General features: G+C 37.3%; 2 protein-coding genes across 4 annotated transcripts; one reads left to right on the top strand and one right to left on the bottom strand.

The window, feature by feature from the left end:
* Positions 1 to 2,966: 2,966 nt before the first annotated feature.
* Positions 2,967 to 243,548, bottom strand: NT5DC1 (5'-nucleotidase domain containing 1). Of its 3 annotated transcripts, XM_072643093.1 has the most exons (12): positions 243,305 to 243,547; positions 235,966 to 236,057; positions 234,300 to 234,371; positions 220,594 to 220,697; positions 212,471 to 212,550; positions 204,052 to 204,133; positions 106,965 to 107,139; positions 103,955 to 104,052; positions 52,555 to 52,673; positions 49,029 to 49,187; positions 39,453 to 39,618; positions 2,967 to 3,979 (listed from the first exon to the last, which is right to left on the bottom strand). In XM_072643093.1, exons 1-12 carry the CDS (start codon positions 243,395 to 243,397, stop codon positions 3,864 to 3,866), a joined length of 1,356 nt encoding a protein of 451 aa, XP_072499194.1. In that variant the 5' UTR covers positions 243,398 to 243,547; the 3' UTR covers positions 2,967 to 3,863. The 3 variants fall into 3 exon arrangements, with proteins under 3 accessions (XP_072499194.1, XP_072499195.1, XP_072499196.1); XM_072643094.1 differs by lacking the exon at positions 39,453 to 39,618 and having other exon boundaries at positions 243,305 to 243,548; XM_072643095.1 differs by lacking the exons at positions 234,300 to 234,371; positions 235,966 to 236,057; positions 243,305 to 243,547 and adding an exon at positions 225,651 to 231,169.
* On the top strand, positions 194,535 to 203,341 carry COL10A1 (collagen type X alpha 1 chain). The gene is made up of 2 exons (XM_072643092.1): positions 194,535 to 194,700; positions 199,511 to 203,341. The coding sequence occupies exons 1-2, from the start codon at positions 194,550 to 194,552 to the stop codon at positions 201,397 to 201,399; spliced, it is 2,040 nt and encodes a 679-aa protein (XP_072499193.1). The 5' UTR covers positions 194,535 to 194,549; the 3' UTR covers positions 201,400 to 203,341.
* Positions 243,549 to 246,478: the final 2,930 nt, after the last annotated feature.

The following is a 246,478-nucleotide window of genomic DNA, read 5'->3' as shown; positions in this document are numbered from 1 at the left end:
TAATGATAACAACCTTTACATAGCACCCCCCGGACGCTGGGTTCTTTACAAATGTTATCTTATTTGATCCTCACAACAGCTCAGGTGCAATTATTACTCCCTTTTTAAAGTGGAGGAAGTAGAATCCAATAGAGGTGAAATGACTTGGCCAGGGTCACCAGGCTAGTATAGGAGGTTTCATTTAATCTCAGGTCGACCGGACTCTGGGCCCAGCACTCTGTCCATTCCTAGATGCCCAGCTAGAATACTTTAGGGCAGTATGAGCTAAGAATTATAATAGCTAGCATTTACATGGTGCTTTAGAATTTACTAATTTCATCCCCACAACAACCCTGGGAGGTGGATACTGTTCCCATTTTACAGAAGAAAGGAGCAAAGGGGTTAAGTGACCTTGTGCCCTGGGGTGTCTTTAGCATGTATAAACTACATAGACAGTATACAAATGGAATAATCTTGGCTTATCTTTCAGAATCTAGAGGCCTTTCAGAAGCCTTTCCTCCCTCCATTCAGGACTACCGGGTATGGATTAGGATTGTTGTCACAACAATAAACCAAGACTGGATTGGGACAGTGTTCAGCGTGGTATCACACCAAGAACTTCCTGAGACCAAGTGGATTGGAACTCAGAGGTCTTTGATTTTGAAATCCATTTTCCCAACCAGCAGTCTGCCAGGAATTACCCCCTTCTCTCTTTATCCCAACAAAGGGCAGGGGGCCAGCTGGGTGGTTCAGTGGATAGAGTACCAGTGCAGGAGTCAGGAGGACCTGAGTTCAAATCTCACCTCAGACACTTGACACTCACTAGCTATGTGACCTTGGGCAAGTCACTTAACCCCAATTGCCTCATCCTGAGTCATCTCCAGTCATCCTGATGAATATCTGGTCACTGGATTCTGATGGCTCTGGAGAAGTGAGGCTGGTGACCTGCACAGCCCTCCCTCACTCAAAACAAAGTCAAGTGCAAGTCATGTCATCATTTCTCTGATGGCATGGTCTTTTTCAGCAACGAAGGACGAACACACACACGCACACGCATGCACACACACACACACGAAGAGCAGATGGAAGTACTCAGGACATCTAGTCTGGATTGAAATCCCTTATGGAGCAACCTTATGCTTTGGAGTCTGGAAAGTTCAGAATTTAGAAGCATTGAGCTGCATTTAAATGCTGGACTTGGAGGAGTGCCAAACACTCTCATATATTTGCCAGTCACAAATTCTGGAGTGGAAAGCGGTGTGGGTATCATCCTTTTGGAAAACAAACAAAAGGCTTTGCATGGCTACTTTTGCTACCGGCCAACAAAAATGATGCTAATATTTCTAATCAAAAAGGCTAGATTGAAGACAGAGTTCTGAAACCTCTTCTTTGGTGACAAATATTTTACATACAAAGCAAATATTGCCCTGGGGACCAGTTAGTTGTGAAGCAGGCAGATTTTATCTTGGGTATGTATCCCTAACTTCCCCACTTTTGTATACTATTTTCACTTGGTTAGATTTGGCTAACTCCTTTAAGTCAACTGAATTCTTTTGGATCTAGATTCCATAATATAGATGAGACGTTCCCTCCAATCAGGAGGAAAAGATTTGACATGGTTCTAACACCTTAGTGTTTGAATACAACTTGCATTGATGTATTTATGGCCAGTATATTTAAAAGTATGATACTGGTAGAAGGATATTGGCCTACCTACATTTTCTCAGGTTTTATAGGTGTGGAATTTCCAATCAGAAGAAACTCTCCCCATCTCCTTAAAAAATAGACCCCAGAAAGATAAACTCAAAGGAAAAACTTTCTAAGTTGCCAGAATTTCAGATCACCCGGGTGGAAAAAATGTTTGAAAGCACTGGTTCCTTTTCAGTACCCCTCAAGACATGTCCAATATGTGACTGAACAATGTCTGTAGAGCTTTCCGTATGGAATTAGTAAATTTTGTTCTAATTTTAGAAAAATTATAGGTTCAAACTGGTTCACTACTTGAATTATTATTATTATTTTTAAATAAAGTTTTTGTTTAACTTTGAGTTAGTAAGAATAATGAATGGTTGGGTTTAGTTTAGGGTTTAACAAATTAGTACAGTTAATTCCCTTCTTTTATTTTGGTTCAGGTCAAATCTTTGCTCCTAAAACATTAAAGGAAACTGAATTCAAATATATATTATCAAATGGCCATGTCACAGATCTTAATTTAGAAAGGCCAAATCATCCACTTCATCCTGGGTCATCCCCAGTTGTATTGACTTTTGTCTTGCCACTGGACTTGGATGACTCTGGAGGAGTGAGGCTGACAACTTTGCCTCACTTAAATCCCTGAAACAGAAATCTCCTCTGTTCCGCTGTTCTGTGGCTTCTGCTGCTCCAGAATTTGTTGGGAGTTCTTTTTTACATATATTTTATGGGCTGTGGGTTCGGAGCTAGCGTATATGAATCTTTCTACTCTGCCATCTTGGCTCCTCACCCTTCTTGGCTCCCCCCCCCCCACTTAAATCCAATTTTCCTTGACTAACTACATGGCTGTTAGAAAATGAAGGACAAAAAACTAACAAACTTTTTGCTAAGGAGATTAATTCAAGGCAAACAAGAAAAGATCATTTTAATGGTGCTTTTGATTATTCAGTAGATTAGGATTACTATGTTGATGCTAAAAAAGTCTTTTGTAGTCTACTGAATAATTTCCCAACATCAATTTTTCCATTTTTTCTTTTTTTTGATATCTGATTTCCTGGTACCATTTTTAAGTGAAATATCAGTTTACATCACTGGGCCAAATGAAAAGCACCCCAGGTCTCTCAAGATTCAAGATACTTAAGAGAAACCAAGTACTATTAGGTGGCACAGAGCTTGAAGTTAAGTAAGATGTCATTACTGTCTTGTTTCAGCATCCTTGTTTTTCACATAGACTTTGATACCTTATAAGAATGTAAGGGGTGTTTGTAATGTAAACAAATGTCACCGACAATAAATTTCTTAAAAACAAAAGCTTTATTTTTGGGTGAAACTAGAGGCCTCAATGAGGTACAGAGAAGAAACATTCCTTACTTGATTATATGACTAAATTGATATGTGGAAATACAACTAAAGCTTTCTCAAGGCTATCTGATGTTCTATGCAAGAGTCAGTGATATTGTTTAGTAAAACTGAAGATTTTGGTTTTACTTTAAAGTAGTGATGGCCAATAATTGTGAAACTTTTCCACTGAGATGCAGATGTGAAAACATCAAGCTGCAGCTGTTACTATCAGACTGAGTTTCAGGTAAGCAAATAATCTTTAGGTGAAAGATATTAAAACCATATAAGAACCCTTAGTCACATTTCTCCCCCTGTCCTAAGTGTGCCTGAGGGTTTATTTTGTTTAAATAATAAAATACTTATCTTCTAATTGTTTTCATTGTATTATTTCTCTGACTTTAAACTCCTTGCTATACCTTAAGCAGATCAATGCAATGGCAATCTTTTCCAACATGAGCACTAGGTCCTAGTTCCTAGAGGGCAAGAATTAACATCCCATGTAAGGAGAAGCTGGGAAACACACTGCAAACTCCCTTTAAGTTCTTGGTTCTGGTCTAATGAATCAAACAAAGAACAACCAGTAAAAAATAGGTACCAACAGATCACAGGACACAGCTGTTCTAATTGTAGAATTAATAGTAAAATCATTTAAAGTGATTGAACTTGAGACAGAATAGCGATATCAGGTAAAATAGTTCATACAAATGTAAAAACAGTTCAGACAAGGAAAGTTTTCAAGGCAACACAGATGATACAGATAAAACATACATCAGGTGCTAAGTGTTTTTTATCATGAATTACCATTCTGATAGCACTGGTTTGCTGTAGTTTCTTTAGGAAAAAAGGAAAGCTTATTTGGTAGTCAACAACTCTCCATTTGATAATAAGGCCAATGGTGGTTTAGGATAGTAACCAATTGTTTTTGAGGTAAGAGAAAATCTGGTAAATTTGTAGTCCAAGGGTAAATCTGAAAGAAAACACATAAATACACATAGTGGGATTACTTTTACAGATCTTGAAAGAGCATCTATTAATGCTAAGAGATCAAAACTTGTCTGTCACTGTTATTAAACCTGCTTTCTCCAGTAATACTTTTTTTTTTTTTTAGGAGATCTGCTAACAGAATGGAAACATTCACAGGAACCATATTAAATTCTATTGTTGAAGTCTGAATTCTAATCCTGGTTATAAATACAATAGATACCTTACTAAAAATAGAAGTTCTAAATCACTAGTCTTCTGACCTATGATCTCACTTTCAATAACCTCAGGATTGAGAAATTAGTACATAAAGTAGGAAAATAGCTCTATGATTTAATTTACAAGAAAAATCTTTCAGTCATGTAGAAGTTGAGAATTAGGATTCCATTAATCTGGTAGAGTTACTGCCACTTGGAAAAAAATACAAACTTCTCAGTTTGGCATTCAAATCTCTTAGCAATTAGGCTTCAGCCTATCTTTCCAGGCTGAAGAGGGATGGGAAGGAGAAGGAAATAAGCATTTATTAAGCACCTACTCTGTGCCAGGCACTGTGCTGGTATTATAATATTGATAATTGATACAAGTGATAATATTTTACAAATATTATCTCATTTGATCCTCACAAAATCCTGGGAGGTGGGTGCTATTATCATATAATACTCCATCTTATACACTCTAGATTCTAGCCAAACTGTCATATTCCCTATATGTACATAAGCATTCCACTGCCTGTCTCCTTGAATTTGCACAGGCCTTTTCCCATGATCAGAATGCTCTTTCTTTTCATCTTTGCCTCTTGGAACTTCTAGTTCCCCAATCAATGCTTAGCTCAAACACCACTTCCTTCAAGAATCTTTTCTTGATTCTTACCTTGACATCACTATGAATTTATTGCATGCATCAGATTTATCTTGTGCACTAACTATAGTTTTATACATCAGTTTATTTTTGTGTACACAAAGATATCTACTGACACATCTCATATTTCCCTAGTGGTATAGTAAGCTCTTTGAGAACACTGTTTCACTTTTAAATTTGTGTTCCTCTCACCTAGCAGAGCATCCTCTTAATAAAGACTCTTATGTCTGCACACTTAAAAATGCTTAGAAATGGAATTTTAATTTTTCTAAATGAAGGGGTCATGTAGGTCTTGAATTTATTTGTAAAAATACAAAAATGACAATGCCTAATTAATTTGCAGGAATTGATTGATTTCATAGAAGATGGAAATTTACTAGCTGAATTTCAACAAAAACTTTTTGATGGGACTGAAAAATAAGTATTATTATTTAGTAAGTACAGCCAATGATTACCATCTTCCTTTTGGATCTACATTTGTTTTTTTTCTTTAAAGCTATGACAAATGTTAAAACCAAGTATTGAAATAAACTCAAATTACAACCAGACCTTTGAATCCTCACATCACAAAGGGATAAACCAAGATTTTAAAGAACAATGAAGCATATGAAATCACATTGCTCACTATAATATTATCAGCAATAATATTTTCTGGTTTATTTTTAGTGAGAGCAAAGAGCAAGTTTTTGTAACATTGATAAAATATTGTTATTCAGATCATTATTGCAGCATTAAATTTTCATTTTTTGTAAGCTTTATATCACATCACATAATTATTAGTATAGCAACACAGGTATGTAATTCATAAATAAGTCAACAGATATGTATTGGGGTAAGTGCTCAATTTTTTTTAACTGTAAAGGTATGAGATCAAACAAGTTTGGAGATCGAAGTTCTAAGGTTCTAAGGTGTAAATTGTCCTTTGTGCTGTCCTCATACATTCGGCTCCACCTCCCTTCTTTATGTCTGTTTACACAAAGTTCATGGAATGCATTTCTTCCTCATTACCTCTACTCTCAGGATCCCTAGTTTCCTTCAAATGTGATTGTCTATTACATGAGGTTTTACCTGAAGACCCTCATTACTAGTTCTTCCCTCCCCAAAATTACCTTGTATTAATTATGTGTACACGTACACACACACACACACACACGAATGTGCTCACATATATACCCAATGCATTATATAATATAAATATGCTCAACATATACTAACATATGTTGTCTCTCATGACAGAATGTAAGCTCCTTAAGGGCACAGTGACTATTTTATTTTTGCTTTTGTATCTTCAGTGCCTAGCTCAACACATAGTAGGCATTTACTATTGTTGTTCAGTCATTTAGTTGTGTCTGTCTCTTTGTGATCCCATTTGCTTTTTTTTTTTTTTTTTTTGGGCAAAGGTAGCAGAGTAGTTTGCCATTTCCTTCTCCAGCTCATTTTACAGATGAGGAAACTGAGGCAAACTGGGTTAAGTGACTTACCCAGGGTAACACAGCTAGTAAGTGTCTGAGACCAGATTTGAACTCAGAAGATGAGTCTTTCTGACTCAAGGCCCAGCACTCTATCCACTTTGACACCTAGCTGATTCAGATATTTAACAAAGCTTGTCAATTGTCTGCTTATCAACTACATTAATTTCCATAAAATAAGAATAAACAAAATCTAAATCAGCTTCATGACCCTTCACTCAACTTTTTGGCTGGTTTGAATCTGTATGCATAAATACCAAATCTTATTAGCAAAGAAAAGGTATAGTGGATGAAATGGCAGATTGTATATCTTGATGGGGAGGTAAATGGAGCCACAGTACAGTGAAAGAGACATTTACTGTAATTATCTCTTTTCTGAGATTTAGATGTGGAAGTTACATGAAAGGATCCCTATTATATAACATTCATCTTCTTTTTATTACTCTACTTCTCAAATCATTCTTTTCTGTCTCTTGAATTGGCCAATTTGAACTTGATACTTTAATGTAGGTCTGTTTCTCTACATATACTCTCTGGGAACTCTTATTTATTCCCAGGTCTTTAGCAGCAGATCATTTCCAATTTTTTAACCCTGACTTTTCTCTTCTTAGTCTAGACTTTTACCTTCAGCTGTCTATAAGAAAGACTGAGATTTCCTTAGCTGAATCCTACCAGTACTTTAATTAAACAAGCCATAGTGCTTATTATGTTGAGGACATCATGTGCTAGGTACTGGGAATAAAAGAACAGTTATTTTCCTGAAGGAATTTACACTCTACTACTAGTAAGGGGAATAATGAGAGGATTGGAGTTGATGGCAATGACTGATATTAAGTGTCTTTTAAGGTTTACAAAATGCTTCCTGTATCTAATGGGGGAGGTGCCAGTCATTGGAGTATAGGTCCTACGCTTTGCCTGGGCCCAATGCAAACGGTGAGCCTGTTTTGGGCGTGCACAATGGAGGTCTCTTTTTCACATAGGTGTCCTCATGGACCCAGGCATTTAATGCCTGCGGAGGAAAGAGGTGTGGTTAGGCTTCTAAAAGAATGTATTATTGGTACTGACCTCTCTCTGCCCCCACTTCTTCTCACCGACTCCATCTTAATACTTTGTGGAATGTGCAAAAAAAGAAATGCTTTCTTATTAAAGTTGAGGACTCATTCCAATCCTTTCATTTTAATTGTATGTTTCTATAAATGCCTGCACTGACTATGCATTTTATCCTCACACATGTTCCTAACACTTCACTTATTAATGTTGCCCAAACATGGTCAATTACTAATTTTTTTTTACTTCTTCTCTCATGCTCTTTGCCATTATCCTAGATCTCACTATGCCAGCAACATACCATCCACAAGACAGAAACCCAGAGCCAAAAGAAGGTCCATCAGGTGAAGGAAGAATGGCAAACATTTTTGCCAATTAAGTTACACTACTCTGAATCAGGAACAAAGAAACAGAGGGAGACCTTAGTAGGCATAGCAGGAAGTCAGCTGTCAGCCAAGATTCAATCTGTGTTTTAAAGGGCTAAAACAATTCTTGGGACAATTTGTGCATGTTAATGTGTCTGTATTCTAGCCCTATGAAATCCTATATCCACAAGAAGTTACCTTAGAAGAAAGAGATATGTACTCTGGTTTGTCTTCAGTACAAGAGACCCTGACAGGCAGGATTCTAATTTGTTCATGGGCAGGATTTAAATTACTCCTTGAAAATTCTGCATGACAGTTCCTCCTAAACCTAAGGCATCCCGAAAGAAATCACCACAAGGTAGATGAAAGCAGCATCTTTACTGAATAAATGGCATTTGAGGGGACGTACCTACATACATGTACACCTCATCTCCATAATAACTGGCAATGGATAACCTGGGCAGCGTAGTGCAGTGGCAAGAGCATTGGATTTGGAGCCAAAGGCCCTGGGTGTGAGTTCTGACTCTACTACTCACTATCTACATGACTTTTGGTAAGTTGCCTCATCTCTCCAGGTCTCATTTTCCTCCTTCATAAAACAAGGGGGTAGATGGATGACCTCTTCAGTCCCTTTCCTCACTCAATTAAATATATTAACATGGTCATTTTCCTAGTCGATATGTGTCCTGAGGGATCCTTATGTATACTTTAGTGGCCCCTATTTTTATTTGACTTTGACACCATAGGACTAGATGACCTTCAAGGTCCCTTTGACTTTCAAATCTATGATCCTATGAAACTTAGAGCACAAGACCTCCTAAAGACAAATTAAGCTAGAGACTTTAAAAAACAACAACAAAATGTGTACAAATGAGGTCTTGCTGGTGTCCTGTATAAGACAACTTTGCTTTTTACATGAATGAAGGGCAAGAGCCAAGGAGTGGTTCAGCATTTAATCTGTACGAAAATTATACTGATGCATGAAGGAAGACAGGAACAGCTTTCTGTAATTCAGCACAGAAAGGGGAGCAGAAAATATACTAAGTAAGGAAAATATTAAAAATAAGTACATTTCAAAAGGCTTATGTTGCTCCATTATGTTGTTGTTGCGTTCGTCCTTCATTTCCGAAGAAGATCATGACATCAGAGAAATGATGACATGACTTGCACTGGACTTTGTTTTGAGGGAGGGAGGGCTGTGCAAGGTCCCCAGCCTCACTTTCTCCTCCTAGGTCATCTGGATTCAGTGACCAGATATTCATCAGGATGACTGGAGGTGGCCCAGAATGCAGTGGGGGACCTTGGCCTTTTCAAGTATTCATTTAGAGAGAGGTAACCTCCATTGAGTGAAGAGGCTTCTTTAACAAGTAGTTAGGGAATGGCCCTTTTAATGAGCAAAAGAAAAAACATAACTAAATCAAGCTGGGAGGGAAAGAGAAACTGTTACTATTGATAATCACTCTAAGGCAGCATTAAGTGGAGCTTGGGCAGTGAAAATGAAAAGCATTTTCACTAGAGGCCCCTCCATGGACTCTGCCTGAAATTGAGGCCTAGAGTGTCTGATGAACATTGCATATGCACCCACAAGTGTCCAAGGACAAAAAGTGACAAGTCCTCCAGAGGTCTTAGAGTCCAAACCCTTTATGTGATTCGAAGGGAAACTGAGTCCCAGAAAGCTGGATAGCTCAATGTAAGATCACTAATAAGATCTGAGGATTAAAAACGTCAAGGATTTCAAGAGCTTTTGAGCCAGACCCCCTGTGTGACCATAGGAGAAAGAAAGGCCTACGGAGCTTCAGGGATCTGTATGTGATCAAGAACAATTTCCTAGACCTAGAGGTAAGAAGGCTTTAAGTTGCTCCATTATGAGCCATGCATTCAAAGGGCATCCAAACCCTAAGAAAACCATAACTCAGTCAGTAACATAGTTACTTACTGTAACTATGTGAACAAACAAAACATTCACTTATGCATCTTAGCTCAGCCACCATATTGGAATAACAGGTTCACATATGCACATATCACTTCAATACTTAGAAAGCCCTATTAGAACAAGAGGTTCACACACATACACACACACACACACACACACACACACACACACACACACACACACACATCACCTTAAGGCTTAGAAAGCCCTTTCCATACTACAATTCTGTGAGATATGTACAAGTATTATCTTCTCTATTTCACAGGTGAGAAAAGGGAAAGAGATTATAAATAACTTGCCAGGGTCACAAAGACAGTGGCATCAGATATAGGACTTGAGTACAGACAGGTCTTTTGACATTCCAACCACCTTTGTTTCTGCTATAGCTTCCTAATCTTCACAGGGGAAACTGTGCCAAGGAAATCTCAGGTCCTGCAAGCCTACAGAATTGTTTAGAACTTGGGATATACCTTCTACAGCATCAAACCTCTAGACAATGGAATTAATTTCCAATCTTAATCCACTCTCCTTGAAGTGAGAGGAGTTAGAAAGGATGGGCCATAATCTGGCCCAGGACTCAGGCAACTGGATTAATGAGTGGAAGAGAGGGTTACTGCAGACAGTTAGATTTGGAGCTGACTTTGCTAGTATCTACCTATGGGATCCTGAGTAACACATTTCACCTCTGATGGCTAACAAGTAAAATGAAGTTTGGAATAAACGACCTCTAAAGTACTTTAAAAAATCCTAAACTGACTTTATTGAGTCATAGCCTGTCTTACAGGGATACTGAAAGCAGTTAGGTGGCATAGGAGAGAGAGTGTGCAGGGGCTAAAGTCAGGAAGATGAGTTCAAATCAGGCCTCAGATGTTATTAGCTGTGTAATCCTGGGTAACTCATTTAATTTCAGTTTACTTTGGTTTCCTCAACAGTAAAATGGAAATAATAACAGCACTTTCTTCCTAGGATTATTGTGTGGATCAAGTAAGTTAATATTTATAAAGCATTTAGCACAGTGTCTGGCAGTATAGTGTGGGGCACAGAGGTGCATAATAAATGTGTGTTTCCTTCCCTGATGTTTCTGAGAGTAGACATGAAGGGAATGAGGGGGCCTCTGACAATGAATGGAACAGGAGGGCCAGAATTAGCTGTGGTGACCAAGATTTGGCAGATAGCAAAGAGCTCAAGAGACCAAAATTTGGGATAATAGGAAACTGGGATTTGAATAACCTATTGAACATGGGGCAGTTACGTGGCAGAGTGGATAGAATGCCAGGGCTGGAGTCAGATGACTTATCTTCCTGAGTTCAAATCTGTCCTCCGACACTCACTAGCTGAGTGACCCTGGGCAAGTCACTTAAAAGTTTGCTTCAGTTTCCTCATCTGTAAAATGAGCTGGAGAAAGAAATGGCCACTCTAGTATCTTTGCCAAGAAAACCCCAAATGGGGTCACAAAGAGCCAGACAGGATGGAAATGACTGAACAATAGTCTGACATGGGTGTATCTTATCCCATGCCTAGAAGTAGATCCTTTCTTGGGCTTGCTTACTTTGATGGATCTGTGTTCCTATCCATGACACAGAATCCAAACCATCTACAGGCCCAACTTTTGCAAAATTTGCCTACAGCCTCCCCAGAATCCACCCCCGAATGTTTTAGTGAGTCTTTTTGTCTCCAGTCTCTTAGCTCCAATATATCTTTTATCACTATTGCCAAAACAGCATTGCTTGTGATGCTAATTTGAGAAGGCTGACCTTGGAGTCATGAAGATGAGTCTTAGTTTCATCAAATATGAAATGAAAAAAATACCTGCAAGTATTTAATGCACAGGCCTCCTGTGAGATACAGATGGAAAGAATTTTAAGGCATTATATCAATGTCAGTTACCTATTCAATTAGTTGTCAAGACTTTTTTGGTTCTATCTCCTAAACATCTTTTGCATCTGTTCCCTTTTCTTCACTCATGCCATAAACACCTTGGTTCAAGTCCTTATCTCTTCCCATCTATATTATAATTGATCTCCATGAATCTAATCTCTCCCTTCTCCAAACCATTTCCCATATAGCTGCCAAACTGCTATTCTTAAAAGACAGGTCTGATCATGTCATCTCCCTCAAACCCCAAGGTGCTTCAGTGGCTTCCCCACTTCCCTTCCCCCACCTCCTCACTTCCCGTCTCTGGTCTTTTAATACTTTCATGATCTGGCTTAAGCTTACCTTTCCGGGGCTGATTACACATTTCCCTCTTTCCAGGAGCTCTAAGTTCCAGCCAAATTGGCCTACTTGTTGATGTCCATACATGACATTCTATCTCCTACCTTCACGTATTTCTGGCCCATGTAATGGGGGACTGGTACATGTGTAGAGAGTTTCTAATGTAAATTTCCAGACTTGACTCAGTTATACAATGTCTATATATCCTCCAAAGTTCAGCTCATTTAACACTTCCTCCAGCAAGTCTTCCCTGATTCCCCAATTTTTAGTATCCCACCCATATAGACTTATCTGTGAATATTTTGTATCCTTCCCCCTCCCCACAAAATCTTTAGCATTTGTATACTCAGTGACTAGCAGTGCCCAGCACATAATGGGTGCTTAATAAATCCTTACTGATTAACTGATTCAGGTCCTACCCAATACAGATCGGCTATGTGAAACTGAGTGAATCTTTTAACCTTTTGCTTAAGTCAGGTAACTCTCTGTGATTGTTAATGATTTGTATTGATGGAAAGAATTTAATCATCACAGATCTGGCTCCTCTTTCTTTTTTCAGGCCATATAAACTGGTCGTGTGGGATTTCTTTGTTCAAAAACCTTCAGCAGCTCTCTATTTCCTATTGAATAAAGTCTAGATTCTTTTGTCTAATAGTCAAGGGCCTTCATAATCTGGTACCAATCTCCCTTTACAGGCCCATGTGATATTATTTACCCAATGTACTCTGCTATAGACAAACCGGGCTACTGTCTTGAACTATCTCATTTCCATGCTTTTCTCCAGTAACCACCTCACCCTAGGGACTTCATATAGAACTTGGCTTTGCTGCTATCTAATGCACTATTCATGTATTACAAACACCAGTGTTTGTCTCAACCCTTCACTAGAAAGTAAAGGGAAGAATCATGTCTTTTTAATCTATCAACTAAGAAGCATTTATTAAGTTCTTTCTATATACCAGGCCTTTTATTGAGGATATAAACATAAAAACCAAAACAGTCCTTTCCCTCAAGGAGATCACAGTTTTTGTACGGGTGGGATGGGGAAGAAGGAAGGAATATGCAACATTATACACAAAATATAAACAAAACAAATCCCCAAGTCTCTTCTAAACTCTGTATCTCCTCCAGTTAGTCCCTATGATAATCTCTGCTCATAGAATGTGCTTCAGAACTACTGAATGAATGGAACTATGACTTCCAGATGAATACTCATCTTTGGCTCATATCCCAGGGGGAGGGCGGTAGAGAGATAATTCAGTCCTATGAAGCCTGAACACCGAAATGCCTTTTACTTCTTTTTCCTTTTAGGAGGATTATGGGAAATACTACTTCCAAAATGAGTCCAGGTAAACCAGCTATAAATTTCTATAACCTGTGCTGGGATGACCTTTTCTTCCACTGAGCTGATTTAGGAAGATGGCCACCTGAGGGTCTGCATGTAGCTTACGAAGTTTGGTAGCCAATTACTAAGTGTTATTTAAACCAGTGGGGTCAAACTCAAATAGAACCAGGGGCCACCAAAACCCATACAAGGATCTCTTTGGGTTGCATATTGACTTCGAAAAATACATTTTAATATCACCTGTGTTTTATTGTATATTCCTTTATTTTGTTAAATATTTCCCAATTATATTTTAATCTGGTTCTGCCTGTACTCAGTGAGAGTCATGGGGCCCTGGCCTGTTTGATACTTTTGATTAAAATCCTACCACACAATTGCTTAAGGAGAGAAAATGAAAAAAATTTCTTTTTTCTTTTAACTCTCAGACAAGAATCCATGGGTGAAGATGTATAATATTAATAGTAGTAAATAATACTAGGTAATTTTTATATAGTACCTACTATGTGCCACACACTGTGCTAAGTACTTTACAAAAATTATTTCATTGGATTCTTATAACAAGTCAGTGTTATAATTTTACATTTTACCAATAAGAAGACTGAGGCAAACAGAGATGAAGTGATTTGTCCAAGTCCAGACAGCTAATAAGTGTGTGAGGCTGGCTTTGAACTCAGATCTTCCTGACTTTAGGCCCAGCATTCTATCCACTTCAGCACCTAGCTGCCTCTTATCTGTGTCAGACATTTATGTTTTTGGTCACTCTCCCTAAACATTGAGTCTGTGACTGAGGACTTTCTCATAGCTGGATTGGTAGAGAAAAAAGCTCCAGCAAAGAGCTCCAAGGACAGAGGCATCTCAGAGGAATCACCAAGACTCTGCTCCCAGCTGAGCTTAAGCTTAGATGGAATTCCTGCTCTGAGGCTCTGCTGCTACCTTTATGAGCTTGCTTGGACAGAATCATAATGCTAGCCATACTAGAAAGAGAAGACCTTGACTATTGCCAAAGGCAATACCTTCAGAGTCACCTGAGATGCTTGTAAGAGGCCACTCCTGATGTAGCAGTAAACATGTCACTGAAATCATCAGATGATTAGTGATTGATCTGTAAGAGTTCAGATCTCAGGATGAAAAAATCCTATGACACCAGGGAAGACTTAGTGAGAGAAATTAGGGGTACTATAATTCCTTACCTGCAGAATATGCTGTGCATTGGCTCTTTTCCTTTAAATACAACTTTCAGTGAGATATATATATATATAGTGATACATATATATATATATATTTATGGCTACTACATTTACAAGTATGATACTGGTACAAGAATTTTCCAGGTTTTATAGGTGAGCATATGTAAGGATGATTAGGACTAGTTTTCAGTCAGAAGTGATTTCCCCTTATCTTCTCAAAAAAAACAAAAAACAAAATTAACTTCATGTCATCTGTACCACTGACACATGATATTCCAATGCTATCATTCTACAGAACTATGTTATTTATATCCTCATGCTGAGTAGATGCCAGACTATTGTCAGTCAGCCACTCATCATGTCCATAAACTAGTCAGATTAGATCACAGTGTAAGATTAGTCATTTAAAATGATAATATTATTTCACTGACCATAGAAAACAACATGAAAAAGGAGAGTCTCATTACGGTCATGGGATTAAGAAAAGATGTCATCAAAGACAAATAAAGCAATTACAACATAAACCAAACTAAAGTTCTGTCAGGTAGAATGCTGAGAAATACTTAGGAGATAGTTTTTAATCATTCCAGGCACAGTAAACAATCACAGACTTAAGTAAACTCTTCATTTGGGAGGATATTTTCCCAACAACAGAAATCTGTGACAAGCAGATCTATTTGGAAGACTGAATAGGAAAAATTTTTCTTAAGAATTTTTCCAATATTACCCAATGAAAACAAAACCCAGTTTTCCCTCTTCACAGTGTTATTATTCTCCTGGGGAAACAGAAGAACATAAAGCCCTCCTTCTTAACCATGAACTCTTGCGGAGGTCAGTGTCAGTTCAACCAGTGAAGCACATGTGCGTACACACACACACACACACGTACATGTCCACAATATGTTCACAGAAAAGAATACCCTCATTACACAATCTACAAATGATTAAAAAACTGTGTTTCAGGGTGGCATTCCTATGTTTGGCTAACACGAATGAGTGGAAACAAAACAACCACCAAGGACCACAAAACTCATGCCTTTCTCATTTCCCAAGTCCCTGATAGACTTTTCTGACAAACACATTCCATGTCTCCCCAACTCATTAAAGAATAGGAGAAACCACTTGGAGTTTATGATGTTCAGCGGTAATGAAAAATGATTCCACCACACAGGGCATGTACCAAAAATAGTTGGGGTTGGGTCACTCAGAATTTAGCCATTTTGGGAAATCACTTGTCTATGCAGCTTCAGTTTAACCTGGCCTTAGGGTATACTGCAAAGGGAATGTTATTCTTCTGGCTGCCAGGAGTGTTAGCAGGGTGAACAGATTTGCAAACCTGACTAATACTTTCTTCTTGGCTCTCCTAGTTTCTGGCCTAAGTTTCCAGTTGCTCGTGTAGCTTTCAGATATGTTTTCTACCTCCACCCTCCCATTTTCCTAAAAGCTGTTTCAAGCCTCTGCTTTCTGCCATCTCATTCCCCTTGACCTTGGCTATCCCACTGCAAGAGTCACCCCCTACAAAACCCAGCACTGTGCCTGTAGATGCCCACTCTTAAGTTTCTACCTCAACCCCTTGCCTCTGAAACCCTAAGTAAATACTACCACCTTGCCAATCCCCTCCACTTCCCTTCTCTTTACAAGCAACTTTTGTAGTATCTAACTCTTTGTGGTCCCTTTTGGTATTTTCCTGGCAAAGATACTGAAATGGTTTGCCATTTCCTTCTCCAGCTCATTTACAGATGAGGAACCCGAGGCAAACAGGGTGAAGTGACTTGCCCAGGGTCATGCAGGTAGCAAGTGTCTGAGGTCAGATTTGAAATCAGGAAAATGAATGAGTCTTTCTGACTTCAGGCCCTGCACTCTACTGCACCATTGCACCAATCAAGTAGATTCAGTTTATAGGGTTAAAACCATGATGGGATTATGAAACTTAGATATTTTATTCTTCTGAATTTTTATATGCTGGGCCAACATTATGGATCTTAGACTACAAGGTGTTTTTGAAAGGGTTAGCACTTTTAAGTTGGTAATTCCCTCCAGATAAGGGGAAAAAGAGACGTGAACATGATCAAGATATTTAAGGGTTGCATTAGCAAAAGCATGTGAAATAAATTCAAATGATGTGGGGGTTGGGAGGCTGGGGTGAGATTTAGGTGAGTTATGCAAGGTGTCTGTTAAAGTTACCATAGGATACAGAATTACAAAGATAGAAGTCCTTTGAATCTATATAGCACAGTTTGCAAATAACCTATGGAATTCTAGAATTGGGGAAAATCTGAGTGTTCCTAATAGAGTTACTTTTCATAGACACAGAGATTAGGATTGGATCTGTGACTTTGCCAACAGAGGGACCTCTCAGATGAGTCAATAAGAGTTAACATTTATTAAGAGCCTACTATGGGCCAGGAAACCCTTGCTGACAGTGCAGATCAGCACCTTCTCTTCAACTTATGCCACAGTGCTTTTCCATAGTGAGTAGAATTAGATTATCTATACATAAAATGGTTTCAGGTTTGTGAAAATGTTCTTTGGAAAAGAGAAGAAAGCAGACTAAGGCTAAACCCATAATCTCAATGGCTGATCAGCTACTGATCAGTTATTTCAATTTGACTATCTGTTGCAGTCCATGTCTTTAATGTAATATAATAAACTCGAATTTGAAAGAGCAGGAAACTATGTCAGTAAAAGATGAGAAACAATTCTGTTTCTGAAAGTGTAGCTGGAACCCGAATCATAGAAACTTTTGGTTTTGCATCAGGAAAGACCATAAAATACATTTAATTCAATGAAATAATTTTATAGGCATCTAGGTGGTACAGTGAATAAAGTACTAGAGTTGTAACTGAGAAGACCCGAAATGCCCAGTCTCAAATATTTACTAATTTGTAGGACCCTGGGTAAATCATTTACTTTTTCCATGTCTCAACTTCCTTTTCTGTAAAATGGAGACAACAATAACACCGACCTCACAGGGTTGCTGCATGCGTAAAATAAGGATGAATTTGTAAATTGCTTGGCAAACCTTAAAGCTTTATGGATCATGATCATCATCATCATCGCTTAGGAGACTGAGACCCACAGTGGTTATGTGTCTTAACCAAGACCATGCAGCTGTCTAATGACAAGAGAATAAACTAGACTGTATTTCTTTATTCTTAATTTGGTGAAAATTAGGAGTTCATATCACGTTAGGATGATGTAGGGATAGGAGCTAGTCTGGTCATTTCATTAACATGGGAAACCCTCAGGAGAGGAGACTTCTACCAATTCAGGTCAGCACCTTCTCCATAACTTGGCTTCTTAGAGAGTTTCCTAGACTGGCCCAAATGGGACTAAACTGTAATTGGGAAATGTTTAACAAAACAGATAAAAATGCAACATAGATAATGTTGATTTGTAGTTTTCTAAGTCAATATGCTGTAGGGAGGAATCCCTTTCTATTTGAGTTTGATACCACTGGCCTAGAGCACTAAGAGGTGAAGTGACTTGGTAGACAAGGCAACACAACTAGTAAGTGTCTGATGCCAGATTTGAACTCAGGTCCTCCTGACCCCAGGGCCAATGCTCTATTCACTGTGCTACCTAGCTGCCCCTAAAAATTTGTTTTGTATGGAAGTTTGGAAGGTTGATTTTGGCTTGATGTAAGACAACATTTGTCAAGAATGACGCAAAAGATGGGCAGGTAGATGGCACAGTGGATAGAGTATCGGCTTTCGATCAGGAGGACCTGACCTACACACACACACACACACACACACACACACACACACACACACACACACACACAAATGCTATAATGGGGATTCCTATTCATGTACTGGAGGGACTAGATGACCTCTGAATTGCCTTCAGTATCTGAGACTCTGAAAGAGGATCATTAAAAATGTCTGTGTTCAAATAGGATTTATATCATTGATGAATTCTTTGAACAAATATTAATTATCTACATTCTGCCCACAAGAAACAAATAAGCTGTGACCAATCTAAATTATATATATCGTAAAGGGTACTAGGTTTTCCCCATTTAATTTAATTAGCTAGGTGCTTAGTGATTTATTACTTTAATTAGCTATTTTCAAGGTAAGGGTTGTTTTGAAAATGTATGGAGGTCCAATTCAAAAACTGTAGGTCAAATACATTTTCAGAAGGTGAGGATGAAAGAGTGGAGGTCAGACAGAGAGAGGCACCATAGGGTGGTGGATAGAGAACCAACATCTAGTCAGGAAGACCTGGGTTCCTGATGTGCTGAAACAGAACACTGAGGACTGAGTCGGGAAGATCTGAGTTCAGATGCATCCTCAGATACTTACCAAGTGGGTGACCCTGAACAAGTCAATTAACCTCTGTGTGCCTCAGATTTCACAACTGTAAAATGGGGATAATAATGGCACCTATCTCCCAGGGTTGTTATGACAATCAAGTAAGATAGTATTTATAGAGCGTGTAGCACAGTGACTGGCACATGGTAGGTGCTTAATGTATGCTTGTTTCCTTCCATTTTTCTTTTTTTCTTTCTTTCCTCCTTTTCTTTCTATTAACCCTCTCAGAACCCTACACAACTCTGTAAGGTAAGTTTCAGAGCAAGTAAATTGCATGAGTAGAGGATACTTCCTCATTGGGAGTTCCCAATGAAATCAGAGATCTGATTTAAAAAAAATAAATCAAAACAAACATTATACTAGGGATGCAAGGACAACAATAGTCCAGGTCCTCAAAGAGCTTTAATTCTATAACATGTACACAAACACCTTCTATGTATTCACATTTTAATAGTATCACATCTAGGCCCATCACAAAGTATCTTTACAATCACATACAGGGGATAAATGAAGGAGAATTTTCAAAAGGGTTTAAAAAAACTTCTTAAAATGCATCAATTCAATTCTCACTAGGGTAGCAGAAAGGGTTACTTTGTGACTGACTGCCAGGCAATTTGGGTGTGGGGTATCCTAAGTGAGATCAGATGACTGCCCTGTTAAAACAAGGATCCTGAGACTGTGGACTCAGCAAGCGCAAAACACTTACTCCTCTGTTATGGGAAAGTCATTAATGGTGCTGACTATTGAGAAAGAAAGGAAAAAGGAGAACAAGCCCCAGATTCTTGCCCAATAATAACAAATGTTCTCTTAAACACTATGGAGCATGTATAATTCTTCTATCAAAAACACTGTTAATGATTCAGTTAGATGTTAATGGAACATTACAGTGAATATAACTATACCAAGTTGAGTACGAATTCTTGTTTCAGGCTAGGATGCAATGTAGAAGAATATTACAATACAGAACACACAAAGAGTGGAATGTTACATGGAACAGAAGGGCTTTCAGGGCTTTTCGTGTGTGTGTGTGTGTGTGTGTATGGAAGGAAGAATGGCAGGGAAACATTTATACAATCAAAGGCTCCATCTAACACTATGGATAGAGCCACAGGGAAAAAAGCTAATTTTTGTTCACCCTACTTTACTCAAAGGCAGTAAATCTTTGTTGAATATGGGTTTGAAACCACAATACCCTCAGCAAGGATCAGTTGAAAAACCTTTTATAAAGGATTTTTTTTGAGGGGAAGGGGGATTAGACTTGTGATTTTATCTCTGAGGGAGTTCCTGGTGTGGAAAATCCCTATACCCTCAATGTAGATCAGCAACTGTTCTGTAACTTAAAGTCTTAGAGCTTCCTGGGGACACTGAGAGGTGACTTATCTATGATCACAGAATTATTAATTTCAGAACTAGACCTTGAATGCATATCTTACTGACTCCAAGTTTGGCCATCTGCTCCCTCACTCTATAAAGGACACTGTAAGAGAAATGGACAGTTGACACCCAGGGACTCTCCTAATAGTATCTATAGAAAGTATAACAATTAACTAAAAAGTGGTTCACAATGAGAAACCAACTATAATGATTTTTTTCTTCACTGAACTGGAAATTTTTAGCAGGGTTTTTTTCCCCTTAATCCAGTGGTTTCTAATTTTTTTGACCATGCATTCTATCATTAAGAAGAAACTGAACAAGCATTCGTAATTACAGTTATTTATTTAGATGTACACTGTACTAACACAGAGGCAGCAAGATGATGCTGTGGATAGAGTATGGGGCTTCAAGTCAGGAAGATGAATTCTTGTCTGACCTCAGACACTTACTAGCTATGGAACCTTGGGCAGGTTATATAATCTTTCTTAAATGGGGGCAATAACAGCATTTATGTCCCAGGGTTGTTGTGAAGATAAGATGAGACAGTATCTGTAAAGCTTTTAGCATAGTTCCTGACACATAACAGGGGCTTAATAAATGCTTGTTACCACACATGAAAAATCAATAAGCAAAAGTAAGTGGTCTCTGAGTTCCACTCAGAAGAAAGCTTTAATATAAATCTATTCCTCTTTCTAATGAAAGGCTCTGTCTAATGGATACTATCAAATCTTAATATCTGATTGATTTTCAGTTGTGGTTTGGTATGCATATGGGGACAACTGGAAAGGTCAGGTTGGCTAGATTATACAGAGTGCAGGAAGAGGTGTTCCCAAAGTCTTTATGCACTTTAAAGTTTTAATAGCTTAATATTATGTAACATACATGTAAAATATAACAGCAACAACAGCACAGCTTAGCCTATTAAATCTTAAAATTGTTCCAAGGCCTTTGGAATGCCCTGTATTGATAAGAACAAGGAAGTAGTTGGGGGTAGGTGGTACAGAGTTTTAAATGTCCAAGAGAGGAGTGTCTGTTTGATCCTGGAGGTGGTAGATGGGCAGCTAGGTGGCTCAGTGGATAGAATGCCAGGCCTGAAAGCAGGAAGACCTACATTCAAATTTGACCTCAGATATGTTTTAGCTGTGTGAACCTAGACAAGTCACCTGTGTTTGCCTCAGTTTATTGAAGATGGAAAATGGCAAATCATTCTTACATCCTTACCAAGAAACCTCCTGGACAGTATTATTAGTGCACTGTAGTCCACAGGGGTCATGAGTCAGACACAGCTGAAAGACTGAACAACAACAAAGAAGTGATAAGGGGCCATTGGAATTTGTGAAGTTGAGGGTGATGATGTCACTTTGGTAGCTGTGTGGAGGACGGATGAAAGTCAGGGAAAGAGTGGAAGCAGACAGGCTAGGCCATTGTAATAGTCCAGGCAAGAGGTTATATGGTCTCAAATAAGAGTGAAGGCTACATGAATGAAAAGAAGAGGATGGATGTGAGAAATGCTATGTAAGTATAAAGGACGGGATATGTGGGGTACAGGAGAATGAGAAAGCAAGGATGACACTGAAATTGTGACCCTGTGTGACTGGAAACGGGGTGGTACTTTCCACAAAAACAAGGAAGTTAGGGAAGGGAGGTAGCTTTATGGGAAAGAAAACGTGATGAGATCTGTGATGCAGATCACAACCTACCCCATGCTTGCTATGCTGTGTGGAGATCTTTTTGTTTTTTAAATCTCAAACAAAAAGAAGTGGAGTGACTTTAGTGAACCTGCCCAGCACAGACATAAAGTGATCTGGGGGAAAAAAGCCTAGTTTGATTGTGGGGTAGGAGAGAAGCTATGGTGAATTTGACCAATGCCACCTTAGATTCCACAGAAGCTAGATGCCTGGGGTTGATGTTAAATTTTAACTACCCTTTGGGGCTAAAAACCAGAAGAGAAGTGTGAAGGTTGGGAACTTTTGCAATGTACTAGGTTATAAAGGGTAATGAGTAGATGTGGTTATGTTAGAGCTCCTCTATTGGCTGCTGTACCAAGAGGGTATTGATTTCATGTTCCTGTCCCCAAATTGACAGATAATAGATCCATTGGTGTCATGGCATAGCCCTCAGTATAGAGGCCACTGATCTAACAATGGTATCATATTAATGTTCTTATTTAATATTTCTTACTAAGTAAAGGAAAGTTAGAACAAAAACAAATACCCTGATAAACAATAATTTCATAATAAATGCATGTTGGTTAGGCTACAGAATTGTGAAGGAATGCTTCTGGACACTAGACTTTAAAAAAAAAATCCTAGAAATCGTATTTCAAGAAATCATAAAATTGTCCACACATTTTAGAACCAGAAGGCAAAATAGAAATTGAAAGGATTCACTGGTCACCTCCTGAAGTAAAATAAAGAATAACAACACCCAGGAACATTAATATCCCAAATTCAGAGTCCTAGTGCTCAAAATCCCAGAGCTTAAAGAAAAATACTGTAAACATCCAGAAAGAAAGAATTCAAGTACTGAGGAGTCACAGTCAAGATCACACAAGATTTAGCACCTACAACATAAAAAAAGTAAAAAACTTGGAATTAAAAAATTCCAGAGCACAAAAGACCTAGGCTTACTTACTCAACAAAAGTGAGTATAATTCTACAGGGGGAAAAATGGATTTTTAATGAAATAGAAAACTTTCAAGTATTCCTGAGGAAAAGAACAGAGGTGAATAGAAAATATGACATACAAATAGAAGACTCAAGAGAAGTATAAAGAGGTAAACATGAGAGAGCAATCACAAATAACTAAACAAGGTTAAACTGTTCACATTCGTATATGGAGAGATGACACACAGCCTCTCAGGGATGATGGAGAGACTCATTAGACAGAGATCCTGGGGCTGATTCTGTTATATGTTGATGATCTTAAAAAATGTAAAAGATAGGAAGAGGAATACATTGTGAGAGAGGACAAGGGAGAGGAAAAATGGGGGAAATTATTTCACACATGTAGTGTACAATGAAGTGGTGAGGGAAGGGCAATAGTTGAACCTCATTCTCATCTGAATGGGTTAAAGGAAGGAAGGATATACATACATACACACACAGTTTGGGGTACAGAAATACATTTAATCCAACAGGGAAACAGAAGGGAAAGAGAGTAAGGGAAAAGGGCAGAAGGATAGGAAGGAGGGGAGATTAAGGGAGGGATTAATTAGAAACTCAATGAGTAGGCTGGGGGAGGTGGGAGGAAGAGAATTTAGAAAATAAAATAAAATAAACCTGAATTAAAGAAAAGAGGAAGAGGTCTATGATGAAGGGAATTTTGTTAATCATAGTATGGGAATACCAAAGGGTACAACAAAACGGGAGAATATCCACAAGTGGTAATGAGAGCCAAGGAGTTAATGTTTTCACAGATGTGTGAGTGACTTTGGGTTGAATAAGGATTCTCTCTGAAAGTGGCAAGAGGTTTCAGGGAAAGAAATCTTTAAATCCAATCCTGAGAAATGCTAGGACTGAAGTCCCAATCTCCTGAGAATAGTAATAGAGAAACTAAAGAGGGTTAGGTGTTAGGGCAAGAGTCCTGGTGTCAAAGATGGCCCATGAGAATAAAAAACTGGGGCAGAATAGATATTGTTTTTATGTAAGTCAGAAGATTCAGAGTCAGGAGTTTTCCAAACCCGGTTCCTGAGAGAAGCTGAGGGAGTGATCTCAACCTCCCAAGTCTAGTGATGTCCAGGGAGTAACAGGTATTGAGACAGGTAGGTTTGGGTCAAGGAATTCTTCCATCTACAGTCCTTGGGTAGCTCAGCTCCTACTCCTCTTTATATAATGGAATACTCAAAGAATATAAGCCCTCCACTCCCACCCTCCCCATAACATCTCTCTCACACAAAGGCAAACTAATTAATGTGGAAAAAAAAGAAAAAGCATTTACTGACAAGCATATAAGAAAGGGTTCTGAGCTATTGAACCTGGAAATCACTACAAATTTTTCCCTGAGAAGTGCCCAGTGTACTCCCATGACCAAAAAAGCAAATAAAATGTTGAAATCATTATTGTGGTTGTATGTTCTGTCCTTTGTTCTTGAAGAAGACCATGACATCAGGGAGATGATGACATGACTTACAATTGACTTTGATTTGAGTGAGGTAGGGTTGTGCAAAATCACCAGGTTCACTTTCTCTTCCAGAGCCACCTGGGTCCAATGGTCAGATATCAATCAGGATGACTGGAGTTGGCCCAGGATGCAGTGGGAGACATTGGTCCTTTCAAGCTAAGGTATTTCCAGGTTCTCACTTTGAATGAGGCAACACCCATTCAGTGAATGGGCCTCTTTAAGAAGTGAATCAAAGGATGGCCCCTTTAACCAAAAAACAAACAAACTGGGAGGGGAAGACCCTCAGGGTTGCTGGATCATTAAGATGGACATTAAAACCAAATAATCTTGTTAATATAAAATTATAGTGCATTTCCATGTGAATGCTGTGTCTAACTTTTGTGATTATACATCAAGGATGATATAAAAAGGAAAATAAAATAATAAAGAGGATTTGAGGAGTAGGATTCTGCTATACAAGTACAGATAAAGATTAGGTGCCTCTGTCATTTGGAAAAGTGAGTGAGGACCTGAGTTAAATCATAAATGGTATGACAAAGGTGAAAAATAATTTATTTCTCAAATACCAAAATATCTTTTGTGAGGGAACTATTTTTGGGTGAGTTCAGTTTAGTTTGTTAAAGATAGCCAACTACTTTACCACAAATTTATGGAATTACCTAGGTCAAAGAGGCAAGAAATACAATTAGATTAAAAATGTGAACAAATTTGCAAGGCATGGAGTAGTGAATGACTATTGGGAAAAAGCTTGGCTAAACTTTAAGGCTGAACTTCAGGAAGACAAATATACCTTGTCACACAGCACGTTCACAGAGACCTTTGATAGAAAGAGAATTTAGGTTTGAAAGAGAAATAAAGGTCTAACATTGGATGGTAATTCCTGTGTTCTGAACTACTCATACTAAAGAGTATTGTATACCAAGGAAAAGACTGAAGGCTCTCTTAATCAGCTAATATAATCCCTGAGGTGGAAACAAATGGAGGAGAATTTGCTACTTGTGGGTTCCCTACAATTTGTAAATATCCTGAAGTTTAATATTACATGAATTCCTGGATTTATGTAACCCAAGAAAATAATGCTTGAAGACGATAAGGTGCTTCATTTGCATTAGTAGAAAAAATTTCTTCAGTGGCAACTCCCTACATCAATGAAATCAAAAATTCCTAAATATTTGGAATTGTCATGTGAGTTTTTCTGAGAAGAAAGGCTCAGCAAACATGGCTGCAGAATCTGATGGACCAGCAGAATGGCCTGGGATGGAGAAGATCTCAATATTACAATCACATGTGTTCCTACCTCTCATATAAATGAGTCACCTTGAGTGAAGTGAGAGAACAGGCAAGAAAAGAAACCTTCCTTCACTGGAGAAAAGAAATTTCCTATTGTTACTGGAGACAATTCTTTAACATACAGTTTGTTTATTAAGCTACGTGTATTTTTGCATGTATTTGAATGAAAACTATGTGAGGTAATAATTATATAAAACATTATAATTGTCTCCAGCCCAAAGGAGTGTGTATGTAGTGTGAATAATGCTGCAATCATTTCAGGGATTCCTTGTTCTCACTTTATCAGTACTTAGATGTATTTTCAGACAGCAACAGATGAAAAACCAGACTGAATACTTGCTGAACAGGAGAATGTTATAGGATCTTGGACAAGTCTGCCACTTAACCTTCCTAAGCTTATTTTCACATCTGTTAAATATGAATAACAGTATTTGTTCTACTTTTGTCACAGGGTTTTTATGAGGATCTAATGAGTAAAAAAAATATGAAGATATTTTGAAAAAAGTATTACTTTTAACAACCATCACCATCATCACCATTATTATTACTGTTATGTAAAACAGTTATTCATTGTTTTGCTATGAGACCTCCTAACGATACAAATACTTTTTCATCACCAAATGTTATAACATATTGTTTGAAGTCATAAAGCAGGCATAAAAACACTAAAATCTTATTTACTTCAGCAAATAGAAGCATAGTGGATAATTAGCCTTGGAATCAGCCAGACCTAAATTCAGGTCTTGCCACTGATACAAATTAGCTGTGCAACCACTGGCAAGCGCCTGGACCTTTCAGGGCCCCAGATAACTTTCTAAGACTGTAAGTTATAGAAGGAGCTGCTTCTCTGCATCCATGGAGGGAATTTCCATACTGGAAGTTTCCCACACAGATGAAAGCAAAGGTCCAGAATCCTGCCCAAATAGTGGGAAAGTTGGGCTAATTATGAGAAAATCCTGACAAAATTTTAAAGGAATTGTAGTTATCACTTTCAATTATACAAAGCAATGAAAAATAATGGCGAAGTGTCGCTAAGTAGATATTCTGGGAAATTGCTTTAATGAACAGATTACAGTGATCTGCAATTAGGACATTAATTGAATTATACAAATAAGTGATTCCAAAATGCCTGAATAGTCTGTTCTCTAAAGTTTAGTAATATGTTCCCTTGAGTCTTGTTAGCTCTGCTAAATTGCTTAGCAGATCTGTATTTTTTTTTCCCATAGGGATGTCAATTGTAAACCTTAGTTCAGGCTGTCATGATTTCATGAATTAAGCACTCAGAGTCAGAATTAAAAAGGTATTATTGGTTTAAAAGAGAGTAAGAAAAATAAAAAGAGAGACAAGAGTGAAGAAGAAACATACACAAAGAAAGAAAAAGGTCACTATACTTTGTATAAACACTCTTTATGGAGCCAAAGGACTTGGGGTTGAAATCCTAGCTCTGCTACTGACTACTCAAGTGGCCTTGGGACTCAATATCCTCATTTATAAAATCAGAGAGTTGGACTAGATAATCCATATAGTCTCTATCCAATTCTAAACACAATAGATCCTTTGAATCAAGAGAATCTAAACAAGGAACCCCGGAAGTTGCTGATTTCTTTTTTAAAATGTTCACCCGCTCTAGTCTTAAACATACAAGAAACCAATGATTCAGTCTGAATGATAATTCTAAAGTAGACGAGCAGCCCTGAAAAGGGCTCAGCAAGCCCTCACAATAGAAGTGCTAGTTGTCCTCGAACATGCCATATACTTTTGGTATCCACCTGCCACCCAACTCTCACTTGTGGCTCCAAGAAGCTGTATCATGAAAAGCAGTCACACTCTGGTAAAGCCATCTTTGAAGATGGGCTAAACCAGGTTGAAGGTAAACAACAGGTCTCAAACCCATTGATGAGTTAGAGGAATGTCTATCCCAAGCATGAGAAGACGTCCCCCAGTGGAATAGGTGCATGAGAACAATTTGTTCCAATGGCCATGAAGGAAGCTGAAGCAGAATCTGTGGAACTTTCCAGCTTGATCAGACTTCAATGGCACCAAAGCCATTCCCTGCCACTTGGACCTTCATTAGTCATCTTGACTTTTGTTCTGCCACTGGACTTTAATAACTCAGGAAGAGAGAGTAAGGCTGAAGACTTTGCAATTCTGCCTCACTTAAATCCAATTCACAAGCAAGTCAAGATACCACCTGTGATGTTACTGGTCCACTTTGAAAACAAAGGACAAACAATTTTAAAGTGGATTTAATGCCAGAATTCCTTAATAATGACTAAAACATATTCCTAGATCTTTTATCTTAAATGATAGAATTAAGATTACTGTAAAATTTTTGCTGTAGTTGCTCATAATTGGGAACGAAACACTCTTCTAGATTATGCAAGACCAATACTGCTTTTTATGAGGAAGTTTACTATAGTGCTTAGTGTGTTGAACTTGGCAGTCAGGAAGACTTGGGTTCCAAGTCCTATGTCAAGATACTACCTATATCATCCTGGGTAAGTCACTTAAACTCTCTAAGCCTCAATTTCCTCATCTATGAAGTGGAGAGGATAATAGCACCTACCCTGTTGTGAGGAATAAATGTGACAGTATCTATAAAGTACTTTGCGAACCTTAAAGTACTATGTAAATCTTGATTATTATTGACTGACAAGTGTTAGTAGTGAATAAAAAAGATCAAATCAGGATATACTGGCCTTTACTGAGATGTCCTTACAACAATTTCCAGAAACCCAAATGGAAACAGAATAGCATTTTTTTATTTAAAATAGTCATTAAAAATATCTGAGGCCACCGTACTTCAATATGTTCAAAAAAATCTCATTTCAATGAACTACATTTTATCACGTTACAAGGAAGAATTTTAGAATTGATTGTGTGACATGGGAGACATGGGCTCTGGACTGCCCAGCCTGGAATGCCCTCATCTGAGAAGGTGCTATGCTCTATGAGCTAAGTAGAATTGAAGTAGCTCAAAAGAAAAGTGAGATGTGCACATTTGGAGAATCCAACTCAAATGTTCACATGCACAATTTGTGCCTGACCTGTGTGTATCAGCAAGGACCCCAACATACACAGGAAGGCCTGCTGTACAGGTTCTTAGATCTGCTTTTCTAAAAGGAAAGCAACTTTTGAGGGGTCAATAATCACTTTTATCAAGCATGTATATTATTCACTTAGTTCAGGAGAAAAAGTTAGCACCCTGAACTTCAGAGAAAACACAAAGAAATAATAATCAACAGACAGGGCTTCCAGTTGCCTGACCATAATCAATATGTACACCACAGATCAACAGACACATTCACCTGTGACCATTACATACATACATAGTTACCAGAGACAGAAGCACCAACACCTGGGTTTCAAAGCTGGGGGGTTCCTTAGTGGCTGCCCAGAGTCTCAACAAACACTTCCAAACAGGAAGCCCCAAAGTAAAACCTCATCTCAGAGTATTTATACATTTTTCAGAGTCAGAGGGCATCACAACCCTTGAGAACCAGTGCCTCATTAACAAAAGATAGGGCCTTCCTACAGATCTCCCCTAATCAAACTCTCCTTAATGGGCAGGCCCATTAATGGGAGGAGAAGTTCTTTAATCTCACTAGCGTTACACTGTGATAGAGCATTTCCAGCTCATATTGTATCAATCAGCCGCAGTCTGAAACACTATCACTTGACTCTAACATAGTGGTATCATTTTGGTCCTCTCTGAGAAGGGAGGACAACAGCCAACAAATATTTTATCACGTACTTATGTGCAAATAAAGGACACCATTTCTATGAGTTTGACATAACTGGTATAGAGAATTCCTGGCGAGGAAAAACCCTTTAATAATGTGAATCAGCAGCTGTTCTTCAGCTTGGAGTCAGAAGAAAGCTGCCAGATGTATGATGCTTTTACTTTAAAATCACAGAACAGGGACAGGGCTAGAAAGCAGCATATGACAAAGGTCTTGGGATCCACAGCACTGAGGGCCCAAAATATAATAGCCGTGTGGTATGACAGTCAAAGAGCTACTATGATTTGGGGCTGAAGAGTTACTTACTTTTTCAGTTTGATTCATGTTTTGTTTTTACATTATATACATTTATGGAATACTCCCACTTTGTGAGAGGTCTCCTATAACAAGGTAAAAAAGTGAAGTGAAATTCACAACACGATGACCTCATCCGAAAGTGCATGCAACATTTCACATCTGTATCACTTCCCCCACCTATTTTTTAAAAAAATGAAAAATAATCTAATTTCTCTCTTTGCACCCAGCTCTACCCCACTGGGGGAAAAAAGAAAAGAAACAAATATCTTGTAAAAAATACATACAAAGATAAACAAAATCAATGGCTATCTACAAAAACATTTCTTATTCTGCACCTGAATCCATCGGCTCTCTCATAAACAGCAGGTTTGTTACTGGTCCTCCGGAGTCATGAATGGTCATTACTTCAGTCATCGTTCTAACTGTTTCACAGTGATGTTGTTATTGTATAAATGGTTTGATTACCTGAAGCATAATGTCTAGAGTGAAAGAAGCAACTGATGGTTCTGAGGTAATTGTCCTCTGACAAGTGCTGGGTACTATATTTTAGAACAGACACTGACAAACTGAAGTACGTTTGGAGGAAGGTGACCAAAATGGCAAGAGGCATTGAAACCCTATCATGTTAATATGATGGAGGTCTGGTACATGAGTAGAGCCCATGACCTTATCCTATCTTTCTGCTTTGAGGATGAGGGGGAGCTTATTTCTGGGAGAATTGTAATATGTTTGACAGGACTAATGTCTACCAGCATTTCCCCACAACATGGATTAGGCGTACCTCTTTTATTATCTGGTGACATGGATTAATTTTTCCTAAAAGGAGACAAAATGACCCTGAGATCTAATTGGCCCTAGCTTCCCTGACATGGCTTCCTGGTCACCTAAAGGCATATAGCTATGTCTAACATTGATTTCTGATGTCTTTATTTCTTTTTCTCTGCATTGCTGAAATTAGTGTTCTAAATATTTCACATTCTTTCCAGCATGACATATATTTGCTAACCTAGTAGAGTTTTAAAATGTTGCCTTTTCACTTTATGCTCATGCTTAAATATAATATTTTAAAGCTTACATAAGATTTTGTTTTTCAGTTTGGCAGAATCTTTTCACCAAGTCCTACTCTGAAGCCTCTTAATGATATGGCTCTTTAAGAGACTGGGCTATTAAAGCTAATCTCAGAGAGAGGTAGGCTCTGTCATAATACACTTTGAGCATGAAGTACGGATGATGTCCAAGCTTGACTAACTTCATTGAGTGTCATCGTCAGGATGGCCACAGGATGAATATTTGGACACAATGGTTTTTGAAAACCATTTATGAAGTTACATAGGGGTTGTATTCTGTTTTGGTGAAGGAAGTAGTGAGAACTATGAAATTACATTTCATCAAATTATTGACAGAAACCAGTAGGACACAGATATTTTAGACCTAATGGCAGTCATTAGGACAAATCTTTTGGTCTCTGCTATTATCTTATCATTTTTAATTGCTGCTTATTCATTTTATAATATTCAGATAACTTTTTACTATTTATTTTTAATTTTTTATAGTAAGTGGATACCCATAATCCTTAGCAGGTTTCATACAGGGTATTCTAGATTATGAGGCTTAAAAAAGCTTTGACAAATTGTTTTGTTTTATGAAATAAAATTTTGGTTTTTTATATCCATCAGTAATATAAAACTTTATTTTGTATACCCATCAATAACATAAAAGAAACATAAAAACAGTATTGTAGTTGGGCAATACTTTCCTGACTTCTTCAAGATGACTGTCCTTTATTTATTCTCAATGCACTTTATATTCCCCATATATTTATCATATTCTAAATCTTAACATATGTTTCCATCTACCTTCTTCATTCCCACCTAGGTTGTAAGCTACTTGGGACAGACAGGTATTTCTCTAAGCACAGTACATTATACACAGCAGGTATTTAATATGTGTTTGTGGAAAACAATGTACATATGAAAGGACATATTTTGGTTACCGTGCCTACCCATCTAAATGCTTGCCAGTTCTATACTAACATTATTTTTAATGTCAACTGCTTTCTTAAAAAATATCAGTAAGAGGTCCACATCAGCAAATGCTTTGCTGGAATACAGTTATATTCACTTTTGATGGCAGTAGTAACATAGGAGACTAACTCACTCCTTGGTTTCAATTGGTGCTAAAGAACCTGGAACAGAAGGCACTTTTGTCCAGAAGGAATGTACAAGCATCATTCACCCTAAAGCATTTTAATTTCTTTCTTTGGGCTAAAAACTTTATCCAGAAGGGAAAAGTATTATATCACTTTCTCCACCAAAGTAGCTGCTGGAAAACTTTCCTGGATATTTGCTCTTTCATTAAAAATAGCACAGAGCATCGAAAGGTTGGTAGCATTTGGCTGGTGCACTATGGGTACATAAAGGATGCCCAGCAAAAATTTCTGGCAGTAATGAGGGAAGTTCAATCTATGTGGAGCCAGTAAGGGAAAGCCCATAGCAGGGACTTCTTGTAATCCTCAAGAAAAAAAAGGAATACACAGCTGCTGGGGGTGAGAGTGGGGAAAGATCACCATCTGCCAAAAATGACGGCATGGACTGGCATAGAGAAAGCGCTGTTAGTAGGCAGTCTGCTTTGCCACAAGGGACCACATGCCAACATAAGGCACTGTGCCCTAATTATAATTAATGATACTTAGACTGAGTTGCTTTCAGAATACAAGAGACCTTTCTGTTGGGAGGAGATATGTTCTAGAGATCCCCATGAATGGTAAATCTGTGGGAACAGTATTAGGCCTATGCTAAATAAAGAAGAGTTCTCAAAGAAGAACTAGACTACCAGGTGTTAACAAGACAGATGAGCAGCTATAGGCTACATTTCCAATATTCTGGGTGACTGCCAAGCACAGAAAATATTCAAAACTCCCAGTTAAAGAACTGCACATCTGTAGTTCTTGTTCATACATACATACTGCCTGTTTATATAATCTATCATTCTACTTATTTAAAAACAAATAACTAAAAATCAAAGGCATCAATTTATTGTTGTTTTTTAGTTGGTTTTCAGTTGTGTCCAATTCTTGGTGAAAGTTTTGCCTTTTACCCACAGATGAACATTTTTGTTTTTGTTCAGTCATTTCAGTCACGTCCATTCATGTTCATGACCCTATTGAGGGTTTTCTTTGCAAAGATACTGGAGAGGTTTTTCTATTTTCTTCTCCAGCTCATTTTACAGATGAGGAAACTGAGGCATACAGGGTTAGGTGACTTGCCCAGGGTCACACAGCTTGTAAGTGTCTGAGGTCACATTGGTACTTGGATCCTTCTGATTTCAGGCCTGGTGCTCTATCCACTGTGCCACTTCGCTGCCCCTCTACATATTTTGGCATAGCCCTTTTTAGTTTACAATGTGATTTCAACAACTTTCTAAGTTAGATTTTGTAAATATCAGTTCTTCCTATTTTGATAATATTATTCATATAGACTGAAGTTTTACTATGGAGGGCATTAAATGCCACAATATATATTTTATATTTTACTCAATAGGCAATAGGGAGCCATTGAAGGTCTTTGAGTACATAATAGTGACACCAGAGTATTGTATCAGAAAGATTAGGCAGTGTGAGAGATGTACTAGAGAAGGGAAAGATTGGAAGCAGGAAGAAGTAGGTTATTACAATAGTCTAGGTAATATAGATGAAGTTGGGAACTAGAGGATTACAGGATCCTTTGGCATGCCTCAGCTTGTGCAGGCCTGCTCTAGAAAGTAGTTGGAATTAGATTGTACTTTTGGAGTCATCTTTATAGAGGTAAAAACTGAAGCCACAGGAATAGATGAGATTACCAAGGAAAAAAGTATAAAAAAAGGAGAAGAAAGAACCAATGACAGAACTTGGGGGACAATAGGACAAGTAGCCAGCTAACACATAGAAGGAGCAGTCGGAGGAAGAAGACTCAGCCATGAGTGTGGTGTCAAAGAAGCCAAAAGAAGAGGAAGTCTAGAAGAAGGAAATTTTCAGCAGTATGAAGTGCTGCATAAAATTCAAGGAAGAGGTTAGAACAAAGGTCATCGGATTCAGCAGTAAAGCTGTTACTAAATAACCTTGGAAAGAATTGTTTCAGTGCAATGCTAAATTCCTGAGCAAGGACTATTTATTTTGTCTTTGGCACATAGTAGGCACTTAATCAATTCTTGTCAATCAATAAACATTCATTAAGCACTTACTATGTGCTAAACACTCATACAAAATACAAATATAAATACAAAAGAAAAAACAAATCAATCGACTGAATGAGACTGATTGAATGATTAAATAGATTGGGTGGGCACAATAATCTAGTTCCATCATTAGATTTGCCTGTAGCATTTCAACCTTGTAATTACAGAACAAGTTAAAGTATGGTTCTCAGAACTGAACTTTGGCTTCTTTGCCTTATGTTGAAAGAACTTGAAATGGAGAGGTCATTTTTGGGATTGAGAAATAGGATACATCAAAAGTCGAATGGATGGTAATCTGTTTCTTGACATCTGAAATGGGGTTTTCTGTTATAATAGCAAAAAGCCCTAGAAAACTGTTCAGTATGTTAGCCCCTATTATTGACAGCTATATTGGCAGCTAGATGGCACAGTAGATAGAGTGCTGGGTCTGGAATCTAGCAGACCCATCTTCCTGAGTTCAAATCCAGTCTCAGACACTAGCTGTGTGATCCTGGGCAAACCACTTAACCCTGTTTGCCTCAGTTTCCTCATCTGTAAAATGAGCTGGAGAAGGAAATGGCAAACCACCCCAGTATCTTTGCCAAGGAAATCCCAAAAGGGGGCTGTGAACATGAATGGGCATGACTGAAATGACTGAACAACAACAAAAATGTTCATCTATGGATAAAAGACTAAACTTTTATATTTCTGTCAAAGGCACCAACCATTCTTCTCCTAGGTTCATAATCTTGGAGTTATCCTTGCTTTCTCACTTTTGTTCACCCCACATATATAATCAGTTGCCAAGTCTTGCCATTTCCACCTCTATATTTCTTGCATTCAACCACTGTTCTGTCTACCACCTTTAGTTCAGGTCCTCAAATCACGTGCCACCTATATTATTGTAATAGCTTAGTAACTGGTTGACCTGCTTTAAGCATCTCCCAATCTCTCCACTAGAGGAATCAAACTGGTGGCATGTAGCCTCAGAGTGTAGTGGTAACTAGAATAAAATGTAATTGGGAAATGTTTAACAAAATAAATTAAATTGTATTCTAACATAAAGTTAATTGTGGTTTTCTAAGTCAGTTTGTAGTCTACAAGGATTCATCTTCACTTGTTTCATAGAAACTTACACTAGTAAAAAATGATTTTCTGAATGTTGAAAACTGTCTTTATATGTAACTGGGGAAAAATTAAAATATTAAAAAAATGATTTTCCTTAAGTACATGTCTGAACATGTCACTCAGTAAATTCTGTATACTTCCTATTGCCTCTAGAGTCAATTATAAACACTATTTACACTATCACAACCTGATCCCATCCTATATTTCCAAAGTCCTTGGACATTACTCTCTCTTGCTCTCTCTGATCCAGCAAAACTGATCTCCCAGTTCCTCTCCCATCTCTATATCTTTTGTGCTGGTTGTCCCTCATGTATAAAATATTCTCACCCATCCTCCATCTGAAGAATCCTTCTCTTCCTTCAAGGAACACCTTTGTGAAGCCTTTCCTGACCCTCCCTACTGCTCTCCCTCTCCAGTGGACTTCTACTTAACTACTCTGCATTTATCTTCTTTATGTTTATTCTGTACATAATTAGCAATATCCTTCACTTCCTTGTGCAATTTTAGTTCCTTGGCAGTAGAAATAGTTTTATTTATTGTATCTGTATCCCCATCAGCTACTGGACAGTTTGGCACATTTTATGGTTATTAGGTCATTTCAGTTATGTCTGTCTCTTCGTAATCCCATTTGGGGTTTTCTTGGCAAAGATACTGGAGTGGTCTGCCACCTCCTTCTCTTGCTCATTTTACAGATGAAGAAACCAAGGAGAACAGCGTTGTGACTTGGATCTGAACTCAGCAAGATGAGTCTTCTAGACTTTAGACCCAGCGCTTCAGCCACTGTGTCACCTAACTGCCCCACAGTGGGTCCTTAATCAATGCTTGTTGATTTGTTGACTAATTGCCCAAGATCACATACCTAGTATTTGGTAAAACTAGGATTTGAACTCAGGTCCTGTGATTAATAAGTTCAGTGCTCTGTCCACAGTATTATGCTACCTCTTAAGAGGCGTTACTTACTAGACAAAAGCCCTGAAAGAAGTGTATGGGGCTGAAGGCACAGTAACTACGAAAGCAAGTATGGTGAGAAGTAGACTAGAACAAAAAAGGAGAGAGTAGCTGATGGTATTGAGAACTTTCTACAGAGAGGAAAGGAGAGTTGGCTTCTTCTGGGGGATGGCCTCAGTCTTCTCAGTGAAATGGGATACAAAGCACTGGCTAGTCAATGGGTGGAGGAAGTGAGGGCTCTGGGAGAAGAAAAGATTCTGAACACGTTTTGCAGAATAAGACAAGAAGCAAGCAAGATTAAAGTAGGCCTGCAAGACTTCAGTAAGGGCCTAACCAAGATTATGGATCATCAGTTCAGAGCGGGTAAACATCAATAATGGCATAATTTTCTCCATCTGTACTCAGCAGCCCAAATCCAAAGATGGAGATTATTTTGCAAGTTAATTTACATTTACAATACTACATTATTTATATATTTATATAATTACTATCCCTGAGTGTCCAGTCTTTCTGGGTCATCATGTACTTTTTTCATTGTAATTATTTTCTGTAAACATTGTGCAAGACTTGTGATCCTTTTTCTTTTTAAAGATGAGCTAAAAATTCAGTCTGTAATGATGTAATAATGTATCATTAAAATAAACTTATCCAGACTTTTAATGGGTTGGACATCTGAATATGTCAGAGGCTATCAACAAGAATAAAATCATTAAGACTGTCTGTTCTTCGTGAAAAGCAATATACACCTATCAAAGAACAGAAAGCTAAAGGTTTTACCAAACAATTAAGTTTCATTTGACAAACATTTATTAGATACTGTTGATGTTTAAGGAAAATAAGCAGCCCTGAAGACAGAACCAGTCTGAAAGCCCAAGGTTCAAGTCTCCCCTCTGAGACACACTGGCTATGCTCCCAGACAAGTCAATGAGCCAATTGGTTCACTTAGGCACCTCTCTAGGCGTATAAGTTGCAGGTAAGATGCAGATCTGCACTGGGAGAGGGAGGTTTTTCATTGGGAGTTCTAAGCACCAGTGAAATCACAAATCAGGTTCCTATTCACAGCCCTTCATTCAACACAAGGCAGTAGTAAGGAAATAGGTCCTAGTCTCAGGGAGCTTAAATTCTGCCATTGTTGATGTTATTGATGGTGGTGTGAAACCAACAGGCAGACAGATAAGTAAATCTAAGATAATCTGAGGAGGAACAGAGTATTAACAAGTCATTGAAGAGGGGTAGGAAATGGGAAGTGGCACTGGTGCTGAGTACACATTGAGAGCAAGTGAATTTTCTGCAAATGGGAAAGCTTTACTTGGGATGGAAGCTGAAGTGTGTCTGGGGAAAAGCCAGCAGACCATTTTGGCTGGAAGACAGAGTTTGTGAAGGGAAGTCTTGCTCAGTAAAGCTGGAAAGGTAGGTGGGAATCAAATTAGAGAGAGCTTTAAATTCCAGGCTGAGGACTTTGTATGTTATCCTTGTGTCAGTGGAAGAGAAGCACATCATTTTTACTCAAAAAGAAAGAGAAATGTTGATGCATGAACAGGGCTAGAAATGAAAGAAAAAAATGCATTGTTTCAGTTGGAGAAAGAGATAGGTTTGTTGGTTCATCATGAGATGTTTAGAAGTCTCAGCTAGAGGGCTCCATAGATAGAGTGCCAGGCCTGGGGGTCAGGAAGAAATGAGTTCAAATGTGGCCTCAGACACTTACTAGCTGTGTGACCCTGGGCAAGTCACTTAGCCTCAGTTTGCTATAAGCTATTACAGAAAAAAAATGTCAAACCATGATATCTTTATCAAGAAAACCACATAGATACTATGGTTCATGAGGTCATGAAGAGTCCAATATGACTGAATGATTGAACAACAAAAGATAGTAGAATATTTTGAGACTCTCCTGAAAAAAAGCAGGAAGAAAATCAGCCTTATTCCTTCACTCATTCTCACACCCAGGATGGCCTTCTAATTAACATAGGTTCTTAGATCTGCTTTTCTAAAAGGAAAGCAACTTTTGAGGGGTCAATAATCTTCTTTAATCACATATACCAACAGAGACAATACAAGCAGAGAAATATATGACCAAGAGACAGGGCTTCTGCCTGACCATAAGCAATACATACATCAGATCAACAGACAGATCCAACTCTCTGACCATTACATACATACATTGTTACGAGAGAGAAGCACCAACATTTGGGTTTTCAAAGCTGGGGGTCTCCTTAACAGCTATCCAGAGTCTCATCTGGCACATGAACCTTCTTCCAAAGAGTAAGCCTCAAAGCAAAACCTCACCTTAGAGTATACATAGACTTTTCAGAGTCAGAGGTCATCACCACCCTGGAGACCCAGTGCCTCATCAGAAACTAACAAAAGGTGTGGGCCTTCCTGCAAAACAAGCACCCTCTAATCAAGTTTCCCTTAATGGGCTCCATCTGAGGCCTATTAATGGGTGGGGAAGATCTTTAACTCCCATTACACCTTCATAGTTTGCAAAATGCTATTCCTTTACTTTATAAAAAATAACAAAGGGTAATATGGCACACAATTGAAAACATTTATTAATCATCTATTGCCAATTATGTGTTAGGTACGATAGCAGGGTCTGCTGGTAAATGCTTAATAATTGGCATTCTGGGGGAAAAATGAATGCATGATATACTCTAAAGTTTAATCTGCATTATTAATATTTTCTTCATCATTTTGAGTCTAGACAATCAGAAGACAATGGCTCAAAACATGATTTGTAACATGTGAGCTGTTAATGCTCACATGGAAAATTTAACTTGAGAGTCATCATGAGCTGCCAGCACACCCCTGTACTGGGGTTACTAAGAATGAAATGTTTGCACTGGGGCAACAAAGACATAGAATTGTTTCATTCTTGATGATAACTACATATATAGACATACAGAGAATAAAAACAAGTAAATGCAAGTATGGGAGGAAGAACAATGTTAGTTTGCAGCATGCAGATTAAACTTCTCTTTATAATACAATTTAACAAGCATTTATTGAGCCTAATTATGTTCGAGGTTCTATGCGAGGTACTGGAATGAATTTATAGGAAACATATTAAGAATTGAGTTGCTCAGTATTCATGATGCCACTCATTTTTAGATAATCTGACCTTCTAGCACTCAGTGTATTGACCAAGGATGATTTCCATATTTTAAGAGATGTGTAATTGCATTGATTTAGAAATCCCTCCATTGACTTGAATCACAAGCCTTTGGCAATTTTGTTACTAGGTTAATGTAATCTCCATGGCCAAAAAATTTCATCAGCTTTTGGTTAATCTTTTGTGGGGAACCTTCCCAAATATGGCTTATCTGGTCTTCAGATAAGTCTACTGCCAGGTCTATACTCAAATCCTTTTTGGATCAGCAAGACTTGTGTCTGTGCTCTATCAGTACAGCCTCCTGAGAAACCACTGTCACCTCCATGCCACAGAAATGGATTTGAATCTAGTATTTCCATCCATTTTGATTAAAATGATGATCTAGGTTTTCCCCCTAAATATTCATACAAATTAAATCATATTATGAGGTAGATTATTTCCCTTCTTACAAGATGACAAATTAATATAGGTAGGAAAGATAAATGTCATACAGTTATTCACTCTTAATTTTCCTTACCTGCTATATCTTCCAGACTTGGGATAACAATACTGCTATAATTATGAATTCGCTTACAAAACCACGTGAATACTGAACCCTCAGTGTTTTCCAGTCCCAGATTGCCATCAACAAAGAAAGAGCCCCATTCTTTAGAAGATGAATTTAAAGGCTTTTTTTGCTGCCCCTGAGAGAAGAGGAAAAAAAAAAAAACACAGATAAATCAGATATATCAAATCAAGATCATGTAATGGGTTACATTTTTTTCCCTTGAGGAAAACAGTATCAACATAAAAAAACGTAGTAATACCAATTACTAATGCTTCACTAGACTTTGTGTTTTATTTGGAGCAGTAATGCACTTTAGTCTATCATTAGACTTTCTCTAGAACGAAGTCTCTCCAAAGTGGCAAACAGGAATCCTAAGGTGTTTCCAGAGAAGTGGTAAACAAAGGAAAAAAATAAAGAGGTAGAAACATGGTAAAGAATATCTATACAATGCATTTCTAAAGCAAATTTATTTTCTGAGTAATGCAAAGCTCCAGAAGTGTTTTTAGATTTATGAACCTTTGTGCTTTCCATATTTATTCTACATTCTCCATTTCTCTTATTCGACCACCAAATGAAATCCATCTGCGATTTTTGGGTGGATGGGATGAGTGCTTCTGCTGACATGAGATCACATGATTTTTTGTGCATCTTAATATCATAAAGATTTTTTTTGTTATACGCTTATTTGGAAGTAACTTCATAAAGAAGGGTGAAATTTTCTTTTTAGATATCTTTTACCTGAGAATCCACTAAAAAAGAAATGGCTTAATTTCCCTAGAGACATTTGAAGACATTATGGAATCTCACAGCTACATGTAGTAAAATTTGAAGGCAACATTTTCAACAACCTGGCTCTAACCTACCTTGCTAGGTTTATCATAAATTGTTTTTCTTTACATACAATATGGTTTGGGTGAAATAGCCTTCTTCTCACCTATCCTCTTCATCTCCCATCTTCAAACCTTTGCATAGGCTGTTTCCCCCAAATTTGTAATGCCTTCCTGTCTCACTTCTGCCTCTTAGAATCTTTAGTATCCCTCAAAGCACACTAAAGCAATCGCATTCTATGAAAGGGCTTTCCTGATCCACTGTGGTACTAATGTTCTCAATCCAACCTCTCATTATCATGTTTGTTTTATATATACGCATTCATGGGCAGCTTAAGTGGAGCAGTAGAGAGAGCACCAATCCTGAAGTCAGGAGAATCCAAGTTCAAATGCAACTTAATAGCTTTTTGACCCTGGACAAGTCACTTGACCCTCTTTACCTCATCTTCTTCATTTGTAAAATAAGCAGGTGAAGGAAATGGCAAACCATTGCACCATTTTTGCTAAGAAAACTCCAAATGGGGTCACAAAGACTCAGATAAGACTGACTAAACAACAAATATACATTTACGTGTACACGTTGTCTCTGATAATGAAATGTTAGCTCCTAGAGGACAAGAATTGTTTTCTTTTGGTCTCTGTATCCCTGGTGCCTAACACAATGTCTGGAACATAGGATGCGCTTAATAAGTGCTTGTGGATTGACTTATGGGCAACATTGTTATCTGTATATGTTGGCGTTTAGTCTACTAGTTGTCTCACTCTTCTCAATCCATTTAGGGTTTTCTTGGCAAAGATACTGTTGGAGTGGTTTGCCATTTCTTCTTCCAGATCATTTTACAGATGTGGAAACTGAGGTAAAGGTCACAAAGCTAGGAAGTGTCTGAGGCCAGATTTGAACTCAGGTCTTCCTGACTCCAGCGCCAGCTCTTTATCCACTTGGCACTGAGCAGCCTTTATGTGTATATAGCTACAAGCAAAGCTATCAAATACTCTGCTGCCCAGGTCACTAATATTATCCTGCCTGTTTTAAAATTATTCGAGAATTTGTACATATGGGATGATGGCAATTTTTGGAGATAGATGATAGATGTAAATCTTTCTCTTCTTTACCTATGTAAAAATGGAGGTTGTTTGCAGCATAATTTTGCTTTTATTTTCATTTCAGGTCTTGCATTAATTTTGACAAAAACCAATTTAAATCCTGATGTGAGTCAGCCAGTAAGATTTTACAATAACACCTGGAGGTACACTGAAATACTTAGATGTACATCAAGGCATTGCATCTTTTTTAGTAAACCTATAATCTCATAAGGATGATATGACAAATATGTAATCAAATGAAATATAATACTTACTCATGTGTGCAAAAATAGTTAGGCAAGGATTTCATTGGTGGATTGGAGAAAGGTGGACCATACTCATTTTTTTCCCATGGCATTTTATAGCATAAAATGATTTACTTTTTCCATAAGCTACTGGAGCATCATAAGTCTGTTTGCTTCAGGGAAAATTTAAAGAAGATTTAATGAAATTCTCCTTTTTAATTTTAAAGTGTCAACTACATCTTGTGGAAAGGTAATTGTAGAAATGTGCTGCTGTCACAAAATTGACCTATGTTCTCAAATTTTGTGAGGAACTTTCTCATGGAACACGTAAAAAACAGTAGAAATGCTCCCACTCCTACCCCCTTCATGATCCATTCTGACCCTCTTTGCCATCCCCCTTTCCCCCAAATGTGGCGGTACAGGACAGTAATTAATTTCATAGATTCTTACAATTTATTCTTATTGTCAGATTCATTGATGAAGATCTAATAGAAAAATTTCTGGAAAACTTAAGATGATGCATTTAATCCCAAACTCAAAAGGATAATAATTCCTTTTATGTGAAAACAGAGAGATGTCCCTAATGAAGAAACACAGATGATCTTTAATATCGCCCCTGTAAACTACAGAAAGGAAAGGAACTTGTGTTTATAACCGAAGCTAGGAAAAATGGATGGCCTCAAAGGATCACGCCTCCAAAACACTAACAAACAAAAAGTTATACAGGTGTGCCTCGCTTTATACAGGAAGAATGAGTGTGTTTGGGGGGGATGGGAGGGGAAAGGAGAGGAGGAGGAATGTTCTTGCAAAACTTAATATTTTTGAAGCCTGAGTTATTTTATTAATTTGTTTACAGGGGTTTCCTTAAATCAGGACCTACCTGTAAAGTGTTCATTAAGAAACAATTTAGCCTATATTTTCTAACCTAGTCTTAATATTGTTAGAATTTCCTTTAAAACTTGAAATTAGAGAACAACGAAGTTTATTCTGAGCCACTTCATAAATCTGTAGTAATACCAGGATTGTCATTTGGAGGTCCTGAATTTTTTTTTCCAAGCTTTTCATGTGATGAATAGTGCCTTCCTATTCCCCAACTACTCACTAGAAAAATTAAAGGTGAACAAAATGTTCATTCTCAAGGCCAAGAATGATTCCACAAACAAATATCCTATTGTTGAGGCAACTAGGTATCATAGCGGACAGACAACTTGGAGTCAGGGAAATTTGAGTTCATATCCTCCCTCAGAGACTTTATTGAGTTATGTGACTCTGGGCAAGTCATTTAAGTTCTCTCTGCCTCAGTTTTCTAATTTATAAGATGAGAGGGTTAGACTAGAGAGTCTCTAAGTTTTCAGTTCTACCTCTATGATATCTGGAATCTGAATCTCAAAAGGTTTTGTTTCTTGATTGTAAACAGGGATTGATGTTTACTGAATAGCTAAAATAAAGGAAAATATTGTTTCTTTGTAGTTACAGGAAAAGATGGCTTAGGCAATGAAATAAGATAATTTGTTTTTGATGGTGAGTGTTATCAATCTTAGGTTGACAAACTCTTCTGCAAATACACTCAGCAATCTATCACTGACCATCTTAGTAACAATGATATATGCATCTCTTTCTCTCTGTGTTTTCTAATTGTAAGAACTTTAAATTTATGTTTCTGTCCTTTTTTTTCTTTCCAAAATGATCTGCTCATTTCCTTTGGTCAATTTTTCACCAATATTGGGAGTTCCAAAGGAAATTTGAGATTTTTCTCAATTTGTTACTCATTTTATTAGCTAGGTGGTGCAGTGGATAGAGCACCAGTGCAGAAGTCAGGAGGACCTGAGTTCAAATCTCACCTCAGACACTTGACACTCACCAGCTGTGTGACCTTGGGCAAGTCACTTAACCCCAATTGTCTCATCCTGGGTTATCTCCGGTCATCCTGATGAATATCTGGTCACTGGATTCAGATGGCTCTGGAGGAGAAGTGAGGCTGGTGACCTTGCACAGCCCTCCCTCACTCAAAACAAAGTCAAGTGCCAGTCATGTCATTATTTCTCTGATGGCATGGTCTTCTTCGGCAATGAAGGACAAAACACACACTCATTTTATTAATTAGTCCCAATTCTACCTAAATGTGGAGGGCCTGAAGCGCATCTCTTAACTGCAGCGTTAGAAGGTTCATAGCTACATGTGTAGTGATAGGTACAAAGAATGCACAAAAGCAACCCCTTGGGAATCAGGAGATCTGGCTCTTGATCTTCCCTCTACCACTAACTACTTACCCTCTGTGTGTCTCACGTTCCTAATCTGCACAGTGAGACCTACATGACTTCTAAGGCTCTTTCTATGATTCTGTGATATTCTACAACTTAACAGCTATTTGGGAGTTTTGTATAATTTCCATAATGGCTGACTTGGCAAATTACTGAATAGACCATGTTCTATTCATTTTGAGACAAAACACAAATGACGAACTCCTTGTACCTCTCCCACCTTCACAATACATCCCTTTTTCTAACTTGGCTGTCATCACTCATGTTCATGACCTAGGAATCATCCTTGATTGTTCACTCTCTTTAATGTCTACTCCCCACCCCCCATCTTCATGTCAAATTAGTTATCAGATCTTGTCATTTTAATTTTTTATGCCATCTTTCTAATCTATCCCCTGCTCTCTACTCACACCATAATCACCTTTAGTCTAGGCTCATTGACCCTAATCTGGATTACTGCAATAGCCTTCCTAACTAAGAATTCTTTTCCTCAAGCTTTTCAACTCTTTAATTCAGAATTTGGCCCCAGTCTATGTTTCCAGACTTATTTATTATGACTACCCCTCATTCATGCTACATTCCAGTCAAACTGGTCTGCTTTGCTGTACTGGACATTACATATGTGACATTTCTTTTAACCTCCATTCCTGGAATACATTCCCTCCTCACAATTTCCTTATAAAATCCTTGGCTTCCTCCAAAGCACAGTTCAGATGCCAGCTCTTCAGGAGGCCCTTCCTAATTACTCCAACCTTGTTACTCCTCCCTCCACCTTCAAAATATTATTATTCAATTTGTATAGACTATATTTGCTTTCCTTCTGTGGCTGCCTTCTGTCACAGGTCCATTATATACTAAGGTTCACTCTCCTCTGGCCACGTAACTTAGGCTACCTTTTTCTTGAAAAGTGATAAAGCTGTCCCAGGGAACTAAACAGTCCAGAAGACTTAGGCTCAAGTTGGACCTCCCTTGACACAGGTTTTTCACAGCCTCTTATTGACGTGGCTTCTTGGTTAGGGTCCTTCTTACTTGGAAGATGTCCCAAGACGGCATGAGTCACCACATCCTGCCCTGATGATCCCACACATTTCCATGAAGTGGACGAGGAAGTCTACCCAAGCAATATCCTTTCTTTGCTAATGGTTGGCCTCCTTTTGTTAACTGCTGAACGAATAATGAGTCATTTTGTTCCAACAACCCATAAACTAATTAAGGGGTTACTGGCCTGCATTAGGCCTTCCCATCACACCTCTGACCTATTCCTTTACCATGTAGCTAGGTGGAACAGTGGATAGAGTGCTGAGCCTGGAATCAAGAAAACTCATTTTCCTGAGTTCAAATGTGACTTCAGACGCTTACTAGCTGTGTGTCACATAGACAGTTTGATACATTTCCCTAATAGAATGTACCCTTTGGCATAAAGATGGCATGTTGTCTTTTTGCCCCCTTGATTTAGTATAGTATCTTATGGGTTCTACAAAAACACCCATTGAATTAGAATCTGATATTTGTTGTTATCCAGCCATTTCAGTCATGTTTGACTCTTTTGTGACTCTGTTTGGGATACTGGATATCATATGGATACTGGAGTGATTTGCAATTTCCTTTTCCAGCTCATTTTACAGATGAGGAAATTGAGGCAAACAGGGTTAAGTGACTTGCTCAGAATCTGACATGGTCAATGTCTAATATTCTGCTCTGTCACTCCAAGGATGTGTCTGATAGTTCTAGATAGAACATCATGGGGCTAAGTTTGGCTAGATAATAGTCAGAATGACAAGGTGACCTATTACTTTATTTTTAGAAATATTTGTATAAGAGTACTGAGATGGGTAACAGGAGACCTGTGTTATAATCCTGGCTCCAACATTTATTAGCAGGGTGAGACCATGAGTCAGTCTCAGCCTCACTACCTGTAGCTGTTAAATGGTGAGAATACTTGTACTATCTTTCCTTGCAGGGTTGCTGTTAAGAATGTGTTTTGTAAAACAAAGTGTTACATAAATTTAAGTTATTATTATTTGAATCTTGCTCTTTTTGGTTTCTATTTTTTGCTTATGTGCAAAAGTAACTACAGTAATTTAATTGTGAACATCCCTTCTCCCTCCCCTGTGCAGCAGAGTAGCTAACCACTTGACAACCTAATGAAAAGTTGGCTATGGAGTAAGACCAGGGCTCATATCCCAGTTCAGCTATTTACTATCTGCATGACTGTTGGAAATGCATTTAATGTCTCTGGGACTGTTTCCTCATGTACTAAATGGGTCCCTCTTACTCTAAATTTACAATCCTATAATCAGCTAGCTGACACAGTGGAGAGAATGTTGGGCCTAGAGTCAGGAACTCATTTTCTTGAGTTCAAATTTTTCCTCAGATACTGACTAGCTGTTTGACCCTGGGCAAGCCACTTAACCCTGTTTGCCTCGGTTCCTCATCTGTAAAATGAGCTGGAGAAGGAAATGGCAAGCCACTCCAGTATTGCTGCAAGAAAACCCCAAATGGGATCATAAAGAGTTGGAAATAACTGAAAAACTACTGAACAACAACAACAAAATCTATTAAGCTCCATTCAAAATGTTCACTATTCTTACCCAAAATTCTTAGCTCCCATTCAAACCACTGCAAATGAAAGTGACATGGAAATTCTCTGCTGAATGTGTGCCCACCCAAGAGTCTCCCCAGAAAGGAAATTCCTGTCAATTTTTCTGAATTCCAATTCAAGTTTAAGCAAGTCATAACTGCATTTCAATGGACTAATAAAGAAACTACAAATACTGCCTGCATATGCAAAAAAGTAAAATTCTTGATTCCTCTTAACTCATGGTCTATAATGATAACTTGAGAAGGTTTGGTTAATTTTTTTTTTAAATTCCACTTACTAAGAAGTTATTGCTTTACTTGTGGTAAGAAAAAACTGGAAACATGGGATGAAATACTTGTGTGATCACACACTTTCCACTCACAAAACAGTTTGCATTTATCCTGTATGGTCTGCTGACTGATATATTTGGTTGGAAAGAAAGAATCTATTTTTCTAAACAATAACCAAAGATTATTCATTCTATCCTGCCTTCCCACCACAAAAACAATACTTTCTCTTTGTCCTTTTAATGGGAATAATATTTTAATGTATTTTCCTTCTACCAGGGTATTTAAAAATGTTTGTATCTACCTCTCTGTTCCCTCTTTTCCTCCCTCTTGAAGTCACAGTACAGGAAAGATTATGAACTTTTATGACTTGCTGTATTTATTTCCTGGCTTTGATGTTTTCTCCTGGCCATGGTGTAGGAAGCACACTGCCCAGAGGAACAGAACTGATACTGAGATTAAAAGCAGAAAAAAATACCATAGTAGAATCTAATTTTTTTAGGCTGTGATTCTAAGTTTCTATTTGTCAAAACACAGCTATAACAATAATAAACAAGAGAGTTCAATCATGCTAAATCTCAGGGTCAACTGTGCAATTCTGACTTATGTGACAAGGGATTTCCCAGAGGTTAACAAATGGGACTACAGAAGCAAATATGTATCCAAGCTGACATGAAACCTTTGCCATCAAACAGTGGGTCTATCAATAACAAATAGTCTTTCAATCACAAACAAACACAAATAAAACAAGGAGGCATTCAATCTTGTTGGTGTTGCTTTGGAGCAGAGCATTATAAAAATATTCTGGAGTTTGAGGTCTTTGAAGAAAATGCATCTTCCTTCCCATGCCAGGGACACAGATCATCATTGTGCATTAAAGCAGGAGCCTGAACCCAAGCTGTTAACTGAATAAGCTTGAAGACACACCTCCCTGTCCCTCTGATGCCACCTGCCCCTCCGGCCTCTATGGTCTTCTAGCTCCACATATTGCTGTTCTGAGGTCAGCCCTGCCACCAATGATACACTTTTTTCAATGCCTCAGTTGAAAGCAGGGATCAGGGAAGGGCTATTTCAGGGAATCCATTCTTTTATTTTCTTCTCAACCACTGAAGCATCAGGGGAGATGTCCATCCAGCGCATAGAAATTGCCTCCCCTTCCAAGCCACAGTCACACTAGTCAGGCCCTTATCCAAACTATTATTTAATATAAAATGATCTCTTGCCCACGTTAGCCTTTCACAGCATGAGTTTGGGACCAATTTTCACTAATAAGAAAATAAGTCTATAAAGGAGATACAGTCTGAATATTATTGGGATATTTTTTTCCATTGCTCCTTTTTTTTCTTGCCTTATTCTATCTTGTACCATCCTTAGACTTAGACCCTTCTAGGTGTGTAATAATGGATAGGGCACTGGATATGAGTCAGGAAGACTAAACAAGTCATTTAATCTCTCAGTACCTCAGTTTCCTCATCTATAAAATGAGGGAGTTGGCCCCCATGGTCCTTAAGGTTTCTTCTAGCTCTAAATCTATGGTTCTGTCATGTAAGTTCCCCTCAGCAAAAACCCATCTGTAACTTCATTAAACCAAGAAAGCCACCTTAGACCCTTCTTCAACCTAAACACAAATCTCTATTTTATATAACCCTGAAGGAACTCAAAGAATTCTAGACTTCTTTAAACTCTTCCCTATTCTAGTTCTTAAATCCAGACCTGAATGAGGCTCACTTTTAGCAGGGACTTTCTTCCTATATTAATTATTGTCACTACTTATGTTTAATTTCTAAATCTCCTTTTGAATTTTTCTACCTTTTTCCCAGACTTAATCCTCCCATTTAGGCAAGATACAGTTTACTTTCCAACAGTTCTTTATCCCAGGACAAGTTCCTTGGCTTATTAGTAAGTTTAATGAGGTATCCAAGTTAGTTAAATTTGACGAATGAAACAACAGGGAATGAACTTATGAAGGAAAGAAGATAGTACAAGTCTAATGATTCAGAATTTGGCTTTACTGGTGTCCCTCAGTATGCACGTGGCTTCTCAGAACAGACAGAAAAGTGGCATTCAGTGACTGAGGAAAAAAATCAGGACTATGTCATGATTGTATTATTTTGAAATTATCACTAAGATATGCTCTAGAGAACCAATCTAGCATGGAGATCACTTGCCAAAAGATTTTTTCATTCTTGGCAAAAGTGGCCTCTAAGTTATTTCAAATATAAAAGATTTTCTTTCATGAAGTTAGCTGTAGGGAACCCTTACCTCATATTTTCCTTTCTTCTCTAAAGGTTCAGATTCGTTCCTTTCAGGCGCCATGCCTTCATCCTCGCTGAGCTCTTCTAAGATGAGGACTGTCTCCCAGTTACTATAGTGACAGGCTGGGAAAATATCTGAATGCATGCTGTCACCAAAATAAACAACCTGTGGGTCAGACAGCAAGTTAAAAATGGGCTATATGTTTGAGAAAGCCAAGTTCTTCTATCCATACTCCCATACCCCCTCTGAAAGAAAGAGAGAGAGAGAGAGAGAGAGAGAGAGAGAGAGAGAGAGAGAGAGAGAGAGAAAGAGAGAGAGAGAATGCTTTCATACAATCAAAAGAAAATTCTTCCAAAAATGCCTTGAAATATAATATGTAGTTCTACAAATATTTTGACTTGGCAACTGATTCATCAACCTTTTCACCTTGTGGCCCTGGGTGCTTTCGCTGCTTTGCCTTTCCAATAGAATTGTAATATCAAAAGGAATATAAACAGTATAGCATCTGTATGTGATTTAAATCACTGAATTTCAGAGACCTACGGGACTTCTGAGGTTATTGAGTTCAACCTGGACTCCTGAAAAAGGAATTCCCTATATAACATCCTGAATTTATGATCAACCACTACTTGAAGATCTCTGGGAATGGGGAACTCAGTATTTCCTAAGGCACATTCCATTTTGGGTAGCAGTAACCATTATCAAATCAATAGATGACTTATTAGGTACTTTTCAACTGGAAGGCCTTGTATGTAACATAGTACTCTGAGGTAGAAAAGAAGATGGTAATAAAAATTCCTTTACTAAGAAACATCAACTGTGCAGTCTCAAAAAAGCCATTTTTTAAAAAGAAAAATTAAACAGCCTACAGTACATTTATTGTTCTAGCCTTGGGGAAAAAAAAGTCCCTTTTAAAATTTCACTGAAGCAAGTTTTAAAACTTCAGACTCATCAAGTAAGTGATAAGTTAAAAGAATTTGCTAAGGAAATCTTGTCACAATTAGTGTCTCTTTCATATACTGCAAGAAATTTCCTACATACTTAGCAACATTTTCTTTGACTTGGGTGACACATTTATAAAGGAAACCATTATTTCTTTTCTCTTTTCCTCTAACAGGAAGACACTACATTTTTCATTGTGGTCAGGAAAATGGAATGATGGTTCCTTTATTATTAAAAAAAAAATACACACACATATATAATGTGTATAGCTATCTATCTATATCTACCTATTCATCTATGTTTATGTGTATGTTTACATTTGAATTACAAGTTGTTTTCCTCTTTCCTTCCCAACCTTGCACTAGCAGTCAACATGTGACACAGATATATATATACATAGTTCCATATATCAGTTGTTTCTCTGGGGTGGATAGCATCTTCCGTCATTGGTCTTTGTAGTTGATTTGAATATTCATAAAACTAAGAATAGTTTAGTCACTCACATTTACTCTTTGAATAATATTGCTGTTACTGTATACAATGTTCTTTTGGTTTTGTTTGTTTCACTCTTCATTTCATGTAAGTCATCCCATGTTTTCTTAAAATTAATCCGCTTATCATTTCTTACAGTACCGAGGTATTACATCACAATCATATACCACAACTTATTCAGTCATTCCCCAATGAATGGGCACCCCTCAATTTCCAGTTCTTTGCCACCACAAATACTTATGAATATTTTATACAACACATAGGTTCTTTTCCTTTTTTCCCTGTTCTCCTTGGGAAACAGATCTAATAGTGGTATTGCTGGGTCAATAAGTATACACAGCTTTATAACGTTTTGGACATAATTCCAGATTGCTTTCCAAAATGGTTGGATCAGTTCACAGTACCACTAAGAGTATATTAGTGTTCCAGTTTTACACATACCCTCCAACATTTGTCATTTCCTCCTTCTATCATTTTAGCCATTATGACAAATGTGAAATAGTACCTCAAAGTTGTTTTAATTTACATTTGTCTAATCAATAATGATTTAGAACATTTTTATATGACTGTATATAACTTTGATTTCTTGCTCTAAAAAGTATTTGTTCATATCCTTTGACCACTTACCAATTAGGGAATTATATTTTACAAATTTAACAAAATTCTCTAAAATATTTGAGACATGAGAACTTTAACTGAGAAACTGTCTAAATTTTTTTCTCTAATTTTCTGCTTTCCTTTTAATATTGGCTAACTTGGTTTTTTTGTCATCAAAATTATCCATTTTATGTCTCACAATGCTCTTATTTATTCAAAAATTCTTCTATTCATAAATCTGATAGATAATATGTCCCATATTCTTCTAATTTACATACGATAACACCCTTTATATCTAAGTCATGTATCCATTTTGACCATATTTTGGTAAAGAGTATAAGACATTGGTCTATACCTAGTTTCTGTCAGAATGCTATTCAGTTTTCCCAATAATTTCTTACTGAACAGTGAATTCTTATCCTAAAAATTACATCTTTATATTTACCCAAAACAAGGCTAGTATAACCCTTTGCTACTATGTACCGTACTCCATTATTTTTGTAGCTAACATGAGCTGATAAAACTTAAAGATGGAAGACATCTTAGATATCAGTTCAATCCTCTCATTTCACAGAGGAGGAAACTCAGCACCAGAAAAAAATGTGATTAATTTGCCTAGGCACATACAAGTTTTAACCAGCAAGTTCAAGTTCATAAACTTAGATTTCAGTTTCGTTAGCACAGAACCATGTTTCCACAATGCTGCTGTCTCACATTCATACTGTTACAGTCCCTTCCTGCCAATGCCCACTAGAATTGGCTTTTCCCTCCTTTCTTAGAATATTTCATTGCTCCCTGCTTCATCTGAGGCAATACACCAACTGAAAATGGTCCAGGTTCAGCCTGATAAGAAGGTAGATTTAGCCCTTCCTAAGTCAATTAAGTAAGCAAGTGTTTTGACTTAAAATTCCTTGTTGACTTATTTCTAGGTACAGTAAACAAAAATCCTGTTTATATCTTTTAAAAGGCTTAAGGGGAGGCTATAATGATGCCATTTTCTTATATCCTCATGTGGGTACAGGATTTCATGGAGTTGATTCATTCTTCAAGGGTCTACTATTGGCATACAAGCTTTGGTAGACTGAATCAATTTGGAAAGGCTTCATGTATAGGCCAAGGAAATGACTATGGGATAGATTTTAAGGGCCTAGAGGGAGCTTTTTTTTTTTTTAATATCCCAAAGGGCAAGTATAGTGTTTGTCACAGAGTAGGTGTTCTGTTACCTGAGGACCAGCTTAGCTAAGGGAAGAGAGGTCCATCACCATAAAGGAGGCCACCAGGAGATGACATTGTGGTATGCAGATTATCTCCTAAAGTGTGAAGGGGCACAGTAGTGTCAGCAGTGATATTGCAGATCCTTCATAAGAGGACAAATAGGGATTCTGAGATGAACCACTTGTGGATACTGAAGTTACTGACTGTAGAATTATGGATCCAATTTATATTTATTTGTTGAAACCTACAACTAGCTATCAGGGACTTAACTTCCATCACAGGATACCTTGGGCTGTTCCTTGCCAGTCATCTTCTTGAGAAGTTCATACAGATGGTCAGAATTTCCTTGGGAATACCAGCCAGGCTTGTCTAGAGAGGGTAGATCATCTTGTTCCACATCATTCTCTGAAATGACAAATGACAAAACCTTATAAAGTACATGGAAACAACTGGTTCTACCAATGAGGCATACAATTACTTCAGAAGAGACCATAGAGGGTGTCTAGGGACTTGAAGGTTGGATGACTGAAATGAGAGATTGATGAAGAATATGGGAAGTGGGGAGGGACTTGATCTTTGATTTCATTGGTGCCAGCAGTTTCATTCTAACATTCAACAATTAGATATCTGAAAAGAGATTTTGGAATTGTATTTTTTGCATAGGCCTCTCACAATACATACCTCTATTCTGTAAGTCAGGAAGTTTCTGTCTTTTCATTTTAAGGAAATCCATAAAAATGACTATTAATTCAGATTAGGAAATTGCAAAGGTTTAAATAGCATAATGTGATGTTACCATATCACCAAGCAGACTCCCTTTATAATGAAGTGGCTAATGTTACTTTTGGTCAGGATGAACCAATTATACAATGAACACTTAATAAAGCTAAACAAGAGCAATGACTTCAATTCGGAGTGGTATTTAAGAAAGACAGTTCAGGATATTCACCAAAATATTCAACATTCACTGCAGTTACTTTTTGTGGTAGTAAATAACTAGAAACAAAGTAGATGCTCATTAACTAGGAAACGGCTAAACAAATAATATAATGGAATATATTTTTGTTGCCACTTAGGCATTTTTCACTTGTGTCTGGCCCTTTATGACCCCATATGGAGTTTGCTTGGTGAAGATACTGGAGTGGTTTCCATTTCCTTCTCCATCTCATTTTATAGATGAGGAACTGAGGCAAACAGGGTTAAGTGGCTTGTCCAGAGTCACACAGCTGGTAAGTGTGTGAGACTGGATTTGAACTCAGGAAGAAGAGTATTGCTAACTTTAGGCCTAGTACTCTATCCATTGTACCTCTTGGCAGTCCAAAATAAAATATTACTGTGCCATAAGAAATGATGAATACGAAGAGTTCAGGGAAATATGGAAAGACTGACTATGAATTGATGCAGAGTGAAATAAACAGAACCAGGAAAGATAAGCAAATATAAGTATATATGTATATCTATCTATCAACTGACTATATCTATATCTATATACTATATATAAGTGGAAAGGACAATAAAACGAACAACATTGTAACTGGTCTGAGAACTGAGAAAATGCACTTCTGTCCTTTCACTGAAGACAAAGAGGATTATATGTGTGAAATACTGTCTATACAGTCAGATCCAGATGACACGTTTATTGGTTTTATTGAACTTTTCCTCTCCCTTTTCTTCTTAAATCCTTGTTATAAAGGAGGGCTCATTGATGTTATAAAGGAGGGCTCATTGAGATGTAGGATAAGGGACAGGGAAGGAAAAGAATGTGATATAAACCAAAGGGCATATATTTAAAAAAAGATACTTTTCAGAGCCAAGCTTTTCCCTGTCTCAATCTATCTTCTATACAGATGCCATATATATACTCATTGTGTTATAAACACCTTTTTCCCCCCCCTTTCTATACAAGCACATAGATGGACATATACATGTGCAAATATAAAAAAACGCACTACCTGGTTTCTCTTACATACACATGTATATATACCTACATACAAACATATATATGAAGTTGCACAAGATGTACATTTATAGCTATATATTTATAGATTGTTTTTATATATAAATACATAAAAGTACACACAAACACACAGATATTTGAGATCTCTCTATCTCCAAGGCCTAGTAGTGTCTGGAATACAGATACTTGCTAAATGCTTGTTGATTGATTAAATGTTTTTCCTCTCTACAGTTTTCGCCCCCTCCAATCCATCCCTCACAGAGTTAACAAAATAATTTTTCTACGTACAGATCTGACCATGTTATTCCCTTGTACAAAGATATTAAATAGTTACCAGTTATATATAGGTAAAAATCACTGTAGCCCCACATTTAAAGACCTCCACAGTTTGATTTCAGTCTTCGTTTCTACTTATATTTCAGTGTATTCTCCCTTATACACTACGGTACCAGCTATTCCCCAAACTTGTCCTGGCCTCTCTCTGCCTCCATACATTATTTCTTTCTATTGTAATTCTTCTCTTTTGAGGCACAGATTGTCTGCCTCAAGAAGTCATCCCCTCATTCCCCCCACTTAAAAGTGCTCTTTCCCAGCCTGCATTTCTTTTTTTTTTAATTAATTTAACTTTTAACATTCATTTTCACAAAATTTTGGGTTCCAAATTTTCTCCCCATTTGTCCCCTCCCCCCACCCCAAAACACCGAGCATTCTAATTGCCCCTATCACCAATCTGCCCTCTCTTCTATCATCCCTCCCTTCCTTTGTCCCCATCTTCTCTTTTGTCCTGTAGGGCCAGATAACTTTCTATACCCCTTTACCTGTATTTCTTATTTCCTAGTAGCGAGAACAGTACTCGACAGTTGATCCTAAAACTTTGAGTTCCAACTTCTCTTCATCCCTCCCTCCCCACCCATTCCTTTTGGAAGGCAAGCAATTCAATATAGGCCATATCTGTATAGTTTTGCAAATGACTTCCATGATAGTTGTGTTGTGTAAGACTAACTATATTTCCCTTCATCCTATCCTGCCCCACATTGCTTCTATTCTCTCTTTGGATCCTGTCCCTCCCCAAGAGTGTTGACTTCTAATTGCTCCCTCCTCCCATTGCCCTCCCTTCCATCATCCCCCTCACCCTGCTTATCCCCTTCTCCCCCACGTTCCTGTATTGTAAGATAGGTTTTCATACCAAATGAGTGTGCATTTTATTCCTTCCTTTAGTCAAATATGATGAGAGTAAACTTCATGTTCTTCTCTTACCTCCCTTCTTTTTCCCTCCACTAAAAAGTCTTTTGCTTGCCTCTTTTATGAGAGATAATTTGCCCCATTCCATTTCTCCCTTTCTCCTCTCAATAGATTTCTCTCTCACCACTTAATTTCATTTTTTTAAAATATGATCCCATCCTATTCAATTCACTCTGTGCGTGCGTGCGTGCGTGTGTGTGTGTGTAATCCCACCAACTACCCAGATACTGAAAAGTTTCAAGAGTTACAAATATTTTCTTTCCATGTAGGAATGTAAACAGTTCAACTTTAGTAAGTCCCTTGTGACTTCTCTTTGCTGTTTACCTTTTCATGCTTCTCTTGATTCTTGTGTTTGAAAGTCAGATTTTCTTTTCAGCTTTGTTCTTTTCATCAAGAATGCTTGAAAGTCCTCTATTTCATTGAAAGACCATTTTTTCCCCTGAAGTATTATACTCAGTTTTGCTGGGTAGGTGATTCTTGGTTTTAGTCCTAGTTCCTTTGACTTCTGGAATATCACATTCCATGCCCTTTGATCCCTTAATGTAGAAGCTGCTAGATCTTATGTTATCCTGATTGTATTTCCACAATACTTGAATTGTTTCTTTCTAGCTGCTTGCAATATTTTCTCCTTGACCAGGGAACTCTGCAATTTGGCCACCATGTTCCTAGGAATTTCTCTTTTTGGATCTCTTTCAGGTGGTGATTGGTGGATTCCTTGAATACTTATTTTGCCCTCTGGTTCTAGAATCTCAGGGCAGTTTTCCTTGATAATTTCATGAAAGATGATGTCTGGGCTCTTTTTCTCATCATAGTTTTCATGTAGTCCCATAATTTTTAAATTATCTCTCCTGGATCTATTTTCCAGGTAAGTTGTTTTTCCAATGAGATATTTCACATTATCTTCCATTTTTTCATTCTTTTGGTTTTGTTTTGTGATTTCTTGGTTTCTCACAAAGTCATTAGCCTCCACCTGTTCCATTCTAATTTTGAAAGAACTATTTTCTTCAGTGAGCTTTTGAACCTCCTTTTCCATTTGGCTGATTCTGCTTTTGAAAGCATTCTTCTCATTGGCTTTTTGAACCTTTTTTGCCAATTGAGTTAGCCTCTTTTTCAAGGTATTATTTTCTTCAGCATTTTTTTGGGTCTCCTTTAGCAAGGTGTTGACCTGCTTTTCATGCTTTTTTTGCATCTCTCTCATTTCTCTTCCCAGTTTTTCCTCCACTTCTCTAACTTGATTTTTCAAAATCCTTTTTGAGCTCTTCCATGGCCTGAGCCCATGGTATATTTATTTTGGATGTGTAGGATACAGAAGCCTTGACTTCTGTGTCTTTCCCTGATGGTAAGCATTGTTCTTCCTCACCAGAAAGGAAGGGAGGAATTATCTGTTCACCAAGAAAGTAACCTTCTATGGTCTTATTTTTTTTTCCCTTTTCTGGGCATTTTCCCAGCCAGTGACTTGACTCTCCACACCCACCTCGCCCCCAGATCCACCCAGCCAGCACTTGGGGTCTGAGATTCAAATGCTGCTTCCCAGCCTCAGGGCCTTTGGTGGGGGTGGGGCTGCTATTCAGTGTGAGATTAAGTTCAGGTGCTCAGGTGGGGGCAGGGCCACCTCAGGTGGCTCAGTTCCCTCAGGGGGTTTATGTGGAGACCTTCAACAATGGATCTGGGCTCCTGCCTGCTTGGGGAGCCCCTGTCCGCCGCCGCTTCCACTGCTGCCTCCCGAGGGGGCTTGAGTTATGGAGATACCCCGCTCCCCTCTCGGCAAGCCAAAAAGACTCACTCACCCCTGGCGCCTGTGGGTGGAGGGACCAGCGCAGCTGCTGGAGATTCTGTCCCTGAAGCCTGCTTGGATCTGCTCCCCTTGGCGCCTCGCGGCCAAGGCAGGGCTGGGCTCTGTTCCAGGTCCGGTGCTCGATGGACCTTTCGTGTCAGGTTTTCAGGGCTCTCTGGAACAGAAATCTCGTCTGCTCCGTTGTTCTGTGGCTTCTGCTGCTCCAGAATTTGTTGGGAGTTCTTCTTTACAGATATTTTATGGGCTGTGGGTTCAGAGCTAGCGTATGTGTGTCTTTCTACTCCACCATCTTGCCAGCCTGCATTTCTTACAGCACTTTGTACAGATATTAATTTTGCTACGATTACTCTGTTTTATAGCTACTTATTTATGTCAATGTTCCATCCCTCCTATTAGTCCGGAAGCTCCTTGAGGGTAGGGACTGTTTTTTCTTTTTTTCTAGTCTTCAAAGTTTTTCTAACTTTAACTGAAAAGTTGACCAAAAAAATATGAAAAGAAAAAAATGGAAGTAGAAAAGAGGAGATTGGAAAAGGTCTCTGAAAAAGGTGAGATCTGAATTGAATTTACTAATTAAAAAAACATTTTAGTAACATAATCAGGGAAATAAGTATCTGATAGAAAATAAATCAGCTAAAAAATAAACCCCTTACTCATTCATTCATTACTTCGGAGCTAATAGAAACCAGGGAATGATGTTTTTCCCCTTTCTGTTTTCAATTTTTTTGTTTTGTTTGTCTTCAGAGAAACTATTCTGCTGAATAAAGGAGAACTTTGACAGTAGTTTCTGGAGGAACAAAGTGAAGACAGTTGGGAAAATGAAGAAATAGTAAATATAATGAATGCCATGGGTGAAACAAATTTTATTGGTGAGAGGAAAGAGGAAGCTGATGATTTTTGTAGACTACTTGCAAATAATAAAGGTTTTGGACACTACCATTTGAGTAAACTTAACCCCCCCCCCTACCCTCAGGCAAAGTAATTTATGCTTCTATATACAAAATTATTTTTCTACTTTTTCTTAGTCCACTTTTCTCATTCCTCAATTCTTTCTTCAGCTCTCAGTTGTCTTAGGAATATCCTTTTATTTCATTTTGCCACTGGTGAATAGCTTATTTTGATCAACTTTAAAAAAATATTCAATGTAATACTAAATATTAGTCAATTTCCTTAATTTGTTTTGTTCTCATACTGTTGGAATGATTTCTTAAGATTATGAATCATGGGAATCTGCTTTAGAAACAGTGGGCACATCTTGTTTTCATTGGTAGGGTGAGGTGCTTGCCTCCTAAGGGTGACAAAATGAAGATCACGACATGGATTTTGGGGGGAGTCAAGTGTGTCCTAAACATTTCTATTTTCCAAGTAACCAAAACCTTCCCCAAAGTGGGAAATGGCTGCTATTCCTTCCTGTCATGTGCTACTAACAGCAGGGAGTTCATCTAGAGGTCAGACATGTTATAACTATTACCTCAACCGGAAGAAAGTAAAGAAGACCTCTGAAGTAAGTACAACAAATGTGGAATTTGCACAACTTAAGAGTGATAAATCCACAGGCTACTTCAAACCCAGTGCATTTAAATAATCCCCACAAAACTTCACAGTTAAAAAGCCAAAAAAAGCTTTTAAAAGTCTATAATAGTGAGTTTTGTGAACTTGTAGTTACTCCATTAAAAATGTGCAAAGCAACCAATGTAGCCATGATGCTGATTACTTAAAACCATCCTGACAGGTTTTTTTTTAACATTTTTTTTTTCTGTTTTCATAGTTGGACATATCTTCCTAGCTTCAGAGTTGAGAAAGCCCCATATGTGATCCAATAATGTTGCAAAACTAAGCTGAACTTATTAGTTCATGATGTTCCTTTTCTTTTAAGTTACACGGAGGTTTCCAAGAAAAGAGACAATAGGGCCTGCATATTTAAATATAAGAATTAATTTATACTCACCACATAATATATAGAATTATATACACTAACCTAACATCATTCACCATTCCCAATAAACTTCACATTTCAGGTCACTTCAGAGCCATTTGTGATGGTTTGGTGGGGCAATAGATAATCTCTTAGACTGAAAGAAGTTAACATGCTTTCCAAAGTAAATTACTTAAATCAAGAGAATACTTTATTCATTCAGTAGAGTATACCTAGCTCATTAAGAGAGATATAAGCTAAAAATACAAATTCAATTCCAGGGTTAGGAAGTAATTATTTCAATTTACAAACAAGTGATTCGGAAAGGAATGTTAATTATGTATGTAATCATTTAATATTTTACAAGTGTAAAGTATAATAAAAATTGCTATAAGAACTTTCCTTATCATTAACTTATTTACAATAGTTTTTAATGTAGTGATTTCTCTTGGATATAGACTGTTTTCTACTTTATGGCTTAAATGATAACATAGCTAGGAAGGTTAATACTGAGTTGAATAGCATAAAAAGATTATTGATAAATAGATTTCTGCCAACATGGGTGAAGACATAACAAATACTTAGCAAATTTGTGGATGACCAAATATGGAAGAGATAGGTAACCCTCCAAATGACAAAATAAGGATTCATAAGAGCCTTACCATGAAAGCATAAGGGATCAAAACTAATTAAAAATGTAGTCCTGCACTTAAGTTCAAAAAGTAAACTACAGGATGGGAAAGATGTGTCTTCTTTAAACAGAACGGGTCAGTTGCACATCATTATCTCCTCACTGCTATCTTTTTTTTCTGATTTGGTATTTACTTTAACCTTTGCTATTACTAGATAAACTAACTGTACTTACAAACAGTTTCTGAAATGACTGCTATAAGGATAAACAGCTTATAAAATAAAATTCAACAAGGATTTATTAAACACCTATTATGGGCTACTATACTGAGCACTGGGGATATTCAATACTGAAGTAACCATGATCTCATATAAATTCAGACTTTCCCACCAGCTATCTAGATTCTAAACCATATATATCCGACCACCCTATGTGCCTCTTATCTATGTTGTCCCCAAAGTTTGCTACAGGGAGTCCATCCAATATGCCGGCAGCCTAAACCTCTTTCTCCTAACATCATAAAGGTATGAGTGGATTGCTTGGCTGTGCACATGTCATTCATTTTCCTCGCCCTCTGAGTACCATGTCTTCTCTTCTTGTCATGTAATTTCTTGATGACAACGTTTGTTTCTATTCATCTTTGGAGTTCTTCATTGGTTATGTGTTGTAACCTGCTCTACCCATATGAGCCTTTCCATTGTCCTCCATGCGATGACACATCTTTGGAGGAAGAAGTATTACATTTCTCACCACCACAGAGGAACAATGAAAATGGCACTGGAGATACGCAGACAAAAATAAGGCAGGTGGGTGGCACAGAGGCCTAGACTTGGAGTCAGGAAGACCTGGGCTCAAATCTGGCCTCATATGTTTCCTAGCTGTGCAACCCTGGGTAAGTCACATAATCTCCTTTAGCTACAGTCTTTCCATTTATAAAAAATGGGGATAATAACAGTGAAAAGGCTGTGAGAATAAAATGAAATAATATTTATAAAATACTTTCCCAATCTTAAAGTGCTACGTAAACTCTAGCTATTAAAAAGGGAACCAAGTTATTAAAAAGTCCCAAACTCCTTGGAGCTTACATTCTACTTGTATTAAAGAGGCCATGAAATGATATTTTCCTTGCCTGTTGCCTTTGGGCACACAGGCAAACAAAAACAATTTAACCAACTCCTTTTGTTCAATTTAATCAATTCCTCTCCAAGGAATCTACAAACTGTCTTCTGATTTTATTTAAAAAGCAAATGCAATAAGGATATGGCTTGATTCTGCTAAGGAAGGTCAGCTGGTTTGTCAAAGATTGCACATGAAAAGTAATGAGTTAAAATAACATTTATAGATGGTGTAAAAGCAGAGGTGTCAAACTTTCAGGCCATAGGCCACAAACACACCTCAAAACTTCTTAGTACAGCTCCGATTAGATGAATTTCTATTTGAGTTTGACAATACTGCTTATATATTTTTTTGCCATGTTAGTACTATTAAAAAAGGAGAAGCAATAGTGGAAGGGGACTACACAGAACTCTGGGATGTTGTGTCTTTTTCCTATTTTGTGGATTGCTCAAAGTAAAAAAAAAGTCAGCACTTGATGGCCATCTGGTGATGAGCTAAAGAGAATCATGAAGATGTGTCTGTGTGGATATTGATTTACAAACAGGACTGGTTACTTAAGAAATTAATGAGGAGAGAGAGGAAGGGAGGGAGGGAATTAGGGAGGGGAAGAAGAAAGAGAGAGGAGGAGAGAGAAAGAGAAAGAGAGAGAGAGAGAGAGAGGGAGGGAGGGAGGGGGAGAGAGAGAGAGAGAGAGAGAGAGAGAGAGAGAGAGAGAGAGAGAGAGAGAGAGAGAGAGACAGCACAAACCCAAACCCAGTTGGATATAAATTCTCCCATGCCAACTAGCCAACTTGTCTCTTCTGGAACATTATTTCTGAGTGATTGTGGTTCTGGTAAAATCTGCACTGGTTTGTGTAATGCTTGTGGAGATACGTATGGCCCTGTGACATTTATTGCCACCTATCCTGAATGTGGAGTCAGGGAGCCAGGATCTGAACACAGGCTCTGCTGTTACTCATCACTTTTGTGTCTTTGGATGAGTCACTGCATCTTTCCAGGTCTTGGTTTCCTCCTCCGTGAAAATAAAGATTTTGGACTAGATGACTGGACCCCGCTAGAATTTGGAAAGGGAGAAGTAAGAAATAAATGAGGAGGGCAGAGAGCTCCCTTCCAGTTGCTGCATGCATTCTCTGGTTATCTAAATTTTTAAAGGAGTTCAAATTGAAAAAGAAAAACAGATGGTAACAAAGACAGAGTCAGTTGGAGTCCAGGGTAAGGGTGAAGAAAGAGGAAGAGAAGGAGGAGTAAGAGAAGTTACAATTTAAAAGGGAATAAAAGACTTTTGCTTTATACTTCTAATGGCAAGCATAACCAAGGCATTCGTAATCATATTCAGTGACACAGATAAAAATTAATCCAATTTTAAAAGTACAAGTTCTTCACTTATAAGGAAGTACTAGATATAAGAAAAAAAGTATTTTTAAAAAAGAGCTTTAAAATACACTCTAGACTAAATTCAGAAAAAAAAAAAACAACATGCAAAACAAATTACCTACAAACAAACAGACATTCCAATGAAAATATGGCATAAAATATGGAGGTGAGGAAGAAAGGCAGGGGAACCATAGCACTTGAAGATTCTTATCCTATAGACTCATAATGTGGCATTAATTTCAAGGCTGAAGTTCAAAGAAGCAAATAAAACGATTCTGGGAGAGGGAAGACAGGGAATGCCATTTTGGCAAGGAATTTCCTCTACATTATTCATTTTTGGGAAAACTTTTCTATGCTAAAGTTCTGCGACTTACACAAATTGTGCTTCTAAAGTCTTTATGGTGATGAGCAGCCTTTGTTTGGGTTACAAGATAATTGTGAAGACTAAAATACCTGATATGATATGACCCATTTCAAACTTCTTCCCATGATCTCAAGCTTGATTAAAAAAAGAAAGTAAATTAATGAAGCCTGGGAAGCTACTGGGAGCCAAGACGGCAGGGAAGGCAGGCAGAGAGCAATCCAGCCCAACACACTGAAACCAAACCCAAACAGGACTCTGCCATATGGTTTCCTTCAGAATACAATGTAAACACATCCCACCCTCATGACAGCAGCATCTCTACATTCCTCTGCTCTTATTAAGAAAGTGAATAGGCAGGAAAGAGTGCGTTCAATATAACGGAATTGAAACCACAGAATGGACCCTGTCAAAGTATGGCTGAAAGCCTACAAGAAAAGTTAAAAGACAGCAGTGTCAGAGGACAGTTATGTTGTGATGGAAAAACCATTGGGATGGCAATTAGGAGACATGATTTTCTTCCCAACTAGCTGTATAACTCTGACTAAGGCACTTCACTGACTCTGTTTCTTCATCTGTAAAATGCTAAGGGCTAGAGTGAGGAGGGAGGGATCAAGCATTTATTAAGTGCCTACTATGTCCCAGGCATTGTGTTAATATTATCTCATTTGATCACCACAACAATAACCCTGGGAAGTAGGTACTATTATTATCATTCCCATTTTACAGATGAGGAAACTGAGGCAAACAGAGTGACTTGCCTAAGTGACAGCCAATAAGAGTCTGAGGCCACATTTGAAGTAAGGTCTTCCTGACTTATAGACTCAATGCTCTATCCACTGTGCAACCTAGCTACCCCAAGTACTAATATTGTAGTCTAGAAAAACTTCCAAGCAATTGTTGGACCCAGGCTTTCTCTGACAGGCAAACTCTGGCTTAGCCTCACCCTCTTTCTGCCTTGTCTCTCCTTCTTCCTAGCAACTTTCAGCATCTTAGTTAACTGATGTCTCTCTCCCTGTGACACTAGAGATGGGGAAACCAATTACACCTGCCCAATCAGACTCCAATAAAACACCAAATTCTGTCTTCAGTTTTCTCAAGTCTCTGATGCATAAAGTGATGATAGCCCCAGGATTCTCACCATCATGCATGGGAGGCCTTGCCTCTCCCTGGACCATCAAGGACCCCTTCCTTGCTATAAAAGCAATACCTACTACAATTCTGACCATGTAAGCTGGGAGAGTTTTTCCCAACGCTCTACTCCATTGAGGCCAGGCTGGTTATTCCTTACCACTAGAAGGTTCAGATATGGCAACTGTACCAACTGATGCAAGAATATTAAAATTTATTTTAAAAATAATTTTATTATAATTTCTCCTGTCAGTGCAAATGTACTTTAAATAAAAAAAATACAGGTAATATAATTTTACTTTGAAATAAACATTTTCATTTTTCATTATTATCTCCAGTATGTACAAATACATTACCTCAACTGATAAACTTAGTCTGCCCAGGTATTTGAAACTAATCTGGATACTTAATTGACCCAGGAGACGAAAGTTCGAATTACTGACTTAGTTTCGTGGTGGGCTCAGCACAACAGGCATTCCAAAACTCCTCATTGCACCCCAATCCACCTTTTCAGCTGAAGAAAAATGGAGGTCATTTGCTCAGAGCTGCCTCTTTTCCCCTACTCATATCATATCACTCAGACATGTTCCATTACTTTTCTTTCTTCACTCCTGTCTCTCACAGAGAGGGCACCCTTCTCCTTGCCAAGGCGAACCTCTCTATATGTACCCTTGATTCCATCTGTTCTCCTCCTCCCACTATCATCTCTACTTTCTAACCTTCAAACTCTATCAAATGGTTCTTTCCTAGCTGCATATACACATCCATGTCTCTCCCATTCTTAAAAAACAAAACAAAACAAAACCCCATATTCCTGTTAGCTACTGCCTGGTATCTCTCCTAGACTCATTTGCTAAACTCCACGAAAAAGTCACATAAATTAGGTGCCTCCACTTTCCCCATGCTTGCTTAGAAACCCTCTTTATACTGGTTTTCAATATCATCATTCAACTGACACTTCCCTCTCCAAAATCACCAATAATCCCTTAATTGCTAAGTCTAAGGGCCTTTTCTCAATCCTTATCCTTCTTGACTTCTGTTAAGCCTTTGACACTGTTGATCACTGTAACTTAGTAGTTTGTGACATGGGGGAAGAGGAGGAAGAGAAAAAAATATATAGCACCTACTACATGGCAGGCATTTTGCCAAGTGCTTTACAAATATTTCATTTGATCCTCAGAATAACCCTGTGAAGTAGGTGCTGTTATCCCTATTTTGTAGTAGAGGAAACATGCGAATAGAGGTTAAACGACTTGCCCAAAGTCCAACAGTTAGTAAATATCCAGACTCCAGGCCCAGCACTCTATCTTTTGGGCTACATAGTTGCTTCATGGACAAATCACTTAACCTCTCTGAGTCTCAATTTCCTCATCTCTAAAATAAGGGGACTGCACAGGGTAGCTGTTAGGGTCCCTTCCAGTTCTAAATCTATGATCCCCCTGAATACTCTTCCCACTAAAGTTTCATTATAATGTCCTCTCCTGATTCCTTCTTCAGTCTCTTTTCCTGAATCTTCATCCAGGCCATGCCTAGATTGGGGGGTCACCCCAAAGACTCTGTCTTGGATCCTCTTATTGGCTCCCTCCACATCATTTACCTTTGTGATATCACCGCCATCTGTAGGTTTTAATGATCTTCTCTATTCAGATGACTCCCATAGCTATCCATCCAGTCCTAATCCATCTTCTTAGCTCTAGTCTTGTATCACCGACTTACTTTTAGGTATCTTGAACTAGATGTTCCTTATGCATCTCAAATTCAACATGTCCAGAACAGGATTCCTGTTCTTTCTCCTCACAATTCCTTCAGTCATTCAGGTTTGAAAGCCAAGCATAGTTCGGACTTCTTTCTCTCACTCATCCTATATTTTCAATCTGTCATCCAAATCTGTTGCTTTTACTTTCACAACATTTATCCCATCCCCTTTTCTTAACTTACACAACTCTTGTTGCTGTTTGTCCTTTGATACCACTGATGATGCCTTGATTTGCGTGTGAACTGGATTTCAGTGAGGCCAAGTTAGACAAAGTGTCAGCCTCATTCTCTCCTCCAGAGTCATCCAAGTCCAGTGGCAGGACAAAAGTAAACATGATTGGTGACAGTCCAGGACACATGGATGACATTGATGTCTTCGATGTCTGACCAAGCTCTAAGTGCTCCACAGGACCAGCTTCAGCCATCTTCACGGCTGCTAGAACAAATTATTCTCATCTGCCCATTTCATCAGGGGAAGTCTTCACATGCTTGGGGTAGACATCTCCTTAATTCACCTATGGGTCTGAGGTCTTTTAGTTACCCTCAAATTGGTTAGTGCATCAGCCAAGACCATTTACTGGATTGTGACCACTGCCCTTGCTATAGCTTCTTGGAGCCACAGTTGAGAGTTGAGTGTTAGGAGTACACCGAAGTTGGATAAGCAGCCCTGAAAAGAGCTCAACAAGTCCTCATGCCAGAGGTGCTATCCTCCTGAACAACCCACACAACTCTAATAGTTATTATTCTAGTAGAAAACTTTAACATCACTTTCTAGCCTATTGCAAAAACTATCTAAAACTCATAGATTCCCAAAGTGGGTGATACTGTCTCTGAGGGATACAGGAACGATCCAGGGGATGGCAGTAGCCTTGGGAGGGTATTCAACAAAAATAAGGGGACAGTGGAAGCATAAGGAAAGAAAAGAAGACAAAATTTTGAAAAATGGTTTTTACATGTTTCATCTTTAACAGAGGTAAAGAAGTGATTACATTATTTTCCAAATAAACACACAAAATGCAAGTCATAACTGATCAGTGGTCAAGTCTGCTGACAGGTCTTAACAAGCAAGTGTTGGTAGACAAGCATGTTGTGCATTGTTGGGAAGCCCAGTATACATGGGCAGGAATATGTGCGTGTAATGACTTGTTTACAATATGATACTATACAATTACATGATACAATACTGAATCATCAGAATTTTAATGCAGAAAAAACTCCACAAATTTACAGTAAATTATTAAACTTAAGATGTATCATTTAAAAAATTATATTCTTCTGAGAGGATGCAAATTAAAAAACACATTTAAGGGTTAAAGAAAGTAGATTTCCCGAGGGGCACTGAGTAATTTGTTTTTTTTTTTGAAGAGGGCAGTAGGCCAAATAAGTTTAGGAACCTCTGGGACTTTAAGGCATTACTCAAACTTAGGTCATTCAGACTCCAAGTCTGGCACTTTATCGACTAGATTACTTAGGTGCCATTTACTTGTTTTATCATCTTTGGATGGTTAAGACAAATTCTTCTGATTGGTGAGGGCACCCAGCTCGAGGCAAGCAGCACAATGTCAAAAGCAAACAGGAACATCTCGAAAACCTTCCTTCAAGTCACTTAACCTGTTTGCTCATCTGTAAAATGAGGGAGTTGGGTCCAATGGCCTCTCAGGTCCCTTCTAGCTTAACATCTATCTATAACCCTATCTAGGATTTTAAAAATGTCTGATGGCCAGATTAGGACATACAATTGGGCAGGCAACTGGTGTATCATTCTTTCTGTCCAAATCTTTCAAGATTCAGTGGAAACATTGTAGTCCATCAAACTTTTCTTCACTATTCTAATCCATGTTGATTTCTCCTTCCTATGAATTTCTATGTAAGTCTTTTTCTAGGTAATTTATTTGGCATTTCTAGGTAATTTATTACTAACTTTCATTACAGGTATTGAATAAATATTTGAAAGACTGACTGTATTATTTCTTGTACTATCTCTAAGATTAGACGTGGTGATGGTGGTTAATGGTAGTATTAACATTAGAGACAGCTCTTTCACTCAAAACAAAGTCAAGCGCAAGTCATGTCATTATTTCTCTGATGATATGGTCTTCTTCCACAATGAAGGGTGAACACACATAACCCTAAAGAGATGGTAGTAGTAGTAGTAGTGGTGGTGGTGGTTGTAGTAGTAGTAGTAGTAGTAGTAGCAGCAGCAGCAGCAGCAGCAGCAACAGTGGCAGTAGCATTAGTAGTAGCAGCAGCAGTATGGTAGTAAATAACAGTTGACATTTATATAGAGCTTTTAAGGTGAGTTAAACACTCTACAAACATTATCTCACACAATCCAGTGTGGCAAGTGATATTATTATTTTGTTAGGTATGGGGAGAGTTAATCATTTGAGTATTCCTACCTACAAACAAAGAATTTTAAAATATTACATTTCTAACCTATTTTTCAAACATATTCAGGGTAATAATTCTATATACAAATAACAATGAAAAGCCAGGGTGGATAGAAATTTAACTTTCAATGACCATTAATGTCTAAATCTACTTGGAGGCTGGTAATGTTAACAGAAAAAGAGCAATACTTATTATTGAAACTTAGGTCATCCAGACTCCAAGTCCAGCACTCTGTCAACTATACCACTTAGTTGCCATCTACTTGTTTTATCATGTTTGGATGGTTAAGCTAAACTCTTCTGAGTAGTGAGGACAACCAGCCTGAGGCAATAATAATAGTCAACATTTATTTAGCACTTTTCTAAGGTTTGTAAAGTATTTGGCAGATATTATCTCATTTAAGCTTCACAGAAACCCCTTCAGGCATGTGTTATTATCACTCTCATTTTATAATTAGGAAACTGAAGCTTAGGGAGGAGAGATTTACCAAGGCAAGATTTGAATTCATGTATTACCAAATGCAAGTATAGCTGTCTACCCAATGAGCTACCTTGCCATACCAGAACTAGGTCTGGTCTCCATTCCCTGCAAATTCACTGTCTCTGTGACTGCAGAAAGTTACTAAACCTCTCTGCGATTTAGTTTCTTCACCTGCAAAATGTGAGGCCTAAATTACATAATTCTTAAGATATCTTTCTATCTCTAAAAGTTTTATGATTCTAACCAAAAAGTATTTTTTTATAAACATGCATTTGGTCACCTTTGCAACATCCTTCTAAGACAGTCATCAAGCCATTCTGACATCTAAGTAAAGTTGATTCATTCATATCCAGCATTTGAAGCTACACAGGGATTCAGAAATAAGATCAGGATTGAATTTAGGGAGTTAAGACTTCCATCTAGTTTTAATTACTCTTATGATATACTATTAAGCAGTGGAAGAGTAACCTTCTTATACTTCAACCTGAAAAATTTGGGGAGTAGTTGTTTAAGCTTTGCCCTGCAAAGAAGTCTACTGTATTCATGGAAAGCTAAATTCCTTAACATCCTTAAACAAAGCTTTATTGAATGGAAATACAAGTTCATTGTTGGGCGAAAAAATCATTGACAGAAGCAAGGTTTTAATTACAATTAATTTATCTGTCTCTTGGGCAGCCAGGTGGCAGAGCAGACAGAGTGTCAGGCCTCAAGTCAGAAAGCTGCATCTTCCCAAGTTCCAATCTGGCCTCAGAGACTTCTGAGCTGTGTACTCTGGGCAAGTCATTTAACCCTGTTTGCTTCAGTTTCAGAGCTAGAAAATGAAATGGCAAACCACTCCAGGAGCTTTGCCAAGAACACCCCATATCGAGTTATGAAGAGTTGGGTACATCTGAAACAACTGAACAACAAAAATTTTTTGTCCTATATTCTCATTTGAAAAGAACTATCATTTCAGATTTCATATCATTGTTTGTAGCCTTTATGTTTTCAAATATAATAATGAAGTTTTAAAAAAAATTTAAAGTAAGTTTGTGTTTAATTGTGAATGCAAGCAAGTATCACATCAAAATACCTCAAATCTACTGATGAATTTACCAATAGCAAGATCTAAGGTAGGGTTCTACAGACAGAGTGTTCTACAGACCTTAGCACTCAATAAAGAATGTTTTCCTACAGTTCTTGCAAAGTTCAAACTGGGGACAGTCAACTGAAGAGTGCCAGCAAAATAAATAATATGTGGAGGAGTCTAGGTTGTCAGATATCCAAAAAGGGAAATGAATCTGCTCCGAAAAGTGAGCCTCCTCCATTCTTTAAAGCTTCCTGGATTCTCTTTAAAATAGAATTGATAATATATGATTATTGTTACATTGATCAGAACATTCTGAATTGGACTAGACCCCTAAGAAAATCTCACATAATAATGATTTTTACTGCAAAACCACTCCTAACATTCAAGATACTTTAAACAAACAACAAATGAGTCATCCTTTCTGGAGTTGATGGAGCTTGCAAACTAATTTAGGATAAAGGATGCTATTATCTCAGGCTTTTCAATACACACTTCTACCTCTTCCTACTGGTGAAACTACCCTATATAGCACATTTACTTCTATGGTTTGTACTATCTTCATCTAATTCTGAATTTAAAATATGCATGTCTTCCTTGTTATTATATAATTGTATATTATAGTTACGTCTCACTCTTCTTTAGACAGCATCTTATGTAAACTGTGTATTTCACTTAAAACAGTGTTATCTATGCTGTAGACACATATGCAAATATAGGTATATATTTATTTTATCAACCAATAAACATCTGTTAAGTGCATACTATGTGCCAGAGATTAGGCGAGACAGATGCTGGGTGTACAAAGGTAACCATCCTCCTGCGTGAAGCAGCGACAGTAGGAAGCCGATTTGTGACTGATTACTATGAATTGCTCCAGGGCCAAGGTATTCTGCGGGTCTGTGCTTCTAAACCATACACGATGAGTGCTCATGGAGAGGTGACTTCAACCTTCAGTCAAAATGTAGCTCAAACCACTTGGAACGATACCCCCAAGAGCTATCCAACTGTGTATACACACCCTTTGACCCAGCAATACAAATACTAGGTCTGTATCCCAAAGAGATTGTAAAAAAAGGGAAAAAGGACTCACACATACAAAAGCAGCTCTTTTTGTGGTAGCCAAGAATTGGAAGTTGAGGGGATACCCATCCATTGGGGAACGAATGAACAAGTTATGGTTTATGAATGCGATGGAATACTACTGTTCTACAAGAAACGATGAGCAGGAAGATATCAGAAATACCTGGACTTAACACGAATTGCTGCTGAGTGAAACGAGCCAAACATTATACACAGTAACAGCCAGAGTGCGCAATGGCCAACTTTGACAGACTCAGCTCCTCTCAGCAGTGCAATGTAAGACAATTCCAAGGGATTCATGATAGAATATGCTGTCCACATTCAGAGAAACAACCATGGAGTCTGAATACAGCTTGAAACATGCTATTTCTTTTTGTTTTCCTTTCTTGTGGTTTTTCCCTTTTGTTATGATTTGTCTTTCATAACATGAATAATGTAGAACTATGTTTAATGTGATTGTAAATATATAGCCTGTATCAGATTGCATGCCATCTTGGGGAGGAGTAATGGGAGGGAGAAAAAAAATTTTTCAACTCAAAATCTTGTAAAAGTAAATTATTTTTGCATGTAATTGGAAAAAATAAAATACTATTAAGTGGAGGAAAAAAAGAAAAAAATTAGCTCAGAGCAAAGATATAGTGGTACAGTGAGGAGGGAACTTGAGTTAGTGTAAAAGAGTCTAAGTTTGAATCCTCCTTCTGTCTCTTATCAGGTATGTGACCTTAGGCAAGTCACTTTACATTCCTGGGCCTCAGTTTACTCATCTGTAAAATGATGGGCTTGGACTAGATGCCCCCCAAGTTTGTTTCCAGCTCTAAATCAGTCTAGGCATTTGCTGAAATATCACAGTAAAAACAACAGCAACAAAGCATCTCCCCCATAATTCTAGGGTAGGGGTAAGGAACCTCAAGACCATATGTGGCCCTGTAGGTCCTCAAATGCAGCCCTTTGAAGCCAAACTTCACGGAAGAAATCCTTTTATTAAGGGGATCTATTCTGTAAAACTTGGACTCAGTCAAAAGGCCACACCCAAGGACCTAGAAAGTCACATGTGGCCTTGGGGCCACAGGTTCCCCACCCAGGCTAGGGTGTGCTCACCCACAAATACCCACACTATCAGTAGAAGTGTGGACACACACACACATAGAGCAGACCAGTAAAGAACAATATATATGGGGAATACATGTGAAAAAGCAAATTCACACTGAAGTCTTCTCAAAAACATCTTCCCACTTGCCCCATAGGTTCTATGGGCTTGTTTTTTGCTTGGTTTGGTGTCCCCACTACTTGATGACAGTCTCTATATTTCCAGCTTAGGCCTTGGCTAAAATCCTGGCCTGGGACACTATGCTCTTTCGGAAGGGAACTTAAGCCTCACTCAAGGGGCCAGAATCTTAGCTCATCTTGCTCAATCAACTTGAATCTATAGGTGGCCTTCTGCTTCTCTTGATACTTGATGTTATGTGATTCTGCTATAAGATGTCTTTGCTGATGTGGGGAGGCAGAGAAATACCTCCCTTCCCCCTTGCTGTACTTTCCAAAGGGTATAAGGGGAAAGGTGAAGAGTTATTCCTTTGATGGCTGAGTCTTTCTTTCACAGCTGGCTCCATTCAAAATCTTCCTCAGAGTTGCCTGTTAATTTTTAAAGGCAATCAGTGGCATAACCGATCCTTCTACAAACCAATCACTAGAAGTTCCCCAGTTCCTTAGCTGCCTTCATCCAATGGTCAATACACACCATCTACCAGGTCAATGTGGATATAGTTTACCTAGATTTTAGAAAAGCTTTTGATAAATTGTTTCATATTTGTCATAGTTTTGGCTCTAATGACAGCATTCTTAGCTCAGGTTCAATGTTGGGATGAAATAAGGTAATTGTAAGCCAGAAGTTAACAAAAGGAGGTTTAATTTGCTCTAAAACAGTAAGGATATGTAACAAGGACACAGTGCTACTTTCTGGAAGTTGGTCCTCACATCTCCACATGGATATAACTCTGTTCATGGGAAAGGATATGGTGAAGAACATAGTAACTTAACTAATGTTCAGAAATTCACCAAGCCCAAGGGTTTTAGATTGGGACCTTTTATGCCTTTAGGTGTTTAGGAAGCTTCACAGCTTCCTAGGGCCAATCAAGTGCAGAGGACCAGAGTGTAAAGCTAATTCCCAAGTAGGAAGGTCCTGGGCCTTGAAGGTAGGGGCAAAGAAATCACAGAGATACTAGTAAATGTTAATCCTGTTACACTATTTTTTCGCAGAAGATGACATACATTACATGATAATACAATCAAATGAATTCAGAACTTGTGGGATGACCTGACTAGGAGTCGTTGTTAATGGTTCAGCATCAATGTAATAAGAGGCCACTGTTGAAGTATTCCAGAGATCTGTGGTTGACAATGTATTGTTGAACCTTTTTAACTAATGACCAGTGTCAAATCATCTATGATACACTCATCAGATTTGTAGATGACACCAAGATGGAGACTGGTAACATACTGGGTGATGGAGGGAGGATGCAAAAAAGGTACTGGGATAAATCTTATAAAATGGAATTCATTAAGGATAAATGCACTTGCATATAAAACATCAATTTCACAATTATATAGATGGGGAAGGCATGGATAGATTTTTTTTTATTTAAAGATCTTTGGTTTTAATGGATTACAAACTCAATGTGAGTCAGCAGTATAATACAGTGGTGAAAAAAGCTAATGCAATCTTAGACCTTATTAAGTGAGGCAGTTTTCCAGGAATAAAAGGTTGATAGTACCACTGTATGCTGCCCTTGTCAGACTTCATCTAGGTTTCCGTGTTCAGTTGTGGGCACTACAATTTAAGTAAGACACTGTTAAGCTGAAAAGTGTCCAACACAGGGCAACCAGGTTGGCAGGGGTCTTGAGTCCATGGTCAGCCTTAAAAAAAAGAAGACTCAGAGGGAACATGCCAATTATTTTTAAGTATGTGAAGGGCTGTCACATGGAAGAGGGATTGGATTTACTCAGTTTGGACCCACAGAGTACACTGAAAAATTGGTAGAAATTACAAAAAGGTCAAGTTAGATGTGATGTCAGGGAAAAGCAAAACAAACAGAAAAACTCAACTCCTTAACAATGAGATCTGCACAAAAGAGAAATGGGCTCCCTTACTCCTTGGAGAACTTCAAGGAGAGGTAGGAGGACCAATTTGGATGTTTGTTACAGGAGGAATTGCTTTGGTCTATAGGCTGGACTAGATGGTTGTTGACTCTTCGTGTGAAGTTCATTTTTTGATTCCTACTTTCATCAATTTCCTCTTCTGGTTCAGGTGGTTTGTGTGTACACTGATGACTATACTGCTTTTATTTCTTATAAATGTAATCCAAAATGTTTTCTTATTATTAGATTTTCTCATGGAAATATATCTTTTTAATGTATAACATTACTTTATCCCTCTCCCCATTACTCCAGTTCTTTAATTTATCCCCTTCATTTGCTTAGCCTTCTAGATTCATAGTCTCACCATGGGCTGCAACAAGTCTTAGTCATTCCTGTGAAGTCACATTTGACTCCTTGTATTAGGATCTCTAGTTCATGTTGTTATCTACCAATACTTAATGCATTTGTATACAGTTATTTATGTGCTTACCTCCCCAAGCCTTGGAAGTTTACCACTTACATACTTTCTCCTCAGACCCCAAGGTCATAGATCATGGGTATAGAGCTAGAGGGGATCTCAAGTTCATCCCATACAACTGCTCCACTTTGTAGATGAGGAGAAATCAAAGCTTAAGGAGATTTCTGCCTTTATGTCCAGCACAATTTTGTATTGCAGAGGCTCAGGGGATATGTTTAGTTCTACCAAACCACTCTCTAGGAAGAAACCAGAAGACAACTTCTGAGCTGAAAACTGTGCTAGTATTTGCTGAGTCAGAAGAGTTCCTTTAAGATGAGGCTGACTCACTCCAGGCAATAGCAGTGGTAGTGGTAGTAGTAGCAGCAGCAGAAACTGTAGTAGTGGTAGTGGTATTGGTGGTAGTGGTGGTGGTGGTGATGGTAGTAGTAGTAGTAGTAGTAGTAGCAGCAACAGCAGTAGTAATGGTGGTAGTAGTAGTAATTGTCATAATAAATAAGTGTCATTTATATATTGCTTACTACGTGACAGTCACTGTGCTAAGTGCTTTACAATGATCTCATTTGATCGTCACAACAATCGTGGGAGGTAGATGCTAGTATTGTCCCCATTCTGTAGTTGAGGAAATTGAGGTAGAGAGGTGTGACTTGCCCAGGGTTACAACAGATAGTAAGTGTCTCAGGCCAAATTTGAACTCAGGTCTTCCTGACTCCAGCCCTAGGACTCTATCTATGTTCCCACCTACTTTCCCCATGAGGCTGGAGTAATCACTGGTGAGCTTTCAAAAACCCTCATTTAACCGCAAATCTTGTGAGTGCAACCTGTTAAAATGATATCTGTCCCTACTGATTTCAGTTTTACCTATTTCTACTTAGTCCTAGAACTCCTGCTGCCATTTTCCACCATGTTATTCTCATTTTGATTCCCAATGCAGACTCCTGGATACTTGCCAACCTGTAACTGTTGCAATCTACTAGCTCCCCTTCTATCAGGTATCAGTGAGTTGCCCTCTCCCTCCCTTTGGCTCTCTAGCTCCACATGCTGGCTACTAGCCAGAAAGTCTCTTTCAATCTGAGCTGGGGTGTCTAAAAGCTCCCCCTGCTGATTAAACTTCACCTAGTCAGTAAAATGACTTCAAAGCACATTAAAGTTGACTGCTAAAGTAGTTCTTTGTTTATAAAACCCCAATGACAAAAAATACTTTAAAAAATTTATGGCCTGAAGTTTTCATCTAGAATCAAAATCACATCATAACATAAAAATAATTTCATCCTAATGCAGCTGATTTCCCTTTGGTTTATTTTGCTGTTGGCAATAGGAACACTCTTGGAAGTCATTCTTGCACAGAACTTTTCCTGCTCTGAAACTCTACACTAAAAGACACTGGAGAAAACCTGTTGCCATTCATTTATTTTGGACTTAGATTTAAAAGCTTGAGGGAGGTGGAGGGAGGACAATAGTTCTTTGAGGCTAGTTTCGGTAGGTTAACAAAAGTCCAAGAAAAACTTATATTAGATCGACTCAACTGAAGGGAGAATAGTAGTAATGAAAACAGCCATACAAAGTTCAGGTACTTAATTATAGGGTGGATACCTAAAGAAAATATCTGTTTCACAATATATTAGTCAAGTTACAAAACTTAGTTATTCCTCCCCCGCCCCCAATTCTAAAAATCCTCAAATTTTTACTCCTAATATATTTTATTTGCTAGGATTTTGAGGCAGAAAACATCTTGAAATTAACAGAATTTGTCCATTTTACTTTTTTAAGATATGATTTCTGTGAAAATAATACTAGATGCAGAAAGAAATTAGTATTATTAGGTACAATTTAAAACACTGAAACAATAACTGAATGAGAGCATAGTAATTACCAAATTGTACTCCATAGCATCATGAAGTAGCTTATGTATACTTAGCATACTTAGTAATAGCACCTTATTAACCGAGTTACTGTCTATTCTAAAGATGCCAATCAAATTTCCCAGGAAGTAGATTAAGAGTTGAGTAAGTCTGTGTCAAGAATCTAGTTAGGTCTATTCCTCTAAAATTTGTAAAAAAATAATACACGTATATATTTTCTAGGTGGGGAAATACTGAAGGGAACTTGGAGAATATCTAGGCTAACCCCCTTATTTTACAGATAAAGGAAACACAGATTCAGAGTCTTGGCCTTACATAGCTAATAAGGAACAACACTGGGATATATGAATTCTCAAATCACAGAGCTAGGATACAAGTCAAGAACGCATCACTTTACAGAATAATGTATTAATATTAATTGTATTAATGTATTAATATTAATTATAATAAATATAATTAATATATTATATACAATATATAATTACTATATAATAAAATAATAATTAATTATAATAATATATAATGATATGCTATATTATAATATATAACAATAATTATATATAATATAATATATAATATAATAATATTAATAATCACTTAATAGAATAATAATCTTTCTACTATACCACAAATATTTTTTTCCTTAGCTTTTCACTATATGGCTTTACCTTCTACATTGTGATCTCCCCATTGCAACTTTCCCCTTCAAGGTTTTGATATTGTGGAATGGCATAAGAAATTAAATGGAAATTTTGGGGGAGTTTTGCAGAAGCTGCAGACAACACAGAAAAAGTTTAGAAACATAGAAATGCATGAAATATTTGTATTGTATTGTATATAATATCTACATATTTTATCTTTTAATACCATAATATCTTTTAATACCATAATAGTGCTGACTGGTTATGAAGTGAGGGTCAAAAAATTTTACATGAATTTTTCAGATTGTGGGGGTACTTTGCTGCAACATGGAAAGGATAACTGTAACAGGTACCTTCCTGCAAAATATAGTTTCTGAAGAATTAGATTATGAATAATTACTTAGGTTAAAAAGTAGCATGAAAAAGATTTAAAAATATATAAAATAATATATGTTAAATAACATAATACATATTATAAAATTTATTTATTTTTAGTTTTCAATATTCACTTTCACAGAATTTTGAATTTCAAATTTTCAGCCCATTTCCCCCTTCCCTCACCCCATGATAGTATGTATTCTGATTCCCCTTTTCTCCAATCTGCCCTCTCTTCAGTCACTGCCCAACCCCCTTCCCCTTCCCTTCTATTTTCCTGTAGGGTAAGATAGATTTCTATACCCCACTGCCTATATATCTTATTTCCTAGTTGCATGTAAAAACAATTTTTAACATTCATTTCCACAACCTCTCCCTTCCGCCTCCCCATCCATCCTCATTGAGAAGGCAAGCAATTCAATAAAGGTTATATATATATATATATATATATATATATATATATATATATATATATATATAGTCATGCAAAACACTTCCATAAGTCATGTTGTGAAAGACAAACTATATTTCCCTCTATCCTGTCCCACCCTCCACTTATTCTATTCTCTCCTTTGACCTGTCCCTCTACCAAAGTGTTTGCTTCTGATTACCCCTTCCCCCAACTACCATCCCTTCTATTATCCCCCCTCTCTTATCCCTTTCCCACCTTGCTTTCCTGTAGGGTAAGCTAAACTTCCATACCCCACTGAGTATGTATGTTATTCCCTCCTGAAGCCAAATCTGATGAAAGTAAGGCTCACTTATTCCCTCTCACCTTCCCTTTCTTCCCCTCCATTGTAAAAGTTCTTTCCTGCCTCTTTTATGTGAGATATCATCCCTTCATATCCAGCTCACGCTGTGCCCTGTTTCTCTCTACACACTCACAGACAGACACACAAACTTCTTCCAACTATCCTAATATTGAGAAAGGTCTCATGAGTTACAAATATCATCTTTCAATGTAGGAATATAAACAGTTCAACTTTGGTAAGTCCCTTATGGTTTCTCTTTTCTGTTTAACCTTTCATGCTTCTCTTGATTCTTATGTTTGAAAGTCAAATTTTCTATTCAGCTCTCATCTTTTTAATGAGAATGCTTGGAAGTCCTCTATTTCACTGAAGTTCCATTTTTCCCCCTGAAATATTATACTCTGATTCTAGCTTCTTTGACCACTGGGATATCACCTTCCAAGCCCTTCGACCCCATAGTGTAGAATCTGTTGAATCTTTTGTTATTCTGATTATGTTTCCACAACACTTGAAATGTTTCTTTCTGGCTGCTTGTTATATTTTCTCCTTGACCTGAGAATTCTGGAATTTGGTTACAATATTCCAAGAAGTTTTCTTTTTGGGATCTCTTCCAGAGTGGATTCTTTCCATTTCTATTTTACCCTTTGATTCTAGAATATGAGATCAGTTTTTCTTGATAATTTCTTGAAAGGTGATGTCTAGGGTCTGTTTCTGATCATGGCTTTCACATAATCCAATAATTTTAAAATCTTCTCTCCTGGATCCATTTTCTAGGGTAGTTGTTTTTCCAATGAGATATTTCACACTGTCTTCTATCATTTCATTCTTTTGGTTTTGTTTTATAATTTCTTGATTTCTCTAAAGGCATTAGCATCCATTTGCTCCAATGTAATTTTTAAGGAATTATTTTCTTCAGTGAGCTTTTGGACCTCTTATTCCATTTGGACAATTCTGTTTTTTAAGGTATCCTCCTTATTGGCTTTTTGGACCTCTTTTGCCACTTGGGTTAGTCTAATTTTAAAGGTGTTATTTTCTTCAGCATGTTTTTGGGTCTCCTTTAGCAAGCTGTTGACTTGATTTTTATGATTTTCTTCCTGAAAGCCATGATCAAAAAACAGAGCCTAGACATCATCTTTCAAGGAATTATCGAGACCCCAAAATGAAAACTCCCAGGAATATTAGTTAAATTCCAGAGTTCCCATGTCAAGGAGAAAATACTGTAAGCAACCAGAAAGAAACAATTCAAGTATTGTGAGGTTATCCACAGTCAGGATAACTCAAGATTTAGCAGCTTCTTCATTAAAGGACTTGGAATATGATATTCTAGAGGGCCAAGGGGCTAAGATTATAACCAAGAATCATCTACCCAACAAAACTGAGTATAATCTTTCAGGGGAAAAAATGGACATCCAATGAGATAGAGGATTTTCAAGCATTCTTGATGAAAAGATCAGAGCTGAATAGAAAATTTGACTTTCAAGTACAAGACTCAAGAGAAACATAAAAAGGTAAATAGGAAAGGAAAATCATAAGGGACTTAGTAATTTTAAACTGTTTATGGGAAGATGATATTTGTAACTCACAAGATTTTTCTCATTATCAGAGGAATGTACTGGGAGAAAGAGAAAGGGAGAGGTAGAATGGGGTAAATTATCTGACATAAAAGAGGTAAGAAAAAGCTTACAGTGGAGGGAAAGAGGGCAAGGTGAGGGGGAGTGAGTGAAGCTTACTCTCATCAGAATTGGCTCAAAGATGGGATGATGTACATACTCAATTGGGTACAGAAATAGATCTTACCCTATAGGAAACTAGAAGGGGATGGGGATAAGTGAAAAGGGAGGGTATAGAAGGAAGGCAGACTGGGACAGGGGTTAGTCAGAAGTAAAACATTTTTGAGGAGGGATAGGGTGAAAGGAGAGTGAGAATAGAATGGGTGGAGGGAATAGGATGAAGGGAAATAGAGTTAGTAACTATGAAAAAAAATTTGAAGCAAGTTTTTCTGATAAAGACCTTATTTCTCAAACACACAGAGAACTGAGTCAAATTTACAAAAATAAAAAGCCAGTTCCCAAATGTTAATGACTAAGAGAGATCAGTTTTCAGATGAAATAATCAAGGTTATCTATAGCTATAAGAAAAAAAAACCCTCTAACTCACTATTGATTGAAGAAATGTCAATTAAAACAATTCTGAGGTGTGACTTCAGACCTATTAGATTAGCTAATAGGACAGAAAAGGTAAATGACAAATGTCAGAGGGGGTGTGGGAAAAATAAGACCTTAATGCATTGTTAGTGGAGTTGTGAATTGTAGAGCATTGTGGAACTATGCCCAAAGGGCTATAAAACCATGCATATCTTTTGAACTGGCAATACCATTACTAGGTCTGTATCCCAAAAGAGACAATAAAACAAAAAGGAAAAGGGCCTATATGCACAATAATATTTTTTGCAGCTCTTTTTGGGGAGTAATGAATTAGAAGTTGAGGAGATGCTCATCAATTGAGGAATGGCTGAACAAGTTGAGGTATGTGATTATGATAGAATACTATTGTATTATAAGAAATGATGAGCAAGAGGCTCTCAGAAAAACCTGAAAAGACTTGCATAGGTTGATGCAAAGTGAAAGGTATTGTGTATAAAGTAACAGCAATATTGTAAAGTGATCAGCTGTGAATGACTTTACTATTCTCAAAAATATAATGGTCCAAGACAACTCATAGTTTTTTCCTTGATTTTTTTCTTGTTTATGTTTTCTTCCACAACATGACTATTATAGATATGTTTTGCATGACTACACATGTATAGCCTATATCGCATTGCTTGCCTGAGATGAGGGGGGAGTGGGAAGGAAGGAAGGGAGACAATTTGGAACTCAAAGTTTTAAAATGCTAAAAGTTTAAAAATGAACGTTGAAAATTGTTTGTACATGTAGCTGGGAAAAAATAATATACTAAATAAAAACTAAAAAAAGTCAGCAATAAAAAGAAAGGCCCCATATAACATGTTTATTGATGTATTTTTTGGTAGCAGCCAAAAATTGGAAATAAAAGGATGCCCCTTTTGATTGGAAAATGGACAAAAAAATTTGGTGAAAAGAATGAAATGGTATATTACTATTTTGTAAGAAATAGTGACTATGAAGAATACAGAGAAGTAGAAGAAAATACACGTTATTGATGCAGAGTGAAACAAGAAAAAACAAGAAAACAATATACACAATGACTACATTAATATAAATAGAAAGTATGACAGAACAACTGAAATTGAATGCTATGAAATTAAAATAACCAAACTTGGCCCGCAAAGCAAAGAAATGAAAGAGCATGTACCCTGATTCTTTGTACAGGTGGGGGACTATGTGCATAGAATACCACACATAGTGCTAGGCTTTTTCAACATTTTGGTTGTTTTCATTGAAATGTTCCTCATCTCCCCCATATTTTTTATTCTTTGTGATAAGGAATAGCTTTCTGAGAGGGTGAAGGAGGAAAAAGAAAAGAATATATCTGAAAATATAAGTGATGTTAAAAATAAAAAAAACTAATATTAAAAAAGGAAAAAAAATATATACACAACGATATTCATCCCTCCAGCCTCATTTGGTGTATTCCCTAACATCAAATTATCAAAAAACCAACATATTTTTGTGCAAATGAAGAGGAATGTCATATTATTCAGGTCCATATTAATTTGATCCTATGAAACAGTTCAAAGCATAAACAATTAACTTTTTAAATTAAAATACAGTATTAATAGCATTTGCTTCAAGAATTTCTTGGATAATTTTTCAGAAGGAAACACCAAGATGATTTTTTAAAAAAATATACTTGGATTGCATTACCATATAAGTGCAGAATAATTTACTACACTTGGTTCTTCAGCATATTGCTTTTGGATTATGGCAAATTTGGCTTACATGGTTCACTGAATCAAATTTCCCTGTTTCTATTGAAGCATCATGATCCTTCCAGTTTCCCACGTTCATAAACTTGGCATTAACCCTTGGCTAACTTGTTCTCTCTCATTCCACATATTCAACTCATTGCCAAATTTTGCCACTTCTACTTTCATAACACCTCTTGCATCCAATCCTTTCTCCTACTTCTGAGGATTAAACAGATAAAACTCTTAGCACAGTTCCTGGCACATAGCAGGTGCTATATAAATGCTCACTCCCTTCTTCTTTCCCTGTATTCACAAGGCCCTCATCACCTTGTGTCCAGATTGCTGCAACAGCTTGCTATTTGTCTTCCTGCATCAAAACTCACCACTCTGGTGCAAGCTCCAGGCTGCTGCCAAAGTCATTTCCTTTTATACAGATCTGACCGTGGAACTCCCCTACTTAATCAATTCCAGAGGTTTCCTATTGCCTCTAGGATAAAATATGAACTCTATTTGGCTTTGCAAGTTCTACACAACCTGGCCCCAACCTATGCTTGCAGACATGTTGGATGTTACTCCTCATCATGAAATTTGTAATCCTACCAAACTGGCTTTTCTCTGTTCCTCACACACAACATTCCATCTCTGTGTCCATACCTTTGCACATGCCATTCCCTAGGCCTGGAATGCACTCCCCTTGCCTTTGCTTCACAGAGTTCCTCTGCCTTGAAAACACCATCTCCACATGAATCCTTTCCTGATTTCCCCAATGGCTAGTATCTTCCCTCCCCAAATATTTCATATTGAATTATTTTGTATATATTTGTATTTAGTCACTTTTGATGTTAATGCTGTATGAATTTTTTAATCTGTACTTGTCTCCTTTATTAAAAGGTTAAGGTCCCTAGCATTTAGTACAGTGCTGGGCATATAGCAGATGCTTAATCAATATTTATTGATTGACAAAGAAAACACTTTCTAGCCTTGCAAATGATTTTAGTATGGCAGGCAAGTAATGAGCTTTAGCACCAAAGAGAAAGGAATGATTCTAAAAGTCAGGCTACTAGATTAAACAACTAGAGAAATTCTTTTATTTTTTTCTGTCTGGAAAATGTGTACAGTACAAACAGATCAGGCCACAAAAATTGTCTAGAATATGATACTTTACATATTAGTAAACACAGGCAGAGTTCTGTATTTATGTTTTAATTCCCATTTCCCCACAAATACCCAAAACTCTTGGAATTTTTTCCCTTTCTTCCCTTCATCCCAAACCTTTATTAGACCTATTAATTCCAAAAGAGGAATTTCTAAATAGAAAATTCCACAAAACTAATCCAAGTTGGCGCACTCCTTGAAGCCTTGATCTAATGGTGACCAATATATCTCAGTCACAGTCTCTGTAAAACAGTACCACAAAAATGGTTATGAATGTCATAGGAAGCTAAAGTCTGGGTTTAATCTCTTGTTTTAAACAAGTAGGAAGTCAACACTAAAACTTTTATTCAATTTTAATTTTTTAGTTACTGTAGGTTTGAGATACTTTTCTTATAAATTCTTAAGTCCAACTTAATTATCAATCACTTTTAATTTACTCAAAAGTTAAAATAAAAGCAGTGTTCACATTCTTGTAATTCCAAAGAAACTTATTAGGTAATGATGCCCTGGTATTTCTGGTATAAAAATAAAGTTGCTTTTTTCAGTTACAGAATTCTCCCTTTCTACTTAAGAGAAATGCATTCATAGTTATAAATTACAACTATTCTTTCTTGCAATCAACACCTTATGATATTTTCATGGGTCTTTAAAAATAATTGCTGTTGACTTTTTGGATTCCTGGGCAGGTTCTAGGGTGCCAGTCATTTTAACTTGAAAACTGAGATTATGTTTCATTTATTTAAGCTAGTTTATGGTTGATCCTTTCCGGCTCTACTGGAACTCTCTGGCATTCTAGATCCTGTTTCTAATGATTACTTCACATCTGATCTCTCTCTCTCTCTCTAATTTAAAAAAAAAAATAAGAACGTTTATGTAAAATATCCCCAGAAAAATTCTTGAAATGAACAAAGTTTACTCTAAATAGGATAAAATAAACTCACAGTGTTATTTCAGTAATGCTTTTGTGGCAGTAGACCTTAAAAGTATAAAAGTTCCTTTAAAAAAATCCTCCTAATAAAGGAATATTTGGTATCCAAAAAGGGAGAAATATGTAGGGAAGTCTAATGAAGAGCAATTTTTAATTTTAATATGTGTTCTCAATAACTGAACATTCTTTTCTCCATGGGACATAGTGAATAAAGGCAAGGTGTACTAGAAAAAAATGGTTTTGTAATCAGACTTTTTGCTACCTTTATGATCTTTGGTGAATCACAGTACACAGTAGCTAGAATGCTGGATTTGGAGTTAGGAAGACCTGAGTTCAAATTCCAGTTTAGACATTTACTACTTGTGTGGCCCAGAGTGATTCCCTTCACATTCCTATGACATAGTTTCCTCATGGGTTAAATAAAGGGGCTTAGTCATGATGATCTCTCAGGTCCCTTCCAGTTTTAAATCTGTGATCTTCGGAAGCAGAGGTTACCGTGCAAAGACTCAAAACCTCTGGTGGATCACCAGGAACCAAATTTTCAAACCGTTCCTTGACTTGACTGGATCTGTGGCTTCCTACAAAGTGAGTATAAACACAGCCATTCTATACTTTCTCAACCGTGTGTGATACTATATCCATATCATTTCATAAATTCAACAAGCGTACTGGGAGTCTTTCTCTGGCTCTTTGAATGCTCTCAGGGAAACCAAATAAAGTTGTCCAACTGGCTCGCATTTCCTATCCACAACCAGGCTACCTGTCTCTGGTCATATGCATCTGTAATAATGCCTCTTGTGTGGTTTCTCTCCAGTTATTGTAGGTAACATGTCACAATTTGTTTATATCTACCATGTGTTTTTCATAGGTCTTGATATGGATAGAGATAAAGGGCCTGATCTGTTTTCACTGGTACAGGAAAGTTCCACATAAGGAAAGTCCCTCTAGCAATAACATGTAGTCTTCAATAAATACGGCCAAAGTTTTGAGAGGCTAATTGACTTGGTCACAGACTCAGTACGTAGGCAAGACTTGAACCCAGGATTTCTAAACTCTAAGGCCAAAAGCTCTAGCTCTTCTATCCCAGTGTATGACTTCACAGTATTTGCCATTTTAATTCTGAAACCATAGCAATGCCAAATTTATAACTATACAGTATCACTAGAAGAATATTGGTGTTAAACAAGATGAATTGTTGCAGTAGTGAGAAGACTGTAGATTAATGAAAGCACTACACAGTATCCCCAATACAGTCTAGTCCTATTTCTTCTCTCAATTTAGTGAATTATCTACCTATAGCAATATATACTGATGGACAAATTCAATAGGTTGCCACAGAATCATAGATTTTGAGCTAAATGGGACCTCAAAGGTTATCTGGCCCATTTTACAGATGAGGAAGTGCAATGAAGTGACTTACCCAAGCTCACAGAAGTATTGTATCCAAATCTAGGGTTCTTTCTACTGCACTACACTATCATCCCTTTGTCTAACTACATGCCATTTTTTGAGCAGTATGTTCCTCATTCACTTCATTCCTTCTCTTAGAATGTTCTCTTCTGATATGTAATGGTGACATGGTGGTGATACTAGTTTCTCAGAGGATATGCCAGGGGAATGTCTGGTATGTCCTAATAGCTAGAAACTTTGCATGTGGTTTCATTTGTAGATAGTATCTTCTTTACTAGGACCACCTTAGCTAAGTATCAAGGTCATTACTATGCTGTCCAATAAATGATGAATTCTTTAGCCATAATACATGAGTCAAGGAAAAGTATGAAATAACTTTCAATCCCATGTAGCCCTCTTCTCTTTCCATAGTGATGGCATAGTGGTGGAAATAAGAGTAGAAGGTGCTCATAATCACAATTTTTCAAAGTCATTTATAAACACAAAATTGACGATATTCTAAATGTGATATTCTGGTTTAGTGACTAACAAACTGGCATTCATTCTCCTGGAAGGAACTGAACCACCAATATTGACTTTTTAAATTAAACCATTAGAAATAAAGATGTTGCAGCTAAATGGAAGCATGACTCATGGGTTCTCTTCAGAGAGGCAAATAACCTACAAGTTGTTTTCATTTTTTCCCCAAGAGTTAAGAAGAAAAAATATCCATGGAACATCTGGTCACTTTTGTCTTTTAGCGCTCACAGGCATAAGGAAAAAGACTTCCATGAAGTGAACTCTAGTATGAACACAAATATCCATGGAAGTAGAAAAGTTTTACAAAGAATTTGACAAACTCTTCCAAATCAAATCAGATGCTATTTTAATTATAACCAAGATACACATAGCTATGCATGCTATATTTGTATGTAAACTTGGCACGTAGAGATAAAGCAAAAGTTATACTGGAAAATATGGTTTGAGATTAAGAAAAAAAGGCTTGTATACTACTTAGAAGTCTTCTGTCTAAATGAAATGAATACTTTCTTCAAGAAGAGAGTAGGGAAGTGGTGACGTAATGGTGGACAAAGTTTAAAGTCAACTCTGTCTTTGCAGACAGGAAGCAGTCGGTCATTGGTGCGGCAGCCATTTCCACATCAGATCTCTATGTGCCAAAGATCAGACAAGCAACTCATTATGTCAAAAGTAAAAATAAACACAAAATTAGAACAAAAACATAAAGACAAACAGAAATTGCATGAAATCTCGAGAACTTTAATTTAGTCTATTCAAACAAGGTATTGATACTGAGAAAGAGGAAACAGATAAAACAAAAGACACTGACAGACTCTTATGTCCTATAGCAGTTCAACTAAAGGAAAGTCACAATGAACAGGATAAAAGACCTCTGTAATTGATTTAATCAATGACTATATGATCTTTTTTGCCCAGTAGAGATGCAGCAGCAAAGAGAAACACCCATTTAAATATACACTCATCCATAAAATCTTGTTTGATCTCGAAGAGGAATATAAAAGACTCTGGGCATTATTACTTCAAAAAACAGCTTTCAGAAGTAGAAGGAGAGATGACACTGTAGAAAGTGTAACTCAAAACTGTCTTGAAAGCCTTAAGGGATAAAAATGAAAGATCAACAAAAGGATGAAAAATATAAAAGGGCTATGCAAACTTTTACTTTACTCTTTTACACCAATGACTGTAGATCCCTTTTATTTGGACTCTAACCTTATAGGTCCTGATGTACCACATGAAGAAGTTGAAAGGACATAAAATAAAAGATGGAAAAAGCAATTACTCTAAACCAAACATTCAGCAAGGAGGTCTATACTATAACACAAATTTTAAAGTACATTGAGAAATCAATTATAAAATTATCTGAAAGAGGGTAGGATACAAATGCTTAGAAAAATATTATTATTATTATTATCACTATCCCCAAAGTGACTAAGAAGATAATGATGGCTTTATATGCCTGCTTTCCAAGTTCTACAAAACATTCTTGGTAAACGTATGAGAATGGAACAGGAAAATGTCCACAAATAATATCCTACTGCTGATCAAGATATGATCAGCATAAAGATATGATGGTCACACAATTGATCAAAAGTTAAGAGAATGCAAGATTCCACAGTGTTTATTGACTATAAAAAATCATTGGATCTAGGAAGGTAAAAGGCTGACTAAAAGGCTCATCTTCAATACAATGCCCCCCATAAATATGTCAAACTTATCAAAGATTTTTTGAAAAATTTAACAATAGATTACTTTGTTCAAAAGTCCTTTGATTATTATCTCCAAGAAAAACATAAAACAGGGAGACCTATATGTCCCTCAAACATGTTTGTCATCATAATAAAGTTCAATGGTAAATACCCAATACATGGTGAAGCCCTCCAACTGCTCCTTGTAGTAGATTACATTGCACCAATATCATCTATCCCAGGGGCACTGAAAAGCCTCCTAAGGAAGATCCAAGATGACTCAAATTTAGCTTCATTATCTACACAAAAGATGAATCATGCCTGTTGTCCAGATTACAACATGAGTTAGTTATATGAACAACCCATAGAGCCAATCTGTAGGTACAATACCTTGGCCAAACCCAACAGATGAACAGTGAACTAGGCTCAAAAATGAATAGAAGAGTAAGTTGGATAGCCTCTGGTGAAATTCCATAATGCTCTTAATTATTCCAAGCTTTTCCCTTAAATATCATATCATGGATGAAATTCGTAGACTACTACAGACTCCAAAGTTTCAGATTACCCAAAGGGCAATGGAAAGATAATCAACAGATAGCCCATATGCTACAGGTAGATTGTTATAGATGACTTCTGTGAAGTTATGAACAATAATCATACGGAATGAGAGGATAAGGATGGGTTGCGATCTGTACCAGTGGAAGGAGTACCCACAATAATTACAATCCCATTTAGGTAGTGAAATAATGATCACTTTCCCCTTGTGTCAACTTTTGCACTGAAATCACCATCCAAGTCCTAGTTCCAGGACTTAGTTTGGAGGACATTCTCATGTTCTTCATAAAATCTTCTACTTCTTTCTTCTTCCTCTGAAATAGATACTGGCATATAAACTGCAATTATTTTAAAAGTGGTGTCTGTTTATATATTGTATCAACATTAACATGGTGATAGGCGAGGAATATTACATATGCTATCAGATTTAGTAATTTTCTTAAGAAAATGACTATACAGTAAGAGCAAGAGGCATCAACAAAACTTTAAAACAAACAAAACCAAACAGAGCTGGTATAGCTTAAAAATTAATCATCAGTAACCAATTTCATAAGCCTTTACAAATTCTTCCAGGTTGATTGTTGGAGACATATAGCCTTTCACCAGATTCCTATTTGAAGCCCTTTCAGGGCAGTGAGGTGGCATGGTGGATACAATGTCAGGCTTGGAGTCATGAGGACCTGAATTCAAATCCAGCCTCAGACACTTATTAGCTATGTAATCCTGGCTAAGTTACTTTAACCAGGATGGCCCTAGTTCCTTATCTGTAAAATGAGTTGGAGAAAATCTTAAATGGGATCACAGAGAGTCAGATATGACTGAAATGACTCAACAACAACAACCAGTTTCCTAGCCCCTGTCCCAGCCTGTATAGAAAAGGCATCAGATGAGAGAAACCATGGTTATCTCCATTCTACAATGAAGCACTGGAGAAGGATATCAGTAAAGTTGAATGCAGGAAAATTTTAATCAAATTTTCCATTTCTTTGTTGTGAGTCTCCTGTGTGCCCATCACCGTGTGCTAGGTAGTGACTAAAAATCTTTCTCTTTGCCCCATCAACATTCCTGAAATTACCACAACTAATGCTACTTCTTAAAAGTGGATGAAGACAAGTACAATCTCCATGAAGGATGCCATTTACTGTATAAGAGGCAATCCAAATATGAAGAGGCTCAGCACCAACAGTTTGATCACTAGGTAATGAAATCTATGTTCATGATGATGGGAGGAGACTTGTGGAAAAAGTGTCAGAGGATGCTAAAAACCAGAGTTTTTAGGTCTCAGGAAGTGTGTCTAAATATATGCCGAATTTTGTCATTATTATGAAATTTCTATTTACATGAATTTTTGCTATTTTATTGTTAATGATGTAAAAAAATGCTGATGACAACGTCAAAGCTAGCATTTGTAAAACAATCAAATGCGTGTGTTTGTGTTTGTCTTTCATTGATGAAGAAGACCATGCCATCAGAGAAATAACGACATGACTTGCACTTGACTTTGTTTTGAGTGAGGGAGGCCTGTGCAGGTCACCAGCCTCACTTCTCCTCCAGAGCCATCTGAATCCAGTGACCAGATATTTATCAGGATGACTGGAGATGACCCAGGCTGAGGCAATTGGGGTTAATTGACTTGCCCAAGGTCACACAGCTAGTGAGTGTCAAGTGTCTGAGGTGAGATTTGAACTCAGGTCCTCCTGACTCCTACACTGGTGCTCTACTCACTGCACCACCTAGCTAATAAAATGAGTAACAAATTGAGAATATCTCAAATTTCCTTTGGAACTCTCAATATTGGTGAAAAATTGACCGAAGGAAATAAGCAGATCATTTTGGAAAGAAAAAAAGGACAGAAACATAAATTTAAAATTCTTACAATTAGAAAACACAGAGAGAAAGAGACACATATATCATTGTTACTAAGATGGTCAGTGATAGATTGCTGAGTGTATTTGAGGAACGAGATCAGGCCAGCCATCTCTTGATTTCTCACCTACCTTTGAACTTCTCCATCATGCTCCTATGTGAGATCTCTTCTCTTTCTTCCTCTTGCTTTTGTGTCTTATCTTTCCCTATTAGCTTCTTGAGGGCAAGAGTTGTCTTTCTTTTTTGGATTTGTATCCCCAGCACTTAGCACATTGCTTGGCACATAGTAGGTGCTTAACAAATGTTGACTGACTGACTATGATATCTTTCTTTTCTGAGCTCCTTGGTTATTATATATCTTAATCATTTATATCACAACATTTAGAACTTAACCATATATTTCCTTGCACTGGTCTCTTAATCATTTCACATACTGAAATCTTGCCTTGAAAGATGGAAAACTTTTTATAGACAAAAATGGTATATGCTACTTTTCTTATTAAGCCCATCAATGTATGCCTTTTGGAACATACTAGACTTTCTAGCTAGTAAAAGATCACTGGCAAACATCCCTTAGTATTAGCTTCAAAAGTAAAGGCAAATACATAAAAATGATTTACAGTGGACATATGGTTTACTTAAAAATCTTTGACCCCCTCTAGTGCTAAGGAGTGGGAGTACAGTGCCTGGTGAAAAAATATTTTAATGAACCCCTGCTTCTCCTACTAACAACTGTTAAAAAAAAAAATCTCAGCATAAACAATAACATAACTATAGGCTTTACTTAATATTAATATGGGATGGACAGGTGATTTTCACTTCAAAAGTAACTTCTATGTTGCATCTATATGAAAGATGCAAACAAATCTTACTGAAAAGCAAATTATTGTACAAAAGGACAATAATAAAGTACTTTATAAACACCACAAGATTTTACTTCACAATGAATTCAGTAAAATTTGCTTCTACCTGACAACAGTACTTATTATTAAATTAAATTAAAATTATAATAGACATAAATAAAAATCAATTATTATTATTTGTGCTTTGCTGAATTGTTCCTGTACTGCAATACTACTTTAAATATATTTCTGGTCAAAATGAATACACAATTTATTTTTTTTATTATTTTATTTATTTTTTTAATGTTCTACAATCATTATGATAAAACTTAGATTTTTACCCTCTGCACCTACCCCCTGCCACCCCACCTCCCTCCCCAAGACGGCATACAATTTTGTATAGGATCTACATATACTTTCCTATTGAATACGTTTTCACTATAGTCATGCTATGTAAACAAACTAAAATAAATGGAAGAAATCATATAACAAATCAAAACATAACACACACACACACACACACACACACACACACACACACACACGATGTGCTACATTCTGCAAATGAATTCCACAGTTGTTTCTCTGAGTGTGGAAGGCATTTTGCCTTAGAAAACCATTGGGAATTTTTTTTTTTAAGTTCTTGCATTATTACGAAGTTTCAAGTCTACCAGAAAAAACTCTCGCACATTGTGGTTGTTGCTGTGCACAGAGTTCTCCTGGTTCAGCTCCTTTCACTCAGCATCAATTCTTATAAGTCCTTCCAGGCCTCTCTGAAGTCTTCTTGTTCATCATTTCTTATGGCGCAACAGTATTCCATTACATTCATACACCATAATTTATTCAGCCATTCCCCAATTGATGGACATCCCCTTGACTTCCAGTTTTTCGCCACTACAAAGAGTGCTGCTACAGATATTTTCATACATGTGGGACCCTTTCCCATTTTTATGATCTCTGAACACACAATTTAGACATAAAGGGTGACATCATAAGCAAATTAGGAGAGCAAGGAGTGGTTTGCCTGTCAAATCTATGGAGAAGAGAAGAATTAAAGACCAAACATGAGATGGAGAGCATTAGGAAATGCAAAATGGATAATTGATTACATTAAATTTAAAAGGTTGTGCACAAACAAAACAAATACACCCAAGATTAGAAGGAAAGCAGAAAGATGGGAAACAATTTTTAATGTATTTTTGATAAAGACCTCATTTCTCAAATGTATAAAGAACTGAGTCAATTTTATGAGAATGCAAGTCATCCCCCAATTGATAAATGGTCAAAGGATATGAAGAATCAGTTTTCAGATAAAGAAATCAAAGCTGTCTACAGGCATATGAAGTAGTGCTCTATATCACTATTGATAAGATAAATGCAAATTAAAACAACTTTGAGATGCCACCTCACACCTATCAGATTGGCCAATATGACAGAAAAGTAAATGATAAATGTGAAAGAGGATGTGGAAATTGGGATATTAATGCACTATGAACTGATCCAATCATTCTGGAGAGCAATTTGGAACTCTGCCCAAAGGGCAATCAACCTGGGCATACCCTTTGATCCAGCAATACCACTACTACTGGGGGGAGGCAGGATGCATCTCCAGTCATTCTGATCTATATCTTGCCACTGGATCCAGATGGCTCCAGAGGAAAGAGTCCTCCCTAACTTAAATCCAATTTACTTGAAAGTCATATTATCTCCTTCCTGATGTTATGGTCTTTCTCGAGAACAATGAACAAACAAAAACAACAACCACTGCTAGGTCTGTATCCCAAAGAGATCATAAAAATGGGAAAAGGACCTACATGTACAAAAATATTTATGGCAGCTCTTTTTTTTGTGGTGGCAAAGAATTAGAAATTGATTGGGAATGGCTGAACAAATTGTGGTATATGAATGTGATAGAATACTATTGTGCTGTGATGAGCAGGTGGATTTCAGAAAAACCTGGAAAAACTTTTATGAAATGATGCTGAATGAAGTGAGCAGAACCAGGAGAACATTGTACATAGTATCAGTCACATTGTATGATGATCAACTATGATTAACTTAGACCATTATATTGCTGAGAAGAGCTAAGTTTATTCCAAAAGACTTGTGATGGAAAATGTTGTCCACATCCAGAGAAGGAACTGGAGTCTGAATGTAGATTGAAGCATACTATTTTCACTCTTGAAAAAAAATGAGACTTTTAATTTTTGTTCTATTTCTTCTTTCACCATATGACTACTATGGAAACAGGTTTACATGATTGCACATGTATAACATCAGATTGCTGTCTTGGGGAGTGATGGTGAGAGAGAGGAAGAGAAAAAAATTGGAACTCAAAATCTTTTAAAAAGTGAATGTTGAAAACCATCTTCACATGTAATTAGAAAAAAATAAAATGCTATTTACAAAAAAAAATTTGATTCACCAGTACAGTTAAAATAATTTTGCAAATTTGTCTATAATTTTTATGCCATTTTCCATTGCAGAGGAAATGCCGTAGTTGGCAGTTAGGTGGAGCCACCTGGAATGAGGAAGACCTGAATTCAAATCCAGCCTTAGATATTTACTAGTTGTGTGATCTTGAGGCAGTTACTTTACCTGTTTGTCTCAATTTTCTCATCAGTAAATGCTGGGGATAGTAACAGCATGTAGGTACCAGGGTTATTATGAGGATCAAATTAGATAATAATTGTAAAATGCTTAGACTCAGTGCCTGTCACATAGTAAGCATTATGTAAATGTTAGCTATTATTGTTATTATTATACAGGAAGATATTGGACTAAATTGCTTCTGGATTCAACTTCCGTGCTGACATTTTGATTCTGAGATGAATGGCCATTATCAGAAAAGTTAGCTTCTATTTTTTAGAAAACCATTTTGCATTCTAAAGCATTACAAATGCTCTGCAAGGGTAAAGGTCATTGTAATTTTTATATTTCCAGTGTCTAGTCCAGTGGCTAGCCATAGGAAGTATTTAATAGGTGCTTGTTTGTTGATTGAGAAAGAGAGGTGAGGGCCACACATGATACCTGTGTCTAAGTGCCTGCAGAGCTGTCACACAGAAGAGAGTTTAGATGGAAGGCAATCAGTGAATTGCAAAATGGCAAATTTAGACTTAATGTTGGCACAACTTCCTAAATTATTAATTAGTCCTAATTAGGATACTGTCCAAAATTGGAATAGATTTTTTTTATCTATTTATTCCTCACTAGAAGTCTTCAAATAGAAGCTGGATAAGATATGTAGTACCAAATACTTAGAGCTGTAGTGGGGATTATTTTTCAGGTCTAGTTTGGACAAGATGGTCTCTAAGGTCTTTCCTACTGTAAAACTATTATTTTGTGATTTGGCATGATTATAATAAGACCTGGAATATTGCAGAACCCCCTAAATAAGATGCACTATCTTGCTATAGAGGAAAAGCAAGTGGATGAAGAACATGTACAGGCAAAACTATGATATTCAATACACACACACACACACACACACACACACACACACACAATCTTGGATAGATAATGCAAAGGAACAATGAGATGGGTCCAGAAATAAACAAGAGGAGGACAGCAAGCTGTTGTCTTTGTGAAATTGAAAAGTTCTTTTAATTATTATAAGCTGTTTTTTCTTCTTTTTCTTCCTCCTCCTCCTTTTTAAAAAGGGGCCCATCTTTTAAAAAACCAATATTACTTAGAGACAATGGAGTAGTGCATGGTGGGCATGAAAAAACTTTGTTTGCAATCAATTTCACAAGCAATCAGCCACAAAGGAATATATAAAAGATATCATCAAATAAATACATCATCAAAAATATGTTGCTAATGACTACAGGATGAGAGCAAGGGCTAGGTGTCAGCCTACATAGTTCAATACTGGCCTCACAAAGTTAAGAAAACCCAGGGAAAGCCCTATCAGATTTGGTGGACCCCTTGTGACAATAAGCATTAATTCTCTCTCTGGGACTACCGTATCAGGGGTGGGCTAGTATGCAAGGTTACCTGGGAGAAGTCAAGTCTCAGTGAGGGCAAGCAAATGGAAAGAATGCAATAAAAAAAGCTCTAAGATAAAGAGAAGTTTATGGACTATGAGATAAGAATTCCAGAAGGTAAAGCAGAAGAGGTGAGTAGGGTCTCAATGACATGAGTGGAGCAGACCTGAGATGGATGGGGATGAGAAAATGGGAAGTAAAGGTTGGGAATAGTTTGTTCCTGAAGGGTTGATGATTGAAAAATACCTGTTTCTTTCCCTATCCTTGCCTTATTCAATGAGAAACTGATTAGTAATCAAAGTCCTACCACCTTGTAGTTCTTCTGGGAAAATTGGAAAGTAGTATTGCAGAAACTAGGTTTAGCCCAATGTCTTACACTATAAGATAATCTCCAAATGGATGCAAGATGTATATATAAAAGGTCACAACATAAACAAATTAGAGGAGCAAGGGAAGAAAAATATCTACTACAACTAGGGATAGAGGAAGAGTTTATTATATAATACAGAACAAAAGAGAATCTCAAAAGATAAAATAGTCAATTTTGATTACATAATATTGAAACATTATTGTTCAAACAAAAATAATTCTGTTAAAATTAGAAGAGCAACAGTTAGTTAAGAAAAAAAATCTCTACAGCCAGGTTCTTTGATAAAGGTTGAATAACCAAAATACATAAGGAGCTGATTCAAATATTTAAGAAAATGAGAACAATGGATAAATGATCCAAGTATATGAACAGACAGTTCTCAAAGGAAGAAATCTAAGCTATTAACAGACATGAAAAAATGCTACAGGTATAATAAGAATGTAATGGAATATTATTGTACTATAACAAATGATGAGGGAGGGAGAGTTTCTGAGAAACACAGGAAGACTTTTGAACCGATACAGAGTAAATTGAGCTGAATCAAGAGAACAATTTATACAGTAACAAAAACAAGAAAGAAGAAAAAAGAAAGATCATAAAGGCTATGAAAAACTTAAGAACTCTTATCAATACAATGACCTGCTAGAAGACTCATGTTGAAACAGGCTACCCAACCCTGACACAGAGGTGATGAACTGAAGGTACAGAAGGAGACACATATTTTTGGACACGGCCATTTATAGGGATTTGTTTTGCCTATCCATCTTTGATACTAAGGTTCGATTTTTCTACCATGTAGAGGGAGTTGAGAGACAAGGAGGAAGGGGCTACATAGGACTAATAAAATGGCAAAAAGGGAGAAAAAAAGGAAGCATTTTAAAAATACACAGAAGAAACTAGGTCAGCAGAACAAATAAGCAGGACTGTCCTGACAATGCCATGTTGAATTTATTATCACTTAAAAAAAGCAAGTTTTAAGTAATAAAGATTTATAGCTTTATGTATAACACTCTATTCTACTTTGACTATAGAAATTCTCATCTTATTTGTTATTTGTTAAGTTCAGAATGAAAAAAAAAAAGAATGCTGAGATAATAGGTAGAAAGCTGGATTCAGAGTTAGGAAGACCTTAGTTAATTCTATTTCTGAATTGAGCTTCTAGTGTGATCCTGGGCAAACAAATCATTTTACCTTATCAGTCAGTACTCCAGGGAACCCTTAAGACTATAAGCTACAGAACAGATGCAATTAATAAAGGTAGTTTCCTCAGTGGAAGGTCCCTCTACCAATGAAATCACAGATCCCTTGGGTGGGAAAAAAGGAAAGGGAAAAGAAAAAAAGAAAAAAGACTAGTAACTAAGCTTTAGCCTTCTTCTTTCAGTCAGTACAAGAATCAGAGCTCAGAAAGCCTTGGGACACACCAATACATGCGTAGGGCATCCCTTTGAAGTTAACTGGTTTGTTAAAGGAACAATGGGTCTCAATAAAAGGTGCCAGTGCTCAATCAGTATGAATACATAAGTAGATTACCCTCCAGGTCAAGAAAAGGCCTAAGGGCCCTGTATTCATCAGGGATATTAACTCTAAAAAGCTATTTAGTTTTTATTTCAGCCTAAGGTTGGGATTTGAAATCAGGTCCTCAGTTTCCAAACCCAGTGATCTTTCCACTACGTTGTCCAAGCTTCAGTAATATAATCAGTCTAGCACTCTCAAGAGAATGCCTCTTAGAATGCTTACTGGCCTTCAATGACTTTTTTCTCTTTCAAGGCTACCTTTGATATGGACTCAACCTGATTTCACATGTATTTAAAAAAAAAAAAGAAAAAAGGAAGGGACAGGAAGGAGACGCCCCCACAAAGTGTCATGCCCTGGGCTCTAAAGATTGCTTTGAATTACTGCTGGGGCACAACGTAACACAGCCGAAATCACAGAAATCCTCCTGCTCGATGAAAAATATTACAAAATTGTGGTGAAAAGACAGTTCCCTGGATTCAAACTTTTTTGAGTTCATGGGGCTAAGTTTTGGAATAAATGATTAACTGCTTCTTAGGGGGCAGCAAACAGCTGATGATTTCCTCCATTCAGCAGTTCAGTTACCACTGAGCAAGTTTAGGCAAATATTTGTTGGCCCTTTGCCCACGGTCATTAGAAGGCATACAACTACTCTTTGATACATGTTTTAAACTGTGGACAAACAGCAACTAAAACATATTATTTTCAGTGGTTAAATGCCCTTGAGTAAACATTCCTCTGTAATATCCAATAGCTGGATTTGAAAAATATTGGCATTCTTACACCACTACAACATAAGGAAAGATAAATAGTCTGCTACTCATTAGGGTCAAAAGTAAGGAGGAAATGCTTCTCCTGCACTGGCAGATTTTTCCAAAATTATCTGACCTAATGTCTTATAGGGTAAGTTTTCTTAGCATTAAACAATGTTCTCTTTGTGATAGATCCAGACAAGCGTGGGGTGGAAAGTTCCATTTTGGTCCTGAAAACTTCGGGTTTTTTATCATATTAAATACAGGAACAGCCTATTTAAGGTCAGGTTTCTGATGGCTTCAAGCTCTCAATCTGGAAATACGTAAAAGGACAAGGCTTTAAGAAGCCAAGACAGGCAGTATGAAGCTTATGCATTTTAAGTCTTGAGGTTCTCACCGGGGTCTCAGGCTATAATTTCATGTGCATTTCTAACAAGCTTGATGGTTTTGCTTTCCTAGAAACAAATGGTTGGAACCAAAGGTAAAAGAGAACTACTGGAAACAGATATGCTCCATGAGAAAGGCAGACAGAATGAGCAAAAGCACAGCAGTTTGGGACTATTCAGCATATAAGTTAAGAGGTCTTTTGCCCCATGCATGCACCATGGTACCTGCTGAGGGGAACAATATATTATGGCATAATTAAATGATGGATACATTATTTTATTATGCAAATTTTATTAAGCAATGAACCATGACCATCATGGAATTAGATTCTGCCTGTTCTATTTCAGATAGCAATGAAATTGAAAATTTAATAAAAATTGGTGGTACAAAAAAAGCTTTACATTGTGTTAACTATCTGAGAAATCCATTCTCTGACAGTGCCTGATAAATGAGGGATTATAAAGCAAATTATTTTTAAAAACAAATTATTCTATTAGGAGAAATGTATTCAGTTGTTTTATTTTTGGAGAAAACTAGATTCTAGCAAGATAAACAAATACTATATGATTATGTGGAACAGACTGAATATCAAATAAAGAAACTTAAGATTCAAAGTTAGCATATTTATGAAAAATTGTTTTTAAATATTTAAGTTTAGATTTGCCTACCAAAATTACTTTTCTAAAATAAATATTGGAGTGATATATTACTCATTTGATTAAATTTCTATTTTACTCACTTGCAAAAAGTGAAAAATAATCTTTAGCCAAGAGCATGAACATGCTAAGCTCATACACAACTGAACAACAATTCCTTTTTCTCAATATTATTTGAAAAAGAAAGTTGGAACAAGAGGAACAGAGAAAAAAACACTTCACTTAGTTTACTACCCATATACTCTACACATTTGCATACTGAAATCCAAGACTACAAGTATTACTACTGCCTGTCCTGTGAATTATTGGCTTCTTCTGCTCCAGGTATTATGATGTCATACCTAGCTGAGCAGCTCTAGTGAGCAGTTTGTTCCCTCCCTCTTCACTCATTCTCACTTTTACTACTAAAACTAAGTCTCTTCAGAATCATATTCTGTCCATTATCTGGTACTGGCTTTGCAGCCAGAGGACCTGGGATCAGTCCTGCTTGTGTGACACTGGGCAAGTCCCTTAACTTTCCACTTCATTGTACATCTGTAAAATAAGGGAGTTGGATGATATGATCTCTTAGATTCCTTCTAGCTCTAGATCTACGATCCTGTGTCCTATCAACTGGGAAGGGGTGCCTGCAATAATTCTACAAAGGAAATTGCCATCTTTTCCACCCATGTATACTGATTAACATATACCTGGACTCTCTACTGAAAGATAAGTTTTCCAAAGCTAGGATACTATTTCCAGGTCTGTTACCAGAAGTTGTGTCTTATACAATTTAAAAAGCTTATGATAAGGAATTGTAACTGCTAGGGACATAGCCAAGATAGGGAAGTAGAAAGACACATATACACTAGCTCTTCCCCCACAGCCCATAAAATACCTGTAAAGAAAGACTCTCAACAAATTCTAGAGCAGCAGAAGCCACAGAACAACGGAGTGGAGGAGATTTCCAGCCCAGGATGGGAAAGGTCTGTCGCACTGGATGGAGCAGAGCCCAGCCCAGCCTTGGCCGTGTGGCTCCGCACTGGTGTGGCTCTGCACTGGGAGGAGGACCCGAGCAGGCCTCAGGGGTGGTATCCACAGCCTTAGTGGCTTGCAGATCCCTTGACCCACAGGTGCCAAAGGTCAGTGAGAGGGTTTTTAAGCTGGGCGAGAAGGGAGCAGGGTCTTCCCATAGCTCCAGCCTCAGGTGGCAGCAGCAGAGGTCCCATCCAGCCACAGCAGCTGCCACAGCAGCCCCCACAACAGCCAGCATCCATTGTTGGATGGTAAAATCTCTGGGGGTACTGAGCAGCTGATCCTTGCCTCAGCCCTGTGTGGAAGCCCTGCCCTCACCTAATGCTCCAGGAGGAGTTGAGTAGCTGATGTTTATCTCACACTGAATGGTGGCCCTACCTCCACCAAAAGCCCCTGGGGGAATTGAGCAGCTTATCTGAATCTCAGACCCCAGTGATGGCTTGGTGGAACTGGAGGCCAGGTGGTTGTGTAGAGGAAACTCTACTACTCAAGATTCTGGGCACAAAAGTTTCTTGTTGCTCCCAGACCAGTGTACATGCATGATTGTGCCACCTTGGAGAAACTGAGATCTTTCAGATCCCCAGAGTATACCTGACTCTTGACAAAGGACCCAAAAATCAAGTAACTGCTTGGGAAAATGCCCAAAAAAGGGGAAAAAAATGACTATAGAAAGTTACTTTCTGGGTGAACAGGTATGTTCTTCCATCCTTTCAGATGAGGAAGAACAATCCTTACCAACAGGGAAGAACATAAAAGTCAAGGCTTCTGTATTCCAAACACCCAAAATAAATATCCAATGGTCTCACCACGGAAGAGCTCAAAAAGGATTTTGAAAATCAAGTAAGAGAGGTGGAGGAAAAACTGGGAAAAGAAATGAGAGAGATGCAAGAAAATCATGAAAAGCGGGTCAACAACTTGCTAAAGGAGATCCAAAAAAAATGCTGAAGAAAACAACACCTTTAAAAATAGGCTAAATCAATTGGCAAAAGAGGGTCAAAAAGCCAATGAGGAGAAGAATGCTTTCAAAAGCAGAATTAGCCAAATGGAAAAGGAGGTCCAAAAGCTCACTGAAGAAAATAGCTCTTTAAAAATTAGAATGGAATAGATGGAGGCTAACGACTTTATGGGAAACCAAGAAATCACAAAACAAAACCAAAAGAATGAAAAAATGAAAGATAATGTGCACTATCTCACTGGAAAAACAACTGACCTGGAAAATAGATCCAGGAGAGACAATTTAAAAATTATGGGACTACCTGAAAGCCATGATCAAAAAAGAGCCTAGACATCATCTTTCATGAAATTATCAAGGAAAACTGCCCTGATATTCTAGAACCAGAGGGCAAAATAAGTATTCAAGGAATCCACCAATCACCACCTGAAAGAGATCCAAAAAGAGAAATTGCTAGGAACATTGTAGCCAAATTCCAGAGTTTCCAGGGCAAGGAGAAAATAGTACAAGCAGCTAGAAAGAAACAATTTGAGTATTGTGGAAATACAATCAGGATAATGCAAGATCTAGCAGCTTCTACATTAAGGGATTGAAGGGCGTGGAAGTAGGACTAAAACCAAGAATCACCTACCCAGCAAAACTGAGTATAATACTTCAGGGGAAAAAATGGTCTTTCAATGAAATAGAGGACTTTCAAGCATTCTTGATGAAAAGGACAGAGCTGAAAAGAAAATCTGACTTTCAAACACAAGAATGAAGAGAAGCACGAAAAGGTAAACAGCAAAGAGAAATCATAAGGGACTTACTAAAGTTGAACTGTTTACATTCCTACATGGAAAGATAATATTTGTAACTCTTGAAACTTTTCAGTATCTGGGTAGTTGGTGGGATTATACACACATACACACACACACACACACACACACACACACACAAACACACATACATATAGAGACAGAGAGCACAGGGTGAATTGAATAGGAAGGTAAAAAAATAAAATTAAGGGATGAGAGAGAAATATATTGGGAGGAGAAAGGGAGAAATGGAATGGGGCAAATTATCTCTCATAAAAGAGGCAAGAAAAAGACTTTTCAGTGGAGGGAAAAAGGGGGGATGTGAGAGGGAAAATGTAAAGCTTACTCTCATCACATTTGACTCAAGGAAGGAATAAAATGCACACTCATTTTTGTATGAAAACCTATCTTACAATACAAGAAAGTGGGGGAGAAGGGGATAAGCAGGATAGGGGGGGATAATGGAAGGGAGGGCAATGGGAGGAGAGAGCAATTAGAAGTCAACACTCTTGGGGAGGGACAAGGTCAAAAGGGAGAATAGAAGTAATGGGGGGCAGGACAGAATGGAGAGAAATATAGTTAGTCTTACACAACATTACTATTGTGGAAGTCATTTGCAAAACTACACAGATATGGCCTATATTGAATTGCTTGCCTTCCCAACGGGGATGGGTGGGGAGGGAGGAAGAAGCAGAAGTTGGAACTTAAAGTTTTAGGAACAACTGTTGAGTGTTGTTCTTGTATACAACTGGGAAACAAGAAATACAGGGTAATGGGGTATAGAAATCTATCTTGCCCTACAGGACCAAAGAGAAGATGGGGATAAGGGAAGGGAGGGATGTTAGAAGGGAGGGCAGATTGCTGGTAGGAGTAATTAGAATGCCTGGCGTTGTGGGGCAGGGGGAGGAGAGAGATGGGGAGAAAATTTGGAACTCAAAATTTTGTGGAAATGAATGTTGAAAACTTAAATAAATTTTTAAAAAAAGAATTGTAACTTTTATAGCTCTCCGAGTGAGAAATTCTCTGAAAGCAAATGAGCAAGTTATAGTATATGACTAGGATGGAACAAATGATGAGCCTGATGATCTTAGAAGAACATGGACAGTCTTGCATGAAATAATGATGAGCAAAATGTGCAGAACCAAAAGAAGTCTGTATATAGTAACAGCAACATTGTTTTAAGAACTTTGAGGAAATAAATAATTTTGACTATTATATATATTCAAATTAACTACAAAAGACTTATGAAGGGATATGCTATCTGTTTCCAGAGAAAGAACTGAAAAACAGAAGTCTGTATTATGATTTTACATACATATACATATATATATGCGTATGTAGGATATGTGTGTATATGTGTGTATATATATGTGTATACATACACACATATATGTTTATATCTAATGGTAGCCATCTTTAGAGTGGAAGGTAGGAAAAAAAGGAAAAAAATTACATGATAATTTTATCATACATTTAAAAGGAATAACAAGTTATACCTAATAGATTTGCAGTTTCATGTGCAATTCATCTTTTATTTGTATTTATACTATGTTATGGAAATGCTTGTTTTATTCTATAAATTGAAAATAAAATAAATAAAAATGAAAAATAGAAAGCTAATGTAATAAGCCTATTCATTTCTATAGAATCTTTGGTTGGTTACTGAACAGCTTCTCCTTTTAATTCACAATCAACTTAAAAAACAAAGATAGAAAATGAGGAGAAGAAATGCTCGTTTAGTCTGACTTTTAAAAATGTTTTTCAACGGAAGACCATCATCACCACCAATACCAGACATTTACTGAATGCCTGGAAATAGTGGTTTTGTGGCGCTATGATGGCATTGAGTTATGATCATGTATTAATGAATATGAAACAGCATTGTTTGGGGAAAATTTGAGGCTTAGTATATCTGCATTTTTCTTTGTTCTACAGTATAAACGACAAAATTAAATTGATCATCCGCACCGTTTCCAATCTACCTTTTTGCCATTTCACATTAATTCCACTTAGATACTATGCATTCCAATCCGACAACTATTAGTTGTCCCTTGATGTTCTGATATCTTCTTCACCTTGCCTGTAATATACCTCTTTCTCATATCTTTGTTGAGAATACTTTTCTTCCTACAAGGCTCACCTCAAAGAATTATAGATTTAAGAGCTAAAAAAGCTCAGTAATCAGCTATTCTAACTTCTTTCATTGTACAGAACTGAGGTTAAATAATTTGGTAAAAGTCATACTCCTCCTAAATGACAGATCTGGGATTCAAAAACAGATCCTTTTGACTCTAAGTTCAGTGCTATATCCACTCTCATTCTGACACCTCCATCAATCATTGTGCCAGGAAGACTTCCCTGATCCCTCCAGCTAAAAATGTGCTTTCCCTCCTTCTGCATCTCTAGAGGGCCTTCTCCAGATAATTCCCAATCCTCTATTACCTACAACCTGATATCATAGTAATACTACAGCCTGCCTATCTACCCTCTGTTAGAATGTGAGCTCTGACATTTATATTTTTCATCTTTTTATGCCTCATGCTTAGCAGAGGGCCATGCAAAGGACTAGGTGATTGCTAAAGGTAAGTGGATTGAATAAGTAGCATTCCAATTAACAACTTAAAACTGCTATTTCTTAATAGAAAAAAAAGTTTCTGTCTCTGTGTGTGATCATCATCCGACTCAATCATTTGTTTTTTCCCTCTTCAATTTTAATTCTGGTCTTCTTCTAAGTATTGTTATTTCTATTCTGGTGATAGTATTCTATGAGATAATTTCCAAATAATAAATTTTGCTCTTGCAAATATTTTACTTTGAATTAGATTTGTAAAATGAAGAAGCACAATTTAAAAACCAGCAACACTTATATTAGAAAGAAATACTTACCAAGTGTTCGAAATGGTCTCTTATTTGGTTGATGGGAGAAGAAACCAGGCTTCAAAGCATTTGAAATCACAATATCAAAAACATCTGTAAACTCATTCCTATATGACAATGAAAAGGAGTGAAATTTCCAATGAATGTGTTGTAAATAACTGGATGAAGTTTATAAACTTAAAAAACAACAACCCTGAACCTTTATCATTTGTCCAATGTAACACTGTGGCAACTAAAAGCAAACAGACCATGTAGATCACTGAACAACACTAACGTACTATGAAAAGAGAAACATTTTCTTTCTTTCTCTCCATGACAGCAACCCTTTGAAGTATAATCAGTCTCACCTTACAAAGAGGAAATTGAGCAAATGGCTTACCCAAGATGAACTGAGCAGTAAATGACAATACTATTCCTGCTATACCAATGTCTTATTTAAAGATGATCAGAGGAATTTCAACATGAGGAATTCAGTATAATCCAATAAGCATTTATTAAGCATCTATTATGAGCTAGGTACAAGGGACGCAAAGACAAACGAAAACAATTGCCCTTAAGAATCTTGCACCATACAAAAATGTGAATAGGGGCTACTGGGAAGTAGAAAAGGCTTTCAAAGACCATGTTAAAAAGAAAAAAAAGACCAAACAAATGGACAGCTTAAGAACCACAGAATAATGTCTTAAAATAACCAAATAATTGATCATTGCACAACCATTTATTAGATGCCTGTTGCTGTGGGAGACATTGTAAAATGCCTATAAACTATAAGGTACTACATTAGTACAGTTAAATTAGCCAAGATAGCCTGTGCTGCCTCTCAGTTTGATGAGGTTGAGGCTTGAGAATGGATATTAGTTGGGAAACCACTGAAGACCTCTGGCTCTTTTTCTGCTATAATGGACATTTGAGAACGGAGATCTAATAATAATAGTCAAAAGTGTAAGAGAGAATGTTATATTGCTTGCATTCTCCATTGTTGAGAGGGGACCTGGAAGAATCTTAAAAAACAAAACAAAACCCCCAAACACTAAAAATAATAAATAAATAAAATACTAAATTAAAATAAATAGAAATACTAAATACCAAAATAAATAACACTAAAATAAAAATAAATGGAAATAAAAAGGAAGAATGTTACCAATCTGCTCTTCTTTTTCTTCCTTTCTGTCTTTCTAGATTTATGATTTCACTGCTGTTCAATGAATTTGGAGAAATTTCTCCTGTCAATGCAGATAAAACTAAACAACTTTCTCTGGTTCCTGCTTCTATGTATCTGTTGTATTCCTGCCAATTCTAGTTCCTTTCTTAGTTTCATTCTACTCCTGTCCGATTATCTAATTCCTACTATGCCTCCACTCTCACTGCTTCTGTTATCATTTATGCTGGCATGCTGCTCTGTTGCTTAAGAAGCAAGGTATCACAGATGGAAAACTTAGGGAACTTGCAAGAATGGGAGCACATGAAGAAAAGGTAAGCATATAGAATTACACAGGCCTTACGACATTTCAGAATTGAAAATTCTAGAATGTATTATTAAAGAGATGGCATATAAACACGTAGAAAGGGAGTGGTGATCATAAAGGATAGGTCATCCCAGATGTTCCTCTTTGGATGGGGTTTCTAGACTGTCTGGGGAGAGTTGTAGACAAAGCATGTTAAGAAAAGTATTTGACAAAAGGTGGAATAACATGGTTTAGATGTTGGTAATTAGGTGGAATCAGAAATGGTTGAATAAACAAACCCTACAAGTTAACATCTAGGTGAAAGGATGCCTCTAGTGAATTGCCCCCAGGCTTTCCTCTGGTCTTGTACTGTTAAGACCTTTTCCCTGTTGTTGGAGAGGTTGAAGCCAGTGAATTGCTTGAGCCTGGAAGTTCTGAGTTGCAGTAGGATTAAAACTGATCAGGTGTCCACACTAAGTCCAGCACAGTCCAAAGTAGAGGGCTAACATACTGCCTCAAAAGGGGCAAACAGACCTGTGTTAGGAAAAGCTTCCTGCCAGCATAGCAGAGATAGGAAGACCCAGTATCACATTATGTATGTATGCATACATGTATGTAAGTGTATGCATTATGCATGTGTATAACTGCACATGCATGCACATATATATTATGCATTTTTGCATATAGACTTACACTCTACCCATTTTTTCCCACCTTTGTGATTTATATTAAGGAACTGGTGTTAAACTGACCAAATCTGCAAATGACATGAAAATGAAAAACATAGTTAAAAAGTTGAATGTCAGATCAGAAAGCAGAAAGATCATGAAGAAAGATGAAGGGATTGCATCTAAAACTACTAAATTGAATAGGGATAAATGTATAATTTTATACTTAGATTCAAATAATCAATTTTATAAGTACAGACTTGAATGGAAACCATTTGGGAGTCTTAGTAGATACAAGCTAAATATGACTGAGCAGGGTTACATGGTTCAAAATGGCGGAAAAGCTAATTAAGACAAACTTACAGGAAGAGAGAAGTAATGATCCAATTGTAAAGCACCTTGGTCAGAACAAATTAAGATTACTGTATCCAATTCTGGATGCCACATTCTAAGGAGGATAATGGTAGAGCACATTCAGGAGGGAGACAAGGGTGGTGAAAATGATCATATGATGTTACAGGAGAATCAATTAGAAGAACTAGGGATATTTAGACCAGTGAAGACAAAGGCCTACAGGGACATGATCACTAGATATATTTTTTGAAGGGATATCATAAAGAAGTAGGGGCTAGATTTGTTCTTCATGACTTCCAAGAGAAATAACAGGAAGAGTAAATGAGTAAAAGTTACAGAAAGGAAGATTTATGCTTGATATAAGAAATAAGACATAACAATTGGGACTGTAGAAAAATGATTGTAGGTATTCAAATGGAGGCCACATGATCCCCTGTTGATAATGCTGGATCTGTGGTCAGATACAGGCTATACTACATGCTACTGAAGGTTTTTTTTTTAACACTGGGATAATGTACAAATGAAGGAAGATGTGATGTAGTCAATACTTACCCAATAACGTACTCACAGAGAAGCCTGCAGTAGTCACTGTGTGAATTGGTCATTATAAAGAGAACCTTTCCAGCACTCTTCAGCTGATAAAGCCACTTTTTAACAGATTCTGGACAAATTAACAAATATTTTCCTGGATCACTTTTGACTTCTGGGAAATACATTCCAGAGTTTTCTAAAACAAACAAAGAAAGTTGCAAACTACAATTAAATTTTTGTGGTTATCTTAAAAAAACCCTCAGTCACGCTTTAAACAGTTCTGAATATCTGTTCTAAATATGTACCAAAACTTACATATAAAAGAATTTAAAAGTATAGAGAAAGGTATCTGAGGTGACAAAGCCACATTATTATCAATTTCTCTGGCTATCCCCCATGCCTGGAATGCTCTCTCTCCTCATCTCTATCTCCTGTCTTTTTTCAAATCCTAACTAAAATTCCATTTTTTTATAGCAAACTTTTCTCAAACCCTCTTAATTCTAGTGTGAAGTTCTGTTAATTATTTCCTATTTTTCCTGTATCTGGCTTTGTGCATATTTATTTACATATGGTCTCTCCTATTTGATTATAAGCTCCTTGAGGGCAGGAGCTGTCTTTTGCCTCTTTTTGTAGCCCTAATCCTTAGTATAGTGTCTGGGACATAACAGACACTTATTAAATGTTTACTGACTGATTGATTTTTACATAAATATTTCCTGGGTAAAACTAATTCTCGGGCAGTAAGGCTTGGTGGATAGAGAGGCAATGTCTAGATTAGGAAAATTTGGGTTTAAGCCCTACACTGGCTGTGTGACCCTGGGCAAGTTAAGTCATTTAAGCACTTCAAAAGTTTTTTACTCAGATGCTCTCCATAGTAATGAAATCACAGATCCAATTCTTATTTCAATTTTTCCTATGGTAGTTCTTTTGAGAAGTAAAGTGGATTTGAGGGGAGAAAGGGATAGCTACCTGAGGTGCTTCATCAGGCTATGATTAACAAAGGGCTTAGACCTCAAAGAATGGTGTAACTCCATTAGTCAGAGAGGACTCTCAAAAGCAACCTAAGTCTGGATGCCTTTCACTTCTTAAATCCCAATTACAAACATCAGTAATTACCAGACCAGAAAAGAAAACAACTACAAAACAAACTTAAATAGAAAACCTAAATTCAACAATTAGTATAATATGTGTGTCACCATGAGATCATCAAAAGACCAAAAAAAAAAAAAATCCCTGGTAGCACTGTGTTCTCGTGGACATCTGTGGTTAATTCTTTGACTCAGTAAAATCCCAGACGTGATTTAGAGTCATGGTATGTCTCAATGTCCAGTACAACATGGTTTTACTTAAAAATAAAGTGAAAATTCTATTTCCTTCAATTTCTCCAAGAAAAAAGAGAAGATTAAATGGGAAAAGAATTAACAAGAATGTTTAGTGCTCAGAAAAAAAAAACATAAAGGAAAACAACGCTGGATAATACAGTAAAATTATTATGTTCTGTTGAAGGGTACTTGGGCATATTCTTGTCTCCTCAGTTCTTCAAAATTACTTGTAATCTCTTGAAGTCAAAAGATAAGGTGACACAGGTATTATGTGTAACAGATAAATACTCCAATAAGACTTTTACCCAGAAGATATACTAGGTAGACTATTTATGAGAGAAGTACAGTGTAGGAAATGCTTAACAGAGAAACTTTACATTTGTTTGTACGGTGTCAGTACATCACTCTTGAGAACTACCCACTTTCCGATCCTGCCAATGTGTATTTAGTGCCACCTAGTGGATGCTATGCATAAATTTCACACTGAAAAATGAGAGAATAGTCCTCATCTGTGAAGTTTTTCATGTATAAAAAAGAAAAAAAAGGTCATTCAAATTAACATTCTACATTTTTAAAAAAAACTTCAGTGATATTTACTAGTTCTCTTTAATACACTTGAAGGGAATGATTCAATTGTACCTATGTATTCATAGGAAAATAAGAGTGAATCCCCAAATGTCACTTACTCCATCCATTTGTCCAGTTTTTCATCATTAATTAGAATATTTTCAAACAGGTTAATGCAATATTGTTATCAAGGTGATATATCTCCATTTTGTCTCACACCTACTATAGGGACCTACCTAATAATGTAAAGTTCTACTTATATTAATTAGTTGCCAAGTACTGCCATTTCTTATCTTTAAAATATTTGTAACAAGGAAGTGGTCAGAAGCAAAATACTTTTGAGGATGGACAGGTTGAAAGGAGAAAGTAGGATAAAAAGGTGGGGAAAACAGGATAGAGGAAAATAAACAGTAATCATAACTGTGAAAAAATTTTTACAGCAAGTTTCTCTTAGGTTGCATTTCTCAAACATATAAAGAACTGAGTCAAATTTATAAGTATACAAGTTATTCCCAATTGAGAAATGGTCAAAGGATATGAAAGGCAGTTTTCAGAAGTAATCAAATCTATTTATAGTCATATAAAAATGCTGTAAATCACTATTGATTAGAGAAACACAAATAAAAACTCTGAGGTATCACCTCACACCTATCAGATTGGCTAATATGTCAGAAAAGGAAAATGACAAATATTGGAGGGGATGTGGAACTACTGGGACACTAATGCACTCTTGGTGGAGTTGTGAACTGGTCAAATCATTCTGGAGAGCAATTTGGAGCTATGCCCCAAAGCCTATAAAACTATCCATAGCCTTTGGCACAGCCATACCACTATTTGGTCTTTATTCCACAGACGTTAAAAACAGGAAAAGGCCCTATATGTAGAAAAATATTTATACCAGCAATTTTTGTAGAAAAGAATTGGATATTGAGGGGATGCCCATCAATTGGGGAATGCCTGAACAAGTTGCATCATTATGATGGAATAATAGTCTGACAAGCAGGATGCTCTTAAAAAAACCTGGAGAGACTTACATGAACTGATGCAAAGTGAAGTGAGTGGAACCAGAAGAATACTGTACACAGTAATAGCAATACTGTATGATGATGAACTGTGAATGAGGTATTCTCAGCAATACAATGATCCAAGGCAGTTCCAAAGGACTTATGATGAAAAATGCTATCCACCTCTAGAAGAAGAACTGATGGAGTCTGAAAGCAGACTGAAGTGCACTTTTGAAAAATTTTATTTTTCTCAGGGGTTTGTTGTTTCTTTTGTTTGTGTTTTGTTTCACAACCTGACTAATATAGAAATATGTTTTGTATAACTGCACATGTATAACCTATATCAAATTGCTTGCCTTCTCAAGGACAGGGTAGGGAAGGGAGAGACAGAATTTAGAACTAGAAAAATTTAAAAACAAATTTCAAAAATTGTTTTTGCATTAAATTGGGAAAAAATAAAATATTAACTTTTAAAAATCATAACATTAGTTGTCATTTCCCCCCCTGAGCCTCCCATTCCCACACCTCCAATTTCAACCCTCAATATTTCTCACTTGTAAACTATTACAATAGCTTCTTACTTTTACTAGTTTGCCACTCTATCCTTTCTATTTCTGTTAAGTAATTTTTGACAAAACAAATCATATCATGTCTCCCCTCAAAAACTTTCAGTGACTCTCCATTCCCTATTAAGTAAAATATAAATTCTTTAGCATGACATTTAATCTTGCTCCAACTCACCAAGTTTCTGGCCAAATTTCATGGTATTCCTTTTGAACACTTTGTAAGGCAGTCACTGGTTCTATCTTTCCCCCAATCCCCAGGAAGAGAACCGAATCCTAGCCCTAGGGCCACCACATGAGTCATCACCTGTCTAATCAGATCAATTAGAAGTGATTCCTCCCTCCCAGAATGTTTCAGAACACTTCACTTGATATTCCTTTCATGACCATGTTTCATCCCTACCCTCATTATCCTTGCCTCATTAAAGGGGCCATTTCCTGGCTATTTCTTAAACAGACCTATTCAATGAATGGGCATTACCTCACCCTAAGTGAGTACCTGCATAGACCTTGCCCTAAAGGGGTCAAGGTCTCCCAGTGCACCCTGGGTCATCTCCAGTCATTCTGATGAACAGATGGTCACTGGATTCAGATGGCTCTGGAGGAGAAGTGAGGTTGGTGACTTTGCACAGCCCTCCCTCACTCAAAACAAAGTCAAGCGTAAGTCATGTCATCATTTCTCTGATGGCATGGTCTTCTTCAGCAACAAAGGATGAACACAAAATGAAAGGACTGGACTAGATGGCTTGTGAGGTCCCTTCCTGCTGTTTCTATAATTCTGTAGTCCTTACGTCTCACTATGTCACGAAAGAGACTCTGAGTACTAAAAGGCTATGCCAGAGGAGTACAAACTCTGGCAGTTTCTAATAAGAAAAAGATAGGTAGGTTGTAATACTTCACTGTAATTTTTGGTGACAGGAAGTGACATAATGCAATCCATTTTTTATGAATGTTTTAAGACACACTATCTATATTACTCTACTGATTTTACAGAATCTCATCTTTGGAAGGGATCTTATCTAACCCATACCTGAATGAGAAAAGAGGATGTGGAAAAAGGGGAGGGAGAAGGTGGAAGTATTTTGAAGGGAAAAACAGTCACTTTCCCTAGCTTTACGGATTCTCTAAGTAACAAAAACAGATCAGGTCAGAGTCTGCAATGTCATTTAATCTCTTAAGGCATTATTTTTTCTTTTGCTAATCTAAACAAGTGACTTTACAATTATTTTTCATTTATCTAGTTCTGACAATTTTTTAGTTCAAATAAGAAAGTAACAGGATTCTGGAATAGATGGTTCTAAAATCTCAAAAATTAGCTAGTCTAAAATAAGTATTAGGTAGTGTGGTGCCAATGAAATGAAAGCTGGAAACAGAATCTTGTTCCACATTTCATGTTCATATGAAAAAAAAATCATAGAACAGCTCACAGATGTCAAATTGGATTTATAATTTAAGGGCCTCTAGTGGCAAAAAGATAACATGCCTTGGCTATAGATTCATTTTTAGTTTAACAGGCAAATGTGGCACATCACTACTTTATCAATATGGACAAAGTGCATTTTATATTATACATAATATGTGCTTGATTTGTGACTATTTTGAAATCTTTTGTCCAAAGACAGCCAGAATATTGTAGATGAGCTCATTATAACACTACTTGCAGTCCCTAGTTGAAGGTTCATTGCTGCTTCCTAATAAACCAAAGCTTTAGGGAAAGTTAAGTACTTAGACCATTTCCAAATAACACAATGTTGTATGTTGAAAAACATACAATGGCTCTCTAGAAGAGAATTAATTAAATGTTCTTATTATTTGAGTTAGAATCAGACATTTAATTTTTAGTATTTCAATGCCATTATGTAAACCTAAGCTACATAAGATTAAGTGGGGGGGGGGGGGGAAGGATTCCACATACACACAATTTTCCTTCCTATTAGTCCTAAATGTCTTTTGTCAGTACTCACTTTAAAAAGTTTAATTCTTAAGCCTCAAACTGCATTTGTTAGGCTATAGAATCAAGTAGTCAGATAATGCAAAAGGAATAAGTCTATTCCTCTAAATATTTGGTGGAACAATTTTTAATGACAGTGGGAAAACAAAATACTTTGATATTCACAATTTAATTAGCATGTATAATCTTTCTATCTAGACATAAAACCTTTCCATATCATCTCATCTCATATGATCCTTTGGTTCTTTTAATATTTTAGGGATCACAGTGTTATACTTCTTTTGTTTCTTTTGAGGGAGGGAAGGCAAGGCAATTGGGGTTAAGTGACTTGCCCAAGGTTAAAGGCTTAAGTATCAAGTATCTGAGGCCAGATTTGAACTCAGGTCCTCCTGACTCCATGACGGGCACTCTACTCACTGTGCCACCCAGCTGCCTCCATGGTGTTATACTTGAGCTGTCCCTTATATTATAACAATCTTACTTCTTCTGCTGGTTATACATATTGTTGATGACATTTCTTACTACAGTTCTTACATGGAACTCACTGTTGGTAACAGGCTAAAGTCTACTGACACCTTATTTCATTGTCCTTTGGATAACCTGAGATTTTGATTCTTCAGGTAGTGTAGCATTCCTTGATAGAGTCATATACTTGGTGCTAAGAAAGGCTTTTGCAGAAACAATCACCTCAGTATTACAGTAAGCACTACAGAATTTCCTAAATGCAAATTCAGTCTCTACAGTACAATCCTGGGACAGGTTTGTTGTGCCTATCTGAGGAGAATAGGATGACATGAAATGTCATTCTCTTTTAAGGATGAACAATGTTAATGTACAGTGTGCTGGATCTCCATACATTTAATTGCCATTTGCAAATAAGAACATGTGCAGAACTTCACCATCAATAAAGGGAAACCATCTATTTGGACTCTACTTAGGTAATCTTCCATGGTTCTGGACATGTCTCCCTGTTAGTGCTGTGTATAATATTAATATTTAAGGAGACATAGAATGCAGTGAACTCTATGGTCACATGTGTTATAGTATCTTACACAGCACTTTCCTTTGTTTTAAGAAAATCTTCTGGGCTACATTTTGTTCTACCCAGTCAATGTTTTGTCTTGTTTTGTTTTTGGTAAATATAAAATAGACCATGTAGGATCTTAAATGATTTATCCTACTCAGCTAGTTGTGTGACTGATTTTTTTAATTAAAATTTTTTACTAAACATGCATCTTAAAAAATTTTGAGTTTCAAATTCTCTCTCCCTGCTGCCCTTCCCCTCTTGAGAAGGCAGAAGATAATACAATTCCATATTAGCCATGACAGAAAAGAAAACAAAGACCAAAAGAAAAGAAAAAGAAAGTTTAAAAAATTATGCTTTGATTTTCATTGACTCCATCAGTTCTTTCTCTGGAGGTGGATAGCATTTTTTATCCTAAATCCTTTGGACTTGTCTTGGATTATTGCATTGCTGAGAATAAGTCATTTGCAAATGATTACAGTGTACTATTGCTGGTTCTGCTCATTTCACATTGCCTCAGTTTATATAAGTCTTCTAGGATTTTTCTGAAACCATGCTGCTTGTCATTTTTAATTATTTTTTTAAGTCATGTCTAACTCTTCTTGACCCTGTAGACCATACCGTACAGGGGGTTTTCTTAGCAAAGATACTGGAGTGGTTTGCCATTTCCTTCTCCAGCTCATTTTACAGAAGAGGAAACTGAGGCAAACGGGGTAAAGTGACTTGCCCAGGGTCACAAAGCTGGCAAGTGTCTAAGGCCAGATTTGAACAATGGAGACAGTTCTCCTGGTTCTAAGCCCAGGGTTCTGTGCATTGTGCCATCTAGCTGCCAAATCCTATATAATGAACGAATTCAGAATTCTAACTCAGTAATGGAGGTTACCTACCCCATCTCCAACCTGAGGGAAGAAGTTCTATGGTGCACACTTCAAAAGAGAAGAGGTCCCAGGGAAGAGTGATAAGCTGAGTTGAGAACTGCTGGGAGTCAGGCATAAGGGGCTGCGTTAGGGCCTGTGAGTGGAGGACAGCAGTTGAAGATGGGAAAGTCTGAAGAGGTGAGGGGTGAAGAGAGGGCTGTTTGCAAGTGGAAGAGGCAGTGTTAAGGAGTGAAGGAAGCAAAGGTTGTGAAACTACTTCCCTGACCTCCCTCTTGCTCTTGCTATGAATGAGTACTTCCAGCTACTACAAACTCCCAGGGACAGACATTTCTCCAACTTTTTCAGGGACAAATGTAGTCTTCTGAGGGGGTATCCAGAGAGTAGGACCTTAGTTGTTTTTTTCAGAACCACCAGCAGTTGACCAGTTTTCCTTTCCTTAACTTAGTACAGAAATGGAACCTCCACTCTCATCTCTGAAGCAAGCATACACAGCATTCTTATGCATTTCTTTATTGTTTTATTTTGCTTTGTTTTTATAGCTAGCCAGTAAGAGGAATGGGGCAAAAAAAATTTTAAGTGAAAGAAAAGTTACAGGTGCAACAGATTTCACAATAAAAACTGCCCTCATTATTCACTGAAAAGTAAATTACAGAAACTCAGAATTGGAAGAAAGAGGCCTTAACTTATCAAGTCTAATCTACACCTGAACAGTTAGCTCTTCTATGTCAAACAATGATTTGGCACACAGTAAGTGCTTAATAAATGCTTTTCCATTCCATTTCAACCATGACAAGGAGTAATCCAGACTGCTTAAAGAACTTCAATGAATCAGAGCATTCTACTTTTGGGTGATTCTTATAAAGTATTTCCTTAGCCTAAATCTGCCTCTTAGCAACTTCTACTCATCAGCCCTACTGATGCCTTCTTTAGCCTGGCAGAACCTGCCATATGACAGCCTTCCAAATACCTGAAGACAGTTAAATCATTTCTTCTCCAATTCCTTTAAACTATGCTCATATGGCATGACCTTAAGGCCTTTCATCAATGAGCCTGACAAATTAACTGGACAGTGTCCAGAGCAGAGCAATATCATTTCTAAAATATGTCACCCAGAACAGAATATAATACTCTAGGTATGGTCTGATTATCATAGATAATACAGCAAGACTTTGGAAGATAAGAAAACTGAGGTCTGAAAAGTTGCCCATGGTCACATAACTAGAAAGTGTTAGAGAGGGGATTTGAACTCAGGTCTTCCTGATACTAAAAAAGTCCATCACTATTTCCAAAATCCATTTCCCTGACAGACACTGAGTGAGCCTTGGTTTAAAGCATCCCAGGCCGTAAAGAATTTGTAGAAGAAAAAGAGAGGGGAAGCTACTCCACTATTTAGGAGCAAAAGGAAAATTCCCAGAGACAGAAAAGAAGGGAAGGTCAATTCTTGCTTTTGTATACAAGGACATGGTGAGTTAGGCGCTCCCTAAACTATCTACATATCTGTCTATCTATCTATCCTCCTTTGTCACTTAAAATATGAATAAAAATGAAAACAATGAAAGTAGCAGAAACTAAAATAATATAAAATTAATCATATTTCTTCACCCCAATATTTCAACTCTGAATTTCTAATTGCCTTCAAAAAAGATATTTGGTCTTCAAAGAAAGTTTTCAAAATCATCTTTTATCACAAGGGTGCACTGTTCCCTAAATTATTCTGCTTAAAATTCTTCAAGATTCTTCAATTCTCCACCTTCCATCATCACAGAAGCAGGAAGGGCCTTTGGGGAAGGAGGGACTGAAAGGAAAGAAGTGTGAGTTTCAGAGCTGAAGTGATGATGAGTTCTGGATAGCATGATGAAATCTAGGAGAGTAACCTGGAGGGAAAGGTGTGACACTGATATCACCTTTCTTAAAATGGGATTCCCAGGAATGAATAAAATGCTCCAAACACCCTGACCAGGGCTGAGTACAGCAAAAATATTACTCTGCTCATTCTGGACACTTTGTACACTCACTAAATTCAAATGATGATGGAATCTGCTTTTCTGTTTACCAGCTAAGACACTGAGCTTATAGTCCACTAAAATCTGCAAATCTTTTTTCACAAATATTCCAATTTAGCTACCTTTCCCTATATTGTATTTAGTCAATTTTTTAAAACCATGGGAAAAATTATGTTTATCCCTAATAAATTTCAGCCCATCAATCGAATGCTGCCAAGAAGTTCTGGGATCCTCATTATATCATTCAGTATAACAGCAATAATTAAAATCTGACAAGTATGCTATTTATGCTGTCATCCAAATCACTGATACAAATGTCAAACTGTACAGGGCCAAGGACATATATCTGGGCCATTCCCAGAAGAATACCCTCCAATCTTACGAGAAATCATTAATGGCCAATCCTTAAATCTGACAATTCAACTAGCTTTGTATTCATTTTAACTGTACTCTCATCTAGCCTGCATCTCTCCATCTTGTCCACATAGGTAGAATGAGAGACTTGTCAAATGTTTTGCTGTATTGTGTGTGAGGGGGTGTGTGTGTGTGTGTGTGTGTGTGTGTGTGTGTGTGTGTGTGTGTGTGTGTGTGTGTGTGTGTGTGTGTGTGTGTCTGCAGCATGATCTACCTGTTAAGTTTCCTGTCAATAAAAAAAAAATAAAAATCTGCCACAACCTAGTTTTGATGAAGCCAATGTTATCATTTAGTGAGTTCTGATTCCTCTCTAAAGACTCAAAAACCATTCCTCTAATGTAATATGAAGTTTTGAGATTTAAAGCTGGAAGAGACGTTAGATAAAATCTAGTCCAAAACTCATTTTACAGATAGAGAATCTGAGGCCCAGAGAAATTAAGTGACTCACAAAGTCCTGTTCTTAAGAATCTATGGCTTATAAAGACGACCACTTCCTTTTCTAAGCTCTCCAAATGATTCTGTAACAAATTGTTCCAGAATTTTTTCCTTACCTTAATTTATCGACTCAAACTGTGCTTTAGGTTGATAGGCTTAAATGACTATGCCACTCTCTTGTATCCAGTCTCAATTACCGGTCCTTGCTTTTATCTTTGTAAAACACACACACACACACACACACACACACACACACACACACACACGCACGCGCACACACACACATATGTGCGTGCGCACACACACATACCATATTTTTAAAATTAAAGCCTATATATTGGATGTTATTTAAAAATCCCAACCCAATTGGTCTCTTCAGACACTAGCACCTTTTTCCTCTCAGCAGAATCCTTTGTTTGCATCATTACAATTATGTTCATATGATTATTTCATTCCTCTTGGGTCTCAGGTCATGGGATCCTACCAAACTTTTCACTAAACATTTAAGAATTTGTTCACCCAAAGTCTACTGCACAGGTATAACTATACTGAGTATTCCCCTCATAATTTGTCTATAATATGGGGAAGTCATGATTAATTAATATTCACATAACAGTTTAAAATTTATAAAAAGCATTGTATAAATTAGCTTGATTGATCCTTATGACATTATCCTGTTTGAACCTTAACAGGATCCTCAGATCCTGTAAGGTAGGTACTACAGGTGTTTTATTTCCATTTTACAGATGTGGAAACTGAGTGCCTTAGTACCTAAGAAAAAAAATAGAAATGAATTTGTGTATTATGAACTTTAAGACAGGGTGGCTGCCTCACCTCGAGGTAATGTGTAAACCAATTTACTATCTAATTTCTTTTCAATTATTTAGAACCCTTGAGCCTCAACCACTGTCCTTTCTCTCTCAGATTTATGTATTTCCATTTCCAGATATGTATGCGTATCTTCTTGATCTAATATTCCTTCTATAAATCAGTTACTTTGAACAAGATATAACTTTTCACTGCTATATTCCAGTGATTTGTGACAATCCAATTCCCAGGGATACTTATGATTTTTGTCTTAGCTTCATTTCATTAAAAGCACTAGTTCTTAAAAAAAAAAAAACCCCACTCCATGTTCTGTGCGGTAGTGTGTAGACATCCAAGGTGTTGAATAGAGTAAAGCTTGTTTTCTTCCTGAATATTGGCATCTTTGAATAACTAGGTAAACCTTAATTGCTACGTTTAATTTTATTTCACAGCTATTTTCTTTGGCATCTGGTATAGAAGCTATATATCAGTAGTTTTCTTCCTCTCTCTTTACTTTTATTTTAAAATGCTCTTCATTACATGGAAGAATTTCTAGTCAAACATATTATTTCTTTAGTTACATTACATCACTGAATAAGAATCAGTCATTCCTGTGTACACATTGTCTAGCAGTCCAAACCCCTTTTTTGTATACAATCATTTTTTGTTTAATTTGAATTAATTTATTTCAGATTAATTTCAATTATGCTTAAAAATATTTGATTGATATCTTTTCTTTCTACATCATCTGAATTTCCCATTGGTATCCATCCCCACATTGCAGAGTCAACCTATATAACAAAGAATTTTTAAAAGAATAAAAAAAAGGAGGAAAAAAATCAGTAAAACTGAACAATATAGCAAAGGACAAACCCCAAAACCCTGAAAATAAATATCTACACTATGGAATCTCTGTGTTTACAAAACAAAATCAAATATCATCTATCTAACCAATTGTTTAATTTCTATATCCTCTTTCTCTTCTAAAGTCCTAACTTTCAGTTGACTCCAGAAGTGAAAATACCATAAAATCACTAGACTCCTTCCCAGGTAATTCATACAGAAGTCTTCTCAGTTCCTTTTGCTGATTTCATTTGTCCCCAAACCAGTCACCAGAAATGAACTAGGCTTGACAAGTCTTGGGAGACTTTATTTATATCCTAGAAGCACACCTCAAAGTATTTGTATAAGTAGTATCCTGCAATCTGCTCTTCAGTTAAATTGGCCTTCTCTCTGCTCTTCACACATGACACTCCGTCACCCCTTACCTTTGAATTGCTTATTCATTGTCAAATCTTTCCATTTTTACCTTCACAAGATCTCTTCATCTGACTCTTCACATACCCTTTAGTTTGTGTCTGGAAAATATTAGGTGCTTAATTGATTGAGTATACTTCCTGCTCATCTCTGCTTCATAAAATCCCTTGCTTTTTTCAAGATGCAACTGAAATATCACTTGTCATATAAACTTTCCCAATTCCTTCCATTTGTCTTACAATCAACCTTTTATTTATCCAGTGTATATGTGTGTATGTATATGTATATACACAATATATACATATACATACGAACATATAGAGATATATATCTATATACATACACAATCATATGTTGTCTCCCTCAATAGGGAAACTAAGTTCCTTGGGAGAATGGTTTATTTCATTTTTTGGTCTTTGTAGCCTCACCATCTAGCACAGAGCATGGCATATAGTAGATACTTAACAAAGTATTCACTAGATCATGACTGATTGGTAAACCAACAAATGGATACCAAAGTCTCCCATTCTGATGACATCATAGGGTTTATCAATCTATAAGACGGAAAGCTGCTGCTCCCTCCAAGGATTGGGTTTTATAGTCTACAGGAAAAGTCTTCCTCTTGACATTTATCTTTCATCTGGTCAAGGAATCCCTTATAGTCCTTGATAAATTGAGGCAGGAAGAGGAATTTCTTCAGATTTCACCTTCTCTAGCAAAGAAACAAATATTTTTGTGCATATAAAATGCAATCTGGAAGGGCCATCTCCAGTCATCCTGATCTATATCTTGCCATTGGACAGAGATGGCTCTGGAGGAGAAAGTTAGACTGGTGACCTTGCACAACCTTCCCTCACTTGGATCCAATTCATTTGGAAGTCATGGCATCATCTTTCTGAAGTCATGGTCCACTCTGAGAACAAAGGATAAACAAGTCTGGAAAGGTCACTGGTCTATTCCTGTTGGGTCCACAACTGGTGAATCCTATATTGCCTGTTCACTCATCCTCTTGCTTGCTTTCCTGCCAAATGAAACCAAGGGCCCTGAAGAAATGACTTGAATAAAGGGTTTCTCTTCCCCCTAGTTATTTTGCGCAGGTGGGACACTAGTAATTAGCAAATTCCTGCCTAGGTACCAATGTAAACTGTTACAACTTTCAGAAATTATCCTTTCAATCTTCTTATTGAATTCAGAATTCTAGCCACTTTCTACCTCTTTTTTGCTCTTATTTCTTATCCCTGCTAGGGAGACCCTATCTACTGGTGTCTTTGTCTTTATCAACAATGACATTCTGCCAAATAAAGGCAGTTGATTGGAAAATAGCTCCCATAGTTTTACTGAAAGGGCACATGAGAATGGGCAGAGATACTCACTATAAGAGGCCAACCTCATTATTTGGACCCAAATGTTCTTCCTTCCCCCACTCCACTTCATTTGTACACATTCACATTTGGATCCAATCTATCATCACTCATCATCATGAGAGCCCAGACTACTGAACACCTGAATCAACAATCCCACAATTATTGTTTCCATCCTATGATAAATAGCTGGATCACTGGGTCATCCCACTGAGTTTTTAGCCTTCCAGTAAGTCAGTTTGTGGTCTTCTGGGATACAATCTATAAATCAGGTGAAACCTCCATGATCCAGCTAAGTGTACACATGGCATACAATTAATTTGGACAAAAGGTCTTACAATACAATGATGTTATAGTACATTTTGGGAAGGTATATCTAAAATGGAGCCCAAATATAGAATTCTCCTCTTCATAGCTTACTTTCTTGAACTAAGATTTGTTTAGGACACACATTCTATCTCTTCTTGTACACAGAAATAGTAGGAGGTAGGGTGGACAGTCAGATTCAAAGTGAAAGTGGCAAGTTCACAAGGTATATCACCTAGTCAGATGTTTTATACATAAAAAGTCAGAATGGTGGAAGGAAACAGGTTCTTCCATAAAATATCTTTTTGTATCAACTACAGGGACACCATAATGGGCTGGATGGTCTAGACCAGTATTTTTTGTCATTTGTTATACAGTCTTCCTGAACAGGCAGAATAATAAGGAAACTATAGTCTGCTTGTTTCTAATGATATCCATATGCAAAAACGCTGATGCTTAAGAAAGTCCTTCACAGAAGAGTCTCTGATCTGCTTAGATATGCTATTCTAGCAGGGCTTACAGAAGAGTTTATAGTCTATAATGAGACTGTGGCAAACATTTTTTTCTCCTCTCTTATAATGAGGAAAAAGGACATTTCTACATCCAAGTACAGTGGTATATTCAAGTGGTCCATTGCTGAGTTCTTAAATCTAATGATAGGGGAGGAGCCAAGATGGCAGAGTAGAAAGATACACATATGCTAGCTCTGAACCCACAGCCCATAAAATATCTGTAAAGAGGGACTCTCAACAAATTCTGGAGCAGTGGAAGCCACAGAGCAACGGAGTGGGGGAGATTTCTGTTCCAGAGAGCCCTGAAAAACTGACACCAAAGGTCCGTCAAGCACCAGACCCAGAGTGGAGCCCAGCCCTGCCTTGGCTGCACAGCACTGAGAGGAGCAGATCCGAGCAGGCTTCAGGGACAGAATCTCCAGCAGCTGCACAGGTCCCTCCACCCACAGGCACCAAAGGTCAGTGAGAGAGTCTTTTTGGTTCGCTGGGAGGGAAGTGGGGTGTCTCCATAATTCAGGCCCCCTCGGGAGGCAGCAGCAGACAAGGGCTCCCCAAGCAGGCAGGAGCCCAGATCCATTGTTGAAGGTCTCCACATAAACCCCCTGAGGGAACTGAGCCACCTGAGGTGGCCCTGCCCCCACCTGAGCACCTGAACTTAATCTCACACTGAATAGAAGCCCCACCCAAAGCCCTGAGGCTGGGAAGCATCATTTGAATCTCAGACCCCAAGCGCTGGCTGGGTGGATCTGGAGGCGAGGTGGGTGTGGAGACTCAAGTCACTGGCTGGGAAAATGCCCAGAAAAGGGAAAAAAAATAAGACCATAGAAGGTTACTTTCTTGGTGAACAGATATCTCCTCCCTTCCTTTCTGATGAGGAAGAACAAGGCTTACCATCAGGGAAAGACACAGAAGTCAAGGCTTCTGTATCCCACACATCCAGATTAAATATTCATTGGGCTCAGGCCATGGAAGATCTCAAAAAGGATTTTGAAAATCAAGTTAGAGAGGTGGAGGAAAAACTGGGAGGAGAAATGAGAGAGATGCAAAAAAAGCATGAAAAGCAGGTCAACACCTTGCTAAAGGAGACCCAAAAAAATGCTGAAGAAAATAACACCTTGAAAAATAGGCTACCTCAATTGGCAAAAGAGGGTCAAAAAGCCAATGAGGAGAAGAATGCTTTCAAAAGCAGAATTAGCCAAATGGAAAAGGAGGTTCAAAAGCTCACTGAAGAAAATAGTTCTTTCAAAATTAGAATGGAACGGGTGGAGGCTAATGACTTTGTGAGAAAAACCAAGAAATCACAAAACAAAACCAAAAGAATGAAAAAATGGAAGATAATGTGAAATATCTCATTGGAAAACACCTGACCTGGAAAATAGATCCAGGAGAGACAATTTAAAAATTATGGGACTACCTGAAAGCCATGATCAAAAAAGGAGCCTAGACATCATCTTTCATGAAATTATCAAGGAAAACTGCCCTGAGATTCTAGAACCAGAGGGCAAAATAAGTATTCAAGGAATCCACAGATCACTGCCTGAAAGAGATCCAAAAAGAGAAACTCCTAGGAACATTGTGGCCAAATTCCAGAGTTCCCTGGTCAAGGAGAAAATATTGCAAGCAGCTAGAAAGAAACAATTTGAGTATTGTGGAAATACAATCAGGATAATGCAAGATCTAGCAGCTTCTACATTAAGGGATTGAAGGGCGTGGAAATAGGACTAAAACTAAGAATCACCTACCCAGCAAAACTGAGTATAATACTTCAGGGGAAAAAAACGGTCTTTCAATGAAACAGAGGACTTTCAAGCATTCTTGATGAAAAGACCAGAGCTGAAAAGAAAATTTGACTTTCAAACACAAGAATGAAGAGAAGCATGAAAAGGTAAACAGCAAAGAGAAGTCATAAGGGACTTACCAAAGTTGAACTGTTTACATTCCTACATGGAAAGTCAATATTTGTAACTCTTGAAACTTTTCAGTATCTGGGTAGTTGGTGGGATTACACACACACACACACACACACACACACACACACACACACACAGACGCACACGCACACACACACACAGACGCACACACGCACATACATGCACAGAGACAAAGAGCACAGAGTGAATTGAATAGGATGGGATCATATCTTAAAAAAATGAAACTAAGGGGTGAGAGAGAAATATATTGGGAGGAGAAAGGGAGAAATGGAATGGGGCAAATTATCTCTCATAAAAGAGGCAAGTAAAAGACTTTTCAGTGGAGGGAAAAGGGGGGGAGGTGAGAGAAAAAAATATGAAGCTTACTCTCATCACATTCGACTAAAGGAAGGAATAAAATGCACACTCATTTTGGTACGAAAACCTATCTTACAATACAAGAAAGTGGGGGAGAAGGGGATAAGCAGAGTGGGGGGGATGATGGAAGGGAGGGCAATGGGAGGAGGGAGCAATTTGAAGTCAACACGTGGGGAGGGACAGGATCCAAAGAGAGAATAGAAGCTATGGGGGGCAGGATAGGATGGAGGGAAATATAGTTAGTCTTACATAACACAACTATCATGGAAGTCATTTGCAAAACTACACAGATATGGCCTATATCGAATTGCTTGCCTTCCCAAAGGGAAGGGGTAGGGAGGGAGGGATGAAGAGAAGTTGGAACTCAAAAGTTTTAGGAACAACTGTTGAGTACTGTTCTTGCTACTAGGAAATAAGAAATACAGGCAATGGGGTATAGAAAGTTATCTGGCCCTACAGGAGAAAAGGGAAGATGGGGACAAGGGAAGGGAGGGATGATACAAGAGAGGGCAGATTGGTGATAGGGGCAATCAGAATGCTCGGTGTTTTGGGGTGGGGGGAGGGGACAAATGGGGAGAAAATTTGGAACCCAAAATTTTGTGAAAATGAATGTTAAAAGTTAAATAAATAAATTTTTAAAAAATGTAATGATAGAATATGCTCCTATCAGTGTAAGGTAAACCAATTAAAACAGAATAAGGGGCATTTATATATGTATACAAGGTACAGTCAGTAGCCTGTGCCATGTGGTTAGCTCTCTGCTATGCATATCTTTAATCATCAGTGACCTCTTCATTGTCAAGCCTAATGGTCTTTTCTCAGTCCTTATCTTTCTTGATCTCTCTTCAGTATCTCACACTGCAGACTACCCTTTCCTAGCTAACTCTCTTCTCTGTGGGATTTTGTTCTCCACTGCTTCTCAGACTACAGGTAGGACCTCTCAGTTTCCTTTGTTGGACAATTATCCATTTCACATTCAAGAGGGTGTACCCTAAGGCTTTTTTCTTCTCTTTCTTTTATCTCTATAATCTCACTTGGTGACATTATCAGTTGTCATGAATCCAATTATCATTTCTATACAAGGGACTCCCAGACTGATTTATTGAGACCTACTATGTCTCCCGAGGTTCATGGAACCCCCCATCACAAACTGAATAGTGGATATTTAAACTGTCTCATAGACACCTCAAAATCAACATATCGAAAAGCTCACCATCTTTTCCCTCAAACTCAGTCATCTTCCAAATTCCCTATTATTGTTGAAGACATCTTTCTAGTTATACATATTTAAAACCTTAGCCATCATCCTTGACACCTCAGTTTCACCTGCCCCATATACCCAATCAGTTGCCATATTTGACTTTTATCTCCACATTTCTTAGATATACTTCATTTCCTTCATTCACAAAGCCACCTAACACAATAACATGTCCTCATCATCTCTCACCTGAACCACCAAAACAGCCTCATTTTTAATCTCTCTGACTCAGATCTTTCACCTTTTCAATGCATCTTCTGCCATGTCACCAAAATGGTTTTCCTAATGTTCAGATCTGATCATGTCCCTACTTTCTCAATAAACTCCACTCTTTCTCTCAATACTTCTAGGTTCATATACAAACCTTTTCTTCGGTTATTTCAAGTTTTTTCTTACCTTTTCAATTTGTTTACATTTTAATCTCCTCCATGCTACCTATGTTTTTTTTCTGTTTTTTTTTTTTTATCATACTGACCAACTTACTATTGCTCACATAGCCTACTCTATTTCCTGCCTCCTATATCTTTGTATTGTCCATATCCCATGCCTGTAACACTCTTTTCTCTATTCCTCCACTTCCTGAAACTATTGTTGTTCTTCAAGACTTAGCTCAGGCACTGCCTACTATGGAAGGCCTTCCCTGGTATTCCCCAGCTGCTACTGCCTTCTTTTACAAAGTCATTGGGCATTTGATTCAGATATGTATAATACTTACCTATATACTTATATTTATGTGCTGCATTAAAGTCCGTCAAGGCAAGGATTGTTTTGCTTTTGTCTTTTAATCCCTGTACATAACACATTGTTGGATATAGAGTAGATGTATAATAAATTCTTGTTGGTTGATTGAATCATTTCCCAGTTTTTGTTTTTGCTATCCATGAAGAAGAACAGGCTTATGGGCCCAATTAGATTATAACAAGATCAGGGACCTTGTGTTTTGCTTCCCTCCCCCAACGTCAGCAACAGTGTTGGACATATTGTAAGTGTTCAATAAGTGTCCATTCAATTGAAATAAGGGACTGCAAGGTTGTATACTTGAGTGCCTTTATTACTGGAAGTTTACCAACCAATTCTTCAAGAAAAAATGGACAGACTTTTGTCTTACTCCCTTCCTGGCTCTGATGAAATGACACAGGGCCCAGGAGGTTTTCTGTTTGGGGGCTGTTCCTTTTGTTTCCCTACTGAAAAATCAGGTTCATGTGGAACTCAAAATAACCCTCAGATTTTTACTCCTCCAAACTAAACTTTGATTCACTAACCTTTCCTAGAGTCTATATTTCTCTGAAAACTCTGCCAATATTACTATTAGTTTTCTATTAAAACAATAAAATAATAAAAAATGACTTAAAATTGATATGAACACAGTACTAAAATATACTGTAAAGACATTTAAATTATCATAATCCTAAATGATTGACTATATTTCTATGATCATGAAAGTGAGAAAACTCTGCAGTAGTAATAAAAATCCCCAAATATTCAATATTCAAGATATATCAAAAATTAAAGGTTTAATCAAACATAAGAGTTTCATTTGTAACTATGTTAAGTACAGTGTGGATAAGCAAAATAGTCTGAATCTTCAAAACTATAATAAATCACAAATAATATTTGCTATTCCCTAAGCCATTAGCAAAAGGTTTAGAGAATAAATGGTACATTTTCTTATCTGACATAATAAACTATGGGGGTAAGTATTTCACTGAATTGAATAAAAACTCATGTCTATTGAGTAGTCAAAAGGCATCTTGTAGAAACAACAGGCTCTCATCAGCCAATTAGCCCTTGTTTTTTAACATTTGACTTGTTGCTCCATTAGTCCCAGAAATGTTAAATTACCTCTGTGCTTGAAATACTGTGGTCCTATGATAATTTATTACAATTATCAAGTACTGTCATTGTGGTTGATTTCTTCTGAAGAGCTTCTGAATTTACTTGTTCACATTAAGGGAGGTAGTAACAAAACAGCTGTCTTTGTTTTAATATTTTAATGTTTATCTGAAGTGCATTATGAATTATAAACCACAGTTCTCTTTTCCCAGACTATAATCGCAAAATTCCATTCTTGGACTAATAGAAACATTGTGTGATAGGATTCTTGTCTAGTTCCGCAAAATCATTCTATCCTGCTTTAAAGTGTTATTCAACTTTGTAGGCATCAAATAACAGATTTGTATCTATTACAGAAAAGAGTCTTTTGTTTTGAGAATAAGTGAAAATCTCCTTTTGCCAACAATAATTTTCTAAAGGTTCAGATAGTCAAAGGTAGAGTCAGGGCATATGGAACCCAACAAATAACAGTTAGACTAACCTTAACACATACCTGTTACCCAAAAACAAAAATATGTGTCAGATTTAAAGCTTATGTCTATGAGTTAGAGTTACTAGCAGCACTTATTCTGGTGGTTTGTGTACTCCTGGTATCCTGACCATAAGGAAGAAAAATCTACAAGTCATACTGCTGCAATAAGTGTACTTGGTAATGCAAGAGGGCTTTCAAAAGGGTCCTCTATATTTTAACGAAGGACATCCTGTACTTTCTTGATTGACAACAGTTAATTTCAATCCAGAAGTCAAGAGGGCTTTAACTGTTCCTAAAAACTACAGAGTACTTGCAACATTAGACTTAAAAAGTCCACTATAACAAGACCTTTATAACATTTGAGAGCTAAGTGCAGTCTAATGGAAAGCACATTGTATTAGATCAGTCTCACCATTTATTAGTTGTGGAACCATGGGCAAATGACAAACTCTCTAATTTGTTTCTCCAGCTACAAATGAGGCAAAAATAGGTACCCTACAGGACTGTTATGAGCCTGTTACAAATATCACAGTACTGCAGAAATGTGTTGTTATTATTATGACTTGGTTACTACCGTCATCATCGCCATTATCATCAGCTCCATGCTTTCATCTGAGGTAGAGACAGAGCAGTTATGAAACAAGCGATTATCCCACCATTAATTTTATATATTTAATGACTTATAGATTATTGTATAGGTAGATAAAAATGCTTTTCGTAGCCAAATTAAAATATTACGACATGAGCTCATATCTGAGAGTCTACTCAGCGCAACTTCAAGAAGAGAAGATGATGATGATGGTGTGGTGGTGATAATGATTGGGAGACTGACATGACAGTAGAGTGCATGTGTACGTATATGACAATGAGTTGTATTTTGGACCTATCGAATTTGAAATGCCTACAGGACATCTAGTTAGAAATATCCAAAAGGCTATTGGTGATAATAGGACTGGAGGCCAGGCAAGACACAAGGACTGGAAATGTAGATACCATTTCCAGTTTCCATACCTTAACAAGGAGGCTGTCCTCCATACCTAAAATATTTGCTGTCTGATATAACCCTTGCCTCTTAGAATCCCTAGTTCATTACCAAGTTTAGTTCAAGTGTACAACCACATACAGCCTTTTCTGACAGCCCACTGCTGGGTGCTTTTATTGCTGTTGAAATTATTCTCTCTATATATATACTTTATAATATATATATATAGACTTTATAAGTATTTTACATTTTTGTATTTTGTATCCTTATGAGGTTCTTCTATACATGAATTGAGTACATTACATGACAGTATTAGTAGGAGAGAGGCAGGCTTTCATAAATAATATTAAAAAATGGACATCTAATTGACTGAAATATGCAGAGATTACAAGTATTGTACAATTTATTTAAGATAGAGTATCACATACTCTATTTCTTGTTTCATGGTATCTTATAAAACTGGGCCTTTTATATTTTTGAAAATATTTTTTCATTTAATTTATAGTCAGTTTATTGGCATTTAATTGTGCAAATAGTTCCTATTTCCACTATTTTTTCTTTGCTGATTTTCTATTCACTTTTTTCATGTTTGACAGTGGAGATTTGGATTTTTTTAAACCAATTGAGCTATAGTTTATTTTATTATTTTTTAAAATGGCTTAGTTATTTTTATAAATTCAAAGAATTTTTTTGCTTTCAATTTTGTTAGTCTCCTGATTTTCAGGATTTGTATTTTGCTGATTAATGGGGAATGGAAAATTTGTTTCATTCCTAGTTATTTTTTAGTTGCATGAACAATTCACTGTGATGAAAGTGCTTAGAGATACAACCTTCAATATTACTTTGGCTGGATCCCTCAAATTTGTATGTATTGTAAAATTAATTTTTAATCTTTACTGCAAAGGTCCTTTATTGGATATGATTTTTATTGTATTATGGTTGAGAACAGATGCAGTGAATATTATTTTGCTATTTTGCATTTGTTTGAGGTTTTTATGCACTAATACCTAGTCAATTTTTGTGAAGATGCTGTACCCAGCTGAGGAATAGATCTTTTATTTTTGGCTGTAAGTCTAAATCTTTTGCCTTTTGAAATATCATGTTCCAAGTTCTTCTCTTTTTCACTATTTGGTTGTTAAATCTTGCACGATCCTCACTGTGCTTCCTCAGTACTTGAATTCTTTCTTTCTATTTGCTTGCAGTATGTTTTCCTTGATTTGGAAACTCTGTTTCTTCTAGGAGATGACTGACAGATCCTATTTCTATTTTCCCTTCTAATTCCACTAGTACCTTGCAATGTCAGGAGAAAGTGAGAAAAGAAACTGAGTGACTTCTCTATGGTGAACTTTTAAGAGGACCTGGATCAGAATTATAGGAATGGGTAGATAATGAGCTGCATCATTAGAGGAAACTCTCAATTTTTAAGATCACAGGTAGATTTAAGTATTTGAGTGTATTTTGTATCTGCTTACCTGTTTACATGTTGTTTCACCCCCAATAGAACGGAAGTTCCTTGTTAGTAGGTATTTAAAAGTACTTGTTGAATTAAATTTAATTCAATTGGTGAAGCTATTTCTGTAGTATATAATTTCATTGTTAACTGAACAAATGTTAAAAGTTTCAACAATGAAATTAACGTTTATGAAATTTCTCAGAATCATATGATTCTTAGAAACCCCTTGTACTTTAATTCTGGAGTCAAGTATAAATTACACTGCTATACTACAAGACATGATTTAGGTACTTCTCTGATTTGCTTTCATCAATAAGAAGTTTTCTTTGGTTTTTGTTAACTTGTAGTTTCTAAGTATCATATATGATTAGAAATAATCTATCTATCTATCTATCTATCTATCTATCTATCTATCTATATACATATATAACTATACACATAGTAAGGTATGATGTTTTTTGACTGATACCCTTCATGAATACTTACCACTTAGCATAATAGACAAAGCAGAAATCAAGCGCTAGTCATTTAACTTAAATTTTGTATTTCATTACATTTAGTTTGTGTTCTTTAAAAATCAGGGTTTGGCCAAACTTAACGCTAAAAAATATAAGTACTCTAAATTTAGTCTTTTATGGTAGACAAAGTTATTTCTCTGAAGACTGAAAGTCGGATGGATATTTAAACCAAATCAGTCAACAACCCAATCTGTCACCAAATACTCACTCTCACTTCAACATTTCAATGATCTGTAATTTCATTGGTGTGATTTCTAATAGCAAACGTCAATCCCTCTACAATTTAGTAGATCATCTTTGAAGAATTACTGTGGCTAAAAAAAAAATTTCATCACCCTTCAGTCAATCTACTGAAGATCCTCCTGAAATTGAGCTAATTTGTGGTCCATTGTCTAGTCCATATTTGAAGTATTTTTAGCTTGGCAGGACCTGACAGAGTTATTTCTTGCACCTCCACACCATGATGAGGCTTTGAAACAGGACTTCAGTGGAAGCATCCATTCAATAAGCATTAATTACTATGAATTCACTATATTACAGTAGATGCTACTGTAGAACCAAACATTTAAGTATTTACTAGGCAGAAGACAACGTCACTGAAAACCCTTTCCCTCTTTTCTCTATGTTAAACTTCTTTCCCATTTATATTACACTGACCCCTGGGTTGCAGAGTTTGATGGGAGGCAGAAGAAAAGACAAATACACAGTTGTTTTCTTTTGCTTACAGTTAGGACTTTTTGGGGAAGACCTCAAATGCTCTTCTTTTCCTTGTAACTTAAGGCAACTTGTTCTGGTGTTTGGGTAGGAGACATGAATTTCTGTTAAACTACAGGAGATGATGTTTCTTTCCCTTCCTTCCTTCTTTCTCTCTCTGGTCTTTTCTGAAGAAGTGAAAATTCATGACTAAATAGAATATGTTAAATTAGTAAAAAGGAAATGATATAATTATGTAAATTTCTCTGGTATTAGCATCATGATATATATGAATTCAAATGGAGTAGGCTCCCATATATTTCTAAACATAAGAGATCCATGCATTGTGGTCACACAAGATCACTTGACTTATCCCAATGGAACTCTAGCAAACAGCCTCTCTGGCACCTTGGACATGCTGCTGAAATCCAGCCGTGCTGTCACTGGCTCTTTAGTGGAACAATTCTTTCCAGCAGTTTCACATACCACATAGGTCTAGCAGTTCAACTGTCAAGCTCCCAGAGACCACTAAATTTTTGGCAGCCACACAAGTCTAAGATCTTTCCTGTTTGGTTTTATTTAAGGCCCAATAAAGCAAATAGTTTGTGCAAAGACAGAGGCAAGTTAAAAGCTTTCAGCACTGGGATGTTGTTCACCCCCACAACTGCTCCTTTTTTGTTTTCCTTTTTCTGAGTCAACTCTAACTATGTAAGAGCAGCAACTGACCTTTAGAATGGATATTAATACCACCAACAGAGGTTTATAGATTCAGAGTTAGAAGGAACACCAATCCGACTCATTTCACAGATGAAGAAACTGAGGCCCAGAAGGGTAAAATAAGTTCCTCAAAATCATCAAATTTTTCTCTCCTCTAAACTTCCCTATACATTTCTTGATATTAAAACAATTTAGTTTTTTTTCCCATTTTGTTCCCCAAAATAAGCTCACATTAGACTGACTGTGAGCTCTGTTAGACCCTAAGATCCTTGAGAACAAGGACTGTTTTGTATTGCTTCTCTGTATCTCATGTAAACTTAGCATTATTCCTGGCACAGAGTAGGCTGTTAAGTCCTCATTAACTTGACTTTTCTGACTAGGCCATCTCCCATTGTTAAATTATTTCCATCCTTTAAGTGGAACCTCAATGTTTGAGCACTCACCAAGGAAGCTGTACTATATATAAGCTATGCTCTAATAAGGATGGAAAAAAGGGTAGATAACAAGACAACACATACATATGTATATATTACCATATAATGTTATTTCCTTGTTTTTTAAAAAGAAAATTATTCTGAAAACAAGTAAAATAATGCTTCATACTACCTTTAAGCTATGGAAATTCTTTTGAAAACTATAAAAATCAATGTACTTCTAAACAACAAAGCTCTGTAGAAATGTAAAAAAAAACTCATAAAGGAAAAGTATCAACTGTCATTGTGGCACTTTCTCTACCTTTTAAAATTGTGAATGTACAACATATTGCTACAAATATGTATTTCTATTAGTCTTACTTTTCTTGCACAAAGTTTTTTAAAAAAAAAAACAACAAAATGAACCCTGTAACCAACCATAATTACTGACATTTAACAAGAATAAGGATGGGATGAGCTAACAGATTTACTCAATCAAATCATTCTATTCCCACTTAAAGCAAGCTATAAAATCCTGTATCAATCTCAAGGCTTTGTACAATTAATAAATAAGGCCTCAGACTAAGTGTGAAAAGTTCTTGGAGAAATGCTGGCAGCTTTGGTATTGAGCACAGGAATAACTATCACAACATATTGCAGTAAGCTGGATTTCACAGTGGCATATGGAATTTTAAAAAACACAAAACTTTAAAACTAGGAAACTTGGTCATACCCAAGGGTTCATCTCCAAATGATTGAGTTGGTTAGAGAGAGACAACAGAAAGGTTGTAGCAAGTGTCAGTCCAGTAAAACCCTTGAGGAGGATGTATCTTGGATGGGGATTGGAGGAAGAAAAATAGGTCTTAGCTTCAGCCTTGGCCTCATTTTGGCTGGAGGAGGCTCTTACAAATTTCAAAAGCTCCAAAGGATCACTTCCCAACCATGTCTTAGCAGCATCCCTAGGCCAGCTGTCCCCCATACTTGAATGCTCTCCCTCCTCATCTCCCACCTCCAGGCTTCCTTCCTTTAGTCCCAGTAGAAATCTCACCTTCTACAGGAAGTCTTTCCTAATCTCCTTTAATTCTAGTGCCTTCCCCCCGATAACTATTTCAAATTTATTCCATATACAGAATGGCTTGTTTATAGTTTGTATGTCATCTCCCATATTTTACCGTGATCTCCATGTGAGCATTGTATTTCATCCTTCTTTGTATGTTCACAGGTAAGCACTTTTTTGGCATATAGTAGGTGCTTAATAAATACTGACTGACTGACTGACTGATGGAGTGTCGGTACTGGGAGACAAGAATAGATTGAAAGTGGATTCACAGCTCTACAAGAAACTTCTGTGAAGAAACTATACTACATCTAACAAGAGATTCTTGAGCACCACACAATAGGGGGAAAAGGACTTCTAGCAATGAAGAGCCCTTTGCAAAATGTTTTCTAACTTGGATATAGCTTTCTCATGGATTTTGTAAGAACTTAGGGGAGAGTCTGTCACAGGTTTTTAGGGGAATGCTTTGTGTCAATGCTTCTTATGTATCACCTCTGTAAACATTCCTTTCTAAAAACTACATAAAGTTGGCTGACTAAATTGATTCTGCATTAATAACTGGGGGAGAAGCACATTGACAAGAGCTTTATCAGATGTCATTAAACAGTCACTTCTGACTCCTTAAGAATACCACTAGGAGTCTGAAGGAGAGATACAAAACTTAAGACTTGTCTGTGATACTGGAAGTAGGAATAAGGGTCCTCAAAGGTCATATGGGCTATGCAAGAACTGTTTTCAAAAGGAGTGTTAGATCAAAAATAAGAGTAATATGAAGCTAATAGAAAAAAAGATAATAGATTCAGAATCTAAAAGGATTTTAGATATCTAGCTTAACACAACGTCACAAAAGTAGAAAACAAGACAACTAGGCTTCAAAGCGAGTTTCTGTGATTCCAAATTCTGCTTTCTTTTTAATCAATCATTTTGGCTATCCAGTCTCATTCTAGATGTCTACTAGATATCAATTGGAAATGATGTTTCCAGTATCTAAAATTAATGATTTTAGTGTTCCTTTGAAAATTTCCACACAGGGTTAAAAAAAAACTAAAAAAAAATTCTCAATCTTTTTCTTTAATAATCTCACCTCAGATAATACATGGAAGAGGGGAGGAGAAAAGAGATGACCCCCACTGTCAAACTACTATGCAGCCATCTATACACCTTGAAGATTTACCTCTGTTTTAATGTCACGTGATGTTGGTAGATCACTGCATTGATCAGATTTCATAAGTCATTGTCCATTTTTTACAATGTTATTGTTGTAAATTGTTCTCTTGATTCTGATCGCTTCATATTGTATCATTTCATACAACTCTGAGCTTGTTGTATGAACTCCGAGTTCATACAAAAACAGGTTTCTCTGAAACTATCTCTTTCATCATTTCTTATAGCACAATAATATTCCATTACATTTATATACTATAATTTGTTCAGCTACTTTACTGGGGATTGTGAGTTTGGGGGGAGGTCTCAGTGCTGTTACAGACTATACTCTTGAGAAAGTCCTGTGAAAGTTTCAATGAGAAACAGATGCTTTCTGCTTTCATGATCATGAATGAAATTTACCTGTTTATAGGATGCTTGGGAACAACCTGGGATATCATGCTGTGATATCGAAGCTTTTACATATTTGTTTTTCTATTAGTTTAACCAGCATAAAAAAAAGTCAAGACAAAGATAAATTGTTTTAAAAAGAAAGAATCTTCTAAGGCATTTATTTTGTGACATTAAAAAAAATTAATTTTCAACAACGAAGAACTCTCTTGAACCTTCATTTTTAACCACTCTCCAGTAAAATGGAATTAAGCCATTCAAAATATTTAAGGAGTGTTAAGTTTCAATCATAGATTTACTAATAATATAACAAAGTCTGGATTTTGAAATTGTGCCTAGCTTTGGATAAGTCCTGTCATCTTTTTCTCCTGGATACTCATGCATACCCATCATATGAATAAAAATACTAGTTAATGAGAAGGTGATCTCTACACACAGAAAAATGAATATACTTTGAGCAATTTAAAATTTTAAAATTTAAATTTTTAAAAATAACTATTTCACTGGACCATAGTTTTAGTGAGTCTAAATTTAGCGGTCTCTCTCCCTCCTTGAATTATTTTGTACTTACTTATCTGTGTAAATACTGTATACCCTTAGTAGAATGATGACTACTTGAAGAAAGAGATTATTTCATTATTCCCTTCTGTATTTAAAGCAGAACAATAAACATAATCAGACAAGTGAGGTTCCCCCAGCCCCTTCCAGGTTTCTGACATTGGGATTTACAGGAATGCATCCGCTTTATGCCTTTCCTCAGACTCTTTAAGGTATAACTCCTGATTCTATATCTAGGTTCCCACTGCAGTGACATCTTTCTCTAATAGCTAGCTTAGCCTCACTCCTAGCCCCCAATGAATGAGGATAGGATTTCCCTGGGGGACAAGTCACCATCATTCGCTGTAACTGTACCCACAGTACACAGTACCCTCAAATAAATTTATACCCAGAAGCAATTCTAGCTTCTTATGGCTATGATTCCCTGTGTCTTACATACAAAAGACACTAAATAAATGTGAGCTGAAATTAACTGAAATAGTGAATTTATTCAGAACAAAATGGAAATTTTAAAAACCAACATATTGGTCAATCGATCAATAAGCACTCATTAAGTCTATCCTCCACTCAGCTGCCAAAACAATCTTTCTAAATCACAAGTCTGACCATGTCACTTTTGTACTTAATAAACTCTGATATCTATATTTATCAAATACAAAATCTTTTATTTGGCTGCGAAAGCCCTTCACAACCTGGCCTCTTGCTATTTTTCCAGGCTTCTTAGAATTTACTTCTGTTTACCACTGCCTTCTTGCCCTTCCTCACACACAATGCTCCCTTTCCAATTCTAGCCATTCTCCCATGCCATAATCTTCCCAGTCCTGACTCTCCATTTTTCAAATTCATGCTACTACTATGGTCTCAACCTGGAAGTTCCCTCAGCATCTGGGGAACATCTAACCACTCCTGGTGCTTCTCATGTGGAATAATTTTCTTCCAGGCCTCCCTTATTCTTTTGGTGATCTCCTCTGAAGGCCTCCATTTTGTGGAGAGGCCTGGGTAGGCCAGCTTCCATTCTGCTACTAGTCCTGCTCCTGACTTTTAGAGCTTTAAAAAATGACCCTGTACTGGGTGCCTTCACCTTTCCCTGCCCCAGCATTGCCCCCTTTTGTGTGTTACCCTGCTGTGGAGAATGAAAGCTACTTGTGTCTCTTTCTGCTTGCATTTGTATTCCCAACATTTAGCACAATACCTGGCACATCCCTAACCCTGTTTGACAGTGAAGTGAGATATTTGACAAAGGGGTTAAAATTACACTTTTAATAAGCATTCTCTTATGTTTTATTGAATGTAATGCAAACAACTAGTCATGGAATGAGATTATGTATCTCTTTTCAGAAAATTTAAGAATATTAAAGCTTGCTTTACTCTATTATAAAATTCCAGGGAGAATATGGAAAGATTATATTCTTTGCAAGACAAAAAAAAAAAACCGCAAAACAAAACCCTAATATTTTTGACTATTTGCTTTGTTTTCTCCCTTATCATATCAAATAGTACAATATTCAATATGAACACAAACATCAGGTCTACTAGTAATTTATTTAACATTTATCATACAGGTAACATACTGAAAATCATTCAATTCACAAAATTCTACATGCCTCATATAATTTGCATATAATAATAACAGCATTTATATAGCATTTTTTATATGCCAAGAACTGTGCTAAATGCTTTACAATTATCATCTCATTTGATATTCACAACAACCCTGTAAGATAGGTGCTATTACTATCTTCATTTTGTTGATATGGAAAGTGAGGCAAACAGAGGTTAAGTGATTTGCCTAGGGTCCCACAGCTTGTAAGTATCTGAGGCTGAATTTGAACTCAGGAATTTTCTTGAATGTAGGCTTGGCTTATTAGCCACTATGCCAACTAGCTTCTTTCATGGAGAAGAAAGCTGTGAGACTGTATTCTTTTTCACAGTAGGTTAAGGAAGGAGAGAGAATGAACATAAAAGCAATCCGTAATAGTAACAGAAAAGGAAGAAGGTGTTAATTTAACTGTAAGGTACCTCAGGGAAAAAAGAAAGTAAGAGTGACAGGGAAATGGCCAAATACTCAGAATTGTTTTCTGAAAGTCTACAAAAGCAGGAGGGCCTATTTACAGAGATCCTATATCTCCGAAGCCTTCCCCTAAACAACGTGCCTTGGGACATAGAAACTAGCTGCCACCATGTAGGAATTAAGAAACGGAAGGACAAAATCACTGATTTGACTGCAGTCCTTTATGTGCAAAGGATGGCTATGATTTGTCCCCAAAACTTCAAGTTGGAACTTTGACTCTTCCTACTGAAATTTTATCATGGATCTCAAAAAATGCTTGGAACTTCAAACAACCAATGTACAAAACTTTCATAACATGAATCTGAAATTTATAACTATTTTAAAATGTAGCTATCCACTTTAAACAAAAACAAAATGGTAGAATCACTTTTAAGTTTCTAGTTCTCTTTTGATCAACTCTATTTTAAGCAAATTTGAGGACAAAGAGGTGGAAATGAATATTTGGACTGTAAAAACCATACCACATGCACATCTTAACTTAGTTATGTCAATCAAATTATGGGCATGCATTTTTTACTGCTACTTAAATTTCCAGAGAAAAGGCATGTATCCCAATAGTTGATATCAAATTTCCCCAAAATGAAATATCACTTTTCTATATTCTTGTAAATGAAAAGCAGCATGTGTGGACCTGTCTTAGAGTTAAGCACTGACTGACACAGCTTGACTCTATGACCATAAATACAGTATTGGATCTTGCAAAACCTCCAGAAACTCTCTAGGACTATGAGTTGAAGATGCTGAATTCCATTAGTGAAAGGTGCTGCCCACACATTGAAAATTCCATAAACAAATAAAGTCATAGGTCTGAAGTAAAAGAAAATTCTTCTAAATATTTATTTCTAAATAAGTATCTAAATATAATAGTAATGATATACATAATCAGCCAATCAATAAACATTTATTAAGTACCTACCATGTGCCAGGCACTGTGCTAAGTTCTGAGGATATAAAAAGGGGCAAGACAGTCCCTGCCTTGAGGAAATCCACAATCTAAGGAGAAGACAACAAGCAAACAAATATATACAAACAAGCTATATGCAAGATAAAAAGGGAATAATAATTAACAACAGAAAGACACTAGAATTGAGAGGCTGGAAAAGGTTTCTTGTAAAAGATACGATTTTAGTTGAGTCTTAAAGGAATCCAGGAAAGCCAGAAGGTGGAGAGGAGGAGGGAGAGTGATCCAGGCATTGGGGACAGCCAGAGAAAATCCCCAGAGCTGAGAGATGCAGTATCATCTTCAAAAATAGCCAGGAGGCCAGTATTACTGGATCAAGGCACATATACTGGGCAGTTAGGTATAAGCAAACTGGAAAAAGTAGGTGGGGGCTAGGTTTTGAAGGGCTTTGAATGTCAAACAGAGGATTTTGTGTTTGAGCCTGGAGGCAGTAGGGAACCACTGGAGAATACTGAGAAGGGGGTGACATGATTGGATATTTTAGTGGCTGAATGTGGGATGGAGTAGAGAGGAGAGTGACCCACCAGCGGGCTATGGCAATGAATCAGGATCTGAGTGATGAGCACCTGCACTAGAGTGGTGGCAGTGTCATAGGAAAGAAGGGGGCTTATTCAATATGTTGCAGAAATCTGACATCAGACAGGGAGAGAATGAAAATAAGTGAAAGAATAGGGATGACAAAGGAAGCAATCTGTTGGAAGAAACAGGATGGAATGGTATTGCTTATACAGGTAGAAGGGGTAGCTTTTAAGAAATAAAGTCACTCCTTCACGGGAGATAGAAGTGAAAGAGGAGAGACTGGAAGAAAGCACCTGAGTAATAGGAAGAGAGGAGAAGAGAGAGTTCAACAGATAATAACCTCTGCTTTTTCTATAAAATAAAAGACAAGGTTTTCATCTGAGAGTGGGAAGAGGGAACCATAAGAGGCTTGAAAAAGGATGAAATGGTTTGGAAAAGTCACTGTGGAGAGTAGAAAACACGTTGGAGAGATTTCTGGTTCAGGAATCAGGTAGTTCTGAATTCAAATCCTGCAACTATGACTGAGCAAATCTTTTGTCATGTCATTTTTTATAAGATTTTATGCTTAGATATATTAGACTTAAGAAGTCTGAATATGTGTGCCTCATGTGCATACATGTATATAAAACATATGTACAAATATGAAAAATAAGTTCAAGAAAAAAATGAAAGGGAGAATAAAAGTAGGATTAGATTCTGTCAACTTCCAAGATTGCTATATAAAATATACTGGCTAGCGAAAAGTAGCTTGTTTTTTTTGGAGAGAACATCACCTCAAAAGCAGCATGATATTTTTGGTTTTTAAAGCAACCTATTTTATCCCATACAAAGTATGAAATGACAATATTAATAAAGGTGAGTATGTGCAAATAACCACATATACTAGGCTATTTATAATAATACACTGCATTAGATTACTTTTATTCTCTGACTTCTGAGGATAGAAAACACCAGGAAAAAAATTTTTCTCAAATAATAAAATCCTACTTGCTTAACTTTCTTTTCCCAATTCCACTGTGCTTAGGCCTAAGTTTTAAGTTTTCCCTTATTACTGAAAAAATTTTGGAAGCCCCATAAATCTTCCAGGTTTCTTTCATTAGAGAAGTTTTACGAACTTTTCACAAAGAAAACCAATATTGTTATATAACATAAAGAATGAGGGCTGTTTTGTTATCTCAATTTGTATCCTCTGCTCCATTCTTCCCAGTAATTCCCTTTATCAAGTGTATTCTCAACAGTCAGTAACTCAAGTTCCTTGTCCCCTTTGGTAGAGAAGTTCAGATTGTCTAGAAGGGTAACAACAAGGCAGACCCTCTAAAGGTTGGGGGGGGGGGTGTATTTTGAGGGTTGAAGGGGCAAGTTTCTTTGCACCATCTCTGTATTTCAAACAACCTAATACGCTTGATGATGTAATCTCATCTACTGAGCCATTAAAACCAACAGAGGTGTAAAACTTGCCCATGCGCTTCTTAGCTTCTGTTAGTCAATGAATCTCCAGCATGTCTATATCAAACTCTGCAAGACAAAAGTAAAAAGCTAGAGGATGGAAGAAAAAGTTTTGTTCAAGAGTTTTGGGTGGCTTTTGTGAAGAAATAAAGACAGAGACTACTGATGGGAACAGAAGAACAAAGGCAGGGGTCTACTTGAATATATGCATGTCAAAGATGCCTGCCTCTGTCACTCATAACTAAAACTACCTATAGTTATGATGAATAGTCATATTACAAAGTCTTTTTTAGACTAGCAAAAAAGAAAGGACTCAATAGTAAGGCAATGTGTACCTTCCAGAAGCAAATGGAAAAAGCCCTTTTACAAATAAACAATACAAAAAAATGTAAAAATATATTTTTATGCAGAAATATAAAAGAATAAGATCAAAATAAGACAAATAGATACTATCATTATAGCTCAAGAATATGTAGAGAACTTTTTATATTTCTATTATCAAGGTTAATCACTTGTTTAAGTTAAGATATGCCTTTATTAAACTCATAGCTGTTGCTTTAAATGTAATCATAGTCAAACTGAACTTGGGTATTCATGTGTGTCTTTGTAATCAGAACCCAGGTAATACGTACCTTGGAGTACATATATATTGCATTTGTATCCTTGGAGTAAGAAGGGGGTATGCTAGGAATTCTGCCTTTTTTTACACCTCAGATATTTAAATGTCACATAATACACACACACACACACACACACACACACACACACACATCAGAGCAGAGGTTGGAGAGAAGAAGGCAAAATATTTGATAATTGAACTGTCATAACAAATTGGAGATTATATCCCATTGACTAGAAGAAATGTTACTTGGGTTCTTTCCATTAAAAAAACTGAATTTCTTATTTTTATTGTCTATATAGGAGAGACAATGTAGCTTAGTGGATATAGAGCCAGTCTTGGAGTTGGAAAGACCTAGATCAAGTCCTGTTTCTAATGCAAACTGGCTGTGGGACCATGGATAAGTCATTTAACCCTTCAAGTATTCCATGCAACTCTATAAAACTGAAAATGAATTAGGCATCTACAAGGATAGTGGAAGTTTCAATACTAAGGAGTTTCATGAATTAATGAAATCACAGGTGATCCACACCACCCCAAAACTGTTAGAACTGTGTAGGTCTGTGTGTTTACTTCAATAGACACATGATTTTGTCCATGGGGTCATTTCTTCCTCTAGGCATCCCTGTTTATACACTCCTCTCTTTCTATATTGCTACCATTGTAGTGTAGGCTCTCATCACTTCACATCTTGGGTACTGCAATAGCCTGCTGGTGGGTCTGCCTGCCTCAAGTCTCTCCCCACTCCAATACATCCTTCATTTAGCCACCAAAAGTATTTTCTTAAAGTATAGGTCTGGCCACATCACCCCACTCTCATCCCTCCTAATAAATTCCAATGATTTTCCTATTGCCTCCAGGAGCAAATTATCTTTCTTTGGAATTCAAGAAACTTCATAATTTAGACCCCTCCTAACTTTCCAGTCTTCTTACACCTTACACCTCTACACATACTTTTTAATACAGTAACACTGACCTCCTTGCTCTTCCATGACCTAGTCATTCCATCTCCTGGCTCCAGGCATTCTCTCTCACTGTCTTCCATGCCTGGAATTCTCTCTCTCAACTCCAACTACTGACCTCCCTAGCTTCTTTTAAGTCCCAACAAAGATCCCACCTCCTCGAGGGAGCCACCCTAACCACCCTTGACTCCAATACCTTCCCTCTGTTAGCTCCTATTTATCCTGTACATAGCTTTTATATATGCATTTGTTTGCATGCTGAACTCCTCATTAGACTTGTAATCTCCCTGTGGGAAGCTACTATCTTTTGCCTCTTTTTGTATCTCTTATCTAAGACAAGGAGAAATACGTCTATCTTTTCAATGTTACTTAGAAACATCTGTATCATGTTGCCTTCTATCCAGCGGGCTGCCTTCAAAAGTCTTAAACTGCTCAGTGTAATATATCAGCTGCATGTATGGAAACTAATCAGTTTCTCTTAGAGATAAAAATCACCTTAACCTAGTTTCTTAGAATTATAGAATGTTAAAGAGAGGATTCATAAGGTCATCTATTCCACCCTGAACATTTGTCAGAAGAAAAAATAAGTTAGATAATTTCAAATGACTTTCCAAGGTCACAAAACTAATAAGTGGCAGAGCTGGGGCTCAAACTTACATCCTAGGATTCTTAGAGCAATGTATGGCACGTAGTAGGCACTTAATACATGCTTATTGGCTGAATGAATCCAATGACCCCGAAGTTCAGTGCCCTGATTGATATAAGGCATTAAAACCAACAAATTAGATTCAATTTAATAATCTTACTATTTCATATACTCTCTAATACTAAACTTCCTTTATATGAAAAATTGTAAAAAATATTTTAATCATAAAACTTAAGCTGACCAAACTCTAAGACTATGAGGGTAAGTTGATTATCCTCATACTGACTGACTTGGCATCACAGCAGTTCCTGGAAATATAACAGATTCCTAGTTAAACTAAGTTAATAATGTCTCATGCTAGGGAGAGGAGCATGTTGCATAGCAGGTGGTGGAGTTGGAAGCTTAGTCCTACAAAAGGGACCACAAGAATAGGAAATTACAAAAAGGAAAAATATTATGGAAATTAAAATTGGTTTAAGACAAATATTTGTATAAAAACCCAAGATGGTTTGCATGAAAGAGCATCATTGTTGAAAAATAAGTTTAATAATTCAAAAGAAGGGCTAGACCTTTTCAATATTCTGCCCATGAATGGTACAACTATTTCTTTAGTTTATACTCATTTTAAAACACGATTTATTTCTCCCTCATCTCTACCTTGTGGATTTTCTGGCTTCCTTCAAATCCCAGCTAAAATCCTACCCTCTACAGGAAGCCTTTCTTGATCTCACTTAATTCTAACGTCTTGCCCCTGTTGATTATTTCCAGACCTTCCTGTATCATAGCTTCTTTGTACCCACTTGTTTCTAAGTTGTCTCCTAGACCAGATTAGAAACTACCTGAGAGCAGGAACTGGTTTTTTTTAACCTTTCTTTCTATCACTAACATTTAGCACAGTGCCTGGAACACAGAAGATGCATGTAAATGTTAGGTGACTGGCCTATAATTTCAGTGGGAAGTACATATTTAGGAATAGTAATTAGAGATAGGCAGAATCAGAAGTGTTACTAAACACAGATACCATACCTCATGGCAGCTAGGTGGCACTGATGCTGGGTCTGGAGTCAGGAAGACTCAGCTTCCTTAGTTCAACTCTAGACTCAGATACTTTCTAGCTATGTGACCTTGGGCAAGTTACTTAATCCTGTTTGCCTCAGTTTCCTATAATAAGTTGGAGAAGGAAAAGGCAAATCATTCCAATATATTTGTGAAGAAAACCCTAACTGGGGTCCTGAAGAGACGGACATAACTTAATGTGACTACAATGAAAATCACATCCCTACAAAAATATCTTACTTATCAAAAGATAGGAATGGCATCATGATATAGATCTATATAGATATAGATTTGAGTTCAAATATAATCTCTGACACATACTGGCCATGCAATCCTAGGCAAGTCTCCAAGACTAAAAGAACACAGAACAGTTGCTGATATGCATTGGTAGTGGGACTTTGCTCTCTGAGAGGAACATAGAACTTGGGGAGGATTAGGAAAAAAATGAAACATTTGGATGCCCCCTGCCTCAACCAGCTCACTGGCCATAAAGATGATGGGTCACAGGGTCTCTCCAAAGAACAAGCTTAGGACGTAGGGATGGTGATGGATGTGAAAGAGCTTTGACACAGTTGAATAGCATAGCTCTTCTACTCAAGTATTCTCCACACGGGAAAGATACTTTCCAGCAGTGTTCAGAGCATAATTTAACCTGAAACTTGAAGAGTGATTGATCTTGAGTGTGAGTTGATCTATAATACAGTATATCTGGAAGAATTAGAATATTTCTGCTTAGCCTCAGGGGAAAGAACTAGGAGAAATAGGTAGAATCTACAAAGATCCTACTCAACATGAGGGGAAAAGTTCTGAACAACTGGAGCTATCCAAAAGTGGGAAGGGGCAACATGAGGTGATATTAGGTTATGCCTCACTGTATTGTTAATGTATGTTTAATAGAATGGGAAGATCTTTCCCATCCATTAATAGGCCTACATGACCTGCACGTGGAAGCCTAAGCACATGAGTTTGAGTTACATGAAGCCTGTAGTGGGAGGAGCTAGCTGAATGGGTGCAACAGAAAGAGGTGGAGCTGGAGCAGAGCTGAGAAGAAGTTAGTCAGAATAGTTGGAGCTGGGAAGGATAGAGGAAGCAGGCAGCTGACTGCGAGTGAGAGAAGGACACTTTGCTTAGGAGAGCCTGTTTGTGAGCAGGTCTGATAATGTGTATAGACTTCTTGGTTACTATGATGGATCTCTTTGTCACTAAGATAGATCTAGTTTTCTGGTGTTTGAATAATTGTTTTGGATCTGTCTTCCATGTGGAGAGTCTGTTATATTTTGTGATCCAGAACTGCGCCGGGATAGTCATTGCTGCCGTAGGCACTGTGATTATTGCATTGGCGCTACACTCACTTGAGTTCTTCAAGTACTGGTTAGACAAGTGCTGGTCACGTATTTGCAGAGAGAATTCTGTTCTAAGTGTAGGTTGGAATAGGTGATGAATGGATGAAATCACAAGGAAGAATGTAGGAAGAGAAGAGGCCAAGGACAGTTCTTTGAGGGTTGCCCAGACTTAAGGAGCGAGCAAAAGAAGAACTAGCAAAGGAATGCTCAAAGAAATTGGAAAAGACCCAAGAGAAATGTTCAAAAAATAGTTTTCAAAGAACAAGATGACACTGGTTTTAATTCAGGACCTATCTCTTGGAAAAGCTGTTTAAACTTTCAGGATCTCAGAGCTCTGTCACTTTCCTACCTGTGTGTTCCTGGCCAAATCACTTAATTTCTCTGAGGCTCAGTTTTCTAATCTGTTAAATAGGAATAACATTAAGAAGTACTCCATAGGGAAGGTTATTATAAGATCCAAATGAAAATAATGCACATAGAGTGCTTTGCATACCTTAAAGTGTTATATATCAGCTAATAAAATTATTCCCCCCTAGTAAAATATAAACTTCTTGAGGACAAAAGCTATTTACCCCTTCATTTTTGTATCCCTAGAATTTAGCACACAGTGCTTTGAGCACAGCAGGAGCATAACACATTTGCCTAGTGAAACGGATTGAGCTACAAAGTCTGAATGTATATTTTTTGTTGTTCATTTATTAAAGATTTGCAAGATAGTAATGAGAACTGTTTATTTCAATTGTTATGGTAATTACAATTTTAAGGTGTAAGCCATTTGTCATATAAAACACCAGAATACTCAGGCAATTCAGCTAACTAATCTTTTGACAGTGCAATCTCATATAAATGAAGTCTGTGTTTTTAGCATCAAGTAGATACGGCCTAAGCTAAACCATATAATTTTTATCAAACTCAGAAAGCCCCATCATACATTAAACCATGAGGTAATGCAAAACTTTCAATCAGTTATAGCACTAATGTCCACTTTTTGTGGAATATTAGTTTTTCAGACTTTTATTTCACTGACTTCATGAGCAAGAAAAGTATAAACACTTTATTTGAAATAAATTTAGAAATGTGGAGGTGGTGAGAATACCTATCAATGTACAGATTATCCTAATTTTATCACCTCATATAGATGACTGTATCGAATTAATATTTACCATCTATTGTTATGGCCTTGCAAGTCACCCTCCACTTTCTGTTCCAATTTCTCATAAAGATGTAATCATTTATCAACTTGAAATATATTTTGGCTAAAACAAATGTCAGTCATGTCAAATGAGTGTCAATAAAAATGACAGAGCTAATTAAACACTATATCTCAATGGGCAGATGGTTTATAGATAAATTACTACAAATGAATAATTATAATTGATTTCTTGCCATGTCTTTTATTTTAAAAGACAAAAGGAATAGAAATGTTTTCACCTCTAAAATTAAGGGAGAATTTTTCCCATTTGAAGGTCAATATTACCATATTTCAGAGATTTAAGTCTTCTTGACTAAATGTATACATTTCAGGTGCCCACTGACACCATCATGATCACTACAGTCACATATTTATTAAACAGTGTTTATTATGTACAGCATGAAAGGCAATTCTTACTAAATTTAGCAGGAATGTGTTAAAAGACTTTCCTGTGGATAAGATGATTATAAGGTAATGTAAGCCTATTTTATATTTTACATGGTAATTAGAATGTTTCCTTATCATCAGTGTTTAAAAAGGGTTCACAATGTACTGTATACCTCACCTGGGAATTCCCTATTTGAATTGAAATCATATAGGTTCAAATATATCCTACCAAATAAATTTGACTCAGCTATGTATTTTGGCATCTTCCAAATATACCTCAAGTCTCTGTCAAGAAGAAAATCATTCTAATAATAGTATTTTGCAACGATATATTTTCTAGCACATCTAAGTATCTAAATTTCATATGAGCAAGGAGAGACATAAAGGATTTTGTCTTTCTAAAGTAGATAGATAACTTAGATTTATTAATGGAAACCACTGAAGGATTTGTTTTCCAAGCCATGCTAATTCTGTCCCAATACAAGTATCTATGCCAAAACATCATACCAGTCTTGAATTAACACATGGGATCAAATGAATGAAAATCTCCAATCTCCTTCCACTTCTCATGGAGAGTCACTTACTGCAGGGAAACAACAACAACAAAAAAATTCCCTCCTGGAAATGAATCAGAAAGCAGATCCATCATTCAGTAGCCAGCATATGATTCAGCAGAGCTTTGTATAAAAAGTATAAAGTCCAAAAACTACCCAAAAAGGGCTCTGGAAGCAGTGGATTGTTTTTTAACCCTCCTGGAATCCCTTCCTGATAGTTTCTGTGAATTTCTGACTATGAAAGAAGAACACAGTAGGATGACAAAGGGGTGACCTTCAAAGAGCAGCAAAACGTACTAGGGATACATTTCACCAAATAAAGGTAGGATACAAGTATAGTTTATAATAGATTTGTGATAAGCTGACTAAATACAGATTAACAGTCAGGAAGATTGGTTACTTACACAGTTAATGACAATATAACAGGATATACCTATGGGGAAATAATTTGCAAATTTTTGTTTGCTTTTAGTCCCTCATGAGATAATAACTATGATTGTATTTTTATTACCTTCACTAAGCAAATAAACTAAACTCCTACTAAATCTAATTCTATTTTCTGGATTTCAAAGAAGGCTATAGGAGGTGTTTGTTTGTTTTTAAGAAAGAATTAATCTGTGCTTAGTACCAGAAAGAAAAGTTAGGATTGAAACTCCACACAACTTTATATGACACACCTTTTTCTTTTTTTAAAAGAATGATCTCAGATTAGGATTCAGCTTTTTTCAAATTCATATAAAGAAATGGCAGAGATTTTCCCTGATTTTCAAACACCTGAAATCAGTATCATGTAATTATAATTGTAGTACTATAATTTGTGTTTGTCTTCATTATTAAATCTAAGAAATTACTAGAAGTTCAGAAGATTTGCCTTCAAATTGTATCAAAATTCTTTAATGGTTCAAATTACATCAATAGTCAACACAATGACTTTTGAGTCACTTCCAAATGACATGACTTATGTAAAGGATTCTGAAAGCCTTAAAGGGATAGAAAAATGTGATCTATTTTGACTTAAGGAGTTTGTCAAGGGAAAGGAATGAGAAAATGAACCTGCAACTTGGAAAATAATGAAGAGATTCACTGAAAACATGTTTTTTCTTGATGTTTCAGTTTTCAGATGTTTGATGGTTTTTTTAGATGTTTTTCCAAATTTTTTTTCAGTGTGTACTTCAAAAGGGTCAATATTGTAAGAGCTACACAACTTCAGGGTTGAATGTATTTCTGAAGGACTAGTGGTGTCTATGACTCAAAAATCAGTCAGACTAATTGCTGATTTTTGTTATAGGTTTATCATATTTCTTTTTAAAATTATTTTAAACTGGAGTTTTGTGAACTTCCCATTCCCTTTCCTATTTCCAAACTTCTAAATCAGCTTGGCTGTCTTTTGTTAGAACAAGGCCAAAAAAGCAAGGGGAGTCCTCCCTTGTGGTTTCTTATGCCTTTTTGTCATGGTCTAGTGAAAAAGAGTAATTTTTTAAAAATTTAATTTTACATACACTTAATCCTTACTTTGGACTGAAAGCTATTCATGCCAGTATTTTTTTCAACTTTGAAAACTATTTGGTTTAAGGCTTAAAAATTGGCTCACATGAAAATACTTTTTTTAATGTAAAATCTCAATAAAAGGCAGTCTCCAATTCAATTAAACAAATATTTATTAAACACCTACTATGTGCAAGGTACCGTGTCAAGTACTAGAGTTACAAAGATGAAAAATGACACTATAAAATGCTTATAGTCTAGTTGTGTCTCAAAAGTTTGCTTGGGGGAAAAAAGTTGGGAATTCTGAACCAATTTTTTCCCAAAGAAACAGTATTATATACAATTAATTTTCCCCAGCTACCCCCCCAATAGTTTATTTAACTTACAATATAATGATGATGATGATAAAGCATTTAAATAGAAGATTTGCCAAGTGCTTTATCTCATTTGGTCCTGACAACAACTCCATGAGTTGGTACCTTTACTAGCCCCACTTTATAAACAACGTAGTACAGTATTGTTGCTGTACTACTAGAGAATCTAATCATCATGTTGAAAGATATTTCTATAGGAAATATAATCAAAGTGTTAGCCTGAAATACCAGGAAAATATTACATTCACTCATTGGTTAATTCATTCATCCACTCATTTCATCAGCATTTATGAAAGGCTTACTGACAGGCACTATGATTAGTGCTAGGAACACAATGACAAAAAAACAAAAACAAAAACCAAACAACACAAAAAAAAAAAACCAAATCCTGCCAAGAAACCACCATTCCCTCCTTCCCTAATTGTCCCCCTAGCCAAACCACTAGTCAGACCTAGATGAGGTCAATAAAGAAGAGGGGTGAACAGCTTTCTACCACTGTAAGACATTTCTAGGACATTTCTTAATCTCAATCTCACCTCCCTTTCTTTCACTTTTCCATCCTAAAATTTACTGGGATTAGCATGACCTTTTCCTTTACGTTAGCAGTATTTACTGTTTTATGACAGGGTTTTTGACATTTCTTGGCTCCTGCAAAATCAGTCTACCATCTCAAAGCTTCTTCATTTATCTATCCCTGAAACAAGCACACAGCCTTTCTGAAACTGTCTGGGAGGTTTTTATGATAGTATGCTAGTAAAATGGGATTAGAAATATTCTTATTCTCTTGTGATTTGGAAAGTGGGGCTCTGTTAAGTAATACCAATGGATCTCTGAGTTTCACAAAAGACCACAGATTCATCTATATTTCTGGATAAACAGACAAACTTAACTGAGAATTCTGGGCATTTGCAGTACCAGACATAGGACAATTTAGGACACGACTTCTTAACCTTTTTTTTAATGTGTCTTTGACAGCTTTGGCATTCTGAAGAAACCTATAGATACTCTCAGAAAAATGTTTTTAAAGGCACAGAATAAATTAGTAGGATTATAAAGAAAACCAATCATACTGAAATAAAGGCATCATGATATTTTTCCCATCCAAATTCATGGTCCCCTTGGAGATTGAAAACCCTCAGATTAAGTACTCTTGCTTTAAAGGGTTTAGGAAAGGGAAGAAATAGGACACAATTTAGGCCAGGAGTGGGGAACCTGCAGCCTCAAAGCTACATGTGGCCCTCTAGTTCCTCAAGTATAGCTCTTTGACTGAATACAAACTTGACAGGACAAATCCCCTTAAAAGGCTTTATTCTGTAAAACTTTTATTTAGTTAAAAGGCTGCACCCAAGGACCTAGAAAGACACAGGTTCCCCACCCCTGGGGAACAGGCACAAGGCCTGACCGACAAACCAATATTAGTGGTAGACAGATGGAGGAATGCTCCTACCTTGGGAACTTACAACTTCATGTCCTTTTCCTTTGCTACCAAAGACCTCACTCTGTATCAGTAATGGAGGGGGATGAAGGACTAGGATGAAGATGGTGGAATACTCAGGAAGCAGTAAAAGGAAATCCTAAATTTTGGCCAGTGAAGAATAAAGGAACTTCCTCTGGTAGTAATTTGGATGTAAGACAGGAACTGTCCATTTGTATTTACTGTCACTAGTTGCTTAAGGATCTTGTTGAGTACGAAGGACCATAAAATGCTTCCTCAGCTCATACGGATGGAGGCCACGCACAAATATTTTGTAAGATTTCTGGAGACCACATCTAAGTCAAGAGAGACTGCACTTTCCCATTCTTACATTAGGTCAAGACATAGTGAGATGAAGGAATGCTGCGTATAGATCCAGATAATCAAAGCCAAAATTTTCTGTTTCCTTATGCTGGTCAAAACATATTTTCTGCCTCTCCTAAATTATTTGGCTCATTGTAGTATAAGTCAGGTCTTTGGTGGAGACAGAAGAGCTAAATACTGCAGCTTCCATTATACAATTTATTCAGCATTCATTCAAGGAAAATCTATTTATGAAAATAGATCACAAACTATTGACTGGGACTCACAGCTTTCAGGCAAATACCTTACAAGTGAAGTTGAAATAAATCATGTTAAAATGAATAGAACATGTATTACCTGTAAATCTTTTCTAGGTTATTATTATCAAGTCTGACTTTCTTCCTTACAACAGTCAATGAGTAGGAAGGTGTACTATAATCAATGTAAGGATACTTCATGCACCCTTTCAGGGGGAAGTATTGAGGAAGGGAGTAAGAGGTAGAATGGGAAGAAATATCTTGCCTTTCTTCTCACAGAACAAATCACAGATTTAGAGATGGAAGGAAACTTAGAGGTGGGTCATTTAGTCAAATTCCTTTAATGTACAAATAAAGAAATGGAGGTCAAAAGTCATTCAGCTAATAGGGAGCAGAGATGGAATTCACTCTCAGGTCTTCTCATTCCAAATCCAGAACTCTTTTCATTGTAGCATTCTGCAAATAACCACTTCACAACCAGAAAAGTCTTTTTATGTAAGATCAAAATGTCTCACACCAGGCATCAGTGGGCACAAAGGGAAAAGAAAATGAACTTCAAATACTAAGGCATAATCACCTGGTCTCTTCTCATTTAACACCTGAAAAATGTTTTTTCAAGTTAACTTTCTATTCAAGACTATAGAGCAGCAAAAAAAAAAAAAAAAATCAAAGGAAGAAAATACAAATGAATAGCCTCAAATTTTAGTTTTCCACCACTCAAGATATATTTATTGAAGCCCCCCTAATGTGGAAGAGGAATGACATGGAGATACAAAGAATAGCATGAAAAATGTTCTTGCATCACAGATGTTGAAGGAAAAATGGAAGGGAAGAAACAGAAAGGAAAAAAAAATTGAGACTGGAGAGTAAAAAACATCACAAAGTAATTTCTGAGGAATAATAGATACTGAATCTTATTTTAATCAGTCTCATATAATTAGCCTCATTTTATTTTTTCAAAGTGAACAAATGCTTACTAATATAAAATCTCAGAAACTGGAAAAATAAAATATAAGGAGATTTTGTTGCTTAACATCATGATAACCTACTGTAGTTGACAGAATTCACTATTGCATATTACCTCAAAGACTATTTGGCATTTTCTCTAGTCTTATAAATCTTATAAATCATGATAAAGATTTAATTCAATACTTCTTTTACAGCAGTGATTCTCAAAGTGTAGTTTGGGGCCACAGGTGGTCCCTACTTTTTTAGGTATAGGTAGGCTTTAGAGAACTGCTGAGGTCCCTTCCAACTTTAAAATTCTGTGATGGTGATCCAAGTAGTACATAAGCTGATTTTTAATGCTTATGTTTATAGAAATACTATTATATGACAATATACATTTAGCTACTTTACTTATAGATCTGAAAGGGAGCCTGTGGCCTTGAGGCCATATGTGGCCCTCTAGGTCTTCAAGTGCAGCCCTTTGACTGAATCCAACCTTCACAGAACAAATCCTTTTATTAAGGGCGGCCTTGAGGTTGTAGCACAGGTTCACCATCCCTGGTATGATAGATAGAGAGCCAGCCTCTGAGGAGGAAATATCTGAGTTAAAATCCTACCTCCAGTTTATTCTAGTTGGCTAACCTTGGGTAAGTTACCTAATTAATCTCAAAGAGCTCTATTCAACTCTCTAAGACTAAATTACAGAGAAAGTATTACCATACAATGCTATAAGGAGTTACCTCATCAGGGAGTACCCTATATCACTAAAATCAAAACTCTAGTCCTCATCTCTTAGTTATGGTATTTAATGAAAATAAAACACTGTCTCATTGGTTTTTCACCAAAATTAATTTTGTTGGTATGTTCGCGGTAGCAAGCAGGCACAAGTACAGTAGGTGGTCCAAAACCAAATCCAAAGGATCTAGAGGATTAATGTTTTGGAGTCTCTCCAAAAGTAATACACTATTATTCTTCATAATAAGCTAGACTGTGAGTCACAGATTCAAGAAACAGTCCTTAGGAAGTCAATACTTCAAAATTTATTTTAAAACTTCTATGATATCACGGGTGTGGGTACTCCTATCATCAAAATATCACACATCCATGCTTCAAGGGCTAGTCCTTATAAATTATACTGACCAAAAACTTTAATTGCATGGTGGCCAATCTCCTGCTGATAATTCTGTTCAAACATTGGTTCTAAGAGAGTCAGCTGACCAAACCACGCTTGAAACCATCTAATTAATCCATCAACAAGCATGGAAGTGCTTACTATATGCCAGGCATTGTGCTAGGCCATAGAAATTCCAGCTTGTTTGAGAACCTATGATGAGGTATCTAAATAATAGTTATAATGATAATGACAGCAGCTAGCATTTTATAGTGCTTCAAAATTTGTAAAGTATATAACAAGTATCTCATTTTATCCTCACAGCAATCATGAAAGGTAGATGTTATTAATGACTTATTTTCCAGATGAGGAAATTGAGGCAGAGATTAAATGAATTGCCTAGGGTTGGTCACATGGCTAGTAAGTGTGCATAAGGTTGGATATGAACTCAGGTCTTCCTGATTCCAGGACCAATGTTCAATGAACTATACTACCTAGGATTTCAGTTGGGGTTTTTCAGGAAAAGTTAAGAAAATTAATATTGTATTACGGCCATACTATTAGTGTTTGCTAACAAGATCTGGAACTCTGTAGACAATGTTACTAGTCTACTAGTAAAACAAACACACAAATACCACTTTCATCCTTAATTCATCTGAATATTATATTTAGTGATTAAAAAACCCCCCATTAAGTAAATGCTTACTAGACTTTCTCTTTCTTGAAGATTTTATTCTAAATGTGGCTACTTAATAAAAATCTTGTGTGTTTTTGGTATGATGAAAAAAACTTGCTCTTCTTTAATAAAACAATTCATCTTTTTTTTTTCATATTCTAAAAAAACTCAGCAAGTTGAGTCAGGCAATGTAACTCTCTACTTCACTAGACCTAGGGTAAGTAGATCTTGAGCACTTCAATTATTAATCCTGAGGCATAAACATGTTCCAACTTTGTTTTGTTTTTGGTTTAATGGATAAAATAAAACAGAAAGCATTTAAAAACAAACATCTTCTCTCCTCAGTAAGATCCAAGCATTTCTTCAGGAAGACCTCTCCCTTTCATAATTCAATTAACCTGCAAGTTTACCAAGTAAACATGATGAACTATGTCTTTCAGCACATTGTAACATTGCTTCAATGTCCTAGTATTTTTAAACCAAATACTGAGTATTTTTTTTAAATCAAAGTTCTGCTTGAAAACTTAAATTTAAAAAGATTGACAGAAAAATTCCAAAACATGATCACCTATCACAAGGAATTTAGCACATTTGGTAGTAGTGTCTATTCTCAGTCCTGGGAGGAGGAAAACAGTAACTCTACTTCACTGAGAGGAAGTCATGCTAATAAGACACTGGCAAAGAAGCTAGATTAGGCAAAAACGACTGTCTCTAACTTTAACTAACAAAGTAACTTCTGAACCTGACCATTTTACACAGACGCTAAACATATTGACTTACCTATTAAATTTCACTTGCACTAAATTGGTGTTAACACCACCTCTAGCTGCTAAGCAACTGTTTACAATCAACATGACAGCAAAAGCCAGCAGATTATTAAACTGTTTCTCTTTAACCATGGGGAAAGAGGAGAGTTTCATAAATTAATATGAAGTTGGATAAGGAAGTCAACATGATATAATGAATAGAATGCAGTGCTTTGAGCAGGGAGACAAAGCTGCTGACATGACAGTAACTGTGCTTCTCTGGGACAAATCACTTAGCTTTCAGTGTCTCAGACCACTCTATGGGGCTCGCTTAAAAATCACAGATGTGCTGAAGATGGGTAACTGTTTTAAAAATCTGTCAGTCATTTCAGTTACTAACCCATCAAAATAACCTTGGGAATAAAGTCAACTCTGTTTTTACCTCTTGCTGCCAGAGACTTGTAGTGAGACTTTCTACTAGACTTAAATAAAGTACAAAATATGGTGACTTGATACTTAAAAGGTAGAAGAAAAATCTCTTGATATCTAATGCTGCCTTTTTTCTACTTGAGACAGAAAAAGACAAAGAAAGAGAGGTAGAAAGAAAAAGAGAGTGAGAATGAAAGAGAGAGACAGAGATCAAGAGAGAAAGAGACAAACATTAATACTTCTGGAAGTCTAACAGAAAAGGACATGCAATCACCATTTGATTCAAAGGAAAGGAAAAAAGAACATAAGCTGTTCAGTAACAGAAATTTTAAAGAAGTCTTATCTTTTTATTACAATTCAGGCTGAAAAAAGATCATATGAAATACTGCAATTGATGAGAAATGTGCTGTGTTTACTTGATGAGCTCAGATATTAGGACTTTCTAAATACCAAACTGGCCCTAAAGACATTCACATTGCCTTTATACTGATAGCAGTGGATGTTAAATATGAAAATCTCGTGGAAAAATCTGATCCCTTAGAAAAGGCTGGAGAGAAGATCCCATTTAACTAACATTTAACTAACAGTTATCTGGCTTTTGATCCAGTCGTCTTTCAAATTAAATTGTTTTCCCAGTTTTTCTCTTACGGATCTGATCAGTCTTTCTCAGTGCCCTTTGATCAGTGCCATCATCCAAGTCACACTTACCACATGAGGGTTTCCTTAAGGCTCTGGGGAACACTTCTGCTTGCCTATACAATCCTGCTTGGTTGTTTCTTTAGCTCCCATGGGTTTATCATCTTTATGCAGATCTATATATCCAGTCATAACCTCTCTTCTGAGTTCCAATCTTATCTGAACAAGAGTCTTTTCTGCATCTTAAACTGAATGTCCCACAGACACCTCAAACCCAACATGTCTAAAACTGAACTCATTATCTTTCCCCCAAAACCTTCCCTTCTTATGAACTTTCCTATTGTTGTTCATCCTTCATTTTTGAAAAGGATATCATGGGTGATGACTTGCAGGTAAATTGGATTTAAGTGAGGCAGAGTTGCACAAAGTTGGCCTCACTTTCTCTTCCAGAGTTATCAAAATCCAGTGGCACGACACAAGTCAAGATGACTCGAGATGGCCCAGGATACAGTAGGTGATTTTGGCATCTTCAATGCCTCCACAGCGTCTGCTCCAGCCATCTTCACGGCCATTGGAACAAATGTCTGGGGAAGGTATCTCTAATTCTTCAATGGGTTTGAGGCCCACAGGTTACCCTCAACCTGGTTTAGCTCATCTGCTGAGATGGTTTTACGGGGGTGTAGCTGCTGTGCATGCTACAATTCTTTGAGCCACAAGTGAGAGTTCAATGCAAGTTAGACATCAAAGGTGAATGAGCAGCCCTGAAAATAGTCCTCCCTGAACCAACACCCCTAAGGCCCCACAACCTTCTGGTTCCAAACCTCAATGTTATCCTTGACTAATATATACTCCCTCCACATACTGACTCTGTAACCAAGTCTTATCATTTTCTACTTTTACATCTGGATTATTGCAATAGCCTTCTATTTGGTCTCCCTGCCTCAAACCCCTCAATATTCCAATTCATTCTCCACTCAGTTGCCAAAAAGATTTTCCTAAAGCAACGATCTGACCATGTCACACCTCCTAACTCCAGTAGCTCTCTGCCACTCTCAGGATCAAAATACAAAATGTCCTCTTTGGCATTTGAAATCCTTCACAATCTGGCTGTTTCCTACCTTTCCAACCCTCTTATTACTTTATGCCCTTCCACATATTCTATGATCTAACAACACTAACCTTTCTTGCTTTTCCTTACAAAGGACATGCCACTTCCCATGCCTTTTCACTGCTTGTCCCTGGAATGCTCTCCCTTCACACCTCTTCCTCTTGGCTTAGCTTCCCTGATCTCCTTCAAGACTCAGAGCAAATTCCTACTTCTATAGTAGACCTTTTCCTGCCTTCTGAAGAGTTTTACATACTTATACTCAGAAACATTTGGCTCCCAAATGAACTACAACGTTAATCTTTGAAGTAAGTCCTCATATTTGTGTGGCCTAACAGACACTGAATATTGCTTTGGGGGGAAAAAAACTGCCTAAAATAAGGATACTTGAATTCTATATCTCGTTCTACCACCAACTTTGCCACTGTGTGACCCTGGGAAAATTTTCAAAGACTCTTCTTAATTCTAGAAACTGAGCCCAAGTTTCATTTTCACAAAAAATGATGTTAATTTAGTTGCAACCTACCTAATTGAATTAATACCAACTGTTTTATGAAGTAATCTTGTGTTTGTTTAAACTAGGACAATTTTATTATTCATAAACATTTGGAAGCTGTTTTAGCCAAAAGTTTTACAGCACACATTCACCATGACCTCTTTCTTGGCAGAATTTAGACACCACTTTACAAACATTCATCCAACGGATGCTCACAAAATCCTGCTAAACATAAACTACAAACAACTGTCATTAGGAAATTGTGACTGTTATTGGTGTCTCTTACTAAGTCATTGCTTCTTAAAAACTTCCAAAGAAGGATTAATGATAAATTCCAGGACTAATTATATGAATTGGGAAGGTTTGATTCCTGATCTGCCCCCTCAAGAATATAAGGAGGACAGTGATCACATGCTCTTCTATTTCCTGCCTGGTGGATTACTGTACGGAAAAAAAGAGTAAGATGAGCATAAATCTATAAGAAATAGGCCAGTCAAGTCTAGTAGAAATTTAAAATAATTTCATCTCTTCACACTGGTAGGGAGGGGTGAGCAAAGAAGCAACTCTATTTCAAAATACACACTTCAGATATTAAACCTTAAAAAAAGAATACTTTATTTCATCAATGTTTCAAAACTTTAATTTGCTAATTTTTTTTCTAATGATGTCTACAACAAATGCTGCAATGTATCATCTCTTCAAACCCAGAAATGAGGCAGTTAAATGCTTATAAAATAGATTTTGGAGTTTCAATCTATTCCCCCCCATACCAAGCCACTTTCTAACTCATTCCTATTATTCAGTTCCTGTTTCCTATACTTCATAAAAAAAAAGATGCACCAGATCCAAAAAGGTCTCTTGAAGCCACCATATGACTCAATATAAATAACTCTGTGGTATTATTTTAAAATAATAATAATTAGTACTATTTATTTTCGAGATTCTTATGTTGGGGGGAAAAATTGAACTTTCAAAGAGTATTTTCAAAAGGAATTTTCAGTGAAGTGGCATCAATGGCTCCCAAATACTATAGTCTTTTAAAGCTATGCCATCAGACTCCTTCCATTTGGGAGAAAATGTGTCTGTTTGCCAAATAAAATGAAGTGACAATGTTGTGAAAATAGGTTATTACTGAGGGACCTAAGCTATAGTGTTTTTAAAATTAAAAATTCCATTTTCTCTGATGCAAGAAGTTAGGATTCATTAATGAATCACAATTAGTCATGGGTTCACTACATTTACAATAAGCCAAGGGACTGGAAAGGAAGGAAAAAAGTGGTATCTTAAAAACAGTGTAAAAGGGAAAAAAGAATGGTTTCTTAGGTATAGTTTAGAAGTTACAACATGATATGTAATATTTAAGGACATGTTTGCTCTGGGTATTTGCAATGCATTTTTAATGATATACTGTGTTTTAAAGAATTCCTATTGACATAATATTTGTGATATATTTTAAATGTAGGTATTCTAAAGATAGATTGGCACAAGAGGACAGAATGCTGGATTTGCAGTGTTCTTATGACACATGCTAGCTATGTAACTTTGGGCAAGTCACAATCTCTTTGCCCTTTGGGTGCATCCTCATCTATAAAATGGGTATAATAATAGCTGTGATGCCTTTCCCACGGAGTTGTCTGTGAGGTTCAGATTATCATGAATATAAAGTGTTTGGCAAACTTTAAAATATCATATAAATATCAATTGTTGCAAAGCAAGCATCAAGCTTTTATTAAGTGTCTGGAGATGAGCACAGTGCATGGCACAGAGGAGGAGCTTAATAAGTGTTTATTTATTGACTCTATTTAGTGCAAAATGCTGAAGGATAGAAAGACAAAAGCAGCAAGCAGTGCCTTGCATTCATATTCATTCACTGAGGCAAGCTATGTACACAAATAGACTATATGGTACAAGGAGAACGGAGGAGGAAATGGGAACTAACCCATAGGGAAATCAGGAAAGGAGGGCGTTACTTCAACAAAGAATAAATGTATGTACTGCAAGTATCTCATGTCTAAAATGTTTGTACATAGTTGTTTGCATGTTGTCTCCCCCACCAGGCTGTGGTCCTTGAGAACAGGTTGGTTTTTTTTCTGGTCTTTCTCTGTATCCCCAAAATACCCCGAGTGCTTGGTAGACTTGCCAGGCAGTCAATAAGCATTTATTAAGTGCCTACTCTGTCAGGCATTGTGCTAAGTGCTGGGGATATAAAGAAAGGCAAGAGACAGTCCCTTCTCTCAAGGATTAAGAGGCTCCTGAGATTAATTGCTGAGCATGAAGGATATTAATGGCTGAGAATAAGAGAAGTGATGGAGAAAGGAACTAGGCTAATAAAGTAACACAAGCTGGGTAATATTGGCTAGTAACAAAGTAAAGGAGTAAGCTGTGGGAAATATCTTTGTGGTTTGGAAAAATCTCATCCCTGAAACAAACAGATTCAGATCTGAAATCAGACAAATGACAAGATCTCAAACCAATTTTTTTTTAAAGTGAACTATTTGTTATAGATTATGTAAGAACAGTTTGAGAAGTTTTATGCCAGAAAAAGTTCCAATTAACACTAAGTTATTCCAGCAAAATATAAATCAGATTCACATCTGGAAATTCTGTTCTTCATGAACCAGATATAATTTGATTACCTAAATAAAGCAGCTTATATAATGCTTAAATATTAAACACATTGAGACACTTTGGGAGTAAATACTTACTTCCTACTACATGGCAGAATTCAACATCAAGTGAGTCAACCCTGGACCCTATGGAACTGGGTATATTATTTGAAGTATTAAAAGGACCTCATTTAACACTGCAGCATGTATGACTCTTACAAGGTTGCTGCAAAGATTTTTCACACCTAGATCCCCCAAATTGCATTGTATATAGAGGTTCTGGGTGCTACAGATTCAGATATTGAATATGAAGAACTTTTGAACCTGAAGTACTTCAGTCCATCCTCTTCTCATTCGCCAAAATGATTTTCCTAAAGTGCACTGTCCAAAGAAGTCACCCCTCTGCTCAGCTGTTGTGTTCATCCTTCACTGCCGAAGAAGATTACCAATAAACTCCAGTGGACCCCATCCCCCCCAGGATCAAACAGAAAACCCTGTTTGGTGGTTAAAGCCATTCATAACTTGCCTTCCCCTGCTTTTCCAGTTTCCCTACATCTAACAGCCCTTCCCCCACCATGTTTTGATGCAGTAACAAGGGCCTTCTTGCTCTTCTTTGAACACTCCATCTCCTGACTCTGGGTATTTTCACTGGCTGTCCCCCATGCCTGAAATGCTTTCCATACTCATTCCGCCTACTAGACTTCCCTGACTTCCTTCAAGCTCCAGCTAAAAATCCCACTTTCTTCAGGAAGCCTTTTCCAATCTCTCTTAATTCTAGTGCCTCCCTTCTGTTGATCATTTCTAATTTATCCTGTATACAGTTTGTTTGTACACAGCTGATTGCATATTGTCTCCTCATTAGATTATGAGCTCCATGCAGGAAGGGACTGTCTTTTATCTTTCTTTGTATCCCAGCTAGTTTAGCATAGTGCCTAGCATGGTATATCTCTAACCCTTGGGACATAAGAGTTCTCCAAAGTCTGGAATGGAGTCTTTTCTCAATACCTCAGATTCCTTACTTTTTTTCAAAGCACAGCTCAGCTTCTACCTCCTATATGAGGCCTTCATTATTCTCCCAGTCACTAGAGCTATCTCTTTCTAGAAATTTCTTTGACTTGCTTTGTATTCACTCACCTGTGCACAGGCTATATTCCCTCTGATTAGAAGATAAGTTTGTTTAAGGACAAAGGGCTGTTTCATTTTTTGTCTGTCTCCTCAGTGCCTGGCACAGTGGCTTGCATAGAATAGATGCGTAATAAACAGTTGTTGAATTGCACTGAGTTCAGAAGATCTAATGTCACTAACTAGAGCAGTGTGAGCAGCACTAGAAGGGGTGTAATATCTACTACAACATGATAACAACCTTCTCCTAAAGTTTCTAAATTTCATCAGATTCAGTGGTCCTACAACCACCGAAGTACATGGACCAGCTCTGGGGGAACTTCAAATGTGGGTACAAATATCAGAGAGATCAGTCACAAAATCATACTGTTAAGAAACATTGCAGTCTATCAGATCTAGCCTTGATTAGAGTTCATAGGTTCTCAAGGAGGTATAAATCAGTTAACTTTCCAGGCCTTTAAAATGTGCTCTTCCTCTACCTCTTGAACAAATTTCTTAACCTTTCACCCTTCATAAAGTACAGTTTTGTGACAATTTTGCTGGATTCCACCTCAATTTTGCCACTATGTCTCGGGTGTCTTCTCATTGTGGAACCTCCCTCTGTGCCTGTGGTCTTCTCACCACAGAACATCCCTCTTCTCCTACTGCTGACTTCCTCCCAGGGGGCTTCATTTGAAGAGGGGAATGTGAGGTAGGAGGGAAGCCAGCCTTCCTTCATTCTTTTTCTGGCTCTGCTTACTATCCAGACTTTACCACCAAGCCTCATGAAATCCTCCTCCCCTCCCAATTTTCAGTTCCTTAGATGTGTAGTCTTCTCCCAAAAGAATATAAGCTTCTTGAGGGTAAGCTTATATTTGTGTTCCCTGAACTTAAGTAGCCAAATGTAAGGAGCCTAGACCAGTGAAGCAGGGTAAAGGAATATTAGTAGCAAGTAGCCCCTTCAGTAATGCCATCTAAACATAGAAAACTAGCTATTTTCTCTCTCTCTTTTACCTTCACCATGTCTTGATAAACAGAAGCTAAAGTCAGTGTATGTATGACGCTGTCTAAACTGAATTGTTCCATTAACTTAAATAAGTTATTTCCAGTTCCCCCTCTCACCCCAGCCTTTCTCACTGCTGGCCTTCTGGAAAATCAATAACATAACTCAAATTTAAAGTCTACTCACTTGGATAGCTGTCCTTTGATTCACCTCTGTTACTAATTCTGGTGTTGCTATGTTCTTCACTACTAAAACAACGCTGTTTTGAATGCTGTATCTTAGAGTCAACTTATTTATCCCACTAAGAAGCCTCTGAAAATGGCAGAGGTCTGTTAATTCTGGCAAAGTAATGTTTTACATGACTCTAGTTTAAAAATGCAGAGGTCAGTACAGTCATTTTCTGGTAAGAAACATCTAGTCGTCTATACAATTTTTCTCTCTTTTACAGGTTAATTTAGAGGAATACAGAGCCCAATACATACACATATATATTAATACAGAGATTAATATAATTTCATGTTTTTTTTCTTTAAGAAACAAAATAGCAAATTAATTTCTTCACTTTGAATAAAGAAGAATTTTCTAATTTACAATTTTAGGAGGTTGTTGGATAATTGAAAAATTGTTGAATTTGCTAAAAATGTTTTCTCCATTTTCAAACTCTCAACCAAAAGTGTAATTAAAACAAAATGTCCTGCCAGACAAGATATATTTTTGAGACCTTGCTTGGCTTGTCATCACCTGTGGCTATCCGAAGATTATTTATTTGTCATACATGGAAGGAACAAAAATGAAGGAAACAGGGAAAGAAAGGTTAAAAAAAAAAATCTGAAGTTCAGAGAAAAAAATCTCCACATTAAAAACAGAATAAAGAACAGAAATGCTACCCTAAAAGTTTATTCAACGATACTTTCCTAATGTGATAAGAGCTATATTCTTATGACAAAGTAGCTTCATATAATCAATACTTATTTGTTTCCTAGGTAATTTAAGCCTTTTTTCATTTTCTTAAGTGACTCTTTTATTATGAATTAATATGAAGTAAGTACTGGCTTAAGAGAAACTGTCAAGAGAGAAATGAAAATCTAAACTAGTTACTGAATATGGATATTAAAAATATATATTTACTGTTTTCTTTTCCCTATAGGAAAACATTTAAATCTTAAAAACTATTACAGCTCATGAGGGAAGATTTATATGAATAAACAAGTGCATTTCTTGCCATCTTTCAGTTGTCTAAGAAATTATGATTTAACAGCAAAACTATCTAAGAAGTTTTTTATAATTCTACTTACTGTTCTATTCATCAATCAATGCTCTCACACATTTATAATACAAAGGTGAAGTGTGTTCAGTTATTCACTTACTGATGACCTTTATAGCACTATAAGATTTAGCTTAAAGCAAAGAGTAAATTCTATTAATGTTTTACAATTAAGTATAATATATTGTCCTTAGATTCTTTTACAAGTAATAGTCCAGTTATGGTATACAGCATAATAACAATCACTAACAAAGAATTTTAAGGGTTGCAAAGCTCTTTATATATTACCTCACAACACTATGAGGTAGGTGCTATTATTTTATACATAAGGAAATTGAGGCCAAGAAAGGTTAAACAATTTGTCCCTAGTCATACTGTCAGAGTATCAGAGACCTGATTTGAAATCAGATCTTTATGACTCTAAGTCCATCACTTTATCCACTATATCACCTAACTACCTGGAAACTTAAGCAAGGGTCACTATTTCCCATGCTTGCTGAGAGTATATTATACTGTTTTACAATAATGTATAACTATGATACAGGTGAGTGGCAGCTTTCTAGAGTGCATAAAGGATTGGTTTAAGAGTTAGGAAGACTTGAATTTAAGTCATCCCTCTGACATGTCCTAATTCTGTGACCAGAAGCTAAGTCACTTACCTTCTCAGTCCTTCACACAACTGTCTGAGACTATAAGCTACAGGTATGTTGTTGATCTGCATCAGTAGTAGGGGTCTACATACTAGGAGTTCTCTACATTGAAGCAATCATAGTTTTAGACCATATGATAATAATATGTAGTAATCATAACAAAAATGTTAATAACTTGATACATCATTTTCATCTTAGTCCAATCTCCAAGCTCCTAATGCCCAAGCAAAGAGAGAAAGAGAGATATTTGATCCTTTAATGCTTTCTAGGTCTAATACAGGAAGAATGTTTGAAAGGGGAAAGCCCAGAATATCTCTGGCTTTAAACCAGTTGAGACTTCTTCCCCTATCACAACACTAAGAGGAAAGACATAATCAACTGAGATTAGAGTTTCCTTTGATTCCTTTCAGGGTTTATTTTTTTCTGTTTTACTTGGTAAATGGTGATCCATGAACGTTTAACACTTTGTGTGAGGGTCATGGATAAGTGTCATCAGCATACTACATGGGAAATTAAAAAATGAAAGAAAAAAAATCTTCCAAATTAAAAAACAAAACACCTGCCTGCTTTTAATTACATATTGTCTGTCTCCTGACTCCCTCCATAGCAGAATTTGCACTGTTTTAATATGTCCTAGGGTTTTCCTACACCCAAACGCTGCCCAAAGTTCAGGACAGGCAAAATAGGGAAGTGACAAGAACCTCTGGCAAAATTTTATCACTTCAGCTTTGGAGCTCTGCCCTGGAGCTAAGCTGAAATGATTGGTGAGTACAATCTCTTCTAACTCATTATATCTCTAGCTGGTCATAGACCCTGATTTCACATACCATCCATTCATCCATTCTGAGATTTTGACTATCTATGACCCCTGCCTCCCTCCATACTCTTTCTCCTTGTTTTGGCAAGAGGAATCAAATCAACACTTAGCACTCTTCAGGAAAGGATGTGACAGTTGGCTTTCTAATTCTTCCACTGACAATCCATCTGACCCCCAAGAAAAAAATCCTTTTCCTTCCCTTGTGCCCACTTCTTATAAGTGTAGTCTCTCCTTTGTAGAATCTAAGTTCCTTTAGAGCATGGATTGTTCCACTTTTATATTTATATACATCCAGCACCTGGAGCACAGTGCCTGGCACTTAATAAATACTTCTTCATTCATTCATTCATCATTCAGTTAATTTATTTCTAACTTGTGATCACCGTGATCATCAGTGTTGTCACAGGGAGGAAGATAGGCACAGAGGAAAGAGCACAAGAGAGTCAAATCCACATCTTAGCCTGAGGGCCTGGTACAGGGATGGGGATTCAGTGGCCTTGAGACCACATGTGGCCCTCTAGGAGCTCAAGTGTGGTCTTTGAATCCAAACCTCATAGAACAGATTTGTTCAGTCAATGGGTCACACTTGAGGACCTAGAGGGTCACATGTGGGCTCAAGGTTGCTGATTCCTCAGCCCTGTATAGCCTCAATCTCTAAGCCTGCTTCCTCTTCTGTAAAAGTAAAGGTAAACATCAATCAACCAACAATACTTTATTAAACACCTACAATGTACCACGGATACAAAGACAAAGAAAAAACCTGTTACTCTCAAAGAGCTCACATTCTACCAAGGGAAGAGAATATGTTCACAGAAAAGTAAGGCATCTAATAATTTCCTTCAGAATAACACAATTAGATACAAGGTAATTAGGGAAGGAGGGTACTTGCAGTTGGGGGAAATCAGGAAAGACTGATTTAAAACACACACACACACACACACACACACACACACACACACACACACACACACACACACACAGACACACACACTTGTAATGGTACCTGTCTTGCCTATCTTGTTTCAAGAAACAAATGAGTAATGTACATGAAAACGTTTAAAAGTGTTTGTTGTTTGGTTGTTTTCGTTGTGCCTGACTCTTCATGACCCGGTCTGGGGTTTTCTCAGCAAAGATACTGAAATGATTTGCCATTTCCTTCTCCAGCTCATTTTACAGATGAGGAAACAGAGGCAAACAGGGTTAAATGGCTTGCCCAAGGTCAGAAAGCTATTAAGTGTCTGAGGTCAGATTTGAACTTAGGTTTTCCTGATTCTAGGCCCAGCATTCTATCCACTGTGCCACATATGTTTAAAAGTGTGAAGTGCTATAAATTAAACATGAGGCATTATTATTATCATAGTGTAAAGGGGAATCCTCTGAAGCAGGAAAATTGACCTTCACTTTAGAGATAGTTGTGTACTGTGGTTCTAGGCTAGAGAATGCCATTCAATTCTAAAGAGTTGGAATAGACTGATTATTCAATTCAGCACTCAGTTACTTTGAAATACCTTTCACATGCATAATGTATAACCATAGCCAGGCATTGTGGAAGAATATAAAAGATGAATAATATACAGTCCTAGCTATGGAGAAATTTACATTCTTGGAATCAAGGGGCATGTGAATTGTAGGAGAATTTATATATTACCCACATCAACCCCCTCATTTTATAAATAGGAAAGTTGTGGCCAGAGAGGTAGAGAAAATTGCCCATGATCACACAGCCAACTAGTGTGAAAGATGAGGCTGGAATATGGTTTTCTTCAGAATCCTTTTCACTGACTCAATCAGTGAATTTAGTAATAGAATAGTAGTATTCTTTAATTGAATCAGTCAAGTATTTAAACGCCTATGGAATGCCATAGTGTTGATATGCTACAAAGAAGGAAAAAATCCTTTTTCCCCAAGGAGTTTACAACCTAAATAAGTACATATGTGTTTATGTATGTATAATAAATACAAAGTGAATGACAAACACATAAAAAGCAGTTAAATGTAAGGTAGTTTGGGAGGGAAGGCTTTACCAGAATTGGGGAGGGGGCAGGGTGGATGATGGTGCTTGAGCTGTGTCTCAAAGGAAGGAAGGGTAGGAGTGCATGCATTCCAAGTCTGTGGAGAGTCCAATGAAGAGGTACCGAGATGGATATGGAGCGTCAGAGGGAAGACCAGTTTGGCTGGATCAGAGTGCTAGAGAGAGAACATAGTCCAGTGAAGCTGGAGGCTGAGACAAGGTTGTGCAGAACTTTAGAAGCTAAACAGAGGAGTTTATAGTTTGCCTGAGAGGAAACAGAAAGCCAACAGAGTCAAGTGTACGAGATAAACTAAGATGGGATAGTACTGAGAAAAGACCATCAGGTTTGCCAATTAAGAGATCATTGGTAATTTTGGAGAGCAGTTTCAGTTTAGGTGATGATATCAGAAGTCAGGCTGCAGAGGGTGGAAGAGTGAGTAAAAATAAAAGGACTCATGCTTGGATACCATGTATGTACCTAGGAATGGTTGGGAGACCTCTAACTGTATTCGGCTGGAGGAAGCACATGACTGGATTACCAGGGTTGAGGTTTGGCAAGAGATGACCAGCAACAGGTCAAGAGGGCAATGGATTTGAGAAGACAGCACAGGGTTAAAAAGGCAAGCTATTGCATTGAGATTTGAAAGAGAACAAAGTGAAGTCAGAGCACAGGTAATGGACTGTGAAAATACTGACAGGTGGAGGAATATGAAGTCTCTGTGAGGGGCAAGAATAGATTTATGAGGGATGAGGCAAATGGACAGGTGAAATCTGTAGGGGAGAAGATGAAGGTACCAGGCACAAGGAAAGATTTTGAAATCCAGAAAATAAGCAATAGGGGAAAATTATTCAGAGGGCAATGAAGGCAGGCCCACAAGATGAAGGAACTTATGAAAAGGAGGAGGATTGAGGGGAAGAGGAGGAGAAGAAGGAGAGAGTAGGGGAGGAGAAGGAGCAGGCCTTAATCGTACATAATGAATAGCTTGTATGCAATGGATAGAGCACATGGCCTGGAATAGGAAGACGGAAATTCAAATCCAGTTTCAGGCACTTACTACCTGTGTGACCCTGAACAAGTCATTTAACTATTGCCTGTCTCAGTTTCCTCAACTGTAAAGAAGAGATCATAAAGGGACCTACTTCTCAGAGCTGTTGTGAGGGTTAAATATTTGTAAGCGCTTAGCACACTTAGTGAGTACTATATAAATATTGACTTATCAGTAGTATTAAAACTATTACAATAGCAGCTACCCCCCAGGGTTCCTGTGAAGATCAAAGGAGATAACTATGAGTGCTTAGCACACTGTCTGGCACATAGTAGATGCTTAATACATTTTTATTTCCTCCCCTCCCTCTTTCTCTTACAGAGGGATATCCGAGTCCATTATCTTGGTTCTGACTTCACTTTCCTCATTCTCGAAATTCAACCTAACAGTTAATCATTTCAACTTTACACTGAAAAGCTTTTGCTTTTCAAATCTTCCCCCAAATCAGCTAATATTTACGTAGCATATGCTCATTTCTGAAGGGTGACATAATGCATAGAGAAATATGTTAGTGGGTTTATCAGACAGTTACTGTTTTTGTTTCTTTCAGTTTCTTCCATACAGATTCTGTTCCATCCATTTACATTTTTTGTTTTTTAACCAGCGCCAAATAGTTTGGATGATGGCTTCTATGTCAGTTTGAAGCTAGGAATACAATGCTCCCTTTAGTCAAATTATTTTTTTGTTATTTCTCCTGAGATTCTAGATATTGTTTCTTCAAATGAACTGTTTTTATTACTTTATCTAGTTTTATGAAATATGGCAATGGTAATTTGTTTGGTGAAACACTAAATCTATAAATTAGGTAGTAGTGCCACTTTTATCTTACTGATACATCCCAACCATAAGCACTGAATATATTTTTTATTTCTGGAGTGTTTTACAGTGAAAATCCTGCAAATCCACAGGTTAATTCCGAGATAAACATTTCATAGTTATTTTGAATGTAATTTTCCTTATTTCTATTTCTTCAAGGTTGTTTTCTAGTGTTAAATAAAAATGCTAAAGTTTTTATGGATTTATTTTGTATCAAGCTATTATACTGATGTTAATTAACATATTAATTTCTTTGCTGAATTTATATGGAATTTTATAAGCACAAACTCATCTCACCTAGAAATACGGAAACATATGTCTTTGCCTATGATTATGCTTTTAATTTTGTCCTCTTGTTCCAGTTGCTAAAGTGAATACTTTGAGGACTGTGTCAAAAGGAAGAAAAGGAGAACTTGTTATATTCATGTTTGGACTGGCACAGTTTTGAGTGTTTCTCCATTACAGGTAATACTAGTGCACGGTTATGTACAAGCTTTTCAGCAATCAGAGAAAGGGTCTTCTATACCTAAATCAAATTTTAATACAGGATTTTTATATGATTTTTAAACACAAGTGCCACATTTCAATATCAGTATTTTTATTTTTAAAAAATAACTGTGTTTTGAGGGGGTTGGAGACAAGATGGCAGAGAGAGAGAGACTTGCCTGAGCTCTCTCCCCAAACCCCTCAAAACACCTGTAAAAAAAACCAAAACTCTAAGCAAATTCTAGAGCAGCAGAAGCCACAAAATGACAGAGTGAAACAGATTTCCAGCCCAGGATAATTTGGAAGGCTGACAGGAAGGGTTTATTGCACTGGGCTCAGAGCGGAGTACAGCCCAGCATGGGACGCACTGGGACAGATGGGACTGGAGTAGGCCTCAGGGTGCTGAATCACTGGCAGCTGTAGCACTTTCCAGACTTCTCAACCCACAAATGCCAAAAACAGTTTCAAAGGTCAGTAGGAAAGCTCTCTCTCCTTGGGGAGACGGAAATGTGGTCCAAGCACAGTCCCAGGGTAGTGGCAGCCACTGTCTCAGCAAATAGCTACTTTTAGAGCCCTCTGACTACAGAGTGGGGGAATGCAGCTGCTGATCTGATAAGCAATCCTGGGTGGCGGTCTTGGGGCAAGGAGAAGCACTGGCATGGTAGAGCTGGTAGCAACTATGGAGAGGGAATCCTACTCACAGTTTCAGGGCAGAAGAGTGCTTGTGGTTGCTCACAGACCAGAGTGCAGGACAGGAGAGGAGTAAACACCTCTCCTTTGACTGTACCACTTTGGAGGAACTGAGAATTTACAAGTCCCCAGAGATATCTTGGAAAACAGGTGCACAAAACCCCTACAACTAGGGAAGTATAACTTCCACTTAACAAAGAGCTCAAAAGTCAAGTAACTGGCTGGGAAAATGACCAAAAAGGGTAAAAAAATAAGACTATGGAAGGTTACCTTCTTGGTGAAAAGGTGTTTTCTTAAGATGAGGAAGATCAAATAAACAACTGGAGGAAGATCAAAGAATACAACTGGAGGAAGACAGCAATGTCAAGGCTCCCAGAGCCTCCAAGAAAAATATGCAATGGCTTCAGGCCATGGAAAAGCTCAAAAGTATTTTGAAAATCAAATAAGAGAAGTAGAGGAAAAACTGGGAAGAGAAATGAGAGTGATGCAAAAAAAAAAAACCAAAACCAAAAAAACAAACCATGAAAAACAAGTCAACAGTTTACTAAAGGAAACCCCCCCAAAATGCTGAAGAAAATAACACCTTTAAAAACAGGCTAACCCGAATGGCAAAAGAGGTGCAAAAAGCCAATGAGGAGAAAATAATGCCTTGAAAAGCTGAATTGGCCAAATGGAAAAGGAGGTCCAAAAGTTCACTGAAGAAAATAATTCCTTAAAAATTAGAATGGAGCAAATGGAAGTGAATGACTTTATGAGAAATCAAGAAATTACAAAACAAAACCAAAAGAATGAAAAAATAGAAAACAATGTGAAGTATGTCACTGGAAAAACAACTGACTGGAAAATGGATCCAGAAAAGATGATTTTAAAATTACTGTATTATGTGAAAGCCATGATCAAAAACAGAACCTAGACATCATCTTTCAAGAAATTATCAAGGAAAACTGCCCTGATATTCTAGAATCAGAGGGTAAAATAGAAATGGAAAAAATTCATCCAATCACATCCTGAAAGAGATCTCAAAAGGAAAACTCCTAGGAATATTGTACTCAAATTCCAGAGTTCCCAGGTCAAGGAGAAAATATTACAAGCAGCCAGAAAGAAACAATTCAAGTATTGTGGAAACCCAATCAGGATAAGACAGGATTTAGCAGCTTCTATACTAAGGGACTGCAGGACTTCGAATGTGATATTCCAGAGACCAAAGAAAGTAGAATCACCTACCCAGCAAAACTGGTATAATACTTCAGGGAAAAAAATGGAATTTCAATGAAATGGAAGACTTCCAAGCATTCTCGTTGAAAAGACCAGAGCTGAATAGAAAACTTGACTTTCAAATGCAAGAATCTAGAGAAACATGAAAATGTTAAACAGGAAAGAGAAGCCATAAGGAATTCATTAAACTTGAACTATTTACATTCCTACATGGAAAGATGACATTTGTAACTCATGAGACCTTCCTCAGTATTAGGATAGTTAGAAGGAACACACACACACACACACACACACACACACACACACACACATACACACACGCGCGCGTGTGTGTGTGTATATATACTTTTTTCATTCAGGCATTTTATATTCTTACAGGAGCTCATCTTGTCTGATTCCTAAATTTTGCCAGCATATGTGTGTGTGTGTGTGTGTGTGTGTGTGTGTGTGTGTGTGTGTGTGTGTGTGTATTCCTTTCTATATAATTTTGGTTTTTGTTTGTTTTTGCTGAGAATTCACCTTGTTTAAAAACAATTTAGATTATCAGAACAGATGAAATAGGATAAGTAACATATAATCTTACCAAACTAGTAGAGACCAAAAAGAACTGACATGAAACAGAAAAATACAGAAGATGAATAAAATTTGGCAGAAGAGAAATAAAAGCTAGGAACTTTGAAAACACATATTAACTCTATTCAAGCTAAAATAACTTTGAAGACAGAAGGTAAGGGAATAATGCATAGACCATAGGCTTTTCATAAAAATACAATAAATTGAATAAAAACAAAAATAAATACCAAAACCATTTAGATTTCATTCCATGACTCCATATTGCATGATATTTAAAACTATGGAAGACATAACACAAATAGAAAGCACAATCTTTTACTTCAAAAAGCATCCAATACATTCAAGAAGCTATGAGCCAGAAATATACAGAAAGCTTTTGTGTCATTTAATTTTATCCACATATCAGGTTTAATGGGAGTTCAATTTACCAAAGGTTATGTCAAGCAGTACAATAAGACATATAATTAAGTTAGAATTTAGATTGTCTTTTTCACCATAGGGCTCTCCAATTGACTTTTTTCCCCCTGAACTTTTTCCAACAGGCTATCTAATATTATAGGATTCTGTGTGCTTTTTTTTTTTTAATTGTCTTGTTTTCATATTCAATTCTGAATCTCTTTCTACACACCTATCCACTGTCATCCTTTGTCAATTTTTAATATCCATTGTGATTTAAATCTAAAATAGTTGTATGTTTTTTTAAACCAGCAAAACCAAAACATTGACCACATCTGACATTATATACAACATTCCACACACATAACAACCCCCAACTACTGCAATGAAGAGAGAGACTTTTTCTCCACTTTTCTCTAAGTTCAAGCTTAGTCATTATGATCGCAGTGTCCAGTTCCCTTTTACGTTATTACAATCATCTGTGTGTGACTTCCATGGCTCTGTCAGTTCATAAACCTTCACATGCTTCCTTAAATTCTTGATATTTGCTTTTCATAGTGCAGTAATGTCCCAAATAGTTCATGTTTATATATCACAACTTGCTATCAAGTCATCAATTGATTGACTACTTACTGTGTTTCAAGTTAATTGATCACATACACACACAAACACAAATTCTTCAATTAATATGCTGGTACATATGGGACTTCTCTTTCTGTCTTTGACCTCCTTGAGGTATATACCTACCAGGGAGATCTCCGGAGAGTTTAGTCATGTTTTTACTATAATTTCAAAATGTTTTCTAGAATAGTAAAACAAAGGCAAACTTCCACCAATAGTGGATTCATCTGCCTGTCTTCCCACAGCCCCTCCAACACTCATTATTTCCATCTTTTATCATCTTTCTTAGTCTTCTGGGTGTGAAGTAAAAAACTTTAGGTTTTTCTATTTCTATTTCACTTACTTGTGATTGGGACTATTCTTCCTACACTGGAGAGCTGCTCTTACTCTAATATATTTTTTCCTTTATTTTGGATATCAGATCCCTATCCAAGGATTTTTCCTCCAAATTTGGTTTGCCTACTTATGCCAACTGCATTGATTTTGTTCATGCAAAAGCCTGCCAATTACTAATAATCAAAGTTAATCTAATTTTTCTTTTGTGATCTCCTTCATCCCTTGCTGGTTAGGGATTCTCCTGCTAGCTAGATCTGTGATGTCTCCATTCATTTTCACCTCCCCCCATGCCACATTAAAAGACCTATGTCTAAGTCAAGAATTGATTTGGAACTTATTGGGGTATGTGATTTAAGATGCTGGTCTAAATCTATTTTTTCTGAAACTCCTTCCCACCAACCCCAGTGTGTGTATGTATGTATGTACGTAAGTACGTATATAGGGACATGTATACATAGACACATACAAAAACCTATATATGGATGGATATGAAGTTATTTTTGTTCTGAGCTTATTTTGCTAACAGAACAATGCTGTATATCAGCTAAACTCTCCTTTCCACAGTTTGTATTAAGAATAAAGTTTCTCTGCCTAATTTGTATCTAAAATCTATGAACTGTGCTACTTTTACCATGACACCAAACTCTAAAAATAGCACTCTTCTACCTTCTTAAAATGTTGACATTATTGGTAGCAAGACCATGATAAGATTATCTAGTTCTGACAGTTTTTTTTTTTTTTAATGTGAAGTCAGGGAGAACAGTCTACTTCAATAGGGATTGCAAGTCATGGAATTTGCTCTGTCAGTAGGCGCATTTGTGGATGGAAAGAGCAGAACAGTTAACTTAAAGCAGTCTGAGAAAAATGCTATTAATTGAGTGAACCTGGTTCACTTCCCCTGAAATTAACTTCTGACCTTAAGGATTAGACTTCTTTGGAGAGTTAAGAATCATTCATTGTGGGTTCTATTGCATTTCTCAAGTAAATTGCCAGAGTTCATTTGTTACCATACTGGAATATGTAACATTTCAATTCTTCATCATAAAGAAAATATGGAATATTTTAAATAGACATAAATATTTGTCACCTAAATTTGGGGTTGTATTTTTAGATTAATTATAGCAAACCAGAGAAAATAAGAACCACAAAAGTTTTTACCAACAAGCATGTGCTTCAGTGAATGAAGCTTTGTGTTCTTCAATGTTATGTTTTGACGGATAGGGGGCAGAGATACTATTGCTGAATTTGTTTCATGTTTACTGTTCTAAAAGGGATCTAAATTACATAAAACCTCAGGAAATTCAAATATCCAAAAGAAGCTTACCCTATACCACATATACACTAGAGCTCCTCGTTATGTATTTGGCACTGGATATAGTAAAACGTATTGGGAGAAAAGGCAGGGATCTTGCACTTCCTGTTTATTTTTATTCACATCTGCATTCTTCATTCTTAGGTCACAGAATACCTCCAAAATCATTTAGTAAATCCTCAATGTACAGATAAACAGTAATGCTTTTTTGCTCCTAGGACAACAAAATTCTCTTGTATATGCAATTCGGTACAGTGGACTTTTTAATTGTCCTTGCCTAGGAGGTGATAGCTCCTCTACCATTTTTTTTTAATTTATTTATTTAACTTTTAACATTCATTTTCACAAAATTTTGGGTTCCAAATTTTCTCCCCCTTTGTCCCCTCCCCCCACCCCAAAACACCGAGCATTCCAATTGCCCCCATCACCAATCTGCTCTCTCCTCTATCATCCCTCTCTGCCCTTGTCTCCATCCTCTCCTCTGTCCTGTAGGGCCAAATAACTTTCTATACCCCTTTACCTGTATTTCTTATTTCCTAGTGGCAAGAGTAGTACTCGACAGTTGTTCCTAAAACTTTGAGTTCCAACTTCTTTTCCTCCCTCCCTCCCCACCCCCTCCTTTCAGAAGGCAAGCAATTCAATATAGGCCAAATCTGTGTAGTTTTGCAAATGACTTCCATAATAGTCGTGTTGTATAAGACTAACTATATTTCCCTCCATCCTATCCTGCCCCCAATTACTTCTATTCTCTCTTTTGATCCTGTCCCTTCCCATGAGTGTCGACCTCAAATTGCTCTCTCCTCCCCATGCCCTCCCTTCCATCATCCCCCCCACCCTGCTTATCCCCTTATCCCCCACTTTCCTGTATTGTAAGATAGGTTTTCATACCAAAATGAGTGGCATTTTATTCCTTCCTTTAGCGGAATGTGATGAGAGTAAACTTCATGTTTTTCTCTCACCTCCCCTCTTTATCCCTCCTCTAATAAGTCTTTTGCTTGCCTCTTTTATGAGAGATAATTTGCCCCATTCCATTTCTCCCTTTCTCCTCCCATATATTTCTCTCTCACTGCTTGATTTCATTTTTTAAAGATACGATCCCATCCTCTTCAATTCACTCTCTGCACTTTGTCTCTATGTGTGTGTGTGTGTGTGTGTGTGTGTGTGTGTGTGTGTGTGCGCGTGTGTGTGTAATCCCACTCAGTACCCAGATACTGAATAGTTTCAAGAGTTACAAATATTGTCTTTCCATGTAGGAATGTAAACAGTTCAGCTTTAGTAAGTCCCTTATGACTTCTCTTTGCTGTTTACCTTTTCATGCTTCTCTTCATTCTTGTGTTTGAAAGTCAAATTTTCTTTTCAGCTCTGGTCTTTTCACCAAGAATGCTTGAAAGTCCTCTATTTCACTGAAAGACCAATTTTTCCCCTGAAGTACTATACTCAGTTTTGCTACGTAGGTGATTCTTGGTTTTAGTCCTAGTTCCTTTGACTTCTGGAATATGATATTCTATGCCCTTTGATCCCTTAATGTAGAAGCTGCTAGATCTTGTGTTATCCTGATTGTATTTCCACAATACTTGAATTGTTTCTTTCTAGTTGCTTGCAATATTTTCTCCTTGACCTGGGAACTCTGGAATTTGGCCACAATGTTCCTAGGAGTTTCTCTTTTTGGATCTCTTTCGGGAGGTGATCTGTGGATTCCTTGAATACTTATTTTGCCCTCTGGTTCTAGAATCTCAGGGCAGTTTTCCTTGATAATTTCATGAAAGATGATGTCTAGGCTCTTTTTTTGATCATGGCTTTCAGGTAGTCCCATAATTTTTAAATTGTCTCTCCTGGATCTATTTTCCAGGTCAGTTGTTTTTCCCATGAGATAGTTCACATTATCTTCCATTTTTTCATTCTTTTGGTTTTATTTTGTGATTCCTTGGTTTCTCATAAAGTCATTAGCCTCCATCTGTTCCATTCTAATTTTGAAAGAACTATTTCCTTCAGTGAGCTTTTGAATCTCCTTTTCCATTTGGCTAATTCTACTTTTGAAAGCATTCTTCTCCTCATTGGCTTTTTGACCCTCTTTTGCCAATTGAGTTAGCCTATTTTTCAGGGTGTTATTTTCTTCAGCATTTTTTTGGGTCTCCTTTAGCAGGGTGTTTACTTATTTTTCATGCTTCGCTTGCATGTCACTCATTTCTCTTCCCAGTTTTTCCTCCACCTCTCGAACTTGATTTTCAAAATCCTTTTTGAGCTCTTCCATGGCCTGAGCCCATTGAGTGGGCTGGGATACAGAAGCCTTGACTTCTGTGTCTTTCCCTGATGGTAAGCATTGTTCTTCCTCATCAGAAAGGAAGGGAGGAAATACCTGTTCATCAAGAAAGTAGCCTTCTATAGTCTTATTTTTTTTCCCTTTTCTGGGCATTTTCCCAGCCAGTGACTTGCCTTCTGAATATTCTCTTCACACCCACTTCGCCTCCAGATCCTCCCAGCCAGCGCCTGGGGTCTGAGATTCAAATGCTGCTTCCCAGCCTCAGGGCTTCAGTGGGGGTAGGGCTGCTATTCAGTGTGAGATCAAGTTCAGGTGCTCTGGTGGGGGCAGGGCCGCCTCAGGGGGCTCAGTTCCCTCAGGGGGTTTATGCAGAGACCTTCAACAATGGATCCTAGCTCCTGCCTGCTTGGGGAGCCCAGGTCTGCTCCCGCCTCCGCTGCTCCCTCCCAAGGGGGCCTGAATTATGGGGGCACCCCACTCCCCTCTCGACCCGCCAAAGAGACCCTCTCACCGACTCCCGTCACCTGTGGGTGGAGGGACCTGCGTGGCCGCTGGAGATTCTGTCCCCGAAGCCCCCTCGGATCTGCTCCTCTAGGCGCCACGCGGCCACGGCAGGGCTGGGCTCGCCTCCAGGTCTGCAGCATGACGGACCTTTTGCAAGAGGTTTTCTGGCTCTCTGGAACAGAAATCTCCTCTGCTCCATTGTTCTGTGGCTTCTGCTGCTTCAGAATTTGTTGGCGGTTCTTTTTTACAGATATGGGCTGTGGGTTCGGAGCTAGCATATGTGCATCTTTCTACTCCGCCATCTTGGCTCTGCCCCCTCCTCTACCATTTTTTAAAAGAAAAATATTAACCACTTGATCACATTGTGACACAATAAATGGAGGAAAAATATAATGGTGATGCTAAAGAATGAGGAAAAACTCAATTCCATGGCTCACAAGGTCAATCACAAACCATTTAAGTTTCTATTATGTGCTAGGCACTATGTTGGATTCAGAGGCAAAAGTGGGAAATCATCATGTACTCATAGAGGTTGTTGCTCTAATGTTCATTTAGTCTTATCTGATTCTTGGTGACCCCATTTGGGATTTTCTTGGCAAAGATACTGGAAAGGTTTGTCATTTCATTCTCTAGCTCATTTTACAGATGAAGAATTGAGGCAAACAGGGTGAAGTGACTTGAGCAGGGTCACACAGCTGATAAGTGTTTGAGGCCAGACACAGGGCCTTCTGAATCCAGGGCTGGCACTCTATCCACTGTGCCACCTAGCTGCCCTACACATAGATATACAAAACAGATATATATGGTGACTGGATTCAGATGGCTCTGGGAGAGAAGTGAGGCTGGTGACCTGCACAACCCTCCCTCACTCAAAACAAAGTCGAGTGCAAGTCATGTCATCATTTCTCTGATGGCATGGTCTTCTTTGGCAACGAAGGACAAACACAACAACAATATGGTGACTGGTAGGGAAGGTACTCCCACATAGTAGAATAAAGAATGGCTTTATATAGTAAGTAATGTTTAAGCAGTCTTAATAAGAGGTACAGTTTATAAAGAAATGAAAGCTATTTCGATTGAACGAAAAAAATCTGTAATAAATTCTTAGAGGAAATATATATGAAAATTTTCCCTTTAAGTTATCCACATTGTTGACAAAGTATATGACCTATTGTCAATATACTGGAGTAAATATGGTATGTTAATAATGGATGAAATCCCAGCTCTCTTATTTGCTATCTATAAACCTTGGACAAATTAACATATCTCTCAATCTGATCTTCCTCATCTGTAGAATGAGGGAAGCTTACACTATATGGTCTCCCCAATTTTTAATTCTGTATTTCTGTGCTTCAGAATACAACTGCTGGTTCTTCTGAAGAAATGTGTTTTGAGTACCTCATTATAACAAAACCCCAGTATAAGAAAGTAATCACTGCTGTCAGTCTCATTGTAACTCTGACCAATTTTCCTTCATCAGATTTCTCTTTGACAGAATCTTTCTTCTGGTAATAGACACACACATTAAATTTTGTTAATATATACAAAAACTATTTGCCTAACTGATTTTCACCCAATTTCTATAAAATCTATCAAGGTCATTTTTCTAATAGCATGTGCTCACATCATATTGTGTCACATTTTGGTAATTCTCACAGTATTTCAAACTTTTCCATTATTATTAAATCTGTTATGGTGATCTGTGATCAGTGATCCTTGATGTCACTACTGTAATTATTTTGGGGCACCACAAACTGCACCCATATAGCATAGTGAACTTAAATGATAAATGTTGTGTGTATTCTCCTTTTCTCTCTTTCTCCTTGGGCCTCCCTATTCCCTAAAACACAATAATATTGAAGTCAGGCCAATTAATATCCCTACAATGGCTTCTAAATGTTTAATTGAAAGGAAGAGTCAAAGGCAAACTTCATTGTTGTCTAATTTTAAGAAATTGCCACAGTCATCCCAAACTTGAGCAACTGCCACCCTGATCATTCAGTGATTATCAACATCCATGCCTTCACCAGCAAAAAGACTATGACTCATTAAAGGCTCAGATAATAGTTAGCATTTTTTAGCAAATAAAGCATTTTTCAATTAAAGAATGTACATTGTTTTTTTTTTAATACTATTACTGCATACTTAATAGACTACAATATAGTGTAAACATAACTTTTATATGCCCTGGGAAATAAGTGAGTCATATGACTCACTTTATTGTGAAATTTGCTATTGCAGAGATCTGGAACAGAACCCACATTATCTCTAAGGTATGCCTGTATAGGATAAATAAGGAAGAGTGGAAGTAAAGACAAAAGAAAGTAGCATTGTTTGACTGAAGCCCTTGGTGTGAGAAGAGAGATGAGAGGCTAAAACTGTAATGAAGGGCCAGGTCATGGAAGGTCTTGACTTACATGCTGAGATACCTAAACTTATATTCAAACAGGTAATAAGGAACAACTGAAGGTTTGTTTTTGGTTTTGTTTCTTGGCTGAGAAAGACAGGAAAGGACAAAATAATATTATCAGGACTATCCCATAGGAAAACTAATGTGAAGCAACATGTACATTGAGTTGAAGAAAGCAGAGCCTCAAAGCAAAGGGCCCAGTTAGATGGTCTGATATTCTCATCAAGAGTGAGGAATGAAATGAAAAGGATAGATATGACAGATACTAGCAAAACAGAAACGATAAGACTGACTGGATGGGGTGGAAAAAGAAAAGGAGTCAAAATGCTGCCAACATAGGGGGAATATATAAATGAGGGAATAATAATTATATTAGATAAAGGTTAAATAAAACATTTATTAAGCACTTGTGTGCCTGGCATCCTGCAAAATTAGGGAAGTTATTGGGTTGACTATGTATAAAGTTGTGCATTTAAATGTTACATATTATAATATGCAATATACATAAGACAGCTAGTGGTGCAATGGATAGAATATTGGATGTTGTGGTGGTGGTGGTGGTGGTGGTGTGTGTGTGTGTGTGTGTGTGTGTGTGTGTTATGTTCTATCTTTCATAATCTTCTTGTCTCTGATCTAGTTGTTTCTTTCCCTTGCCTACTCTTTCTTATTATATCACTTCAAATCAGAATGAATGTAAAGTGTTTTTTTTTTTTATCTATTATCATTATATTAAAATTGTTTCTTGTTCTGGTCTCCCTGATCATATCCTTCCTTTCTATTCAGTATAGTAAGTTCATAAATAGCCAGGATAAAGTAATTAAGATTGTAAAAGGGGTCCTAGAAGTTATGTACAGACTGTCCCAAAGACCAAAGGAACATAATTTGCAAAGTGTCTTATACATCAACCAAAATTCACATCTTGGTAATACGTGCTAAAGCATAAAAAGTCATCTAGACTTTGTTGTCAGGACCTTTTGCTCCTATGATACGTAAATCTCAGATAATTTCCAGACATCCACAGTAAGACAAGCAGAAAAACAAATGGTGCTGATAATTTTGAGATGATGTAGACCAGTTAACTTTAAAGTTTTCCTGACAACTTTGAGATGGACTTGGATATGTCAATAATTAACCCGAAGATGACATGGATAAGAGTTAGTTTGCTCCCCACAAAAACCCTATAAAAATGAGATGCCAACTCCTGACCCCTGATCATGCTTCCATCTCCACCAAGGTAATGAAAGTGATTCTCTGTGCCTCTCCCCATCCCCATCCCTTTCCCCACACTGCCTTCCTTCCTTCATCATTCTACCCCTAATCCCATGCCATTGATACTGTACCCATTTAGCCACTTGTCTCGGTAATTTCTATTCCTGATTGCTTCTGCATCCTTTGTGCCTTATTAAATAAAGGGTGATCACAGACTCACTTTCTGCTGCCATTGAGGTCTTTCCCAATGAGTATCCAAAGAATTAGGTATACCCGCCCCATTTCATGATTCCATGAATTAATGGGCAATTACATCATCATCATCATTATCACCATCATCTCTCAATTCTATTAATATTTTCGTGTTAACATCTTTGTGCCTGAGTTAAGCTGTCACTGGGTTGAAGGTGATAAGTGTTGCAGTCATTTGTAAATGAGCCAGGGTAGTCAGCTGAACTAACCAAAGGATATCAGGGCCACTAAGTGGTGTGAATTGGTGGTAGCTGCATAGGGATCTATTCCCTAGAGGACAGAAGAATATACCAGGAACAGACTAGTGGCCTTAGATCTGCCATCTAGTGGACATGAACTTAGAGTTATAGAAGACTATACTATTCAATAAACTCTAGTGGCTCCCTATTATCTCTAGGATCAAATATAAATCCTCTGTTGAGCTTTTAAAGTCCTTTATAAGCTGGTCCCTTTATCTTTCTTCTTACCCCTTACTCCCCACTCCATATACTCTGAGATCTAGTAACACTGACCTTCTTGCTGTTCACACACAAGATACTCCATGCATTTTGACTAATTGTTTCCTATGACTGGAACTCTCTCCTTCCCCATCTCTACCTCCTGGTTTCCCTGACTTCTGTCAAGTCCCAGTTAAAGTCCTATCTTCTGCAAGTACCTTTCCTAGTCTTCCTTAATCTTTAGTGCCTTCTCTTTGAGACTATACCCAGGATATCCTGTATACATCTTGTTTGCACATGATTGTTTGTATATTGTCTTCCTCATTAGATTGGGAATTTCCTTTTTTCTTTGTTTTAGTATTTCATTTTTCCCTAGTTACATGTAAAAACAATTTTTAATATTTGTTTTTATAACTTACGAGTTCCAAATTCTCTCCCTTCCTCCCTCCCCACTGAGAAGGCAAGCAATTCCATATAGATTATGTATGTGTAGTCATGCAAAACATATCCACAATAGTCATGTTGTGAAAGAAAACATGAATCAAAAAAAGAACCTCAAGAAAAACAAAGAAAATGAAAAAAATTGTATGCTGCAATCTGTATTCAGACACCATCAGTTCTTTCTCTGGTGATGGATAGCACTTTTCATACTAATAGACTGGGGATTTCTTGAGACTATCTTTCTTTCTATCTCCAGGGTTTAGCACATAGTAGGCAGTTAACAAATGCTTTTTGACTGACTGAAGAGGGACTGAGAAGTCTGACCTGGGTGGGGAAGAGTATTCCCATTACACATATAATGACACAGGGACTTCAGGGCAGTCAATACATTTTACAGAATTACACTGAGTGGATAGATCAGTTTGCCAAAATTAGGCAGACTCAATGAATCCAAAAAGCTCTTTGTAATTCTCTTACTTCACTTTCATAGTGTATCACATTAGTCACTGGCGTAAATGTCTCATCTTTTCTACTAGGCTGCAAACACCACTGAATGTAGGGAGTGTGCCACATATCCATCTTTTTAATTCCCACAAAGATGATTCAATACTTGCTGAATGGACATAAGAATTCTAATTTATGGATATTAACTCAGTAATTATAGTACTCGCACGGTGGCAAAATAACCTCCATCCTCCTCTCACATTTTCACAAACTTCAAAATATGCAGTTAAGACTCAGCTATACTTCACATCAATGTTCAAGAATTAGAATAAAAAACCTAATAATGAAATGGCTAGTATTTACACAGTACTTTAAGGTTTGCAAAGTATTTTGCAAATATCTCATTTTAACCTCACAATAACCCTGGGAGGTAGGTGCTATTATTATCCCCATTTTACAGATGGGGAAACTGAGAAAGACAGGGATTGGGCAACTTGTCCAGGGGCAAACAAGTACTGTCTGAACTCTAGTCCTCTTTACTCCAAGTCCATCATTCTATCCACTGTGACTTAGCTGTCTAAAAAATTTTAAAGTAATTAGCTCCCTCTGCTGATATTCTAGAAGATTCTGGTGGAGGGAGGGGAGAGGGAAGAGAAGTTGCAGATAATGGTAAGTTCTGTTAGTGTGAGTCAAAGCAAAATTTTTAAAAAGAGGCTCCACTACAATTTAATGACTTGAAAATACAAGGAATTTTGTTAAATAGAAAAAAGACAATAAAAATAATAGAGTTTTTAAACTTTTTACAAGATTCCAGAAAGTAACACATTATCATTAAAGGTGTTTCCTAAAGTATTTTCTTAAAGAAGAAGCTACTAGACAAATGCTGAAGATGATACCCACACATTTCATGTTTCTTCTAAACTGTCTTTAAAGCACTTCACCTACATAACTTTTAATAAAGTATCTGTTCAACATAACAATGATTCTGTTTCCTAAATTTTACTACCCTAAAATTATGGCTAAAATATTGTGGGAAATTTTCCCACAATAAACTGATGAGGTCATATATTTCCCATAGAACTCTAGAATTCTCCAAGTTTTCCCCCTTATACTCTCTTATTAGGCAATGGTTTTTGCCAAATATTTTTTCATATTCTAATATTTTTTAAATAGGCATATTTTAATGTTATCAATTGTATTCAATTAGTTTTTAATCTTACTGCAAACACATTTCTCTAGCATTTTTATTTAGGTTCTTATGTTTCTTCTTTTGGCTAATATGCAAAAATTAAAAAAAAAAAACTGTTTTCCAATGGGAGGAAATTAAGGTTCATGGGAAAATCACATCAAAGAGTAGCAAAACTATAGACAGGAGAACTTTCTGTTTCAGACACTGTACTTGCATTATTCTATTTTAATCAAAGCCTACTTGCTACTCTTTGTGGTAAAACATACCACCCATACAACTGTGTAAAAGTTTAAAAAGCAAACCTCAAAAGTGTTCTTCATGGCATGTGGAAATAGATATTTTTTAAAAGTTATGACATGTTAATTGAATTATTCTATAATAATCAAATATATTTAAATCAGCTTACAAATCCTTAACTAAGAAAAGACACTGGTAAGGTAACATAACATTAAAACTAAGAAACACCTCTCTACTTATAAGTTTTTGTTTGGAGGGCATTGGTTTGAGTTTCTGTGGGAAGTAGAAAGCATCTGAAATTATCCACTTAGCACAGTGCCTGGAACACAGTAGGTGTTTAATAAATGTTTATGAACTGACCGACCCCAAATGTTCTTTGAAAAGGATAGTATTCCAGCAAAAACATTTCAAAATAGGTTACAATGCTAAATTTGAAGTATTACAATTTTCACAAGAAAAAAAAGTAAAAGTTCTGATGCCAACACAATCAGGGATTATCTGACACCATTTACTGCCCTAGAGAGCACAAGTCACTTTTCCTTTTGAAGACAGAGGTGCACTAAAGACAGGTATTATCTATCAGCTCAAAGTTGAATTGACCCGCACATGTGAAAAGTATGACAAAATACCCTTCTAGCCAAACTGCCCAGCTGGCTGCTCCTTGAAGTCGGTATTCCGTCATCCTGCTTTCATGCTTTTGGTAGTCCCCCGGAACACACTCTCTCCTCATTTCTACTTCTTAGAATTCTTAGACTCCTTCGGTGCTCTGCCGCTGTACCACCTGCAAAGTCTGCCCTGGACATCCTAATGATCAGTGCACTCTCTCCCTCTCTTCAAACTACCTTATATTTACTCATCCGTGCACACTGTGCAAATCAGAATTATCTATCTTCTCCCTTTTCTTTATCTTTCTCTCTCTTACTATCAAGGGTACAACCACCCTGCCAGCTATACAGATTCATGATAATGGGGTCACTTTTGACCCCTCACTCCATATATCCAATCCCTCACTCTCCCTCACTCGACATATACAATCAGTTGCCAAATTTTGTCATTTTTTACCTTCACAATATCTCTCCTATCATCCCCTTCTCTCCGCTCACACCAACACTAGCCCAATTCAGGCCTGAATCATCTCCTCTGGACAACTACAAATAGCTTTCTAATCGTTTTCCCTGACCCTAGTCCATACCCTTTCTAACGTATCTTCCACACAGTTGCCAAAGTGATTCCTAAAGCATGGGTAGGGCCATCATCCCCCTACTCCATAAAATCTAGCAGCTGCCTATTAACCCCAGGATTAAATAGGAAAACAAAGAAGCAACAGCAGCAACAAAGCCTTTGTTTACCATGTAAAGCTCTGTTCAGCTCCCATCCTTTCCAATCTTCTTTTAAGTACTCTAAGATTTCTCCAGACTAGCCTCCTCTCCATTCTGCGCACACAACACTCCATTTTCCCATTTTGGTGACATTGCATTATTTAAACCCCATGCCTGGAATGTTCTTTCTCCTCAAAGTCACCTCTTAGAGACCTTGGTTTACCTGAAAACTCGATTCAAATGTAACTTTTTTTCTGTAAGAGGCTTTTTTCTAATGCAAGAAGGCAACATTTATAGGGGAGCTTGAAAGTGCATAAATGTGTGTGTGAGTGGGGAAGAAGGGTAAGGAAGGGAAAGAGGGCAAAGCCTCAGAAGAGAATAAAGATGAGAAATCCAGAGAGTGAGTCCTGGTATGAATCAGATGAAGCACAGCTGCAGACCTTCTTAAAATGATGGTCTAAGGGAAATGAATCTCCAGTCAGGAAAATGGACCTTAGGACAGGGATACTCCACAGCGGCAGGGCAGCAGGTGAAGGGAAGTCTGGAGAATAAATCTAGAAGTGAGTGTATTCCCAGCACCCAGTATAGTGCTTTTACACATAATAAGTGCTTAATAAATCTTTTAATTGAATTAGGCTAAAACAGTATAGTAGTAATAGAAATCAACTTATAAACTAATAGAAATTCCTTTTGTATCATAAAATTCTAAAGAACTGAAAGAGAAAAAGAATTTCTTTTTAACAAAGTTTAATGTCAAACTCATCAAAAAAATATTTATTAAGCTTATGCAAAGGACAGTGCTAAGTCCTAAGGGAGGTTCAAAGTTTTTCTCAGACAGATTCCTTGCCCCTCATAGAGAGCTTATTATAGTCTAACAAGGAAATGAGATATGAACATAGTTAACTAAAACACAAAGTATTGAATAAGTGTAATAAAGAGTTCTAAAACAAAGTGCATTGAGTTGAGTTGTCTATGACAGGGAGGGATTCAATAAAAATGAGGGAGAAGGAGGATATTCCAGGCATTGTGAACAAACCATAGAGGCAGAAGTGTGAATCAAATATTAGGACAAAGAACAGTCAAGTCAGGCTAGAACACCAGGGTACATGGAGAGAAGAAATGGGAGATAAAACTGGAAAGCTAGAAGGATGCTGGGTACCTATTCAATAAAATAACACCAGTAGAGAGTTATTGAAGATTTCTGAGAATAATAGGTCTAAATCTAAAAAGTAAAAATATTACTCTGGTAGTCCTATGTATGATAATTTGGAAAAGGATTAAAAAGTTAATTTCCTCATAGGATTCTACAACCTTAGCTTAAAGCCATGCTCTCTTCAAATTATGATATTCTTTAAAAATCAAGAAATCTGTATAAACATATAATAAACCACAATTTACTAAAAGAAAGTATATATTCATATTGTAATACTTCTAGATAAAAACAAGTACAACAAACTACATTCTGAACTTCTCTCAAATAAGCCCACTTTTTGGGAGGGTGACAGAATTTACATTTATAAATAATGAACTGTTAACTCTCAATACTGAAATTCTCAATTTCAAGTTGCAGTAAAGAAATGAAGCCCCGTAAATATTGAGATGATTTATAAATAGTTCAACCATAAACTGGCACCTTAAATGTTGTTAAAGAAGAAAAAGCTAAGGGACTAGACTATCAAAGAATGAAGTTGAAAACCTATGCTACCCAACTCTGAAGCTGTTTTCTGATAACTCTAACTAAATTCCCCACAATTTCCGACAGGATTATCCAGCCCTAATAAAAGCATCCCAGCCGAAATTTGTAATTCTCCCTCATTTACTGACTGAACAAAGTGTCACTGCCCCCTTAATCTGTCTCAGTGGTTAGCTATGCATTTCCTAGACACATTTCTCAGAGGCCAACTTGTATAATAATCATTTTACAGATGAGGAAACTAAGGTCCAGGAGTTTAGGTGACTTTCCCAAAGTCCCAGTTAATAATCATCACAGGTGGTAATTAAACTCAGGTTCTCTGACTCAGAACCATTAACTTTCTACCCTCCCACACTTTCAGTCTCTTGACACAACCTAAAATACAGGTGGGAGTTGGCACTTGAACATTCAGTCAGGATGGAGACATGTCACTGAGAAGCACTTGGGTGGTCAAGTCCTTTGGCCATATCCTTAGCCATACAAAACTCCTAGGCTTTTTACTTTTAACTCATCCAAGAAATTCCATCTCAATTATAGTAAGCACCTAATGTTAACACAACTGGGGGTGGGGAGAGGTGGGAAAGGCACATAAAATGATAAACTTTTAAAATATTTTCCTCCAGGTAAATGGCATATAAATTAGAACGGAAAGTCCTGATTTGACCTTTTGAAAAACTGTTCCTTTTTTTCTTTAGCCCTGTCTTGAAAAAAGTCCTAAGTTTCAGGTGTTTTTATAAACACCTGTTTTTACACATAAATTTCTTCTTTCTGACTCACAGCAGGTACTTAACCACTAGCCAAATTAAACTATTTATCGAAATAGCTCATTTTTAGACTCTGGAGTCTACAATAACACCATGAATGTTCTTTTAATTTTTTTTTTTTAGGACTGTGGTATAAGGAGGAATGTGCTTGGGCTAGGCAGTGGTGAAAGTTGTGAGCATCTAAGTATCCTTACAAAGTTTCTGGGCAATCTTCCCATTTCAACTAAGAAAGGGATAAAAGGTTAGGGAAACAGTAAGGTATTTAATGAATTAATCCCATTTTAAAAATAGGAATAGTTGAGTCAATTCCATTCAACAAATACTTATTATGGCTTTATTATTTGCAAAGCAGCATGCTAAGCCTCCAGTGAGATATAAAGAAAAGCACAAAGATATAGGACCCTTTTCCAAACTTTTCCCCCAGAGTTATGCCAGGTATGGTAAATGGAGGTTGGACCTAGATTCAAATCCTGCCTTCAGTCCTGCTGTCAAGGACAAGTCATTTATTCAATCAACCAATAAGCTTTTATTAAGTGCCTCCTCCTAAATAAAAAATAAAGAAAAAGTGACTGAGGAGTATAACACTAATGACTTACAATCAGGACAGACATCTGGAAAAAAGGCTTAACTTTTGTATCTCAATTTACTCATTTACGAAACGGGGCTAAAAAGACCTGTAGTACTTGACAGTATTTCTGTGAAGATTAAATAAGAAAATTCATTAAAGCATTTTGCAAACATTAAAGGGCTATATGAATGCCAACTATGGTTTTGGCTATTGTTGCAATAGAGAGCCTAAGTGCATAAGAAATACACAAATCAAATCCTGTGGGCCATTTCAGTTTTTGTTATTCAGTCTCACACATCCCTTTAGAGGTCAGAAAAATAACTAACTTCAACACTGGAAGAGACCAATCATAGGAGAACCATAGTTTGCCCATCTACAATTCAGGGAATTAAACTAAATAACCTCCAAGGTCTCTTTCAGTTCTCATGAGTCTATGAAATACTATAATTATATGATTATTCTCTATCAGGAATTTTTAGGTGGTAATATAATGCTACTTAAGGTGGAAGGAATATGTGAGGTAAAAATTTTAAAAGGAGAAGTAATATTATCTAGTTTCGAGATTTGTGAAAACACTATTCATATTCAAAGAAATGGAAAACACTCAGGTTACAGAGCTTAGACAATTCTGTTTTAAGTCGAGTGGAGTTTCATGCTAAAGCCACAGGCTAGTCACTTCAAACAACTACAAAAAAAAATCCCGAATAAAAATAGTTTTAAACATACAATTGGGTGAGGCATGGTTAACAAATTCTGATGCTACAATATATTTTGGTCAAGACAGGACCTCTTAAAGTGACTAACAAAGCTAATAGACGCCAGGTACTTATGCTGAAATAAGTACGCTATTTGCACAAAGGGTTGAATACCCAAGATTTAACCAAAAAAGACACCACAAGTTTAAGTGGCTAAAGGGCAGAGACACTGGAATCTAAAGAATAACAAATACCCACCAATGTTTACAAGTTTTTGAAAAAAATAAAAGGAGTCATGTACTTGCAAATCCCCACATAGCCACATTTGTACATTCTACATTCATATAGCTAAATTATCCAGAAACTGGGAAATAACCTAGTCCAAGTTCCTGATTTTACAAGTGAGACACAGGGAAGTTAATGACTTCTCCAATGTCCCAGGAAATATCAGAACTGGTATTTGGGGCTAGGTCCTCTAACTTCAAATCCAGGGATCTTTTCTTGTATACCGAGTTGGACAAAGACGCAGGCTCTTAACTTTCAGTCCAATACTCTCTCCACTATACCACAGGGCCTCAGGCACCCATCACATTCACTTGGACTAGTGAAATGGCCTCCTATTAGGTCTCTCAGATTCTAATCTCTCCTCTATCCAATTAAACCTCCACTTAGCTGCCAAAACAAATTTCTTAAGATACAAGTTGGAGTAAATACCTTAAGTGGCTCCCCTTAGCCCAGCAATTGAGGTCCTCTACAACCTGTTTCCTACCTACCCTTCCAACATACTGTTCTCCTTTAGGAAGTCTATGTTCCAGCCAAACTGTTCCCCAAATTTGGCACTCCAGCTCCTGGTTCCAATTTATTGATATCCCTAGTCATACAAGGCTCTGAGTTTTTTTTCTTTTTCTAACTCATTCAGTAAACTCCATCTCAACCATAGTAAGTACCTAATGTTAGCGCAACGTGGGTGGCAGAGGGTAGGGGGAGAGGCTTTGTGTGAACAAACTATCCCCTCATAACAGGAATGCATTCCCTCTTCACCTCTGTCTCTCTGAATGATCTTACTTCCAAGTTCACGTAAGGTGCTGCTACTTTCGTGAGGCTATTCCTAATCTCTCCAGTGAAGGGTCTCTCCATCCTCAGCCTTCCCCATGCTATCTTGGAGCACGTGCTGTAGACTTACTCTCTCAACTCTAACTCATACTGGTTGGTTAGGTTCCCAGAGCTTGGCTATTAACATCCTCTCAGGGTTCAGGGGTAGCTCTGAAAGGCTGGGGTGAGGATATGGAGGAAGGATGACCTGAAGAGCTCAGGAGCTCTTCACCAGAATATTTCCCTCCATGATTATCAGTTGTTAGGAATTAATCAGTCAGATTTAACTAGTTTTTTAGAAACAGGTATTTACTATGATGATACAGTTGGTATAAAACAACTCCCCACCCACTCTTCCTACCCCTCAAGAAAGTTTGTGATACACCCTCCCACAGGTACATACAGAATCCAGGGAAAAGCTGGCTCAAGTTTGGAGCACATCAATCAATCAACAAGCCTTTATTAAGCACATTCTATATACAGATTGTTTGTCCTTCATTCTCAAAGAGGACCACAACATCAGGAAGGTGATGCCATGATGCCATGACTTGCAAGTGAATTAGATTTAAGTGTGTGTGGGGGGGGGGGAGGTGCAAAGTCACCTTTCTCCTCAAAAGCCATCTGGATAAGTGGAGGACTGGAGATGGCCCCAAAGATTATTGTGCTAAATGCTAGGGAAATGCTACAAAGAAGCAACTTACAAGGGCTAGATACTGGAATTTCTTTTCTCCCGTTATGGGCTACTCAAGAAATTCTTCTTATCTATGATTTCTGCTGGGCTCCTTTTAGAGCCCTGAATCTGCCTTTCCTCATCTCCTCCAGACTATCCTCAACTACTCAGGCAAACACTGATGCCAGGCACCCATGTCCTGAGGACACTTTAGGAAAAGGAAAGCAAGGCTGAGCATGAGATTCTCTGGGATTTGACTTAGTATGGTGGTTGGTACACAGTAAGAGTTGAATAAATGATTGCTGATGACATTTCTACCACTAAGATATAGATGCTCAAAGTCCTGATTCCAAACTAGCTTCCTGCTTCTGCACAAGCTCCACATAGCATGATCAAGTACCACAGTCAATCATAGTCTTCCTGTAGCACCAAACTGAAATGACTTGAGTGAACTGAGAGGTTCAGGTCTTGTTCTACCTCAGATCACACCTCTGACTGGTCAATTTCCATTGAGATGTGTTCTCACCTGACAAAGGTCTTGTTTATTTTAAGTGGGGTGAGGTGATTTCACAGATTGATTTAATCTCTACCCAGACATTATATTTATTTGTGAAAGAGAATAAAGCATTGTGGACAGAGAACTGGCCACCCAGGAAAACCAGAGTTCAAGTTCCATCTCTGAGATGTGCCTACTGTGTAACCCTAGGCAGTTCCCTTAACATTTTTGTAGTCTAAGCAATTCTTTAAGCCTAGAGAAAATGGCAAACTGTGTTAGCGGAGTTCTCAGTAGTACTCAGGTAGTAGGCTCAGTCCCTATCTCTATTCATACCTGCCATCCTCTCTGTACTCTTCAAAATACAAAATGTTTAAATTTAAAAATGTTTAAAGTTAAAGGAGGTTTCCTTTGTGTTTTTTTTATCCCTTGCTGCTAGCGTAGTAAATTGCATATACTAGTTACTTAATGAACATGTGTTGAATTAACTTGAATGGAGCACAGTCTAGAAACACTAATAGACTAAGACTCATTATTTATGAAGTTCAATAATGTAGTCAGTCAATGAGCATTGCAACAGTGACCATGGAAAATACAGCTCCCCTGGACTGGACACACAGAGACCAAAAATGAAAACTGGATACTTAAACATCTGTTGTGTGGTGAGCTGAAGTGTGGCAACCAGGGCACAGAGGGAAGAAGAACTGCTGTGATGACATCTTGAAACAGGTTCAAACAGTGTGCCATAGTTGTGGGCTGTTGGAAAATAGAAGCAGACAAAACAGCCTAGAGCTGAAATTCTAAATAAAGGACAGCCACAAGTCTGAGAGTCAAAATCACAAGCAGGGATCGGCTTAGCAAATCCTCGAGCATTCATCCAAATGTCCTTTCAAACTCATTAGTAATAGCCATTATCCACTGCACCACTTCTTATCATAAAAACTAGCAGTACATGTAAGTACATGCACAAGTGCGCACGAGTATACACACACTGGTTTCTCAGTGACTACAGATTAAGTACAAATTCCTTAGGCTGGTATCTAAGGTCCTCCCTGATCTGATCCCACTCTACTCATCCAATATCATCTCCTACTATACACAATGTCAAGAATGCCAGGGTCAGATTTGTCTCATCACTATTCCTTGATCATCACCATACTCATTTCCAGATAAGAGGTTTCCTTTTTGCTATGTCTCTCCTTTTCTGCAACCTCAACACACAACACTTTACTCTCTACCTATATAAATCTTAACTAGTCTTTAATGTATTGATCAAGTCTTATCTCACCCAGGCCCACTTTCATTTCATCATTATCTAAGCTTTTTGTATCATTAATCTAATACTTCATCATATAATTAGTTTATTGTTTCACTGTATTGTTTATTGGATCTAGGGAGTAAATTTATATTTCTTTTGTGTAACCTTCTGATGACTTAAGCAGAGTAGTATGCACTTAAGAAAAATTTGGTGAAATAAATAAACTGAAAACTTGATAACTACCCCAATTAGTCTGAATTATTGAGCTTAGGTATACATATACATGCAAATATTTATAAATACAAAAAGAGTGAAAGATGGGAATTAGCAAAATAAAAATAGTAAAGGTCATTATTTCTATTGAGGTAATAATAAGAATCCCTTAGACTCAGCTTTCATGAAATAACACACATACACACAGAAATAGTATGTTTTTTTTTAAATTTAATACCTGTGTTTTCCTTTAAAAAAAAACAAACTGCACACCTGTAGATGTGGTCAAAGTTTTAACATAGGTGGTCCAGACTTTTAAACACGGGTGCTAAAAATGTTCATTCCAATCACTAGTCAGTCTTGAATTGAGACTTTATTTCACTATTCAGAAAAACAGAAATAATATACCTATGCCTCCAGGTGGAATCCTATCCTTTCTGGCACAATCCATCCGTAAAGAACATTTTATGTATTTTATTTTCAAAGAATCTTTTGATCCAAATTCATGAAATAAAATATTATCTAAGTTTCAAACTAAGCTTAATGTCTTTATTCACTTATTCATGATCTCAATCCTTAGTACAGTGCCTGGCACATAGTATGCACGTAATAAATGCGTGTTGATTGATACCTGAAACTATTTTAGTATTGATTCAGATTACATTGAGGATACATTATTATAATCTGTATCTGTGTTTTATTTTCACCAATGTAGAATTTTTTTGATGTTTTTTTAAGACCTATAAAAGTATTTCAATGAATTAAAAAAAATGGAAAGCAGATTTCAGAGAAAAATATTTTCTGTTTGAAGTCAAAATAATAACATTGAAATAATCACAGTAAGAAACATTAATAATATATCATTAAGGCTTTTCTACAGACATCTACACTGATAATATATAAATCAATACCAATTTGCAACTGTAAAATGTAAAGTCAATTGATGAATACAATGTATCAGGGCAAAGGGAGAAAATGCAGTATAGTATTTATGTAGCCATATACAAATATGTCTGTACACAGAAATTTATGCTACATTAAATGCATATCCCTGTTTCTGGTGAATAGAATTTAACTTGAAATATCTAATTTATAAAGAAAAATACTATCAATTTTGAATTTCCTTTTTATTAATTTTTATAAACTACTAAATTCTCCACCAAACATATAAAAAAATCCTTAAAATCTACAAGAAACCTGTATGTCATATCCTTTGCTTGAATCAAATTAAAAAGTGACAACTACAACTATACTGTAGTCTCATTTAAAAAAACTTTAAAAGTTTCATGGGTCAAACTGAGAGTATTATACAGAAAGTGGATGGGACTATATGGTTTATGGCATCTTCCTCTATATTTGGAAAATATTAATGAGTGGTCACTGGAATAGAACAATAACCCATCAAATATAAAAGGCACCATTATTTTCCTAGGTTACAGCCTTAAACATCTGAACAATAACTTAGAGAAAAATTACAAAAATGTCATGCAATTTGAACTAAGATTACATACACAGGTCAAAGAGTCCCTTTTTCCAATAAAGAACCATAAGGAAAAGGGACATTCACATGATTTGGTGTGTCTGCCCAAATATAACTTTCCACCATAATTAGTGCTTACTACCTCTTTGGGAGGAGCTTACCCCACGTGTCACTTCATGTAACAAGTGCACAAACAGTATAAATACACCAGGGTGAGTCTTGAAAGGACATCTACACTTCTCACTGGAGAAGAGGTACACACTGAGGAAGACCGACAAAGAATCTGCTAAGAGTCCTGGCATTCTGGTAGGTCTATAACTTGACTCAAATTCATCTAGCACCAATTTTACCTTGCAAAGCATAAACTTTTAGGAATTGATATTTATTCTATACAGATAAAGATCAAATTGTCTTGCCTCTAAACATTAGCTTGAAAGGTTCTACTAGTCTGTAAAATTGAAATGATATTAATGTGACTGCTAAAGCTAACTGGCTCTACTGTAGATTTAGTGTTATTTTTGAAGCTTTTGCTCATGACTATTTCAAAGATCATGAAATGTTTAAAATGTCATGAGTCTGTCATTCAATACCTCTCAAAGTTATGTATTCAATGCAAGTGTCAGACAAGACACAGAAAATCCCCCAATTTTTAACAATTCATTTACCTGCTTGAAAATGATTTCAAAATAATATAGGAACTGGCTCTGTGATTCTATTGGTGTACAAGATTCTGGGCCCCTTATATGTAGATATATAGTCTTAGTGAGTTGCCTAGAGCACAGAGAACTTGTTTTAAAACATAACTAAGAAACATGCTTAGAAAACAAAGAAGCATGAACTGCCATTAATTTAAGAAATATATTCAATAGGATGCTAAAAAAAAAGTAGCAGAGTAAATATGAATGTATTAAAAATTCATTTGTGAAATACCAAAAAAGGGTAACACAATCAAGACAACAAAACATGTGTGCATATATGTTTTTTATATATGTGTGTATGTAAAATAATTCTTTTCTTTTTGCAGAATTACTCTGGGAGTATGCTGTTACAAATAGCCTTTCTGCTGCTAATCTCTAACTTTGCTCATGGTGGGTTTTATGCTGAACGATTCCAATCCCCTACGGGAATAAAGGGGCCACCACCAAATCCAAAGGCACAGTTTTTCATTCCTTACACCATAAAGAGTAAAGGTAAGCCAAAATACCTCTGGTTTTATTAAGCAATTGTTACTATGTTTAGATAATTATGACTATTTTCTTCCTTTCTTGTTATTTCTACCTCATAATTATTAATCCTACAATTAGTATCAATCATTTTCAATTTCCTAAATGAGCCCAGATTGTTACAGTGATTTCAGAGAATGTATACAGAATAGTATTAACAACCCTCATGTATACAGTGGAAATGGCACAGGAATATTAAAAAGTACTAAATACTTCTGAATTCTCCTGTTTGGATTTACTTTCTCAAATGATGGTGCAGCAAAAATGAGCCTACTTGTTTAAAAAAAAATTACCCAAATCTGATGTAGGGGATAGAATTGAGTTATTTTCAAAATTTGGTTAACTTTGAAATAAGCACCTGACTTTGTTTTATTATGAAACTGACTTAGATTCCAACAAAGCTTGAGTTTGACTATTATACAAAATTTCAAAGTGAAAGTTAAAGAACACTGTAACATACTTAAAGCCATTAAAGATATTCATGTCACTATAAAAAATTTGTCAGCTTGCTTTTAGAAATTGAAAAGTTACCTAGGTCTCTATCGCTTTTTTAAAATATTAATATTGAAAAGTTATAGAAACAACAAGGAAGTGAGGCCTAGTGGACAGAAAGCTGACCTCAAAGCCCAGAAGGTCTCTATAAGTCTTGCCTTAGATAGACTTTCTGTGTTATCCTTTGCAGCACTTTTAGTCTTTCAGTGCTCTAGGCAACTCTAAGACTAAGGGGCAGCTAGGTGGTGCAGTGGATAGAACACCAGTGCAGGAGTCAGGAGGACCTGAGTTCAAATCTCACCTCAGACACTTGACACTCACTAGCTGTGTGACCTTGGGCAAGTCACTTAACCCCAAATGCCTCATCCCGGGTCATCTCCAGTCATTCTGATGACTATCTGGTCACTGGACCCAGATAGCTCTGGAAGAGAAGTGAGGCTGGTGACCTGCACAAGCCTCCCTCACTCAAAACAAGGTCAAGTGCAAATCATATCATTATTTCTCCGATGGCATGGTCTTCTTTGGCAACAAAGGACGAACACACACACACAACTCTAAGACTAAGTACCATGCTACACCACTGCACGGTGATATTTTAGGTAACTGAAGTCTCCAGCAGGTTTTCTTTTGCCTTTTTAAAAATTCTTCTCTTATTTAAAATATCAGGCTTAAGGGAAATGTAGTGCTTGGCCTGTACTGTTTCATGAACTTCATTGCCAGGGCACTACTGCATTAACATTCAATCTGAGGCAACATGTGCTTTGTTTGAGCCCTACCTTGCTTCAGAAGACATAAAAGGCCCATTTTTTTTTTATGTAGAGAAAAATCTTCCTATTGATAAAAAGGAATCAATAAACGTTACATATTAAGTAGGCTAAGGTTAAGTCTTGGGGGTTGGAGGTGGGGATCTTTCCAAGGGCCTTATTTCATGCTATGGAGAAGTAAGACAGATGATTTCAAGCTTCATTTTCCTAATTTTTTTCCTAATTGGCATTTAATTTTTTCTTTCTATATGTAAAGATTTTCCTCATTAAAAAAAATGTTTTATATGATAATTTCCAGAATTAAAAACAAAGAGATGGTTTGCTTTGGGAAAAGAATAGCTGAAATTAAGGACTGTCTCTGTCAGGTGTGGCAGCAAATAAAAGTGAAGTAAATCAGCTCATATTTAGGTCAAAAGTGATGTGCTTTACAATAATTCCAAATGGAAAAACAACAATAAGGAAAGATTGTAGGTGAGATGACATCGTAGAAAATAGGTCCTGGTGGAGGAGAAATACAAGTATGTAATTTTTATCACATGCCATCTGGGTGCCACAAACTTGACATTTTGCTTTGGTACATGTCCTGCCTAAGTTACAAGTTAGTGATTCCATTCCACCAATCCATGATAAAACATTCTCTCCCAGGCATTTCACCACTGGCCAATAGTGCATTCCAGTTACTTTCTCTCCTTCCCTGAAACCTCTATTCTACATTGATTCTACTTTTAAGGGAGATAAATTAATTAAAATTTTTTAAATAAAAAACTTATTACCCAAAGACAGTGCCTTTTCATTGATTTATATAGTTACTGATTTTTCTCCCTTAAACTCTCTTCATAGTAACAGCTCTTATATTTGTGAAGACCTTTAAAGTTTACCAAAATACATTCCTCACGATAGTGCTGGGAGGTATAGAATAAAAGAATTGTTCTTCCCACTTGACAGATGATGAAAATGAGGCAAAGAGCCACATGTCCATGGCAATATAGCTAGAGTCAAAGGCAGGCAGGACTTTAACAGGGTTTATTTTAGCCCTCAACACTAGTACTTGTTCTATCAAACTACACTCTTCATAATGTAAATGATTTTTCTCAACTTGCCAATTGGAGTTTTCTTTACCATCCTACTAGTCAATAAAAAGCTAACACCTTAAATAAAATAAATACTAAGTAATTAGGGCACTTTGTGCCATATTCACACTATCAGATCATGCCATTATAAAAAAATGTCAGCTCACTTTCATCACAGTAGCTGGTGGGGTTTTTAAACTTTTTATGTGTCTAATGTACCCCTTTATCAGCCTGGTGAAGCCTATGGGCCCTTTCTGAGAATAAGGCTTTTAAATGCATAAAATGAAATACAGAGGAAAACAAACTATATTGAAATAAAGATGTATTTCTTTCCCCATCCAAAGTTCATGACTTCCTGAAATCTATTCTCAAGGAATTCCTAGACCTCAGCTCTAAAGTCAAGGTTAAGAACCCTAGCTCTAAAGTTCCATTAAAACAAAAATAGTCTACTTCATTTTCTCTATTTGAGGCTGGGAAAATGGGAGGAAGTTGAAGTGGGGAAGTCCTGGCCTTATGATTTCATAAATGTAAGAGACAATCTGATATGGAAGCTCTCTCATCCCATGCAAATAAGGAAATATTTCCATAGCACTTACCTTCTTAGTTGCTTGGGACACCACAAGACTTTACCAGTACTCCTCTATAGTTACATTTCTGTTATTTGACAAAGGCAGGCCTTGAACCCAGGTCTTCCTGACTCTGAGCTGATGTAGTGAAGCAATGTTATCTGGTTAATTCAACAAAAATCACTGCCATGAAAAATGACAGGCCAGTGACTTAGAGCCTCTTGCACTGCTGACAAAATCTAGCAAACTCCATTTCTGTGGCAAAGACTGCTTTGCTTTCAGATATTTAAAAGAAAGTCAACAGTTCTATAGAATATTTGTAGGTATCTGTGATACAAATTCATTTTCTTACTTATGTTAGCACAAACTACACAAATGTCTATTTCTGAAAGTTTTGTTCAATCAGCTAGGCTGCCTAAAATAATATCACAATTAAGATGTCTTCTTCAATAGGATTTGAAGGTAATTTGATTTTAAGTGTCTGCTTAGCACTTACTATCTGGTGTGTTTTTTTGGGAGGTGGGGGCCAGGCAATGGAAGAGTCACACAGCTAGTAAGTGTCAAGTGTCTGATGTTGGATTTGAAATCAGGTACTCCTGACTCCAAGACCATACTCTAACCACTGTGCTACTTAGCTATACCCTCCCCCCAACTTCTTTTATCTTATTGCATGTATCATCATGTGGTCTTCTATTCTTAACTGATATAAAGTGATATCATAAGTATCACCATCTACTTCATGGCATGTGATGACTACACAAATTGGTTTTATTTGTGTGGAAGGTGTTATTTTCTCATTTAGAAAGCTTGTGACTTGTATTAAAAACTTCTTTTACAAAGGACATACCTTCTAAAGATATGTCTGTTTTTAGGGATAAAAAATTCTGACTCTTTTTTGGAGAGATTTTCATAATATTATTTTCACTTCACTTTTCTAGCTTGTCATCATTTTTAGTCATATATATTCAACATTTCAGTCAAATAATAAGATTTTTCCATTTCCCACACCTGTGCCTTTGCTTAGTCCAGCTCTTAGGCCTAAGAATGTTCTTTTTCCCCTTTATTCTCCATCTCCATATCTGTTAGTGTTCCTCCTTCCATTCAAAGCCCAACTTGAGATGCTACCTCTTCAACGGCACCCCACCACTGAAAAGTACTCACTTCCTCAAATTTCTCATAGAACTCCGATCCCTCCTTTACATTTCTTACTCTCAAATATATCACAATTATGTGCAGATTTGTCCTTTCACTAGTAAATAAGCTTCTCCTGATCCACACCCATGGAGTAGCTCTTTGTCTCTGGGAGCCTAGCACAGCCTTACACATATGCATATACATGTGTATATACAAACACATATATCCATGTATATTACATATATACAGGTATGTCTATACACACACTGCAAAGAAAATGCAAGAACACAGAGTTGAAACAATTTCACTGAACTTTCAGTTTCTGGTAGACTACGATGGCAGGAATTATCTTTTTTTTTCATTTTGTACTCTCAGTGCATAGCACAAGGATTTTCATAAAATCAGCACTTAATGAATGCTTATTTAATTGTTAAAATAAATGAATTTCACAATCCCATTATAGCCCATTAGAAGTTGCAATGAATGGAAGTATCTACAATACTCTGTGTTGTTCAGATACTATAATAGGTTACTAGAGGGTAGTAAATTCACCTTCTCTATATGACTTTTAAAATGAATTTTCATTTTATTGAGGGTTTGGGTTTACATTATTCCTAAAAGTAGGGAAATGAATTAGATGGCACCAAAACCTTTTTTCAGCCTTGTAATTTATAATTTGGGAACAGTGATATTTCCACAAAAAAATCCTAATTTTTCTATTTTGTATATATGTGTGTTTAATGTCTTTTAGGCATACCAATAAGAGGAGAACAAGGTCTTCCTGGACCACCAGGCCCCACAGGCCCCCGTGGACAGCCTGGACCTTCTGGACCTCCAGGAAAGCCAGGCTATGGAAGCCCAGGGCCTCAAGGGCAGCCAGGCATGCCAGGACCACCGGGACTATCTGCAGTTGGAAAACCAGGCTTGCCAGGTCTCCCAGGAAAGCCAGGTGAGAGAGGACCATACGGAGAGAAAGGAGATGTTGGACCTGCAGGTTTGCCAGGGCCAAGAGGACCACCGGGACCTCCTGGAATTCCTGGCATAGCTGGACTATCTGTTCCAGGCAAACCAGGACCACAGGGGCCAACAGGGGCCCCAGGACCAAGGGGTCTTCCTGGAGAAAAGGGTGTCCCAGGTATCCCTGGTATGAATGGACAGAAGGGGGAAAATGGATATGGAATTCCTGGAAGGCCAGGTGAGAGAGGCCATCCAGGTCCACAGGGTCCTATGGGACCTCCAGGACTTGCTGGAGTAGGGAAAAGGGGAGAAAATGGATTTCCAGGTCAGCCTGGTGCAAAAGGAGATAGAGGTTTCCCAGGGGAAATAGGCCCACCTGGCCTACCAGGTCCTCAAGGTCCTCGTGGAGAACCTGGAGCAGCAGGAATAGGAAAGCCAGGAGTCAATGGAGCACCAGGATTGCCAGGGACACCTGGAGTCAAAGGTCTTCCAGGAGCTCCAGGAATAGCAGGTATGCCAGGTACACCTGGATTTGGTAAACCAGGCTTACCAGGGATGAAAGGGCAGAGGGGACCTGAAGGCCTTCCAGGGGCTCCAGGAGTCAAAGGGGAACAAGGTCCAGCAGGCCACCCAGGGGAACCAGGTTTGGATGGGCCTCCAGGACGCATAGGACCCCAAGGACCAAAAGGAATACCAGGTAACCATGGCATTCCTGGTTCTAAAGGGGAGACAGGACCAATAGGTCCTGCGGGGTACCCAGGTGCCAAGGGAGATAGAGGCCTACCTGGGGTAGAAGGAAAACCAGGTTACCCAGGAGAACCAGGTCTCAATGGTCCCAAGGGCAATCCAGGTTTACCAGGTCCAAAAGGGGACACTGGATTGGGGGGTTCTCCTGGTTTACCAGGCCCTGTAGGAGCAGCTGGAGCTAAGGGCATACCAGGAACCAATGGTGAGCCAGGTCCTAGGGGAGCTCCTGGAATACCAGGAACAAGAGGTCCAATTGGGCCACCAGGAATTCCAGGATTCCCTGGGGCTAAAGGAGACCCAGGAAGTCCAGGCCTGCCTGGCCCAGCTGGTATTGCAACTAAAGGACTTAATGGACCAATGGGGCCACCTGGGCTACCAGGTCCAAGAGGCCATAATGGAGAGCCTGGACGTCCAGGGCCCCCAGGACCTCCAGGCCCACCAGGTCAAGCAATCATGCCAGAGGGCTTTATAAAAGCTGGACAAAGGCCAAGCTTATCAGGGACACCTCTAGTAAGTGCAAATCAAGGTATAACAGGAATGCCAGTGTCAGCTTTCACAGTTATCCTCTCCAAAGCCTACCCTGCAATAGGCACTCCAATTCCATTTGACAAAATCATTTATAACAAGCAACAGCACTATGATCCAAGAACTGGAATTTTTACCTGTAGGATACCAGGTCTATATTATTTCTCCTACCACGTACACGTGAAAGGGAATCATGTGTGGGTAGGCCTGTATAAGAATGGTACACCCATAATGTACACCTATGATGAATATACAAAAGGATACTTGGATCAGGCTTCAGGGAGTACCATCATAGATCTCACAGAAAATGATCAAGTATGGCTACAGCTACCAAATGCAGAATCCAATGGTTTATATTCTTCTGAGTATGTTCATTCATCTTTCTCAGGATTTTTATTTGCTTTAATATAAAAACAGCCTGCATAGCTAGTGTACATTGTCTGCTTGAAAAATGTTTTAATGAGATGTTTTCCTAGAAGACACTCCCTTCCAACACCATAACATTGTAAAAATTGACTACTTTTTAAGCATCTGGGAAATGCAAATTTGCCATTAGAAACACAAGCTGAAAAATAATATAGTAAATTGCATATGAAGATTATTCTCATTTTAAGGATTTCTAGTAATTATGTTTAAGATACCCTAATGTTTTATGTGAATGTTGTGAAATTAAACTCTACCTGTACTGTAATTCACTAAAAGGAAGAAACATAGACACACCATCAAGTCATCTTTTAGAGACAAGTAGTTACTAGAATGAAAGTAGATGAATTTACATGGTAGCCTTCAGGAGATTCATTTTAAACATCAGAAACTGCTGAGTTTCCCCAAATATTTTATATATATGTTTTTAACACCACACTGAAATGCAATTTTGGAATTTTCAAGCTAAAAATACAGTTAATTTAAGTACACATTTTTTATTTTACAATGTGCATGTTCCTTATCTATCTAAAAGTAAATTAAACAAAAACTTCAATATTAAAGGAAGCCCACACTGAAATTATTTTGAATTTAAACATATAAAACAATCTATACAACTTATCTTAAAAATGATATACATACCAACATCCAAATCATATTTGAAAAAAGAATTGGCCTTTAGACGGCTTTACAAAAAAATATCATTAATGCCAAAAAAATAAAAAAACAACTCAAACACAAGAATAAGGATCTTTGAAGAAAAATATTTTTAGTCTAAGGCAGATTTGATTTCAGAAATCTGACACTATCTTTCAAAACATGCCAAAATCTAACCACTAACATTAGCACATTTTGGATACATTTAGAAAAAGGTACTGTATCGGTTGTAAACTTGAAGACACAAATTTGAAAGGTGCTGTTCCTACAAGCACTTTCTGATGGTGCATTCTGAGAAGGGTGTGTTCGAATGTTTCCCTACAATGGTGCTTGTATGAATAATAAAGTAAATGTATTCTAGCCAAATTAAAAACCAAAAAAGCCAACCCTACTACATTAAACCATTTCTGCTATAGAAAGTGCTTATTCTTCAACCACAATGCATTTGGTGGCTGAGAAGTCTTCTTAGTTGCTGCTTCAAAGTATAGAAAGATATCCTGTGACAAGATGACCCTCTCAAGCTAGAGTGTGAAATGGCGGTATTTCCTTCCAATTCATTTACTTAAGGAAGTTGGTGCAGATGAAAGCTGTGTGCAATCAATTGGTTCACATGATGACTACTGTTTTTGTCATTGGAAAGTACCTTTATTACATGGTTTCTTGTCTTTATTATGTGAAATGTTTTGTTCATTGGATACTTTTTTATAAATGAAATTCCTTAAGTATTTGCAATACATTAGTTTACAGCATGTCTTCCATTTCCATGAATTTCAGTGGGATTACAACTAAAAAATTACCAAAAGCTTCAACAGTCTAAATAGAGATTATTTATGCTCTGCTATATTTATATATTGCTGTTTCAAAAATCCCATGACAAGCGTGAATCTTTTGAAAGCAAAAATGTTTTCACCTACTCTTTAATTATACTGCAACAAAACCAAGAGAATGAATTTTTAGTTCAAATTCATCTGAAACCAGCATATTTGCTATTCTAACATGTTCTTTCAATGCTTTTTGTTTTTCAAAGTTAACAATGTAAACCAATAAACTGGTGGACATCTCTAAAACCTGACTTGGGACATGCTTCTTTACTGACACTCATGTTACCACAATGTTGCATTTTGACTTGATAACAAATAAAAGCAATTAGCCACTTAGAAACTGTCATCACTACAATAAAAGAAAGGTGAAGTCCTGGGCCACATTGTTGCTGAGAAATTAACACTCAAAGCCCACAGCTAAGTGCAAAGAAGTCAACCTTCTAACCCCCAACCCCCCCCCCCCCCAAAAGCTTTTATCAGCTTAAGCTACCAAGGACAGCCTAGCAAATTCAAAAGTAATACACAACTGAGAGTCACTTAAAGAATATAAACTCAGAAAAGTGGCAAAGTATAGTCCTAGGCTGTATCATTTTCATTTTTGATAGCCTATCACAAAATTAGGAAACAATGAAATGAAACAATTTTCTAAAAGTAAACAAATGTCATTCTATGAGTATAGTTAAAGGCTGGCAGATCCTTCACTTGTACAGTTAATATTTGTGTTAACATTCAATTTATCATCTTCAGGTATTACTGCCCTTGTTCTGGGTCAGTCAACCTTTTTCCTCAAATCAGAGTAATTGGTTTCTCATTAGCAAGCACCAGGCTGCCCTGGTACTGAACCACATGCACATGTCCAAGCCAACAGCCACAGCAATTCTCAATTTGATGCTCTGCCCAAGGAAGATCAAAATGAAGGCCCTCATACTAGGGAGCACACGGGCAACATTCGTACCCAGCTCCTCAAAATATGCTAGGGAGACTGAGAAAATAGCAATTATTATAACAACACATACTTCAGTTCACAAAAGGATTAACCAATTAACATAAATGTAATACTGAATATAATATTTAAATAATGACAATCTAATTAAGAGAAACAGTGGAAGAATAATTTCTAATTAAGTCACCAAAACATTGAATAACATTCCAAGGAACTCACCTTTGAAAGCTGTTAATTTATAATTATGGTGTATACTAGCAAGAATATCCTTCCAAAAATCAAATGTTTCCAGGTTACTTTTCTGTAGAGGATCAAAAAAAACGCACACAACAAAAACAAATTGTTATCCTAATTTGTATATACAGAAAAAGAATTGTGCTAATGCAAATAACTGTAATTCTGTGTCCTGCAGCAGAGATGCTGATATTTTAAAACAATAATCTTTCCTATCAATTGAGCCATTAACAGAAAGTTGCCAATTACCGATCAAAAGCAGATGGTCAAAAACAGACACCTTTGTATTCTAGAAAACAATTTGGAACAATGGGAAGAAAATGACTAAGTGACTCTTTCACCCTGAGGTCCCACTGTGAGTCAAGTACCAGTACATCCCAAGTTGGTCAATGATAAAAAGAAACATCAGAAAATGTTTATTTCTGCACTTTTTATAGTAGCAAAGAGCTAGAGACAAAGTAGATGCCCACAGACTGGGGAACAAATAAACAACTTATGGTATGTTAACGGGATAGAATCAGTCCATCAACAAGCAATTATGAAGTGCTTATTATGTGAAAGGAACTGTGCTAAGTGCCAGAGACAAAGAAATAACCCAAAATAATTCCTGACCTAAAATAGATTCTAACTGGGGAAACAACAAGCATGTATATGTACATGTGTTTGTGTGCATACATAACATTCATGCACATACAAGTTGAACAAAACGAACACAAGGCACTTTGAAGATGTTCCTTACAGAGCTGGTGGGACTAGGAAAGGCTTTATAAAGAAGGTGGAATTTGAGCTTCACCTTGAGGCATTCCAGGAGGGAGAAGTGAGGAGGCAGAATTTTCCAGGTATGGTGATCAACCAAAGGCATGAAGGAAGCTGGTAGAGAATTTTGTGTGAGGGACAGCAAAAGGGCCAGAATGGCTGGAAACCAGAATGTGTGAGGAAAAGTAATTTGTAACAACATTGGAAAGGTAAGAAGGGGTCAGGTTGTGAAGAGTTTATATTTGATAGTAGAGGCAATTGAGGGTCATTTGACTTTCTTGAGTAGGAGAAGATGTGACCAGACCCATGTTTTAAGAAAATCACTTTGACAGCTAAGTGAAGGAGAAAAGGGAATAGGGAGAGAAGCTTGAGGTGGGGAGAAGAAAAAAGTTACTCCAAGAGTTTAAATGAGAGCTGAGGACGGTCTAAATCCAAGAGTAGTAACTACGTGAATACAGAAGAGAAGGTATAGAGATAGAAACAAGATTTTCCAACTAATTGGTTATATAGAAAGAATGAAAGTGGGGAGTCAAGGACGACACCAAAATTGTAAAACCAGGTGACCAGAATGGTGGTACACTCAACACTATTAGGGAAATTCACAAGAGGGTCAAGTCTGGTGGAGAAGACAATGAATTTAAATTTGGACATGCCATGGTTGAATGGATGGTGATGCAATATCCACTTTAAAAGGAATGCAAAAGGAAGTTTGTGACGTGTGATGTGAGCCCAGGAGAGAGACCAAGAATGGATCACCTACATAATCATCCACATAGCAATAATTGAACCCACTGGAACAGATGAGTACACCAAGTGATAGGATATAGAAGAGAAAGAAGACCCACAAGAAAGGCTTGGGCTATACTCACAGTTAGTGGGAATAATAATGGGTGGTGATCAAGGAAAAGATTCTGAGGAGAAGCAAAGATTGGAAAAGAACCCAAGAAAATAACATGAAAACCCACAGAAAAGATGGTACAATGAAGGAGAAAGTAATTAACATCAAATTCTGCAAGGACGAGGAAAGAAAAAAAGGCCATTTGAATTGGCAATTCAAGATCATAAGGAACTTTGGAGAGAGAAGTGTCAGAGTGATAAGGTAGAAAATCAGATTTCAGGGGGTAAAGAACAAAGAGGAGAGGAAACTGAGGCACCAAAAAGACATTTTTTTCAAGGACTCTGGCTGAGAAAGAGAAGACAGATATAGGGATTTAGTGATTTTTTTAATAATGAGGGAGAACTGGGGCCCATCTAGAGATAGTAGGGAAGGAAATCTACATAAGATTAAAGGAATGAGGGTGGGGAAGATAGTAGGGGCAACCTGCTACAGAATATAATGGGATCAAGGGTGCATAGAGAGGGTTTAGTCTTGGTGAGGAGAAAGAGTACCTCTTTCCATCAGAGTGGAATATAGGAAGAAACAATGGGGGATAATGTCAGTGAGATGAGAAGGAAGAAGAGGGAGCTTGTGATGAATGCCTTGATTTTTTCAGCAAAGTATGAGACATGGGCCTCAGCTGAGAGAACAGAGGAGTACAGAGCATGTATGTGTGTGTGCTTCCTGCATATATATGAATATGTATATAAGGAAAATAAATTTCCATATTGATCCTGTCCAAAAATCTATGTCTGATTCTGTAACTCTGTTAAGATGAAGAGTATACCTCATCAAACTTCTGGATTTTCTTAAAAATTGTTTTCCTTACAATATTGTAGTCATTGTGTAAATTGTTCTGGTTCTGTTCACTCCACTCTACATCAAGTCTTCACAGGTTTCTTTGAGTCTCAACTATTCATTATTTCTTATGAAGCAATAATATTTTATTACATTCAAATATCATAATTTATTCAACCACAGCCCAACTGAGTGGCACCTGCTTTATTTCCTGTTCTTTACTTCAACAAAAAGTGATGCTATAAATATATGTGCACATATGGGTCCTTTTCCTCTGTATTTGATTTCTTTGGGGTATATAATTACTAGCGGTATTACTGAGTGAAAAGCCATGTACAGTTTACTAATTTTTTTTTGTGGAGGAGGGAGCATACTTTCAAATTGCCTTCTAGAATGGCTGGACCAATTTGCAGCTCCACCAACAATGCATTAGTGTACCTATTTTCCTGTAGTCCCTCCAACACCTTTTTTTGGGGAGTGCTTCACTTCTCTTATTGGTCACTTGAGACATTTTTAGAGAGTTGCTGATATCTTGCATTTCCTCTTTTGAGACTTTCCTGTTCATATCCTTTGGCCACTGGGGAACTGTTGGAGAATCATTCTTGTTCTTATATGTTTGCATGAATTCTCTAAACAACTCAGATAACAGACCTTCATGGGAAAAATTTAATGCGGACAGTTTCCCCACTTTATTGCTTCCCTCCTAATTCTAACTGTACGAAACCATTTTAATTTCATGTAATCAAACTTGTCCATTTTATCTATTATGATCACTTCTGTCCCTTCTTTGATCACAAACTCTTCTCATTATCCACATTTATGAAAAATATATCCAGACTGCCTTCCAATTTTCCCAGCAGTTTTTGTTGAATACTCTAATAGCTGGTGTCTTGTGGTTTAGAAAACAACTGGGTGAGGATGCTAATGGGCTCTCTGTAACCTTTTAAAGATTATTAACAGTGGTTCAAAAATCACATCTGCCATTCCTTTCAGTCCCCTGACACGTAATTCACCCAGGGCTGGTAACATTAACTCTTCAAGGACAGGTAAGGTTGGTTTTTTTTTTAATCTATTTATTTTGAATTTCAGGTCCCTTACATCAATTTTTTTCTTTTACTTTTCTTTGCAATCCGATTTGATTTTCCACAGAAGAAAAAGTAGAAGTGAAATAAGATTTGATTTCAAATACCTTCATTTGCTCCTCTTCCCTGACCTTAGCTCCCATTTGTGTGTTATCTTTCCTCAAAGGAAAGTAAACTTGCACACCAACATAAAAACAAAGGTCTGGAATGGCATTTGTTAGGCAAAGTACATGTGCATATGTGTATCTATATCTAAATATACCTGAGCTTAATTGCAGCCTTCTGGTTTGGGTGAAGAGGGGAAGGGGAAGGAGAAGAACGTGGAAAAAAGAACAAAATAAAAAGTGCACAGTAGAGAACAAAAGAAACCTTGCAAGAAAGTAAAGAAAAGATGGAAAATTTTCAACACAAGAAGTAATATTTATTATATATAGGCTTTCTCAAAATGAAAATTTATTGCTATAAATAATGTATCTCTATTATGTTCTGCTGTGCAGAAAACATACTTTTTTCTTATTTTGTATTTCTTTCAATATTTAAATTTATTTCTTTTTCTTTTTTCTATTGTGTATTTAAGTTTTAGTATTTATGTCTAGAATTTTTAAGAATGGAAAAAAAATGTGAAATCCTAGAGGAGAATTATCTTTATGCTTGTATGGACATTCTCAGGGATAAGCAGAGTTCTTGGCACATGGTAAGTACTCAAATGCTGTTTTCCTTTCTTCCTTCTTTCCTTCCCTCCCTTTTTCCTTCTTCCTCCCTTTCTCTTTGTTGTTCCCTCCTCCCTTCCTCCCACTCATCTACCTTGAAGTAATGTTCTTATCACTTTTTTGATCAACATCTTTTCTTCAGAATAAATTTTTTTTAAAGCTTATATTTATTTAGCTTTCCTTCTGGCTTAATTCTGAGATTCAGGGCTCCTGATATTATTGTTAGAGAAGTGTTGTTACCCTCTTGGTATTCATCCCCTATTAAGCAACCATGCTTCTATCTTATAATTTAAAAAAATATATATCATGGTCCAAAAGAATGGTCAATAATTCCCGTTCGCCTTCATACTCCTATCTTTAAATAGCTTCCCTTTTTTCTTATCAGAACTTTTTTATCTTCAGAATTTCATTCTTTAGAATTTTACAATTCTTTCTAGGTTGACTTCCTCTGTAGAATTTTAGCTTGTGAAATCCTACTCACCCTTTCTCTGAACCATCTGAAATCTGTCCTCTTCCTATTTTGGATGTGTCACATATGCCTGGCTTTCCTTTTCTTCTCTATCATGAATTACCATATGAAGTGATCCCTTACCATCAGTATTCCTATTGTTTCTAATTCACTTGCTGTTTCATTTTTGTTGGTGAGAATCAGGCCTCCAATAGCAGTTCTCTTCATCTATTTAATTTTTTTAAAGAATGAAATTAATCATTAAGGTAAGCCAAAAAGTTTTTAGCTGCTCCTATTCTGGCACAGAGAGAACTACAGCTGATGTCTGAATAAAGTTTTGGCATCATCACCATATCATACCTCAGACTTGTAAGCTGTTTCCTGAACTCCTTAGCTATTTTCCTTCTCTGTCTTGGTGGTCTAGAGTATACCACCATAACAATATTGCTTCTCCTTCCTTTTCTGCTGATATTTACACAAATGCTCTCCCCAGTGTTCTCCCCCCCATATTACCAGATACCCTCAGGTCAGTTGATATTCTTATACAGCTGATTGATTTTATACAGTTCATCTTTATGCATACAGTGTTAGTCTACATACCATTATTTATTCTGTTTCTTTTGATGACCTATACCTTTCCAGAACTATATTTCAGATATAAGTCCCACCATACAGGTCTCAGTAATGCAATGTGAAATCCCTTTTCATTTTAAATCCCTTTTGATTTAAGAGATAAGACTCCAGATAAATGCATTTTTGCCAGCCCTTTACTGGGTGTGCTCCATCCCTAGTCAAGAGCCCATCATAATTATTTTAACCCACAGTATATGATTTTAAATCACATTCTAAGATACCATATTTTTAATCATTTATTCATTTTCCTAGCTCTGATTTTTTTCTTAAAATATTTTTATTGATGTTTTGTTTTTACATCATGCACATTTCCTAATATATCCTTTCCTTTTCTTCCTCTCAGAAGGCCCAGAGATAAATGTGAGATGACCTAGAGGGTTTTCTCTCATAACATATACTTTTAAAAAGGAAAAGAAAAAAGAGCAGAACTAACCAGTATATTAACCATCTACCATTATACACAGAATCCCATAATCATGATGCCCAACTCTGTAAAGAAGTTTATAAGATTTTATATATATATATGTATGTACATACACACACACACACACAAGTTAAATGATTACATATACACAAGATTATAATTTCATTGCAGTTTTGTTCCTATTTCTCTTTAGGTTTAATTTTACATCTAAGCTATTGTAGACAATGTCTATATGGTTTTCCTGACTCTACTGAGGTAACTTTGCATCAGTTCATATATAGCTTCCCAAGCTTCTCTACATTCTTTATATTGGTTGTCTCTTACAGCACAGTAACACTCCAAACCCTAAACCTGGATTACTTCCACCATTTACCTCTTCCACTTCTACTCACTTGTCAAAGCAAGTCCAACAACTTTCTTAACTGTAACTACTACAAATTATGTTATCTAATCTCAAATGAGCCCTCACTGTAGCAAGGCATCATTTTACTTTCTTAATTGATTCTATATCCTACTTTTGACAGCTGCTGTTCCAAACCTATTATTTTGTCAAATCTCCCAAAATACATGTCTATAAATGTGCATAAACATATGTATATACTGTGTGGTAAGAAATTATTTGAGGAATTCTGAGAAACAAGATGCATATTAACTGAAAAAGAATGAAATAAGCAGAACCAAAAGAGTGATAAATATACTGCTTATTTTGGAGTAATTAAAAACCAACAATTGGCCTTGGAAAGAGACAATGCAGCATACCTCCCTCCCCAGAAAGACCACTAGAACAAAATGTTGCATACGCTGTAAGATGTGATTACTGTATCAAATGTTTTTTCTGGTGGAGGGGAAGGAAATCATAATTTACATAGTGCCTACTCGTGCCAGGCACCATGCTAAGGGCTTTATAAATATTATCTATTTAATTCTCACAATAACCCTGAGAAATAGGTGCTGTTATTAGGCCCATTTTATAATTAAGTAAACTCTGGCAAATAAAGGGTAAGTGACTTGCTTAGAGTGAACTCAGCCAGGTCTTCCTGACTGAAGGCCTAGTGCTCTTGACACTGAGTCCCTTAGCTCTCCTCCTTAAGTAAGGGTTCAATTTGAAGGAAGGAGGGAAGAGAAATGGGATCTTTTTTTTATAGAAACATCAGTTTTTCTGAAAGGTCTTGCCAAACTGGCCTTACTTCCTGCTTAAATGGGATTACTAGATCGGTAGATCATTGGGATACTTTATAATCAGCCTTCAGCAAGGCATTTGACAAAATCTGTCTTCCAATGGACAAAATGTTGAAAACATATGCTAGATAATGGTAGTAATACATATTTAGAACTCACTGAAAGATGAAACTCAAAAGATAGTAATTAAGAGTTTGATATTAAGTCAAAAGGAGGTCTACAATGGAGTGTCAGATGACTTTGCAGACACCAAAAGTTTACAGGCCCCCAATATGAAACACCCCTGAAATCCTGGAAGAACAAATCAATATCCCAACAAAATAGCCAAAGGACTGGCCCAGAACTTCCCTCCTGAAGTGCACAGAGCTCAGCCCTAACACCATGTCCTAAGGAAGGCAGTAGGCTGCAAGAATAAGCAAACAAAAAAAGAATCTCACATCATGAAATACATTAGAGACCCTCAAGATACAACCCCAGAAGTAGAGAATGATTCTAAAACATCTAACAGTCTCAAAGAAAAACACAGGTTGGGCACAGATTCAATGAAAAAGATAAGAGCTATGTAGAAATTTTTAAGTTCAATCACTGGAGTTAAGAGAAAAGTAAAAAAGTAAACATGAAATGACAAAGGACTGAACAAGGATAAATGCCTTATATTCTAAGATGAAGAGATGATACATGTGTTGCCTATGAACCCTTTCATCACTGGGGTCATAGCATCTCATTGGTGTCTAATTAGATAAGACCTGGGAGTGGTAATGATCTTAAGAGAAGGATGAAAAGAGTGGGGAAGAGGGATACAGTAAGGAGGGGAAGGAAGGTGAGGAAACATTACCTCACATAATCAGATTGCAAAAGTAGTCCTTTCCATACACAAGAAGGAGGAGATGGGGAGATGGGGAGAATGGTTCACTCCTGAACTCACTCACTCATCAGAACTGATGAAAGGAGAGAAGAATACACAGGCACACACAAATTTGGGTATAGAAAAAATATTTCACTCAACAAGGAAATACGAGGAAGAGGAGGAGAAGAGGGAAGACAGAATTAAAGGAGAATAGAGTAAAGGAGAAATTAGTTCTAATCAAAACAAATTCTAAGGATATACAAAAATAGTATATTTTCTCATTTAAAAATTATATGCATATGTGTTTTTTTTCAAGTTAGCTTTACACATTTTATTCTAGCTAGGAAATTATAAAAAATACCTAGTCAGACTACATTGCTTTACATTTTTTTGTTCTAAACATTTGCACCCCCTGCTGGAGATCAAGTTCACTGTAGTTGAAAAAAAAAAAGAAATTGCTATTTAATCTCTCCCAAAATACTGAGAAAATATTTGGTATCTGTCTTCTTCAATTACCACTGAAATTACAAAAGAGAAAAATGCTACTGATAAATGGAATGGTAAAACCTCACTTCAAAAGGAATCAATATTTCTGTAAAGTTACAGTCAAGGATTGCACATGAAAAAGCAGTCTCTAATTCAACACTTACCCTGCTTAAGAAATCCACAATCCTGGCACAAAGAAGGGCCCCAGGAAGGTCAAAGTAGTTGTCAAAGAAATAATATTTTGCTGGCAAAACAGTAAAATGAAAATGAGTTATTTCTTAACTAGGTATCAATATGTATGTTTAACTTGAAACAAAATGGCTCAATGACATTAATTTTTAAACAGACTACACACTCCTGTTCCATGTTGAAATTATTTCACTGAAGGTTTTATTTCTTCTAATGAAATATCTAACTCTGAAGGCTAAATGAATAATCTAGTCATTTGACATCTAAACCTGCTTTGGAGCTCTCCATCATGCCCAAGAGCTGGGTACTTCCTTCTCATTTTTCAGTTTCCTTTTGTTTGCTGTCTTAACCCATTAGATTATAAGTCTCTTGAGGGGCAAAGAATGCCATTCTTTTTATTATTTGTATCCCCAACACTTAATACAGTGCCTTGCACATAGAAGGTGCTTAATAAATGTTGACTGACTGACTAAAACAAAAGCACTTTATGTAAAGAGAAGTAAAATGTTATTTTTCTAAACTGTAACTATCCTACTCAAACCTATAATAAATCTAAAAACTGACCTATAATAGCCAAAGATTCCTGCAATCAATGTAAAAAATTTTAAACACACACACACCACACACACACACACACACACACACACACACACACACACACACACACACACACACACCCATAGCAATAAATGCTAGGCAGCGAACTGCTACAAGGACCTCTCCCCAATTTACTTCATCTCCAATCAATCAAAAACCATTTATTAAATAGCTATCTGTTGGACATTGTGCTAATTACTTGGAATACAAAGAAAAAATGAAACAGTTCCTGCCCTCCAAGAGCTTCCATCTAATGAAATGTGACTTTTAATTGTCCACTGAAGCAGTCAAGTGAAATTGCCAGATCATCTCTTCAGTGTCCCTGACTTCTCTCATCTACACAAACTACTCTCCAAAGTAACAGGGAAGAGTTATCCTCATTTTACATCTGGGGAAGTACAGACTTCCCCCTTACACACCTCAGTAGTCTTTTGTCATTCACAGTTCTCCTGTATCTCCTTTTACATTTGACACTGTTTACTTCTTCCTCCTTCTAAGGCAGTCTATTCCTGTATGACTCCTGAAACATCACACTGCCTCACATTTCTAAGTCCATTTTTTCTGTTTCTTTTGAGAGAGCTCATCTCCCTCTTCCCAACTCTTCAGGGAGGGTTGTTCCCTAAGGTTCTGTCCTTGGCTTCCTTTGCCCTCTAATACAAGTGGCAGCCTCATTCACTCTTAGGGCCACTGCTACCACAATTATGCAGATAATCCCCAAATCTCTGTGTAGCCCTGACCTCTCTCCCGAGTTCCACACGCACATCTCTCACCTCTTACACGAGATAAGCTGCCAAGCTCCACTAATTCTACCTTTACAAATTCTTTTACCTACATCCTTCCCCCTTAATTCCTGTTGGCACCACTGTAGTAAAAGAATGAATGCATGGATAAATGAAATGAAAAAGCATTTTAAGCCCTGGGGATACAAAAAGCAAAATGGTCTCTGGCCTCAAGTAGCTGAAATTCAAGTAGCAAAAGAGAACACATATGGGAGGATGATGGCCAGGGAAAAGTGTTTTGGTCTAAGAAATTGTAGGAGGGGGTAGTAGGAAAGGTACATGGGGTCACCATGACATGAAAATGAATGGAAAGCAGCATGATGGATCTGGGTCAGGTTAGATCTAAGGTACTCTCACCATATAGGACTTCACTGCCATTCACCTGGATTAGGAGACAGCTAGATGGCACAGTGGATAGTGTTGGGCTTGGAGTCAGGAAAGCCTGAGTTCAATCCAGCAAGACATTGATTGACTGTATGATTCTAAGCAAGTCACTTAGCCTCTGTTGCCTTAGCTTCTCCAGCTGTAAAATGGGAATGATAATGGCACCTATATTCCAGGGTAGTTGTGAGGATTAAATAAGATAAAATTTGTAAAGTATTTAGTACACAGGAGGTGCTTAATAAATGCTTGTTCTATTCCCCCTTCTCTCTTATCATAATATCCTCCCTAACAAGTCTTCCCATTTCTACTCTCTCCCCCAACCTAAACCATCCACACTGCTTGAACAAGCAGTTATTAATTACTTACTATGTGCTAGGCATTGTGCTAAGCACCGTGGATACAAAGAAAGGCAAACAAAAAAAGGACATGTCATTTCTCTGCTGAAAATATTTCACTGAACTACTACTGGCTAAAGATGGAATGTTCTACTGCTTATCCTGGCATTCAAGGCCCTCTAAAATTTAGTGTCCCCCTAACTTTCCAGTTTTAACTTACATGATACCTCATATGCAGCACTCTGGTCAAATGACTCCCATTACCAGATTTTTGCTTATGTTGCCCCCTATGTCTAGAATGCCTGCTGAAATCCTAACCATCCTCAAAAAAGCAAATTACATGTCATGTCCTACATCAAACCCCCTGATTACCCAAGTAATGATGATCTTCCCTCTTCACCCCTTACATCGTACTTTGCTTACACCTTTCTTAGGGATTTATGTTTCATGCTGTACTAGTTATTTCTGCATGTGCATAACTCCCTCCTAGACAGCAAACGCCATGATGGCTGGGACCTCCTCCACCATGTTTAGCAAACAGCAGGTTGGACTAAAGAGTTTCACTCCTTTGCAAAAAGACCCAGTTATTTTGTTTTTTCTAATTACATGTAAAGACAATTTTCAACATTCATTTTTTATAAGATTTTGGGCTCCAATTTCTTTTCTCTCTGCCTCCTACCTCTCCCTTTCCCCAGGATAGCAAGCAATCTGATACAGGTTACGCATGTACAATCAGGTAAAACATATTTCCACATTAGTCATGTTATCTCACTCCTCTTTTCAATGACATTGCAAAGAAGGGCAGCACTGAGGGAAAAAGGAACTCTAAAGTTTAGATGTCTGCTCTTCAAGCTAAGACTGAGAGGACCTTAGGATAAAACATTTAGAACTAGAAAGGCCCTTAGAGGCCTTCTTAGTTCAGTCCCCTCAGATAAGGAAACTTAGGCCTGGGGAGGATAAGTGGCCTTCTAAAGAAAGCAAGTGATGAAGTTGGGATTTGAACCAAGCATTCTTTCCATAGCATCCAACAGGGTTTTTTCCCCCAATATGCTGCCGCCCCACCAGATGGGCTAATTTGGGAGTCAACTATATTTCTTTATGAAAGTCACAACCTTACACCTGTACGTTACTCTTCCTTTTAGCTTTCTGACAACTTTTGGTTTCATGAACACCGTACTGATAAGATCAAGATCAGGGTTAAAAACGTCAATAAGGGTATTTCTTGCACCAAGAAAATTTTGTTCTCCAGGAATAATCTTTACTCCTATTCCTTTCCCCACTCATCTTCTAAATTTGCTTTATTGATGACAGGAACAGAAGTAAGTATATGTGAAAGATTTAACATAAACCACAGCCACTGCTAGGAAAACAAAAAAACCCTCAAAACACTAACATTCCAAGTCTCTGCTCTCTAATGAGAATGTTATTAAGAGGCAACTTCTTTAAACACAAAAGCACAACACATTTACTTTTGGAATATCAGGGTTAGGGTTTTAAAAAGGAGTATAAGGGGCTGAGTTTATATAGTTTGCTGATATAGGTTTTAATTCTAGTTAGGTGATTCCACAATACTAACAAAAAATTATCACAATGTTTTTGTGCTTCAGTCTCTTTAACAATAACATGTAATAACTAGTATAAATGGAAAATAAGTGCCACAGTGAATAAAGTATGGTATTTGGAATCATAATGGCCTGATTTCCTATCCTGTCTAGTACATGTGACCCTAAGTAAGTCAACCAATAACTATTAAACACTATGTGTCAGGCACTCTACTAGGTGCTGGGAATGGATATAAGTACATAGAACGAAATGAGACCTACTCACACTGAGTTTACATTGTAATAGGAGGCAAATACATATAAAAATGTATGTTAATGTATGTAAAGAAAACTAATAAATGTACTGCATGTATGTATACACACAATGTGTGTTTGATGTGTTTGTAATATGTATGTGCATTCACACATATGAACACACAAAGTAAAGTATAAGGTCCTATAGGAGGGACCCAGCAGCTGAAGGATAAAGAAAGGCTTTTATTTATAAGGTTTTAATCATTTCTTACATAAGGTTAGTAAATGTATTACATGTATGTATACATGCAATATATGTGTGTTTAATGTGTTTACAATATGTCTGTGTATATACACACATATGCATACACAAAGTAGTTAAATATAAGGTCCTATAGAAGGGACCTAGCAGCTGAAACATCGAGAAAGGCTTCAAGCCAAATATGGCATTTGGATCACATTTTATAAGGCAGAGGTAAGGAAAAAGTGCATTCCAGGCACTTAAGGTAGCCAGTGGAACAGCATTGTGAATGAGAAATAGAGAAAAGGCCAGTCTTGCAGAGTACAGCAGGGGAGTCACATCCAAGGAGAATGAAGAAACAGACTGACAGCAGGTTGTATTGATCTTTAAAAGTTAAAGAGAGGAGATTGTATTTTATTCTAGAGGCAACAGAAAGCCACTGGGATTGGCTGAGTAGGGGAGTCACATGATCAGATCTTGACCTAAAAAAAATTGTTTTGGCTACTGGATATAGAATGGACTAGAACAGCGAGAGATTTGAGGCAGGGAAACCAATTAGAAGGATATAGCAATGATCTAGGCAAGCGGTGACAAGCACTGAAGGTGGTAGGTGCATGGGTGGAGAGGAATTTGCAAGATTAGCAAATGACCAGATGTGTGGAGTGAGAAATCTAGGATGATAACTCTGTTACAAACCTGAGTCATGGGAAGCATGGTAGTGTCTTCAATAGGACAAAGGGAAGTTGGGGAGAGAGTTTAGGGGGAATGACTGTTGAGTTCAGTTTTAGGCATGTTGAATTTAAGACATCTCTAAAACATCTAGTCTGAAATGTCCAATGGGCAGTTGGTGGTACTGCACTGAAGCTTGGGGAACTTTGAGGATGTAGATCTGGGATTTATCTGCATTGAGATAATGTTCTAACTCATGACTGCTGCTGAAGTTATGATAAGACAATAGAGAAGAGAGTCCAGAGAAAGAGCCCCATGGAGCAGCCATAATTAGGGGCCATGATGTGGATAAGGAGCCAGCAAAGAAGACTGAGAAGTCACTTAACTTCTGTCTGCCTCAATTGTCTCATAAATAAAATAGGGATAATAATAGCATCTACCTTACTGGGTTGTTATGTGGATCAAATGAGATCTTTGTAAAGAGCTTTGTAAACTCCAAGCATTATATGAATATTAGCTGCTACTACTATATATGAATTTCTTGGGGAATTTTGAGGTTCAATCTATTTATCAATGATATAAACATTATGTGGCTAAAGAATTATATGGAATTTCTCAGAACAAAAGCACTCTATCTTATTATACTGCAGTTCTAAACTGGTGGGCCCTACCCACCTATCAAAACCTGACTATAATATATCTTACTAGAAAGCATATTATCCATGTAAATCCTTATCTCTCCTCCAAAAGGAAAATCTTATAACTAATTCCAGCACGGTTCTTAAAGTGATACAGTACAAAGGGCATTGATGCTGAGGTTCTGGCTTCAAATCCTACCTCTGTTCATCATTATCCATATAAACTTGGGTAAGTCATATCCCCCTGGGTTTCGGTTTCCTCATCAGTAAAACAAAGGGGTTAAAAGGATAGTCTCCTCACAGGTCCCTTTCAGCTCAGAGTCTGTATAATTCTGAATTAATTCACCAGAGATAAACAGAATCATTACAAGGTTATATATAACTGATGTGATGTTTAAACAAGAGTTGTTAATTTGAGGAAAGAGTGACACCTTGTGGGAATCATGCAATAACAACAGTTAATTCCACAGAAGGAGAAGTTCAGAAGAGGGGAAAATTTTTAAGATATTACTTCTGCAGACAACAGACACTCCAGTTAGTAGATCTGAAAAGAAGCCACAAGTAAAGCTCTTCTAAAAGAAAGGAAAATTTTAATTTAAGGAAACTGCCTTTCTAGGCTCAGTGATATTTTCTGTTGCAAGCAGAATGACTAAAAACCCCTCATCCAACAAACTTAGTTCCCACAATCTTGAATTTTGATCTTTGAAAATCGTATGTATCAAGATATCATGTGAAATCTATTTTTTCCACTAATTTATTTAAAATTTTTCTAATAATAATGCTAATTTTTATCATTATCAATTTAGAAATTATCAGTTTAGAAACAGTATTATGTAATATCATAACACATATTGTTGATATAATTACATATTATTAATGTATTATATAATCATTTATTATTGTGATTATGGCTAGAACACTCTTCCTGACATTTTCATCCTAACTCAAAGCTTCCAAAAAGTGACAGATATTTATCAGTAAGAAACAAACGAAAATGTTTGGATTGTTGAATGTTTTATGGGAGGAAAAAAATCTTCAAGTTTAGCTATTAAAATCTTCACCCCAGCCATTCAAAAAGAATGGTTAAATGATATATTAGGCACAATTCAGAGCCTACAATTCAGTATCATTTTAATTTATAAACAGAAATCCAATTCCTCAAATAGCTATTTAAACACAAACCATACTAAAATTGGAAGAGTAGGCATATTATGCTCTCAAATTTACAACAAATTTACAAACACTAGAAAATAGGGCATATGTACTAAAGTAAAAATAAAATAGTCAATGTTTTTGACAGGAACTAAAATAATCCTTACTTTTTTATGGAACCTTATTATTTTATCGATAAACTATGGCTAAGATCTAGTGACCTGCCAACTGCACACAGCTCATTCCAGCCAAAACTAGAATTCGCTTCGCTGGGCCTCGTCCCACTATACCTTGATGATCGAAGTGGGGAAAAGTACCTTGTGTGTCTGGTGACCTTGTGCAAGTTACAATTTCTCAGTTTTCTTCATCTGCCAGATAAGGATGTTGGGTAAGACAAACTCCAATCACTTAGCCTAGCACATATTGGTATGTGTACTTAATAAATGCTTGTTGATAAAAAGGTCGTCATGAAGGTAGCTTCTAGCTCTGAAACTATCATCCTAAGCTGATCCACAACAGAAAAGGGGAGTATAGTACATAGTCAGGAACTTAACATCTAAAGAGCTGGTAGTGGTGGTGGTGGTGAGTTGTACACGACTGTTCATGACCCCATCTGGGGTTTTCTGGTAAAGATACTGGAGTAGTTTGCCATTTCCTTCTTCAGATTATTTTACAGATACAGGAAACTGAGGCAAACAGAGTTAAGTGACTTGCTCAAGGTTACACAGCTAGTAAGTGTCTAAGGTCACATTTGAACTCTGTCCTTCTGACTCTAGGCCCAGCACTCTATCCACTGGTGCCACCTAGCCTCCCCAAAGAGCTGGGAACAAAAATAAAATATCACATAGGACCACAGATTTAGATTTGGAAGGGATTCTAGGGATCATTGAGTCCAGCTCTCTCATGTTACAGATGAGGACACTGAGGCCAGAGAAGTTACACAGCGAGGTAAGTGTCTAAGGGAGGATTTGAGCCTAAGTCTTTCTGACTCCAACTCTAACATTCCATCCACTTTACAACATTGCTTGGGAGGTAATTTAGGTGAGGTTCCTATTATCTCTATGTTATTAGTCCTTATCCCAAGAAAAAAGGCAAAGTCAGGAAAGCCTTAAAGTTAAAATAAGGAGAAATAGTAGCACAGAGTTCCTCCAACTACCTAGAACCACTACTGCACAGATTACTCAATCTAAAACTTTAGAAATGACCTTAGAGACCACTGCTTTCATTTTATAAAGGAAAGTAAACTCCAAAGAAGTTAAATGAATTGCATTAGAGCATATTTAATTAGTACACAGAGACACAGGATTCCAATGCAGGTCCTCTGAGACCATGCCACATGCTCTTGACGTTATACCACAGGAGCCGCCCCCCTTCTCATTAATCAAAAAACAGACCACTGCTTGCTTTCTATATTACCTCGGGCCTATAACTGTCATGCATGGGGACGAAAGCCAAATAAAGTTAGCCTTCCCTATACCATCGGGTCTTTGAGCTACATGTGTTATACCTGTGCGAGAAGCCATTAAAGAGTCTGTAAAGTGCTTCCATTTCTTCTTTCCAAATATTCCCATAAGCTCTTCAGAAGTCATCATCCTGGTACCATGGCTTGCCCTATTTTTTGGAAGATAAGCAAAACTCAGCAGTAGCTCAAACAGACTTCATCTCTAGCACTTTGTCCTTCTACTTATTCCTTGCTTCTGGCACCAAAAGAATCCCTACATGTCTTTTTAGTTGAGTTCAACAGACATTTATTAAGCATCTACTACAGGCAAGACACTACGACCCACGCTGAGAATGATGCAAAAATATATTAGATGTGGTTTTTGCCCTTAAGAACATACAATTTGGGAGGAAAGATAAGACATAAACACGAATAAGTGTAACACAAGTCACACTGTGATAAGTTAATAAAAAGCACAGATGAAGAGTATAAACAACTTAGCAATCTTTACTGCAGAATTCCCAATTATTTCCTAGAATGGGCAGACTAATTTGAAGTTCTACAGCAATGAATTAACTGTCTCTCCTCAGCCCCAATAACACTGATTTTTCTCACCTTTTCCATATTTTTCTGTCAATCTAACAAACCTAAGGCAATGCATCAATTGTTTTGATTTTCATATTAGTAATTTGGAACACTTTTTCATATGGTTGTTGATCTGTGTTTACTTCTTTTGAAAACTGTTCAGATTTTAAAACTACTTACTTACAGCTGCTAATCATATAAATTTCTATCTATTACTTATAGATTCAGGAAGCCAATCATTTTATTTAGATGTCTCTGCAAATATCTTTTCCCCAATCCATGTCATTCCTTATTCTCCTAACTTCAACTGAATTGTTTTTGCAATGGAGTTTTCATTTTATGAAATCAAAATTACCATAAATTCTCACCTTATTGACAGTTAATTCCTTGATATTGTATGTATCTTGAATTATTTTAAGTGTAATTTCTCAATTCTTATTCCTGGCTTTTGTTAATAATTATGCAAAGTGCTAGTGACTTTGTGGCACATTTTACGTCCTGTCATTTTACTGAATCTATCAGCTGTCTCAAATAGATTTTTTTCACTGAGTCACTATAACTTTTTAAGTAAACTATTATATAACATGTGCAAAGTCAAGTGAGCAAGCATTTATTAAGCACCTACTATGAGCTAGGCAATATAATAGGGATAATTTTGTCTCACCCTTACAAATGTTTATTTCATTAACTTTTTTCTTGTCTTATTATTATTATCTAACAAATAGTGAAGATTCCCATTTTTGCTTCACCTCAAACTTTTTGAGAGAACTAATTCTACAAAATGTTAGTTTTTGATTTTAGATAAATGTACTTGATCTTAATAAAGAAAAGTCCTTCCAGTTTCATGTTTTAGCATTTTTAAGAAACAAAAACTGAATTTTGTTTTAAATTTGTTTTAAAAAAAAGTGTTAAATCACACTTATATCCACGTTATAATTTAACTCAGTCATGACGGATGTGTTGTCTTTGCTAAGAATTTATTGAAGTTCTTTACCCAATATTAATCCATGACACTGGTTTATAATTTGCTTTATCCTTGATAAGCTTTCAGTATACTGACTACATTAATACTCTAAAAAAAAATTGTTAAGGAGCCTTTTTTCTCCCTATTTTTGCAAGTAATTTATGTAGTAAATGGATTAATTGCTCTTTAAATGTTGGTAGAATTCAAATATGTAAATATTTGTAAACATTTAGTCCAGGAGATGATCTTCTTTGGAAATTCATTCACAACTTTCTCAGTTTTTCTATCTGAAACAAATTGTTTAGGTTCTCAACTTCCTGTTTTTTCAATTTTGGAATTTTCTATATGGAGGGAAACTAACTTTAAATCCTGTTTTGTTAGAAATAACTGGATAGGGTAACTTATGACCACTTTATTTCCTTTTTATTCATTTTGAATTCATTATTCTCATTTTTAATTTGGGCACTCTAGTTTTCCTTTCTATTATTGATCAAAGTAGCTAATACTTCATTAGTCATTTTTAAAAATCATCATTGTTTTACCTATTCTAATTTCTCATTTTAACTTTTTCCTGGGTTTCATTTCCTAATCCAATCCCCTACTCTTCTATTTAATAGACAATTTTAATCCAAAGCAATCATGATTAATTATATCACATGTAATATAATGTGTAATAATTATACTGTACAATATATTATGTATAATATTATATACAATTATAATCTTGAATATCCATTAAATGGTATTTCTTTTTGAAAAGAGCTAAGTTCCTATAATATATTTGGCTTGCAAAAACTTGCAATATTCTCCCACAGACATCATCCCCACTTTCCCACCAACCATACAGCCTAAATTCACATTACTTGAATGAAACTTTATTGTATTGTGACTTATTTTTATTCTTCCCTTTCCAGAAAAGAATAATTTTGGATCTACTCCATCTCCCTATCTCTTGTTTTTTATCTTTCTCATTGTACCCCTTCCATCGTCAACAGAATATTTCCTCGTTTTCCCTCAAGAGCTTTGCTCATAAATGTTCTAAGACCCTCAATTAAAGTGACTTTTAAATGTCTGAAACTGCCTCCTCCTTTGCCCAGCCCCAACATGAGTATGGGCCAGGATCCCTGTTCCTCACTGGGCCTTTTCTTAAAGTCTGAATGACTTTCCTCTATGGTGCTTAATTATGATAAATATTCATTACTGCCCTCTCCCTACTTCCTTCTTTCTCCAAGTCTTCCTTTATTTGATCCATTAGATACTTACCATAAATGTTCTCCGATTGATCTTCAACATAAAGTGAGACTTCTAAAAGATACTAGACTGTTTCATGAAAACAACAATTTTTTAGATTGCCCATCCTAGGCCTATGAAGGCAAACTCAGGTACCAACCATCCCATTATGGCAGTTAGGTGGTATAGAGTGCCAGGTCTATATAGTCAGTAAGACTCATCTTCCTGAGTTCAAATCTGAACTCAGACACTATAACTGTGTGACCTATTTGTCTCAATTTCCTCATCTGTAAAATGGTCTGGAGAAGAAAATGGCAAATCATTCCAGTATCTTTGCCAAGAAAACTCCAAGTAGAGTCAAAAAGAGTTGGACACAACTGAAAAACAACTAACAACCACCACACTATATGAACCTGCTGAACGCTCCTGAGTATCTAATTAATCCAAGTGCTGTTTTCTGAACTGGGAAGCCACCTAAGAGTTTTATTCCATGGTTCTTTGCCTATTATCTCCAATAGTTCTCTGCACTTTCTTATTTTATTTCCTAAAGCATTCAGGGTTTTTTTGTTTGTTTATTGGAGGGGAAGGTAAGGGGAACTCAGTAACTCAGATTATTTCCTCATTTTGTCTTCCAAAGCAAATACTTAGGTTGTAGAGTTCTCAAATGTTCTTTCAGCATTATCATCTTGATTGATATGTTCTTCCATCCTTCTCTAAATTTCTTGAGTTCTGAATCTGCTACTTTGAATGAGAGTATCCACTGCTTTAGAATTCCCTAGCAAACTCTGTACCACACACCTCAAATGGGCTGTGTCCATTCCTGCCTGCTAAACTATTCCTTTTCATCAAAGCCCAACTCAGGTACCAACCATTCCATTATGCCTTCACTGATCCCTCTGAATAGGAATAATTTTTCCCTCCATAAATTTCTCATTATTTCACATGTACCTTTCCTTTGGATTTACTACATTCTGCCTACAATCATTAGTTATTTATGTGAGGAATGATTCATTTGGACCCCTACTCTCTTCCAATCAGTATTATTCAGTTTGATATTTTACATAAATCATATAGGGATAATTAGATAAGATAGATTTTTATATCTGGTCTCAAATTTTAATGTAATGTTTGCTACTTTTTTTTTAAACCAGTTATGAAGCTCATTTGTACAATCACAAGAATGCTGATAAAGATATCTCCATCCTCTTTTGCTCAAATTCCATGTCCAAGCCCAGTGTGGGTGGCATGCCATGATTCTTTGGAAAGTCCCCCAACTTATTTTTGTACCTCCAGACCACCCTCTCTGGCCCAACAGGAGGAGAGGGGCCATCTTATGCACATTTAATGACTACTTCTTCACTGGTGATGTCCTATGCTTTGCCCAACTTGTGACCCACCTGCTGATATAACATTTTTGGCTAATACATCATTTTGACCCTCTGAGCAAGGTCTACCAACCAATGAGATTCTGTACTTCACCATGCTTCTTTTGCATATCTAGGTTTAAAATCCTATAAAAACAAGGACCCAGAGAGCAGGGGCAGCTTAGATTGTGAGGAAGATTTGAGGTCCACTTCATTAAATGGAGTTGCGGACCCTTTAATCTGTCTTGGAACTCCATATCAGTGGTTTTTCTTACAGAATGGACAATTTCAGACCCCACATTTATAGATTGCCTTGTCTCTTCCTATTTGATAATAGCGTCATTAAGGGCAGATAGCATCTCTAAAGACTCAGTGCCCATCAGTACCTTGCATATTCAACAAAGTTTGTCAAACTGACCTTAATTTGAGGAGAGAGGAAAGGTTTAGAAGTGCTGTGATATGCTACAGAGAGACCATAAGAGCAAAGTAAAACAACTGCTGAATAACAGCATTGAGTCAACTAAGACTGTAATTTGCATGAATTTATAGTAGATTGCATCTATAACTTTCTCCAGCACCTAGAAACCAAAAGAAAGCCATAAGGATTACCCAGTATAGAAAACTTGGAAGGTGGGACTAACAGAAAACAAAAAAACCAAGTTACTGTAGGTGATGAAAACAGCTTGAAGTATACAAAGGGAATAGAAGCAAAGAAAGAATAAGAAGCAAGAAATGGGAGGAATACAAATAGTGCCAGGGACTACACAGAAGTCATAATCAGGACAGAAAGCAGTTTTTGTGGTCATAAGGATGAGACAGGAAAGAGGGCTATAGAGAAGTTCAGACCACAGGGATCTTTAGGTTGGCACAGTTTCAAGCAATGGAAGTTTCAAAGGTGTGGTCACAATAAAGACAAAAACACTTTAAGGCTGACAAATTGTTTTCCTCACAAAAACCTTGTGGGGGAAGGTAGACTCAACTGGAGATGAAAGTCTCTGGAGATGTGGGTAAGAGATAGTGAGACCTGTGTTAGAGGGATCATTAACAAGTATTTTAAACTACATCCTCCTCCTGCTAGAATCTCTTCAAATGGAGAAATCTGTAAACAAACAAAAGAAACCAAGTATTTAATGAGTTCGCACAACGTTCTCAATATTTTGCTAGAATAATTTTGCTAGTCCTTGCCTTCTAAGAGTTACAATCCAGTTGTAAGAATAAAAGGGACAAACACTGTGAGAGAAAATAAAATTAAGTAATGAATTATGTGATACCAATTCTCAGTATAGTAAGAATTCAAAAGAGAACTCAGTGAGAGATGGAATAGACAATAGATGGTTATGGTTGGGCATAGTGGCATATACCAATGTGAGAATTATGATTTTTATAATAATCGATATATGTGTAATGAATATACCAGTACATTAGGTTTTTCAGAATTTCCCCTCTTGTCAGAGAGTTCACAATATAATTCGAAATGATTAAACTTTGACAGCACTCACAATCACTAGAATCCTAGAGTCTGCCCATCTGAAGTGAAGCAAATCAAAGACTGTAGAACCTGTTCCCATCACAGAACTCTGATCCTGTGATCAACCAAGTGACAATCCCCAAAGACTTGAACCCCCAATGAGTTCCCACAGAACTTCAGAACACCTATACCTTAGTATTGTGGGATTTGTGGGCTGGTCGTAGGGAACTGCTGTTTGTGGGCCCTGGAAACTACTGTTTGTAATCCTCCCCCACAACCCTGCCCACTTGTGATTTATGTATATAATCTCTGTCTTCAGTTCATCAAGATGGAATTCTGATCAGGAGAATTCCCAATTTGCAAAGCTGTTCCACATAATGAAACTAATTAATTAAATGGCCACATGATTACTGGTACTTTGTCTCTGGCCTGCTGTGTTATCACTCTTAGGTTAGGCTCAGTAAAATTCTGTTAACATTAATTGGTGTCAGAAGTTTTTAAGGGCTGGACTTGGGGTGAAGCTGTGAGTTTTCCAGTACCAGGGAGGAGGGACAGGTGCAACTGGATTTTTTTCAGAGTCCCAACTCACCTGTTCTGGCAGGTTCAATGCTCACTCTCGCTCCATTAAAAGCCCAGCCTTTGATCAAGCCCACTTTTCACTGTGAAGAATGTTCCTGGGGGCCTTTTCTTGGCAGGGATTACTCTGATAAGGGCTGTTAGCACATAGATTTGACTTTTTTGTGGATCTTTTCTCTTATAATGCAGCACCAGCTATGGCCTGTGGTTTTTCTCTTCACTCTTTTATAAATGCGTATCTGAACTATGGACTGCATGTTTTATTTCTGTATGCAGTAAACCAGTCGAAATTACATCTAATTGTGTGCTTGGTTAGAGTTGTGGAATGTTTACTTCTGTAATTCAAGTGAATTGCTAGTACAGTGCAGTATACTTGTATTTGCATCCACTTTTAAAGTATTTGTATTTGTGTATTGTATATACTTGTTAGCTAGGTGGTATTATTATCTTTGAGGGTTCACCTTTAAAATGGGACAGGCAAGGGGGAAGATATAGCACTTGCTATTAGCAAACCCCTGGAATGAACATATGCTTTCAAATGTACAAGAAATATGGTCTTGACTGTCCTTCATATTGCCAGGATTGGGCTGATTTGACTAGTGATGACCCTAACCTTTGCTGGCCCTGTTGGGGCATCTTTGTTAAGACCATATTGGAGTATTTATTTAAGGCAGGAACTGATGAATAAGAAAACTCAGCCTCTTGGGTGGGACAGCTAATAGTACTCAGAGGCAAGGAAAAGAAAGTATAGGTCTGAATTAGAATCAATGAAAGAAAGGATTAAATCATTTGAAAACCTTCCCCTTAGCAACTCCTAAACTATCCAACTACCTAAACAATACCTTTACCAAAAGACTCCACCAGATCCCCAGTTTCTATGTTCCCTTTCAAAGTGCAAGCTAAAGTTCTCCCGGAAAAACCCCTCAAAGAGAATGGCTTTGTCAGGACCTATGGTTTCAAACCCTGGCAGCTCAGAGAACTCCAACCTACTGCCAAGGAGTGTCCCAGCCCCAGGAGGGATCCCATAGGTTTTGCTGAGCAATTCCAACTCACCCTGTGTTCATACAAACCCAGATATCTGGATCTATATCAATCCATGGTTTTCTCATTCAGGAAAGAGACTAGGAGTTGGTGGTAGAAAGTACCCCACAAAGCACTGAGGGACCCTTCCTGCAATCCTAATCACTCAGTATGACTAGGCTCTGGCAAGAATTGGCAGAAAGGGTAGCAAAAGGAGGGGGATGTAGAGGCAATGCCTACTATCCCCATGACTCCTGCTGGAGATGTTTCCTTGCTCATGCAAGGGCAAGAGGTTTACTCTATTGACACTGGTGACACACTTTCAATTTGAAAGTCCTCTGCCTTCCCTACTCCCTTCCCCTGGCTGGAGTCAAGAGTGTATCTCAGTTGTGGGGATTGCTAACAAGACCTAGCCCATACCTCAGAACCACTCCCCTCTTTAGTGGAGAGACCAGAGCTTCTCATAGTTTTGTCCTGGTCCCTGAGGCTACTAGACAAGTCACTACTTCATTTGACCCAGGAGGGACCACTTCCTCTTTTATCCCTATCACCTTCCTTAACCCCTTCCAACTCTCCAGCTTGTGGACTTTGGATGTTACTGATTCTGAATCAGTTTTATCACTGCCCCAACCACTGTTGTGCAGTTAGCTCTTCCATTTGATTTATTCACCTCTGAGAAGGGAGAGAATATAGTTGGTGTAAGCACATTCAATTCTGCCACCTGTCCACTTGAGACTGAAAGTGAGGATGAGACTTTGGAACAGGACTCTGGGATGCTATGGAAACATATGTACTTCCTCACCTCCTCAGTACACCCTATTAAAAATTAAAACAGATTTCCCATCTATTAGATGGTTTACTGTTTCCCTAAGCTGTGGCAGTAATTAAAATTACAGGGCACAGCCAAGAGAACAGCATTCATGTTCATGGAAATGACTTGGTTGACCAAGCAGCTAAAACCTCAGCTCCTCAAACTCTTGAGGGAGTAGCTCTTATAGTATAGGTCCCTATGGAACTTTCACTTTGCCCCACCTCACTCGGAAGGACAGCTTCAGATTCTTAGCCCAACAAGAAAAGAAATAGCCACAGCCCAGAAAAGAATGCTTATCCCAAAGCAAGAAAAGCTTCAGAAGGGGGGACATAATTTGATAAGACTGCAGGACTGTGGGTTGGTCCAAATGGACTTATACCACTTTCTAAATATTCATCCTCCCTATGATGGAACACCTTCATTCACTCAGCCATTGAGGACTCAAAAATAGTGGTGGGGGAAGTCCTGCAGTCTTCTCAAATTATGTCCCCCCTTTTGAAAAAAAATCATTCCATTATAGGGGGTTCCTAAAGAGAATCATTAGTTTCATTAGCTAAGCTATTTTCATCCTGGCCAATTACTCAGCACCTCCATCGTGTCTATCAACCCCAGTCATCTGGAATGGTTGAAAGAGTTAATGGGACACTTAAAATTTCCCTTGCTAAATTCTCTGAATTAGGTATTCCCTGGCCTGAAGCCCTTTCTTTAGCCTGGCTAGGTCTTAGGTCTAGACCATTTGGTTCTCATAAGTTCAGCCCCTATGAGATAGTAACAGGACATCCAGTGTCACTGTATCCATGGGTAGAAAGCAGAGCAGCCAAAGACTCCCTTCTACAATACTGTATGAGGTCGATTCAGAAGATATCAAAGACTTAAAAACTTGTCTCACAGTCCCATCCTTTAAAAATTCCAAGTGAGACTCAGCCCCTCATCCTATCTGGTGACTGGGTCCACTGGAAAAGTCATCTCCTCGGAATCATGGTGGAAAAGTCCCTTTTCAGTCCTGCTCACCATCCCCACTGCAGCCAAACTCCAGGAGTGCAGTCCTAGATCTACCTATCACATCTTAAAAGGATTGGGGGACCTACTGGTGACCTGACCCTAGGAACTGAGTGGAGTCAGAAGCAGCCAGCATCTGAAGTAGGCAGCTGTTCCCAAGGCCCCAGGACAAGAAGATGACAGCAGATGCAAACTGTTAACCCAAAAATCCAGAAGTGGGCTAAGATTTGCAGTTACCTCCTCTTTGAATTAAGTCTTTTCTTCTTTGCTACTATTATCAGTCTCTGGTTTCTCATTTTCCAAGCTGTTTGTCCTATTCCTAATCCCTTCACTTATATGCCTCACCCCCGCTGAGCCACCCACTCAGGAGCCCAATACAATACTTCCCCCTAAAACACTCGATTTATCTCACTGTTGGGCATGTTATTCAGCGTCCCATTAGAAGCTTGGATCATGACCCCGGTGGGAGGGTTCTATTTTACTAGCCCTCTGAGACATGCTCCGAAAACACCTGCTCCTCCCTAGACTGCGAATCTACCTAGTGGGCTTCATAGAGCAGCAGCTTATGTGAAGGGAGTGGTGAGTATCCCCTACCATTACTTCTATCCCCATTTCAGGACACCATCAGTCACATGCACTAAAACACTTGCCCATAAGAAAAAGGGGCACATTAACTGTGAATTAATGGACTTAACAGCAGGTTTTAGGGTCCCTAGCAAATTCCTAGCATATCAGACCCTTATCAACAGGGTCCATTATATTCAGGAGGCTCTCTAGAAACATAGGTTCTATTCTGTATCCAGGGCAGGAGTGGGAACATGGGCCCTCACCTTGGATCATTAAATCCCATGCAATGTAAATCTCACCTTTATTTTGAACTCCACATGGATTGCTTTCCTAAATGCCTCACTTTATTCCTCAGGCTAGCTCCTGTGACCACAGATTTCCCTGAATGGACTGGGGCATCTCATAACACTGCAAAAGCCCCTTGTAGCAAGTGAAGTTTGAGGCATCAGACCTATGACTTCTGCCTACAACAAAGGCAACTCTAAAAGCATCTGTTCAATTTCCAGATTAGTGTGGGAATCCCCAAAAGGCTTCTTGTTCCATAAGCATGCCAGAACCATGCCTGGAGGCTGCTTTGAGAATAGATACTCCAGGAAAGGCAAAGCCAATGCCCGGAGTCCAAATCTAGGTTAGAACTAAACAGGCTTAAAGACTTCATCTAAGAGGACAGGAAAGGGCAGAGAACGACCCTGCACAAAATCTTCAATAAGAAACTGAGGCAAGAAACTTAAGAAAAATAAACCAAACATATAAGAAATATTACTCAAAAGACAACCAAAAGGAAAACCAAGAAGACAACAAATACAAGTGAATTCAGGAAAAAAAAATTGCTTGACCATAAGAACTTCAGGAATATCTAAAAAACAAAAGAAGAAGAGATAAAAAATAAAATCTCTAGAGGTTAAAATTAGAAGGAGAATAAATGACTTTGAATAGAAGGTAGGAAAGCCTTATCCAATTAGGAAATACCCTGAAAATTAGAAGAGACTAAACAATGGCTCCTTAAGATGAGAAATATTATTACAAAATCAAAAGATCAACAAAAAGTTACATATTTACCATAAAAAAACAACTTACCTGGAAAACAAATGAAGACATAATTTAAGAATACTTTGAAAACCATAACCAAAAAAATTTCTGGATATCATATTTTGAGAAATTACAAATGAAAACTTCTAAGATTTACTAGAACCAGAAAGGAAAATGAAAAATAATAGTCACCTTCTGAAGGTAACCCCAAAAGGCAAACTCCCAGGAATATCACACCCAAATCTGGAGCTGCTAGATCACAGAAAAAATACTACAAGCAACCAAGAATTCAGGTACCAAAGAATCACAGGGAAGGTCACACAAAACTTGGTAACTTCTAAAAAGAAAAGAAAAATTTCAGAATACACAATTCTATAAGGCAAAAGACAATGGCTTACAATCAAGAATACTTATCTCATAAAATTAAGTATAATTATAAGTTAGATGTGATAGCACTCTGGCAGTTACTAAATAAGAAAAGAAAGGAATAGACATTTCTTGGTAGCATACATGGTCAATTTTGATAAATACCTTGTGAACAAAAGCAGAAATACAGAAAAATTTAAACTATTCTTTGTTGACCACAACTCAATAAAATTATAATCAACAAAAGTCCTTTAAGTAGAAGAATTCAAAGTTAAATAAAAAATTTAATCCTAAGAAATTGATGGAAGAGAAAAGAAAATCACAAAAGCAACAGATAATTTAATCAAAGAAAATGACAACAATGAAATAACATACCAAAATTTTTAGGATATAGCCAAAGTAGTTTTTAAAGGAACATGTCTACCTCTAAAAGACCAATGAATTGGTCATGCAACAAAAAATAAAAAACATAAAACAAAACATAAGAGGAAAAGCAACAAACCAAAAAAGCCCAATTAAACATAAAAATACAAATACTGAAAATCAAAGAAAACATTAACTAAACAAAGCAAAAAAATTTAAAACTGATGAAAGTAGGAACTGGTGTTTTTGGGGAAAACAAACTAATGAAAGAGTGAAACCATAAGCTAAACTGATTAAAAAGAAAGGAAAACCAAATTACTAGTCACAGAAATGAAAAAGACTTTATAACAAATGAACAAAATAAAGAAAATTATTAGAAACTATTTGGCCGAATGATATGCCAACTAATAACTATTTAAATGAATAAATATTTACAAATATATGACACTTAGATTAGCAGAACAAAAAGCAGAATACTTCATTCTCAGAAAGAGAAATTAAACAAGATCAAACCCAGGAGTGAAGAATTTTAAAAGAATAAATATGAACTAACAATGACAAAGGACTACAAAAAGATAAATTGCTTACATTATGGTATGAAGAGATGATATATATGTCCCCACTGAACTGAACCAGAGATAATAAAGGGAATGTATTGAAACAAAAGGCCTGGAAGGGGTTTGTTATATCTTTAAAATATTAAGATTAGAATGGAAAAAGAAAGGAGGAGGGAAAAAAAGTTTAGGAAAAAATATTCCATGCAATTAGGGTGCTCAAGGAGACGTATAACAAGGAGGAGGTAGCAGTAGAGTTTGCTACTGATAACTGAACCTCTGTCATCTGAACTGATCAAAAAAAGAAAATATTCTCTGTTTCTTTCTCTCTAAATTTCACGCAACAGGGAATTGGGGAAAAAAGAGGAGAAATTACTGGGAGCATAGTTTAAGGGAGGGATCAGTCTTAAGTAAAATTCAAAAGATGTCCAAAAAAATTATCAATGGAACCTTTATGAAAAAAATATTCAAAGTAGTACTTTTTGTTGTAATAAAGGACTGGAAACTAAGGGGTACCCATCAATTGGAGATGAGGAAAATTTAAGTGCTGCATAATATAATAATCAATTCTACTCAGCAATTGATACTATATTTTCCATTTTGTCAAACCCCATTTCTCAGTTCAGCATCAAAAAATGCAGTCTCTCACAGACTGAACTAAAGGTCTGATTTATTAATGTCAATATTACTCAATATCAAATATTAACTCCTAGACCCTGGGGCATTTACTTGTAAACCAGTTTAACCTGGGACCCCTGTTTTGCTTACTAGTAAACAGAAACCAGCTCAAGCTAAACCTTCCTCCTTCCACTCCTCACCCCATTACCTCCAAGGAACAGCTCCCCAGCCCTAGTTTTTCCATGCCAAAAGTAGGAGTGATTTCGTCTCCCCAAGAGGATGGCTTTCTAACCAAGATTACTAGTGGCACTGGGGGCCCATGATGCAAAAAACATTTCTTAATTATCAGAGAGGGGCTTGACTAGTCACATGTGAAGACCAACGTACTTTCCCTAGCTGCAGTTAATTGTAAAGTTTCCCAACTACCCCCACTTCCAGCCTCAGCAATATAAGCTTCTGTGAGGCCAGTCAGTCCCACTTTATTACAGCTGTAATTGTCCTTGTTAATACATGGCTATCTTGCCATAGAAAAAAACATTTTGCTTGTACTGCATTTTAACTTGCCACAGGCAACAGCACAATTTATGAATGCAATGGAAATAGATGTAGAAAAACTTGGGAAATCTTATATGGACAGATGCAGTGAAATGAGCAGAACCTGACAGAGGTATGAAGGACAGAGGTACAAAATAAGATCTATATTTTTGGCTATGGTTGACGTGGATTTGTTTTGTATAGCTATGGTAATTACTTAACATGGAGGTGGATTTCTGTGCATGTTTTTGTTGGGGGGAAGGGCAGACAAGGAAAAGAACAAAAGGAAGGCGCAAAGGAAAGAAAAAAGAATAAAGCATTAAAATGCACAAAAGAAAGCTGAAAGATTTAGAAGATAACAGACAAACAGGGCACCTTTCGGAACTTACATGTTGAATTGTGTGTGTATTAAACTCAAAAAACAAAAACCAAAGTTGTACGAAATAAGATTCAGCTTCACAAATAACTTTTTAATGTTTTTCTTTGTACATTAGAAATGTTCATGCTTAATGGTGTTCACAGCTATATCAAGTATAAATTTTTAACATAAAAATTTTAAATGATTATGACTACAGCAAATAGGTAAATGTTTGGTAAGTACTGAATAAAGGTTTAAAGATTGAGTGACTGAAACACTATTACATTTAACAAGTTTGTTAAAATCAAAATAGTTGAGAGATTAAGTTATTTTGACCAAACAACTGATTTGTTTTTTTAGACTTACCTCAGAACAGTTCCATCAGCTGCAAGTTTAATAAAGTTTCCTTCTTCCAGATCCAATGCCAAGCCCTTGCAACTAAAATATGGAAACACTGTTTACTAAAACGGGTATTTTACTTTGTTTATATATCTGAAGAACTTTTAGAGGAAGATATTTTCATAAAAGGAATGTTAACTATAAATACAACACAGAAAAAAGTGACAATAAAAGCTGCAAGACCTCAAAAGTGGTCATAAGCTCATAAGCCACAGAAGGTCAAGTTGCTCAAAGGTAGAACCACTAAATGTATGAATTACACAGGACTTTATTCCAACACATTGAGTATAAACTCATCATTTTGTAGAAGACAGTCCTAAGTTCCAGAGAGGATATGATTTGTCCCATGTTATGTGGATGGAGCAATGCTACCATAACCTAGTTGTTTTTTTTAACTTTCTACATTAAAAAACCTGAGACATAGAGGGAAATGATGTTATTACTTCTTGATTTTAAAATTCTCCTTTGAACTTAAATTATTTTCCAATTGTTAAGCTCCTTTCTACACTCTTTGGAATTTATTTAGTTTTATTTTAGTTCAGGCTATTAAACCTCCCCTTCTGAGACAGATTCATTATTACTTTCTATCAAGAAGAGGCCAAACAGGATGTTTATTTGACATTTTAGAAGAGCTAGGAGACACAGAGGAATAGAGAGGGAAGTTTCATTATTCTCTAGCATAAAAGGAAGATAGGAGGAATAGCCATGCATTGTCATGAGATTTTAGTAAAATGACAGTGCTTTGGAAGTATATTATTTATTTTAGTTTGGAACAATTCCTATAATCAGTAATTTCATACAGTAAAATGCCTCAGTTTCTTCCATTTGCAAGTGAGATTAGACTCACCAAACATTTGCTGAATTTAACTGCGATTGTTCCACAATCACAACTGAGCTTATTCTTTATCTTGGAGGGGAGTGGGGGAGTTGTTGCCATTAATGTTAAGCTGAACAATTTAAAGCATAACGGTTTTTAGTGTTTTAAAAAATTGAACCCAAACATATATTAATTCCAAAGAGGAATATCAAGGAAAGCTTAAAGTTCATACAAATGAACGTTAGTCATAAAGTATGTATCAATTGAATATACTGATTGTTGAGGTACTTGAATGAAATCATGTGATCTCTCCTCCCCCTTTTAAGTCTTATGGTGAGGGTAACTTAGAAACAAACCCCTATTTCTAACATTTAAATGTTAAAAATAGTTCTTTATTTGGAAATGTTTTGCATGACTATGTATGTATAATGAGTATGATATTTCTTGCTTTCTCAATGAGTTTGGGGAGGATTGAAGGAAAAGAGAATTTGCAACTAAAAATAAAAATTTAAATAAAAAAACATTCTTTACAACTTTTTAATTGAGATCGACCAAGAGAATATGTGTAAATACCTCAAATTAAGCAAAAAGCTAATTACACAAGTACTCCAAGCATTTCTACTTCTAACAACAAAAATTCCTGTTGGACATGTAACTAAGAAATTTCTATATATGAAATGACAGACTGGTTTAAAAATCAGTTGGAACAACTTTACAGCCACACTTTCTGCCTTTGCATAAAATTACACAAGCCAAGGAGAGTAATGTCCATATAGAATACAAAAGGCTTAGTTAAGAGTATTAAAAAAAACTCACCAAAAATCCCAGGTTTCTGGAGGTACAGTTAGCAATTCTTTGTCATATCCTTTTTCTGTTACCAAGTATTGAGCAAAGCTATTATAGATAAGCTAAAATGAAGGAGAAAAATACAGCATAATAAATGTAAAATCGTTCATCTTTAAATACTCAAGTCCAAAATTGATGCATGGAATTATCTACTGAAAATCAAATTTAATTTCTGATTTGAAAGTCTGAAGTTTAATTCTCCCATGAGGAGAATATATTTAAGAACTTAACACATTATATCAAAGAGCTATGATAAAAAAGAATCTAAACTTTTTGTTTTATTTATTTACTTTATTTTGTTTTATTTAGACTTGTAATTTCATCAGTGTATGGAACTTCCAACATGAAAACTCTTAGCATTGATGTTGATAAGCAAGTAGTATACAGCACTGACACTAAATCATCAAATAGCTAGTAAATCTTACAGGAAGGACTCAAACCCACATCTTCTGGTCAATGGTCTTCCCCTCTTTCCATTATGCCATGCACCCTGTTATGTTATAAACCACATCATGCTAAAACCCTGATAAGTAAAATGCTTCCAAGCCTCAGAGTAAACCACTTTTATTATGTTTTGCCTGAAGATATACCTATTGATGTCTCATATATATTCTAAAGTGCCGCAAGTATCTCTTTGTTTCACATAGAGATACATAACCACCAGAGGCACTCATGGACTACAACCACCTACAAAGTCAATAGAAAACATCAAAGTCAATAGAAAACATAAGCAAACTGGACGGTTTGGGGGAAAAAATATGCTGAATTTGTTGTATACTTGGAGGAAGAAGAAAGCTATAGATTGCACTGATTCTCGACTAGAGGTGTAATTTTTTTTCTGTTCTGCTTTGTATATGGAAATGACCATCTTTCCAAAATGGTCATTTTTCCAAAATGGTTGTGCTGATTCACAGCTCCACCAACAATGCCCCAGTTTGCCAATTTTCCCACAACTCCTTTAACACAGACTATTCTCATTTTTTAGTCATCTTTGCAAACCGAAGGGTGTGAGGTAAAATATCAGTTGTTTTGACATTAATTTCTCTTATTACTAGTTATATGAAATATATTTTCATATGGTTAATAGTTTGCAATTTGTGAATAGGCTGTTCATATCCTTTGACCATTTACTGGTGAGTGGCTTTTGGTTTTATATACGCATACTTAGAGAGGAGATATAGATGGATATATTACATATTTACACATATTATTTGTTTATACATCTTAGAAACCAAAAATGCTTACTTATCAGAGAAATTTAATACAAATTTTTTCCCTATTCAATTACTTCCTTCTTTTGAGTACATTAATTGCACAGAAGCATTTGAGTTTTATAGAATCCACATTAGTTTATTTTATCTTCTATCATTGCTTCTGTCCTCTGCTTGGTTAAGAACACATCATCCACCCCTATCTGTGAGAGGTATATGATCTGCTTTTCTTTTTTTTTATAGCACAGAATAATACAGAGAAGGACTGGGCCCATGACTTTATTGGTATAGGGAACTTTTTCTATCAATTTCTCTGCAAATTACAGTTGTAGACAGATGCCCAGAGAGCTGACCAACTTGTTCAGGGTTTGAGAGTCAGTATATATCAAATAGGACTTGAATCCACATCTTCCCTGCCTCAGGGCTTACTTTCTCTATGTATATATCACACTATCTCACATTCATTACTCTCCTATCAGAATAAAAAAATAAAATTTTAAAATAAGAGAGACTGAATTGGAATTCTATTCCCAACATTTGCTAACTATGTGACTATGAGCAAGTCACAACTTCTGGGCCTATTTTTTTAACTGTCAGAGGGATAATACACTTGCATTGCCTACCTTGTGGGTCAGTTACTATATAAACATAAGCTATTATTACTTACTGTGGAATCTTAGAGTTGCAAGGAACATTAGAGATCAGATGCTACCTACATACTTTCAGTCCTGTGAAACTCTAACATACTGCATTCCATTTTGTACAATTAATTTTTATAAAACATGCTACTTTATATTTCATATTCTCCCTATATACCTATATATATATTGAATGTTCATAGTTATTTACAAGATTTCTCCCTCGCTAGATTCCCCTTGACAGGGAAGGCCTGTTTTTGTCTTTTGTCCTCATCACTTAGCATAAATACTGGCAAACAGTATTTATAACTGCTCACTGCCTGACTATATAAACCTGATTCTGCTTCCCTCTAATATACTATCCACTGGTCCTAGCTCCATCTCTGGAGCATGTGATGGCAGTCAAATTAGGATCTTTCGCTGTTTTTGTTTTACTAAAAGTGCTTCTGATTGAGTAATGTGATTAAAGAAGATCTTCCCACCCACTGATAGGCCTGCCCATTGTGGGAAGCTTGATTAGGGGAGCAGCAGGGTCCCAAGAACCTTTTGTTTTTTCTATTGAGGCACTGGGTCAGAGGGTCATGCCCTCTGGCTCTGAAAAGTATAAATACTCTGAAAGTGAGGTATTACTTTGGAAGAAGGTTTGAGTGCCAGAGGAGGACTCTGGGAAGCTGGTAAGGAGCACCCTGGCTTTGAAAACCCAGATGTCGGTGCTTCCCTCACTGGTTTCTATGTATGTGTATGTTAATGATCAGACATATGGAAGCATATCTGTCAATTTTTGATTTCTCTGAAATTTTGACTTTGATTTTCTCTGATACCTGTGCTTGATTAAAGTGATTGTTAACCCCTCAAAAGTTGCCTTTCCTTTTAGAGAAGCAGATCAAAGAACCTGTAATAGCACGCCCCGCTGTGTATGTTGGGGTCTTTACTGATATAGAGATACACAAAAATAACTCTAATTCCTCTTCTAGGTGACAAACCTTCAGATATTTAAAGACCACTATTATGTCTCTTCAAAGTCTTCTCTATTCCAGTTGAATCATCCCTAGCAGTTCATTCAAATGATCGTAATTATATTTTTCCTGGCTCTTCTTTGTCATTAAGATCACATCTCAAGAACTGGAGGGATCTCAAAGGTCATCTACTCCAAGCTTCCCACTCTATAAATGAAGAAACTGAGACACAGTGAGGTTAAATAACTTGCTCAAAGTCACAGAGGAAGGGGAAGAGGTGAAATTTGAATTCCGGTGTTCTGACTTGAGCCCCAGTGCTCTTTCCAATCAATAAACAGGCTTTTATTAAACACCTATGTGCCATGTGCTAGGTAAACATGGACAAAAATGAAATGGGTTATGCCCTCAAGGAGCTTATATGCTGCCACCTAAAGAGATGGTGCTTGGCCAGAAACCTCCCAACTTTTCACTGTACCCTGGAAAATGTGCCTCCCCCCCCAAAAGTGAACACAATAATCCATCCTATGGTATGACCAGTGAGCAAAGTACAACAGAGACATTACTTCTTTTGTTTCTAACATTATATTGCCTACCAAAGATCACATTAGTTTTGGAGGAAGACTGTTCACAAATTGAATGAGCAGTCAACTAAAATTTCCAAGCCAGAACATTAGAGTCAGAGTTGGAAGGGACCTTGACTTAGAGATCATCTCTAAGCTAAGATAATTTTACAGATAAAGAAACTGCAGTGTGGTATAGTAAAAAACAGCATTGACCCTGGAATTAGTCTGAATGTAGCCTCTGCTATTTACCTGTGTGATCTTAGATAAGTCACTTAATTTTACAGATGAGATCCCTGATATGTAAAATGAAGGTGTTAGCCTAGAAGGCACCTGAGCTAAGATGCTACAAGGCCCAAATAGTCTCTCCCACAACAACTGCTTGTTCAACCAGATTTCCAAAATCGAGCTGCCTTTGGCAATAACTAATCTGTTATTACGGATTCTTTGGCTTTCCATATAATGATTGCTAGGATCTGATAAAAGACCCATATTGTGTCAACAATCCCACAAAATTCAGTGATGCTACATACAGAACATGTATTTGGCATTTACTACAATGAATCAAATGTGTATGAGCATCTACGATGTTCAAAGGAGATACTTAAGAAATACATGCTCTTGCTCTTCAAGAAGTCAACAAAAATGATTAATGCTTGTAGTTATGGGAGTCTAGATTCCCACTTGCAATAAACCAGAAGAGCCAAGGGCCTAGATCTTTGTTGTTCTGTCATTTTAGTTGTGTCTGACTCTGTGTAACCCCATTTGGGGTTTTCTTGGCAAAGATATTACAGTGGTATGCTATTTCCTTCTCCAGCCTACTTTACCAATGAGGAAACTGAAGCAATAAGGGTTAAGTGACTTGTCTAGAGTCACTCAGTAATAAGTGCTTGAAGCCAGATTTTAAATTCAGGACTCCAGTCACTATCCTGTATCTTCTTCTAGTCATAAATTTAATTTTCAGCTTAGAATTCAATCAATACACATTTATTAAGCATCAATTAGGTACTATGTTAGGTAGATGAGATACAAAGACCAAATCAAAAAACAGTTCCTACCCTCAAAGGAGTTCATATTTTAGTGGGAGAACATACTTATACACAAATAAACATATGAGAAATATTTACAAAATAAGCATAAAGCAACTGTGAGAAATGAATATTTCTTGCTTATATTTAATAACTAATTATTGTATTATGACCAAGGTTTTTCTTCTTTTCCCCTTCCTTATCCAGAAACCAACCAGTGTGGGAAATCTCTCTTAAAGATTTACCCAAGCCAAGATCTAATCAGACAGTAAAAGAAATTCTATGTTTGGACTAATGGACATACTTCTGCTCTTTGTGTTTGCTCAGACAAGTGTGGGTTGATTCTTCCTATTATCAACACAGGTGATACGCGATGTCTCTTTGACAAAGATTTGAGCACCCCAAGATCTTCATTTTAATATAGCCCATACCTCTCACTATGTTAAATAATCTGAGCTGATTTCCATCCCTCAGAACCTCTACTCCTATGAAGGGCATATAAACTGTGACTTCACCAGGGGTCTTTGGTCTAAGAGCCAAATGACCACCCTTTTATTAATAACTTGCTGGCCTCATTAATAAATGATCAGATTACCCAAAAACTATCTCTTGAACCTTTTAATCATCATACAACTCTGGGAGAGATATGAGCTGGAGGAGGGGAATGAGGACTGGAGGATGGGATCAGGAAGGACATTAGAGCTTGAGCTTAAAGAAAACAAGAGATTCCAAGAAGTGGACCTAAGAAGGCAAGGCATTCCAGGAATAGGGGGCTGGGAGAGTTGTAAGTACTCCAACATACACAGGGGAGCCTGCTATCACAGGTTCACAGGTTCTTAGATCTGCATTCATAAAAGGAAAGGCAATTTTTGAGGGGCTAATATCCTTTAATCAAGCACATATATCATGGAAAATACAGAGAAATCTAAATCAACAGACAGTGCTTCCAAAGGTCTGACATACATCACAGATCACAGATAACTGTCTGACCCTACTTAGGTAGTTACCAGAGAGGGAAGCAACAATACCTGGGTTTTCAAAGCTGGGGTGGGGGTGGGGGGTGCTTCTTAGTGGCTTCCCAGCGTCACCTCTGGCCAAACAAACACTTCCAGTCAGTAAACCCTAAAGTAAAACTTCCCCTGAGTATATATATTCTCTTCAAAGTCAGAGGGCAAGACCCCTGCAAAAGGTGTGGGCCTTCCTACAAATCTTCCCTAATCAAACTCCCCTTAATGGGCAGGGAAAATCTTCCCATTAAGAAGTAAAATCATATTAACAATAAGCAAAAAGGCATCATCAATACAGGGCAGAGAGGGGGATGGCCAGTGCAAAGATTTACAGGGGTATCCAGCTGGAAATAGTCAATTATTTGATGGTTGGAAATTGACAGCAGAAAGTAGGATACAGTAAAATGACTTTGGGAAAAGATAATTATCAAACCAACTTAAAGGAAAATAAAACCATAATTCACAGGCCACATGATGTGATTTTTTCCCCCTTCCCTTCCATCTCAACTAATTCTTATAAAAAAATATGTGGTGAAAAAATTGTTTCATCTTTGATCCTAAAATCAATTCAGGTAAATGCTCTTATAAGAAGGAAGGAAGCAAAGCAGAAGCAACAGCTGGGGGAAAACAAAGAAAGTCTAGGTTCTCTAGTGGGAAGGACCTAAATTCTAGGCACCTGATCTGGCTAGGGAGAGGCTTGTGCTAATCAGATCTATCTTTAGCAAGGAACAAAGAAGCTACACCGGCCAGCAGGGACTGACTCAAATCTTTCTGTGACCCCCCAAGTTTGGCTTGGCATTGGGAACAAAGTGCTTTTTCCTTCTATTCCAGGTACAAGATGATCCAGTAGTTGTTTTAGAGGAAGGGTCCTGGGGGTCAGGCAGAGTAAGGATGGAGGAAGCTTCCACAGCCGGAGGTTCCTTACACACGGAAAATCACAGATTCAACCCCACAACCAAGGGGTTTGGCTAGAAAAGGGTTTCTTCCTTGGAGAAAAAGTTGTCCCCTTCTGACAAAGCCTGTCTCCCCCACTGGGGTCACTAAAGTACTGTCAGATTATTCAACCTGGCGTTCAGAGAAGATCCTGTAAATAATCGTGCCTTTCAAGGGTACAACCCATTCCTATTTATTACAGCTCAGCCAGGTGAAGTCAGCAGGACAGGGCTAACCGGTCTCCCATTTTAGAGAGAGGAAAAGTGAGTCAGTCAATTAGCATCTGAGGACCTACTACGTGTCAGGCGCGGTGCTGGGCACGGTAAAGTGTGCAAAAAAAAAATAAACCCAAACCCAAGCGGTTCCGGCTGTCCAGGAGCTCAGTCTGGTATTTATACAGCACTCAGCTTTACAATTATTTTCTCATCTGATCCTCAGGAGAACCCTGGGGGGGAGCTATTAAGATGCCCGTTTTGCGGTGGGGAAACTGAGGCAAGCAGGCTCCCCGAGCCTGGGAGTGTGGGGTTGAATCTGAACCCCGAAGCTCGAGCCGCGGTGCCACCCGGCTGCCCCTGCCGCACAGGATGGGAACTGGGGTGATCCCGAGGGAAGGAACACGGTTCGGGTTCAGAAGGCCACGGGGCGAGGCGGGAGCCGCTCCGGCGAGGAGCAGGCTGGCCGCGAAGGTCGGCGCCGCCGAGGCTACGTTCTCTCGGCTTCCGCGTCAGGGATTCGGGAAAGTCAAGGGCGCGCGTAACGAGGCAAGAGCGAAACGGCCGCGGAGAAGACCGAGTTCAAGTTCAAGGCGGGGGGGGGGTTTTTTTTCCTAGCGCAGCCCAGGGCCCCGCGGCCGCCGGCCCCGCCCGGCCCACCCCTCTCCAGGCGCCCCGCGGCTCTCCCGGCACACGCGGCCGCGCTCGGACCGCGGGGAGCCTCCCGGGACCCCGGGGGGGAGGGTCCGGCGCACGCCACTCACCCGGGAGCTCTCCGACAGGTTGTAGCGGCACAGAGTGTGGTCGAGGTCAAAGCCGATCGCGTCGCAGTCGGCCAGGGAGAAGTGCTGGGTCATGGCCGGGGTAGGGCTGGGGGAGGACGGCGGCGATAGACGAAAGGAGTCGAGCTCACGGTCCCTCCGAGGTCCCGAGACCCGAAGAGCGCACGGGGGCAGCTTCTGCAGCGGACCCGGCGACCGGGGCTCGAGGGGGCGGGGCTACGGCCGCAGCAGCGCCTTCTGGCTTCCCGCGGCCCCCGGCGAGCTCTGCTATTGGCCCGCGAGGAGCTACGTCCCGCCTCCTCCGGCAAACGGTCCAATCGTGCGCTCGTGCTGTAGGCAAGCTGAGTCACCCGCTCCACCGGGTGGGAAGGGCTGGGGGAGCGGGGCTCCCTGCGAGAACCTGAACCCCGTACCCGGCCTAGGCCCGTCCCTCCCTCTAGACTGGAAGTCGATCTGCCGTCCGTTACCCTCCTCTAGAGAAGGGGGAGGGCAGCTAGGAGGATGGCAGTGGATGCAATGCCGGGCCTGGCGTCCGGAGCAGCCGAGCTTACGTGTCCCAGCTGGGTGACCCTGGGCCAGTCACTGCACCCCGTTTGCCTCGGTTCAGGAAAGAGCAGACCACTCCAAACCCCGCGCACAGCATTGCTGTGCAAGAGTGGGAGAGGGCTGCACGACGCGTGCCCGGCACCGTGCTAGGCACTTCGTAAACCCTATCTCACTCGATCTAAACAACCCTGCCTTCACCATGCCTCATTTTACTGTTGAGGAAACCGAAGCCGGATTTGAACTCTGTGCCTCTGGAGGAGAGAAAAAAACCCCAGCCTTCAGGGAGCTTAAAGTTTTATAAGGGACCAAAACAGTGCTGTGCTCATAAGCCACAAAGACCCAAAAACACGTGTCTGCCCTTGAGGATCTCACCTTGTAATGGGGAAGGCAACATGCAAAAAGAATGTATTTACAAGATCTGTAGTGTAAATGGAAGGCCCTGGCAAGGAGGGGACCAGGAAAGGCCTCTTGCAAAGGGTGGGATTTGACGTGAGTTCTGAAGGAAGCCAGAGTTTCCAGGAGGTGCATGTGGAAGGGGACAATGAAAGTCCATAGTCAGGGAAATGGATTGCCCGGTGTAAAAAAGAGCACACACCTGAACAGAATCCAACCGTTGACTCTCTGACACCGACCTGCATCCCGGAGGATTCTGAATTTACAGGCAGGACCCTTGCAGTCATCTAGGATAACCCCTTCATCTTAGAAACCAGGAAACTGAGGCCTAAAGAGAGGTCAAATGACTTACAAGTTAACAAAGGTAATAAATGTGAGACGTTCTCTATCAATCTAGGACTGTTTCCACTTCAAGACAATAAATCAAAAAGTTTTGGGGAAGCAGAGACAGAAACAGAAGGAGAGAGAGAATGACAAGACAGAAAAAGAGGCAGTTAGAGAAAGATGAGACAGGAGGGAGAAGGGGGGGGAAGGGGAGAGAAGAACCAGGAGGACAGTATAATGTGAAAATCTGGCTTTTTATTACATCAGAAATTGCCATCCATTCTTAGGATCTGATTCCTTCACAAAATATCCACATAAACCACTTCATTCACATTTTTGTCTTGTAACCCCAATTAACCTTGAGAGAAATAGGAAGGCCCTCAAGAAGTAAATAGTCTTTGGTAAGGAATAATGTTCAGGATACCATAAAATCAACAATTACTTTTTAAATGCCAGTTATGTACCAGGTACTATGCTAAACCCAAGGGATATAAAGACTTACCCCTAAAAGAAATCACAGTTTAGTGGGGGAGGCAACATGCAAACAACTATATTGGTTGTTGTCCTTCATTCTGGAAAAGGACCAAAATGACATCACAATGTTAGAGTCAAGGTACAGTGTATCCAACTGTGACCAAACCAATATGAGTTCAGAATGTTCTACCACAGGTCAGGCACAAATAGTCCATGTGAACATTCAGGGTGGATTCTCTAAATCTGTGCATCTTGTGTTTCTTTATGGGTGCATGCCATGCTGAGTGGTCCTGTGCCAGTGTCTCCCATGCTGTGCAATCAGTTTCAAAGTTGTTCAGAGAGATCTTGAGAGTGTCCTTGTATCACTTTTTCTGACCACACATGAGCACCTGTCTTGTGGGAGTTCTCTATAAAATAGTCTTTTAGGCAAGCATAAATTGGCATTCAAACAACATGGCAAGCCCATCAGAGTTGCACTCTTTGCAGTAAAGTTTGAATGTTCAACAGTTTAGTTCAAGAAGGGACCTCAGTGTCTGCTACCTTGTCCAACCAGGCAATCTTCAGAATCTTCCTAGGACAATTCAAGTTGAAGCAATTCAATTTCCTTGCATGGTCCTGGTATACTGTGCAGCTTTCACAGGCATCCAACAATGAGGTCAGCACAGTAGCTCTGTAGACCTTCCATTTGGTAATCAGTCTATTACCACTTCTCTCCTACACTTTCCTTCAGAGTCTCCCAAACACTGAGCTAGCTCTGTGGACCTCATGTACTTCCCTGGAAAGTATATTCCCAAGGTACATGAACTTATCCTTAGTATTTAAAACTTCTCCATTTTCTGTAAATGATGGTTCCATGTATGGATGGTGGGGTTCTGGCTGGTGGAACACCTGTGTTTTCTTGGTATTAATTGTTAGGCCAAAATTAGCATGAGCAGCAGAGAATCAATCTATACTTGCTGCATCTCAGCTTCAGAGGCTGCATTGAGTGCATAATCATATGTGAACAAGAAGTCATGAATCAATTCCTCCACTTTAGACTTGGTTTGTAGCCTTTCCAAGTTGAATTCCTGGGGGATAACCTCCTCTTGTGTAAAAGCAAGCACCCTGACATACACAGAAGGGCCTGCTATCACAGGTTCTTTGATCTGCTTTTCTAAAAGGAAAGGCAACTTTTGAGAGGTCAACAATCACTTTAATCAAGCACACACACAGACACACACACATATATCTATATCTATATCTATATATCTCATTCACTTAGTTCAGGAGAAAAAGTCAGCACCCTGAACTTCAGAGAATATAGATCAACAGATAGTACTTCCAGATGCCTGACATAAGCAATCATTACAGATCAGCAGACAGATAACTGTTTGACCATACATACATAGTTACCAGAGAGAGAAGCTCCAACATTTTCAA

The sequence above is a fragment of the Notamacropus eugenii genome, chromosome 2 (genome assembly GCF_028372415.1).
Source record: "Notamacropus eugenii isolate mMacEug1 chromosome 2, mMacEug1.pri_v2, whole genome shotgun sequence".
Classification (NCBI taxonomy): domain Eukaryota; kingdom Metazoa; phylum Chordata; class Mammalia; order Diprotodontia; family Macropodidae; genus Notamacropus; species Notamacropus eugenii.
This window is presented reverse-complemented; position numbering and strand designations above follow the sequence as displayed.

Excerpts from the sequence above, each read along its gene's own strand:
- NT5DC1 (XM_072643093.1), bottom strand. The coding sequence starts at position 243,397 with ATGACCCAGCACTTCTCCCTGGCCGACTGCGACGCGATCGGCTTTGAC. Across the intron at positions 234,372-235,965 it reads CCAGAAACCTGGGATTTTTG|TTGCAAGGGCTTGGCATTGG; the intron begins GTGAGTTTTTTT and ends TCCATATTTTAG. Across the intron at positions 39,619-49,028 it reads AGAAGAAAGGAAAATATGAG|GGGCAGCAAAAAAAGCCTTT; the intron begins GTAAGGGTTCCC and ends CTCTTCTCTCAG.
- COL10A1 (XM_072643092.1), top strand. The coding sequence starts at position 194,550 with ATGCTGTTACAAATAGCCTTTCTGCTGCTAATCTCTAACTTTGCTCAT. Across the intron at positions 194,701-199,510 it reads TTACACCATAAAGAGTAAAG|GCATACCAATAAGAGGAGAA; the intron begins GTAAGCCAAAAT and ends AATGTCTTTTAG.